Below are 211,570 nucleotides of genomic sequence, written 5' to 3' on the forward strand. Positions count from 1 at the left end.
AAGGTGAGAGGTAAAGAAAAGAGCTCATTTTGCAATGTACGAATTGTTGGAAAGACCACAGGATAAGCTTACTCACTGCCAAGATGTCCACATGGTACACATGCCTGTGTGTGCTACAGAGCCTGCAAGATGGGCAGATTAACAGCACGGTGCTGATCTCATCAGTGAAACCTGTTCTCAAAACAAGAATTTTATAATCTGATTGTCCCAACAAATTTTGGCAGCTGAGTACATCCCAGAGCACTAATTCTGCATATTTTGCTGTGACACTACCACAATCAAGGCAGAACAGCAGATGCTGCAACCCAAAAGGCTTGATTACACATGGGCAACATTTGATTATACAAAAATGCACGTCAAGGCATCATTCCTTTGGAAAAATCTGGCAGTTCTCATCAGAAAAGCCAGGCTAACCGCCTGACATCTAGTGCTGGTAGTTAGAGATGCAGCTGCAAAGGTTTGGGCACCCTCAGACTTTGCCCTTACAAGTGTGGCAGGCTGTCCCTGCACCCATTCAGGAGGGACAGTGGATGATGCAACTTCTTTGTGCTCAAGAGAGGAGAACAGCCACCTCGGGCACTGACCGCCAGTGCACCAGGAGGCTGGGTTTTTAGCTGGTGTAAGTCAGTGGAGCACAGACTTCCAATGAGTTATGCTAATCCATATCACACGAGCACCTGAAGTTTTGTGAAGGGGTGTGGTGGTACAGCCCCCCTGGGCCACGTTGCGATGTCTTGTCTTAGTTACAAGTGCAGTAAATTGCGACAATCTGTTACTTTCTTGTCCTCGTTAGAAGTACAGTGAGTTGGGATGATTAGGCATTCCCTAACCATTCCTGAAACTCCTGCTGCCTGGATGGTAGCCCTATCTGGAAGGTACCAGAATTACCTGACAAGAATTGCAGCCAAAATGGTAAAACACTGACCAAAGTCAATCATCTCACAAATCTATAAATAGTGATCCTAAGTGAGACCCTTTGCAGCAGACCCACAGCAGGCTGTGACTCAGTATCTCTATGTCAATGAACAGCTGGAGCGCATGGAGCTCCACCTGGGTATGGATGAAGACCCAATGGAGAGCTTATGGGTCAAGATTAAAGGGAATACAGGTGCAGGTGACATTACAGTAGGGGTCTGCTGCAGACCACCTGACCAGGATGACAGAGTGGATGAGGGCTTCGACAGACAGATAGAAGCAGCGTGGCCTTCACAGACCCTTGTCCTCATGGGGGAATTTAACCACCCTGATACCTATTGGAAGGACAACACAGCAGAGCACAAGAAATTCAGGAAGTTCTTGGAATGTGCCGATGACAACTTTCTTCTTCAAATGGTAGAGGAGCCAACGAGGAGAGGAACTATGCTGGACCTTACTCTTACCAACAAGGAGGGGCTGGTGGGCAATGTCAATCTCAAGGGTAGCCTTGGCTGCAGTGATCATGAAATGGTAGAATTCAAGATTCGTAGGGCAGCAAGGAGGGTACGCAACAAGCTCACTATCCTGGACTTCCGGAGAGCAGACTTTGGCCTCTTGAGGGACCTGCTTGGCAGGGTAACATGGGAAAAAGTACTGGAGGGGAGAGGGGCCCAAGAAAGCTGGTTAGTATTCAAGGATCACCTCCTTCAAGCTCAGGAGTCGTGCATCCCAACAAACAAGTCAGGCAAAAAAGCCAATGCCTGCATGGATGAACAAAGAGCTCCTGGACAAGCTCAAAAGCAAAAAGGAGGCCTACAGAGGGTGTAAGCAAGGAAGGGTAGACTGGGTGGAATACAGAGAAACTGTCCGAGCGGCCAGGAACCAGATTAGGCAAGCTAAAGCCCAGATAGAATTAAATCTGGCTAGGGACACAAGGATAACAAGAAAACCTTCTATAAATACATCAGAGAGAAAGGCAAGACTAGGGAAGACATGGGCCCTCTCTGGAAGGAAACAGGAGACTGGTCACCTAGGATATGGAGAAGGCTGAGGTATTGAATGACTTTTTCGTCTCGGTCTTCACCGGCAAGGGCTCTAACCACACCGCCCAAGTTGCAGAAGGCAAAAACAGGGGCTCTGCGAATGAAGAACCACCCACTATAGGAGAAGATCAGGTTTGAGACCACCTACAGAATGTTAAGGTGCATAAGCCCCTGGGACCTGACAAAATCCATCCACAGGTCCTGAGGGAGCTGGCAGGTGAAGCTGCTAAGTCACTTTCCATTATACTTGAAAAGTCGTGGCAGTCTGGGGAAGTTCCTGCTGACTGGAAAAGGGGAAACATAACCCCCATCTTCAAAAAGGGAAAAAAGGAAGACCCAGGGAACTACATGGCAGGAGGGTTGGAACTCGATGATCTTTAAGGTCGCTTCCAACCCAAACCATTCTATGATTCTGTGATACTCTCTCTCCCTGAATCAGGACACCTCTCAGGGTAGATTTCATGTGGTTCCAAAGATCATCCTGACAGATGCTGAAGGCTTCAAAGATCATCTTCTGATGAACACCAACAAAGGAGAAGCGTAATTCCCTACAATTACATTTCTCAAGGTTCAAAGATTTTTTGGTACCAATAATTTACTATGAGTTGCAGAAAGAGAAACATCTGGATTACGCAGGTTAACCTCTATTTCTGTGTTTGTGTGTGTGTGTGATTTGATTTAGGAAACTGTCGTGAAGTCTTAAGTGTACCTTTCTCTTCTTGAACCTTTGACTAAGTTGCTGTGTTGATTATAGCAAATTTTATTAAATCACACAACCTAATCCTGTGTTAATAAATCTTAAATTGCTGCTACCTCAAAGTTGTGTAGGATCCATAATCTGCCTTTCACGACAAATTGGTGTAGTCAGCAGGTCCCCACATCTCATTCATGACAAGAGGGTTGTACAACACGCCTGTTGGGGACTGCAGAGTGACAGGGGTCTGGGAGGCACTGCCAGTCCTATGAAATGGTCTAGCATGTTTCCTGTTTCCTAAGCACCATGCCTGCCTTTGGAAAATAACTGCTCATACATAATGCATAAACTGTACAGGTAAACAAATTCCACGCTGTATAAACTTTCACACCTTAAAGCAAAAACACATTGAAGCATCAATGTCTGTTAGAGCTATTAAAGTATTTAACTGCAGAAATATACAGGCCTGGCTGTAAAGGAGGATTTTGCTGCAGGCCTCACATTTAGAGGACAGTCCTTTGGCTGTTTGCTGGCTACAGTCACAAGAGAAGGCACAGAGTGACAATTCGGTCAGTGGGGGGTGAGGTAAGTCCAAATTCATGAGGAACGTTGCCTTCTGCGATGGAAAAAGGCCGAGCATGCAGCGCGCTGAGGTGACGGTAATAAACGAAGTACTCTGCTGCCAGACATACACCAGGCTGCCGAGGGCCTGAACGACACCCGCACACCAGCGCTCCTGTTTTAAAGATCAATGTGACCGCACCACCCCAATACGGCGTTTTGAGCAGGATTCCCCTCAGGAGACACGGCCAAACACCCCCTTGGGCCCAGCCCAAAACCCCTGCGGGGATGAAACTCCTACCCTGCTGGCTGCCCGCCCGCCGCCGCCATTTCCCTCCCGGCGTACCCCACGCGGCGCCGCGGGGCAGGGTGGGAGCGACAAGATGGCTGCGCCCTTGTGAGGAGCTGCCGCTGCTGGCGCCCGTGCTCGCCTCAGCCGCGCTGCCGCTTCCCGCGTGGCCCCCGGGCGGCGCGGGAGCCGCAGCCCGGTCGTGGCGGGTGTGCGTCCGTCCCAGAAATAATGAGGATATCGGGCCCCCATGTCGGACCACTCTGACGAGAGGGCGACGATGATTGCGGCCGGCGACCTGCAGGAGTTCGCCCCCCGGGGCCGCGAGCACTGCCGGCGCCACCCCAGCGCCCTCACCCTCCAGCTGCGGCGGCTGCAGCCCGCCTCCGAGCTCTGCTCCTCCGATGGGGCGGCCGGCCTGGTGGGGTCCCTTCGGGAGGTGACCATCCATGAGCGGCAGCGGGTACGATTCTGGCGTCGAGGGCAAGGGGGGCCGTGGCCTGGCTTTCTGGCTTCCTAAGTAAACTGGCCAAACCATGACCGCCGAGCGATGACCGGCTGTTTTGACTGCACCAGCAGGTCTTGTAACTTTTCCTTAAAAAAATCTTGGCTTTCAGGAAAGTTGGCAGTTGAGGAAAGGCGTCAGTGATGTCGGGGAAGAAGTGGATTATGATGAAGAGCTGTATGTGGCCAGCAATATGGTCATTTGGAGCAAAGGAAGTAAAAACCAAGCGTCTACTGTTTATAAGGCTTTTACTGTCGACAGCCCTGTTCTGCAGGTATGAAAACGAGGAAAGGGGGCAACTGAATGAATGCACATTAGCTAAAAAATACTTGCTGTTTTCAAACAGTGTTCTGAGGTGAGGTTATTTTGGGAAATACAGAAAAATGAGATTGTGTAGTGGTATCAGCTTGGTTTGCAGAAATAATTATATTGTGTTTGGTTTTAGGCCTTATGGTGTGACTTCACTATACCCTGGGAAAAATCTGAAAAAGCTGATGGTAAGTTTCCTGCTTATTATAATGCCAAACAAACGCTTTGAGTTCAGTTCTCTTGGCATGAGAAGTTTAGTCATTGAGACTTGCTATGTTAAGACAGCTATCCTCCCTCAAGTTTATGTTTTGTATATAGGGGATGTCTAAGGAAAGAGAAACTTCACTGTGTTTTTGTTTTGTTGGGTTTTTTTCTTTTCCTAGTTTCAGACGGTGATGAAATAGTAGAGAAATGTATCTGCATATTGCAGAATTCCTGTATAAATGTGCATAGCATAGAGGGTAAGGATTACATTGCTGCTTTACCTTTTCAGGTAAGTGCTGTCCTTTTTTTGTCCACAAACAGGCTTGCTATCTGTTTGCATACTGTGTTGGGGTGGGGAGGTGTGTGTAAAACACTGGTGGTGGTGTCTGCCTGAGTTCTTCACTCTGAGTGAAAATATCAAAGCTGATAAAAGTGCAGCTGTGTGGTCCGGTTATTGCATACTTCTGGAAGTAGTGGCAGCCAGTTGTATGATGTGGGAAAGCATGGGTATGACCACTTTGTGGTCTGAGAACCTGCTCCAATTTACATTACCCTTCTCTCAAGAAAAGGCCTAAATATCTTAATTTGCTACAGTGAAATACTTAAACATGAAGCATAATCAGTGTAATAAGATCATGATTTATTTTTTTCTTTGGTCGTAAATCTACTTGTAATTTTTATAGGTCGCAAACGTCTGGCCAACAAAATATGGTTTGTTATTTGAGCGTAGCAGTTCTTCACATGAAGTACCGCCAAGTCCACCCAGGTATGTAATGAGTGGCTTGGATTGTTTTATTATAGACTGTTTGCTAATCTAATACTGGAGTGCAAGAGCAATAATGAAAGGATCTGTGTTTTTGTGACAGGGATGGGTGAAATCAGGTGAAACATCAGGAAATAGGAAGAAGGGGCTAGATACCGTTAGTCTATTATATTCCTCTGATATTGTGTTAAGAAATAGATGGGAGTGTTGATTCTGGGAATAGGATATGGAAGGCACGATACAGGTGTTACTAGCCTGATTTCATTAAGGTTTGTCCTGGGAATTGGTTCCAGACTGTGATGGATGACTAGGAGATTCACTGAGGGGTTGTCACTGAGACATTGTCTCTCAGCTGCAGGATGCTTTAACTGTGTGGAGCATCTTGTTATCTGTTTGGAGAGGATCCTAGATGCTGTGCTCTGTGGCTGGGCGTACAGCTGAGAAGCAGAGTAAGGAGTTGGATGGTGTGCTGATGAGCAGTTTTAATACAGCCACTTGCTCTCTCTTGGGCTTTATGTGTCCATTCCAGGCACTTGTGATTCTCTAGTCCTCAGAAGAGTTGAGATTAGAAATAGAGGTCCTGAAAATGTTCAAGAGGGTATGTTGCAAAAATCACGATTTATCCTACTCGAGCTGGCCTACCATGAAAATTCTTCCTTTTGCTACTGCCACCACATATGGCAGTGCTCTATGGAGGATACAGATGACCTCATGGCTATCTGCTTATCTGGGGCCTGTGGAACCTAAAGTCCTAAGACGAGTCTGGGTTAAGGGCTTTCTCCTCTTCCTACTCCTCCTCTTAGCTGGTGCCAGCTCTGTTCGCTCGGGCCAGCCAAAGTCTGTCATGTGGCCACCAGGTGGGGTCATTCTCAAGTGCCTGGTCTGACTCTACTCAGTTAATCCACAAACTTCTGTGAATGGAATGTATGTCACTACTGTTAGATTCCAGGCTCTGATTTGTTAAGGTCTGGGGAGCCAGTTTGGGATTGCAGCAAATGTACCAGCTACAAGAGAGAACAATTAAATTTGTTAGCATTTGGGTTTTGAGCATGCTTTGTTTGGTTTCTTTCTAGGGAACCTTTGCCTACTATGTTCAGCATGCTACACCCATTAGATGAGATAACACCTCTGGTCTGTAAGTCTGGAGGTAGGTTTATATTTTTACATGTATCCCTTGGAGTCCATCAGTATGGCATCAAATGCTTCACGTGTAAAAAAATTGCAAATAATCACTTTCAGTAATTCAGAAGTGGGTTGTTTTAGCTGCTTCATGAGTGTTTGGGAATTGCAGAAGAAACAGGGTATGAAAAATGCTAACTCTGTAATGGATAAAAATGGCTGTAGAAATGATCCTTGTGCCTTGACTGAACTGCTTCTTTAGCAGGTGTGTTTGGTTCTGCCAGAGTGCAGTATGTTGCTGATTACACCTTGAGGATCGTGTTTGTCAATGCTGAACCTTCCATTGTGATGACGTATGATACTGTGCAAAGTTTACATACTGTTTGGGCCCTTCGGAGAGTGAAGCCAGAGGTACAAATTCTCAATTAAATATCATTATCAAAAATTTTTGTGTGTGTTTACATGCCCTTATGGCTATGTGTGTTATAAATGCCTGTTATTTGTGATTTATTTCATTTATGAAAGAGTAAGATATTTGTTGGTATGTTTTTTTGTTTTTTAAAAATAGTTTCTTTCATGTATTGCATGTACCAGTCAGGGGAGATCACCCAATGGTGATGGTCATGAAATATACTGTGCTTATCATGATATTCCTTACATTGTACCAGAAGGTTTTGAGTCTGCTTCAAGTGTTGTCTTCGGTAAGAAAAGTGACAAACAACTTAGTGCCCTGAAAACTGTAGGACTGTGACTGGGAGTGAGAGAGTGTGGTCAGTAGGAATAACTTTGTATGCTAAGCATCTACCTAGGCATAAATTATTAACACCTAACTGATGAAACAAACTATTTGAGTGTCTTCCTGGCTGTTATTGCCCATGTGCTGTTTGTGCATAGATGGCTTCGTTTTCTCTTCAAGGAGCAGAACACAGTGCTGAAGTTCTCGGAGCAGATGGGCACACCGCAGCACGTGGCCACTAGCAGCTCCTTGACCGCTCATCTCAGAAGCTTCTCAAAAGGAGACTCTCCTGTGGGCTCCCCTTTCCAGAACTACTCATCTATCCACAGCCAGAGCAGATCAGTGTCATCACCCAGCATGCAGTCCCGCTCACCGTCTATCTCCAACATGGCTGCTTTGAGGTGGGTGCTGAACATGATGCATAGACAGATGATACTGAAGAATATGAGCTATAGAATAGGATGCACATCTGCAATTGCTGTCTATCTCTCTCTACCGTTACAAGCCTATTTAATGTGCGGGTGCCTCCTGTGTTACAGCATCTGAAAGCCCTCCTGGAATGCCCATGTGACGCTTGGTGTGCTATTATCTTTATAGCACAAGAGGGTAATTGGTGTGCAAGAGCCAAAGAGGCTGTTCTGTAATCACACAGCCAGTCTGTAGTGGAGTCAGAGACTGTCTGCAGGTCTTTTCATACCCAGGAGTGTTTTCAGTTAGCTTTTCTAAAGAAAGCCGTATTTAGAGGGAACAGGTTGGGAGAAATTTTTGATGGAATGGACTATGCAACTTAAAATGTTGATTTTCTTACTTTTGAAATCTCATCTCTTGGGTTCTGACAGAGGTGATTGGAAATTAATTAGAGAATTGTTTTCCTATGCTGGGTTGCATTGCTAAAGGAAGCCAGTACTGAACTAGCTACTGGGTCAGGATGGTTTTGGTTTGTTTTTTTAAGTCTCTACCAATGTATGGGCTCCCTGGAAATCTGTACCTGATCTTGAAAATCCACTTTTCAGTAGTGTCTCATGTCTTTGCAGCCGCTCTCATTCCCCTGCCCTGGGAGTGCATTCCTTCTCAGGAGTGCAGAGGTTCAACTTTTCCAGTAATGCTCAGTCACCGAAGAGGCACAGTATTACCCATTCGCCAAACAGCACTTGCAGTGATTCCTTCCTTATACCAGAAACTGAACCAATTGTTCCTGAGCTGTGTATAGATCATCTGTGGACAGAAACAGTCACAAACATGAGGTTAGGTGTTTGTGTTGGGATGCGAGTAGTTCTGGATGTCCGTTGTGGGGGTGAAATAAAGTAAAATAACAGCTTACTTTAGTGTGTACTTTCTGCAAATGTTGCTGCCTTAAAATAGATGTGTGGACACACACTTCCTAATTGTTTGGAAAAATGATGCTCACTTAAGTGTGCAGCTGTCTTGAAAAGGGAGTGAGGCACTTGGAACAGTTTTACCTGCTGTGTTATCTGCCACCCTCTGAGCTGGGAATGGTTTCATGAGATCTCTGAAGCAAAATAGATTCTAACCTGGTCATTGCTCTGGGGATTATTTTTGCCTTCTGGGGGCGTATCTCTTTCTCTGTTACCATCAAAAGGAGCAAAACACAGCATAAAACCTAAGACTGAACAGGAGAACAAAGCCTAATAGCATGCGCTCTCTGTGCCGAAAAGTGGCGAAATGTGGAGATTGGAGTGCTAGAAAATCAGTTTCAAGAGTAATGACTAAAACTGAGACCGGTGCATTCTAGCAAGTTAATGCACTGCTAATTGAAGTCTAGGGTGACCCTACAGCTTGCGAACACTGTGGTTTTTCTTCATTAAAATTTTTATAATACATGAAAATGTGTGCTCATTACTGTGTCTCTATTACAGAGAGAAGAATTCCCAAGCATCAAAAGTGTTTATTACCACTGACCTTTGTGGGCAGAAGTTCTTGTGCTTTTTAGTGGAATCCCAGCTCCAGCTGCGGTGAGCATCCCTATCCTGGGGACACATGAACAAAGAGGAGCTCCAGAAATTACCAGCTAAATATGGGTTTTAACATACTTATTACTCCAGCTAGTGGAATCTGTTATGACAACATGTGGTATGTCACTGGCTTGCATATGACATGTTTTTGACCGGTGGCATAGATGATTTGAGCGGTTTAAATAAAACTGAAGTTGCGAGAGAACATTTACTGTAATTTGAATGGTATTTTTATTTATCCTCACCTTTACCCTCTAGAAGTACGCTGTGGTTTTTAATTAGAGTAGCAGGGTGAAAATAAGTTGACTAGCAGGGCGAAACAAGCAAAGGAAGGAGGAAGGAGCTAGGTATACCACAATAAAAGTAACTGCACCATGCAGCATAGTTTTAATTTTCTGTCTTCTTTCTGTAAGGACAGTCCTTTAATGATTCCTGTTGTTTTCTCAAATCTCTAGGTGTGTAAAATTTCAGGAAAGCAATGATAAGTCACAGCTGATCTTTGGTTCTGTTACCAATATTCAAGCAAAGGATGCAGCTCCAGTGCAGGTATGTACCTCTGTATGGACTATTAACTGTGGAGTATCTTGCTTTGTCACTTGTCCAACTGTTGTCTTTTTACTTAAATACAAGCAGCTGAATATGCTGCTTGATTCTTACAGGGCATTTATACGCTGCTGGTTCTGGAAGGCAGTGGAAATCTAGTGCTTTATTCTGGAGTGGTTCGGGTGAGTAACAGCTTTTCTATCCCAAAATAACTGTAAAAAATAAGTTTGAATCTTTGGTTACAAGCTGGGCTGTACAGAGAGATCCTGTGTGCGCCATACCTTCCAAGGTATCATTGTAAGCTACTTTAGACTGCTGCTTGCTTGGCACTTGCTTGGGAAGGTGGCTGTGCTCACATACGAAGTGTAGTTTATGTACAGTGCTGGAAAGGTAATTCTGAAGAATCAGTGGCACCTTATTGTACACTTAAACAATCTCTTGAGTTTAGTTTCAGCAATAGTACAATACTAAAGTAATAAAATGCTTTCAAAGAAAGATAACTTCGGGAATATGGAAAATAAGAATTATTCGAAGAAAAAAACTTTCAAACTTCTCTGTAGCATGCCGGATAGTTTTAGATGTCATTATTTTGCTTCACAATGGCCTATTATTAGGATAGACATAGTTAATCTCCAAAATAATTAAAATTTCTTCTCAAATCTCTCTGAGTATGCAGAAACCTTGGGCACTGCAATTTGTATGTGCGTGCGTGTGTGTGTATATATACACATACATGTATGTATATTTTTTTTTAAAAAAGTATACACTCTGAAAGTAGAGCTTTCTCAGTGAAGCCCTGTTAGAACTTTTAGTGGAAGTGGACCTGTAGCAATAACGTACAATACTGACCATATGTGGTAGGTTTTTCACCGTGTCATCACCTGAGGAAAGTAATTACATGAAGTAAACTTTAATCTCTTCAGAGACTTTAGATTAAATACATATCCACTTTTCTTAAAACTTTTCCTTTAAGATGTTAAAATCTGATAATGTCTGTATATGTAAGCAAGCTCCTGGAAGCACAGGCATGAAAACTATTTTTTTTCCTTCATATTGTTCACAAAAAGGTGGGGAAGGTTTTTATCCCTGGGCTGCCTGCTCCATCCCTGACAATGTCCAACCAAATGCCTCGGCCAAGTACTCCCTTGGATAGTGTCAGCACTCCATCCAAGCCTTTGAATAAGCACCTGGGGCCCCTAGAAGAGGTAAGAAGAAAGGAAGTCCTGCCTTGGAAAGGGTTTAGTTGTAACAGCTTCAAATGATTGGTTGATTTTTAACTTCATAGGTATCTTTTGGAGCTAACTTTTTAAATTTTTCTTCTGTGAAGCCCCTGAATAAACAGTGTTTAAATAAGATCTATTTAGTGCTGCCCTATTCATTTATGATTTCTGTAAAGCAACTGAGGCAGAGATTGGAAAGATATTTATGGTTGCTTCAAAATACTTACTAGTACATTAAGAATGGTAATTTTATCTGTCCTTTGCTCAGATCCTTTTATTTCAATAATTCTAAACAATTGTTGTTACCACTTTTCAGGGTGTGCTTTTGTCACCAGTTCCAGAGCTAAGGGATTCTTCCAAACTTCATGACTCAACTTACGTTGAAGACTGTACTTTTCAGCAGCTTGGGACTTTCATTCATGCTCTCAGAGATCCTGTCCACAACAGAGTAACTTTGGTAGGTATTATCCTGTAATTTGAGTGAGTCAATGCTTTGTTAGCAAAGCAAAGTGAGGGTCAAGTTTACTTGCACTGCATAGTGAGATGTTGCTAGCAGCTCCTGATCAACAGCAAAATATCACACCTGCATCGGTGGCTCCACATTTTTCTCTCTATAGAATATTCTAGAAGTCACAGAATTCAGTTGATACCCTCAAGATCTATTTCATTTCATGGAGCTATCATCTGAGGTTGCAAATCTTTAGCCAGGAACTAGGAATGCACTTAATATAAAAACGAGTTCTGAGTTCAAAGAAAAGGACTCTGGCTTTATTTTATGCATTTCATAATTTTACTCTGTCATTTTTCAGGAACTCAGCAATAATACAATGGTTCGGATTACAATTCCTGAAATTGCCACTTCAGAACTAGGTATGAATCAGAATCCATCACATGAAATATGTTCCATATTTTCATTTTTAAAGTAGCTTATTTTGTTCCGTATTTTCATTTTTAAAGTAGCTTATGCATAGCTTAAATTATAATGAATCAGTACCACATATTCCAAGCTCTATTAACTTACCTTCTAGAATTGCTACCAGGTGTGCTCTGGTTTTTTTTTTTTTTTTTTAGTGCTTCACCTGCTGTACTCTTAAAAATTCCTTTGTTCTTTATGTTTTGCTCTCTATTGTTATGTATGCTCTTGCTTGAGGAAGAGCTGAGATGCCAGTTCAGACAGAAGCTGGTTTCAGTAATGAGCAAAAAAGGAACTTTTTTCCCTTTGTGTGGTGAATTAGAGGGGTTGTGCTTAGCCTGAACTAAAGGAACAGCTGTTGGAGCTTGTGTGGTTTGGTTTTTATTGGAAGAGTTGCTGGAGAGTTACAAGAAGGTCCAAGAACTGTAGAGATTTATAGCATGGACTGGAAGAAGTACTAGGAGGTAAGATGGAAAACACACCTACTTTTTTTTTTTTTTTTTTCTTTTCTGACAGTGAAAAGATGTCTGCAAGGCATCAAAGCTATCCTGCCCAAGGAGGTAGCGGTACAGATGCTTGTCAAGTGGTACAATGCTTATAATGCTCCAGGAGGACCAAGCTATCATTCAGAATGGAATTTGTTTGTAACATGTCTCATGAATATGATGGGTTACAACACAGAGAGACTGTACTGGACCCGTAATGTAAGCAATCTCATATGTTTGTTTTTCTAGATTACGTTAATGCTACTGATAATTCTTCAAGGTTCAAAATGGTTAGAGAGACACTGAAGTCAGAAGTAGATTGTATCTTGTCTTAAATCACAAGGTGTCATCAAATTAGTATTTCTAAATTTAAGGTGTACGTTTAGTCTGTGTTTATTGTGGAATCTATTTATAAAGTACTTACCACCAACTGTCTTGGTCAAATAAAAATAGATTAGGAAGATTTTGCTGCGTTTAATGACTATCACTGATGCATTAAGGATTTGATTCACCTAATCTGTATTAAGCCTGTTCTCACTAGAAACAAAGTTCACAACTCAGATTCCCGTTTCCTAATGAGGATTTTCCGTGTAGTTTTTGAATTACAATGTTTAAAGTTCTTTTTTTTTTTTCTTTCACCTGTTTTACTGAATGTATTTTGAGTTTTCTGTAGGTGGATTTCCTGCTAGCAAATACATTTGCACTACTTGCAGGAAAAAAAAAACCAGCATGGATATGCATACAACTGAAATGAAAGCAATTACAGTATATCTACATTACTAGCATTAGCTCATCCATGGTATTTCCTCTGTCCTGGTAAATAACAAATGTTAGGCAGTCAAACTGAAGTCACACACCATAGGCTAGAATAACTGGGTGTGTGTAGAAAAATCTAATTGCAGTATGTGTCTTATGTGAAAGCAAAGTATAGAAGTACCTAAAGCAATGTAATGTAGTGCTTGGTTTGAATTCGGATGTTATGATTGGCGATTCACTTATGCAACCTTGGGAATTTCAATACTGAGCTACTTCTGATCTTTTTATTTCTTGCAGCTTGATTTTGAAGGATCACTTTCACCAGTTATTGCTCCAAAGAAGGCTAGACCATCAGAAACAGGGTCAGATGAAGTAAGAAATGGTTTTCTTTTATAAATAAGACCTCTGGGGGGGGATTGTTTGGTTGGTTTGTCTGTGTGTTTTGTTTGGTTTTTTTTTTAAAGGCAAACCAGAGGAAACGCCCTCCAAGTAGTGCGTTTCATCTGAACTCATCTGAGATTACACGGGAAAGAAAAGTTACTTTGCCCTGTGTAGTGGCTACATCATGTGACCTTGATTGTCAGGGTTCTCACTTCCAGAGAAGTAGATTGGACTCGGGAATGAATTTGGATCACAAAGAATCCCAGACAGTCTTCTGACAAAGTTAAATCTCTCCTAGATGTTTCATCCCTTTAAAATGAGGTTGTCTCACTCTGATGGCTACTCAGCACCTTCAGCAAGTTAGGACCGTCAAATTGTATACTCCACTAAATGCGCTGATTTTTCACCAAATTTAGTGGAGTGTTTAAGATTGATTCACTTGGTTTTGCCTAGATAGGGATAGGAAGTTTTCTGTCATCTGATCGTAAGAGGCTTACAAGCTATGGAGGTCCAGCCGTGCTATTAGTTTTTCGTGGGTTGACAGCTCAATGAGCCCACGGGGCTATGGACTACAGTCTACATGGAACAGACGTCAGGATCTAATGCCTGATGTGCTGTGATAGAGGAGGTACAAAGATGCGTGGGAGCGCTAGGTGAATTGCATAAATACTCAGTGAGGTCTCATGCACAGAATATTGGTGCAAAGAAGTCACTCAGCTTTCTTATGTCTTGTTCTCTTAAATATAAGACTTTGATTCTCTTATGCACAACAAGGGGAGGGGGGGAAAGGATGAAACTTCACAATTCAATCTCTGTGACTTGCAGGGTTTGTGCAGCACATTAACCGTACAGCAATCACATTTGTATTGGTTTATGGGAAAAGGAACTCCTCTGTAGCAGTAGTTTGGCGTTCTCTTGATGGCAAGCTACATTCACTGCAAAACTTCTGCCTCTCTTTCCTCTTTGTTTGGTCTAGGACTGGGAATATCTCTTGAGCTCTGATTACCATAGGAATTTTGAGTCTCATCCTGTAGCCAAGGCTTTGCGACTGGATCTTCTGGAAGCTTCAGCTCCGAAGGATGACTTTTCACAAAGCCTTAGTTTGGATTCCTCAACCCTCCTTTTCACCCATATTCCTGCTATTTTCTTTGTTCTTCATCTGATCTATGAGGAGCTCAAGCTAAATACTTTAATGGGAGAAGGAATTCGTTCGCTTGTTGTTCTTCTGGTTCAGCTGGCCAGGTATGCCCAACTGACAAATAATATACAGATTTTATATATCATGCAGTGTCTCTTGATGATGGCTGTGTATTATTTTTATGGGAATTTTGGGGATTGTCCAACGTGGAGCAGACTTTTCATGTATTTGAAGAAAATGAGTGAATGTTTAAAACCTTATTGTGCTTAAAGATATTTGCTGTAACAAATCTCTTATATGGTTCTGGCCACTTCCCCAAATCAGCATGATTCCCAAACCTTAAATGTTACAGCTCGTGTTTTTTCTACTGTATTCTCACAGCTCAGCTCATGAGATCTCTCAAATATTCTTGTTTGTTACGGCATCTTCGATGCAGCCACTGGCTGCATCTTTACGTCTTCCACAACTACCTTCAAGTTGCATTGCGTGCATCTAGATCGATACAGATACGTGCTTAAGTAAAGGGCCTGGTAATGTTTCTGGAGTTGTATTTGCTGTATCTACCACACGTTTTGTGTGGCTATAGATTCTTCCCCAGTAGCATCTACTATAGCTGGCTGGCTAGATGCTTCCCATAAGGGGTGTCCAGTCTGTCATGCTGAAAAGGCTGGCCTGTCCTCTATTCTGTCATGCCAATGAGAAGCAAGTCTGAAATAAAAGACTGTGTCTTTTGAAGTCGCAGCTGTTATATGCATTCATGTATTGCGGATAACCCAGCAGGATATCTAGGTTTAACAATTGGAATTTGGAGGAAACTATAGTGGCAGTGGTCACACCTTAGGCAGTGGTGGAGGTGTGGGACAAAGCAGAACAACAACTGAAGAGAAATGCACTGAGGAAAAATTAAACATACAGATTCACTACTTAGGGAATGGGCAGTGCCCACAAGCAGCCTTAGTTAAGGAAGTCGGAACTTCCCTCCTTATATCTAGTGCGTATACAAACATTAAATGGAAAAAAAAAAAAACAAAAAACAACAGAAAATGACACAGAAATACAGGAAGATGAAGTGGGGTTTTTTCCCCTCTAATGTGATTGACCTGTCTCTCGTTCTAGGGACTTAAAACTTGAAGCTTATATAGATTATTACTACAGAGACTATCCAGCCCTTGTAAAAACCTCCAGACAGACATGCATAATTGATCAAGGTGAGTTTAAGGCTTTGCAAAGCTGGATATTCAGTAATAATGATGTGCAAATTACCTCTAATACTGAGCACGTTGGTAACTGTTCTATTAAAGCTGGTCAGAACTTAATCTCAGTATGCAAAGCTGCACTCATAACGCGGAGGTTGCCTTGCTCCTTTGTTTTTAATAGCCTCCTAAGAAGACTGGAGGGCCATTAGCATAGTATAGTCATGAGCTGGTGCCTTCAGTCCAATGCCTTGTGGGACACTCCACAGAACAAGAACTCGGGAGGGAACGATGGTTTCATCTTGGCAACTCCCAGCTCAGGCTGGCTGAGAAACATTAGCAGACGGCTGTGGAAAAGCCTGGTAGTGAGATGTGCATCTCTTGTGGAAAGTATTGCTAGGCTGGCAGGCCCTCAGTTTAGAGTTCATAAAAACTTAGAAGTTAAAATAAGGTCATATGTTGTCTGTGCACTTGTTTAGTGCAGCTGAAATTTGCTAGTCATGTAAGAAAAACTATTGTTTCTCCTGACCAAAAAAAAAATAAATCTCCTAGCATTGGTCAGGCTTTGCTACTCATGTTTGTAGTCAGGGAAGGCAAAGAGGTTATAGTTGGGTTGTCCTCTCACTTAAGGAACTTATTGTTGTTGAATTACAAGACTGTTCCAATGAGGTTTTGGAGAATTACTAATTTTATGTTTTCCTTTTCAGTGTGGGGTGAGATAATTTTTGTTCTTGAAAGACAAATAAGTGTCTCCTTGTCATTACTGTCTAGCTATAAACTTCCGTCTAATAGGAGGGAGACGTGATCTGTAACATTTTGGGGAAATATTGTATTTTTGTAGTAAAACAGAAGTACTGTAGGGCTTGCCTTGGGAATAGTGGAGAATTTTTGTGTGTTTGCCATGAACTCGGTGTCATTGTTGTACATATGATTAAGTCCAAACAGGTTTCATGCACCATCCCTCATTTTTTTCTGCCGAGCCTCCAAGTATCTTTCAGTGGCTGAGTTCCTGTCTGAAGGGAGGAGTGCAGCCTTATCCTTACTTACCAGGAATCTGTGAAAGGAGCAAACTGGTAGTAGTGGTACGTACTTTGGTAAAAAGGGTATGTTTTATTCTGTCAGCATAGCAGCACGGTGGCCAGGGTTTGCCCCAGCTCCTTAATTTCCTGTGGGTGAAGCATCCCCAATGGGAAATCAAATAACGGGATTTAATCATACTGTGTGGAGCAACGGGGGCATACTGGAGGGGTGTTGAGCCTGTGATAAATAGCTTTGCTGTAACTGTGCTGTTTGGAGACTGAAGCATCTCTGAATGTTGTTACTCCATACAAAGTAGACCCAATCTGTCTGCATGAAATTCTCTTGAGCATCACTGCAGTATAGTCAACTGTGCAGTGTCAACCTCTCCCTATGGAGAATAATATGTATTTAGCAGAGAGAAATCCCTCTGTGAGTCGTCTCTTCTCTTTTATTACTTTAATGTTATTGAAGGGTGTGGATGGGTTTTAGCAGGTGGGAGGAGATATTTGAGGTTGGGAAGGAGAGCTTGTTGAGTGCAGAGTGAGTAGCCTGTGCTGCACTGCTTAGTTTTTTTTTGTGGTTTGCAGTAGTGGCATGTGCAAAGTAATAATGTAACTCAAAGCTAACTGTATTTTGTGAGTGAGAATTTCCCAGCTTTCTGCTTGGCCATGTATCAACATAAATATTTAGCTGCATGAGTAGTTAGAAGTGCTGATGTTATCTCTTGGTCAGCTTTGCTTGCTTATTCACAAAGCATTTATGGAGAAAACATGCCAATGCAGGGTTCAGAGCAAAGGTCTTGAGCCTGGGCTGGTTGAAGAGCAAAACAGGGAGGAGAGACTCTGTTTTGACCCAAGCATCCAAGATGAGTTGCAGAGTCTCTGCTAGGAGTCAGCCTGTCCTCTGCTTCATAGTGTGGAGGGTGGAAGCAGCAGCACTGAGACTGTTTAAAGTGCTGATTTAAGACTGTTTAAGGCACTTAAAATTTGCCTCTGCATTCAGTTGCTGAATTGGAGCCTTTCCCTTGGGCTGTCACCTGTGTCTGTCCATCCAGCTCTGTCTTTTCTCCTATGTCTGTGTGACTTGCCTATGCAACTGGCATGTTGGCAGTGTATCTTACCTGAAAATCTTAATGAAAACCAAAAGATTTTTACCTGTGTTTTTTGTCTTTAGCATGCCAGCTTGTCTGTCAGTATCAATAAGTAAATAGGGTGACAGATGACTTTGATTTTGCTGGCTAGATAGCTGAAGTAGACCCTGCTTTGAATGGGGAACAACTTTTCACTCAAAGCCTTCACAAAGTAGCCAATATTCAAGATGTGGAGAAAACAAAGTGGAAAAAAAAATGGTGTCTGTAGAAGATGCGTGTATTTTGCAAGAGAAATATAATGAAATGCGAGAGGCATGGGAAATATACTAGGAACATCTCTTTCTGCTTAGATGATCTTTGTCTTTTTACCTTTGAAACAATTATTAGGGAAAATTGAATGAATTGTTTCAGGATTTATTTTTTCCAAATTTCAAGATGGAAATCTAAAGCATAAGAGTTTGTTACTTGCTTCAATCTCCTTTTATTAATAAAGTTTTCATAATAAACCTGTCCCGCTGTTGAAGTTATTAAAGTTGCCTTCTGCCTGTTTTGATGGGCACTATAGCAATAGCTGCTCACTAAGTGACTATGTATTATGGTGTCTTTCCTATCCAGAGTGTGGCTCTGTATATACTTGGTGATGAGAGTGCTGTATCTAACGAAGCCTCCCATTATTTGTACAAGATTACATCAGGTAATGATGCTTTGATGCCATCATAGTATCTCCTAGTGTCTTGTGCTTGTTACGTGCTATTCAGTTGTTTGGAGAATGTGGAAGTAACGTGGCCATGTCTTTCCTAGGGCAACGAAAACAGCAAATAGAACAGGATGACAATCGGTATGGGTTTTTTTTAGTATTAATTTAAACTCTTGAGTTTTTGACTTTCTGCTGACTTTAGGACTAGCTTTTATTGGCTTCTTTTTTATTTTACAGACACCATTTCAGACACAGCACATCTGTTTCCAGCCTGGCTGAAAAGTTAGTTATTTGGATGACTAATGTTGGTAAGAACAGCTTTTATCATTGTGCGAAATGGTAACAATCATAAGTAATAGTCTTGTGCTTGCATAATATGAAATATACTTTATCTAGTTTTGATAATATATTTTCTCATTAATTTTAAGGTTTCACCTTAAGAGATCTGGAGTCTCTCCCCTTTGGTGTAGCTCTTCCTATTAGAGATGCAATATACTATTGCCGAGAGCAGCCTGCCTCAGACTGGCCAGAAGCAGTTTGTCTGTTGATTGGGCGCCAGGATCTGTCCAAACAGGCGTGTGAAGGGAACCTGCAAAAGAGTAAATCTGTGAGTATGGGCATAAATGGATTTCATGATACTGGGTATTGCAGAGAGCACTCTGTTCAGAAACTTTCCCACCACCTGCTGATGCTCACGGCATCAGAAGGTGCAGAATTCAAGATTGAGGGCAACATAGGGCTTACGTGTATATGAGGGTATAAGTAGAAGAACCAGCATCTGACACAGGAAGAGTACATGCATAGCTGTGCAAACTATCAATTTAAAACAAAGTTTAAACTTAATTTAGGCACGGTGCTCAAATATTTTGCCTACAGAGCTATTTGATTGCCTCTGTAAGTCCTCTTCCTCTCCAGAATGGCTGTACCTTTGAGAGGTGTTAGAGAGGTTTTGGTACTCTGTCTGGAAGCTCTGCCATCAAAACAGCAGCGGCACAGGGAGAGGAAGTGGGTATTTGTTAGTCTGGCTGCTTCTTGAGTTGGCATGGCTGGCATCTCCCTCTCCTCTGGAAGAACTGCATTGCTTTCTGAAATACGCTTTTCGTATTTCTCTTTTATCTCAAAAAGGGTTTAGTTATTTGTATCCTGAAGTAAAATGAAAAAAAGTGTGTGGTGTTTTTCTATCTTTTTCTTCTGATGGTGGGGTATCTCATAGAGTTGTAGCTCACTTAAGTGTCTTTTGTTAAGGACACTTTGGAAGCCAAAACTCTTCTTGAAAGCTGGCTAGTGGCATGCATAAAACACTTAATAGTAGCAGATTGTCTGCAACCTTTTCAGAAGTCAGGAAGAGGGATTTGTAGTCTCAAGTACATCTTGGTCAAAATCCTTTTTCCTCCTTAGCTTTGGAAGTGATACTAAATTTACTCCACTTTTTTATAACAGAGCATTAATGACTAACTACATATCAAAAAAGTTAGTTCATTTAGCAGAAAAGTAAAATGTTGAACATGCTCAAATCCCATGTCCCACCACTCATTAAAAATCCATTTTATTTTCTGCTGGTGAAGTTTTGCCCAACTGTAACAGTACTGAATCTTAAAATGATGATAAATTTGATTTTTATCACTTTTTAACAATGCCTCGAATATATGTTGCCTTAAAAGGATAAGTGATCTTCAAACACCAAATTGTTTGTCATTTCTCAGGAGGGCAGGGTGGAGTTTCCTGTTTCAAAACGGACGCTAGCTATATGGGTGGTGCAGTTATGTATTGAGATTTAGTGCATATTTATCAGAAGAAATTGGTTTTCATTCATCAAACTGTTAATTTACTTGCTTGGTGTCATGTGTTACAAGTGAGCCTTAGGAAGACCCTGTGTTCCATCTAGTTTTTGTGATTCTGTATCTTTCAGCTTGCTGAAATTCTGAGGTATAGAACAGGAAAAATGACCAGTTTAGAGAGAGGTATGGGATTTTTTTGTTCCTAGATTTATCATAGCAATATTTGTCATCACTTGCCTTGTTATCTTTTAAATTAATCTCTCATCCATGAAAGATGGAAAAGAAAGAGGAATATGCTGGCCCACCTTAGGATCAACGTCCAAATTATTTTGTCAGACCATAAGGAAACTGTATATTCTGCAGGAAAGCTTATTTCTGCAGAACTCCTTAAAAATAAAATGAACTCGGGCGGAATGACAGCCTTCTCTGAAGCAAGTGTAGGGCAAGCAGATTGTGGATGTACTCTGTTGCATCCTGACCTATGCTATCCTTGCCATAAGAATGGCATGTGGTCCTGTGCATCGCTTGTGTCACGTGAATCAACAGGGGAGGACAGAATCTTAAATGAGGATTTCATAAATCTTGCATAGAAAGAGGGCTTTTCCACAGTGCTTCTAAGAATGAAATGCTTCACTGTTTTTCTGGTCTTGTAGCTCCAGTGTGGAAGTTCAAAAAACATTCTGGTACTGTGATGAAACCCAGGTTGGCTGACAGCAACAAACATTCGGAATTTTCTACCATGCAGACTGACTTTATTTTAATATGTAGCTTGTTTTTTCCAAGGTTGTTGGATGGGGGAATCCAAATTAAAGCCATAATTCATGAAAACATCAATGGTTAGAAAAATATAACACAGGTTTATGAACAGAATATGCAAAACAGCAGTCCTGATTGGGTTGAAGGTCAGTAGGTATTGGCACTTCTAAAAGCAGATTTTCACCAGGGGACTGTCTGTGCCTTCCAGAGTTTAACCTCCATTTTATATACGTCAAAATGCTCATCTAGGTTTCTGTTTTTCACTGCTGACCTTGAAAAAAAAACCAACACATGTTTTCATAGCCATCATAATAATTGTGTAGGCAGGGACTACTCCTCTGAAACAAGAAATAGTTTTGAAAGCAAGATATCTAACCCCTAACTCAAAGGGGTTGCGGCTGCACTCAAAGGGTTGTGGTCAACTGCTTGATGTCCGAGTGGAAACAAGTGGCGTTCCTCAGGGGTCAGGACTGGGACCAGTGCTGTTTAACAACTTTGTTGACGACATGGACAGTGGGATTGAGAGCACCCTCAGCAAGTTTGACGATGACACCAAGCTGTGTGGTGCAGTTGACACACCAGAGGGAAAGGATGCCATCCAGAGGGACCTGGACAGGCTTGAGAGGTGGGCCCATGCAAACCTCATGAAGTTCAACCAGGCCAAGCGCAAGGTCCTGCACCTGGGTCACAGCAATCCCAGGCACAAATACAGGTTGGGTGGAGAATGGCTTGAGAGCAGCTCTGAGGAGAAGGACTTGGGAGAGCTCGTGGGTGAGAAGCTCAACACGAGCTGGCAATGTGCAGTGGCAGCCCAGAAAGCCAACTGCATCCTGGACTGCATCACCAATAGTGTGCTCAGCAGGTCGCAGGGGGTGATTCTGCCCCTCTGCTCCACTCTGGTGAGACCCTACCTAGAGTACTGTGTCCAGCTCTGGAGCCCTCAGCACAGGAAAGATGTGGACCTGGTGGAACAGGTTCAGAGGAGGACCATGAAGATGATCAGAGGGCTGGAGCCCTTCTCGTATGAGGACAGGCTGAGAGAGTTGGCGTTGTTCAGCCTGGAGAAGAGGAGGCTCTGGGGAAACAAAAAGACAAGGCTCAACAGCCTTTGCTACATCTTTGATGTATTTGAGGTGTCATCTCCTCCTGCCTTGATAGTTATTAATCTCATTTAGATGCACAAAAAAAGTTGATTACAATATTTAGAAATCCTCATGGTCTTCTAAATGAATGTAAGGAGTGGGTGAACACCATCATTCATGATTGCACTTATCTCAGTCTATTTACAGACCCGTCTCAGTGCAGGTAATTGTGGTGCTGGTATTTGCTGGCTTTCTGACAGTTTTTAATATCCATGTGCACTACTAGAAATTATTTCTCTCCTTTCTCTTTCCCTTGTAGTCTGTGGGCCCAGTGCTGTCCTCTGATATTCCGTCTGGAACTGAATCAGAAGAGGATGAGGATGGCATGAATGACATGAACGAGGAAGTGATGTCACTAATATGGAGCGAGGATTTGAGAGTGCAGGAAGTACGCAGACTCCTTCAGAGTGCCCGTCCTGTACGTGTCAATGTAGTGCAAATGCCAGAAGCTAGTGACCATGAATACATAGAAGAGAAAGAAAACCGGTAAACACTGTCTCCATTTCTAGCAGGATTTTGTTAGCATTTCACTCGGGTGAAAAGTGGTTTGAGTTGAGTTGTTTGAATATTTTTGGTGTCTTAAAGTTAATTATGTCTAACCAAACAGTGCAATTTATTTTAGTCTGAACTGAACATTAAAGTAGGCAGGCCTGAGTGAAGGACATGTAGAAGAGGGTTGGATTTCATAATCCAAGTCTTTGAAACTCTGTATTTGAGTTGGAGGGCTCGCTGGATTGGAGCAGCATATGGGAAAGATTGTTAGAGTGAACCCCAAACAGCATGTTCAGACCAGTTAGGGTTTGAATGAAAGCAGATTGTAGCATTTTTTTTTCTACCTAAAAAGTATGAAATAAAAGCAGGATCTACTCTGTAGAGAAAATGCCTCTGTAGAACAAAGCGTCGTCCGTCCCCTGCCTAAAACTGGAGAGCCCTTTGTTCAGACCTTATCTTAAGTCTAAGTAAGGCTTGGGTCAGGGGACCTATTTCATTCTACAGAAGGCAAATTCGCTGTCTCATCTCTGTCTATTTTGAAATCTCCTATTGGAGCCGTTATATGCCCAGTGGCCTCACAATTGCCCCCTTCCTGCTTCTTTATTCACTTATTTTGAGGGTGTTAAAAGTATCTTCTTTAAAAAACAAAAGGAAAAAAACAAACTTCAGAACATCATTAACATGCGAAGCACTCTGCAGAAGCAGGAAGCTAAAAAGCTAAAGGAATGTATCAAATTATTGTCTGACCTAACAAGCTGAGTAATCTGACAAGTCTAGAAAGTGTTTCCAGAGTAAATCATAGAGAATTGTGGTCAGCATTCTTGGAAGCACATTATTAATTCTGTACATCAGTTATTACTAGATGTGATCACTAGTCATAGCAAGATCCCATATGGCAATCAGCTTTATTTTTGCTTTCTCCTTTCGCCTTATTTCCGATATGGCTGCTAAATTGTCCATAGCACAGATTTGTTTAACAAGCACCTAGCTTTAATGGAAAAATATGATGTCAGCTAAAATATATCTTTGAGGTTAATCTTTCAAGGACCAAAGATTTCATTCAAAAGTTTGGCCTACTAAAAAAGGAAAGACAACATCTTATCTTGTAGCCAGGGAAAAAAATGCCAGTGCCTGTCATCTGTAGGTTCATTTTATATCATGTATTTGGAAAAATTTTCTGTATTAAGCAATTGGCTTGGTTTTACTGTCATCTCCCCACCAGGTTGTTACAGCTGTGCCAGCGAACCATGGCACTACCTGTTGGACGAGGAATGTTCACTTTGTTCTCATATCATCCTGTTCCAACGGAGCAGTTACCCATCCCTAAGCTGAATCTAACTGGTATGTTGGACAGTGTTTTCTTCCAAAGAAATTCAGTGTTTAACAGAACGTGATGGAGTTTCTTTCAGTTGTAACCCTGTTTCTTCCTGAATCTCTTGTAGTTTTTGTAGTATCATCTGTGTCTTTCTGCAAAGAGTTTCATAGCTTAAGTATGCTTTTTGTGAAGAAGTGACTCTTTTTGCTTTTGAATCTGCTGCCTACTATTTCTTCTCCTGGAATGGTCAAGGCCAGTGTTACTATCTGACACTGAGACTTTATATCAGGTATATTCTGAAAGAAGTGAAAAAATTGCCTAAGGACATACAGCTGGCCCACGTTGGGGTCATACAAGTCCACATTGCTGGTTTATCTAGGATACTGTGTTTCTGTCTTCTGACCGGCCTGAATATACCTGAGGCTGTCTCAGATAAGAAGTGTTACTTAGTGTGCTGTCAGTGTTTATTCACATGGCACCCAACTGAAGTTGAGAGGTGTTTCTGAAGCAGTTTGGAATCACCTAATTGCTTTTAATGATTTTTGTCGTGGGCAGGCCGAGCTCCTCCTAGGAATACCACTGTTGATCTGAACAGTGGGAATATCGATGTGCCTCCTAACATGGCTTGCTGGGCCAGCTTTCACAACGGGGTAGCTGCTGGCCTGAAGATAGCACCTGCTTCACAGATAGACTCTGCTTGGATTGTTTATAACAAGCCAAAAATTGCCGAACTAGCAAATGAATACGCAGGCTTCCTCATGGCTCTGGGTCTCAACGGGCATCTCACAAAACTTGCCACGCTCAATATACATGACTACCTAACAAAGGTGAGACCTTCTTTCATAAGCAACAGAGAGAAATATCTATAGGACTTGAATTCTTTAAACAAAACAAGAAAGAAAAGTCAGCATATTTCTTTGAAACACTGAATTGGAAGTTTTCTGTGTGTGAGGATATCACAGTTCCTTCATTAATGTTAGTAGCGCAGGACTTTTTTTCTGTTTGAAAGATTTTCAGAAGTATTATCACTTAATCTTTCCATATTGTGCACAGTTCATTGGGATAGGCGAATGGAACACTGGGACAAGTGTTTTTCCTTTCCTGAATATGGCTGCTTTCTTTGGTTGCTGATGTTTATTTTGTTTGTCAGGGTCATGAGATGACAAGTATTGGACTGTTGCTTGGCGTTTCTGCTGCCAAGCTGGGCACAATGGATATGGCCATTACGCGCCTCCTGAGCATCCACATACCTGCCCTCCTGCCACCAACTTCAACAGAGCTGGATGTCCCTCACAACGTGCAGGTGGCTGCTGTGATAGGAATAGGCCTTGTCTATCAGGGCACTGCTCACAGGCACACAGCTGAGGTTCTGCTGGCTGAAATAGGTAGGTGCCAACACTGGAAAAAAAAATGGGATGAGGACTGGGAGAATTGCAATGTGTGAATGATTTGCACAATGCATCAGGGAGCTGAGAGTTTTAGCATTTTTAGCTATATATCTGCCACCACAATATTCACCCCTCATTTTCCAAACCCTGTCTTCTGTTTTCAGAGGAGTAGAAGTTACTGTGAACTGTATGTTTGAATAGCATAGGACAATCATTTAATTTAGTAGAAATGTAGCAGTGTTGTTGCTGGACCTACATACCTTCCGTCTGGAAATTTTGTCTGATAATACTTGTTCTGGGATTTCTGGGGTTGCCGGCTGCTTGGTAAAAGGACTGCAGTAACTACACATTCCTCCTGTCTGTATCTGCGGAGATCTTGACCCTCTATAGCATTGGAGCAAATCTATTGCACGCTTGTGTACCCAATGCATCTGATGCTTCCCAGACATTTGTTGTGTCTCATGTCTGTCCATGAGATAGCTGCCACTGTAGAAACCAGATACGGAGGCACTGGGTGGGGAAAAAAATGTTTTCCTCTTGCAAGAGCAGTCTTTCTGGCACTCTAAGCTGCTGGAAGTACAGCCATCGTGTCCCAAATTCTGTTGTGAATTTTGTTTAAGTCCTTCTAAAGAGTAGCCTTTAAGAGCTGATTCTGAACAGTAAATTTCTTACCTGAATTGTGTCCGTGTTCTGTGCGTAGTCTTCTGATTTTATTTGTAACAGGTTCTTATTCATGTTTATATGTAACTTTAGTTAAAAGAGACTATTGTTTATTAGAGAAAGGGATGAATCTTAAGGGTGAAATTGTATCCGTTTCTGGTAATTTGATACATGTAATCTTTTCTAGCAACAGCTTTTGAACTCTGAGAGGTCTTAATAGTGTAACATGGCGTCTTCACTGTCTCTATGAACTCCAAACGTATCATTTAGCAATATATACTGCACCTGGAGGGGTTTGCCATTTGGTGATGAATGGGTTAAGTAACAAATACTTGTAAGTCCACTCAGAACTTTCCTGACTTTGCTGAGAAGGGGCAGATACTATTTTGATTTTCTCATTTCATTAGGAATGTAGTGCTTAATTAAACAATGTTTGCTTAACTGGAATTTTAAAAGATTAATTTCACTGTTTTTGTTTTCTCCAGGACGACCCCCTGGACCAGAAATGGAGTACTGCACAGATAGGGAGTCCTATTCACTGGCATCTGGGCTAGCCTTAGGCATGGTTTGCCTCGGGGTAAGTGCCATGTATTTTAACTGCTATTAGTAGAAGAATCATTATATATTGGGGTAGGGTGATAAGAGCTGTTTAATCCTTGACTCCCAACTGCCTTTGGCTGAAAGTATTCTTTTTTTCTCACATAGGAAGGCACTTCTATATTATTTCTTCTCCTCTTCATTCCTTAGCATGGCAGTAATTTGATAGGCATGTCAGACCTCAATGTTCCCGAGCAGCTTTACCAGTACATGGTTGGGGGTCACAGGAGATTCCAGGCAGGAATGCACAGAGAGAAGCACAAATCTCCCAGTTATCAAATCAAGGTGCGTGTTGATGATTTTTGATGAGTTAAGCTGAAAATAGCAATAGCTAGAAGTCTGAGGGGTGTGTCTCTATGTACCCGGTGACTTTGAATGTATATACACATCACTAGAGGCTGTTGCTGCCTTAGTCAGCTGCTCTGAAAGTATGCATTGTTTTTTCACAGGAGGGAGACACCATAAATGTGGACGTTACTTGTCCAGGTGCCACACTTGCACTTGCTATGATCTACCTAAAGACTAATAACAGGTATTAACCTTGGAATTGCTCAGACATTTTGCAGTAACTTGTGACAGCAGTTTAAGCTGCCATAACGTTGGCTCTGTTTTGTGTGGCTTGCTCAATTTTGTGCTTTGCTGAAATATGATCTGGAAACTCTGTTCCTGTACTGTGTGTTGCAGATCAATTGCTGACTGGCTTCAAGCACCAGATACCATGTATTTGCTGGACTTTGTAAAACCAGAGTTCCTTTTATTGAGGGTAAGATATTTTTGTTGTTGTTTCATTTCTCAGTCTATTTTTTTCCCCAGTTTTTAATCCACCCAGGTACCCATCAAGTAGAATCCTTTAGATAGCTGGTAACCCTGTTGCTTGCCAGCCAAACTCGAACCTTCAAAAAATTTCTGCTTGTAGTAAAGCAGCTTGCTTGTCATCCAGCACTAGAGACAGAATTTATTGAGAAATACTGGAATGAGAAATTTTATGTGGAATGTTAAATCAAATGTTTAGGTAAATTTTCATAGCTTTTTCCAAATTAATTTCACACATAAAAAATAAGTTAGGCCTTAGCAGCTGTTGTAAGTACAGAATGAATTTTCATCTCAGTTTATTAGCTAAAGATACAGACCTTGCAAGGATTTATTCTGTAGTTCTTTTTTGTGCAAGCAGAATTTGTATCTCTTAACATAAATGACAAAATTGCTTTTATTTGGTGAAGACTGAGAAACAGTGAAGAAGCTGCTAGTGTGTAGTTGGAGTGTCTGCGTTTCTGGATGCATTTAGTACATTAAAAAAATACTATTTGTTTCTGTTGGGTTTTTTTTTTTCCTTATGTTCTGGCTTTCTCACTATTTCAGACCTTGGCTCGATGCCTAATTTTGTGGGATGACATCTTGCCCAATTCCAAGTGGGTTAATAGCAACGTGCCTCAAGTAGGTATTTACACTTAATGTGTTTACTTCCCAATTTTACATCTCACTGAATTGTTCTGCATGTGAACATTTCCTTAGTCTCATGAGGTGTGCAAGAAAATCTGTTAATCATGTTCACAAGGCAGAGATGATGGTTACACTGGGTTCCTGGACTGTTACATGGGAGCACTGCAAACTCCCATCCTGTCATGCTAGAGAGGAGAAGGTTGAGGAGGGATGCAACTGTTCAAGACACAAAATGGTGCCAGAAAGAGAAAGGGATTAACTTTCCTCCACATTGCCCAAGCTTGAAGCCAGGTGCAAAATTGCTGTAAAGAGGTTTCAGTTGAGCATTACGAATAACCTAGATAAATATCTAGTAGAAATACAGGATGCTGATGGACTACGTAGCCTCTCGAGGTTTCATCCTGTTCTGTTTTCTCTCACATTTGAGTAGATACAGTAACATCATGCTTCTGACACAATCTTGCCATTGTTTTAGAAATCTTTAAGGGACCAGATGCAGGAGCATTGAAAGGTGTCCCTTTTGGATCAGAAGTACAATGGAGCAATAGCATGTGGAAAAACCCCAGCTTTTATATGCCTATGAAACAGACCTGTTTTGTATCACTTATGAACCCTCAATGCCCAGAGTTTCAGTTAATTAATCAGTTTCCCTGGATTAATTTTTCTCTCTCTTATGCTTGTTTTAGATCATAAGGGAAAACAGTATATCTCTTCATGCAACAGAGCTGCCTTCATCTGAAGACCTGAGTTTAGAAACACTGGCGTAAGTAACATGTAAAAAATTCTTCTGAAAAATGCAGCTGAACTCTTCATAGAGATATCAGTATGCAAAAAATCTCTCCCTTGATACTTAGGAAATTTTATTCTCCGTTTTCTCTAAAGGACAAGTTTTTCTTTTAAATTTTCCTTTTTTTTTAATTATAAAGGAGTTTGATGCATATTCAGATGAGGAAAAAAGAAACATTTAGTCATTTCCTGTTTATGTTGCTTATTAGGCAAGCTCATGTCTACATCATTGCTGGAGCGTGTTTGTCACTGGGATTTCGATTTGCTGGTTCAGAAAATCTGGCAGCATTTAAGTGCTTGGTAAGAGGTTTTTGTTTTTTCCCTTCAATTTCCATAGAGCTGTAACTTATCTTTTGTATCTGTATTTAGTATGCATTTATTTTCCTTCCAGTACAAATATGCAACAGATTTCCTGAAATGTTTGTCAGCACCAACAGCTTCAATAGTAAGTTCTCTCTGGTTTTCTCTCAATGAAAGGGAGGCTTAGTGTGTAACATACTTAGATTACCCTCACCAAAACCTTAGTGGAAAAAACCCCATCCCTTTTACTTTTCTATATTGCAGACTATTTGTAGAATGTGGCAGGGCTGTGAATCATTTTTGTTAAGGACTTTGCTGATTCTCCGCTCTCCCTTTTTCTGTGGAATGTGGTTTTCAAACTCTGGGGTAGAAAGCAGCTCATTAGACCGACCAGAAGTGTGTGTTTGACCACAGAAGTGTAATAATGCCTTCCCTATTCTACTTGAAGACAGGTCACTATAATCTCGAAACATGCTTGAGTGTCTTGCTGCTCTCTCTTGCAATGGTGATGGCTGGCTCTGGAAACCTGAAAGTCCTTCAGCTTTGCCGTTTCATGCACAAGAAGACGGGCGGAGAGATGAACTATGGGTTCCACTTAGCTCACCACATGGCTTTGGGGCTTCTCTTTCTGGGAGGAGGAAGGTAACTTGCATTTCCAAAGGCAGGTTTTGTCTGTGTTCACCTCTTGTGCAAAAGCATGAGCAGTGTGCAATTTAATTGATTTTTTTTTTTTTTTAAATAACATACAGATGCATAAAGATGTTTTCTACTGCAAATGAAAGTCCTGTTTTCTAGATACTGCATTACTTGAATACCATAGGAATGTTTCTGGCTGGTGTTTGTTTCCTACCGCTATATGTTTATTTTGACTCCTGTAGGAACACATTCGTAAATTCCTTGCTTGTGTGCACTTTGCTACTGTCTTTCCCTTCCCTGGGACACCAAAATATTTAGAACACCTTTGCTAGCACCCACCCTTCATTAGCACTGAAACTAATAAAGGATGTTTTTCTACAGGTATTCACTGAGCACTTCGAATTCTTCAATTGCTGCTCTCCTTTGTGCTCTCTACCCTCACTTCCCTGTTCACAGCACAGACAATCGGTAAGGGTTTACTAGGGCTCATATTTCCTTAACCTCTGTTGTAAGAAGATGATTTAGCTTATCTAGGGACAAATGATCTAGAATTTTTACCTAGGCGCACTGTAAATAAATTTTTGAAGGTTTAAAAAAAAAAAAAAAACACAGTGGAAAGCAGAAAAAATAAGTGAAGATACAAGATGATGGTAGTAATCTTTGATCACTGAGGAAATGCAAGCAGGTTTCCTGAGGCTCCACATTGTACTCCTGTGACTTGACTGTTCCAGTTTGCTCGGCTGAAAATTTTCATGCAAGATCTGTCCATTTATGACTCTTAGTCAGTTTTGGTTACGATTCATTAAGTCCTGTTCTGTTAGCTAACCCATGTTAGATAACATGTTTAAACCCATGTTTAAAAAAATATGAAACCTACTATGTTACTACAAATTTCTCTGTAGTTTAATTGACATCTGTATTTGGGTATTGAGCTGTGTGTAGTATGGTATTTGGGGGTTATTCCCTGCCTGTACTGCACAGTGCTGAATTTCCACACACAGGTACCACCTTCAGGCTTTGCGTCACTTGTACGTGCTGGCAGCAGAACCAAGGCTCTTAACACCCATTGATGTGGATTCAAACACTCCTTGTTACGCACTGATAGAGGTTACATACAAGGTAATGTGTCTGGGAGTCAATAAGGAGCAAAGGCCTTTGAGAAGGTGTGGGAGACAACTGAAGAGACAACTGAAGACTCTGATATACCAAAGGCACGCTATTTTCATTGTTGTGGCCAGCAGCCTTGGGTTTGTTTTCAAGTTGTGGTGGAGACAAGCCAAATTCTACGCAAATAATTGAAGGGTTGTGCTCAGCCCACTCACACCTTTCAAGGTGACATCAAAGCACAAGCGAGCAGAACACAGGACAAGTAAAAGGCACCACAAAGTCTTCAAACAGTCAAGTGTGTCGTGACTGACCCAGGGTCATAGTTCTCCTCTTTCTAAAGAGGAAGGACTTTCAAAGGCATGGAGGCGTTTGGAACCATACGTGGATTAAAAGTCTTCTAATTCTGCTGAAGTGGGCAACTTGATGTTTGTCCTTGGTGCCTGCATTGTGTGTCCTTTGGGGAAGAGTCCTTTGCAGGATTTATTTTATACAGGCTTATGTGAGACAGGTGGTGCTCTTGAAAAGGCTAAAGAAAGGGTTGTTGGGATTTTGCGGGGGGAGCAGGTGCAGCATGGATCCCTTGTGGTTCTGGCAGAGAGTTCTGCATGTTCGTAATATAGTTTACTTCTCAAGCCTTCAGATTGCAGTTGAACTGTACCTAACTTGCACGATGTTATGTGTTGATCCATCCATGGGAAATATACCTTTAGTTTAGGCTTATGTTTCCTGACATTAAAGTCAATGCTAAGTCATGTATTTACTCAGAACTCAGGAACAGGAACTGACTGACTTCTACCAATGGAGTTGTGATAAACGAGATGCATGTTGTCTGTCTTTTTGTCTGTCTTTTCCCGTGAAAATGAGCTTTACTAATATGTGAATACTGGTGGCATTTTGAAGGGCACACAGTGGTACGCAGAAGCCACCGAGGAACTGATGGCACCCACGCTTCTTCCAGAGCTTCACTTACTGAAGCAGGTAAAGGAAGTCTCCATTTTAATGAGGAATTTAATTGCCCAGTTTGTGTCACAAACAGTGCAACAACAGAGACTTAGTGACTTTTCTTGGGTTCCCTGTCCAACCTTAGACTCTGGACAAAGTTGACCCATAGTAATTTCACTGAATTTTTAGAGTTGGAAGGGACCATAAAGATCATCTAGTCCAACTCCCCTGCCGAAGCAGGATTGCCCAGAGCATGTCAGAGCATGTTACTCAGGACTGCATCCAGGCGGGTCTTGAAAATCTCCAAAGAGGACTCCACACCCTCCCTGGGCAGCCTGTTCCAGGGCTCTGGCACCCTCACCGTAAAGAAGTTTTTTCTCATATTTGAGTGGAACCTCCTATGTTCCTAATGGCTCTGAAGACAACTCTGTCGCTACGAAGCACCTGTTAAATTATGTCACACCATTCTCTTTGGTCTTGATCATAACACTTCTAAGATCTGGTATGGTAGGGAGTTCCCTGTGCCAGAAAGCTTCACTGTAGGCGAGACAAAGCTAGGCGCTCTTCCTGAGTGTTGAGGGTGGGTAACACTACAAAAGGGCACATGCCCTTGTACGGGCCCAGAAAGAACTGTAGGCTTATGTAGAAAACTCTTAATTTTATGATTTTGCTTATATCTAGTAATAAAAATGCTTACATTGACAGATCAGAGTGAAGGGACCACGGTACTGGGAATTATTAATAGATTTAAGCAAGGGAACGAATCATCTAAAGTAAGTATTCTTTATAATGCCTAACTGAGTAATGACCTTGTAGTAATACTATTTTTTTAAAAAAACAAAAAACCTCCTGTACTTGTAACACCTACAGTTTGGAAAGAAGTCTGGTTTTGATCAGTTCACTGTTGTGCATTTGACAGCACTTTAGGGTGAAGAAAGAAACTGCGTAGTTGGTTTCACCTATTGATGTGAATAATTCATGCAAAAACAGGGCAGGGGAAAACCTGATAGTAAAAACCGCAGATATTGGCAGCGGGATTGCACAGTACCAGAAACTTAACCAGTACTTAAACTCATGGTTGTAGTTTAGTTTTGAGTTGGTATGATGTCATGTTTCCCAGACTGTTGATACAGTAGTTAGCTAACTGTTACTGCTTTGTGAAATACTATTTTTCTCATGTTACGTGAAGTATACAAAGTACTGCTTACTGCATTTTAACTCTCCATCGGGCAACTGTGAAAAACAGAAATCTTACCGGAATACAGTATCTGTGGGTAAAATCATTCTCATGTTTGCACTTAACAGTGTAACTTGTCGCTGTGGGTAGTATAGAAGCAGCCAGCTGCATCTTTCATCAGTAGCATGTTTTTTCTAGTTAATTTAAATGCCACTATTGAGATAAAATTAGGCACTACAATGCAGTATCTATTGGTCCATGCCTTTAAAGATAACGAACAGGAGTGAGGCGGAGTGCAGATTCCTCCAGATGAGGAGGCACATACTGATTCAGCTGCTGCACCAGTGCCAGCAGAAGCCAGCTTTGTTCTCCTGGGTTGAGCCTTTACCACACATGAGCATTTGTTTGTCCAAAAGAGCCTTCCTGTGCTGCTGCAGCAGAAACCAGCGTGGGTGACAGAAACTTGCTGCCTTTGGGACTTACCTGCTATGTGGGTCTCCAGATGTTTTGAATCTGCCAGCTCTCATGTCACAATATCTTGTCCTCAGCCCTTTAAAATATAGAGATCTGGATGGCAGTGTGTTGGAGATAAATGCATGCGTGAGAAATAGTTTTCCCTATCTTACTACATGTGAATTGCTGCAATATTGTTATGCTAAGCAGTTAGTTTCAATACAGATAACTTATTTTAAGGATGCCCAGTGCCTACAGTTAATGGCGCAACTGATACTTTAAATCAGATAAACATACAACTGCTTTGCAGTGGTGTAACTTTGAACTGCTGTAACACTTCTGTTTGTAGGCTGGGTCAGGAATAGTGGGGTTGTATTGGATTTTTTTATTTTGTGATGGCTTGTTGGTTTTGTTTGTTTTTTTTTTTTTATATGGAGAAAGGACCATCACAGGCATGCCTTTAAAGCTTGCAAGGATACCAACTTGCAAGGTTTTCCTTGGTGCTGGGAGCTTATCCTGGAGAGTCTAACAAGAATTTGCAGTGGCTTCAGAAAGTTATACTCCTTGTATCAGTAGGGCTCATCACTTTTTCGTCACCATTGCCTGCCATCACATCACCGTTTGATAGTAGCCTGCCCTGAAGATACCAAGATTTCTATGTATATGCAAGTGGGGCAGGGTTTAAATAATCAGGACAAAGCCTAAACAGGCATATTATTGTATGTGAGCTGTTGGAGTTCACATTTCCTTTACAGGTCTGCCTCATTGTGTATATGTGTCAATTTAAAGTAAGCACTGTTGTTATTTCAGATCAATTCTTTCAAAGGGTGGTGTCTTGTACGTGAAGCTAAGAGCTGGGCAGCTCTCCTACAAGGAGGACCCAATGGGCTGGCGCAGTCTCTTAGCACAGACTGTTACTCACCGAAACTCCGAAGCTCGGGCATTCAAGGTATCGCTCCCAAACTGGTTTCCTGCCAGGAATGCTGGCTCTAGAAAGGCTGAAGGAAGCACAACAGGTCATGGTGTGTTATTTATTTCCAGCACCTAGCTCTGCCACAGTTATGAGTACTGAAGTGACTTGCTTTGCTTGAGGGAAAGGAAGTCTGGTGGCTTTCACAGGGCATGCGATGCACTTAAGCTAAGAGCAGCTATGTGAATGTACGTTTGTCGTGGGCAGACAGAAGCGTTGGACGCGTTTTGCCCATGATGTGCTTTATGTAGGTTACAGTCTTGTTTCTGTGCTGGAGAAGGAAGGGTTGGGTATAAATTGCTACTACATCTGTGCAGTAAAACCAAAAGGACCATTCTAAGAGTGTGCTTTAATCTATTTTTTAGCCAGAAGCAATTTCAGCTTTCACTTCTGATCCTGCTCTGTTTTCATTTGCTGATTACTTTTGCAAACCGACTGTAAACATGGGCCAGGTATGATATCTAGATGTGGAGTAGCACGGTTTCTTGCTTGCATGAATAGAGGGTGGGAAAATCCTATGTTAAACTGAGGAACAGAATTCAGCCCTTCAAGTAGTGGGGACAGGGAGTATTCTAAGGGATGTTTTTTAATACAAAGGTATAAAATAGTGTTGACCCTATAGTTTTTGTTAGTTTTGTTTAGTTTCATTACCACTGGTTACATCACAGTTGCTGCTAGTTGTTGACACCAGTTGTATTCATTGCAGAATGCATTTAACAAATACCCTGAGCCCTGTTCAGTGTCCTGAAGCATTTAGGTGAAGTCACTGCAGAAGGGCTGGGGTGTTTTGCACTATATTTCTCTGCAGTAAATGACTTAAGGGAGGGAGTAAAATATAGCTGCATTATGCATAGTTTTAATAAGCCCAAGAATGAAAGCAAGCTGTGTGGTTGGTTTAGCTATCCCTAATGTCACTGCATGGGTTAACTTTAATGAAAGGAAATGTGAGCAATGCAAGAACCTGAAAGAAATTGTATCTGGCATGTGTGTTTTGTTAAACATGTGTCTTTTATCAGAAACAGGAAATCCTGGATCTTTTCTCCTCAATTCTTTATGAGTGTGTTACCCAAGAAAATCCAGAGATGCTGCCCACGTACATAGCAATAGATCAGGTGGAGTAAACACTTTTTTTCTTTTTATAAAGCTACGCTTAGCATAAGAATATTGTTCGTTGTGTGTGATTTTTGTAGGAGACAGAAAGGAAGAAGGGAAGACATATTAGCAAGCTTACAGGGAGATGGCAAAGATTTCAAAAGCAAATTGGAGAATAATCTAAGTTAATGAAAACTAAAATTACACCAGAAACATTAGCTGGCAGATTTTCTCAGTAGGCGCTCAGAAGGGCGGCCCTTGGCAGCGCAGGGTTTTAGGATTCATTTACTTCCATGTTTATGGCAGCAACATTTCTTTCCTCTTCCAGTTCACGTTTCTCACAGTCATTTTGTGTTTCCCCTGTGCTAGGCTGTCAGGAGATTAGAAAGAAGAGAAATGTCCGAGACGTTTGAGCTGTGGCAGATAAAGCTGGTGTTAGAATTTTTCAGTTCCAGAAGTCACCAGGAGAGGATGAGCAGGAATCCAAACCGAGGACTCTTCATGAACTCTGAATTTTTGCCTGTGATGAAGTGCACTATTGATAATACTTTGGACCAGTGGCTTCAAGGTACAGAGAAGATAACTTTAATCCTAGAGCCATGATCGCAATTCAGTGTTCTTGTCTTCTTACTGATCTGTATTGACTTTTGCCTCAAAAGTACTGATAAATGGTAACTGAAGGGAAGGCACTTGCATGTTAGCATAAAACAATTTGTTTTCAATTTAGTGTGTTTGGTGTGAAACATTCACTGAAGAATTATGTTTGACTATATTGGTGGGAAGCTTAGTTAACATAATGGGGAAGGTTATGTTTCCCAGAAGAAATGCTTTCCTAATATCCCACTGGGAGAATTTTCTAGGAGCAAAAGCAAAGGGTGACCACAGGGTGTAGGGTGGCCGTGGCAGAAGGAAGGAGGTTTGCAAACAAACCCCCAGCCCACCTTCTGTGGAGAGACTGAGACTCCTTTTAGCGGGAAGCTTCTGTAGAAATACTGTTGTCTTGCCTTTCTGTTTCCTCCCACAAATGCTCCCTAAATTTCATCAGTATGTCCTGTATATTACAGCAGGAGGGGATGTCTCTCTACATTCTTACCTAAGTGGACAGACCACGGAGGAATCTCAACTGAGCATGCTGGCTTGTTTCCTTATTTACCACTCTGTCCCGACACCAGGTCAGCTGGCAGCTGGAGGCTTGGAAGGTAAGGCTGGAGTGCAGGACAGCACTCTGGACTTGCACGGACACACACTCCTGGGTTTGGCCTTGCGTACAAAAAGGAGTATATCCTGTAAATTATGTTGACAGCGTGTTTCCTCTGAAAGCTGCTCCATCGATTTTTATTTTTTGTTAATTGTCTTGAGTCTGGACAGAAAAGGTAGAAACTTTATGCAGGGCTAAAGAAGCCTGAGATTTTTTTATAAAAATCTCTTAGCTCTTTCCTGTTCTGCAGGTAATGATGTTCTAGCAGGCAGCAGGGCCACATAAGATGAGCTGTGACAAGGGAAAGTGTTTTTGTTGGGCTAGCCGTATCCTGAATGTCCTTAAATCTCTTTCCTATAAGTAGCTGGTCAGAGCAATCACCTGCTCTTCTGGGTTTCCAGTGGTAATCTGATTTGGGATCCAGGGAAATTCTGGGCCCTTTCACTGGGCAGTTTTTCTCTTGCCCTCCGTCAGCCCAGCCTGGGGATATACCAGTGCTCCTGTTTGCCTATGGTATCTCAGGTTGCAAAAGAAACTCTGGACTTCAATTTGATGAACTCTGTGGCTTGATTAGGGGTGTGACACGAATGTTACCACCTCAGTGATGAGAGAAATCTGTTGCTGAAGGCTTTGCAGAGGCCAGAGTCCCCAGCCCAGGAGTCCTGTGGAGGAGATGGTACCCTCAGTGTATAGGCTAACGTGGCTTGTCTTGGACGTTTTCCACTCAGGTGCCTGGGTATCTGTTCAAGTCAAAAGGCTTTTATGGAAATCCTGGGGGTTTGTGTCCTCTTTCCTTGTTACATGCCTCTATTCTGGGAGTTCCTGCCACATTAATTGAATGTGGGATTTCTTAAAACTCTAATATAAAAATTTATTTTTTAACCGGTGTTGCAACAAAATGAATGAGCACCTCTCCAGAGACACACCCTGAACACTGGCGGGCTCTCCTATTGACAGTTCTTTCACTGGGCAAGCGTTACACCTGTATGTGCTCATTTTCTTTCTTTCTTTCTTTCTTTCATCTCTTTAGGAAACACCAACTTCTCCGAGCTGCTTTTGAAGTTCAAGCAGTTGAACATGCCAGTTCGTGCGTTGCTACGGCTCGCTCCTCTGTTGCTTAGAAATCCACAGTCCATGGTGCTGTAGGTCTGTGGCATTTGTTCTGTGGCATGGTTACTGAATGACAGAGCCAGATGTGTGTTGTTTCATGCTTTCCAAAAACATGCAGGTAAAACGTACGTGATTTTGTAACTTCTCAAACAACGTAAAACTTCAAACTTGTCCCTGGATGTGGTTATTATGGCCGTGAGTTATTTATAAATTGTTACAATGAATAAAAAAAAAAAATTGTAGAAGTGAACTAATAATAAATTTACTTTTGTAACTAAGGGTTGTTTACAAATATGTCTTCTGTGGTGAGTTCTGAAAAGACCTTTGCTGGGAACCATACAATTTCTTTGGTTTTGTAACGTCTTTGCTTGTGATGTATCTTAATCTGCTTCCAGGAGATTTTAGGAGATAGGCAGTGCAGAAGACACCAAACTTGCTTTTCCTCTCGGGTCTCAGGTTGGGAGGGAAAGCAAGGCACTTGCCACACCGCTCACATCGTGCCAAGTATGCTTTTCAACAATTGGCATGATCTTTCAGTCTCATTCATGCAATATTTACCTTTTTGTTGTCTCGCAAAGGCTACTGTGTATCTCCTCTGTGAGTGTACACATTCTGTAAGTATAAATTGCCCTGCTCCAGCTCATCCACAATACACTCACTACTGCACTGTTTACATCTTTTTGTTGTTTTCTTTTCTAATCTTTGTTCTGCAATTAGTCAGTGGCTGCTGAGAAAACACCTGCCTCCACTACGTTACGTTATGTCTGGGCAAGAACTGAAACTACTTACAATTTAAATAATTGGGCATTCGTTTGTGTTTCTTTCATCTCTGCTACGCTGCCTTATGTATTTCCCGAGAGCACTGAATTTGGAGCGTGGCTGGTTCCATATTTGTTCTGGGCAGGCCAGGCACTTAATTTTTCATAAAACAGGTGGAGTTACTCCAATAAAAGCAGCCAGAGGTTGAATGATTGCTACTAGAAAAGCAGCCAGAGCCAAGCCATTGGACTCTGCTTATTCTGAAGTTTCAAATTTGATCTTGTTCTGTGGGACTTGTAGAATCCTGGTTCCCTTTTTTATTCCAAACCCTGAAGTAGAGGAGCCAAAGGATTTTTTAGGGAGGGGACAGATGGACAGAGGAAGACAACTAAGAGTGATTATGAAGAAAGCAAAAGAAGAAAATTTTTAAACCTTCTAAATGTTATTAAAGTGTTTAATGTGTATTAACCAAGGTTTTCAGTCACTTAAGATGTCCTGAAGGAAGGACTTAAGTTCCAACAATGTGGGGCCTGTGACAAATCCTGACCCTCACTCCTGTTTTTTGAGCTGTCCAGAAGTTGATCTAATTTCCTTAGGCACCCACATAGGAAAGTCAGTGTTCTGTCCCAGGGGAGGTTAAGTCTTTAACCAACTTAATGGACAAAGAGCTCAAAGGCAGCTGCTTTGGAGCCGTAGCTCGGATGCTAGCCCCGTGGGCTATCCTGTTTGTGGGTTGCACAGTTCCCCGCCTTGGCGATGGGAAGTGAGGAGATGGGTTTTCTCTGCAAGCGCGAGTTTCATCGAGTGACCTGGGGCTGACCATCTCCCGTGTCCTGCTGCTGGCCCTGGGTCAGGACAAGGGTTGCAAAAAAAGGATGAGCCTGGCAGGCAACATGCTTGTGGGTGGAGCAGGGAGGGCAAGGCTTATCAGCTGTGTCCTGAGGGAAGTTCCTGTGCAGAGTGCACGGGAGATGTCTTGGTCCTGGGGGCAAGGGTTTGCATTTGAGATTTTGGAAAGGAGAGGGAGCAACTAGCAGTGCCACTCACACAGCTGGAGCCCACAGACATTGGGGTTCAGTCTTCTAAAAAACAAAACCAAACCCACCTGCACCATAGGCACCACCTTTGTTGGGTAAATTAAATAAACCCATTAACAAGTATGGAAAACTCCATTTCTGCTACTGGGAGCCACGAGGTCTGTCTCTGGCTGTTCCTTCCCTTGGGACAGGGGTTTCTGATGTACCTGGGCTGTACATACCTCCTCCCTTAGCTACAGCTTGGGGAAGTTGTTTTCTTCCTCCTAAACTGGAAAAATGGGAAGCATTAAACATTCACTTCCTGAAGCAAATGAAACCGCTTTCCCCAGCCTGACATTTCTGAGGACAAATGGTTTTTAGCCTCCTAAAGCCCCTACCAGGAACAGAACAAGTTGCACAGTTACTTTTCTGTGCGTGCTTGCAGGAGGGAGAGCAGAAAAGGCAAATGCTGGATGTTGAGTGAAAAGCTGAGAAATCTGAAGTGGAGGTGTACTAACGCATCCCACCCTCCTGCTGCATAAATGGGCTTTTGCCCAACGTTCAGAGGAGTTTTGGGTAGCAGTCTGGCGGGGAGGGGTGTGTGTGTGTGTGTGTGTCCGTGCTGGCATGAATCTGCTTCCCGGTGGGTTGTGAAGCTGGAAGATAAAGATGCATTTGACAAAACAAAAAAGCAAAGCAGGCTTTAAGCAAGCTCCCGTAAAGAGGTGCAAAGTGCAGCTTTCCTGGGGCTGGAGGCGGGATCTCCCCGCGCAGCTGGGGTTAGGACGCTCGCGGGTCCAGCCTGATGTGGGGAGGACACTGCGCCCAGGGCACGCCATTGCTTCAGCCTCGGGGGTAGGAAGGAGGGCGTGTGGGTGTGCAAAGCCTCTCGAGCTGCGTGAAGTCAAGAGCCGAGAGGCTTCCTGTTTCCTTTTTAAGGTCTAACAGAATTTGAAAGCAGCCGCCACCGCGACCTGGACCAATGATCTGGGCAGAGCGGCGGCGGAGTTCTGTCTCAAGGTGCCTGGCGCCCGTTACAAATGCCAGCTTCGCTCTCGCAGCCCCACACGGAGCCCCCGCGCTCCCTCCGGCCCTGGGGGGGGTTGCCCCAGGCCTGCCAGGGTAAGGTCCTATTTACTGCTGCGGGCAAGGCTTTGCGAGCCATTTAAAACACTGGTCGCTTTAGCTGCTGGCCGTGAATCGCAAAAAATACATATATGCAATAGATTTTGATACGCCTTACGCTCCTCGTGCCGCGGTGTGTTGCTCGGCACCGGGCTCTCACAGGGTGAATATTTTAAATTTTGCACATTTACACTGAGCACCGGCTGCTGGTTAATCTGGGGCTTTGCCTTGTCCCCGTGGGTCCCTGAGCGTCCATGGAGCATGCGCTACCCCCGGGGGGGCCGGGGGGAGGTCTGCTTGGGCTGCGGTGGGGCAGTGGCAGTGCTGTGGGGGGTGCCCTGGGAGGCGCGGGGCGCGAGGCGGGGGCACACCGGGGACCCCCCCTCTGCCCTCACAGCGTCCCCCTCCCCGCGCCTCTCCTGGCAGGACGCCTTGTGCCCAGCATCCCGGCGCCTCAAGCCTCCCCCGGCTTGCCCCCGCCAGGGATGGGCTAGCACCCTGCTGGCGTGGGGACCCATCCGGCCCTCCCCCGGCAAGCCCCAGCCGGGGTGCGGGGGGGGGAGGTCCTCGGGGCAGCCCTGCGCCGGTCCCGGGCTGCAGCTGGGAGCCGGGGCTGTTGATCCCTCGGAGGGGCCTTGTAGACGGCAGCGGCTCCGCTCGAGCACGGCGTGGAGATGTGGGGAGATTGGGCACGGAGGTTCTCTGCCACCCTGGGGCTCCTCCTCTCATGCCGGGGGCCCGTGCCCCGGGAGCCGCGGGCAGTAGCTCCCAGCGTGAGCCCGCTGCCGCCGGGGACGGAGGCTGGGCTCCTCCGGCGTCACGCATGGGCACACGGGTGCTTAGTCACCTTTCTGGGGTTTTATTTTTATGCTGCGCTCGCAAGCCGTTTGCATGCTCCCCCTTGGGCTTTGGGCGAGGAGAAGTGCCTTCCTGCCCCTCCCGGGGACGCGGGGAGGGGACATATTTGCCATGGGAAGCAAATACATCCATCCGATGCATCCTAAACCACGCCTCCCTGGGGGCTGCTCCTCTTCCCCTCTGGCTGTCCCGGAACCAAGCGGCTCTGCCAAGGGTTTAGCAGCCCGAGGCAGGCCTGTGGAAGCCCAGGGTCCCCCTTCCCTCACTCAGCTTTCAGCCTTGGGGACGTCCCATGGCGGTGTGTTCCCCCCTCCAGCTCCATGCAGAAGCTGTTTCTTTTCCTCATTGTTATTTTTTTTTTTTCTTTTAATCTCGCTCGGTTGGCACCCTTGGTGGTCCCCAACGAGGCCGTGGGAGAGAGCACGGCTCCTCCAGGCCATCCCACAGACCACAACGCCAGCCCAGCCGCCCCGTGCATCACCCTGGGGCTTTGCCACTGGCACGGAGGTCCCTGGCGCGGTGGGCTTGTGGCTGCTGGAGCATGGTGCCTGTTCAAAACCGGGCCTGCCCCATCACCGCCTTCCCCGCCGAGTTCCCTTTTTCGGCTGGGGCACGCAGTTTTTCGACGACAGTGACCTCTGTCGGTGCCGCCGCCGGGGCCCGGCGCCACCCAATTGGCCCCTGCCATCACCCAGCTGCATCCCACCCATCCGTCACTGCCCCCAGTGCCTCCCGCCTCTCTCCCTCTTCCCGTCCTTGGCATAAACGGGGAAATAACTGGGTTAGCGGGGACAAATCCCGCCCTCCAGCATCACCTCCGGCCCTGGCTGCCGCACAATCGCATGGCAAAAGCCCCTGCAGCTACCGCCAGTGTTTCGGTAAGCACGCGTGCTGGGAGGCAGCTACCAGCTCTGCTCAGAACTGGAGAAAAGTTACCGAAAGGTCTCTTGAGGACAGCCCAAAACCTGAAAACTCAGCGGGGATTTAATTTAAGAGCTGTGTGGCCAACCTCCGTGACTCATGTAAATAGAGATGTTACAACCGGTGACTAATCCCAGTAGCACTTTCTGTGAATGTTTCATCTCCATTCACGTTTCAAATTAGTATTTTTCACAATTTAAAGTAATAATAATAAAATACATGGGCGATTTTACAGGAAAGGGGGGAAGGAAGTGTTTTGACTGTGAAGCGGTGCCGGCGACTGGGGACTGACAGGTTGGGTTTGGCTCAGCAGAGGGTGCTGAGCTGGTGGGAATGGTCACTGTTGCTCCTCTTTGCCCTTAGCTCCTCCAGCCATGAGATGGAAATTGCTGCCTGTGCCCCTGCCAGCTCAGGCGGAGGGGTTTTGCCACCTGCAAGTTCCTACCAGCACCCATGTGGCAGCCTGGTCAGCACCGAGCCGTGCCGTGCCGTGCCGGTGGGCCAACAAGCGTGGCTCAGCAGCTTGGGGCCAGCTGCAGGTGGCGGCGAGTTTTGGAGGGCTGTGGGGCCTTGGCGGCGGCCGGGGGAGTGACTCAGAGGCACTTTGGGGCTCTGTGGTTTTGCTTTCATGGTTTTGCTGTGACTTAGCAAGTTGATTTTTTCGCTCTGCGGGAAGGCAGGTGCTGACATGCCCAGCAAATCGCTCGTCCTGTGGGATCCTGGCCACCCCTCGGCATCCCGGCTGGTTGCTGGGATGTCTGGGGGTCACTGCTTTTGCCTGTGCTGATTTGTGCAGCCAAACCCCACGGGCAATGCAGGCAGTGGCATCTTGCGGCATGTGGTCCCTTGGGACCTGCATCTCCCCTGGGTGCAGCAGCAGCAGGGCCTGAGCATCCGCCGGGCCACGGCCAGGCACTTAGTCCCGCTGGGAAAATCCAGCTGAAAAGGATTTCTCTGCAGGGCTTTGTGCTCCAAAAGCACACACCACCAGTGCCAAAATAAAAGACAAACTCAAACCTCTTGCTGCTGCTTCCTCAAAGGCAGCTTCACCCCGTGCTCCCCTGCTCTCCAGGCTTTGGCAGAAAGATGAAGTCAGGGCAACATTTCCAGGTTTGTTTTCTTTCTTTCTTTTTTTTTTTTTTTCAAATTTTCTTCTCTACCTATTTTTTCTTCCATCGCCATCCCGTGGCGCTGCAAGGGCTGACGTTCTGTGAGTCCAGTGGTTTCCCTGAGCAGCTGGCGCCGGCTGACACTACCCCTCCCTCCCTGCGCCGCCCTGGGCCCGGCTGGAATGTTTTCCGCCCCTTCAGGGCTTCTTTTTTCTTTTTAGAAGGGAAATTGGATTTTTGACAATTACAAAAATTCACCAAAAAAAATCCCACAACCCCCTTTCTGCAGAAAACTCTGGCTTTCCATAAAGCTCACAGTTGCATGCTGGAGAGGTCTGAGGGTTTCTGGCAAACTGGATTTTGAAGCTGGGCCAGAAAACCAGCTTTTTCCAGAGCTGCTAATGACTGCCAGCACATTTTCCATTTTTGTTGCAATATTTGGGGGGGAGGAAGGCGGGAGGGGAGCAGAACGAGTGTTTTCCAACCACATTCGCACATGCCTCTCCTTCTCCTCCTCCTCCTCCTCCTCCTCTTCCTCCTCCTCCTCCTCCATCCTCCATGTGGGATGCCCATAGGGCCATTTCTTCCACCATGCCTCCAGGTAGGGCGTTTACCACCGGCTCACACTCTGCTGGGGCAAGGTCTAGCATCATCCCTGGGGAGGGAGTGCTGGATAAAGAGGACCAACCATCACCTTGCCATTTTGGGGCAATATCCAAACATTAGGGGCCATGGGACAGCGAGCGGCTGTTGTTGCTGCCAGGTAGCCACCATCGGGCTCCAATGCCTCCAGACCTCCACAGCTCCTGGGTTCATTCTGGGGCTTGTGAGCCCTCAAGTCCCAGCCAAGTTGGCCACGAAACAATACGCCACTGCCAGGGGCTCCTGTGGCCGCATACTGAAATAATTAGGGAGGAGGGATCATGTGCCGATGCCTCACCCCGCTTCCCTCTCTGCTTGTGCAGAGCCTGCCACCTGCCCCAGGGAAAAGCCAAGAGGGAGAGCGGGAGCCGGCAGTGCACGGGAGCCGTGTATTCACCTGTAAATGGCATGAGACTCAGTAACGGGTCATGAAAGAGCCTGGGGGTTCTGCAGGGATGGAGCCGTTCAAAAAGCCATGGGGCAATGCATAGAAATATATAATTAACCCTTGTTTTTCCCTTTACATGTTACAAGAAGCATTGTCACCGCAGCCAGCCTCTAATACGGGCTGTCACTGTGAGGGAGCGGCCGCTGACATCTCAGTGCGAGTGACTTTTGCTTCTCATATGAGAAATCGGTGAAAGCCACAGATGAGAACACAAAGGGGCTGGTGTTTTGGTGTTTTTTCCCTGGCCTGTGGGTGCTCGCACTCATCAGATAAGCCAGAGCATTGTCTGCGGCCATCCTTGATAGGGGATGTTCGAGCAGCTGGTTCTCCCCGGCAGTGTGGCTGTACGGTCTGCCACTGAAGCAGCCGTGGTGAAGCTGGGGTTAGGAGCTGGTAGTGGCGGCGCTGGAAGGGTTAAAGCCACTACCGAGTGTCGGGGATGCCTGGGTGCACTGGCTGGAGGTGTCAAGGGACTGACTTCATGGATAGTCCCTGGGATGCTCAGCCAGAGCCCCCGCAAGGCTGCAGCGCTGATGGGGAGCCACGGCCACAGGGCACCCAGCGTTGCCAAACTCCACCAGATACAAACGCCACCGCTCCAGTGTCACAAACGCATTTTTTAAATAGCACAAATTTGCGAAAGGCTGACGAAAGCAGCCTTTGTTTTATCGCCTCCTGGGGCTGTTCACCGCTGCTTGATTCATCTCTGAACTCCATCTGAATCAGGGAGTACAAACCTGCCCGTAAGCCTTTTTTGGGTCGGTTCATTTTCTCGACACACATAAGAACCATACTACTGGCCACGCCGAAATAATGCAAAACAGAAATTGAGTGGGAAAACCCAGGGGGTGGGGCACAAGCAGGTTGCCAGCCACCACCCCACAGCAGGAGAGAGTGAAAGAGCCCCTTAGCTGCGGGGGAAAGGGCTTGAAGTGGAGCGAGTATCTCAGCTAGGTGTTTGCTGGAGCTGTTCCCTAGGGAAAGGGGATGGTTTCCATCACCCACGTGGCAGCCAACAGCCTTTCGCATGAGGTTTGCAAGGAGGTCATGGCTTTTTTTAGCCCAGCTGATGGAAATAGGGGAAAAAACAGAGTGCTTCCCAGCGGACAGGCTGGAAGAGCACCCAGGAGCCCAAAAGCTTGAGGATGCATCGCCTGGCTAAAAGCCCGGAGGGTTGGGGGCCACTTGGCAGAGCCTCCCACCACCCAGGATAGAGGATTTTGGTGCCTGTATGTCATCCCCTTCCCAGCCCCCTGCTGCTGCCATGGTCCCCATGGGTTTGGCTGCAAGCCCTGGGAAATGAGACCTTTCCCAGGAAAGGCCCTTTCCAATGGGAAAAACCCCTGAGCCTTTCCAGATGGGTGTAGCCAGCTGCTTCAGGGGAAGTGGGAGCACCCATCAGCCGTGGGAAACTCTCCCTTCCCCGCATCTCGGCAGGGAGCGATGAGGCCATATAAACCCATCAGCACATCCTGGGCTGGGAGCTGCCGTGAGGAGAAGCCAGGTAGGACGTTGGATGGGTTTGTTATGGTGCGAGAGGTGCAGGGGGAGCTGTGTGCAGCTTTTGGTGCTGGCATTGGATGCTGCTGTGCGTGGGGTTTGCTGTGGGAGGATACACCTGCGTCTGGGAAGCCGGGGGCTCTGCACTGAGGGGGGGTGCTGGTACCCCAGCCAGCAGGGTAAAGTGGAGACTCTGCACTTGATGGGCTACAATTTGCCCCGGCTGATGGATGTTTTTATCTGCCCTAAGGACACACGCTGTCCTTTACGTGTGTAGACCGCTCTTGCAACCTGGGGAAGGATGTTAAAGCCTAGCTTTCCTTTGTTTTCCCAACATTCCCCCCATTATTTCCATTAATGCTTAATAGTTAAGCATTAATGTCACTCAAGCAGAAACTGTGCAGGTTTGGACTGTGGGCCTTCCCCAGAGAAGCTGATATTAAACCCTTGTCACTAAATGCTTGTAAAAGGGGAAGCGCGGGAAGCACAGGGATGAATCCCTGGGGCAAAGCCCCTGCGGTTGGGCATCCTGTCCTGGGTGTGTGACACCAGCACCCAAGCCAGCACAAAGCCCCAGCCCATTTCCACCCTGAGGCACAGCAGAAACCTGGAGGCAACTGGAGCAGAACATCCACGCGTGGGGTCCTGCATCTGGCATTCCTGTTACCACTAACGAAGATGTCCTTCCTCCACAGGTGATTCCCTGGCCCTTCACTGAAACGCAAGGAGCAGAAGAGTTTTTTCAAGCAGCATAAATGAAAAAAGGCCCATTTTTCCGCAGGGCAGCATTCCCTGCTGGGCTGGCCGGCGGCACTGGAGGAGGCAGCAGCGGGTGAGTCAGTGGGAGCAGGGCTGTCCTGCTGGGAGAAGGGACCAAGGAGGGGGTTGGGTTCTTTTTCCCCTCCTGTTTTGGTCATCGCTTAATGGTGGGAAATCGGTGACATTTGTGCCCTTGCAGCCAGCACTTCTGTTTTTTTTTCTAATCTATTCCCATGAAAACATACCCAGCTCTGATATTTTCTCTCCTCATCACAGGCGCTTGCTCCGGAGGGTGTGGGGAAGCAGCCGTGGGTCGGGTGAGTGTCTCCGTGGGACAGGCAGCACAGCTTTGGGATGGGTGGTTTGGGGTTCCCGGCGCATCCCGCAAGGCGTCGAGCTGGGAGAACCACCTGGGTGGGGAAAGCACTCACACAGGAGCTCCTTACCTTCAAAGCCCTGAGTGCCTGGGGGGGTCCCTCTGAGAGCTTCGGTGGCTTGTCTCGTCTGCTGGAAACCTGTGTTTTTTCGAGGCTGTGCAGTTCCAGTAAATGAAAGCGGGGCTGCTGTATCGCAGCCACGTGATAAGGGTTTTTGGTAACTTGGCGCGCGCTTGATGAAGAAGAAAGGAAAAACCCCACGGAGTGGCAGGAGGTGTTGCGCCTCACGTGGGCTTGCCGGCCAAAAATGAGTCAGCAGCGAGCACGGCTGCTGCAAGAGAGGGGAGAGCTGCGCCCTGGGATACTCTCCCCTTTCTTGCTGCCATCCCTCCTGCTGCTGGCGGTGCTGGTGCCGGTGGTACTGGTGGTTCTGGTGGTGCTGCGCAGGGCCATGCAGGGATGCAGCATTTTACCTGGGGAATCAGCTTTCGCCTCTGCCTCCCTCTCCCCTTCCTCCTGTGGAGAAGCAACCTCAGGCTGAAGGCATCTGCATCGATGCGAGTGAGGGTGCCCTTCCCCATGGACTTAGGGTAGCGCCAGTTTTCCCTCGCTGGGAAGCAACTGGGTGTCCCCGTGCCTGCATGGCAGAGGAAGAAAAATTATTTTTGAACCCAGGCGCATGTTAATCACAGCATCCTTAAAACAACCACAAAACCCACTTTTAAGCCTGAGCGCGTGGTTGCGTTGTGCTGACAAAAGGGGTTAATGGTGTCTGCAGGACTAAAGCGGTATGTCTGGCTCTCAGGGGTGGCAGGGGTGGCAGTGGGGTAAGGGCTCCGGCGGGGGTCTCCATTGCCCGAGTTGTGTTGCAGCCCCAGGGCTGGGTGCAGGTTGGTGATGCCAGGTTTCCAAACCCAACATTCCCTGGGAATTTCAGCTCACAGAGAATTAAAAGAAAAAAAAAAAAAAAAAGCAAGCTCTGAAGTAGAGCAAAGCTGAGGCTGAGGTTTTTTTAATTCCTGGGTTTCCCGTGAGGCTGTAGTGGAGGCTCCTGGAGGAGCTGTGGGATGAGGGCTGTGCCTGGGTCTGGGCAGAAAAAAGCATGGTCATGGGCAAGGTGGAGAAACAGGAACTGTTCCTTTGTGAGAACTTACAGGAAAATGGGTTTGAAGAACTGAGATGAGCTGAAGGATTAAACCCAGGTGGGGTATCGAGTCTTGAGAGGAAGACATGGGTAGCCCCAACCGTGACTGCCTCCCTGGCCGTTCCAAGCAAACCTGAGGGACTCAGGGCCACATCCAGCCCCAGTCTGGATACCTCCAGGGATGCCAAGTCCATATTTTCCATGGCTGGGTTTATGTTGCCATTCCCAGTGCCGGGTGACAGCTTGCCCTGCTCCCCTCTCGTCTGGGGTTGTAAGCCACGAGTAAAGGCATCAGCATCACTTTGACTCGCCATGCCAGAGAGCGTTGCCAGGAGCTGCGCGGGGATGCGGGGAGCTGATTCTGGCTGGAAACCTCCTGCCTGCGCCATTGGGCATTCCTGGGATGTGCCATGGTCCCACCCTGCACCCTCGGGATGGCAGCTGCCTGTTCCTTCCCCTCCCCCGCCCCCCCCCCCCCCCCAACTCTTCACCCCACGGCCGGCGGCGGAGGAAAGGGCTCGTACCGCGCCGTTCGTCGCGCCTCGAAACCGAAACCGGTGCTGGCCGTAGGTGGGGGTTTCTCTCCGAGCATCAGCGCGGCTCCAGCCCGGCCCCCGCCGCCGCGCTGCCCGCGGCCCTGCCCGCACGGAGGGGACCGGCAGGGACCCCCCGCGCTCCCCCCGCCGCGCTGCCTCCCGGGGTGGCTCCGGCTGGGAAGGGGCACAGAGTGTGGCTTTCCAGAAATTTGGGGCCTTTCAGATTTTAAAGGGTTATGGGGTTTTTTTGTTTGTGTTTTTTTTTGTTGTTGTTGTTGTTTTTTGTTTGTTTGTTTTTAAAAAAAAAAAAAAAAGAAATATTTGCGGTTTGCTGTAAGCCCCAGCAGGACAGCACAGGCCCCCCCTGCGCTCGCTGGGCTCCCCAGCTGCAGGCACAGACAGGCAGGTCTTTTCCCCGACTGTTGCACTGCTTTGAGTGATCCCTAAATCCCCCCCTCTAGAAAATTTTCTGTATTTTATGCCATATTTTCAAAACCCACAATTATCAACCACATACGTGACAGATTTGATGCTCTGCTATCTAGGGACATCAGGGTACTCATTTTTAGATGTGCTAAATAACATCTGTAGAAATGACAGTCACCACGGCCGGCAGTGGGCAGCTGACATCCCCTCTCGTTTGCATTAGGAATTTGGTCACTAGAAAAATCAGGACATCCAAGTCACACCGGCTTGTGTGAAAAGTGTGGGTCCCAGCTAAACTAAACTCCTTGAGCAGACTTTATCTTCAGCAACGGGAGAAACTGTTGTTTGCAAGCAGGGGTGGGGGCTTTCAGAGATTCCTTGTAAAGCAAAGCAGAAATATGCTGGGGTATTTTTTTTTTGCTGCTAGCAGGTTTAGGCAGGGGGAAGCAGTGCACTTTCCCACGCTGGCTGTGCCACAGCACTCCCCTTTCACTCCTCCCACATGGAAAGGAATTCCCAAAGCATCACAGCAAGTCATTCCCAAAGCACATCGGTGGCAGAGGTTTGCAAAACCCCCAAAGCACTCTTCTTCTTTTCATTATCAGTCATAAAACAAAATAAGGCACACGATGTATATGATTCGGCAAAGCCCGTCCGGCTCTGGCTGCTCATTCTCCTGTGAGCCAGAGATGGGTCCTGTGCCCATCATCCCAAAATGGGGAAAGACATTGGAACTCACAGCATCAAATCTGTTTTTTCCTGCAGGAGATTTATTGATCTTTTATGAATTTACACAGGCTGTGAAACCTGTTTGAAATGGTGCACTCTACTGGGTTATTCCCTTCATTTTCTGATAGATATGTAGATTATTCCCTTTATTTTTTGATATGTACGGTCTGATAGAAGTATTTTCTAATGCATATATTTTCTGATATATACATTTTTAAATCATATGGGAATGCAGTGAATGTTCTTTGGATGCATTTTCCTGGTTCACTTCACTTGTCACCAGACTGCCAGATTTTACATATTTTTTTCCCCTCATTAGTTTTGATTATACACAGCTACTCTGTTTCCTTCTGACAAAAGTCTTGAAATAAGGGACTTTGGGCAGCACGTTGATGTGCTGGAAAAAACGTGCAGAAGCAGCTTAGATTTAAGAAGGTTTCAATTATTCCTGTTTAAAGTTGTGCTTCATCAGCCCTGGCTTCTGTTGCAACCTCTGCTCCAAATACTGTCATTAATTAAAACAACTAGGCGTTTTTCATGTGCGGAGGTAGCATATATCCTTATAAATAGATGTATAAATTAAGCCAGTTGGGGTTGCAATTTAAAAATATATATGTATATTATTTCGAAAACAGAAAAAAAAAAAAAAAAAAGAGGGGGACGGACCCAGTTTGGATTTATTTGGTGGGGTTTGGGGTCTGTTTTTTTGAAGAACTCCGCTTTCCAGCACGTTCTGCGCGGGGCAGTTCCCGCCGAGGGCTGCAGGGGGGGTTAGTTATAAGGAAATGGCCCGGCCCCCGGCTCCGCGCTGCTGCGCCCCAGCAGCTCCCCTGCGCAGCGGCGTCCCCGCCAGCCGCCCTCCAGTACCTTCAACAGCCTCAATATTTTCACCATTTACAACATCTGGAATATTTTTCAAATATTTTCAACATTTTCAACGTCTTTAATATTCTCAGTGTTTTCCTTATTTTCCCACTGCAGTGGCAGGAAGGAGCCACCCCAGCTGGTGCCGGGCTGGGTTGACCCTCAGCTTCACCACTGTTAAAATAGGAGTAAGAATAGGCATAAAATGGGGAAACAGGAGGGCCAGACATGTCCATCTGAGCAGCCAGCAGTACTACACATCGCCCACCCCGATGCAATCCCATTCCATGTGCGCCAAAGGACCGCTCCTCTAATTCGGAGCTTTGCACTGATTTCACTCTTACTCATTAGCGGCCACCTCTCTGTGCCCACGGTGCCAAGGCTTTGGCTTCGACATGTCATCAGGGTTGGGCGGCTGCTGGAGGCAGGTGGAGTGAGGTTTGGTGCCGTGCCGGTGCTCTCACGGGCAGCCTTCTGTGCCTCCTGGTGGAGACACGCCGGCTTCTAGTCCTGCTGTTCCTCAAGCCCCGGTGCTTTTGAAAGCCCTGCGAGAGAGGGGGGGGACAGGGTGTCACCAGCTTGCTTGGCACCCTGGTGATATGAAGTGGGTGCTTTCAAGGTAGCTGCCATCTGTCCTTCCTACGCGGAGGAGTATTTTCTGCACTTGAGCTTTTTTGTTACCAGAGTCAAGCTGATGGCTCAGGACTCCTTGGGTCCAAATTCCCATCTGGTCTCCCAAAGTACTTGCCCCTCCTTTGCCGCTGCATCCTTCTGGGGCTGCCTGGGAGGTTGGTCTCTCTCTTGATGCCCTGAATAAAAGCCCGTTATTAAGTGTGGGTGCCCAAGGGGTCACCAGCACTGCTGGCTTTTGCCGGGATGGGGGATGTGGAAGTGGAAACGGGGGCTGTGTGAGCTGCGCTGTCGCTACACACTGAAGTCATGCTCCGCTGGGAAAGGCAGTGGCAACACGGCTTAGGGGTGAAACCAGGAGGCTGAAGGCTCAGCACCTGCTTGAGGCAGAGGGTTTGGGCGGCTTGCTGCAAGGTTTTCCTGCTGGCAAGGATGTTATCCTGCAATAATAATAAATATGGGTGGAAAGAGGCCAGTGAGCCCTGTTCCCCAGCTGACAGACGTGATTTGTAGCTTCCAGCAGCTAAGCTGGCGCAGCAGAAGTGCTGAGCAAGTCCTTTTTCACAGGATCTGAAGCAAGGGAGTGCTCAAGCCCAGAACGGACACTGGGGGCTTTGGGGAGGATGACCTTTCTGGGCCCACCATCAGCTCTCCTCGGGGCTGAAGGCAGCCCCTGTGCTGGGAATCCCAGTTCAAGAAGGACAGGGAACTGCTGGAGAGGGTACAGCAGAGGACCACAAAGATGATGAGAGGCCTGGAGCATCTTCCTTACGAGGAAAGGCTGAGGGACTTGGGTCTTTTTAGTCCAGAGAAGAGAAGACTGAGGGGGGATCTGATCAACACCTATAAATACTTAAAGGGTGGGTGTCAGGAGGATGGGGCCAGTCTTTTTTCAGTGGTGCCCAGGGACAGGACAAGAGGAAATGGGCACAAACCTGAACATAAGAAGTTCCACCTAAACATGAGGAGGAACTTCTTTACTTTGAGGGTGGCAGAGCACTGGAAGAGGCTGCCCAGGGAGGTGGTGGAGTCTCCTTCTCTGGAGACATTCAAAGCCCGCCTGGACACGTTCCTGTGCAACCTGCTCTGGGTGGACCTGCTTTGGCAGGGGGTTGGAGGAGAAGATCTCTAGAGGTCCCTTCCAACCCCATATCATTCTGTGATTCTGTGAGTCGCCCTGCTCCCCTTTGCACTACAAGATGGGGAAGTGACCAGGGTTTGGGGAGCAGGGCCCAGTGTGACAATGCTCTATAATGGGCTGTGGTTTGACCCCAAGTGGGAGGGTTTAGCCTGATATACCATTTATTTGCATAGCCGTGTTTGAAATTAGTGTTTTGGGCCAGTTTCCCTGGGCTCAGCATCCCAAATGCCCACCAGAGCCAAGTCACCGCTTGGCTGTGCCCACCAAGGCAGAGGTCTCGGCAGAGACAGCAGCACTGGGGTCCCTCACCCCCTGCTCCAAAGTTCCCCCAAAGGGCCTGGTCCTGGCGGGTCCTGGGAGCATCGTTGCCCCTTCTGAAAAGCTCTTGCATGGGCAGTCTGGGATGGAGCGCACTTCCCAGCACTGAGACAGGATGCAGGAGGGACGCTGGGGGTGCAGGATGGATGCTGGGGGTGTGAGAGGGATTAGAGGGGATGCAGGAGGGATGTTGGGGGTGCGGGAGGGATGCCGGGGTACAGAAGGGATATTGGCAGTGTGGGAGGGATGCCGGCAGTGCAGGATGGATGCTGGGGGTGCGGGAGGGATGCTGAGGGTGTGGGAGAGACGTTGAGGATGGGGGAGGGATGCCGGGGGTGTAGGAGAGATGCTGGGGGTGCAGGAGGGATGCCAGTGGTGCAGGAGGGATGCCAGTGGTGTGGGAGGGATGCCAGTGGTGCAGGAGGGATGCCAAGGGTGCGGGAGGGATGCCAGTGGTGTGAGAAGGATGCCGAGGGTGTGGGAGGGATGCTGGTGGTGCAGGAGCAATGCCGAGGGTGCGGGATGCTGCTGAGCACAAAGCTGTGGCTGCATGTCTGGAGGGTTTTGGCACGGCAGGCTCTTGGAGATGCTGCTCGACGCAAGGGTTTTAAAGCTGCCTTTGTATTTCCTTGCCCTCGGTGCTGTTTGTGAGGGCTCGCCGGCACTGCTGCCCTACGTCAGGTGTTTGCTGGGACACAGGGAGCCCCAAGCGCCTGCTTGGCGGGCAGCCCATGCCAGCAGACGGTGAGGCGCGCCGGGCGCGTGCTGCTGCAGGGACCCACTCTGCCAAATTGTGCGCTAATGGCGTATTTTCACCGCCTGTGAGCTAGAGATGTCGAGCGATCTCAGAATGACTCAGAAAAGAGGGATTAGGCTTGCTGAAAGAAACCGCTGGGCTGTACAGCCAGGGCAGGGTGCTTGCCGGTGGCTCCCCACGATTCACGGGCCAGTCGGCAGCCGGCGCATCCCTGTGGTTGCCTTGCCGGGAACGGGCAACACCTTCTCACCCTCCTTTTTTTTTTTTTTTCGGTGCTTGCAAGCAAATACTTGTGTTGCAAACAAACACAAACCTTGCAAACAAATACAGTATCACAAATCAATACAAACCTTACGAACAAATGCAAGCCTTGTAAATAAATGCAAGTACACTTGTATTTGATGTGTACCTTTGTGGGGCTGAGCAAATGAGGAAAGCACCATGGCTGGCAGCAGGAGAGCTGCCAAAAAACACAGCTTTGGGCTGGTTTGGGGGGGGGTGTGTTTTTTCTTCAGCTGTGCCCGGCTTTTTGTGCTGGAATGTAAGGGAATGGCTGCAGCTCCGTTATCTTATGCATGCCTGGGAGTTAATTCCTTGCTCCTCCTGATGGCCTCTGTTTGTCCCATCTGACAAGTGATGAAGAATGTGACAGTAAAAAGCCTTTCTAAATTTAAGCCAGGCCTGAGGAGGAGCTTTGGCTCCCATGTGGGGCTCAGCGTGGGTAACACGTGAGGCTGCCACACTCGGCGAGCCTCGCTTAAATGTCAGGGACCTCACAAACACCACGAGCACCTTCTCTCACCATCCCCAAATGTTTTTTTTTAAAATATATATTTTTATGTAAATACATTCTTGTCAAACCACAAGCTGTTTCTCAGTTTTGTTTTCAGTGAGCTTTGATGAAAAGATTGGCATCGCCCGGCTCAGGCGGCGATGAGAATCTGAGCCAGGCAATGAGGCAGGGATGCTGGGAGCGTGCAGGCTGGATGCAGCACAAAAGGGAATCAGTGCTCCCTCCCAGCCATCCTGCTGGAGCAGGGATGGGATTTCCCTTGGGACCCCTCCTTCCTGGGGGTCAGGGCACAGAAAACTCCCATTTTCTACTCTCTAGGCTTAAGTTTCGCCCAGCAGATTGCGGTGACCAGCCCCCAAAATTCCTCCTGGGGCTCATTTATTAATATTTTTTTTCAGATTAATTCTCAGAGAGGCAAATTGCCAAACCTGCCTGAAAGTCCCCATATGATTTTCCAGGTGGGTTTCATTTTCAAGCCAGCTGTTACCGTTTTACTGGCTTCGGGTAAAACCCATCTCTCACCCAGGTAGGAGGTGATCCCCCCCAAACAAACGGAGCATCATTTGAAAAATTATGATGGAGCAAAATCAGCTCAGCCACAAATTCATTTTTCCCCGTCTTCTTTTGTCTGGTTGCCCAAAGGATGTTCAAACAGCAGAAAAACCTGGGTGTTTGCAGAGGGGGAGCCTGCAGCCCACGGCTGCCTAGAAATGCTGTTAAATTAGTGGCTGCAATTGTCCAATATTCGGTTTTCTTCCCATGTGGTAAATGGTCTAGTAAAAACCTGGTGTGTAGCCCAATTTCAGGGCACTCTCTGTGTTTCACTCTTTCCACATGAGTCAAACTAAAATGATTTTTTTTTCTCAATCTTACAAGTGGGGTTTATGCTCCCCTTTGCTGAGCGGCAAATATTACTGCAACCGGTGGGGTGTTTAATCACACCGCAGAGAAATGGATGAGTCAAAATATGAATTTATCGAACCCTACCTATTTTAGCTGCTTTTTGACTCTGGTTTTAAAACGATGACGTGGAGAGGGGGAGCATTTGACTTGAACAGCAGTGGGACAAAAATAGTGAAGTGGAAATTCACCTTCAGCTTGAGATCCAGCCCTCCACGGGCGAGATTTTTGAATTAAATATCTTGATAAGTGATTCTTTGCCTGGCTGATGCTATTTCAGCCTGGCATGCCCGGGTCCATCCCCTGCCTGGAGGGTGAAGGTGTGGGAAGGGAGCAGCGGCTGCAGAGGATTACTGGGGTGCAGCGTGGGTTTTTTTGGGGTGTTTTTGGTCATTATTTCTTGGCGCTTAATAGAGGAAGAATAAGTTTCAAACAAAGCGTGTTTTGTTTTGTCACAGGAAGTGGAGAGAGCATTGGGAGAGCCCTGAGAGACTGACTTTAAAATATATATATACATATATTCTGGCTGAAAAAATACAATGTATTTGTGCCTGGTGTAAAAAGGGGGCAAATTTGGACGGGGGGGAGTGGAGCAATGGGACCTCCCTTCCCAAGCATCCTGGGGGAACCGGAGGCTCGGGGCTGCGGAGGTCCAGCGAAGGAAGGCAGCCCTTCCTGGGGGGGCAGCAGGCAACCGTGCCTCGCTTTGGGGAGGCCAAAATTGTGGCCAGCTCCCGGCAAGGGGCGAGCTCCCCTTCGGCACCTCTGTTTTGGGAAACCGTTTAAGCTTTTTTTCGGGCAGGGCTTGGGCTCCGGCGCTGACGGCAGCGGCAGCCTCAGGAAAAGGAGCTGGGTTTCACAATGTCTCATTCCTCCCCCAGCCGGGCTGCCCTGCCGGGTATGCTAATTCTTTGAAAAACCCCAAAATTGGTTATTTCAAAGCCAGGGGTTCACCAGGGATGCAGCGCATCACTTCTCTTCTCCAGGCTGCCGGGAGAGCATTGCGCTGCCCCGGTCACAAACCCTGCCAAACGGGGTTGGGTTGGCTCACAGCTGTGAGCCTTTCCTTTCAGTTTAACCACCCCCCAAAAAAATGCCAAATTTTAGCCCCCCCATCTCTGTATGGGCTGGCTGTGGCCGAAAGCGGCTCCCACACTCCAGCTTTGCTCGCCGAGTCCATCGGACACTTGAATGACTTTCATTTTATTTTTTTAAAATGCCTTCATCCTGTGGTATTAATTTGCTTTTTTGGTTTCGCTATTAATATCAAATAGGTGCTAGATTGGCTGCGTTCGTTTTCGGTGGTGAATAACAGCTCAACTGATTTAATCCACACCGTGCTTAGAAAAGGAGGGCTCAGCTGGGATAGCTTCGTGCCGATGGCTGGGAAAATACGGTGGAAAATGCTGTTTGGGATGGGGAAGAAATCCAACGGGTTACATAGGAATGAGTTTGGCTTCTCCTGGGATGGGAAAATGCAAATAATTCAAATTAAAGTGAGGATACTCAGGCAGGGCAGAGGGGTGGGCTGGGGCTGGCTTGGCGCTACCCATCAGTGCCCTGGGGCTCGTCCCTGTCTTCAGAACAAAAATTTGGCCAAATGATCATTTTGGGGTTAAATCTGCCCTTTTTCTCGTTGTGCTGTGGCTTTTCTCTGCCTGTATTCGAGGCTGTACCGTCGCTGAAAGGTTGCAAACAGTTTTGGGAACAAGATGTCTGCCTAAAGCATGACAGAATTGGCCACAAATTGCAGATGAGACTGATAACAAAAGCCAACAACATAAAATATGTAGAAAAACAACACGTTAAAGGCTACAAGACCACTGAAGGGCTTTTTGGTGTGTCTTTCAAGCAGTTCTCTCGTGATGGAAGTGAAAACACATGAAAAGAGAAATGCCTTTTTTTTCTCTCTTAAATCAGATGCTCCCTCCCCAAACGGTGGCCGAAGGTGGTGGCCGGGCTGGGCAGCGCTGCCAGCACATCCTGGGTCCAGGCAGCCCCTGCCCGGACCTGCCCCGGCTGGCTGCACCGTCACCCCTAAGCCCTATGACTCTTAAATCTTCATTTTTTTGCAGCCAATGAGAGCAATTGAATGGTTTGTCGGTTTTTTAACCTTAAATATATTTCACATGCAGTACACCAGTAGAACGGTGGGGTTTTTTTTCCCTCAAAGCAAAGGGGAAAACAACCTGCAGCTACCTGCCGGGGGCTGGGGGGGAATTCTTTGTTTGAATAAATCAGGTTTAGCTCAGAAATTAGGATGAGGTTTTTGTTTTTGTTCTACTTATTTAATCTTTGTTTTTATAAATAAATACAAATAACTCAAACTGAAACTCGATGGCTTTGGTGATAATAAAAGAGCAGCCCTGGGGAAATTTTCTTCATTAACATGTTCTTTCACAGCCCACACTCAGGGTTTCGGTAGGAAAACTGCTTAACCTTTTCAGCAGCAGAAGCAAACGTTTTTGAAGTCCAGGCACGCTAAAACCCGGGGTTCACATCGCGAATCTTGTTGCGCATCACCAGGCTTTACCTTTAATTTAGGGGTCACCAGTAGAGAATTATCTCATCCCCCAGCAGCAGAGGATCCTCCTGCCCTTCCTCCCCTCAATTCTCCCCTTTTCCCTATGTTAGGAGGGAAAACTTAAAAAAAAAAAAAAGCCAGAAAATATTAAAAAAACCCCTGACTCCTTCTTTTGTTGTTGTTTTTTTGGTTCTGTGGGGCAGCTCTGTGCTCTACCAGCTCTTTTACAACATACCAGTTTTTAGTATTTGCAGCTCACTTCCTGTATGAGGTTAGTTTGTTTATCATAAAAAACCTATTTTTAAACTCATTTCTGCCAATAAGTAATTTGAATGTTAATGTCAGGTGCTCGTGGCTGTCCCCCCCTCCCTGGCTGACGGGAGGGCTCTGCTGCCACTGCTGGCCCTGGGAGAGAGGGGTGCTGGCATGTTGTGCCCACCAGCACACACTGAGGTCTGGGGGACCCAGCACCTTCACGTCTCCTCCTCTGATGCTCAGGGGGTTTAACTGTGTGTTTCAGAAAAAAAAAAAAAAAAAATTAGAAAAATCCTATATATTTTTAACATGGGGCTGTGTACAGCCATCCCATGGTGTGGGGATGTGCCGGGACGCAGCAAGGCAGAGCTGCAGCTCTCATGGCCCTTTCCCTTCGCTCTTGCTCCTAAACTCTTCACTTCCTTCCTCGCCTGCCATCCTCCAGCCTGCGCCATTACAGAGATGCCAATTAGAGCCAATTAGCACCGGAGCCATGTGCCAGCATGAGCAGCGGCGAGGATGCTCAGGGAAGCTGTGGTTTGCTGCCGTGTGCGTCCCTTCCCTTAGGGAATGGCTATCATGCCATCTTCCAACTTTATTTCCCCTAATTAATATCCAAGATAATTATGTCTTTGTAAAAAAATATCTTTTACTTGATGTACGATGTCCACGATCGCACCGAGATGAAGCATGTTTTAATTAGCAGCAGGCTGGGAAGTGAAGGCTTCCCACTCGCCCTTCTGGGAAAATTAATGTACGAGCCTGTCAAATGGCTGGCAAAGAGAAATTCATCAAATGAGGGAAGAAAAGGCCCTGTATCCCCACTAGGGTCCCTGCTCTTATCCAGCCCCAGCCCCAATGAGCCATGCAAAGCCAAGCAAGACATTGCTGCAATATCTGAGGCCTTCTTGGCTCCATAGGACAAGCCTTTGTAGGTACAGTGGTGTCCCCGGCAGGAAGAACCCATGAGTCCTGCTGTTACAGAATAGCTTGAGCATTGTAGGTCTTAATTTTAAAAATCCACAGAAATGACCCAGAATAGGTTTGGGATGCGTGGGAAGGGCAGTGGAGGGTGGATAGTGGTAGTGGCTTGCAGGCATCTTGCAGAGGCCTCCCAGAGGGCAGCGGGAAGGTCCTCTTGGTCTTACCATCCTTGGGCTTGTTGTACACCATATAAATATATGCCCAGCCCCATTATAGCATCTGTAATGCCCCCTTTCTGCTTCTAGGGACCTCCCTGGCCATGCACCATGGCAGACTGTGCAACCCTGCCTGCAGCCAGCCATCTCTCATCCCCATCTACACTGAGTTTGACCAGAGGAGAGGTCGACCATCCTAGAACCTGCCAGAAACATGAGAAAACCCACTGGAAACAGTGAGCTTTGTTGCAGTATGAAAATCAGATGCAAAGTTCGGTGGGTATTTTTAGCTGTTTAAGGCTGAACAGGTGTTTGAAAGGTCAGATGCGAGTCATTGGAAGAAAAAAATAAATAGCAAGAGAGAGGGAGAGCACCTAGCAGTACGGCATTGTCACTCCCATGGCACTGGATGGCTGTGGTGCGGCAGCCGTTGGCTGTTCAGCTCTGCCAAAGATGGGCTGTTCAGCCTATGTCTGATGAGTGTTTTGGCTTGTGTGCCCCTGCCCCAGCAAGTGCAACATACTACATTGGCACCCAACCATGGACCTCATTGTTGACTGGTTGCTCATCATTCCTGAGGCAGGCAGGATTTAAGGGATGTGGGAACATCCTGGATTGGGTTGGAGCTGGTCTGGCTGGGCTGAGGTCTTGTTTGTCCTCAACAGTGTGTGCACAAGACGACAGTCACGAGTGAGGGGATGAGTGTAGAAAGGCTTCCTTCCATTGGCCATAGGCTCTGTGTCCGTGAGGCCTTTGGGTAGCTTTTTCATGAGCAAATTTATTACTTTTTTTCTTTTTCAAGGAATAAAGGAAGTTTGTCATCCTGAACACAAAATCACATGTGGTTTTAATTAGTTAGTAAAGTAAAAATTTAAGACCACAGAAAGAAAGGGCCTGTCTCCTGAGGAGGACCCAGATGATTTATCTTTGGTGGACCTGAGCCATGACCACCTTGGACTTGGCCATGGCCAACCTGGACAATGGCCAACCTGAACCTCACTATGGCCAACCTAGGCCATGGCCAACTTGAGCCATGATCACCTTTGCTCTTGGCCATGGCTGCCAGCCTGGGCCATGACCACCTTTGACTTGGCCATGGCCAACATAGACCTGGAGATGGCCAGGTGCCCAGAGGCGAGATCTCATCAGCACTCTGCACGGCTGCGTGTTGCCAGTGAGGCAGTGTTTCTCTTCCCTGTTGTCTCGCCAAGGTCACTGAGTTCATGCAGATGATGAGCTCCTTCCAACATGAGTCACAGCAAAGATAAATGAAGAGCATGAGACGTGACAATTTCCCTGCATGGGCCAGCGGGCTCCCAAATGCCAACGGGACCAAAATGCCGTGGGCAGAGGGGGGCCAGCAGATGCCAGAGACTTGGCTGGGCCAAGCCTTTTTTTTGAGTTAAAGAAGCCCCCAAAATAGCACCTGAAACCAATAAACTTCCCTTTCAGGAACTTCTGTAATTTGAAACACACACAAGAACAAAACAAAAAAAAAAATCCAGATTTTTTTTTTTTTTAAATTCGGGTTTGTTTTTAAATACATTTCATGTGGTGGGTGCGAGGAGCAATCAGCACAGTGGCACCGAGCGTGGGCTGCAGCTTCCTGGGGACTTCTCAATCCACTTTTTCCCCTATTTCTTCCTGCCTTTCAGCCTTTCCCGCTGACGCACAGTCCCACTGTGTTGCGTCACACAACCCAAACCCCAGCCGCCAGCTGATATTTCAGAAGAAAGCAGCTAAAAATATCCCCCTGCCCTGTCTGGTGCACAGGATGGGCAGGCAGCTCCTCACCTTTGAGCAAAAGAAAAACAAAACAAACAAACAAAAAAAAAATCAAACACTGAAGTCGCAACCACACTTAACAGCTTGGTTCATACCTGGGGCATCACTGCAGGCCTTTGAAATGGGAATTAAACGGGATGCCAGGCAAGAAGGGGGGAAACTAGCATCAGCCCAGGGATGCGGGCGCTCAGGTGTGATCATCTCATAAAATACAGGATGTTTCTGCAGGTCCAACCTTCCCCTTGCCACCCCATTTTTGGCATACAATGCTCTCCCTCCATCTATGACAACCATATTGATCCTCTTATTTTACTTATTAGCCTTTAAAACAGTTTATTGGGGTCTTCCAGAAGAAGCGCACGCACCCTGATCCAAGGGGAGCAACCCAAGCCATGCCTGTGTGCCTCAGCTGGCCCAGCCCCATCCCACGCTCACTCCTCCCACCCCCCTGCTTAATTTAGGGACCTCTCCCATCACCTCTTAACTGCTCCTTTTATGCCAAAAGCCGTATTGGAGCGATCTCGATCTCGCCAGAACATTTTCCAAACCACGGCTGATGTTATCTGCTGTTACCTGCAGTGAAAGAAAAGCAAGAGGAGTACGTGGGGGGGTAGGCAGGGTTGGAAGCATCCCCTCCCCCAGGCGCCTGGCCACCAGAGGGGTGCAGAAACCGGGGGGAGTGCCAAGGCAGAAGGAAGGTGGAATGGCAATTTTTACAAGGAGATTTTGATTCAACTTTAAAATAATAAAATACAAAATAATAACATAATAAAGTAAAAAAATAATAACACACAAATAATAAAACAAACCCCCCCATCGCTTCCCCAAACTTGCTTCAATACCTGTAAAAACCAAGTGGGGACAGAGAGCGCCCTGATGGCACAGGAGGGTGCCCCACAGTTGGGTTTAAGCCCGTTGATGCAGCCCCTGTCTGCAGAGCTCCATAAATATAGGAAAAAAACAACCAACCAAACCAACACCCCCCACCCCCCCAACCAAAACACTGCCAGCTGGGGTGGCAAGAGGTGCTGCTTTTGGGTTTGGAAACACTGGAGGCAACATTTCTACAAACCTTTACAAAGCTTTATTGAACATTTTAGATGCATTTTAGAGTCCCAGGAACTTTGGAGCACAGGGAAATGCTGGGTACGCACCTGCATCCGAGATCCAGGGGAGAATGGGAGATAAGCAGGAAGAACTGGTGATAAAGCAGCAAATATCCTCCCCCCCACCCTTCCTCAGGTGATGCTTGAGCCCCTAAAGAAAACAGTACTCGTAACAAATAGTTGAAAGTTTTTATTCATATAAAACTCATATTAAGAACATAAAAGATTGCATCTTAAAAAAAAAAAAAAAGATCTGCAATTATTTACAGCAGTATTGCACAAGTAAAGTGGCAATTACCCTGTCCAAAATTCATCAGTGCAAAACACAAGTAAGCCAGGGAAATTGCAGTAAAAATGCTACATATGCTGGGTCCTGTGAAACGAGTTAGTGATTCATCAGCACATCCCTGTATGCTGGGCGGTACCTGATGTTAAAGCTGGTCTGGGGAAAGTGGCCGAGGGAGGAAAACGTGGCTTTAAAAGGAGGGTGGCAAAAGTCATGGGGACGTAGAAGCCAAATTCCCACTGAATTTCACTGATGCTGAAGTCTTTGATGTGCCTAAATCACTACTGGATAGTGGGACTTAGGCACTTTGAGAAAAAATAATAAATCTCATTATCCAAACCACATTGGCTGCACTGCCAGGAGAAGACAGTGCTTTAGAAGGTGATCCATCACTTATTGCAGGGGCAGGGAGGAGAGGGTGGGGGGGGAAATCTTTTCAGGAACTTAAATAAGCAGAAAATAAATATACAACATTTCTACAAGTTACAGCATTATGGAACAGTAGAGTGCATTAAGTACACAGGGGAAAAAAATGAATCTACAGTATTTACCAAGTTAACTCTAAAAAAGTTTAGAAAAAAAAGTGATTTTTTGGGTTTTTTTTACTTATTTATAAGCTGTACAAAACTTACATGAGAGAAAGGAAAGGAAATACATTGCACACAGATATTTGGCTCAGATGATGAAAATAATATGGTGCCCTACTCTAATAAATATTCAGGTATTTACAGTTACGGAAAAGAGGAGAAGCATTAACACATCATGTGAGATCGCCCAAGAATAAATCTGGTTTCCCCACAACCAAGGAAAACTCTTCATCACATTCTTTTGGTAGAACAGAGACCACAGGTTATGCTTAAAATGACCCACAGCAATCAGCCAACATGGCTAAAATGAGCATAATCCCTATGTAAAAACACCATTCTTTTGTTTAAAGGCTTTTTGTTTTTCTTCCCTCTAAACCTCACAACTCTATGGGGGCAAAACCTGTTTTTTGAGGGCTAATTTTCCTATGCCTACCTTTTGGCCAGGAACATCTCCTGTGGAGAAGTCCCAGGCAGATGGTGCCAATACCCTGACATTTTTTCCCTTAGAATTAATATAATTGTTGTCTCCGTCATTGGCTGTGGTGGCCTGGTGGGGAGGATGGGGTAAAGTGCTCAGCATTTCTTTGGTGTACTCCAAGGGACACATTCTGGGCAGCGCAGTGCTGGGATGCTGTGAGGCTGCAAGACCTGAAAGCACCATTTCATCCACCAACAACAGATGAAACAACTGGGGAAAAAAAGCTCATTTGGTTTCTACCTCTGCTGCCAAATATTTTATTATTTTTTTTTTTCCTTTTATTAACAGCCACACAATTCCATCCTGCCAGGGTTTTCTATATAAACCCTACAGAAAAAAAAAGTACAGCTACAGGGAGTCAAAACCAAGGGGATGAGGAGCAGGAGCCTGCCCTGGGCAGCTCACCAGGTATTTTAAACACTCAGTCTCCACCAGTGCAAAGGTTCCCACAGCGCCCTCTCCAAAATACCCTGTCCAAAACATCCCCTGCTCCTGCAGCTGAGGCCAACTCCTGCAACCGATGCTCATCTTGCAGGTCCAAAAAAAAATAATAAAAATTTTAAAATAAAAATTAAAAGTCACTCCGTAATCCTTCAGAGTAGTGCAATCGGAGGCACACAGCCCCACACTGACACCACGGCTCTTCGCCTACCCAGCAGGCACAGGCAGCCAGTGCGTAGAGGTCAGATTGTACAGTTTATCCATCATTAAAAACACTAATCGTCATACATGGCACTCAACAGCTGCTCCCTGCATGCATATTGCAGGAAAAACCACTACCATGGGCTTGGGTTTGTTTTTTTTCCTATGGTGCTGGTGAAACCAGAAATAAAACCGTGGCTTTTGGAAGTGGGTTTGAGGACCACCTGCACCAGCCAGAGGAAAGGGGCAGCTCCAGAGGCAGACAGGGGTACACTTGTGCATAGACATGGGGGTGGTCAGAGCAGCCACCCCCCCTGAAAGCGCCCGCCGTGCAGCAGCCGCCCACCCGTGAGATGAACTGGAGACAATGTGGAGTACAGACCTGCTGCTTCTGCCAAGCCCTCAAGGGCTCCTCCATCAAGGCTGCGAGGTCTCCAGGTGGAAGGGGAGATGCCCTGGGACAGCACTGAGCACCTGGCCAGATCTTCCCAGGGGAACAGGGACAGGTAGGGAGGAGACTTGGCAGTCAGTGGGGAGTCAGCCCCATGCAGCAAATCCCTGGATGGATCCGTACCAGACTGGCATCCTTTGGCGCTTCTTCCAGCTGCATCCCTGTATGCCAGCATCTGGAGTCTTCATGCCGCCAGTCCTGTCCCGCTCATCCCCCTGCTCCAGGCTGTCCTATCCAAACATAGAGAGGATCCCAGGAAAAAAAAAAAAAAAAAAATATCCAGCACCTTAAAAACCCTCAACAGCAAGGTACAAGCCATGACTTAAACCAGTTCCTGAAATTACGCAGCAGAAGCTGTTGTCTCCAGGTGCAAAGCTGCAGTGTGCTGGGAACTGTTTCTACCTGCCTCCAAGAACGTTTTATTGCTGAATTACTCAGTCACCAACATTATATATTATATATAATATAGTACAATATGAAAGCGTTTTCACACATTTTATAGAAAGAATTTCTAAAAAAAGGCAACCTGGTGGATTGTTTTTTTGTTTGGTTGGTTGTGATATTTTGGACCCCGGGAGTCTGACAGCTAAGTCTTGAAATTCAGAGGGTAGAAAAAAAATATATATAAAAAAATAAATCAGTCAGCAGGAAATAGGCTACTTGCATGATGCAAATGAAGGTGGATTTGGGGTAGCATTAGGTATTTACAGGTAAAAGAAGTGCTGATTTAAATCCCTCTGCCCTTCTTCCATCATGACCATTCTTTTTTTGTGGGCAAATGCCCAGGAGGCAAAGGGAGCGGGGAGAGCTCCACGAGTCTCTGCAACAAGGTCTGCGAGGCAAACTAAGGCAGCTCTGCCCATCAGCTGGCTCAGGTTTTCCTTTTCCCCGCTGCAGGGTTTATCCCAGATGAGCCGACAGGTTTCCAGAAGCGATGACAAAAACATTATTCCATTGCCATTGAATTTTTTTCTCTGAGACTCTATCAGAAAAGTAAAAAATAAGAAGAGTTGAAAGAAACACAGTAAACGCCACTCTCTGACAAAGTCCTGCATCGGAGATTTCCAGCAGGTCGGTGTGGGATGTCCACCCTCATCTGACAGCCCCCGCCACAGGTCCTGGGGATGAGGCAGGGTAGGAGTCGGTCAGCACAGGGAGCCCCGCATCTGTCCGTCTGTCCATCCTCCCTGGGATTTCCCAACAAGTAAACAAGTCCCCGCACGTAGGGATGCGCCTGGCGCTCACTGCATCCTCCAGATGAGGCGGATGATGTAACGCAGGAGGCGCAAAATGACAATCTGGGGGTTTCCCGCCTGGTTATCCAAGAAACCCTATAACGAAAGGTGAGAAAAATAATAAAAGAAAAACAAACAAGACTGTGACTTTTATTTCCAGTGCGAAGCCCCTGTGCTACAAACACCTTGTGCGGTGCCACGCAAGTATTTCAGAGGTGTGAAATCAAGCATTTTATGAAGAAAGAAAGTAAACCCTGCGACCTTTCATGTTTTCCTTCAATAAAAAGCTTTGCAATACTCAAATGGTTGAAGCTGCCCGCTCCCAGCCACATTTGCCTTAAAGGCAGCCACCACAGCGCTGGTCAACAGGGATGTCACATGAAAGTCCCTGTGCATGGACACAGGAGGCACACAATGCTGCCGGCCGGTTTGAAACATGACAAAGGAGCAGTAAGCCCTGCTAGCACAGTCAGGGGGGTTTAAAAATCACAGGGTGGAAAGGCTGAGAGGAAAAAATAAAATAAATAATATAAAAATAAAATAAATAATATAAAAATCCCTCAGCGGGGACAGCAGCGCTGGTCTCTGCACAGATAGGTCCTCGCCTGTGGTGACAACACACGGATTTTAGTTCAGACCGCTCCAGGCGTAAGCACCACCTCATTCACAAAACACGGCATGCTGCACACAGCAGCAAAACACTCCCCCCTGGAGCAAAGGATCACAACAGCACACAACGAAAAGAAAAAGGAGCAATCAAAAACAAGCACTTATTTTTAAGCCCCCCCCCCCCTTTTTTTTTTTTTTTAGGGTGAATGAACAGCCTAAACATCCCACCCTGTCCATCTCTATACCATCCCAAAGCAACCCAATTAGGGCTATATGTAGTGCAGTAAAACCATGCCCGTGCATGCCCCCGAGAGAGAAATTACGCCATTTATGCCAATATGCAAACTGCCTTTCCCTCTACCAGGTGTAACGCAGGCAGTCTTGCAGCAGGACGTGGTTGCCATGGGGAGATGATGCCCAAGCATCTCCCAGCAGGGCACTGGGTCCCCGCACGAGTTGAATTTACCCACCAGGGAGCTGCCCTCATGAGCACAACACTAAGCCCACCACACTGCCTGATCACCAACACAGCAGAGAGCAAGGAAAAAAAAAGAAAAAATCCCAACAGGCTTGGAGAAGGATGGAAAAGAAATGCCAAAATTAGGTTTTCTTTAATAAAGAGGTATAAAAAAAAAATAGGGAGTTGAAACAAGACATTTTCCACCTCTGCAGACAGCTCAGGTGTGGGCAGCAAAGCTTGGGGCATGTGACATTGGCCAAGCGATGCATCCTCTGTTGGCAAAAGCCTCGGTGTGGAGCTGGTCTCCATGGCTGGAGGGTCCCATGGCCACCTCCACTTGCCAGACCCACAAGCTTTATTGGGGCAAAGAGGTGCTGGATGGCAAGTTGTCTGACTCCCCGTTGTATTGCCCAAGGAACAGTCCCCAGGGGGGTGATGCGCAGGGCGCACTGATAGGGAACGTGATGGGGAACACGCGGCTCCGACCCATTTGACAGCTCCGACCTGCCCAGCAAGTGTGTTTTGGCAGGGCTCTCAGTTCCTCATTTCTAACCTCACACTTAAAGGGCAAACCCCAGCAAGCAGCAGAGCCAGGCATGCCAGCAAGGTGTCCTACCTACCCCTCCTGCCAAAGGGCTCTAGCTCAGCAGAGACCACCTTTTCTCCACAGCAGCTGGACCGCCTGCAGAAGGAAAAGATATCTTTCTACAAAGCAGGGCATCAGGGACAATAATTCTATGCCAATTGCTTAAGTGCTCTGAAATCTCCATGTTTTTGGGCACATCAAGTGAGAATTCATCAGATGCCAATTAAGCCACGTACAAACTGTTTTTAGGGTCATGCATGACAGCCTCTGCTTGTGTCATCTAGCAAGCAGGACAAGGTAACTCTGTGTTTCAGTTCTTTCCCTTGTGCAGAAAGTTGGAAGCTCAGCCATGGTGCTGAGAACCACCTTGTGCAAACCTGCACCATGCTCTGTGACTGGGCACCTGCACCCTGTCCCGCTGCCAACTTCCCACTCACTCTCTTGGACCCATGGGGGGGGAAAAAAAAAAAAAAAAAAAAAAAAAAGTCTTTTCCTGCCCCTCCTCAGCCCCCTGTTAAATTCATGCCCTCTTATGCTGCCCACCAGGAAGCATGGATCGTGGTTTTGTACGGGACAGGGCAACATGCCTGGCACAGATTTCCAACATGAAAAGTCCCACCCAGTGCAGCATCCACAAGATCATGTGGGGAGGACATTCCTGCTCATCTCAAACCTGTTTCCAGAAGGCGCTCAAAGGACTTGCCTGCGCTCCAAATTTAAGGCACCACTATAAGAGCCAACAGAGAGAAGAGATGGCACACCACTTTGTGCTTCTGCTAGCCCTTCTGGATCAGTTCACCACTACCAGGTGCCTTCAGTGTTCTGAACACCACTAGGATTGGCTTAGTCCCTACCTTTCATTGAAAAGATGTCCTTTAAACGACAAAAAAAAAAGCATCACGAGGGACCAGCCTGGATGGGGGAGGTCGGAAGATGCATGTTCTGGATTCAGGATAAAACATAGCTTATCTCCATTTCGTTGCAGGTCAGGAGAGCCAGGGCATTGGGAAAGAAAATAGAGCCAATGGAGAAGTCACCAGCAAGGCAGTGCAGAGCAGCTGTGTAGAAGGAGCCAGATCACAACACCCTGGCAAGCATTTCGCGGGGGGGGAGAGCCCCTGCCTACAGGCATCTGCCAAACAGACCCTGGGAGCAGCGAGGAAACACACTGCAGGAGTGACTCACAAGTGAGGGAGGACGGATAAAGATCCAGACAGTCAGCATTTCATCACCAATGTTGCTACCTAACATGCTTCTGACTCCTCTTCCCACAGACAAGCACAAGGGCGAATCGATGGATCAGAAACCACATGCACAGACATGCAGCCATCAAGAACGTTCGGCAGCAAGTAATCGCTAATGATACTCTTCTGAAAACACTGTTACTTCATGTCTCTGGGTTGGTTTTGTTTTGGGATTTTTTTGTTGGTGGTTTTTTTTTTTTTTTTTTTGCATTAATGCCACCTATTTTTGTTGCAACACTCAAAGGTGAGAAAGTTTACAGCCTTATAAATACATGTTTCAAAACAGCTCTGGCAGATTCTTTTATAAGAAAAGGCAGTTATCAGACCAAGTCATTCCCTGTTTCTTATCTGCAGCTACACTTCCATGCACACAATCCTTGGCAGCAGGAATTTGGGAGCTGGGCACAGAAACCCACTACATTCACTCCCTGGCCATTTTTCTAGAAACACCATAGTGGGAATCCAACCGCTCGCTAGCTCCCGGCCAGGCAGCACTTCCAGAGGGACTCTTCCCAACGCCATCCCCAAAAATACCCCAACATACCCAAACTTTCTCTGCCTCAATTTTTAGAGGTTTCTTCCTCATTATTGTCAGGTCCAGTCCCAATCCAGCAACACGCTTTATGGGCCCCGAGTACTACAAAAGATACTGTGAACTTCATACCCGAAAACCTCAAGTCCCAGTTGAAAGGTTATTTTAATTGATTTAATGACGCTGCAGCAGCAGATGACTCGCCAGCGCAGGCAGCGCAATTCGCCTGTGTCCAGGCGAACACAACCACCCGCGCATCCTTTTCTACATTTGAGTGAACGAAACATTTACCGCAGAACTAGTTTCCAGAGATGATTAAGCTTTTCCCTTTTAGAGACCGTGTGTAAAGAAATGGAAAGTAAGAAGATGAAAGTTACCCTTCTCGGACAATAGGAGGCATTGAACTCGTCTCCAATGCGCCGCAGCTCCTGTGCAATCCATATTTCAGGCTGTACATCTTCTGCTAGTGAGTGAGACTGCCACCGGGAAGCTGAACAGAACAAAAATGGAGCAGTTGAAACAGAGGAACAACAAAAAAATACTCTATTAAACTTGGCAACAGCCAATGGACTACTACTATTTTTTTTGTTATTATTACTATTTAAGTTTTTTTAAATACAGTTCCTAGGAGCTGCGCAGGTGCCAGGCTGCTAGGGCCTGCACATGGTATGCAGTGCAAGTGGGACTCGTTGTGCAAGATGTGCATCACAGGAGAGGCTTTTATTCCTTATTATTTTTATATTATTAGGCTTTTATTAATTCATTTTTTAATTATAGGCTTCCCTTAGGAGCATCTACTCTGGCACATCCAAGCACTGGTCCCTTCTTAAATAGGAAGAAATGCTGAGATGCCACTCTACAATTTCTTTCACTAGCAAAACCTTCTATTCCCCTCCCCCCCCTTCTAAATAATTTTCTTTTCTTGCAGGCACATCAGCAACTTCTTCTCTAACCTTAAGAAAACCTCCGTCTGGATAGTTTAATTGAATTCTCACATTTCTTCCCCAAACAGTTCTGAAGTGCTCAATGAGAAAATGAAAATGATTGGTTTTGTCGTACTGAGAAGAAAGCCACAACTGGATTTGTATGATGAGAAACCATGCTTCCAGCAAACTGAGGGACTTTCCATCCGCAGGAGGGAACCGGGACGCTCACCTCTCAAACAGCATCTTCCTGCACTTTAGCAGAAAATAAACCCAATGCAAGAAAACAGTACTGGCTTGTAAAAGGGAAAAAAAAAAAAAAAAAAAAGGAGCTAGTGCACCAATTATACTGTAATACAGATAGCGAATTTAGTCTTCATTTTAAGAAGTCATTAGACATGTGATAAAGCCACCACGCAATCCCCTAAATAGCTGGGGGAGAAAGGAGCAACCTGTGACCCAGGCAGGACCCTGTGTGGTACCTGTGCCACCTTTCCCCTCCTGCAAACCCAAGCATAGGATCTGAGCAAGAATCAGACCATTAAGGCGAAAAAACCCACACCAAACAACAACCCAAACAAAAAAAAGCCAAAACAACCCCATACAACCCAAAAAAACTCACTGCACAAAACAAAACAGCGCATTTTGGCACGACAGCTTAGAAGGAATCACAAGGGAATAGACATAGCTTCCAATCTCAAAATACTCAAAGGATTAGTGGGGCAGTAAAAAAAAATAAATTTTTTAAATAAAAGTCTGGCTCCAACCTGACTGGAAAATACAGTTCTGAGCCAAACTAGCACTACTTGGCTCAAGGATGTGTTTTGTTTTCATGCTGTAGTAGCGCAGTAGTACCCACCGCCTGCCCAAGGACGGCCCCAGCTTATTTATTTTCCTCTCTGCTGAATGAAACATGGCACAGCCCTCGCAATACTCCACCCCAAAGCTCCAGGAACGCAAACAGGATTTCAGCTGGGGCGGGGTGATCATTCAAAATCCCACCACCGTCACCAGAGCTGGCCCCAGACTGCCTTTCCCAGCAAGAGCTAAGCTAGAAAAAAAAAAAAAAAAGAAAACACCCAAAAAAAAAAAAGAGAAGGGACAAAAACACGCAGAGATCCAGGGATGCACAGAAAACTGCATGGGGAGAGGTATCACTCCTTCTCCATCCTTTCCCTTTGCCCCAGCACTATACCCAACCCAAGAGCTCATCCACTCCAGAGACGAAGGCTGGGGTTGGTGGCTGAGAGTGAAATTGGGCTGAGGTTTTCAGAAAGGACTTTCTGTGTCACTGCTGAACAGTGGTGACAAAAGGGTCCAGTCATAACTGGTCCCAAAACCCGTCAGAGGTGCTTTCGGGGGGCCCCCAGTCATACCACAAGCTGGTACCCACCACTGACGGCAAGACGGCTGCCACGGGGATGGGGAAAAACTGAAAGGCACCCCCAGGATGTCTGCATCTCTCTCTAGCCCACAGGATGCTTCAGATGGGGACCGGCACGATGATGCTGCAGTCTCTGCTTACAAGTAAAAAAAAAAAAAAAAAAAACCAAAAACAAAACAAAAAAAAGCCTCTCCGCCCCCCCAAAAATAACACAAAAACAAAACAAAAAACCCAAACTGCACCTCCACCTACCAGGCTTGGTAATCCAAACCCCCTGCAGAAAATCTCCTTGGAAGATGGCTTCAGATGAACTGCGCATGAAGCTCAGGAAGAAAATGGCAGCAGCTCTGAAACGAGCACAACAGGAACAACACTGCCAGCTTCTTAGCTTAAGGTTTCCCCCTTAAATTCACCTACTACACCCAGGGGACCTCCTTCACATGCTATGAGAGGTTCATGCTACTTCTCTCCCCTCTTCTACAGTGCAGGAAAACACACAGGGATCAAAACAGCACTGGGAAAAGCCATTTACAGAGCACTTGCATGCACCTGCTCCAAATACATCCCCAAAACCCACGTGCAAAGCCTGCACTCCTGTGCCTTTGGACAGAGCTACTCTTTGAACAAAAAACTCAACTCTTAGCTCCTGCTAAGAGCCAAAGACTTGAAGTATCGGTCTAAAATTCATATAACCCCACCAAAGGGTGGGCTTCTTGTCTTGGGTGACCTCACGGCGAGCACTCCCAGAAAGGCAACCACCACGCCTGCCACACTCTTCTGCAAAAAGCAGGTTCATCTTTTTTCCTCTGTACCTTCCCTGGCACATATGAATAAACTCATCCCTGCTCCTCTCCTACTCATCGCCAAAAGCATCTTCACGAACATACCGAGCTAGCACTGCAACCTTTCCCACTCCCCATCCAAGAACATCCCCCTGTTTGACTTCATCTCATTTCCCCCCCCAAAAAATGGCTTTGGAGGTGGCTGGCTGTACCTCCTTGCACTGTCAGAGAAGCAAGACAGCTCAAAGCATCACTGCCCACCACCTCATATACCCGGAACAAATCTTCCTCCAGCTCGCATACCCGCGGGCAACCTGTAACTTCCCAGGGCTGCCTCCACCTTCGTTTGTCTGGCAGAGGCACTTTCAGCACTTAATTATGATTTGGGCCATCATTACTGAAAACTTTGGGGAAGGTTTTATAAGATTTAGAAGAGGCAGCTTCAGGGCAGAGCATGAGTTTGCTCTGCTTGACCAGCCTTGGAAACAGTCCAGCGCTGCCCACAGGAGAAGCTGAGAGGACCTATCGCACACAAACTGCTCTTGCTTACAGGAAACGCCTGTTTATTATTATTATTATTAAAGGCCACATGCTTATGCTTACTAGAGAAACTCTCCATCTCTCCACCCGCAGTTAGTGCCTTACAACAGATAAAAATCAGCACCTAAACACACAACAAAAAAAATTATACCCTTTGCTTCCTTGCGGAGGGACTGACCCGTTTCCGTGCGGAAAACTTAACGGCACACATCCGGCAGGACACTGCCAAGGCAAGGGGACTGAGGAAGAGGTGTGCAGAGCAAACCCACAGCCCTTTGTCAAGGCAAGCCATGCATAAGTGACAGCCTGGGAGTTGCAGTCCCTGACTGGAGAATAAAACAGCTTCGCACTCCCAGCTTAATTGCGCTTGAGAGTAGCCAAGGGTCCCATTTAAATAGCTCGAGTATTTTCCATTTGCTTATAGCTGTTTAGGATGATGCCCCTAGCAACAATAACAGAACAAAGGCTCCAGTGAAACCAGCATTTCAAAAGCTTTCCTATAGCAATGAAAAAGCAGGAGCTCAGAAAAATCAGGGAAAACTTCAATTTCTTCCTGGACCACCAAAAAAAAAAAAAAAAAAAGTCACTCACTGCTAAAACGGCTGCAGCTCTCCCTGCTGAGGAAGCCCAGCATCCTTGCCTGCCTGTGCCATGTGTGTTTGCGCTATGCGAGGTTGTGAAATTTGCATTAAGCTGTAATTACTGCAATAATGTCAGAAAATCTTTCCTAAGGGCATATTACAGTAAGTCCTCTGCAGCTGTAACCACAGCCATTAACCAGAGAGAAGACAAAAAAAAAAAAAAAGGTCTTGATCATGTAAAGCTTGGAATTGGTGTCTGTTATCTCCTGAGGAGTGCTACCAATGTGGTACCTGTCTCGCTCCCACCTTCCCCAGTTTTGGCCAGCAGAAGTTAAAAGGTTTCCTCCAATTAAGGGGAATTAATCCCGAGAAGGGAAAGGCATTAATGGATAGCTTAAGCAGCTCCAGCGGGCATGTTTTCCCCACCACTAGAGGCTTCAACCCAGTCCTACCTGGTAAGCCACATGTAAACACACGCCTGCCTGCCACCACACTGCTTTCAAGCACCAATTTCAGGTTTCACCAAAACAAGCGGGAGTTTTGTGACCCCAGCACCTATGACACCATGTGGCTTGTTGAGGAAGCAATGGGAGGAAAAAGCGAGTGAGAAGTCACTTACCTCGCAGCACCACACAAACCCTGAAGAAAAGCAGCACATAAAGCCTTGCAGAAGTGAGCCCTGACTAGGAAGCTGGATTGAACAACTTTGTCCCCTCCTCCCTAGGCAGGGACTGACACATCCCAGAAAAGAATAAAAGTAGTAGTAATTTTTTTTAAAGTGCTGGACAAGCGGGTGTTCCTCAGCAGCATGTTTGCTCGGCAGGCCCAGCCAGCTTGCAAAAATCCCACACCCTGACTGCCAGGGCAAGCATCCAGCCCGCTGCCAGCCCCACATCAGCCAGGCTGCCTGCTGCCAGCCCCCCAGATACCCCACGGCTCGCCCTGGCAAGGGCTCCAGGCTCTTCACAAGCGTCCAGCAGCTCTGGTGGGCGCCCGGGCAGGGCAGCAGCAGGGCAGGGTGCCACCCCGGCACAGCAGCAGCGCGCTCGATCACAGCCATCATCCCAAAAACCGACACGGTGGGATGCAAGAAGCGTTGCTGCAGGTGTGCAGCTATAAACCGCTGTATTCTACATCTTTTGAAGGCAAAACAAACAAGGTGAGGAGCGGACAGGTATTGCTGATGAAGAGGATGACGGGGAGCCCCGGGGGCCGGTCCCGTGCCCTCTGATCATCCCGTTACCCCCTGGCGTCTTACCCATGGCGCTGAGGCAGTGGCTGAGGGCCTGGCAGGGCGGGCTGGGGGTCTGCGTGGCCTTGTCGCAGCTGAGGGGCGCGGGGCTGCGCTCGGCGTCGAAGGAAAAGTACCCGCTGGAGGAGCGCGACAGCAGCGGCGACCTCCGCACGAAGATGAAGAGGGGCGAGCGGGTGGCGAAGGGCCCGGGGCTGGCGGGCGGGCCCCGCGGCGAAGGCCCCGCCGTGGCGGCGGCGGAGCCGGGCAGGGCGGCAGGAGCGCCGGGGCGCAGCTGCGCGGCCGGGCCCGGCCCCTCCGCCGCCGGCAGTCGCCCGCCCTCGCCGTCGCGTTGCGCCTTCACCTCAGGGGGCTGCTTGGCCATCGGGGCTGCCTGCGGGCGGAGCGGGACGGCGTGAGGCGAGGAGGAACGGAGCCGCCGCCGGCCCCTCCCGCCCCCCCGCCCGGCCCCATTGTTCTGCCGAAAGTGCTGAGGCGGCAGGTCCGCTCCGCGCCGCCCCCCGCCGCCGCTCCCGCCGCCGCCCCCCGCCTGGCCTCACCCGCGCACTCCCCCTCTCCTCCTCCTGCACCTCCTTCTCCTCCCCTCACGGTGCTCCCCGCCGGCGGCTGCGGACCCTGGCGCCCGGCCGCGGGCTGGCGCGGTGTGCGCGGCGGGCCTGCCCCGGCGCTGCCCCGGGCCCTGCACCGCCCCCGCCGCCCCGCCCCGTGTTTACAGCGCCGCCGCGCCCCGCCCCGCCCCTCCCTCCCCGCGCCGCCCCGCCCCTCCCTCCCCGCGCCGCCCCGCCCGCCCTGCCCCGTGCGCTCACGCGCCCGCACACCCGCCTCCTGCAGTCACACCTGCGCGCGCCCCGACCTCACCCCCCTCACGCCGCGCAGGCACATCCGCGTGCGTCCCTTTACACAACCCCCCTCACACTGTGCACACCGTGCGCCACACGCACGCCCCTCACACATGCTGGCTCTGTACACGTACCCCCACGCGTACCTCGTTGCACACCCACCCCGATGTGTGTGCACACCCTTACGTGCACCACGCACTGTGTGCAAGCCTGATGTCCGTGTGCTTGCTCTGCGCATCCACGTGTTACACACACCTGTACACAGCCCCTTGCACACACACAGCCCCTTGCACGCACGCATTGCACACACCTGTACACAGCCCCTTGCACACACACAAGCATTACACACACCTGTACACAGCCCTGTGCACACACGCAGCCCCTTGCACGCACGCATTGCACACACCTGTACACAGCCCCTTGCACACACACAAGCATTACACACACCTGTACACAGCCCTGTGCACACACGCAGCCCCTTGCACACACATTGCACACACCTGTACACAGCCCCATGCACACACACTGCCCGTGCACACACACGCATTACACATGCTTGTACACAGCTCCTTGCACACACACATATTACACATGCATGCACACAGCCCTGTGCACACACGCAGCCCCTTGCACGCACACATTGCACACACCTGTACACAGCCCCATGCACACACACTGCCCGTGCACACACACGCATTACACATGCTTGTACACAGCTCCTTGCACACAGGCAGCCCCTTGCACACACACACAGCTCCTTGCACACACCCCCAAGCACAGTGCACGCAGTGCCCCTTGCACCCTTGATGGTGCACTCTCCCTGCATCCTAAAAACACCCTGCTCCGTACACTGCCCGGTGCACCCGCGGCACCACACCACCCCCCCATTGCACCCCTCGCACTGCGTGTGTGCAGCCTCCGCGTGCGTGCACCCCCTGCCACCCCCTGCTCCCCACCTCGCTGGGGCTGTGGCTGCATGGCGTCCACCCTGGCTCCTGCGGAGCGCCGGCGTCCTGGGGCGGAGGGAGGCCAGCAGCCCTGGCAACCAGTGCCACTCGGCGGAGCCCAATTTTACTGTAGAAGAAAAAAAAAAAATAGAAAAAAAAAAAAAAAACCCAAACACTACCCAGAAGCCTCATTTACGATATGTTTTGCATGAGCAATCACAATATTATTTTGTGGTGACTAACTCAAACCTGCGCCCTGGCAGCCAGGAGCTACCGACCACAGCTTCCTCCGGCCCCGTCGCCCGCGTCGGGGAAGCGCAGGGAGGCGACCGGGGCCACTCCGCTCCATCGTCTGCCTCTCCTCCCCCGGGCCCATCGTGCTGGTGTGTGGCACGGGACACGGGATGAGGCTCCAAATAAAGGCACTGGCTGGAGAAGGGGATGGTGCTGGGGGAGCACCCGGGGACACCCCAGCATGGCACAGGGACGGGAGCTGGGGCATCCTTTGAGCAGCAGCAGCGTCACCAGCTGCAGGATAAACGTCCACCGCGGTGCAGAGGGGGAGGAGTGGGCACAGCTGCCCCAGGGGCTGAGCTTTGTTGATGGAGCGGGTGCTGGGGGGACACATGGGCTCCCCCATCCTACCCAGTGTGTCCCCAACCAGGCAGCGGTGCCTGGTGCTTCACCGGCCCAAAACCAGGGGGTACTCTGGCCAGGACATCACCTTCCAACACCTTGCCCCCAGCTGCTGTGCAAACGTCGACTTCTGCGTGGAGCCCGAGGACGGCGCTGGCGTCTGCTTCGACACCCAGCTCTTGCGCGAGTCAACAAACACCCTTATAAAAACACAAATGCCCAACACCTTTGCTAACTCCAGGGGTGGCTGGTGCTGTTCGCCTTCCTCCACTGCAAGGGATGGAATTTTGTTGGGGAAATTAAACTAAACCCCCAAGGAGCCTGGTGAAGCAGCCTGGCTTGCTGCACGCAAGCTGTGCCAGCCGAGATCTCAGCGAGCAGCCTGCAGCGCCTGGGGACATCTTGTCCCACAGCTGCCGCCGCGAGGGTGTGCCTTTATCAGCCGAGGCTGGGGCTCCCCTGCCCTGCCACCGAGGCCACCAGTGCCAAGACTGCAGGGGGTGGCTTTGCTGCAAACCTTTGGGCAACCGGCTCCAGTCCCCGCTGGCCTCAACAGGGCTCGTTAGCCCAAACACCTCCTCCTCGACACCGACAGGGCTGCGCGCTGCCCGAGTGCCTGGATGATAAATGTGGTCCTGGCTTTTGGGGTGACCTTGCCCTCCATGGTGAATGCTGTTCTGTCCACTGGCACTGGCACCTCTGCCACTGTACTTTCTCTGGATTGCGAAAATGGATCGGAGAGAGACAGGAAGGTGGCCCTGGCCAGGTTGTAAACCATCCTTTGCAGGACGTCCAGGGCAGAAATCACCTTGTCCAGCCCCAAAATCAGCCCCGGCACGTGGCAGATGTGTGAGGGCCTGGGATGGTCCAACACGCTGATCTTGCCTGGAGCCAGGAGCATCCCTGGCTGCCCTCCCGGCAGATGCCCCAGCTCTGGCAGCTCTGTTCCCATCCCCTTTGTGCCGCTCTGACGGGATGGGAAGGAAAAGGACCTGTGGGTGTTTGTGTGGGAAAAAAATATTTTGAGAAATTCATTAGGAAAACTCATTAGGGAAAATTTTGAAGTCAGGGACCAGGAACAGGAGGGAAAGGCTTGAGGGTCCCTCCCGCCAGCTTGGCAGTGCCATCATCTTTCCACACTGGGGTCCCACCAGCGAGGCAGAAGCGGGGCTGAAAATTAGGCTTGTGCCTCCTTCCCTGGCCCCCCAGGAGTGGCACCCATGGCACAGAGCTGGTGGGCCTCTGCAAGGGACCACCTGCTTTCCCAGCGCTTCCCCTGGGATCTGGGAGCCACCCAAGGCTTTGCCCCCCCGTCAGGGACCAACAAGCATCCTGAGAAGCCCCCAGCACTGGGGCAGAGCGACGTGGGGGTCGCTTGCAGAGGCATGAGGGCTGCTGGGGGCACAGGGCCAGCAGGCAGATGCTGCGTCTATTTTCTCCTCCTCGTCCATTTTGGTTTCTGTGTGGGTGGCTCATGTGAACAGAAAGGTGATGGGGAAAGCGTTGTGCGAGAACAGCCTGTCCTTTCAAACACCTAAATTTAAGCCAGCAATTTTGGCTCTTTTGCAGGGCTCAGACGTGCCCATGATTTTTTGGAGAGCCATGACAGCCACCGGCTTCACCTCCTTTCTCTGAGTGCAATTTTCCCCAAAATGAATCACAGCACCAGCCTCGTGGAACAAATCTATTTTGACTTTGTCCTCGTTCCTATTGTTGTGAACCATCTAAGAGGTATTTGCACCAAAGTGACATCCCAAAGGTCATCTAATTTTCATCAGTCCACTGCGGTACTTGTCAGTGGACACAGATGGAGAGAGGTGGAGTTTGCAAACCCTCCTCTTGCTGCTGCCTCGGTCCCCGCAGCATCCATCCCCCAGCCCCCTGGGGACACTTGGTCGAGGATGCCACATCTCAGCCCTTGTCCTTCGGTACCAGCATGCACTAACATCCAATTAGCAAAGCTGCCCTTGGACTCACCAGCGTCTGTGTTGCAGAAATGCCACCAGTCATAGGGTGTTTTCTTGTCTCCCAGGTGGAAACTAGAAGGGAGGAATTAGAGGGGAGGTGGAGAGGGATGAATAATAAGGGGGGATCCTGCGCCGTTGCAGCATCCCAGCCCCTCAGCGATGGCCAGCACTGGTCGGCTTCATCTCTCACCCAGCCCTCCCTCTGCTCTCTCCTAGCAGACTGTCACCAACACCGGAAAGTGTGAGGGAAGGAGGGATGGAGGAAAGACGACGGTGCCCAGCTGGGGTGGAAGAACCCTCGATGCTGCCAGCACAGCCCTAATGAGCTGAAACCCCCCAGTATTGCAGAGACAAAACACCCCCAAAACATATCTCCCCTACCCCCAACAAGCAGCTGCTCATCAAACCCATTTTTACTACACAACACAGCAACGGAAAAAAGTGACTTCTTCTTCTTCTCCAGCCCGTTGCGATAAACGTTATTTCACTTGGCGCTGGCAGATAAAATCATGCCTTAAGTACAAGGCTTTATCTGAGCTGGGTTTGGAGCCTGACCTTTACTGCAGCACGGTGCCACGCTCTCTGCTGAGCACTGCCGGCTTTCAGCTCCGGGAGCACTGGAGCAGGCACCCGAGGCACCTCCAAAGGGCCAGAGAAAAAGAGAGAGGAAGGGGAGGAAGAGGTTTTCCTTGCCAGAGACAGGAGGGAGGGCTGGAGGGGCTTGGGGATAGACGGGCTGCCTGGTGGAGCGGGACGAGCAGGCGGCACGTGTGGGTTAGGGCAGCCCATGCCAGAGCAGGCAGCTGGGCACAGATGTGGTGAGAGCAGCCATAGGATGTGCACTGAGCTGCCACCGGGCTCAGGCACCTGTGGGTGACATCATCAGCACCAAAAAGCTCCAAAACCTGCCCACCTACACCCCTCACCCTCCCAAAATGTGACTGTTGGAGTGACCGGGCATCACCTTCCCCACACCTCAGGTCCACGTCCCCTGTGTCAGGCAGGGACCAAACTTGGGTCTTCCACATCCCAGGTGAGCAGAGTCATTGAATTTTAAACAACCCAACCAAATAGAGCCATTACTTCTCCATCAACTTACTCCATGTCCCCAGTGGCTACTATGAATATGCAAAGGTTATATATATATATATATATATACACATATATATAAAAATAGGGTTCTTTTAAATATATATATATGTTTGTTAAAGAAACACCTAAACCATCTCTACGTGGGATGTCATCTGCAGTGGTGATAGTGACATGGTGATGGACCAAGGGACAGTCTCTCAGCAGCAGCAGCAGCCTCTTCCAGAGGCAGCAGTGGCTGAGAACGGTCCCATTGTGATCTCAGTGGTCCCTGGGCTGGGACATCCCCTGGGGGGATGGTTGCTTTGATTCACTGCTGACCTGAGGTAATTTGTTAACCAGTTAATGGGTGTTTCAAGCTGGGTGAAGTTATTTGTCACGCCTAATGGGGCTGAGTGACGTTGCCTTGGGTGACATTAATGCCTCACCTGTACGTGAACCAGGACCATTGCTTCGTCAGTGTGTGTCTAACTATATTAGTGAGGTGCCTGCAGCTTTTAACAACTTCAAAATACTCCAATTAAGAAATTTGGCCTCTGTTGAGTGATGGTAGGGAGATGCTGCCGGGAGCAAGGGTTCAACCAAGGGTGGTGGGTTGCCACCAGCAAGCAATGGAGGACCTGGGAGAGAGGAAGCCCCAGACCCCAGCTGGGGGCCCTAGTTTGCCACCAGGGCACGGTACAATGGCAAAGGGTGAAAAGTGAGTAAACTTGGGTTTTCTGTAGAAGAAAAAGCAAGCCACCCACACACCAGGAAATCTCTCCTCTCTGTGTGGGTGGTGGAGGCCCCAAGATGAGTTATCTCTAAAGGGCGACTCTGGGGATACCTAGAGAACTTCATCAGCGTGGATTCGGTGCATGCCGAGGAGGAAATGTCAGTATTGCCAGCTGGGGCTTTGGGTTGTTGTGTCGTTTTTTTCAAAGCTCTTTTTTAGCAGCTCATTTTAAAATTGGTTAGAAATAAGAGCCTCCACCCCACCAGGTCAACTCTCCGTGGACCCGTTCCCACAGCCGTCACACCACTTGGCCCCTCTTGGGATGGTTTTACCCTTTATCCCTCCTGCTTCCCCGTGGGATGCTCCTGCGAGGGGATGGCAGGAGCCGGTTCTTCTCTTTAAGGCTATTTAATGGAAAATAAAGGGGCACGGGCAATCTGAACCTGACCCTGCACCAGCATGGACAGGCAGCATCCCTTCAGCAATACCCACCAGCTACCCAATCTCAGACCCCCACTCCCCACCAAGCCTCAGCTATAATCATTGATGGCAAAACTAAGAGACCAGAATGATAAAATCAAGTTGATTGCAAGCAAAAATCCCACCTGACACAACCCTCCAGGCATCCTCGGCGCTCACACCCTGCCCAGCTTCCCTCAGATGCCCTTAGCCATTGGGCAGGAGCAGAGCTCGCAGGCAGATGGGATGCTTGCCGAGCAAGGAGGGATGCACAACAAGCGATAGCTAACACCTATCTACCATATATAACGATGTGAAACTTCTACACCCACACGAGCTCCTTCTCCACTCACAGTGGGGCTGACATTTAAGCTGTGGAGGCTCCCGCACAGCTGGCAGGGACGCGCCTGTACCACAGCTGAAAAAAAAGAAATCACCACCCTGAGGTGGGGTAGGCAGAAATTAGCATTAAATTGGGGCAAACAAGCAGGTAAAAACTCCATCATGTTCATAACGCAGTCTCCTATGCCGCTCTGAAAAGTGTGTTATGAGAAACTCACGCTCCAAAAAGTGTGAGATGAGGAATCAAATACGTATGCGTTTCCTATATATATAAAAACTTCAGCCTGGCAGAAATCTTTGCCTAGACAGAGAACAGCTGGCTTATAAGAAAATTAAATAAAGGAGGAAGGGAAAAAAAGAAAGGCAACCCCAGCGCTGAATGTTTATATTTCCACCAGCTACGAGGAGGTTTCTCCAGCTCATGTCCCTCGCGGTGCAGCTTGCTGCAGCTGACTTGTGAACCAGCTGCTTCACATCAAACCCAAGGCTTTTCCATGCGCCACAGAAAGTCTACCAAGAGGCAAAGCAGGCTGCATTAAAGGGTAATCTGAGAGTTATTTGCCATAAAAGCGGGCAGAGGAGCACCAGCTGCAGGGAGGTTCTCCCTACTACTGGAAGGAAACAACTTGCCTTGCTGTGTGACATGGAAAAGGTTTTCCCAAAGCGAGGAAGGAGCAGTGCTGCCGGGTCTCCCCAAACCACAGGCAGGTGGGCAGGCGGCTGTGGAGCCTGGGCATGCAGCACCGCATCCCACCGGGAGGCATCTGTGCAGGCAGGTTTGCTGCGGGCAGCAGGGAAAAGAGCAGGAGCTCGATGCGGTACCTGGGAGGAGCAGATGAACAGCGCAACAGCGGGTTACCCCCAAATGACACATTCCCTGGGGGGTCAATGCCCCTCCTGCTGACACAGGCTTTCCTACAGCACAATTGGATTTATGAAAACAACAGGACAAGCGTTTCCAGTCCCTCTGCGTGCAGAGCAGCCTGTGATTCCAGCTCCCTGCACGGCCACCTTCCCCTCTGCGGTCCCTCGGCCCCAACAGCAAGCCATGTGAAAACCAGCCCCTCCTCAGCATCCAGAGCTGTGTTGGCTGCCCTGGGCTCAGCTCACCTGCCCAACCACTGGCTGGTTTTCAAGCTGAACAATTTAAGTGGAGAAAAACATTCATGAAAGATAAGATTAATGAAAGACTGTTGTTTGTCTCCCTCCTGTGGATGGATGCACAAATAGAGTCAATGCCCTTGCCTTTCCCAGGGCTGTGGGGACCACAGCACCTTTCAGAGAGAGCTGGTGGGACATCAGCGTCAAGAGGAAAAGAGGGAAGTTGAACCCCCATTTCTTAGGGTATGAGGGTCCGAAAGCTCCCATCTATCCAAAAGCCTTAAAATAGCCTCCGCCCTACTGATAAAATATCCCTTTTTTTATCCTCTTCACAAGATTAAACCAGGACACCAGGATACAGAATAACTGCATCCCGTGGGTTGAACTCTCAGTGAACTCTTCCGGAGCCCCCCACAAGTGTGTCACACAGGTCCCACCATGAGAGCACTCTCCAGCTTCTGCATGGATTAACTCCACACATCACTCAGCTGCAGTTTGAGCAAGGTTTGAAGGCCAGTAAAGCCAGGCTGACAAAGCCCCAACGCCGTATGGGTATGCTGCGCACACATCAAGCACTAATTTCCCCACGTGGCGCTGCTGGCTCTCCTCTCCCCGCTACATTACCTTCCTTATGTATCACTCTGGGTCCCATAACTCCGGGTTACGGCTCTCCATTTTATCCAAAGAGGGGAAGAAGGTCCTCAGCGAGGGACACACTTCGGTGCTGGGATCATTCCGCAATCCTGGCTTCTCGGCAGCGCGCTGCACCGCCGGCCAGCCGTTACTCAGTGTTTGTAAGGCATCGGTGCAGAGCACCCACCACCAGCCTGCAAGGAGCACAACCCTGTAGGCATTTATTCCCCAAGATCCATCAGCAGCCACAGAGGCTCAAGCAAAGGCAGCAACAAGCCGTGGTGCAACTTTCACTTGGCCAGTGCAGCTCGCCCCAAGATGGGGCAGCTGAGATTTTGCCACCACATGGGGAATCCAGAAGAGAAGGGGGAAGACAGGTCAGGTCCAGCTAGAAGTCTCTCCAAAGTGATCGCAGCTGTGGTTCCAGAGAAAGATTATGCAGACCAGCTTTAGCAGCAAGTCTCAGCTTTGCAATGCTGAAGGATGCAGAGAAACAGAAAAGGTGCTCCATGGCAAGGGGAGCTCGAGCGGTGCATTCCATCTTTCACAGGACCTATCAGCCACGTCCAGCTCTTCCCAGCATCCTTTTCAATGTTTGGCTGCAAAAATGAATACGGGAAACAAGTTTTGCTTTGAAGCAATGCATGAAGAGGAAACCTCCACCCAAGATGTTTGTTTGGTGTGGGTCAATGCAGAGATGCTGCTCCAAAGAAGCAATGTCCATTCTCAGCCAAGCCAAGGAAGACAGCCCTGTGCGGATGCCACCATGGAGCTAGTGTGTTCAAGGTGCCTGCTAGATCTCTTTGGAGTTTGTGTAATTCAAGTTATTTTGACATTAAATATCTGACAAAATAGCTCTAAAGTCAAGCCAACCTCATGCAAACTCAAGAGAGCAGGCAGCAACAATTCCGTGTGTTGGTGTGTGGCCACTCTAGTTAAGAAATGGAAAAAAATAGATAAAAAGGAATAGGGGGCACTTTTAAAGGAATGTTTTACTGGCATTTTCCGCTGAGTATTTTCACAGTATTCTGCCACAGTACAGGAAAACAAAACCTCATAACAAACAGAAAGTAACCCTTTCAATTCCAGTATGGAGAGACATTTGCTTCTTGGATTCCCCGTCTCTAGTAATTGTGTTATGGCCAGCCAGAAGTGAATTTAACAAAAGTGGTAAGTGTGATTTCAGTCCTATGCAACCTAAATCTGATCTGCAAACCCAGAAGCTCCTGAGAGAAAGGGTAGAGCAGGAAGCCTGTGAATGTAGGAGCCCCAAACCTCAAAGAAACGCAATAGCAGCACTCCGGGTGCTGTTGCCCATCTGCCCATTGGTCTCATGACTGACTCAAAACGGCGTTTCCTCCTATTCATTCCTTATCTGCAATGGCTCTTCTGGGAGAAGAGAGACCTACTGAAAACCTCTCCTTCCACCTACCAACCATGGGTTTTCCCCTGATCAAGTGTAGAAAGCTACACGAGTTGACGCTCTCATAGCCCACATTACAAACATGCTATTTCACCTCCAGTTGTTGTCTTCACTTCTCTTAGAAGAGATGCAGAAGTCTTCCACCGTGGTACGGTCTCAGTCTGGAATTATATTCCCATTTCCAACAACTCGATCCTCTCCAAAGGCCTCACCATTCTTCTTCATCCTCAAGACATCATGAACACTTGACATTTCAAAGACCAGCCTGCTCTTCACGTGGCTGGACTGCATTTATCACCCATATGCTTCCTGGCCTCCATGCGAGAGCTAAGGGTTGCCAACATAGTTGGTCGGAACTCAGCATTGACCTTGCCTTCAGATCAGAGCAGCTTACTTCCCAAGGTCCCTTCAACGTGAACGATTCGATGGCCTTTTTCAAAATCCCAGGGGAGGTTGAAAGCGATTACCTCATCTGTACAATACTTTTCACGAGCTTTTCCCCCCCCTTAGAAATACACAGTATTATGACAACTGTCTACAGTCTCCAGCATGCCCACGGCCTCCCAAAAGTTAAATTAACAAGTAGTTGTAGTGCGTTTTTTTTTCCACAAAAGCATAGAAAGATGCAAGTTATCATTCCTGAAGTCAACCCTAATAACATTTATTTTTATAGCAAGTTAATACAAAAGATTTCATATCAATAAAATGTCAGTCCTCAGTAACTGTGCAAGCTTATTTTCGTGACCGTTTGTGTTCTATGAGCAACACAACAAGTCTGTTCCGAAGGAACTTTATTTCCTTTGCATATGACTTGCAAAATAAGTCTTTCAGTCTTTTGCGCAAAACTCCTAGAGAAGGCAGGCTGTGGCAATTGGGGATGTTCAGCATGCTCTCAAAGAACTCTTTCCACAGGTCAGCATTGGCAAGCCTGCAAAGGAACAAAAATGCATCAAAAAATTTCTAAATTTAAGCTGTTAAAAAATACTGTTTCCTGTATTTACCCCACTCCCTTCCCAGTTACAGGCTGGAGCAACTGCAGACATCTCTGTAACGTAACGCAGTTTCCGCTGTGGCACGCTGCTTAATGAGCCAGCGGGATTTTTCCTCGTTAGTTGTTGTTTCCTCCTTCCAGGCAGCAAGAAGACAAAGACACTGTGCAATTTGCCACGTCCACTGCTGAAACACTTCCTGTCCTTAAGTCAGTGAATTTTATGAAGCAGTTTTCATGCACTGAACCCACAAGTTCATAGGGCGTGCATAGTAAGCGCAAGTAACACTAAAAGCCATGCCAGAAACTGACCTCAGAGAAACCTAGTACTAATGGCACATCTCGCTAGACAAGGAAAGGTTTTGAAAAGATTTGACACCAACCTTCTGAAGTTTCTCTCAGGCTTCCAGATACCGTTTTCATTCTTCACTTGCATGTACGTACCAAAGAGCATGCAGTAGACCGTTGCTGCAATGCCAAAGTAGTCAGTCTAAATAAAGTATAAACAAATTTCATATTAAAAATGTGTCAAGACCACTAAAAATTAGCTGAAAAACACTCTGTGGAGCTAACAGGGCAAGCTCTGTAAGAAAAGGGTTCAGGATGGTGTTTTTAAAGTAACAAGAGCTGAAGCTACAACTCTAGTGCAAAAGCCTAACATCCCTCTACTCCACTTATTTACACCAGATGCATGCAGTAAGCTCCAAACATTCAGGCTGTCTGTGCAACCTCATACCTGGTAGTTCCATGGTTTCTGCGTCAGCATTTCAATACACTGGAATCCAGATGTTTCACACTTTGCAGTAAATGCAGTTCCTTCAGGAAATAGTTTCATATCTATACTCTGTCCCAAGTCAATGAGCGTCAAGCCATGAGAGAGACCATCTATGTCACATGTATCATTGTCCAGAAACCTTCAGTTGCAAGGACATGAAGTGATCATGTAAGTATCAAGGCTATGATATCATAATATGCTGGCATCTCAGGTAGCAAAGGGAAATACTTGCCTTTCTCCAAGTATGAAATTGTCAGGCTTAATGTCACCATGAATGATTTTACAGCTGTGGAGCTCTTCCACCATATAAAGAATTTTTACAGCAAAGTAGATTACAAGTGCTTGAGGCATCACCTTCTCAGGAAGCTTTTTGTAAATATTTATGGCATTCTGTAAACAAAAAGATAGGGAAGAACCATCAGCTACACAGAAACAATTTGATACGGATTACAGGTCCACGTTGATAAACACAGAATATGCTCAGAATAAAGGTCCATAAAGTGGATAGCAGAGGAGACATCTGAATTGTAACATAATAGCACTCCAAAAAAGAATGTAGATGTTCCAGAGCACAAGCTGATCACACTTACCAGCAATGTTCCATAGTTGTAGAGCTCACCAACCAAAATGCTTCCATTTTGAAAGAAATGAGCAGAATAAAAGTGGATGTAGAGATGGCGTATACTTGGATTGAGCCTTTCTACCAGTTGTGTTGCTATATAGAACTCCCAAGGGTTGGCAGGCTTCTGGACCTGTAACCAAAAAATTGATTTACTAGGAAAATCTATTAGCATTAAAGCAGACGTTCTCCTCGGGTTGGGATTTTTTTGTTTGCTTGTTTGGTTTTTTTAATGGCTGACTAGGCATTTTTCCCCTTGACCAAACTAAATACTTATACCTCCAGTAATTAACCTCAGGTTGATAGAGTCAATGATTAACCCTCTTGAATCAAGACTTCAATTACATGCCACAATTCCAGTCTGGCTTATACAGTCTTTTGTGTTATTTAAAATGTCAGTCTTTCTGCAACATTGATGTTTCTGCTGGCAACAGACATTTTGTGTAAAAGAAAAGGCTTTTGAAGTCAAAATAAGAAAACTCTTCTGATTCCCTCCCCTACTATTTTCCCCGCTATGTTGAATATCTGATGCTCAAAAAAACCTAAAGTCACCTTTACATGCCAGGAAGCTCTCAGTTAAGGTGTTAACACAAAATTATTTTTCTTCTGAAAGATTAAATGTCACAGAGGAGATCCACAAAAAGGTCCCAAGATAGATCTGATGTGGAGAGGCTAAGGGGGTGGGGGTGTGTGTCAACTCAATCACATAACCATGTTTCAGCCAGACTGTAGTAACTGTACACATGCAGTCTCAGCCAGCAGCAGATGTAGGGTTGCATGACCTTGTATAACCCTCTCGGACTAAGCTGACCCCACAGTTGCACAGACTTTACTCTTGGCAGTGGTTCTGATGTAAACACATGCTATCATCTGTTCCTCATTCCTGTACTGAAGCAGCGTGGAAGAAGACAAGGCAGAGCAGAGAGGGAGCTGCTCAATTTACAATCACTATCAAGACAAGTGTGTTTATTAATAAAACTGTACCAGAGAGGGATCACCCAGCAAAGTCTACGTAATAGCCAGCTGCCACCAAACAGGCTGGCTACCAAAAGTGCAAAAAATGCTTGTGGAAAGCTAGTGAGCATGTATCTGAAACAAAGAGAGGCCCTTTCAGCGTGATCTAGCAGCAAAAAAGCAATTTTATCATCAATCCACATAGAATGGTTCTGGTTGGAAGGGACCTTAAAGATCATCGAGTTCCAACCCCCTGCCCTGGGCAGGGACACCTCCCACCAGACCAGGTTGCTCCAAGCCCCATCCAGCCTGGCCTTGAACCCCTCCAGGGATGGGGCAGCCACAGCTTCTCTGGGCAACCTGGGCCAGTGTCTCACCACCCTCACAGCAAAGAATTTCTTCCTGAGATCTAATCTAAATCTCCCCTCTTTCAGTTTAAAACCATTACCCCTCATCCTATCGCTCCATTCTTTGCTAGAGTCCCTCCCCATCTCTCCTGTAGGCCCCCTTCAGGTACTGGAAGGCCGTTATAGGGTCTCCCTGGAGCCTTCTCTTCTCCAGGCTGAACAACCCCAACTCTCTCAGCCTGTCCTCACAGGAGAGGTGCTCCAGCCCTCTGAGCATTTCTGTGGCCCTTTTCATTTGCTGTCGACTAAGAGCAGTTGCACAAGTAGCTGTCCTTGTTCAGCTGAGAAAGACAGTCTGGCTGTAAGTCTTCCTTAGGATACTTGTGACTACTTTATAATGAAAAGATGAAGAAGGAAGTCGAGTCAAGAGGATAAATAATTTCCCATGTAGAATAAATCAGATATTACAGCACTCAACTGAACAAGGCTTTGAGGATAGACCAATATGCTTTACTTTATATTTATAAATAAGAAAACTCATCAGAATCCACCTAGGGCAGGTGTCATTACTATAAGATGACATTAATTTTCTGGCAGATCTATTCTGAATCAACACTACTTACCTTAAATATTACTTTCTGATTGTTTCTAGGGTTACTTGCATCCAGAATGGAAGCCTGATAGACTTGAGCAAAAGCTCCCTCTCCAACCAAGCAGTCCACATGGAATGAATTGGAACCTTTTAAGAGATTAACAACATTAAGTCCTTCTTGCAAACCTCAGCAGAGGCATCACTACTCAGAAAAATAAAATAGAAAAAAGAAAAAGCACCAGTCTGTATAAGTTATTGCTTTAGTCTTTCTCTACAAGTCTCTTCTTCTAGCCAGCCTTTCCATAGAAGAGAGGCTGTACTCACTCCTGAGACAAGAGTGCTGTGTAGTGCCACATAAAAAAAAACAAAAACAAAAACAAAACAAACCCCAGTGTTTCTATTTTAGTCTGACTCCCTGGAAGCAGTCAAATTCCAAAGTACATTCCTTAAAAAGCAAACACTAATGTTTAAGTCATACAAGCATGTTGCAATTACTATCATACAGATTTTGTTGACACAGGACTGCTGCTCTATACAAAGTTTGAGAGTTGTGTCACAGATTACTAGGGAAATTCCCTACTCAGAATACCTAATCAAAAATGCTTAAGCTACAAAAGACAAACAGAAAAACAGGTCTAATTTCAAATCTGAGGTTTAGATAGTCTGGAAGCTATCTGGATATACACGCAAGTAAACTGAATTAAAAAAATACTTCAGAGGTTCCCAGACAAACTTCAGAAATGCTTTGAAGTGAAATGTTTGAAGTAGCTCTTACCCAGTGGCAGTTCAGCCTTCAGTATGATGGATGGAAGAGCAGATGTCCATTCAAAGTAGTTGGCATAGGTGTGAAGTGGTTTTGGAAGCTCTGATAAGAACTTGCATATCAATTCCTTATCCCAAGGGTTTTCAACAAGGACTTCATGGAAAGAAGAAAAACATTTAAGCTATAAGAAAACTGTTGTTTCAAAGGGGTAACACAAGCTATACCTGAAAGAGTATCACTGATTAAAACAAAACAGAAAGACACGGCACTAAAACTGAAGAGGAATAAGTTAAGTATTCCTTAAGTTTGACAATCCAGTTTTTATACCTATGCCTTCTGCTAAAGTTACCCCAAATTTTTTTTTTAATTGCAAGTTAAAAACAGAGATTCTGAAGTATAGTGTTTGAGCCTCAACTAGCAAAGAACCCTGAGTACTCCTGTACTTCACGATATATTTGGCATCACATAATACAGGTACAACTCACACTTGTCCTTCCTTACATCACTCCTACATACGCAGTGATCTCCAGTTTTCTCACTACAGTGACTACCTTCATGTTGGAACAAAGCACTGCTGCAAGAACACGACACCGCTCTGGTCTTGGACTTGACAGAAGAAAATTGTAGGCAATGCTCTGTACCTGTAGCTCTAACACTCCAGGCTGTCCTGTCCTGCCCAGCTTTAGACAGCTTTTCATAGGAAATTCTGTCCACCCCAACAGACGAGGAATATTCAGTTCTGCTTATGGCAGTCTGCTCGTGTAATCTTTGAGAAGCAGCTGTAACAACTCCTTGAATTCCATTTCCTTGGTTCAAAACATCTCCTTGAAGCTCTCCTTGTTCTGCAACATGTTCAAGAGCAGGGCTACATATTTAAAACAAAATACTATTAATTGACAGTACTACCATGGTATTTTTGCATCTTCAGTAAGCAAAAACATGTCAAATGTCTGCACTTGCAACTTTGGCCATAATCAACATTAAGATTAATATAACGAACATTTCTTAAGAAAATAAGATCTGGTCATATCATGCTACCCATAGTCTAATAAGTTTCAGGTCCTCTGGCCATGGGCCAACAAGTTCAGCCAATATTGAAAAGAAAGCAGTAGTTTTAGATACACAGCCGTTAAAACTTTCTAGAAGTTAAGAAGTTAACTTTTAATTTAGAAGTGTCAGAAAACTTAAATTAAAGGAGCATTTGCAGGGGCATTATCACCATACCCGAGTTCATTTAACTCCACAAAGTGCCGAGATGTGTGCTAAGCAGAGTCAGTCTGACACAAATACGTCAGCTCTAGATTACTTGGAAAACTTGATTCAAGAGCAGAATAGCAGACCTGCCTGCTCTGGCATAGATTTCCCTAGCACTCTCAAGCTTTGAAAATCTCAGCAAGTCATGACATACCTTAGCTTCTTAGTTTTTGTCTGCTTGTGCAGTTCTCCAGAAAACTCCAAATCCATTTGTGGCAAGCCATCCCCACAGGCTAAACAAAAGGAGTAGCAACAATAGAAAATGTTTTTTTTCCACAAAGGCAAGCACATTGAGAGTATTCTTACCAAGAAAAGAAGGTTAAGTCACACTGCAAGTGGGAAAGTTGCTAAGGTATCAGAAGAGCTGAACAAGACTATTGAAAAATATATAAGGAAAGGCAAAAACTTGATTTCTTTAGGGAGTGTATTCCAAGACTAAAGTGCCGCGGACATGCATAAAGGTGCCCCTTCAATTTTTTGACTATTTGCAACCCCTTGGAACAGTTCAGAACAGTAGTTCTACAGCACAGTCCAAGCCTCTCATCCCTTGCCACCTTCTCCTATTCCCCCAGTTAAAAATTCTTGGAAATTTTATGTGCTGGGCCAGCCCACGTTCCCAGTTGCTGTTCTGCAAGGAATGCATACTCAGAAATGGCAGCAGTGGGAGTCAAACCTATGCAGTGTTCAGCAAGGGCTGCGAGGTTATCGGGGCACAGAAAGTGGAGTTGGGCAGTATTGAAATAGATGCTCTCAACCTGAAGTATTCATTATTTTACCTTTGTCCTCCAAAGACTGTCGGGAATGTGCCGACAGGTAATTAAATGGTGTTGATACAAGCTGGGCAGCTCGTGCAAAGTCTCTTGTGTTGTTTGGACTGGGAGCTAACGTTTTATTATTACTTGGTACATTCCACACTGTATAATCATCCCTTAAGAACTCTGGTGTCCCTGTTTCTTCCTAGACAGGAAAAAATATATAAAGATTTAAAACTGAGCCATCAAAATTATCCTGCTAGAGCCCCACTGTAACCTACCAGCAGCCTCTGCAGTCAGTTTCAATAATGCTGAGTCTGTCTGTGTCAACTTACAGTATATGAAAAATAACAGAACAGCGATATAACCTAAATCACAGGTTTACATACTTTTGCATCAGACCTGAATGTTGGCAATAGTCAATACGACCGCAAAATGCTAGACAAAAAACTTTGCCATAAGAGTCTGAAAAAGCCAATTTCATTACTTAGTGATCACTTCTATCCAAGCAGCCTTAAGTTTTATGCATCTCCGTGGCTAAGAAAACTGTTAGATGGCTATTAGAACGTTAAGTGTCTCTTTCTCCCGGTCCTTCCTCCCCCAAACAGATGCCAAACCTGCACATCAACTGCAGTCAACTTTATTCTAGGGATAGAGGTCTCCACTATTAAGTTTCTATACGTTTTGCAAAAATTAACAACTGAAAAACTTCATCCCATCGGCAAGAAATGGGAAAGCACATGTAGACTTCAGCTAGGTATCATTCATAAGAATGTTGCACAACTGGGATAGAACAAATGTAAATACAACCAACTCTGATATCCCCTATAATTACATAACCCATTTTCAAGGCTAATTCTTGCAATAAGACCAAACACTCACTTCTGTACCCGCTGTACAGTCAGTCAAGGGACGTTCTCCAATAGTTCTGGGCCCTTCTGGCTTGTTTTTATGCTGTGGGATCCTGAAAAAACAGGTAGTTTAGAATAGCTTTTCCCCAGAAACTTTCCCAGGCAGACTGATGAAAACACTTATTGTTAAATTTTTTTTTTTTTTTTTAAAGAATCCCATTGGCAGATACTGAGAGAAGTTGCAGCAGCTCAAAGAAACAAGCTATCCAGTTATCGAGAAAATTAAGCACCTCAAGCACACTGTCCAAACAGGAAAAGTTGTGAAATTCCACAGAGAAGTAACCAGAGCTTTTTCATGCCACTTCCACACAGCTGCTAGTGATTGTATTCAAGCTTATCCCCATACTGCAAATACAGTCACAACAAAATCATATGGAATAGAATAAATCCTACATGTAATTCTTAATAAACTGAAGTCAGCTATTATTTTGTTTTCTCTTTACCCGCTGTTCTCTTTTTCATTCTCATCTTCAAAGATAGCAAATGCAGGCACGGCAGGAGCAGCAACAGCAGCTTTCAGACTTCCATCAGGCTCTTAAAAAAAAAAAAAAAAAAAAGATAACCACTATAACCACTATTATCTTCACCCAACAAAGATCATATAAACAGTAACCAGGCAACTGATGGTCATGGCTACATGTAGCTAGACCAGGAGCATCCTCAAAATTGCCACACAAGTCATCTCTCCTATAAGCTCTTGGAAATGGGGAAGATTTTTCCACCCCAATACCAAGTCTGTCCAGGAGTACAGAAGCCCTCTTGGCTGCATCTGACCAGTTGCGAAATATCTCTGTGCTCACTCTTGTAAGCCACTGCTACTGCCACAAGATGGCAATTCAGATACTAACACCCAGCCTGCAAAATGTTTTAGAAAAAAGCTTTACTCATATGAAGTACCAGCTGCGCCCTTTTCAAAGTTACGGTTTAAATACCAGGGAAGTCGCTGCAGAGATGCAACATGTTTAATACACACTTTAATAGGCTTGCTAACAGTAAAGTGCTTCTGCTGTCCTCAGATGACGCGTCAAAATTTAGAACCTGTCAATTATTAAATTCATTATCAGGGAAGAAGTGGCGTGTTCACTCCACACCTAATCAAAGAACTACTTATCTCAAAATTATGAAGATGGTGGGAGGGGTAAACAGGAAATTAAGGAGTGAAACATTCCTGACTGAAAGAATAAGTACTCCTTACCACTTTTTCTGCAAAAGACTTCAAATTGCTCGTTGCTTTCTTCAAGAGGAGATAGTCCAGGCAAGATGGGTGTTTGAAACATATCCATGAGGAATCCTAAAAAAGAAATAAAACCCACAAGAATATCACCCCCAGTATAAGTAAAGAAATTTTCAGAGGTTCTTCTGTTGCGTAGTAGTCAAATCAAAAGCCAATTAATTATTATCACTTGTGAAGTGCCAGTATAACCAATTATTCCTTCATATTGCATTTAAACGCTCCGGACAACTGAACAAACAGGGAGATCCAACTTGGCCAACACATACTTGTTGGCACCATGACTTTTTCTTTTTTCTTTCTTCTCCAAGACGAGATTTCAAGTTCTCCCAAAGCAGCAAATTCTGCTTTATCTTCTTAGATATTTGCAAGACATGAATATTATGAGCTTTTTTTTTTTAAATTATTTTCACAGATATATATTATATTCAGCTGCAGCAGCTTGCTACATGGTAGCAGTTAATAGGTTTGCTATCAAAACAGAAGAACATGGCAGAAGAGTATAAAAGGGATAAAACAGCATCACGATATTATTACTCCACATCTGACATCAGAAATACAATTGCAGTTTCCCTTTTAGGATTTTGAAAAAGCAATGTTTAGAATAGACAATGTCTGTTAAATAATCAAAGACCTTTTGCACAAGCCACCCTTGTTTCAGCTTTAGGGGAGAGCTCAACATCAACCAGAGTTGACTTATTACCTTCCTAATGTTCTTCCACATTAGCCCATTGTAGGTCATCATCTCAGAAACAGGAGTCCCTGACAGTACTGACCAGAGCAGCTCAGAGAATACGCTGCCCAAAGAATCCTGGGCAGGTGTACCACCAGTGACTTATCCAGGAGTTTAGAGGATGTGGCTTCTGGGATGTTATTAAAGCATCCATTTCTGGTCAAAAGCTTTGGGTCATCCAGAAAATCCACAATAGATTACCAATTTAATTTTATTTTCCTCTTTGACTGAATGATGCACATACCCATCACTAGATAGCCTCCTTGTAGATTTGACTTCACTAAAATTACCAGGCAAGATCCTACCAGTTCCAGTGAAACTTGCATGTTATTCCAGATGCTTACCCAATGCTTCCTTTGTATGAACTGTAGGTGAAGGCTGCACTTTGAATGGTGTTGCCTGCATTGCTCCTCCCAGCGAGGTATTTGGGGTAGCTTGAGAAGCATTTCCAGAAGCAAAGGAGGAATTTCCAACTCTAGATGCTAGAAATGAGAACAGCAAGATCATTGCTGAAGTAGCCTAGGATTGTTTATTAACATTTCAGGAGCTAGCAAAATATTAGTAAGAGAAGTAAACGAGATAAATAGCAGAATGACAACCCAGAATTTTGGGAGAGCACATTTTGGCTTGTTCAGAGATCTGCTTGGCAGGTTCCCAAGGGAGACTGCCCTGAAGGGCAAGAGGGACCTTGGACAGCTGGGTGGCCCCTGAAGACTCCAGACGATCTATTCTGACACAGAAAGCCAAGCAGGAAGCCAGCAAGGACAAACAGCAAACTCCCAACCGTGCTCAAACAAAAAGGAATTGCACAGGTGGAAACAGGGACTGGCTCCATGGAAGGGATATAGAAACATTGCTCAAACAATGGAATGGAGTTAGGAAAGTAAAAAAGTTTAGATATAGTTGGAACTAGAAGCCACATAATATTGATCCCCAGCCAGTAACAGTCATACCAATAGCACCAGTCTACCAAAACTAGGCTTAGTACCTTCCTTCATGTCCATGGAAGTATTTTCTCCAGTGGATCTCTTGTTAGAGTGCCTTCAAAGGAAAGATTAAGAAGATCAGCTTGAAATAACAACTTTGGTTCAGGACTTAGCAGTACTGCACCTTAAGCAGTAAGGAGGCCTTCCCCAGTCTATAACAAAAGAAACATCCCAGACAGACAGCAACTAGTGATCCTACTTTTTTCCCCCAGGAATGACTCTTTTTAGTCACACAAAGAGTATGTCAAAGATCCTTTAGAATATTGAGATTGCCCCCCAGAGAGTTTCTCATACAGTTGCCAATAGGTACAGAACTTGAAAGGCAGCAGAGTCCTTTAAAAAAGGTTAAAATTCTGGCATTACATACTCTTCTTGGATACAGTTTTCCCCCAAGTAACTCCATAATATAAGTGAATGACAACTGGTTCCATTTCCTCTTGTTGGCCAAGCCTATGCAGCCATGCTTGCTTTGCCAACATAGGTTTCTCCCTCTGTCCCCCAACTTTGTTTCCTGCATTAGCTGAGTCACACAAGCATGAGTGCAGAAAATAAATACAAGCACTTATTTTATTCTCTGCAGACCTTTGTGGCCAAGATGTAACATACGGGATCTGCATGAACTAAGCATATCTTGCTGTTTATTTCAGGCATGCCAGCGACAGCAATGCTAATAATTACTTCAGTTACGCACTAAATTTCCTCTTGGTCATTAAAATTAAAATACAGGGTTAAAGGAATTAAAACCTGAAATGAGGACTGTAAGTTATACAAGTTTGATCCATGTCTAAATATTGGTTTCCACAGGCTACTTCAGATATTTTTTTTTTCAGAAGAAAAATAAAGAAACTTTTTTTAATTAATTCTCAGCTGAAGTGTAGATACCGAAGACCGGACAATTTGCAGAGCAAGAATTAGCCTGTTTATACATACTGTTCTGCAGTGCTCCAATTAAGAGCTGAGTCAGGATGTGCCCATTCCCTAGCCGAAACATTATCGAATGGAGGGTGTAACAAACTGTTCTGGAGTTCTCCAAGCTCTAGCTGAGTTTTGACTGCATCCTTCTTATATGTTGCTTCCCACAGGGAGGTTGGTGTCATCTGGTGGCCAACAGGTCTCACTGACTGCAGTGTAAGACCAGTGGATGATACAGTGCTTGATCGAGGCTGGCCTGGCACCAGACCTTGGACATTTTGCAGGTCGGAACTTTGACGAGATGCCATCCAGTTCTGCTGTAGAGCTGCACTGGGTGTCACATGCACCTTTAGTGATAAGAAAAGTTCTTTTATGCTCAAAAACACGCCTCAAGTATAGCCATTGCAATTTTCACTTTTATTTCTGCATAACTAGAACAGTTTTTCATGCATAAGAGAACTTTCTATGCAACTAAAACTAAATCGCAGAGAAGCAAAAACAAACTTTTGGGTTTAACAAAATATATTTCATCAAGCATTTAAAGTTATGCCACGTACCTGTACTAATCACGTATTGCAGCCTTGACTTCCAGATTTCATTAGCAAACTATTCTGATTACCATCTAAATCAGGGTTAAATTTTATGAGATAGGTTCATGAAGACTGCTTGATCATAGTACCTACTTACCAGTGTTTTATTTGGTTCAGCTGATGTTGTAGATGCCTTTTCCAGTCTAGTTTCCTCCAAGCTTTTGGTGAGCTGGGTGAGCTGTTCCAGCTTCTCTTCCAGGGCTTGCAGTTCAAGGACAGCTGATTCTTTTTTCCTTATGGAGTCTCTCTCTTCTTCTTCTAAGGATAAAACAATGATAGTAAGTGAAATAGTTAACCAGTATCCAAATGAATTGCTCAACACAGACATTACAAGCTGCTTGAGTTTAAAATTCAGATATATATAGTCTGTGTAACTGCAGGACAACACTCAGATCTGGAGGCATAAGTTTGAAAGAAGCAGGTATTTCCCACAGGACTCTGTCTAACCTCTCACTCCTGATCCCTCGAGGGAACGCTACACAACACTGTCTCAGCAGTGGCTGGATAACCAGTGGCATCCCTAATACTTTTTAGCAGAGTTCACAGGCTAGCCTACCTCTCACCTGGCGTGCGTTGTGGTGCTGGGCTCCATGCTGCTGCAAGCATGCCAGTGGCACTCATCCTCAGCACAAAAGGAAACGAACTCTTAAAGATTCTAGCAATATGACCCTTTGGTAAAATTTGGGTGGGGATGGAGCCTGCTGTCCCCAAGGGAAGAGCTGCCCCTGCTGGGAAATCTCACACATGATTACTGGATTAAAAAGAAAAATCCAGGCTCAAACACTTGTTTTAAAAATCCATTAGCATCTTCCCTCCCACTGAATCTCTCCTTGTTCCACTGGCTACAACTTATCCATTTCTTCCATTACCAAATGAGACAATTACTTCTTTCCTCCAGCAACATCCCCCAGCAACGTTTTCCCCCCACCTCCTATAAATGGTCAGCTACACAACTCACTCGCTTCTGAGCAGCTGCTCTTTATTTGCACTCAGTTTTGGTTTTGCTTCTCAAAGACCTAATTTGTCTACTTGAAAACCCACTACTTTTCTCCAAAACGTCATCATTCAGCAAACAAAAGTATTACCTCAAATTACATAGTTTGCCTTGATACCATCCCAGCTACAAGCATGCCATCACTGACTATACAAAGGGCATCCCACAGCTACATTTGCCAAGAAGGCCAAGCGAACACAGAGTGCTGCTCCCTTTGCTGCAGCTTGCCTTTAATTGACTTGGGCAAATTGTGGCATCATATGTAACCATAGGACAGTTTAAAGCATACTCTGGTCTCCTTCTGACTACACTCTACTGATAGGAACCGAGAAACTCTTGATCTTGAATTACAGGTGGCAGAAAGCCGCAGCTAGAGCTCACATCAGGGTAACTAAAACAGCTAAGAGCTGCTCACAGTTCCCTCCTGTTCCTCAGAAGGAGCACCACTCTTTGTGACAACCTAGGCTTCAAAAGACAAACCCAACGGATGAGCTTAAATAGTAAATATCAATGTCAGTTGTTTGGCATGTTATCTAATGCTTCCAAGCTCACCCCACCCTGTTTCTGTACAGGGATGCTAGCTTGGGCTTTGAGAAATGTTTTCAGGCTTCAATAGAAAGGTTGAAGAGAAATGAATGCACCCAAGTACTAGTTTTCCAGGAATACGAGAATGTTTCTGAATTAGCTAGAAGGAAAGAGAAGAATACCCCATTCTTGCTGTCTTCTGAGGCGCTCATATTTCTTGAAGTATCTCTTGGCTCTCAGCTCCTCAAATGAAAGTTCAGAGCCTTCACATATGAGCAGGTTTTTATCATACATTGCAACCTGCTCACATTCGACAACAGTAGATGACAGCTTAGGAAGAACTTCAGACTTGGAGATATACGTAACATACTTTCTGTGAGGAAAAACAAGAAAAATCTCTATTCAAGTTTATTGGATTTATTCTGGGAGCATGTTAATTTTCCCACAGTGTAACTTTATGAAAACCCAAACACTTACACTTCTTCTCTTCCACCAGAAGACCAGGACTGAGCACCAGCACAATCCGGACCCTAAAGCAGGGCAGGAGAAATAAAAAATAAAATAAAAAAGAAGAAAGAATCCTAATATTATAATTAACCATCCATTTTGACAAGACCAGCAACCACAAAGCTCGTAGTATTTAATTTTGATTGAAGAGATGAAAATTCAGACCATGAGCACGGCAAGAACAGATTAGAAAGAGAGCTCTACAAGTCATCAGAGTCTAAGCAAGTTCATCCTGAAGAATTAGCCATATAACAGGTTGCTGTAATCTCTGAGAGCTTTTGAAAGAAAAACATGATCCCAGAGAACTGAAAGAGATGTAGTTCTGGAAAGTACAGTCCAGAGGACATTGGAACTAGTTGAACAGATAGTTAATATTTCAAAAAAACCCCAGGAAGGTAAGCTATAGATCACTACGGTTTGTTAAGAACAAACTGGGTAGTCTCATCCAATTTTTTTATTTGACAAACTAACCAACCTCAGGGCTAAGGAACAGGCAGCAGATGTGCTAAGTTTTAAGCTGTACTCCATCATCCAAGACATTTTTTGGTATTTGCAGGCAATACCAAACTCAGAGTCACAAGTAGTTTAGAAAACAGGACAAAGCTGAGAAAGGTTACATCAGTTTCCTACCCGCAGTCTTTCAGTCTTTAATTTCACTCCCTGTTCACTTTTCATCTGACTGTGCCAGAAAGGCTGTGAAGAATTGCAATTAGCTTTGCCAAACCTCAGAACAAGAGCGCTGCATTCTGGTACTTAGCTAAAATGAGTTACAAGTAGTACGGGGGTTTTTTGTTTGTTTTATTGTGGGGAAGGGGATGAAGGAAGGTGACTACAGGGTGACAGGATCTGGACTGTAAAGTCAATTCAAGATCTGCACAAGGTACAAGCAGAACCTCAGCTGGAACTTGTTAGAGACTGACTTAGAGACTGTAGGTGGCCACACCTCGAGTATTGTGTCCAGTTTTGGGCACCTCAATACAGGAGAGATATCGAGGTGCTGGAGCGAGTGCAGAGGAGGGCAACGAAGCTGGTGAAGGGCCTGGAAAACAAATCCTATGAAGAGCGGTTGAAGGAGCTGGGACTGTTTAGTATGAGGAAGAGGAGGCTGAGGGGAGACCTCATCACTCTCTACAACTACTTGAAAGGACACTGTAGAGAGGTTGGTGCTGGTCTCTTCGCACAGGTAATTAATGACAGAACAAAAGGGAATGGCTTCAAGCTCCAGCAGGGTAGGTTTAGACTGAACATTAGGAAAGAATTTTTCACAGAAAGAGTGGTTGGGCATTGGAACAGGCTGCCCAGGGAGGGGGTTGAGTCACCATCCCTGGATGTGTTTAAGAGACGTTTAGATGTGGTGTTGGGGGATATGGTATAGGGGAGAACTTTGTAGTGTAGGGTAGATGGTTGGACTCGATGATCCCAAGGGTCTCTTCCAACCTGGACGATTCTATGATTCTATGACTCGGCAAGCTACAGAGGGGCTCATGAACTGTGACAAAGCCATCTCCTAGTCATTTCCCAGCTCAACAGACTGACTTCTACAAGAAGCCACCATTCCACTGAGGACCAGTTCAGAAACTTCTTTTCCTCTGACATTATTTTTCATTTGTTCTTAAAGAGAGTATTTGAAGAAGTAATTTGAATTTCATGAGAATTCAGTGTAGACAATTTCCAAGCAGCATGACTGGCACAGAATCTATTGAGATTATTCCTCCAAAGAATGCTAACCAGATGCATGGGTCACTCTTAGTCTGTGATTCTGGAAACGTGCTAAGTGACAAAAAAATGGGTCACATTGTTACCTAATTGAGATATTTCCATGAAAATGTAATGCTTACAGCATAAAAAAAAACACTAATATTTTTGAGATACACCAGATATTGTTACTATATATTATCTTTCTTATTGAGTCAAGCTCATCAATCTAAATTTTATGGGAGGGCTCCACATTTTTCTCCACAACATTTAAGTTGCTTATTAATAGTCATTTACCTGATTTTTGCAAGCATACACTGGGTCATTAAGATTTGAAACATCTTTCTGAGGAGCCATTTGATTTGCAGCATGTGAAGTTTGAAGTGGTTTTATAACAGCAGCACCTGAGACAGACAATAGAGGTTTGCATTAATGAGTAGAAATAATTTTCTCATTTATGAATTTCTGCTAAATTTAAGCATTATAAAACTAATACCTCCTTTTGAATACACTCCCCTTATGAATCTTAAATACAGCCAGGAAGACAGGAAAAAAAAAATAGTTTATGCAGGAAACTTATTTTCTTCAGTGACAAACCTCACTGATCAAGCAAGTATCTTAATGGTGGTTTGAGGGAGGATGGAGCCGGACTCTTTTCAGTGGTTCCCAGTGACAGGACGAGGGGCAACAGGCACAAGCTGGAACATGGGAAGTTCCATTCAAATATGAGGAGAAACTTCTTTCTGGTGAGGGTGCCAGAGCCCTGGAACAGGCTGCCCAGGGAGGGTGTGGAGTCCCCCTCTCTGGAGATCTTCAAGACCCGCCTGGATGCAGTCCTGAGTGATGTGCTCTGGGCAACCCTGCTTTAGCAGGGGAGTTGGACTAGATGATCGCTAGAGGTCCCTTCCAACTCCGACAATTCCATGATTTGTCAAATTGAGCTACAGATCACAAGCAGGTATCTTTAGCCTCACCTTGCAAAGGAGGATTCCGAGGATCACAATTCTGCAGCCAGCTAAATTGCAAGAAACGTCAGTTATTATCGTTAAGTCACCTGTCCCTCCTTACTCCCCATCTTCCAGAAACCTTTAATTTCCTTGTATGGTCATCAAGTCTTGAAAAATAACACTAGAATACTCAGGTTAGTTACAGGACACATTATTGTATATGGACAGATCCTGTTAGCTTCACATTTTCAAAAGCAAAAAAGCCTGCAATAGGCAGCAGTATATGAAAATCAAGCTCTTGTTTTATCATCACCAGAGGAAACACATATCATCATGATAAGCACCAACTCTAGTGCTTTCAAGAGTTAAATGCTAAACTCCAACAGGCACCCACTCTCAGCTAAGTACTGTAGGATAAGCGCAAGAAACTGGATATATGTATTATTGTCAATATATCCCCAAGGTGGACTGAAAAATCCAGCTCAGATCAGGAATTTGGCATCTGGTCTCACTGCAGTTCCAGCTATGGCCACCAACCAAAATCAAAAAGAGTCCAAGTCAAGAAGCAGCTGCTGAAGTATGTGTTCAACTGGCAGCGTCAAGAGAAGCTCAGGAAGTTACAGGGTGAGCTACAGCCAATTAATACACTCTTGAAAGCATACAGATGTCCCTAACTTGAAAATGTCATTAGCGTGGCCAACTTGCTTGAGCTTCCAAGTAATGAAGCTCACGCATAGTATTGCCAAGGCAGGCTGCCTGAAGCAGGACAGGTTATGCATCTTTATAGTCTGGATCTACTTATCAGAGACTAGACAGGAAACAAATCAATTAATTAAGGAATTTTCTTTGTGGGCCCTACTTCACTGAAGACACTGTTTTTTCTCAATACACCCTCCAAAACACCCAACAAATATTGAACAGCAAAGAAGTATTGTTAAGCTTGTATCTGCCTTTCACAAAAATAATCATTGGTCTACCTCTGCGGCAGCACAGGGCATATGCACACAAGAAAAAAAAAATTAACCATATGCTATCTGAATAGCTCAACAAGTAAAATGACACATCAGAATTACCAATACAGCTGCTGCAAGTCCTCTCGTGGCTGCGCCTGGTTGTGAAGTCCTTTTTGAAGGACAGCTCCTGCATACTGCACGTTGCCCTCCTTTACAAGCTGCTGAGCCCAAGCAACATAGAAGTTAGATGCCTTTGCACCAATTCCTTGTCCATGCAGATAATCAAAATACTGGCAAGGAGAAGTGATGAACTCCGCCTGCATAAGATAAAGATACACAAGCCATAAACACTTTCAAAAAAATCCAAGGAAGCTGCAGACAAAAAACACAATAACACTTTCTTAATTACCATTGTAAGAAGGCATTATTTTCTAAAGATAAAACCAATTGGTAGATAAGATACCTTTCACAAGCTTAACAACGTAATAACACAGCTTTAAAAAAATATCCTATCCTTCAGCAAGACTGAAAAGTTCTCAGAGCTTGGAGAGAGCAATACCTCTGAATTCTACACCATATCCCTGAAGGCTCCTTTTCCTCCCACAGCTCTTTGCAGTCACAGAACCACAGAATGGTGGGACGTCTTTAATTTTTTGGGATAGCTTAATTCCCAAAAAAAGTATATACCTACCAGCTTAACGCAGTAGCTAATAAATCTTGGATCTTGGTGGTACCTCTTCTCACTTAGGAACATCTTCACAAGCTGCTCCAGGAGACTGGGCAAGCGGTTTTGCTTTTCTTGAAGGGGAAGACACCCTTCTACCCACTGCATGTACCTGAAACACACTCGAGCAAATTACGATCCTGCCGTGCGCCAGCAGCGATGCCCACAGTCGGGCCCGGGGAGCACTGACCTGTCCCACGGCTCCAGCGGGTCCGTCCCCTGGTAGTTCCGTATCTGAGCCTCGTAGCTCCTGCAAGACGAGGGGGCAGCTCAGACTAGGCTGAGAGGGGCCCGCCACAGCCCTGCCCGAGGGGGAGCGCCCTGGCCTACCGGCCAAGGCCTACGCAAGCCCGGGCCCCCCGCAGGACCCGCCCCTCTGCTCGAACGCGCCTCCCACACAGGCCCGGGTGTCCCCGGCGCCCTCCCCGCAGGCAGCAGCCCCCGGAGCCCCCCATTGCCGGGGCGGGGGTCCCCGCTCACCGCACGGCCACCTCCATCCTCCGCCCGCCCCAACGGCCGCCGCTGCCGCCGATTCAAACCCGCCGCGCAGGCGTCCCGCGGGCCCCAGCTGCCTTCCCATTGGCCGCCCCGCTCCGCCAATCCCAGCCGCTTCCGCCGGGAGACCGCACCTCCCCTCTAATCCCATTGGGTGGGGATAGCCCCGCCCCCTGGGCGGAGACTGCTCCAGCGGTCCCGGGGCGCGGCGTGAGGGAGTGAAAAAACCTCAGTATTCAAAATAATAAGTTCCGATTTAGGAAAGCTAACGGTCTCGATAGGGCTAGTCGCTGCCCTCCGCTTTGCTCAGATTATAAACAAACGTGGAAGCGACGGCAGAATCGCCGTCTTAGGGACCAGGCTCAGGACTTTGTGCCTGGCAACAGCACACCCAGCTCCCTCCCATCACCAACACTCGGATAATTAGTTATTTTTTTCAAACTGCTGAATTTAATGTACTAAAGAGCTGTTTAATTCAGCTTACGTGGGTCCATAGAGGCATATAAGAGTGCTGCAATACAAGATTCCAGTTACAAGAAACAGTTATTTCATAACATACTGAATATGGCACCATTACTTGACTGGCACAGTCAGATACTTCACTCTCCTCCTGCTTTCCAGGAGAGCATTTCCAGTCTCAACATTTATACTGGACTTTGCACGAGATAAAGCTCCTTTACACGATGAAACCGTTTCTGGCATCAGCTGCCCTTTCCACCGCGTAACCCAGCCCCCAGGCACAGGCGAGCAGCCAGCCAGGCAGTGCAGAACTAGCTTGTCCTCATCGACTGCCCCCCATTACGCTGCACGCTCAGAAGTCAGATTACTGGGTACAGCAGGGGCTGGGGACAAGTTTAAGATCTCCTCAAATGAAGGGCCTTCATCCTCAAGGGGGATCTCAGCTTCAAACATCCGCTGGAGCAGAGCATCAACTGTCCTGTACCCTGCAGGTGGCCAAAAAAAAAAAAAAAGAAAAGCTGTAAGCATCCATTCCTGTTCCTCAGCAGAAGGCAACTCTTGCTCAAAGGCTGCTGCTCCCCGTGTTTTACACTAAACAGACAAGAAAACAAATGCCCCAAACGATGTTCCTTGGTATTTTACCCCATAAGCACTGCGAATGCTTGCAGAGGTTAAGACCATTATTTTAACATTTTAAGCACTTCTATTCCTGTCTGTCTTTCAGGGGACTTGTGATCCCAAACAGCTGCCATGCCAAAAGCACAAGACTAAGGAACTGCTAAGGTACAGCAAGAAAGCCAGAAGAAAAAGCAGTCATTAAGCTAGAGGAAAGGAGCACATAGTCACACCGTGACCCAAGCCAGGAGGAACAGAGTGCGTACAGGAAGTTGAAAAGCAGAAGACAGGTTTCTTGGCAACAGCAAAATCTCAGCCACCAAAGCAGCATCTTCATAGGCTGGCTACTGATCGAAGTGTGCGCAGGAGGGTCTAGGTAGGAAAGAGGAAAAGGAGTTGCTACAAATATAGAAAGAACAGCAAACATTGAGTGTCCACAGTTCTCTAAAAATCTCCAGCTGGGTTTTAGTGGCCTTTATAGCCCAAAAGAAAGCAGAAGTGTGTTGGAGCTTTCCCAGAGAGAGGGTGACATCAGGGACAGTTCAGACCCTCAGCCTCTTAAACCAAAGACTGGGCACATTGGAGGGCTGCACTTACGTTTGGAGGCAATTTTAAACAGCAGCCCTTTAGTCTGTTGCTTTGTTTCACCTTCCCCCTCAAGGTCATGCTCAGCACTCTCCATGTTATCAAGGAGCTGTTCATCCTGGAGCTTATCCCTACACAAGAAGGACCAGAAGTTACCCCGAGGGACACGTCTTACTCCAGAGGCCCACAGGTACCCAGTAGCAATGGATTCTCCGGGGTAGGGCAAGAACCAGTCATTGTGTTAAGTCTCCAGCACCTCTCCAGTCCTCTGGGCAACAGCCCTGGACTGAAAGAACCCAGCAAGGCAGGCACAAGGCCAACGTAAGTAGCCGTCTGCTAAAATCTAGACCAAGCCTACATGGTCATGACAGGTTAGCAAGAACTCTGTGACAAGGGAGAGGAGTCTCAACTCACACCTCAGGACAGAGGGTGGCATTTTCCTGCAGTTCCACAGCCCTCATTGGATGTGCCAAACCAGCCACATCCAACACAACCCTTTTGGGGGGCTTACTCTTGAACTCCCATTCCCAGCTCCTGGATTTTCTGCTCAATAGCCGTTTCTACTTCACTCTTCTCTAGCGAGTACTCCACAAAGAAAGCTTCCAAAATGAATGACACAAAGATACTGAAAGAAATGATGGGCAGAATTACACAGCAGCATTTCCTTACTGGCATCCCCCCTGCTTTTGGGCATCAGCTACTGTCTCAGTATTCCCAGGCTCATTCCCCAGCCCTCCATCCCCTCCTCTGCTGGAGATGGGAAGGTCTAAGGTAGAGCAACAGTCACTGGAACTAAGAATAGATGCAGCAGATTCCTCTATGACATGTTCTACCTGTCTCTAAAGTGTCACGCTGTGCGTGACCCTGGGACCATCAGCAGTGCCCTGGCAGGGGGCAGAGCCCCTCTTCCCTCCAAAGTCGATGAGAGCAACCCAAAACTTACTTGACAATAATTATCACCATCACAATGTGAAAGGCAATGAAATACAGCTTCGCAGGCTGAACCGTCACATTGGCAAATCCATTGGCAAAGAGTATAATGGGAGTTAAGGGAAAGAGTGCTAAAGGAAGAGAACATCTTGCTGTAGAGCAGCACTAAGGGAGGAACCAGGTAACAAGATAACAGAACCCAGAACAACACACCTTCCCAACAGAGCCCTCTGCAGGAACCATTTCTCTCTCTGGCACTATGTGCACAGGTGTGTGAAATACAAGGAGAAGAGGATTACAAAATGGATCTCCAAGTCTGGACCTTTCACCACAAAGGATATCATGCCACTGATTGACTACAGTGAGCTCCATCAGGACGATGAAGGATGATACAAAGTTGTTGAAGTTGTTCTTGCAGTACTTCCCACGGGCAAACAGAGAATCCTTGAGAGCTGGGTTTCCACATTCCAGGGCATAAGGAGCATTTGAGTTTGCAGGAAAGAACTGGATTTTCCCATGGAATAACTCCATACCAATGATAGCAAATACACAGTACACAACCTGGGAAAAGAAACCCCATCTCCTGCTTCTCCAGCTAGCAGCAAGGTCCATGGCAAGCTTAGAGTTCCAGCATGTTTTCACTGACACAACAAGCTGTTGGGAAGCAGCATAGAGTCCAAGAGACCCAAGCCACTCAAGAGCAATTACCAAGCAGAAATAATGAGCCAAGAACTACAGCCATGGAAAATACATGGAAATGAATTCTCAAATCATAAGAGGAAACCCTATTTTTAGGAAGTTATTTGAGAAACAGGTTTGTCATTCAGCTTCTTGCCCAAACCATAGTTTCATTCCTTACAGTGTGAAGCCCAGATTGCACAGAACATCTTCACTGCCCTGTGGAGCAAAGAAGGATGCTCTGAGCTGGCAACTAGCAGGAATCCAACCCCTTTGCAGACGTTTACAGGTGCAATGACCAAGAATCAAATAGACACTTACAGTTTCAAAGGCCTGCCATGCAGAGATTTGCATTTATCCTCTTGGAAACAGCATGAGTGTGAGACTTAAGATGCACTCCTGTAAGACTGCAGTGCTTTGAGCTAAGATACCAGGATTTCTTACCAGAGTCAGCCCGCCAAACGTCAACATTGTCGGTATGATGTTTATCAGCGTGTTCATGATGACCCGGAACCTACAGCAAATGATTCATTACAATATCTGCTATGTAGAGGCTCTTTTAAAGCCCATGGTTGCTTATTGTCACATCCCATCCAGCACATGGTCCCCACACACCCTTATGTATAAGGAACTCTCCACAGAGGATGCAGCAACTGGGCTCATGCCAGGCACAGTGGGACAAGGCCTTGGGATGCTTGGTTCAGTGGCCAGGGTCTGTCCAAAGCAGCCATGCAGAGCCACTCAAGGCACTGTCTCAGCCAGCCTCTGACACAGCCTGCCACAGAAACCATACCCCTATCCCATTCTCTTCATTACCTTTGAATGCTGTCAACGATCCTTATTAGCCTGAGGACCCTTAAGATGAAGACAATGTCCAGGATCTGTTGGCTGTTGTACTTCGTGGCTGAGAAAGCAAAATTTTTTTTTTTGTTATCAAAAAAGTAGGAAAGTATAGAGATAAAGCCTATTCTTGCATTTGTTATGATTATGTCCTTGTTAAACACCGTTTATAACAGGTACTTATTGAAAAAACAACAAAAAAAGACTGGGTTAGTTTGCAGAAACCCAAAAAGCCTCCCAAGCCCAAGGTGATGGCAAAATACAACTCAAGACCACTGAGTTTCCCAGATGCATGCAGACTGCTTAAGCTGCACTTACTTGATTTCAGGGTGGTATTGAGTATTGTTGCAGTCAAGGCAGCAAAGATGATGAGGGTATCAAACCTAGCATGAGGGAAGGCAGTGCTGTTAGATTTGTGGCAACAGAGAATGGGCGCTTAAGCTGCCACATGACACGTGAAAGTGGTAAGCCCTCTTCCTCCCATCTATGCCAGGCAGCCCTGCACCATCTCAAACTATTTGTAGGGTGGGACGATGGGAAAGTTTTGTTTAGCAAAACTCTTTCCCCTGCCCAGCCACTATCTTCACATGCCTTTGACTGAGCTAGCAGAGCAGGGCAGAGAACAGTAGTCTGTCAGAGCCAGGAAAGAGCACAACGTCCTCTGATGTATACAGTAATTTTAATTACACCCTGGCACATAAGTTAGGCAGTCCAGTTCTTGAGAGGCTGAACACAAAGATCTTGCCACACTTCACACCACCGTGAACACAAACATTCATCCCACTCACCAGTTCCAGAACTGATTTCTTCCGAAGAACGCCCTCGGTTCGTAAGTGTACACTTTCAGGAGTATCTCAGTTATATACAAAGCAAGGAAGACCCACTCTGCATAAGAAATATAGGGGGTTGCCTCATCCAGAGCAATGAAAACAGCATTTATTAGAATGATCACATCATAAGTCCAAACAAATCCCCTGCAAGAAGAAAAAAAGAGAAATCAGTTTGCCACTCCCAAAAAGGTAAAAAGTTACACAGTTATTTCAGGAGTTCTTTACCTTCTCTTTCAAACATTGTCATTTAGGTGAACTACCTTTACCTACCAGTTCTCTCCAAACCCAAGAGTTTCGGAAAGTTACTACAGAGTTTAGCTTTGCCCTTGAAAGCAGAGCACAAGCCTTCAAGGTACTCCACTGACAATGCTTTCAGTGCTAAATAAACTCTTAGAGACTGACAGCAGCTGCGTTTCTAACAAGTCAAGCAGCATTCCTCAAGCAGAAAAAGACCGGATGAGTAAAACAGAAGACAAAACTGGGAGCGGTGGCCGGTACACCAGATGGGTGTGCTGCAGTCAGAGAAAGCTGGACAGACTGGGGATGCGGGCAGAGAGGAATCCCACCATGTTCAAAGGGAAATGCATAGTCCTGCTCCTAGGGAGGAATAACCTCAGGCACCAGTGCAGGCAGGGTGTCAGCCATCTGAAAAGCAGCTCTGCAGAGGATCCAGTGGGTGAAGGGGGTCTTGGTCGTCAAGTTGAACACAAGCCAACAGTGCACCCTGGTGACCAAGAAGGCCAACAGCATCCTCTGCTACATTAGGAAGAGTGTGGTGAACAGGTTGAGGGGAGTAATTTTTCCCACCTACTCCATACTGGTGAGGCTGCATCTGCAGTGCTGTGTCCACAACTGGGCTCCCCAGTACAAGAGACATGAACATACTACAGCAACCACAGCAAAGGGTCACAAAAAACAATTAAAGGATAGGATAGCCTGACAAATTGTTCAGCCTGAAGGGGAGAAGGCTTAGGGAGATCTCAATATGTATGTATAAATACCTGATGGGAAGGTGTGAAGAAGGTGGAGCCAGACTCCTTTCAGTGGTATCCGGTGAAAGCACAAGAGGCAAGGGGCACAAGTTGAAATACTGGATTTTCCATTTAAACACAGCTTTATTTTTTTAAATCAAGGGTGGTCAAACACTAGAACAGGTTGCAGAGAGGTTATGAAGTCTCCATCCATGGAGATACTCAAAATCCAACTGGACATAGCCCCGAGTAGCCTACTTTAGCTGACCCTGCTTTGAGCAAGGGACTTACACTAGACCATCTCTAGATGTTTCTTCCAGCCTCAGTGATTCTGCTACTCTGGGAAGACTCAGACATGAAATAAAGTACTAGTAGCTCATAGACTCGGTAAGAGCTGATGAAGCAGCACAATACAGCTTTGCAGCAGAGACTGCTGACGTAAGACCACCTTTAAGTGAAGCATTTAGTCTGGTCCTTCAAGGCAGGCCAGAAAGCACTTCTTGCTTTCAGTAAAAACTATTTACAGTCAGCACCTACAGAAGATCTGAACAAGAGGGACTGGAAGAGGTATGGACTCGCCATTAGCCAAGTCTAGTTTCTCCACACCGCTGAAAGTAGGCTAAGAGCAGAGCTGGTCCACAGAAGACTTAAGAACAGAACCCTTCCTGTTTGCCTAAGTGTGGTTTGCACTTTCCAGCATGACACTCAGCTGAGCATTTGCTTGCAACACCACTGCATCGAGTGTTAAGAGCTGCTTGCTCCACCAGTAGAGGCTTACCTGTGCCTAACCATGCTGCGCAGGAACTGACTCACTGCTGACTTGTATACACGAGGCATCCATTGGTTCAGTGGATGGCTGCGTATTTTCAGGGTAACCACCTGGATGTTGAGGAGATCTGCCAGTTGGACAAAGGACTTCTTGTCTGCAGTAGGGGAGAGCACTACACATCAGTCTACTATCTTTAAAAAAAGATGACATCTGGCAAATGCAAACCTATATGCACAAGAGCTGCAGAAATCTGGACTCAATATCTGTTCATTGCAGCAGGCAAAGCATATGCCCTAAGTGGTACTCAGCACAGAACAGCCTGAACTCAGTACTCAAGCAGCTCCTCTGCCCCATTCCTGGGGGACTGGCTCAAGCCATAGGCCAACAACAACACAAACCTTTAATGATCAGGATGGGCATGATCTAGCATGAGGAGACTGATCCATCTCTCCTGATAGCCTGTCTCCATTAGAAAGAGAGTGAGAGGCTCCAGAGGAATGGGTGAGAAGCCACATTGCTTGGAGGAATCTGATAACAAGGGAGGCTTTCCTTGTGCTGTGCTCAGAACGGGAGGGCCCATTCTCCATGGTGAGCTTGCCCTGATGTCAAAAGGTCATGAAGAGCTGCCCACAGCACACATGACACATGCTATAGCTACAGGCAGAAAGAATAACCTTTCAGGATTTAAGCAACCTGGAGGGAAAGCAGCAAGACGGGCCTCTGGGTCCATTACAGGCCACAAATCCCAGTGCCAAAACCCTTGAAGCATCAGGCTCCTGACCCCAGGTGCCTCCCCAATCCCTTGAGCATAGCAGTACCCCACTGCTCACCTATGAAACCCTTCTGCTCATCATCTGAGATGCGTAGCAGCAGCTCTCGGTGAGAGCTGCTGATATCAGGAGCCACCAGCTTGACAAGCTGCTTCCACCGGGCTTCTCTAACCACAAACTGTGCTCCTTCCTCTTCCTTCAGGAGGTTGAAGGCCTCTATCATCTTGCGGTGCTTCATGTAAGCAAGCTTACGGATCTCATTCTAGACAGAGTATCAGGATTCAGGCAGCTTCAGTCACCCTTCGCCCTCCCCCCCTTTTTTTTTTTTTAAAAAAAAAAAAACAAACAACAAACAACATTCTTATTTCCATGGCACAGGGATGCAAGAAGAGACTCAGAGGAAGACACTTGAAGTGATATTAGGCATAAAGTACAGCACAGTCAATGGGAGTGATGAGAAATACTATTTAACAGGCAACCATGGGCCCTCTGCGCAGCATTCTGGGAGGGTTGCTAGACTGTTTTTTGCTGGAAGATACACTGAAAAAACAGAAGACAAAAGGATACTGTCTAACAGGAAGGAGATGGGGGGATATCTTTCAAGGATCACAGGATCTGCATGCCCACAAGTCGAAGAGGATGTGTCCACTCGTGTTTTCCATCCTAAAGTGAATACTGCTGAGATCAGGGGCGAAGATCCTCTTCTGCAAACGATTACAAGGAGGCTGAAGAACGTTATACCCTTGGGAGACTGCAGCCTGTAGGAAGACCTAGCAGACTGCTTACTGAGAAAGAGACAATCCCCTCGTGGAAGCTCCCAGGAATTTCCAGCTCTGATCACAAGTACCAAACTGCACCTAGTCAGTTTGGGTGGAAGAAGCAAGACTTCCGATTTACTTAGACCTCTCTTTACATTTTCTTTGCTTTAAGAGCACATGCAGTGGCAGAAGAGTGTTATGCTCTTCTAGCCAACTGAGAACAGTTTCCTGCATAGAGACATAGTTTTTGAGCTAGGACTAAGTCTCTAACACTAATGCAGAGACATGTGCATCCTATCTGTTGCAGCTTCTTGGGTCCACAGAGCCATAGAATATTTCATTGTTACATGCTAAAAGCAGAACTTGCAACAATCCCCATCACATGAAAGGTGAACCTGTGCTTGTTATTTGCAGAGCATCAGCAAAGGCAAGCAGCTGTATCCCCTTCTCCACACCTTCCAGAAGCAGCAGCTTTTCAAGGGAAAGCCAGATGCCTCCTTACAAGGTTACACAGAACAGCAGGCAATCACAATTGACCTCGCCAAACATTACCTTCAGGTGTTTTTTGTAGTTGTTGTACACAACAGCCAGGAAGAGAGACATGAAGATATACGTGTTGACAATGACGAAGGCAATGAAGAACAGGGCATACCATGAGCTGAAGTCAAATGCTGGCATCCTAATGAAAGGGAGAGAGATTGCTACTTGCTAGGCAAACAAAGCAGGGAAACAAGAGAAACCACAAGAAAACAGTCTTCTAGATGGATTTCTAAGTACTGTTTTGCATAGCCAGGTCAAACTTGCCAGATAATAACCCAGCTAAAAACTGTGCATTAATTCAGTTAGAGAACAGTTTTCTTCCACTCAATTTTCATCCGTAGTTTATCAGGCCCCAACTGAAGGGATGCAGAAGAGAGAGCACAGAGATTAAGCTTCTGTCAATGGGGCTAAGTGCAGAGTCTTGAAGTGATATCTCAGCCATAAGCTGGCTATTGGCTTCACAGACCGTCACTGCACTCAGACTTCCCCTTCCACTTAACTTTAGGAGGACTCACAGCATTTCTGAGTATAAATGCCCAGGGTCCCTGTAACTGTTCAGTACATCACCACACAAACGAGCGTGCCATTCCTCCCTGCCCCTCTCTTTGATGGCACCTTCAGAGTGCAAACTGAAATGGGAACCCAGTTAGAACAAGTGAGACTAGAAAGTCCAACCTTCACATAATTTTCATACAGCTGTGCAAATTAAGAAGGTCTGCATGGAAAGCCCTGAAAATATAAGAGAATAAAGTATCTGGCCACTAGAGCACACTCTTCCTTTTCAGAAAAGGGTTTTAATCAAAGAGTGTGTCCCCCCCTCAGGTTTAAGCCTTCATCAGCTACTGTGTCATTTGGAAAACAGTATTTTTAATGCATCTTCTCCAAAAATCTTCTGAAACTCAGATTCTGGTTCAGAGCCATTTAAAAGACAAATGGCTGACAATTCATGAAGCCCCTGCAGGCTGGAAGAGTAAAAGCCCTGTTGCTGCTCTGAAATACCTTGTTGCGCAAAACACAGTATTGTTCTAATCAGAGATCCTGCCACTAGGAGCAGGACACCGGTATTCACAACAGAAAGACTGCAAGCTCAGCATACATACATGACATCCGGGCTGTTTGCTGTCGTCACCAGCACATAGAGGTCAAACACAATTTCTAGGTAGTTTTTGAAATATGGCAAGCCTTCCGCTGTCTGGAGATTCCTAGGAGAAAAAGGACAATCTGAAGTTAAGCACAGAGACCACGTGTCCCACCACCGGAACTGCACGTATCAGCAGTGCTTGTAATCATTTGGAGTTGCCAGACTCCCTCCTGCCCCAAAGTATCACACACATTCTTTCCTCTCAGCTCTGAGCAAAAGAAGTATTCACACCTTTCACCAAACAGCTTCAAGGCCATAAGGGAGAACATGAGAAGGCTAAACATGAAGAGCAAGAAGACGTAGGTGATCTCTGGCAGCGTGTTGCGGATGCTGCGGAAGGCCCTCCGAATCTGCCAGGGAGAAAGGAAGCGTTTAGAGGCAAGATAATACCTGTTTTTCCCCTCACCATCCCACCCAGATCAAACACCTACACAGGGACAGGCAAGCAAAGTGGGACAAAGGTAGCCTTCTATCACCCAACAGGAGAGATTCTGAACCAAATGTGTCGGCTCTGTTCTGCTAAAACCTGTGCAAGAATACCAGATCTTTCCTTCTCATTTCCCAGAGGAGATGATAGAAGAGATCCTATCTAAACACCATCATGAACTCAGCTAGCCAAGGGACAGAGGGCTCTGTGGCACTGCTGAGATGCTTTTGCTCCATGGAACTTGTCAGGAACAGAAGAAGCCCATCACTCCAGTGTTCTGGAGTTACACATGCTCTTAGCCTGAGAGTTTGACTGCTCCCTCCCCAGGCCTCTGCACCACAGTAGTTTATTCATTTGTAAGTCAGGACCAGAACAGTCTTGGGCAGCAGGGCAAAGATCTCCTTGTGACAAGAGGAATCAGAGTTTAAATCACCCATCCGGACTACAAGTCCAGTTTCCGAGAACAGCATGACACTTGTGCTTGCTTGCCTAGGAGAATTTCAGAAATAAGTAACCTGGCCCCTGACCCAGGGAAAAACAGTTTTCTTGTCTGCAGTGCTTCTCGCGTTTGCATCTCCCGAGGAAGGCATCTAACTCTGCTTGCAAACAGAGGCTGCTCCTCCACACAGAGTGGACTAAGCACAACCCATGGGCTCACCTTACAAGAACCATTCTTCCTTCTCCATCCAGTCTCACCCTTTGTTAAGCATGATTTTCCCAAAATCATCACAGCACCATGTCTGGTGAGAAGCTCTAGTTCCAGTCCCAAGCACTGTCTGGGCTCAGGACCCGAGGGCTCCAGACAGCAATAACCCAGCCCATAGGTACAGGGAGCAGCCTTTTGGTATTTTGCACAGTGCCAAGCAGACCCGTGAGAATGCACCCTTTTCTCCATCTCAAATTAATGCTTCAGGCCACCTCTAAGAGAAACCTTCACTCACAGGAACCTGAATTCTGCCATTTCTGGCCCAAAACCATTCTATTAAATCCCGTGGATCTCAGAAAGCAGCAGGCTGTCCAAAAATAAGACCCTGCAACGGACATCCATCCCACCAGACCTCTTCCTTACCTGGCGACTCTCTGCAAAGTTGATCAGGAAGATGGGCCTCACAATTCTTGACCATCTAATGCTGTTCACATTGTATATCCTGAGGACCCCATATATGGCCAAGTCTGTTAGGGATAACTGTAGAAGAAAAAGAAAATTCCCAGAAGCAATGTTAGAAATGCATCTAGATAGTGAAGACAATAGGATTAGCTGATACAAGACAGATGCACACACAACAGGTTTGTGAGAACAGGCCCAACTGTTGATTAATTTGGCCATGGCTCTTGTAGAGCCCTTATGCATCAGGCCTACGTTACCAGCAAAGCACCAGGAGGAAAAAGCCACCTCCGCATTGGCCACTTCAACCTTGGAGACTCCTCTAGACCTAACTCACCAGGATTGCAACCATGATGCAGATGTTCTTGGTATCCTTCCAGAATACGTTGCGAAAGGTGACTTTTGCAAAATGTGTCAGTCGGCCAAAGAACACCAGAAGGCACAACACCTCAACCAGAGAAGTGACCTGCAGAGAGAGAGAAGGGGCCCAAGTCAGGAGAAACAAGAGCAGGACTAGCCCTCTTCACATGGATGAGGATGTTCAGGCTGGGGTACAGGCAAAGAAAAAACTGGCAAAGTTAGCATAAAAGTTTTTCTAGTGGGATTTTACTCCCAGCTGTTTTACAGGTTCACGTATCTGGCACCGAGCAACAGTTTTAGGCTTCCTTTTGCAAAATTCCCTGTCACAGGCAGGGCAAAGGCAGTAAAATTGTATTTTCTTAGGATTCAAGTAGCACATCTCTCAAACACACTAGTGCAGAACAAATAAAGCTGCAGAAAAATCAGTCCTAAGGGCAACGTTCCACCTCTGCTTTCAGACATGAGGACTGGACTTGGGTGACACAGAAGGCTGGAATTGTTCTCGGAGATGCTGAAAAGCAACATGACTTTGTCCACAGTCTGCAATGCATTCCTGACAGCCATCGTGGCTCCCTGTATACTCCCTGTCTAGCTCTTACGTCCTTTTTTGTCTCCATTTCAGTAGATAAAAGATATCAACAGAAATATCAGCATCAATTACCTCTTGACACCTTTGACAACTAGTTTCAACCAAGAAACCCTTACTTGCTCTACCAAGCAACACAATACTAGTTGCATTGCTGCTTCTACACTGAAAACTTACCAGGAAGGGTAGTGGATACACAGCAGGTTCTTCAAACACTGCAAGGGATAGGTTGAGAAAGATGAAGAAGTAGGTGACTGTTCGCATAATCCAGTGGTTATAGAGATAATAAAGCCTGTAGAAAGAAGGCAGTGGCACCATAAATAAAGGCTTCAGCGCTCATACTCATGGGCTCACCAAATACATCTTGGAAGAACAGCACGTGCTGTCCCAAACAGTCAAGAGAGGAAGAAGGGTAACAGTAGCACAACTTTTGTCAACCAGGAATTTGGCAATTTGTTTCCTAGCCCTCCCTTATAGTCTTATAGCTAATGGATACTCCTTTTCAGGAAGCAAAAAACCCAGGAAGGTGTAACACAGGCATTCTTCAATTCAGTTTAAGACTGCAACATACAGATTTGGTAAAGCTGCTTATTTTTTGTAATTATCTTGTTCCTAATTTGAATGCAAACTTCTGCTAAGCTCAGGTATCCACACAACACATAAATGAAGTCTGATTAGTTATCTAACACCTTTTCTTTGCAGGTTAAAAAGCAGAGAGATAAAAAAAGCCACCAGAGAGAAGTAGGAAGTTGCACAGTAAACTGTTTTTTTTATACAGAGTTTAAGCAGTATTCTATCCCTCACAGCAGCAAAACCTCTGGTGAATGCTAGCAATAACCGTGAACACATCCTGCTCTAAGCCTCCCACAGGAGGTTTCACACAATGGCACGCAACAGTGGCTCCTTTGGGGAGACACAGAGTGGATGTGCAGAGTATATAGCTTCTCTGCCAATAAAAAAGCTGCCAACATTGCCAGTCTCATCTGCCCGATAGCCACCTGCACAATGGCTACAGAGCAGGTGATTATACAGATGTCATGGTATTACACCCTTAATAACACTATCAAGACACAACCACATAAATAAAACCTGCTCATTTCTACTATTTATACTAAGCATACTTGGGCAGGACAAAACTATATGCACAGTCTTTTTCCAAAGCAGACAGACGTTACATCTATACAGCAGCATACACCTCTTTTTTAACAAACATACTTAACCATACTTGAGTCTCCAGGATACCCAAAGAACTTTAACAGCTAAGACATACGAACTAAGTAAAAAACTTTTGTGGGAAGGGCTACAGAAGCCATTAAAGCCCACATGCTGTTTTGCTGGCAGTCTGCTGTATCACCTTTCCCTTCTACACTAGCCACCTTCTCTTAAGTTTTACATGAGAGAATAGTTTGCCTAAAGCAGTCCAGGCCTGAGGGAAAAGCCATCTCTGACTGAAATTGCTTGGCCTCTTATCAGCACCTAAAAGGGAAGATAATCACCTTTGCAGGCAAAACACTCCTGACTTGAGGAATTTCTCTTATCTTATTGCCAGTTAACATAAGCTTTTAATTACTCCTGCCCCTAGCACCTACCGCCCTTTCTGAAGTACACCTGAGCAGAGGTGCCACACACTCATTTGATTACCTGAAGTTTTGGTGTGCGGTGGGTTGTTATCATCCACTGCCAAGCCGATCGGTAATAGCCATAACCACCTGGCTCAGGGCTCTTCTCCCCCACAGGCCAACTGTGCAGCCCCCTGCTACCAAAATCCTACCACTCACACAGTACAGCCACACTCCAGCACCCCCTGCCATACAGGCGATGGCTGACCAAACTCCCAAACTCTTCATCCCCCCAGAGTACTGCAGCTTCAGTCTTGAAAGATTTATTTTTTTTCTCCAGCAAAAAACCAAGTTTTTATTTCCTTTCCCATCCTCAACATACAGACACACTAAGCCCCATTCAACATATGCATTTCAGCTTCAATCCAGTTCTCTGTATCTCACACACGCACCCAACCTTCTCGGTGTTCAGCTGGTAAACCTGAGGTCCCCCGCCTTTGCTGGCTATTGTTCTTTGGACACAGCTGTAGCTGGTTCCCCCCCACCTCAGCTTCAGTGTCCCACAGCACTGCACGCTGCCTGGGGGACCAGCAGAGAGCCCCGCTCCTGTGCGGCGATACGGCTGTTCGTGGGAACACAGACCTCCTTACCTGACTGCCTCCGGAGAGGTCTTAAAAGGAATATTTCTGTTGTACTGCGCATCGGAGACAAACGCTGCTGCCAGCAGGAGGTCCTGTAGAAAGGGGGAAAACACAGAGAACTGATCAGTAGGCGATAGAGCTTGAAATAAACTCTAAGCAGATATTCAGAAAAGGTGCCTTTTCAGCACAGGGCACGGCTATAGAGAAGCAGGCGCCGCAACGCCGTACACCCGCCTCCCTCTTTGCTAGAGGGGACCCCTGCCGGGCGCCCCCCCCCCCCGCTACCTGTAAGGCCGCCTCCGCCATGGCTCGGGTAGACGCTGCGCCTGCCCCTGCCCGTCCCCGCCGCCTTTACCGCCTCCCGCCCCCGCCCCGGCGGAAGCGGGAGGCGGTGCCGATCCCGATTGGAGCCGGAGCAGAGATGGCTCTGGAGTCGCTGCGGCCGAGGGTGGTGCGCTGGGCGCTGCTGGCCGCCTTCGCCGCTGGGGTGCTGGTGGGCTGGCAGGCCGGCCGTGCCCGCCGCCGCTTCCTCCGCTGGCGCCAGCGCCGTCTCCAGCGCCGCCTGGACGCCGCCCGGGAGCAGCTGGAAGCGGCCTAAGCTGTAGAGAGCCCTCGGTGCCTCCCCCGGTCTCCCTTCCCTGCCCCGGCAGCGGGTTTGGGAGGTCGCCGCGACCCTCCGTGTGTCTCCTCCGGCAGCCCCGCCGCAGCAGAACCAGGTTCGCCCCCGCGCCGCTGCCCGAGCCGGTGACAACCACGTGGAAGCGCTGCCGGACACGGACAGCATCCGCGGAACGTGAGGGCCTGTCTCCTGTCCTTCGGAAGACCTGCATCAGACTGACCTAAGGAAACATCGAGGAACAATGATACCAAATGTATTTCCTTGTTTGTCTCCTTGTTTGTATTTCCAGTGTTTGTCTCGCTGGAAGTTTGCTGCTGAGGTCTGCTGCTCTGCCCTGGCCAAGAAGTGCTGCCGATACATTAAACTAGCAAAAATCATGACATGGTTTTTCCTAGATGTGCTTATTTCTCTGATGAGCGAAAACATACCTCACAGGCACTTGTAATGAGTGACGAATCTCATTATGAAAGTGTGCCCGTGAAAAAGACCAGTGGGGACAATTAAGCGGTGAAATAGCTGCATTTGTTGGTAGGATGAATGACTAAATTAAATTAAGGATGCTTGTGCTTTGGATTCTGAATTTCTTCTTGCACTTTGGACGAGGAATTGTGGAGATAGCTGTAGCACGTTCCTTCTTACCCTCCCATCGCTAGCAAATTCCAGAAGAGCATTTCCTCAAGCCTGGGAGAAGGGGGTGCTCCTGTGTGGCACTGGATGATTTACTGCACGCTGTGCAAGCTGCTGGTTTTCAACTATATTACTGAACTGTAAAAGCTTCACAAGTGTTTTGGGAAAAAAATTATACTGCCCACCGTATCTTAAGATGACAAAACGCTGATTTGTAGCCAGATAAGTGGTCCTGTGGCTTTTTGGTAGAAACAAGGTTTCAGACCTTTGGAGGTTCCTTCAATGCAAACGCGGGAGTGCGTGGTACCGTGTGCCATCGAGCACCCGTATTCAGCAGAGATGCTGTTCACCAAAGCACGCGGTTCAACCCACAGGTGCAGTCTAAGTTCTATCTACTTTACCAGCGTTAGCGTGCCTTTTGGTGTTTTTAATCTTGAGATTCGCAGACGGTTTAGAAACCGGGGTGTCTGTACCGATGCCATGCTGTGGCCTTCTCCATCTGCCATTTTGTCGGGCAGAGGGGAGTGATTACCTCTTAAGTCCGAAGCATGTGCTTGTGCACGTTTTCCACCACAAGCTAGAAAGTGACTGCAGCCTTACGGAGTGCCCCGGGGAGGGCAGGAGCAGGATTTACCTGCAGGGTGGCTGCAGGCTGTCTGTCTGTCGGTCGGTCGGTCTGTCCCCAAAGCAGGGCACGGCACGGCACGGCCAGCCCGGAGGGCAGCCAGGCCCTGCCCAGCCCCGGCTTGGCGATCCCCGGGGGTGGGGGCCGCGCAGCCCCGCCTCCTCCCTCAGGCGGGCGGCCTACAGCTCCCGGCGTGCTGCGCGTCCCCAAGTGACGGCATCTTCCGGCGCCGCCGTTGCCTAGCGACCATGTCGGGGCGGCGGGTGCGGGGCCCGCTGCAGCGGGTGCAGCGGCGGAGCCGGGAGCTGCAGGCCCAGGTACCGGGGGCGGACGGGCCGGCTCGGCCCGGCCTGGGGCGCCGGGGCTGCGGCGGTGGCGGCTGACGGCGCCTGTCCTGTGTTGCAGGTGGAGGCGCTGCGGGCGGAGAGCGCGGCCCCGGCACCCGAAAAGCGGAAGGCCCTTTCGCAGAGGTGAGAAGGAGGAGGAGGAGGAGGAGAAGGAGGAGCAGACGGTTCCCTGTACAACTTTCCGGTTTTCTTCTAATTGTAAAGATCTCTTCCCTGCCCCTGCTCACCTGTCTGTTTCCCAGGAGGAAGCAATAGGCTAGCGGCATCCCAGTCGTCAAGGGCTGAGGTAGTTTTAAGTGGGAACTTGCTCATCACGGATAATAATTGGCTAAGCCGCTGTTTGGGCTTGTATCAGTATTTGTCAAGCTGCATGCACACAGAGCCGGTGAAGGTCAGAGTATCTAAATTTACACGTTTCAGTAAGCATGCATGATTTGGGTCACCCATCTATCAGAAATTTAAGATAATGCTATGTATCTGTCTTGCTTTCAATGCAGATGTTTGCAGCTGAAGGAATTGGTGGATGAGAATACAAATGCCCTTCGTGATTTGAAAAAAGTAAGTGTGAAGACAAATTTGTTAATGGTTTTCTCCAAAATGCATCACAGAGAGCTTTTAGAGAACATCAGCCTCCTTCAATTTTGGATGCGTCGGGACAAGAGCAATGCCTAGGACTGCACAACCCCTGACTGGGATCTCCGAGATCCATTTATATTATTTAAAAGCATATTTTTAGTGCTTTATTGTGTACAAGTTCTGCGCTTAAAATCTTTATCAACCCAATACATTATAAATTGTTTATCAACCCACTGCATTGTATTGGAAGCGGAGAATGCAGATTTGAAATTTAACACAACATTTCATTGTGGCAGAGTAAATGGGCAAGAAGGATATCACTACACATGGAGTGACAGCAGCCCAGCAAGGTGAAAGCTCATAAGATGCGTGGAAAAGTAACCTTATAGATGAACTTTAACTTTGTCTGATTCTTTGAGCAATTTGTCGTGTTCTTCTTTCTCAGGGTGATGAGCCTGCGCCTGTGGGGAATTATAATCAGAGGAAAGAAGAAGAAGAAAAGCTATTGCTAAAACTCTCTCAGCAGCTGCAGAAACTTGTTCTTGTCTTGGATCAGGATAATGTGACTATGAATTATGGAGCGTAAGTAGCTTAAACAAAGAAATACAATCAACACTTTTATAGAATTGTACAAGTACGATTGGAAAGGACCCTGAAAAATTGTTAGCTCATCCCCTTTATTATCTTAGCATACATTTAAAAAAGAAGTACTGAAGAGCCAGCCCTTAGGGGGCTTGTTTTCTTGATGCAGTCATGAATGACTCGCTTGAATTTTCTGAGGGTGTTGGTTAATGAGAGAGTATGCAATGTGGTCTGTACACTTAGGGAGGAAACACCATTGGGATTTTGGATTTTTTTCAGATCAGGACAAAGAGTAAAACACAGGAATGGAAATTCTGTATCTGTATCCTTGCAGAGAAGGCCATATTGCAAGGCTTTACAGCAATTTGAAGAAGCTTTGTTAAAATAATAATTTTAAAAATTTTCTTTATTTTGGGTAGGGATGAGGAACATCAGAAAGATCCTCAAACAGAAGATGAAAATGGAGAAGAGGATGAGAGTGAAGCTGAAGAAAGTAGTGAGGAGGAAGACAGTGAAGAAGCAGATGATGATGAAGAGGATAAATTGTTGGATGATCCAAATGTTAAAGAATGTATTGCAGTTGGAAACTTTAATGCACAGCAGGAAGGGGATCTCACGTTTATGGTAAATATGTCTCTATAAAAGTTTTTTGGCTAGATCATTCTCTATTAAGCAATAACTATAATTAAATCCTATGCTTCTGGGATTTAGCTGGTTCCTTGAGGGGTTCAGGGAGAAATGACTTTTCCTGATGTACATTTTGCTTCGTGGAGTCCAGTGTCCTTTTGCCACCTTCTCTTGTGGCATGGTGTGTCGCAGTTGTCCATGATCTCTCTTGTGGGAAAAACTAAGCTTTTATGATTAGTTTTTGGTTTTTTTTAATTGTGTCTGGAGACGTTTTGAAATATTTGGTTGTCTTTTGTCTCTGTCTCTCTCCTTCTAATGGCAAAGAAAGGTGAAGTCCTGCTTATACATGACAAGAAGGTGGATGGCTGGTGGGTAGCCGAAAACTCGAAAGGGGAGAGAGGCCTCGTTCCTAGAACCTATCTTGTGGTTAGTGTGCTGCAACCTATTTCTGTTCTAGTCTCAACTCTGATATTTTATATATATTAATGTTAATATAGCTGCATAAAATTGATCATAATGGTTACATGGGGACACATTAGTATTTTGCATTATTTGGAAGTAACACCATGTTTGTATACATGTGTATGGAGATAGCTAGCAAAAGCAATATTTTTACACCTTGTGAAGATGTGACATATGATGAGCGGATGAGAAGCTCAACATGAGCCAGCACTGTGCGCTGGCAGCCGAGAAAGCCAACCGCATCCTGGGCTGCATCAAAAGAAGCATGACCAGCAGGTTGAGGGAGGTGATTCTACCTCTCTACTCTGCTCTGGTGAGACCCCACCTGGAGTACTGTGTCCAGCTCTGGAGTCCTCAGCACAGGAAGAACATGGAACTGTTGGTGGGTCCAGTGGAGGGCCATGAAAATGATCAGAGGGCTGGAGCATTTCTCCTATGAAGACAGGCTGAGAGAGCAGGGGTTGTTCAGCCTGGAGAAGAGGAGGCTCTGGGGAGAACTTATAACGGCTTTCTAGTACCTGAAGGGGGCCTACAGGAGAGATGGGGAGGGACTCTAGCAAAAAATGGAGGATAGGATGAGGGGTAATGGTTTTAAACTTAAAGAGGGGAGATTTAGATTAGATCTCAGGAAGAAATTCTTTACTTTAAGGGTGGTGAGAGCCTGGCCCAGGTTGCCCAGAGAAGCTGTGGCTGCCCCATGCCTGGAGGTGTTCAAGACCAGGCTGGATGGGGCTTTGAGCAACCTGGTCTGGTGGGAGGTGTCCCTGCCCAGGGCAGGGGGGTTGGAACTTGATGATCTTTAAGATCCCTTCCAACCCAAACTATTCTATGTAAGTGCAGAAAAGTTTCTTGAATGTGAAAGTCATAATCTTTGTCACTAAAGGTCAACTCTGAAGACTCAAAGCTGTTATGGACTAATTCAGGCTTCTCATAATTTATATGAAATGCGAGTCCATGTAAATGTTGGAGTATTTTGTAATTTGACATGGAAGAACTTTTTTAAAAACAGATTTTAAAGCTCTATAACTTTTCTTTTTTATTCATTTTTAGAGTTGCCTACACATGTTGGTTCATGTACTTATGCACATATATGTCCAGTGTATAGTTGTGGTGGACATATGTGGGTATGTTCAGTTTGGATTGGTATACACAGTTTGGATTGAGTGATCTGATGGAACAAAGCTTTTCACAATGTAACTAAAGATCATGTTCAGTAGCTAGCTTTTTACTTCACGATGCTGATGTATTTATCTTTTTCAAGAATCCGCTTTGCAAATGCAGTCTCTTGCTTACTTGTAGGAATATTCCAATCACTTGCTCTATCTGCAGAATTAAGGACAGTGTTCTGTAGTTACAGGGCTCTGGAGTGATAAGTCATTACAGACAGAAGACTTCCTCTACTGAACTACTAATGTACTATGGTTGGAGAAAGCATTTTTAAGAACAGAACTGTGAAGAACTCAAGCACTTTCCCTTTTTGAATCTCAATTACAGGTCCATAATGAAGAAGAAAACCAAGAGCAAAGTGGAGAACACATAGAAGTGGTGGATGAAACAGCAGATGGAACTGAAATTAAAAAAAGGTAAATTGAGTGATATGAAAGCAAGTAAGTATACAATTATTCTTTCTTCTCGTCCTTAAATCTGATTCTAAAAGAATTTCTTACAGTGAGAATACCTTAGTAGGATATTTGGTTCTTTGTGACTGCATTTTTCTTTTCACTACAGCAGACATTTGGGGTTTGGTTTTTTTTCAGTTTGCAGACACATTTTTACTTAAGTGTTTTTGTTGGGGAGTTTTGCTTTGGTTTGGGTTTGTTTTTCCCTGTCATAAAATCAAAGAATAACTGGATCATGTGTTGAATTATGTTTCAGCTTATGAGACAGTCTGTCAGGTAGTCTTAGTGGCTAGAAAGATGCCTTTATTAGTATCTTTACGTATGGTTATTAAGCTGCAAGTATTTGAAGACAAACCTGTATTTAGCGTTTAAATTTTTGTCCACACAAGGATGATATTTTATAAAAAATAGATTGTTTTTCTTCCAGAACAGATTCTCACTGGATAGCTGTAAGAAGAGCTATCACTGAGGTAGGTGTATGTCTTATATAGCAACTTCATCTACCATAACATTAATTTTTTGTAGGCAAGGTTTGCCTTTCACCAAACGCTGTATCTCATAGTACAAACATATGTTTTTAACTAACATCTCTATCTTGTTTTTCGTAGTAAGAAATGCTACAGAAATGTTCTCTGGTGCTTTAGAAATAGGCTGCAGCCCAGCCCACGTGTCTGAAAGAAGTTGTAAATGAGATGTCTTTTGCTGTTTTGCCACAGTAGTGCTACACTGTTTCTTTCAAGGGTGTGATTTTGTTCTGTAACTGGCTACTCTGCTGCTGTTTTGAAGTGGAAGGGGGATTTAACACACTTGGAGCCTGGCTGGGTCCATGCATGAAACAGAGTAGAAGTAGTTACCAGAGATGGGCCAAACTGGCTTCAGATTAGAAGAGGTTACTGGTGCCCCAGGTCTCCGATATTGGTTGTGTGAGAGTTCTAAACAAAGATAGAATTAGATGTTAAGTAGCAGGAATACTAATATCTGTTTGTTTGTCTGGTTTTTAATAGAATGACACAGTAGAGGTATTGGCAACTATAGGAGCAGTTCCTGCAGGATTCCGCCTGTCTACACTTTTCCAGCTCTTAGAAGAAGGTAAGGTTTTCTCATAACTGCAGTGCAGGATTCTCAAGTGTCTGTGGTAAGTGTCTTATCCTGATTACTAGCCTATTGGACTAAAATCAGTATTGATTAATTGGTAAGCTGTATAGGCTATATTTGACCCATCAAATAATGTATAAAAGGCTCTTTTTTTCTTCTTCACACAGTTTTAATTTATCTGTGTGAAATCCTGGCCACACAAAGGCAATGACAAATTTCTGAATTATTTCCAAAGATTTTCTTCTTTGGAAGATACTTCCTGTTGACGTTGCAGAAAATTATGATTTTTTTTTAATCTTTCTTTTTTCTTAGAGATCTGTTGGTAGTCTCTTCACCAAATATATTAAACATCTCACATTTTCTTAGCCTTTCTGTTTAAAACCATCTCAAATCACTCGCTCTTTTTATTAATTAAATTACTGTGCTTCTGGAATGAAATACTGCAGAACACTTACAAAGAGTAAAAGTACCCTTTTAAAAGGGTGCTTGTAGAAGATACCTCCATAGTTTTGTTTGGACCAGTCAAATATTCAAATGGACTTTGTCCACATCTGAATTTTTTGGGTGTCGTTCATTTTGTGGCAATAAAAATCATTAAAGTTTTAAGAATTTTTGAAATTACTCTTGTTGTAGGTAATCAGTTTCGAGCAAGTTACTTTTTGCAGCCTGAACTTACTCCATCTCAGTGGGCTTTCAAAGACTTGGTGTGGAACTCTGAAAAAAATACTGTGAGTATTTCTGGTAAGAAAGCTATGATGCTTTTGGTTTGAGAGAAATGACAGGATCTCTAGATGTGAATTTCTAGCACTGTTCCATATTGGTGGGTAAATATGGCTGTGAAACAGATGATAGATTTTTATGTCAATCTGGACTCCTTAGGCAGTAGATGTTATCATGTTCTACTCTATTATAGGCAAAAAATCAGTACAAATTGTCATGTTGGGTATTTTTTTAAGAGTCATGTTTTAGCTTAAGTTTGTGGGTTCCGTCCTTGTCTGGGGTGAAGCAGATTTGCATGGGTGACTAGTCTGAATTTTTAAACCATGAACTTCTGCTAGGCACTGTGAAATCACCAATTTCATGTTCTTTGATTTTGGCTAATGGTCATGTTTTGATTTGCACCATTTTAAGAATATTCCTTTCCTCTCAAACTTTGATAGGACCTTCTATCTGTCACACTAAAAATATTTGTAGTGATTTCCTTAGAAGAGAATGAAAGGCTTATCAAAAAATTTTGCTGCTGCTACTAATACTATACAAGCTTTGTGGTTTGAAGAATCCAGTCTAGTGAACACTAGACGTGATCATCTCACTAAATAAACACAAATTGGTACCACATGCAGGAGGAGCCTATAGATTTAATCCTTCTTCCGTTGTCTGTATTGCAGATCTGTCCTAGACCGACTCGAGTATCCCTGATTGTAACTTTATGTAGCTGTAAAATGATTCCTCTCCCAGGAGCCAGTGTACAGGTTCTCAGTAGACACGTTCGACTCTGTCTGTTTGATGGCAATCGGGTAAGCTGTTTGGCTATCAAAAAAAGTCTTGAGGTGAGGATCTTTCAGGCTCTGGTCCCTCCAGTAGCCAGCTCCTCTAGTTGTCTCACTCAGAGAGAGAGAGAGACACACACACAATCTGCCTCCCAAGCCACTTAACTTACTCTCTGATTAGTCTGACTTGATACTCTCCTGTGATCATACACTGACATATGTACCCTCAATCTCTCACTTGCAGTCACCACAGACACATATGCCCCCAGTAGCCTGTGATCTGGCTAGTTGCTGGCACCTAGACATACACACACACATTCGTGCAGAATAGAGAGCCCGTTCACCCAGAAAAATAATTATAAATGGAGTTTAATGAGGAAACAGGACAGACTACATTGTTCATGTGCTGGACTTGGCCAGACATGCATACTTATCCCTCTGCTTTCCCACCCTTGTTCCTCCACAAAGCACCTTTATCCCTCCCTTTTTCTGCCTTTGGTTCCTCCTCTGAACATCCCATAGTAAGTCATGTGCAGTCCCAAAAGGCCCTCCCCTGCACACCAGTGTCTCATACCCCCGAGTAGTAACCCCTTTCAGTCTGTAAGGTGATCCAGCGAGCTGCTCCCCTTGACTCATCATGACGGGAGTCACACCTGGCCCCTGGGGCTGATGGCTGTTCTGGGCAGCACTGGGAGGGGTTGGGGTGGGAGCTTCATTTCTGCATAATTTCGGTCCCCCGCCTGCTATTGTGCCTCTTTGCTCCTTCATGTTTGTGGAGATGAGCCTTTTCTAGGCTGATCTCTCTCCTGTGATGGGCCTGGGTCAGGGTCATATTCAGATCCCCCCACCTGCCATTGATCTTCTGTGCTCCTTTATGCGTATGTGTAGAGCAGCTTTTTATAACAGAATCTAGCGCTGATGATCTGGCAGTTTTTTTCCTGCTGCACTGAATGCTCTTGGGGTCAAAGGGACTATTACTGGTGTATATGAAACAAGGATGGTTGGAAAGTGCTCTGTGGCTTCAGAGAAAACTTCCTCTGTAGTTCTTTTAAACTGAAATAATCTGATGAAGTTGAAGAGAAAGCATTAATTTTATCTTTTTTGTGTGCAGAGTGTTGGATTAATCTGGGATAATACTGCATTTTCTTAAAGCTGCATAGCTTTCTGGAAAAACTTGTCTTAGCTTTTTTCACTACTTATAATATTTTAGGTGGTGAGTAACATTCACACAGTGAGAGCCACGTGGCAACCTAAAAATCCTCAAACATGGACCTTTTCTCCAAGGGTAGGTATCTTGCTCAGAGAGTTACATAGCCAGTAACTATCTATTTACAGCTGCTTATTTAGTGACGCCTATTGCATATGATATTCGTGTTGAAATAAACTGTACTGCAATTAAAATGAACATGCAGAAAATAAAAGACTTGCTGAAGTGCATCAATTCAAACTAAACCAAGTGTTTTAGCAAAAACACTTTGGAGAAGAGAGTTGGGGGGAAGGAAAAGTAGTAGGAGGGACTGGTGATCCAGCCAGTGGCGCTGGTTAACTTTGAATTGATATCAGACACGCACTCCACTGTTCGTGGAGAAGTGAAGAGACCAGCCACTTTTGCTTTGACTGCATTACAAAAATAGCACATACTTCCATGTTTCAGGTGCCACGCGTGGCCACATTCACAGCAGCATTGTCACGTGTTACCTCAGTTGTTGCTGTGTTCTTGGAGGGAGTTAAGTGCTTTTGACATGTAAAGTTCTGTAATAGCTTGTCATCACACACAAATAAAGTACCTTGATAGCATAGCTGTGTTTCATGGCAAGATAACGAATAAGGAGAGCAAGGTTTCAACTTAAATTGGTTCTCCACTCATCATTTTCTTTTATATGCAATGGGATTGGGCCTGAGATCTTAAGTGAATGAGTGATTTGTTTGATGGCATTTAAAAATAAAAGTGTTTTTTTTACAAGGTATATTCACTTCTTTTTTTTCCCCTTTCTCTGTATTAGGTAACGGGCATTTTACCCAGCTTGCTGGATGGTGACTGTTTTGTCAGGTCCAACTCTTTGTATTCAGATATTGGTATATTATTTGAACTTGGCATCACTTATATTCGCAATGTAAGTGTGTAAAGCTGCAGTATAAATTGTTCCAAGCACAGGTTTATAAAGTGAACCGTATTCAGTGTTAAGCTCCAGTATCTCAGCAGTGAACTGTGAGATCCAAATGGAAATTTAGCTGAACTGTTTCTAGCCTATAGCTTATAAGATTGTCTTCCTTTTGGCTTCTTGGAGGGGGGGGAGATATGTTGGGTTTTGCTTGGGTTTTAGTTCTAGTCAATATTTAGAGAGTAAAATACTTTCTGAGTAGTGGACATGAATGTACCTTTACTTTTACTGAAATAATTTCTGTTAGTCTGCGAAAGATCTTACGTTATGTGATTGGAGAGGACCAATTCTCTTCACTCCTGCGTTGTTTTTTCTGTCTTTGTGACTCATTTCAGACTACTGTGCTATATACGAAAATTTTAATTGTTTAAATAGTATGCACACTGGTTTCTAGCTGCAATTGTTGCAGATACACTTATCTGTCTAGGATATGCTTCTGAAAAGTACAGATAGTGATGCAATAGATGGTACAGCCCGTTAAGAACTACCGTAATAGAAGGCATATGCATGCAGCAGCATAAGAAACACTAACATTTGGAGGATACAGTGGCTTTTTGGAGCAGATCACTGTTCTGAAAGATCTCAGCCATTTTGTTGCAGCCATTTGACTTGATTCTTGCTGCCTCTTTCTGAACACTTAAATTCATTATGGTTGCAGTCTTTCTCAGGTGAATCTTGGCAATCAAGTAAATCATGGGTGAAAGATGGAAAGTGGGGTAACCACAACAGTTAGCAAGCAGGGTATTAAATGGTGGGCAACAGAATTTTGAAAAGATGGCTAGAGAAGTTGCAAAGGGGAGTATTGCTGTATTTTCTCTTTCACTAAGACCTGTATGAACTTAGGGTGCAAGAGTGCAGTGCCAGTGGAGCTGTGGAGGAGACACATGCTGATAGTGTGGTGGGGATGCATAACTTGCGAAGGGAGATAAGGAGAGTGTATATCTGTAGGGCACTGGACTATATAAGTCCTGGTGATGAACAGCATGTTGGTGAGTGATGGTTCACAGAGACCCAAAGGGGCATAATGGCCCTTCTCATGCTAATTGGAGTAGTCAAGGTTACAAAAAGTTGTCTGCTTCTGTTTACAGAGTAAGTTTAAATGAAAGCTGGAGTATTTACAAGTTCCTATCTGTTATAAGTATTTTTGGGGTCTGGAAACAGATGGGCTGGCACACAGGATCAGCTCCCTTTCCCAGACTCTGTCCAGAGCTGTGAATAAAGCCGTCCAATGCACACGGTCACTGGCTTGGAAACAGTTGTCTCTGGAATCAGATGGGTAAATCCTTTCGGTATGTTTTTTTTCCTTCTGCTTTTCTGTCCTGCATTCTTTAGAGCATCAGTGCAGGTTTAGGGTGGGTTTACCTTTGTATCTGTGCATTTCTTTTTCAGGAGCTTTGATATACTTAGATTTCCCTTAAATGGGTATTTCTTGGCTTTATAAATCCTCATCTTTTAAATACGTTCATGGATGACCAACTTCAGCAAAACCGTGTGTGCTGTTTGGTAAACATCTTCAAACACCTGTGAATGTGACATAGTCAATGTTTGCTTACCACATATCTGGGGTTTCTACCATTTTAATGTGATTATTCTAAATAATTGTTTGTGGTTCAGTTACTCATTCTGGTTTAGCTGCTCAAGTTATTTACATTTCTCTTTTTTTCTAGTCAACAGGTGAAAGAGGAGAGCTCAGTTGTGGCTGGGCATTTCTGAAGCTTTTTACTTCTGATGGAATGCCTGTTCCTTCCAAGTAAGTTTATTGTGTTTTCCTTCTCTCTCTCTTTCTCTGTCTCTCTCTCTTCCTCTCTCTTTCTCTCTCTATATTTATATATGTCTGTATTTACATCTATTTTAGGCTAGGAGTAAAGTTCATATTCCACACTTAACACACTGATAGGGGCAGGTGTAATCCAGACTAATGTGCAAGTTGTACTGAGAGAATGCCAATCCTGCTTCCACACCCAGTGTATGTTCTACTAAGTTTCTGTGGGAGAAGTGCTCCCTGCACCCAACATTCAGATTTGAAATGTTACAAGTTAGTATGTGTTTAAAAATATTCTTCAGTGGAATTTTAAAACTAAGGAAATGTCTGGGAGTGACAATGTCCTTTTTAATTCTGGCTCTTCTTTATGTGCACTTTGCTGTATATCCGTTTCTCACATTAAAAATAGGAGATTGGTGTCTACGACTTGGAAGCATGTAAGAGTTGTTGTAAATGAATCTCTTACCATTCACCTGGAGAGTGTGAATGAGCTTATATTTTTGCAGCTGATTTGTGATTAGTTCATGGGTCCAACAATCTTACATAACGATAAAATGCACATATTTGTATTTCATTAAATGTAGGAAAGCTTTCTGTTAATTTACAGAAATGATTCATTGTAGATCAGACTTGCAATACTTGGGTTTTACCAAATATATGTATGTGAGTGTGTATTCTGAATATATTTGGATTACAGGGCAAAAAAAATACCCACAAGAGACCTCTACTGTACTATCTCTTCTGAATCTGATCTCTAACATAGTTTTGCTATTTCATTAAGTTAAACATGGTATCTACAGAGTGGAATTGGATGCTTGCTTCAGCAGTGACTTACTCTTGACAGAACTGGGATTACGTTATTCTTCAACATTTTAAATCTTCCATATCTAAAATTTCCTACATAAGCGATGACTCCTCAAAAACATTTTAGTGAAACAATTGCTAAGCTTCATATAAGAAAAATATTGGAGTCGTGGAAAACAGCGTTGCTAATTTATTTGAAAATAGTTAACAATTTCCCAATATAATACAACTTTCAAATTTATCATTTGAGGTTTGGTTACTTGATTAGGTTTAGTCATTTCGTATAAAATACTATTCATAACATCAAGCACCACGTCAGTTTTTAATTTGAGATAGCAAGTTGGTTTCTTTCTCACAAAGCGGTTGTGCTGTTCTCACATATCCTTAGATCTTTCTATTTTAACTACGCTGCTCTTCTTTAACAGGATGTATGAGCTGGTATTAAATGGTGGTACTCCCTATGAGAGAGGTGTTGAGGTTGACCCATCGATATCAAGAAAAGGTATGATTTCTCCTAAAGATTATATAAATTAGATGATACAACAAATGCTATACTTACTTTACAACATGCAATCCTTAGCTGGGGCTCTTACTAGCATGCAGTTACCACAGCCTAGTTTTCTTTTGTGTGTTCTCCTTTTGCATAAGAGAGAGTTTATTCTTAGGGCTAGTGGGATTCAGAAGTATTTGCCAGTGCTAATGTTTCTATAATTTCCTGTTTCTGATAAATGCATTCAATTTTTTCTTTAACTGCACTTAACACTTCTTGGCTATGGGGTGATGGTACAAGGCTCAGCAGTAACACTGGTCTAAAAAGTTCCCAAGCCAGGCTGTTCAAGTCCCATATCATCAATCCTGTATAAGTTATGGGCGTAAATATGCTATAGAACATCTATACTGCTTCTTCCCTGCGGGGCTGAGTAAAACTTCACTAAGAGTTGGTTCAGATGGTAGACCCCTTGTATTTTAAATAAGGGTGGCCATGGCTTTCCTCTGGAGGCTGTAATAACATCCATTTGCCAGTGACACATGCTGCAAGCTATAGAAGGCTTTTACCTTTTGGGTTTGGACACTTACCTCCCCATACTTCATGCATATTATGAGTCCATCGTCCTAGAGAGAGGTAATAGCTTATGTTAGACCAAATGTTGATATAGCTGATATGTTGATATATTTTCAGATGTTCAATTCCTCCTGGTTTTAGACCGTCCTTAAACTTATTTTAACAAAACATCTCTTGCCAAACTTAAATGTCCATTCTTGTAATATAATTTTAATGTTCTTTCAGAATGACAGATTTCATATTAGGTATTTATTTCTAAAGCAGGCAGCGGTGTTTTTCATCAGTTTATAACACTCAAGAAACAGCCTGTGCTTGTAGTGAAACTAAGGTCTTTAAGCATGCGGTCAAAAGACATCCTGAAGTAAGTATTTGTGTGTGCCATAAAATTACATTATTGTGCTGCCATAAGATCACGGAATCAAATCACAGAATGAAAAAGTATTTCAGATGGCCCAGAATGGTCCCAGAGATCTGAAGTGTTCCGTTTCCCTGGAACAGTGGCTATGCAAAAATCTGAGGGTCACATCACCTGCATATTGTACTCGATCTTTGTTTGACACTTAGAGCTATTTTGTTGAAAACAAAAAGTCTTTATGTTTAGATAAGATGGAAAACTGCAACAGCAGGAGTCTGGCTGTTGTGACTTATCAATGTGCACCTTCAAAATTTGTGATGGATTCATGGAGATGCCAATATGAGCTAATAATTTTCTCCATGAAGCTGTCGTTACCCTCAAGTTTTGCTGAACAATGCTTTGTAGGAGCACTTTTGAATAAAAATCTCAACTGCATGTTGTTCATTTTCCCAATAGTTTGCTACCAGAAACGTTAATTGGCAGTATGTGCTACATCCATCTCTTGATATTTTATCGACAAATACTTGGTGATGCGCTCCTGAAAGACAGAATAAGCATGCAAAGCACAGGTAAGAATTGCTGTTGTGGAGAAGAACTCAGTAATGGAGAGTGTGTTGGAGAAAGATCAGGTTCCTAAAGAGAATCACTCTCTCCAGGGTTTCCCGTTTATAAAAGAAAGCAGGAGTCTGCAGGAGCAACTCACTGATACAGGGTACTCGGAGTATTTTGTTCCTTGGTATTGCTGGCACTGAGTGACCATCTCGCAAGGTTAGGAAGTCATGCTCCCTGTGTAGAGGATTTCAGTGCTTTAACTTCCAGTCTGTAGGTGTTGTGGGGACAAATGTTGTCCCTGTTGATAAAAGAGAACACCCTCTTGCTATGAATACCACCACTCAGTGTGTTTGCATTTCAAACTAGTAATATTTCAACCCGTATCTAATTTGTTGCCCTGTTTGACATCAGTTCACATCGCAGAATGCAAAAACCACAAGAATAGTTTTGTTTTCTGTGAAGTATGAATTAAGTGCTTTCAGTGAAATTCTCATTTTAAAAAGCCTACGTGGATAGGTAAAGAGTTATTTCTAAACAAATAAAAATAAATAAAAAGCAAATAAAGCTAAAGGATTATTTAGAAGAGATGTTTTGTTTTCACCTCCCATGCAATGAGAGATTAGACATGTACACACAGGTTTACTCATTCATTTCTAGTGTATGCGTGTTCTCTGAGTTATAGAAGAGATTAGGCAGATGTTTTTGTCATTGAGGCTAAGTCATCCTCTTTATTTTTTTTAAATTATTATTTACTTATTGGCTAGTGCCACAGGGGGAGACAGAAGTGGAAGAGTTCTGGTATTAGAACTCGGTATCTTTCTCTGATTTTGCAATTCTTTATCTTTCCTTTTTCTTTCCACATCTCTCCTTCAACAGAACTGTAATAGTTTATAGTCTTCTCCATTTTAAAATCAATTTGAAATATGGAAAAATTACATTTTTCCATATTTCATGTAATACAACTGCACTACAGGTGAATTTATATTGGTACTGCAAAGTGATTTTCTTGTATTTTCTCCTGTTTCTTCTCCAGACTGAATTATGTATTATCTGTTCCTAGGGCAAATGAATTGCTTGTGCATTTACTAACATTTTTAACTTACAATCTTTAGCCATACTTTGGCATCTGAATTACAAATTCCTCTTTCAAAGGTGCTCAGAATTTAATTCCCTTTGTGATTTTAATGAACTTTAATATACATTCTGAGAATACTGATTTCAGTATCTGAAAGTCTGATGCTTTCATAAATTAATGCTCTCTGTAGTAAACTTACAGAGAAACTGAGACCATTTAGTTATTAAAGGCCAGTTGAGAACTATCATACTTACTTGATTTGATCTTTATAACGTAGGACAATAGATTGGGCTGATGACCTCTCCTGGAGTTAAACTGTATCCATTTGGATTCAGATTTCATTTGGAATGATTTAAAGGCTTTACCTCAGTGTTTCAGCAGTTGTTCTGGTAGACATTTTCTACTTTTTTCTGGTGTAACAAAGGAAGATTTCTCTTATTTCAAAATCAACTATCACTTTAGAAAAGACAACTTAAAATGTCTGTTATATTTCACAAAAACAATCAGTTCTGGCTTGCTTCCGTTAAATGTTTTGTTATTAGTAAATGGTTAGTGTTTACTAAACTTTCCATCAACTTCAGTGTGAAGAAACAACAGTGTACATTAAATATTTAAAATCACAAGAGAAAGAAAACGCTTCAACCAAAATTCATAGATTCATAGATTGGTCCAGGCCGGAAGGGACCTCCAAAGGTCATCTAGTCCGACCTCCCCGCAGTCAGCAGGGACACCCCCAACTAGACCAGGTTGCCCAGGGCCTCGTCGAGCTTCACCTTGAATATCTCAAGGGAAGGGGCCTCAACCACCTCCCCGGGCAACCCGTTCCAGTGTTCCACCACCCTCATGGTAAAGAACTTTTTCCTAATATCCAATCTAAATTTCCCCTTCTCCAACTTAAAACCATTGCCCCTCGTCCTGTCACTGCAGGCCTTTGTAAACAGACCCTCCCCAGCCTTCCTGTAGGCCCCCTCAGGTACTGGAAGGCCACTATGAGGTCTCCCCGGAGCCTCCTCTTCTCCAGGCTGAACAACCCCAGCTCCCTCAGCCTGTCCTCATAGCAGAGGTGCTTCAACCCCCTGATCATTTTGGTGGCCCTCCTCTGGACCCGCTCCATCAGGTCCATGTCCTTCTTATATTGAGGGCTCTAGACCTGCACACAGTACTCCAGGTGAGGTCTCACCAGAGCAGAGTAAAGTGGCAGAATCACCTCTCTGGATCTGCTGGCAACACTTCTTTTGATGCAGCCCAGGATGTGATTGGCCTTCTGGGCTGCGAGAGCACATTGCCTGCTCATGTCCAGCTTCTCGTCCATCAACACCCCCAAGTCCCTTTCCTCAGGGCTGCTTTCTAATACCTCATCCCCCAGGCTGTATTTATACTGAGGATTGTTTCGGCCCGGGTGCAGGACCCTGCAACTTGCTTTTGTTGAACGTCATGAGGTTCATCTGGGCCCACCTCTCCAGCCTGTCCAGGTCCCTCTGAATGACATCCCGTCCCTCTGGTGTATTGACAACACCACACAGCTTGGTGTCATCTGCAAACTTGCTGATGGTGCTCTCAATCCCTCTATGTCGTTGATAAAAATGTCAAACTTGTATTCTTGTAAAATTGTAAAATTCACTTGTAAAGTTCACTTGTATGTTTATGTAGCACTCTTGTAATCTTATCCACAACCTCATTTATTAAAATAGTTACAGGACCCGGCACCAGTGGGGCTCAAGATTTGCTGCCACTTGCCCTGTTACCTTAAAATCACACACAACACAAACCAGTTTAAGGTAGAATGAAAGTGTTCATTCGTAACAGCCAAATCAGGCAGCACAATTTCAGATATTTTTAAAAAAGACAGGTGCAGAAATGAGGAAAACCACCTCAATCTACCCTTAGGTTAAATCAGTAAGTTCTCTTGTTTGCTGGCTTCTCCTAATAAACCTGCAATCAGTTTTCGTCTCTCTCTCCTCTCTCAGGTTAACTGTTTCTCAGCCACTGAGAGTTTGCTACAGAGAATGCAGGAGTTAGCTCTTAGACCTTCCCTGCTGCTCTGGAGTACTATTACAGCTAATTTTCCCTTTGAAATATTCTGAGGGGATGTGCTGAATACCTTGATGTGTCAATACCTTGAAAACTGTCCAGCTTCTTCCTTAGCCTTGAATATGTTTGTTTTCTGTTTCAGATTTAATCTGTAACCCTATTTTAGCAACTTTCCCTCAACTCATGGATCAGCCAGACTTGATGGATGCACTTCGGGTATGTTATCTACATCATATTCAACTCTAGCTGACATGTCAAGATATCCACATAGTTTGCAAAATTTGAGCTTTTTTTATCCTGTGAAAAGATAAAGAGCAAAGCCAAACATCAGAAAAGTTTTGTCTGTTTCAAGTCTGTGCAGATCTGTTGTGCCTTAGTGCCTTCAAAATTGCAAGAGAATGCTAGAGCACATGCAGAAGGGATGCAAAGACAAATAGGCTAGTGTGAGCACTGCTAGCCACAGCAAGAGAGTGCTCGGTTGGATTAGCTGTCTGAATCTTTGTCTTGCTTCTAGGACAGCACTGCTTTTGTGACAGGTAGGAGCTGATTTTAGCTTCTGACTGGCAGGACAGTGCTCACCATATTTGCACTGCAGTCCCTCGCAGGTGTCCTAGTACCAGACAACAACAGCTGAGTTATTTCTGCCTGAAGGACACTACTGTTAGACTTTGTCAGGCTTTGGGGTTAGGTTGTATTTCTCCATGCTTGTAGAGTGGAAAAAAAATCAGCCTCAGTTGTGATTGATTTTTTTTTTTTTTTTTTCTTCTGCAAGGTGGATCCCCTTGATTTCATTTTTATGGCTCTGATAATTGCAAGTCTCCAAATCCTTGCATCTGTAAAATTTGGTGGAATGGCTGTTTGCTTAAATCAACTAAACTGGCACAAGAGAGGAATGGGGAGTTGAGGAAAGTGGGGCTGCAACAGGAGCTTAAACTATTGTGGACTTTCAGCAAGAGAAATTTTTGCAACTAAAAATGCAATTACAGAGTCACAGAATCATAGAATAGTTTGGGTTGGAAGGGACCTTTAAAGGCTATCTAGTCCAAACCCTGTGCAATAAGCAGGGACGTGTTCAACTAGATCAGGTTGCTCAGAGCCCCGTCCAGCCTGACCTTGAATGTTTCCAGAGATGGGGCATCTACCACCTCTCTGGACAAGCTGTTCCACTGTTTCACCACCCTCACTGTAAAACATTTCTTCCTTATATCTAGTTTAAATCTTCCCTCTTTTAGTTTAAAGCCATTACCCCTTGTCCTATTGCAACAGACCCTGCTAAAAAGTTTGTTCCCGTCTTTCCTGTAGGCCTCCTTTAAATACTGAAAGGCCACAATAAGGTCTCCCCAGAGCCTTCTCTTCTCCAGGCTGAACAACCCCAACTCTCTCAGCCTGTCCTCACAGGAGAGGTGCTCCAGCCCTCTGATCGTCTTTGTGATCCTTCTCTGGACTCGCTCCAAAAGGTCCATGTCCTTCTTATGTTGGGGGCTCCAGAGCTAGATGCAGGACTCCAGGTGGGGTCTCACCAGAGCGGAGTAGAGGGGCAGAATTACCTCCCTCGACCTGCTGCCCACACAGCTTTAGATGCAGCCCAAGATGTGATTGGCCTTCTAGGCTGTGAGTGCACATTGCTGGCTCATGTCCAGCTTTTCGTTGCTTTAGATCTCCACAATCTCAGTTTGATTTTACATTTCATTTCATTTTAGAGCGCTTGGGCAGACAGAGAAAGAATGTTGAAGAGATCTGAGAAGGTAATAAAATACAGGTTTTTTCTTTAACATATCTTCAATCTAATTTGAACTAGAAGCTTTCTGTCAGTGTTACCGGTAATTAACTTTTCTTCTCACTATACATTTATTTAGAAAATGTAGATACGCTAAATCAGTTTGTAACATTTCTTACCCATATTTATAACCGTAAACTAGAAGAAGAAGGAATATGAAATAATTAAATTGTAACTTTTTGTGTCAGCATTTCTATATGGTTATTAGTGGGGAAGCTATTACTGGCTCATACCCAAAGTGTGGCTCCCTTTCATGATATGCTTCCAATACTTGACTGGTAAAAGCTTTCCACTGCTACAAAATGGGCTGTGTATGTCCACAAAATAATGTTTCTTCCTCCAACCTCTGAGCTCCAGTCTTCCCACAGTCTGCCTGGAAAAAGACCCCCAAATTCTGCAAATCTCCTTATGTCAGACAGTTGTAATCTCCCATTTTAGTGTGTAGATGGCTGGAGAAGAAATAATTGGCCATGTCACCAGGCTTACCTGTACCTTGTCCTACCTCCCATCCTCTGGACAAAAAGAAGCTGTAGGTAACTGAATGAGAAGGGCATTGGCTCTTGATCCAAGACACTTCACTTGGGAGCAGCAGCAGGATATTTCATTCATTGCGTATGCTGCTGAACAGATACATGAGATCTCCCCATTTATGCAAAGAAAACAAAATGCTGTTGAGTCAGAATCGCTCTTTCAAGGCCATTCATCCAAAATGAAAGCTGATCTGCTCAAAGAATTAGTAACTCCTCAGTATCCTAGAACCATCCAGTTTTACCTGATTTTTGTCATGTGCCACTCCCATAGTAGGATTGCTTCCTAGTGAGTTCTTACTCCTTCTTGCATGGTTATACGATGCTTAGCTGCTAAATCTCCTGCAGAGATGTTAACTGTTCAATGCCAGTCATAGCGCCCACGTGTCGGTAACGTTTCTGGAAGAGTCTCAGTGGTCATTGAGTTTTCCAGGAGGCAGTGCTCTCTGTGTTTCCTTTCATGAAGGGGGTTTTCTAGTGTGCATGTGGAAAATGAGGCACACAAATCTTGTCTAGTTAAAGTGGTTGGGATCTTTCAGTGTTTGATAATTCTACCAGGCTTCTTCTCAGTCTCTGGGGTTCGTAAGCTGGTCTTTACGGGGGAGGGTGTAATTCTCACCACACACAGAATGTCCTGTCAAGGTGTGAACAAACAGTACTTACAGTGTGGCCTTACCTCCTGCTAAGAGCCACACGCTGCAAGGAGTGTGGGACTGTTGCAACTCTCCGTCTAGGGCAGTAGAGAAACAAGTGGAGTTTGGGCTCACAAGGTGGGGAGCATGTGGCACTATGGCAGCCATGGCAAACAGTCTCAATCGGTACCTGCAGAGGCTGCCGTGGACAGTTGTCACGTGATGTTTTTAGCAAGAAATATAAATAGCCCTTGAGCAAAGGGCTATCAATGATCATTGCACAGATTGCTGTTTTGTAGTAACGCTGGCAGGGTTTGGCTGCATATCGCTGCTCTTTGGTCTTTTCAAAAAGTAGGTGGGTTGGAGACCAGATTTGTTGATCTATAATTTATATAGCGTACTTCTTGGTGGTAGGTTTGAGGGTCATCTGAGCTAACTGATGTTTGTTTAGGAAGGTCAGATCTCTTCCTGTTGTTATCCTGGGAACTGGGGGTTAGTTGAAGGTTTTCTTATTTCATTTCTTTTTTCTTTTTTTCCGTTTGTACAATACTTTTGTAGATGTGCTTGGCAACACCGCGTATTTGCACTGAAGTATTTTCAAATACTCTTCTCTGCAGAGAGATCGAGAATTTATGAAGTCTTTGTTTGTCCTGGTGTACCACGACTCTGTCTTCCCTCTCCTCCAGTCCACTTTCCTCCCCAGCTACAAGTGGGCTGAGGAAGAGTCTGAAGCATCTCGCTGGAAGGTGATTGCTGACTTCTTGAAACAGAGCCGAGAGAATGATGGTGCACTTCGGTATCTGCTGTCATCAGAAAATACTCACAAACCCTTTGATATCTCTGAGCTGGCTTATGATTTCTTAGGAGAAGCGAGGGAAAAAAATCCTGGAGTATGAATGGATTATAGAACTATTCATGCAATGTAAGAACGGGGTAACAATATAAAGAATTTCTTACAAAAAGAAACTGTGTACTATCTGAATTCTAATGAATATTAACATATTTAACAGTTTGAGAGACTAAAATTATTTGATCAGTTCAACTAATGGAAATTACATTTTAAATTTTCCCCTTTGCAACATTAGACAAGGCTGTGGTTGCCTGTTGCTACCTGTACCTGTTGTAGCCACATTGAGTGTCATATTTTGCCTAAGCTGAGCAAATGCTGAGGCAGCACTTTTCTCCTCTCATGTCACTTCCAATTAATTTCCAGTTTTGTTTTAATCAGGGTGAATATAAGACTCTTTGTCACAGTACCCCAGTAGACTGGTAACAAGCAAGGAAAATAGCAATGATCTTTAAGAATGCTGCTGAGCAAGGTCAGACAGGTTAGGAAAAAAGAATCGTCTCTTGTCCAATCAGTGGACAGCAGGTTGTTCTGTATTATTTAGACTGTTTTACTGTTTTTCTTTCCCACTCAGGAAAAGGTTGGGTTATTCATAGGAATGTGCTTGACCCACCTAATACAAATAAAAGCTGGTGAGAATGTAGGGCAGGCCACGTTTCCCCTGTACATGGCCATGCCGTAGGGCAGCTCCCCCTGTAGCCTCCCCATAGGGCAGGCTAGTGAGCTGTGGGGTATTCCTCAGGTGGACCAGGATGTTAAAGGCTTCTTTTCCATAAGCAGTTTGTAACCCAGGCCATAAGTGCTGCCTGCTGCCAGTGGGAAGTTACTGATTGGGTTTCTCTTTGGCACTGGAGTCTCTGGATGCTTTCTGTGTGGTGATGGGTATGTTGCCACCATGTCCCATGAGGCACCAAGGCGCACATGGATTTAAGTCTGAGCCAGGCACTAGTTTTGTCTGGTATTAAATGTTTTAAAACAAGATCTTTCAAAGACCACAGCTCACTGCATGGAGCCTGAAGCCAGCTCCCGCTGGCAGTGGTTGTAAGCTGGAGCCTCCAGAAATGCCACAAAGCACTTCCCCCTGGCCTAGGAGGGGTTCAGAAAATGAGTAACATCATGGATTTGATCTTTGTTCTGTTATTGCACAACAGCTTGGCATAAAAGCCACATTCCTAGGGCATCACTTGGCTCTCCTATCAGAGAGGTATGATACCTTACCAGGATAATGTCCTCCTGCTGCAGAGTATTGCCTGAGAGGACAGAATGACTTCACTCCAAGCCATGAGGCAGAGATGCCACCTTCAGCCTTTCCTCCCACCAGTTAGGGGGTGAAGTGGAGTCCTCTGGAAAAAACAACATGTGCTTGTCGAATTGAAAGCGCATTTGCCAGGAGGCAGAAATTAAAGCTGTTCCGGTAGCTGTCCTTCAGACCTTTCTGGGTGTTTAGGAGGACACAGGCAAGTCCTCCCATCTCTTACCAGTGTGTTGAGTTGTCTGTAAAAAATGTTTGGCTGCAAGTTTTCGAAGGCTGGATGCGCCCAGCGGGTGGGTGGGGAGCCTGATGTGAACACAGAGCAGAAACCTGAGCAGAAAGGGGAGGAGGCAACAACAGTGGAAGCAAAAATATTTCAGGCTTGAAAGAGTGCCAAGGACAAAAACTGATTGCAGGAAACATTTCTGCCCCAGTGTGGTGTAGGATTTTTTTCTTTCCCCTCTCATTAAAGACCTTGAGTTGGTTGTGTGCCAGTGGCAGGGCTGGGGTCCTGCTGCTCTCCCATCCCAGCGTTGGCAACAGGGTGTGTGAAGCCAGCCACGATAACTGCAGGGCTGCTGAGGGCTCCTTCAGCCAGAGGAAGCGGTGTGGTGCCAGCCCGGGCTGGTTTCTGCGATTACGTCCCTGTGGGTGTGTCGGTTAAAACCCCACACGAGCGGTGCAGAGCTGGAACAGTCACGGCATCAGCTGAGAAGAGATGGCCTCGGCGTGTATCCCTGCGGCCCCGACGCAGCCTGCCTTGCCCTCCGGACCTGCTGTCTTCAGAACCATCCCCTATGCGTTCATCCTACCAGAGATAGTGAGTATGCTGAGATTCGTTGCATTACAGCACTCCGCTAGTGGTTCTAATGAATCTAAACTTCAGGGAGCGTCCCCAGAACAATCCTCAAGACAGCATTAATGGGAAAGAACATCTTTTCTTTTAGCTTATACTGAATGCACAAAGGTGGTCTTAATGATGTAATTTTTTTGGAACAGCTTGAGGACAAGATACACTCCAGCTCCATCCCGGAGCCCGCATGGGTTTTGCTGGCTGCTGTACAGCTGGGAGAGGCTGAGGAGCTGCTGGTGCCTCCAGGGCAGGAGCAGCTCTAGTTATTGCATAGAAATTGCTTGAAAATCAAGGGAATTTTGTTCACTGTACGAAGTCTGTCCAAGGGCTTGAAGGCAATTGTGTGTCTTGTAATGTGTGACATTCCATGAATCTTTTCAATTGTTTCTGGGTCCAGAGGGCACCCGGTGGGACTGGCTGAGATAACCACTGGTGTACTTTGATACATGAGACAGCGCTGGCGACCCATGCTCCACAGACACAATCACTGGGGCTGGGCTTTGCCATGTGCTGCCTGGGCCGGTGGGCTCAGATCCCCACTGCCAACCTGGGGGAGTGTCATCCACCAGAGCTGGAGTGGCACAGGGTGGCGTGAGTTTATTCAGATAACCCCATGTGCTGTTTGGGCATGATTGAACATTTTAGGTGGACCCAGAGCAAGTGTCTCACTCTGGGCTGGTGCGTGGAGTCAGGAGGAAACTTTCTTGTGCCATGTTTTCTTGTGCTCAGGTTAACAAGCGGGCAGGGCTGGGCTGACACGGCCATTCACCTTTCCCAGATAAAAGCACATTTTCTGGCTTCTCTGCCAAAGCCTTCAGGGTGAGATGTTTCCTTGTGTTGAACACAGCAGCGCAGTTCCCTTTTGTAAGAAATGTTTTGAGGTATTTCCCAAGAGTGTTCAGGGAAACTCGTGCCGGCTTGCGGTGCTACTGTTGTGCTGGGATGCTCTGGGAGGCTGCTCTACGCTGACTGAAGATGCAAGGCTTCCTGTGGCCACCTGGGCTAGCCCAGGAGGGAGGGGGAGGAGAAGGGGCTTTCCACATCCCATGCTCATTGGAGGCACATGTGTTTGTCCCTGGCAGCTCTGTGGGACCTGGGTGTGGATCCTTGTCGCTGCTACCTCCGTCTCCTTCCCACTACTGCAGGGATGGGTGATGTATGTGTCCCTCAGCTCCTGCCTCATCTCCCTGCTGCTCCTCATAAGCTATCTCTTCGGCTTCCACAAAAACAGCGAGAACTGGAAAGTGCTGGTAAGGAGGGGCTGGGACAGTGGCAGATGTTGGCGGTAGCAGTCGTGACAAGTCGTGACAAGATGACCGTAGCTGGTGAGGGGTTAGCCAGCCAGCTGCCAGCCCTTCTCCAAACAACTGCCCCTTGCCTCCGTTTGCCTTGCTTGGAAATGCCAAGGGAAGCTGTGCTGTGCCATGGGCGCTGCGTGGGAACAGGGAGGGTTCAGCGTGGTACAAGGGTTTGGTCCCAGCCCCTGTCTGGGTGGGTGGGTGTCCTCCTCCAGTGCTCGCAAGTACAGATGCTGGACCTTGTCCTCAGGGCAAATCGGGAGAACAGTCCTGGGCAGGCTTTGATTCTCGCCGCTCTCTTGTCCTGCAGGACAGTTTGTACCACGGGGCCACAGCCATTCTGTACATGAGCGCTGCTGTCTTGCAAGCCAATGCAACCATCAGATCTGAAACTGGCCCCCACTCACCGCTTTACTACCAGCTCAACAGCGCGGCATCGGTGAGTCTGTCCAGGAAACCTAGCAGGCCAGAGCACCCCCAATTCCCCTTAGGGAGATGCAGGAGCGAACATTAAAGCTACAGCAGAGCTATCCCAAGCCCAGGAGCTGGTCAGAACTTCAGCTCCTCATCTCTGTTGTGTTGTGCAGCCAGCATGGGCTTCTTGGGGTCCGGCAGCTCATGGACAGCCTTGTATGGCTGCCTCCTGGGCAACGTGGGGTGCTTTGCCTCTTCTTTGAGGCTGGAGAGAGGTCTAAGGCTGGGGGGGGTTTCCCCAGGTCAAGAGCACCGAGAGGAGATGGGGTTAGACTCTCCCAGCTGACCCCAGCTTTTGCTCTTCTTCCTCTCATGCAGTTCTTTGCCTTCATCACAACCTTCCTGTACATCCTCCATGCTTTCAGCATCTACTACCAGTGAGCCTGGCAGCGCCGGATTCGCCGCTGCAGAAAGAGACCTTTCCCAGTAAGAGGGATGCAGCTGTCTTCCACCAGAATGTCCCTGGCCCGGCCCTGTCACCTACCCTGTGAGGAGGGTGGTTGCTTTTTCACTTCATTAAAGGAGGGATTTTTGTACAGTATTGTTGGGTTGATGTGCTTGTTGGGGTCGTTTTGCACCTGGCCTGTGGGCTACGCAGGGGGAGGGACGGGGTGCAGGCTCCCAGCCAGTCTCCCACTCTGATGTCGCACTAAATAATAGATGACCAAGGGAAGGGAAAAAAAATTTTTAAATCCCTGTTTCTTCAGCAAAGAGTTTCCTTTCTTTTATTATTTTCATATCTCCGGTTCAGCTAGATCACTTCCCAATACATAAATTCGTAACAATACAATATTGTGTTCCTTGACTTTCAATTGACTTTCAATTTGGTGTATGCAGTACTTAAAATAAAGAGTCTGCTAACAGCATCTGACCAAATAGATTTCGACCACTATATAAGCTGTGTTCATTGAACAAGCTAATTTTACTCCGTAAGAGTTAAAAATTTCCTTTCAAAAACCAGAAAGTGTTCACAGACTTGGAAAGCTACAACAGACTTCTTAAACAAGTAAATCGTAGAACTTCTAACAAACTTCTAGATATAGTATAAAACTACAGCTTGAAAACACTTATTACTACAGTTATTTACAGTAGTTGTCCACTGTCTGCAAACTGTTATTACAAAATCTGCAGCCAGGGAGTTTAGTCACTGGCAGCACCATCACCTGGCACTGGCGTTACAGGTGTTCCTTCCTCTCTCCATCCTCAGCGCAGGAGCAACTGGTGGAGGGAGCTCCCTCCTCTCTCTGCACCAGATAATCCTCCACTTCTGGGATAGCGTAGGCTCGCAGTACATCTAGGTAGAGAAGGTAGTCCTGGAGACAGGCTGGCAACGGCAATTCCCGGATAAATTGGTCCGATCGCAGGCGTTCACTCTTTAAAATGGATCGGATCTCAAGACGACAAAGATGTGACAGGGAAGGAATGGAGGCTGAAAAATTAAAAAACAAGTCAAACAATGAACAGGACACCATGGGATGACATCGCTTGCCTACAGTTACTTGCTTTAGCTGGATCCTATCGGAACCCCCCAGTGTCCGGCAGATAACAAAGGAGACTTCTCAATAGCAACGGGCTGTTGCCTGCTAGAATCAGCATTTTTGGGATTTCCCTCTAGGAGCTAGAAAAGTGACCTTAAACTTCTAGAAACAAAGTATCAAAGAATCATTTTATCCTTAATCAGAAAGTTTCATCTAAGGAGCCTAGAAGGGCTCCGCGCTTGGGGAGAGACAGGCCCATGTCACCACACAACACATGAAAAGTCAAGTCTATAAGTAAATCAAGCAACAAAATAACGCAAGGGAAAACACTTATAGGGTAAGTATGAAGTGATAGCATGACTCTGTGGCATATGATGCCAAATGTTCTTACACGTTCCTACATAACTTGACTTAGGACAAGCCAAAAGTTTCACAAACCTGTCTGTAAATGTGAATTCACTCAAATACAAACTTTCACACTATAGATCAGCTTATCCTGATACAGAACTCTAATGCCTCCAAACTCCCCTAGAGTGGCTTCTCCATTGATTTTATTCACAAGGAATCTGTAATATTAACTGGACCGTATTTCAGTGCATAAGGGTAAGTATGGCAGGTGCGTGACTTCATGGGACCATACATTTTGCAAGCCTTCAGCTGGAGGTGTGAACACCCATCCTTGAACTTTTCTGCATGAACCGTTCATTTTTAATTTCCTGCGCTCACTGACAGGGCCAGCTTTACACGAGTCACTCCAAAGACACCCGAGTGCAATTTTTCCAGTAACATAATACGTAGTTCAGAGCGTGACCTGTATGGTAAAGCTGCTTTTCTAAAGGGTGAATGCCGTGAGCACTGATGTTTTCCTGGAAAATCAATTATTGAATCTTTTCGGCTGAGCATATTTTGATTACAGGAGCGACAACGAACAGCTAGATTTGTAGGTATTTGGTATGATGTTTTATATAGTTTGTATTTTAATTACTGTCAAATGCTTACAGAACAGGATAGACACTTCATTGGAAATAGAAATCAAATTAAAAGTAATAAAAATCAGTGGGATATCGTCTAAAAACATAACCATGTAATACTGATCATCTTCCAAGAAGCTGGACAAATCATTTCAGGAAGGTACAATACTAATTTACATTCAGTATCCATACTTTATAGCACATGCATTAACTTGAAGTGGACAAGATAGCCGAAACTGAGAATACCTACTTGAAACCTGCTAACTCTGAACTGAACGAGATAGTGAGTCAAATTAATTGAAATATTTTGGGCTTGTTTGTTTGTCTAGCTGTTTCTGCTCCCCGTTTTCTGGCCAAGCAATGTCTATTGAACCTTCTTTGCCAAACACAAAGCTGTTTCCCGTCCACAGTCCAGTCTGGAAGCCAGCAGACAGAGCTCTTTTTTTCCCCTAACTGTGTTGCTCACCAAAATGGCTCCTGGGAGTCCAAGCGAACTTCTCTTTGCAGTCTGAAAGGTCCCGCTCTACAGCTGGAGGAAGTCTCTTCCAGTTTGTGAACTCCAGGGTGAAATTAAAGGCATCGTCACTCACAGAGAAAATCCTGCATAATGAAAACTCCCATAAACATATTTTACATATCCCATAAAATATTTTACACAATAGCATAAATATAGTAATGAAAACAGCACTTAGAAAGCTATTTTCTAACAAATTCTTAACGATGTACATCCTAAACCCAGAAACAGGAAACCAATAAAGAGAAATTCAAAGTAATTTTAAATGCATGAGCTTTTACTAATGTAATTTTACATTAGTAAAATTTCTTCTTAAAATTTTCTTAAATTCTTAAAAGTAAATTAAAATCTTTAAAATTTTAAAAGTTAGATTGTAAGAGAAAAGTATCTTCTCTGAAATTTAAATGCCGCAGTAATAGGCACCATTCTGCCTGCACTAATTTCTTACTCCATTTCCACCTAAACTTTAACGAGGGGTCAAGGCAGCAGAGCATTATAAGCATTACCATCAGTTTGGGGGAAAAATGCACATATATTCAGCTACTTAAACAAAAAAACCCAACAAAACCAACGAAAACAAAACATGAATAACAAAACCAACAGAAGTCCCCTCAAATTTCACAAGTGTTCCAAACTCTCCTTCTACCAGAGATCACATTTATATGTATTCAGAAATCAATATGACTCGCATTTCAGATCTTTAGCATGTGTAGAGAACATTTAATGATAGCTTAACCAAAGGAAGGGTAGAAGGAGGTTTAAGTAACAGCGGGTAAACCAACTGTTTCAGCATTACAGGTGATGAGGAGCCATGCCACGTCACGGAACAGCTTCTTGGCTAGAGGTACACACCCTGGAATTTTCATCTGAGCGGAAATCTAAATGCTCTAAACACACAAAAATACTAGACTAAAAATTTTTAATACAATTCCTTTTCACACGAATTTAATTTTAAAATTAATGTCCTTTCTATTTTTTCTGAATTCATTTTTCATTTTTGACCGAACTTTCATACATTCACCAAAAACCATACAGGAGAGAGATCTCATTTCCTACGTTTCTTTAAGAGAATGGTGATTTTACTTTTCCCACCGGTACTTAAAATTATCAGTGCTCTAGACTGATCGGTTTATGACTGATTCTACAGTTGGTTTTGCACAAGGAGCCAGGGACAGTTAGTGAACCCTATGCGTAAGTGTCATTTGCTGTCTGCTATCCTCCTGTTACCTTCCAGAACGGAATAGGTAATATTGAAGTTAAACTTTGAAAAACATTAGTTTTATAGATTATGACGTGATAAGCTTTATTTTACAAAGTGGATAGTTAAACAAAGGAAGTAATTGCTCTAAAAGTATCTGTGGATTATTTTACAAAATATCAAAAAGCATCACATATGATATACATGGAGAGGGAGATTTGTTTACTCACTGAATTGCAATCTTTGGTGTGTTTACTTTTGCACTCACCAAGTCTTCTATGAATAAATATGATCTGCAGAAGCATGGATATACCATGCTTTATATACACTCCTCTCGTTACTGTTCAGAAAGCCTCGGACACTAATGATTAACAGAATCTCACCAAGTCATAAATGAATGCATTTAAACTACCGAAGATACCTTAACCGTGATATCTTAACAGTATCTGAAATACAAATCAATATTTAAGTAAAACTTAAAATCCTACTCCTTTCGTACAGTTAAGTAGCGCATGTAATGAGTTTATACATCTCACATTATATTTTACAGCTGAGACACATCGTAGTAAAGTCTGTGTCACCTTCACAGACAAGAAAAAGGCCCCCCAAAATACAAATACTTCATAATTTAAAATATAAGTTTAATTCTGTATGTCTAACTAAATACAAAATATAACCAAGCAGTTATTTGTATGTGGAAGAATTAAAAAAAAAAAAAAGACTGAAATTTTGGCCACATTATTTTGTTTAACACAACCTCTAATTGTATCCGTTTCCCCTCCTCCTAACCTTGGCCCAGCTTCACCTTACATTTGTTTCCCATCCCTCCTGACCTCTTTCTTGGTATTTGAAATAATTCTTACCATTACCATGTTATACATAGACATGCAATTTGCAACTAAATTTGGGGACTAATAAGAGATGTTTGACATAAAAATTGTGAAATGACACATTTCCCCAGGGTAGCAATAAAACAATCTCCGTTGGGGCTTTCTTCCTAAAAGAAATTTGTTTTACTAAATCCAGCCATTACCTGTGAATGATTTATTTCAGGCTTCCCCTAAGCCTCACCGTTCCTGATCACGGCAACTGATTATCAAGTGCTGTCCTCTGAAAGCACGCCTTCAATAACATCGGCAACATCTCCACAGAGTAGCATACAATATTTAAGTAAACAAGATAACATTATCTGCTTACCAGAATCTGTGCATTAGATTCACTGGGTTAAAGCCAGCCAAGAGCAGATAAGGCAGCCATTCCTTGTACTCCGCATGAACTTTAATTGTGTAACTTAAAAACTCCGATAATTGGTCCCCGGAAGGCAGTGAACAGCCCAGCTTCAAGAAGCGTTGAAATAAAGTAAACTTTTCATGTAACAGGCAATATCCCAAATTAATCCCAAGTAAGGTGATCCCGTATTTCAGGAAAATATCAATGAAATTAAAAAACCTATGAACAGCACACAAGGAACAGGACATCCTGTTAGTTTTTCCCCAGAAAGCATCTACCATTTCACTTCTTTCTTCTGAGAAAGCAAATTTCTTCTACCAAAGATCCCCCCAAAACAAAGAAGAATCCCACATGTGCATCCGACTGCAGTTCTTTCTGGACAGCATCAATTTAAAATGTAGAACTACTTCAGGAGACCCCAAGTCCTTACATTTAACACATTTGTTCTTTTTGTCCTGAAAAACCTAGCTTCCAGCCCTTCAGAGCAAGCCTTTGGATCACAAATAGGAACCACCCAAAGCCATCAGTTGCTAACACCTGTACCCCAGAGGTGTCACGCTGCTGATCCGCCGCCTGCTGCAAGCACAAAGCACCGCCGCCACTTGGTCAGGTTTCACCTTAAAAGCATGCCACACACCACCAACCAAAACATCAAACGATTGCACTTCAAACCTCTCAGGGGTTTCATTTACACCCAGCTGTGCTTGCAGGAAGCTCTGCAACACTTTGAACTATTGTAAACATTTTTAAATGTCGTTACTAAAACATTTTATCATTATCAATTATATTATGATAATACGACAATGAATGAGATTATGGCTCATAATTCGTGTTGCTTTTTAGTTAGCAATTGGATTGCACATTACTTCGTGGAGGTGGTTTTGAAGCGGTGATGTATGTTACCTGCCTCGTGTTCACTGCACGCCTCATGCACCATTTCTGGAGACAGGGGAAAGCCCATTCTGCCTCCCACCCTGACGCGTGATTCCACACGCGCCCTTTGGGGGCTGGATGAGCTCCTGCCTCAAGCAATTCAAAATCACCCCAGGCTGACCAGAGACACAAGAGGCTGCCACAGGCACAGTCACCGGGATGTACTTTCACTATTTAAAAAATAATTCTGTTCTTGATTTCCCTCTTTGTAGACTGATGGCATATATTTGATAAAGTTTTTGAAAATTTCCCTATGCCGACTGTAAGAACGTGAGATCCTAATAATAAATAGGATGCAACTAGTACGCACTTTACAAAAACATACATTCAAACATACTCAGCAAAGAATATCCCAACAAAGTTAATTCTTTCAACAGCTTTATCCAGGGGAAAAAAAAAAATACAGCACCTCAAGACCATCATTTGTAATTATAACAAGCTTTCTCATAAAAAATAATCCCTCAAATAGCCTCTACACATCACATCTGTGTACGAGCCTCAATTATTTATATGATTCAGGGCACCAAGGCACATCATCTAAATGTTGGTATTTTGGCTAAAAATGTTTGCAGGCGACAAAATTCTGGACTCTAAGAACTGTTAAAATATTGCGCATTTTTATTTTTCTTCCTTAAATAAAAGAAATCAGAGCAGGCCCCTTGTGGAAGACAAGAAGCAAGAATGAGAAACTGTAACCATGATTCCAAAATGTAAGCCAGCCCCAAAAGCTATGTTTTTGCATCTGCTGGATAAACTGCTTTTTAATGGAGGTGAACTAAGTTCACCACCACCAAAACCTCATTAACTTAAATGGCAGTGCATAAGCAATGAATTTTGATCCATATACATGAAATATGCTGTTAGAATCTGAGTTTTAAGACGACTTAAAAGCCTTTATTGAAGATATTTTCCTTCTTGCAGCACACTAGCCACCTTACATTACTTTGCGTTAATATTCCTGAGGAGTACCTGCAAAGGGTGAACTACCTAGAATTCTGGCAAAATATTAAATGATAGACAGCAATCAGCTGAAGAAAAAAAAAAGTTTTCAAATGTATTCTCTACCACATGAAACTTCTCTGCTGTTCTAAAGCATAAAGCAGTATCAGGCAACTGCTCTCAAGCCTCAATTAAAATGTAAAACACAATGCCATTGCAGCTCTATACAAAGCTCAGAACTGCCAAGAGATGACTGAGATTTGATTCTCTATTTTGATTTGATTTTATGTATTTAATTAGTTTGGGAGGAGCACAAGGTGAACTTGGGGACAGCAACATCTTCATCTCTTACAGTAACAGCCCACTCCTCCACAAATTAATTTCCCACGGAAAAAGGAAGAAGAAACTTCTGCACTAAAGGGGAAAAAAAGATCAACAATGAAGACATGAAGAGCACCTCATTGACATACAATATATATACTTAGTAAGACTTTTTATACCTTATTACTTTTCCTCCAAAATTATAGCCTTTGCATTATGGAGCATTGTTTTATTTCTTATTGAGTAACAGCGGGTGCACGTGACTGACCAGGCTTAAAAAGAAATGGGTCATGATCTAAAAGAATATATCATTCAGCTTCCCAGGCCTCCTTACAGCTATGGTATTGGTATGGTATTGGTATGGTATTGGTATGGTATGGTATGGTATGGTATGGTATGGTATGGTATGGTATGGTATGGTATGGTATGGTATGGTATGGTATGGTATGGTATGGTATGGTATGGTAAAGCTGGTTAACTCTGCCTGTCTTAGGCATGAGACTGGCATACATAAGAGAAAAGCACTGTTTTCCCATAACTCATCCTTAATGAAAAGGATCTGGCTACTCAAGAGTCTTTTTGATCCAATTACAGCATCAAGTCACATTTCCAGAAGACAGAGACATGTCGATAAGGCCTTCTGAAAGTATGAAACCTGCAATAATGTTCTACAACACACTTCTTCAAGAGCCAATCTTCCCCTTGGAGAATTCAGTGAGGCTCTTCAGCTTGTGCATGCAATCCAAACCCAGCACACTGTTTGGATGCGTCCAGTTTAACTCCAGCAGTTCAAGAATTGAGGAAGAAGGGCAGGAAAACCGCACATTTAAAAAAGGTTGAATAACTACTCATAATTATATTAGCCTTTTCAAAAATATAAGGGGTAAACTTACTCTTTTTGGAAGACCATACACATGGGTGATCTGCAGTCGAAGTTAAGGCACTCTTGAGCATCTGGACTGTAGCCTTCTTTGAGTAAGATTTCCAGACATTCTTTATTACCACCATATACTGCTGAATACACAGGGCTCACTTTGCCTTTGCCTTTATCACAAATCCGATCAGTAACTGCTATTAGCAACTCTAGTATCCTGCAAATATTTAAAAACACTATTTATTTTGTGATCTTATGCAGTAATTAATTTTAAATGTATGGTCATTTTTCATATGGTCACTACAACTTAAGAAGAAAATCCTACCTATTTTTCCACTACTGAGTTTGTATAAAGGAACAATCTTTATCATTTCATACATAGATCCATAACAAACATTGTGCTTTGGCATGGATGGGCAATAAATATTTTAATCCAAAATGGGGACAGATATGTCCTATTGTCCAATAATCCTTTATACAGCAATAAAGTACCAATGCACATTAAATCCAGTCTGGAAGTAAACTTAAAATGTGAGTTGCAAATAAAATGAATATTTCCTTCTGTTCAACAACACAAACTGAGATACTGAAACAGAAAAATCCTTCTGTTTCAGAGCTCACACCTCCCACCTGCATCCTTTCCAGCTAACAAGGACTAGCGACAAACACCAATTCCTTTGCTACTGGAACTTATTGGTGCTGCTCAGAGGTCGACAGTTACCTATTGTTGCAAAAGCTATGAAGGCAGTATTTGATTTGAAGACATTTCTAGTACTGACAACTTTGCTAGTCCATCTTTTGTTTCTGAGAAAATGAACAAAACCCAGCTTCCTCAGTATTTACTACTATCTGCTCTCCTCATCAGTTTGAGGAGAGGCATCAATTTGATGCACAAACTTTAACGACAGCTCAGCTGATGAGCTCCTTCTGCTCGGGGTTAAGATCAAGCATCTACTAATAATTTTGCAGTTAGTATCATCGTTAATATATTCGATTTTAAATGCTGTCACACATGTGCAAGCCATGGGGTTCCTGATGCTTCTCCACAATGGCCTGATACTCTGGGAACTTCCACTCTGGGTTTTCTGCTAAAAAAGTGATTTATTATCATTGGGATTGGGCAAAGGTAAAAATGCATTTCTGGAAATACTAAAGGAATTGTTTTATGGCTTCGATTTCTTGGCTGGTTCAGCTAACTCATTATTTGTACGTGATTACTTCTGCTACTTAATGGTCAGGGCTAAAATTCCAATTAAGAGCTGTTCAATTAATGTATAAAGCATATGCTATTGTTATTTATATTTTAAAACATGAAAGTAATATGGCTATTGAGCGAACTGGTATCTGGTTCAGCACTCTGGAAACCTCTCTGAACTCATTAGGATGTCGATCAGACCTAGATTAGATGCTCAATTCAAAGCGGTTGTTCACTTTACTGGGACTACTAACAGACATTTAAAATATTTAAACACTTAGAAATTCTAAACTACAAATCATCTTGAAAACTTGTTTTTCGTTCTTTTGGAGCTGAACATCCTCTTTGTCGATTAGGTTTTCATTACCAGAATCTTTTGCCTGAATGCCTTTTTAATCACCTACTTTTTATGGCCCATTTCAGCCGCTGCGTGAATAGGCAGCTGCCAGTTATCCTCGTTGCAGTAGAGATTTGGATCTGCCCCTTTCGATAACAGCAGTTCCACACACTCAGCATGGCCCTCCTGCGCCGCAATCAGCAGAGGAGTGGCTCTGTCCTTGGCTTGACAGTTTACCTCTGCACCTGGAAGAAAAAAAACAAAACACAAGCCAATACATCACCACCACACAAAATAAACAACAAAGTTAATTGGTAATTGGTTCTCACAGAGTGACTTCACAACACAACAAGTTTTTCACAGCAATAAAGAAACGTTTACTAGCTTGTTGCTAACTTTTGAAACAGTTAAGTGCTTTAACTCTGTTAAAGATCAGCACAACGTGAGATAAACATGCTGGAGGGAAGGTAATGAGCTAGGCAATCTTTTGATTGCAATTATTTTTTAAGATTCTCCCTCTCTTTGCTTAGTACTGTTTATTTGGTCAGGTCATGGCTTCCTAAGGCTTAACGGTTATGGCAATTAATGTTGTTTGTAAGGACACATGCACTTAGACGTATAAAACTTGTTCATTATGTGAATGAAACTGTCGGTGTCACTTCATGACCAGAGGGAGATATCCTCACTCAGCCTGAACAATATTCTATTACAAGAGCAATGTCATCAAAATTAGACCACTAACGTAGTATTATTGAGGGCTTCTAGAAGATTCTGATGAACCTTGATCTTTTCTCAGGTTTGATTTATTTCCTACCATCACTTGCTGAAAACTACATTAAATTACTGAAACAAGATTTAAGCAATTAAGATGATTTTGCATACCCATCTGCAACTAAAATTACATTAAAACTACTATAATTTGAAGTTATGAAGTGCAAAAGTAGAACTAAAATTGTATCTGGTGACAGGTTGATGCAAGTTTAAGAACAATGAAGCTAAATGAATGACTATTACCGCGGGATACAAGCAGTCTTAAACTCTCCAGCTTTCCATACTGAGCAGCAACAAACAAAGGTGTGATTCCAAAGTCATCCTTACATTCCTTGCTTGCCCCTTTCTCCATGAGTATTTTCATTATCTCAGTGCATCCCTGAAATAAATATTTTTATTCTTAACCAACAAAAAAGTGGGGAATTGAAGTAATCTATTTTTCCCACACACTCCGAACACAAATAAGAAAAAACACAATAAATTCAATATTCTAAAAATGTACCAAAAAATTAATGGTAGAAGCAAATAGACAAGTTTAATTTAATTTTTCACATTTGCTCATTTACACAATACATACAAATGGAAATTAAATTAGTTTATTAGAACCATTAAGCTAACATATTTCTATTCTGGAAACAGGTCCTACGTCTCACTGATGATGAGATACTACACAGAACTGTAAGAATCTTGTAAGAGACTCACTTCCCAAATACAACACATGAGCTTGTGAGTACATACAATACTTATAATACCTAAACAACTATTGCTTCCCAACATCAACATCTCATGTAGTTTCAGACACACTCTTCAGAGCACTGCAAGCCCTTCAGCATTTAGGCAACCTTATGACTGTCAGGATAGCTTAGGAAAAATTACGCAATGAAAAGGCAAATACATAAATTACCACTCAGAATACATGGAAATTATAGATACATAATACATGGAAATTACACGATACACTTACAGGTTACCTGAAAAGAAGCTTGGTGCAAAGAATTCCATCCAGACCAAGAATGAGGTCCTTTAACATCTGCTCCATGTTGGAGCAGAAACTTTACTATGTTTGCATGCTCATTCTCAACAGCTTCAAATAGAACAGTAAAAAAATAAAAAAGAAGAAAAAAAAAATTCTATTAACTAGATTTAAAGAACTCATTAAAAAACTCAAATGGTCTCACAGCTAATGTGAGACACAATAATCATAATTCTTTTAAACTTGCGTTATATACGCTTACTTGCCTTTCACATTTCCATCCCCCAAAACAGACTCAGACAATGGAAATTTATCTACAAAAATTTTAGTTAGACTTGTTAAAATTCCACCTACGCTGTGTTAACGCAGATAACAAAAGCAAGTTCCTCTCACCCCTCTCTCCTGTGGAATCCGGGGACAATCCTGCAGCAGGCACCTAACTGCATGACAGTTGCAACGGCCTCTTGAAGCTGTGAAGCCCAGTGGCTATCTCACAACAAACTCCCCCAAACTTAAACCTTTTTAAGAAGTTTAAAAGTGTTTTAAACACCTATATAAAGTGAATTTATAATGTGTACATTTAATTTATGCTAATGTATTAATTGGCAAAGCCTCCTTTAGCATCTTGATTCATCCTCAAGTTTTTGCCACCAACAATTCTACCAAGGCACATTTTCTGTGTAACTGTAAAAGCCTGATATGGCGATAAATGACCTGCAAATAGTTGCTACTGATTGAATGATTTGTAGAGTATTAGTGCAGGGCTTGGCCAAAGGAGTGCCTCTGCCTTGTAGTACTGAATGCCCAAGACAGAGCTGTGCCATAACCCCATTACATAGCCCGGACTAACCTCACCTGTTAAAATACCTCTTGGATACACAACCCCAGCACTGTTCCTTGGCCCTGTCTAATCTAGGTAAGCACTTACACATAGTGTTAATTATAATTATCCAGTGTGACTTAATGGTGATTTCCTCACAGGCGCTACCTGTTACCAATTGTTTTAAGCAAATAAACTATTTAGGTGCTTAAAAATAAAATGTGAATAGACTTGTAAACAAAGGTCATGTGGCAGGCATGATGTCTGCCTGGGTAAAGAGGCGAGTAAAACAATAAGCATATTTAATCAGATGATTTAGACTCTGAGGATTCACAATAGCAGAAGTTTCAGGCACTTAATTATGTCAAACATAAATCTTAGAAAAAATACAAAATAACGGACCTTAATTGCTAAACTAAGAATTGCAAAAAGAATAAAAGGTCTTCTCATGTAAGAAGTAGGGTGGAATTAAAAAAAAAAAAAAAAAAAGAAAGAGACCCCCTCATACAGATGTACTTATACCTCCTAGACCTTTTCTGTGCTAGAAAGATACAAAAGGCAATAAAAAAGAATATTTGGCTTTACAATTTTGTTTTAAAACACAGTCTGAAGCAGGTTTATCCATAAATAAGAAGTAATTTCTAGATGCGCTCTATCTTTGAGTCTAAAGCTCAAAGGCTCTTAGGCTACAAAAAATGAAACATGGTAGGTGGTGAATGAATTCTGGTGAGTTTAAACTTAGCGAGTAAGCTTTTCTCCACTTGTCAGTTGTTCTGAGATTTCAAGAAAGCTTGTGTAACCTAGGAACAGTGCAGTGGTTGCTTCAGTGGTAACTTCGTTGGGGTCAGCCCCAGCTTCCAGAAGAACACGAACACTTTCCAAAGACCCGTGGCGTGCCGAAAGGTGCAGCGCACACATCCCTTCAAACGTCTTTGAATTTATGTAGCCATCAGATGGAGCTATAAATAACGAAAAAAGGTATACTTGGTAATAAATTACAAGACAGCTATTTTCTTAAAATAATTAAGTTGTTTGAGATGAGCAGCCTACAGCATATCTACAAATGTGCCGTTAGACTCTTTCAAACAGCAGTGTCAGTTATTGTTGGCCCTACGCCTGCCTTAGGTAGAGAAAGTAAAGTAAAATCAATTGTCATTAACGGACTACAACACGCCAGTTTCTCTTGACCATAGCTAGGCAGTATCTACAAAACCACACAGAAATTTACAAAACAAGATTATGATAATAGAAATATATTTAATTTGTATGACAAGGTAATTTAGCAGAAAATCGCACTATTCCTTACCTGCACTAATTAGCAGCCTCAGACATTCACTAGAATTGTGAGCTGCTGCTTCGTGGATGGGCACCCACCCCCTGTTATCTGGAACATCAATGCTGTATCCCTGCTTAATTAGTTTCCTCAGCATTTTAACATTTCCTTCTCTGGCTGCAAGCCCCACGGCAGAGCATCGATCGGAATAGGCCTCCGTGAAATCCATCCTTACCCACAGCAAACTCTGCGGCGGGGGGGGGGGGAAGGAACAGAGGGAGGAAAAAAAAGGAAAAGAAAAAGAGAGATGCCTGTTAGTACAGAATATGCATATGGGGCTTTGGTTGGGGTTTTTTTTGCAGAGGTTTGGTTTGGTGTTTTTGGGGGAAGGGTGTTTGTTTGGGGTGTGTGTGTAACAGCTCCCCTGCTGCTACCCAGCGGGCAGGGCACCTCTCCTCCCGCCCCAGCTGACACAGCCCCAAAGGCGAACGAACCTGTGCGCGTAACACACAGACACGACACCCCTCTGCCCCCTCCAGAAAGCCCCCGAGGCCGGCGACGCCTCGCAGGCAGGAGCCGCCGGAGCCCGCCGGCTTTTCCCCGCCGCCGGCCGCGGGGCCGCCCCGCTGGCAGTGCGCAGGCCCGCGGCGGCCGGGCCGTCAGGCGGCCGGTCAGCCATGTGGGTGTTCGGCTACGGCTCCCTCATCTGGAAGGTGGATTTCCCCTACGAGGAGAAGATGGTAGGGCGCATCCTGGGCTACAGCCGCCGCTTCTGGCAGGGCAGCACCGACCACCGCGGCGTGCCGGGCAAGGTGAGGCGAGGGGAGGCGAGGCGGGGCGGGGCGCGCCCCGGGCCTGGCGGGGAAGGCGGGCGGGACCGGCCCGGCAGCGCGGCCCCTCACCGTGGCGGCGGGGCGAGCTGCGGCCTCCAGCCCCGCTCTTACAGACATTAATCTGAGTAACGAGGGGAAAACACCTCCGTGCGGGTGCCAGGCTTTGAAGAGAAAGAACTTGCTTAACAGTAAGTGAAGGCCGGAAGCGTTGATCCGAGTAACGACCTCACTGGTCTTCAGCTTTTTTTTTTTTTTTACTTTCAAATGAAAACTCACGGACTAAGATATATTTACTGTTTGGAAAAAGGGAAAAAAACCCCACAAATAAACAAAGAAAAGCCACCACCAAGAAAAAGAAACTAAAATTCCAGAAGTGAGCACTCTCAATTTCATGCCAACATACATATATTTTTTAAGCCACAGCAGCAAGAGCCTTACTCTGCTTTGGAAGCCTGTACCACCCTCCCCACAGGAGAGCTATCACCCTTATGTGATTCTAAATAGCTCAACAAACGTTAAAGAAACCATAGGTTACAGAAGTACGCAGCGAGTTAGAATAATTATTTTGATGTGGCAGGACGGTCACTGGGTTGCAGATGCTGCTCATGATTTAGTCACTATCAGAAACACAAACTGATCATAAATATATAGAAACCGATACTTGCATACAGCTCTATAACAATTTACCTACTTTGCATGCTGGTTTTGTATCAGGAAAGTGTATTCTGATGCTCCCTAAGGCAGTCATCTGACCTGCACCCTAGAAACTCCACTCAAACTGAAACATGGCTTTAAAAGAGCTCCCCCGGAAAAAGCATAAGAGTTCTTTTAAAAAAATAAAACACAGCATGCTCCATGTACCATGGAAGAAATTTTCATCTAGTTCTAAATAGCACTAGTTAGAAACTCAAACACCGTAAAATAACTTACACCGTACTTAAAGGTAATACACCCCACCCTTGCATCTACTTTTCTGCATTTCAGGCACTAGCACGAATTGAGCATTTAGGATTTAAAAAGAAAAAAACGGTTTACTGCAAAAAAAAAAAAAAAATTACGTGCAAATGGTCTTGGTCTCGAGTTTTCAGGCTGGTTTTCAGGTTGGAGCAGTGCTGTGCAAATGCAGCTGTCCCGCTTCTGAGCCCCAAAACCCTTTGCCAGGTATCTCTTAAGGTCGAGTGGAAAACCTGGCTTTGTAACCTGGCTTACGTGCTGCCACAATTCCTGTCTCCAAACCTACCCGGCTGGAGAGGTGCAGCACGCCCAGCAGCTGGCTGGGTTAGGTCTGCAGACTGGACAGCTATTGCTTCCTTTCTCAATGAGAACACTCATTCTCATCTATCAGTCATCCCTTTGTCAAAGATTATGTTTATGCGAGCATCGGGAAATTTCTATTCTTCTCTTGAATTTGGATGAATTGAAAAGCATGTGCAAAAGTTGTTAGGGTGGGGCATAAAAGAGTGTGATCCCATCAGCCTCCCCTACTTCGGAAATCAAGCTTTTTAAAAAAAAAAAAAAAAAATTAAAAACCTCTAATCAGTCAACAGAGAAGGTCTTGCTCTTGGGGCTTCAGAAAGGAATAAAGCCCACACCAACCAGTTTTTCCTCCTCTTTGCAAGTATTCTTGGTGACCTCATTGCATTATCTTCTGCTGGGCTAGACTGAAATTCAGAGGAATACTCAGGGTGACTGTCTTTGTGCAGATATTGGAAATATTGCAAAATGGCCATGCTAGGTTACTACCCACATATACTTGGTTCCAAGAAGCTTAGGCATTTGTATTTCTGCCCCAGTCAAGATCATACCCAGAACCATCATCTGCAGGCATACAACGCCTTAAAACACCACCAACACCACCCTCCCCTCCCAACCTCATGCTTCGTTCTATTTCTGACTGAGGGCACAGGTTATTATTTATGTGAACTGGTTAATGCATTTTATATAAAACACTTAGCATTAACAAAATACACCTTTTCTCAGCATCAACAAGTTAATGCCTTTCTGTATTCCTGCAGACCATGAGTTGTTACTCCTCCTTGCAGCGCAAAAGGGCTCCCTCAGCATACGCTGAGAAAACACACAGCTGGGACCTCCCATTTCACCAGGCCAAACGCTCTCTGCTATAAAATCTTTACAGTCCTTGACAGAGATTAATTACATCTCCTGTGGGTGAGCTAGAAGTGAAACTGGTCCTTCAGCACCGACACATTTTAAAAAGCAGCAATGAAATAGTAGCCAACAAGTTTAAAAAAACCTCTCCTGAAAACACTCTTTGCTCCAACATTCCATGGTCAGTGCAACAAAAGCACACAGAGCAGAGTACAATGGCTGCAAGCTGTTAGTGCAAAACTCGGTTGACCTTGTAATTGTACTTTGAACTGCTCAACTTTTACCTTAGTAAGACAGTTAACTAGTTAAAAAGTTATATTTAATCACAGGGCCATAGTTTATATTGGAAAAAGTTTTGTTAGAACAGATTAAGAATGCAAAAAAAAAAGGAATAAACATTTCTTGAAAAGCATACAGCGTATTAGCTGCATTTAAAAATAAGATTTTTCAGAGGATTATTCTGAATAGTACATTAAAGCAGCTTGAAGTTTACCAGGCAATAACAGTGTTCCCTGAAAAAAGTGCTATTGGCTTAGAAATATCTGAATAAGTAACAAAAATGTTTTCATAAATGGCAAATTCAAATTTCTTAGTGCAAGCTTCAGAAAAAATGGCATCAGAAATGCAAACCTGCATGATTCGCATAAACCTTCTCAAACATTGAAAGCCTGGGGGTTTGTTTTGCACAGAACTGCACGGAAGTGTAAGCGCATTCAAGGGTTGAAGCCACTATTGTCACAAGATGGCTTGAACCAAACTAATAGCTTGCTGCTGCCAAAACAGTGAAGTCTGGCTTCCTCTCCTTACAATCCCCCTCCCTCCCAGCTTCAGACCACTCGCTTTAGCTGGGGAAGCTTGATGCCATGGTTAGTCTACCTCCAGCTGTCTGCTGCCACTGTACAAACAGTTGCCAAACAGAAAACTTGGAGTTTCTGCATGCACAGAATTATTGGATCAGCTCAAAGTTGAATCGTTTTAAGATAATGAAGGGCTTTATGGTGAAACGGATAAAAAAAGGAGGTTGGACTAAAGGATCTCCAGAGGTGCCCTCCCTCTTCTATGATTCCCTGATTTACCCTGGCAGTTTCTTCCCATTTGATGGCTACAGGGGAAAGGATGGACGGGTAGACTTCTGTTATGCCTTAATGAGCCACAGGAAAGGGAAGTAGAAAAGGCTATGCTTTGTTTAAACAAACTTGTGCTTTTAAGGAAACCATTTAAAATTATTACCTTCCTACTAATTAGCAAACTTACACCTCCCTGTCTGAAAAAATTTAAGAGGTAATCAAGCTAAAATTATTTCTAAGGTCAGATTTCCTTTTAGCCCATCGTACTTTTATATCCAGATGCAAAATGTATTGATTATCAGTAAATATTTAGTAATTTTGGTAGCTGAGCAGTTTGTGGCACCACTGAAAACAATCTAACAGCGGAAGATCTTATTTTAGTTTACCCCAGTATTTCATAGCACGCATCAACTGAGGAACTTTATCTCCATGCAGATGGACAAAGCCCCTGTGCCAGGAGAATGCTCATAGTCTCTAGCACAGGCTCTGTGCCATGCTAATGCTATTTTCCTCTTTTTACTGAACCCAAGTTGGTAAAGCCTGTAAGAATCTCCTGCCACATGCACTCTTAAGACAGGAGTACATTTGGGAGTATTGTACATCTAGTGTACAGTACGATTGAGGGCCTGAAGTGAAATACAACACTAAGAGCTAAAACAAGGTGTATTTAATTTTCCACAACGGCTTCCCTTCTGATTCAGAGAGGTCATGGCCCTTAGTGCTGCAGATGCCGTAGAAAATGCCCGTGCAGCTGCAGACCATGCTGCTACTCCAGCATGATCCAATGCACGGTTGCCTTTGTCAGCCTTTATGGCAGTATGCTGCACGTAACTGACACAGATCCCTCGAAGACATCCGATTTTTTAGGAGTTCATTCAGGTTTACTCTTGCCAGTACTCCCTGGACATGACAAAAATGGTTTTGGTTTATATTATGTAGCTAGTCATTTATAGATGTGTTATTTTCTTTTCTTAGCTAGCAGAGGTAATACCCATGGTTCCTTAACGGTGTTTGTTTTTAGGTAGTTCCATGCAAGACAAGGACTCTGCAAACCAATACAATAAATACCCTGTCCTTCCCTACGCAAACAAACTACTCTGAAGATTAAGTACTCTTCAGTGCTTTACTTTTATTTAATATTATGCTTCAGATACAGACATTCTTGATAATAAAGAGAAAGTTGTTTTCCACCACAGAATGACTCTTTAATCCGTAACTTACAAAATCTTAGTATCCAGTACTAAGTACACAAGTCAGGGAAGTATTAATGGCTATGGATAAAACTCCCCAAAAGGAACACTTAAATTATCTTGATTAACCATGGTAACAGACCTGTTTCCTCTAAGTACTCAAAGGGTAATCATTTAGTATTAGTTTAGTTTTGTTACCTTACTGTATCAATCAGATCAGGAATAGATGGCTGATGCTGGGACAGAACTGGCATAAAAATGAGAAAAACACAGCAATTCAGAGCTTATAAATAGCCTTGATAAGATTCTAAAAGATCTGACACGAAATAATATCTACACTTGCTGGTATCTATGAAACGCTCTGCAAAAACTAGATTTCTTATTTAGCTTGCTGCCAAAGAATGCGTGGGTTGCCAGTGGCTCGGTGCAGGAGAAAACCCTACACTGTTCCTGTGTGAGAGAGACAAATAGAAGTACAAACTTATCAAAGAGAAAAGCGTGGACATGTCAATGAAGCTATTAGTGACGAGTCATAAAAAGACTGAAATGTAGTAGCCCAAGATTGAAAATCAGCTAAGACTAAATGAAAGGCATGCATCTAAGTATATCAAGTTCAGATTATCTTTGCAACTCCTAGGAGAATTAATTTCTATCCTACACTGGAATTGAATTAATGCTAGTACCTCTGCTTCCCTTAACTCTAATTAGACACTTGTACACTAATTTAATGCCAAAATTAGCACTTTTAAACTACAGATGTAGCTCTCCATAAGGTTTTATATTCCAAAATTTTATTCTTCAGGTTACACAACAAATGTTAACAATTTTCTTTTCAGTATTTACAAACTGGCCTCTTTACTCTTCCTGCAAGAAGAAACTTAATGGAAAAATAAACCATTACCAAGGTACCCTCCCTCGGCCCAGCAAGGAAGAATGAGCTGGGAGAGGGAAAAGAAGGGGATAATAGTCTTATGCACAATAAACTTATTTTTCAACATCGAATAACATGGTGCTTACTAGATTTCTTTGCAATATGTTTTCAAAAACATCTAATTAGCTAGGAGCTTTTAAACCTAGGAGTTGTCATGTGTCATAGTGTGCAATTAACATTATCTAAAATCCATCTGTGCAAACCAAGCCAGAAGTGGTAATATCTCATCTAGTTCTACACAAGGTAGATTTCTGTGTTACATAATTGTCCATGCCTGCATATAAACCTTTTGAATACAAGTGAGAAGGTTCACCTCATTGTCACTTTGGAGATAAAAAAAAAAAAAAAAAAAAAAGCAGCATAGTATCGTGGAGAAGCAACATGACTGAGGAAGGTGACCTGATGATAGTTTTGCATTAATGAATTACCACCATTTTCCATGAGTATAATTGAGTCTGGACAGCACATACAAAGCAAGGACATTCGAAACCTCACCATTTATGACTGCCATTAATTTAACTTCTATGTTGCAGATGCTTTCCACTCAGAATTTAACATTTTGTTCATCGCAGTTTACCTAATACAGATCAAAAGCTATTCTCAAAAAATATTTATACTGGATTTCAAAGAAACAGAGGTTATTGAGATTATCCTGGATTAGTTCTCTGACCCTTTCCTTTAATTGGTTTTTTTCTTATTTTGTTTTGGTTTTGCTCATGATTTTGATTAAAAGCCTCTAATTGAACTATGATTTTTTTTTTTTTTTTTTAATTTTAGCCTGGAAGAGTTGTGACTCTGATTGAAGATGCTGAGGTATAGTACTCCTCTTCTGTCTCTGTAGTGTACAGAATATCCTGTTGCATTCCCTACCTGTGTAGTAAGTCTCTATTGATTTTTGCTTCTCTACAAGCAAATAACTGAGTTATCTTTAGTGCAATTAACAGTTCTCTCAAAATTTCTTAGAGTTACACCAGTGATACCTATTGTTTCAAACCAATCAATCAATCTAAACTAAGAAACTGGGAGTAGCTTTGGTCTGCTATTAACAGAGGTATATGTAAAAGTATTTTCTGGAATAGTCACTTCAGCTATCCTGTTACAAGATGCAGAATTTTACTTTCAGCATACATATAGTGCTGATGATGCCCCAGTAGTAGACCCCAGATGTTGTGTCAGTACAGTAATGTTGCCCTCCCAAAATAAAAACTGAAACAAATCAAGATCATATCACAGTGATAAAAAAGGAGATACCCTTGCTTTATTTTTTGCTACACCGATAAAATGTTTACGGAATTAAGTGCCACAACTGTGCTTTTGATTTCTATGTAATATTGTGAAATTTGCTCCTGTTTAGAGAAAAGGCCATTGGCCAGAGTCTACCGTTCTTGCTTATCTTTTGACTTCTTCCCTAGATATCACTTAAGACAGTGCAAGGGGGGGAGTGCCTGGGCTGGGGAGGGAGGGGGGATGAAACCAGGCCTAAGGCTTACAGTCATGTAAGCTTTAGGAAAAATCAAGATTTTTCTGCTTTGAAAAGTCCCTAGACTTATATTTCACCTGTTTCAAGTTCTGATCGATAGTGAAGAAGCTAATCGTTACAATGACCTGCAATTGTTTTTAGGGCTCTGACCCACCAGGGAGCTCTTGTTTGGACTGTTCACCAGCTAGGACAGAAGCATTTGAGTCAGGCTGGGAAAGCGCAGGGGAGGCTATTGCAGGGTACACCTTGGATGCGATCACTTTCCCACTCCTGCTGATCCTCCAGGCGCCCCACATCCAGCACTGCTACTCTATTCCGGCACCTTGCTGGGGATGGCTGCAATGGTCATGTCTGTCCAGCTTCACACTGCGCCAGGAGAGGGAATCTCTGCAAGTACTATTGCCTCTGGAAGCAGGAGGGAAAGAAGGATGGCATGAAAGCAGAGGGAGAGCAAGGCCACATGACACCAGGCAGTAAGACAGGAAGAATGGATATTTTGGTAGTAGTTAGTTTTTATTTACAGTTGCTTCTCTAGACAGTTATGATGTTGCTGTCTTACTGATCTATTTCCCTGAAATAGCAGCCACAAAGAGAGGTGAGTTTAGTGGTAACATCAAGTGTTTTTTGCAGTTAGCAGAACAAGCAAAATGCAATGCACTACCTCTCACTGTGATTTTCTGTACCTTTCTAGTAAGGTTTCTTTCACGTTACTGTACTGCTGGGTACATTATGTTACATAGGCAAAGAACACCTATGTTTGTTGTCACCCAGTTTGTATTCTTAAGCAAACTTCTTGGTTACCATAGAAACGTTTTTCCCCCTTAGCAAACCAGTTTTGTTTGGTTGGGTTTTTCTCCCTTTTCTCCAGTATCTAGTGTGACCAGATAATCACAGTTTACATATAATCATCAAATGGTGTGAACAGGTCATTTGCTTTAATTTCTGTTACTCATTCTGCAGTTTAAAAAGGTAACCTTATTTTGAAGGTATCTTAGCAGACTACAGCAATTATTTCCCTGTTCGCAGGCACTAAATACCTTGGTGACAACAGCAGTGGTATACTTTAACTGGCAATGCCAGCTGTCATCTCCGTGTGTCCTTTTTCACAAGTGATACACATAGTGCAGCTTGGAAACATCTAGTATAGAGAGTTATTTTAACTTGGTGCATCTGAGTTTCTTTGCCAGGTAAGAGGAAACCACACAGAAAAAGAACATCATGCTCCTTGTCAGATTTCTGGATTATAATTTTCCATCATCTGAAACAGAAATTCCCTATACTGAAAACTAAATGAATTCACTAGCAGTACTATCTGCTTTAAATCCTTATCCCCCACACACCCATATATATTTTCCTATCAACACCAAAGTAGGTCTGAATGGCAGATTTAACTCACATGAGTAATATGCACAGAAGAGGCTGTTTCCAAAACTAACATGTTTCCTGCAGACAGCTGGAGTGAACCAGCATCCCAGATGGCTGAGGGAAAGCAAGTAACCCATTTTTGTACTCAATAGTGTTGTTCTGGCCACAGCACATCAAATGCTGTAACCACCTACAAAGGATGCAACAGAAAATGGCTCCTCATTTCTTTAATAAAATGCCTTTGACTAGCATATAGTCTGACCACAAAATTAAACGCTCATGAATTAACACCACCACCCCAGCATTGTCTGATATCGTGACTACAAGCTAAGATCCAGATTTAGGGGGAAAAAAACCCAAAACATTAATTGCTTTGTTATCATAATTGTAGCACTGATATGTATACCTACTTAGCTGCAGAAAGATCTACATTTGATGTTGCCAGCAGACAAAACACTACCATTTATTTTAAAACAGCACTCCCAAGAAATAATATGTAGCCCTTAGTGGATAACAGACCATCATGATTTTTCTAGGGTACTTCAAAACAAAACCCCATGCAAATCAATCCCTACACAGATCTCACTGATTTGTTTATCTTGGTAAGGGAGTATAACTAATTCACACCACAGTTAAATACTTGTTCAGAGATGTTATCTGAAGAGAATGAAGAAATATTCAGGTTCTCAAAGATGGCAAGGAAATTTATCCTAACAGTATTTGCTGAGGTGCCGGATATGCCCCATTTATTTGTGCAAAATGAAGATTTCTCTCTCAGCTTTTTCTTTTCTGATTCAGTGTCAGTACGGTAACGTTACAACACTCATCCCTCCCAGTACATGTAACAGATGCAAGGTGACACTTGGGGCCTTAAAAATGAAACTGCAACTAAACAGAGAAAGGAACTTATCAAAATTACATTGAATTGGGCACTATTTACAAGTTTAATTTTCACATACAAATTTTGTGAGGTCAAGAAGATACTTTGTATCCTTTTTGCAAGCTCCTTAGAAGGCCAGGCCAAAGCTATTTACTACTTCAAATTTAATTGTAACAAGAAATTGTTTAGTAAGAAAGGCCTAAGCATTAGCAAGAAAGTGGGTGATCAGTCTGCATGATTACCATTTTGACTGAAGATCTCCTAAATAAAACAGCCCTTTCTTTTCATTTGGGACTCCTTCTACAAACAGTGCGAGAAATAGCTATAAAAAGACTGAAAATGGAAGAATATATATTTAAGAGTATTTTACCTAAATACAATTGAAATACCTTAATTTGTGAGTATCTTTATGAGCACTGCTTGGAATTTCTTATGTCCTTCAACAGGGGTGCGTATGGGGTGTTGCTTACAGACTGCCAGCTGGACAAGAATGTGAAGTAAAGGCATACCTGGACTTCAGAGAGAAAGGAGGCTACAGGACTACAACTGTCATTTTCTATCCAAAAGACTCGTCAGTAAAACCGTTTGATGTATTGTTATACATTGGAACTTGTGACAACCCTAACTACCTTGGTCCAGCACCTCTAGAAGAAATTGCTGAACAGATTTTTAATGCAGTTGGTCCTAGTGGAAGAAACACAGAATACCTGTTTGAACTTGCTAATTCTATCAGAAATCTTGTACCAGAAGACGTAGATGAGCATCTCTTCTCCTTAGAGAAACTAGTAAAGGAACTCTTGGAAAAGCATCAAAACCTAAACTGTCTATAAAATAACTTCTTATTTTTAACGGTCTTGCTTCAGAGGAATGGTTTCATTGCACAATGGGTGCATGAAACACGACTTGGAGGCATGTTTCTCTGTGCTATGCTATTTTATTTATTTTAATATTGCAACCAGAATAGCAGTTGGCCATTAAAACATACTGTTACAAAAATCATTCTTTCAGGAGTCTATAGAAAGGAGAGCAGAGGAAGTGTTTTAGGTTTGGATTTGGTGTATTGGGTTTTTATCCAAAGACTACACCTTTATGAAAATCGCAAGAGAACCACTGAAACTCCTCTTTGTTTGAAGATTTTTTTTAAATTATTTTCAGGTGTAAAATAAATCTTTAGAATATTTTTACGATCAAAATCTGCATTCAGATAGATACAAGTCCCATTGATTTAAGTGAAAGTTCTTTCTGATTCAAGCCCACAGGCACAGAGCTCAGCGCAGCTACAGAGATAAACGTTAAGTAGCTGTTGTAAATTGTATAGCAAATGTCCTACTGCGCATTTACATCATCAGCGTTCAACTTCAATGAAGTTAAGTTATTCCACTGAATTAGTCATCTTGCCCTTTATCTATTAGCTTGTCCTTAAACACAGAAGATAAAATGTTTCATTGCCAAGGAAATAATTATTTCCCTTGGCTCATTATGTGAAGCCCCTGAAAACCAAAGCACAGGGTACTTTGACACAAACAAGTCATAACATATGAGTGCCTCATTTTATATTTTAAGATTAATATAAAGAATAAAGCCAAAATGTTAAAATTAACTGAGTATGAGACTTGGTGACACAATGCAGCAAGAATGTTCAGAAGCCTTCATCTTTGTTATTTGCCTTTAGATGTTGTTGTAACGTCATCTCTTAAAAAATTCACAAATCCCTAAGGATAGATTTTAAGCCAGTAATTTTCAACCACTGTTTTAGGAATTCATGGAAAAAAAAGGTAATTAAGAAAGAAACCCTATTTTCAGTAAACTTACGTGTGTTGTATGGACATCCAAATAGAGTTCGAAAGCCACCAGTTTAGGCTAGCGGGCTTACTTACTTTCTATCCCAACAAGAATTTGTCTGTCTTCTCAAAAACTTGAGTTATTTTTGTTAACTTTTAACAAAGTATATTTTTGTATGTTAATATAGGAATGCTCCTATTTCAAACAGCATGTAACATCACATTTTCTCATAGAGAGAATGTAGAAGCGTTTAGTAGTAGCTTGGAAGCCTATATTTTGCTTCAGTAATTGCAAAAATTGTGTTTCTACTATATAGGTTGTCCCTTTCTCTTCTTTACATTTTCCCATTTTATATCTGTAATTGCTTGAAAATATAAGGGTTATCAAAATAACAAGCTGCTATTATTTTACTTGGCTACCTACACAAGCCAACAAGAACATAAATGAATGTCAATAGGAAACATTTGAGAAAGGCAGCTAGATGAGTAGAAAATAGGATATTAAAATTCAAACCTAAATTCAAGATAATTAGACCACCTAAATTATTTAACTAAGAAAACTGTATTTTTTACATACCAGATTATAGTTTTAGTGTGCTTCTGGCATCTCTCAAGCATTGATTTATTGAAGAATGAAAAAAAAGTGTATTAGTTTTTAGAAGCTACTGTTTATCATTAATAGTTGAAGACCACTATTTTAAGAGTACATGATGGGGTATCACTTGATGCAGTACTCTAAACTCCAGAAGAAAATCCTCTGATCATATTAGAAAAATAATCATATGTATCGAGGCCCCATTTTTCCACTAGTGCATGTGAGTTACTTGCAAACTGATGGAATGTCCTTCAAAGGTCTTGGTTCTCCACTACACTATGCTGCTTTGAGATTGACATAACTGGGCAAAAGAGCAACCCCAACTAACTCACCTGTACAGCAGGAGAGGAGCATGATCAGAACTTCAGATGTCTGTGTGTAATGACACTCATTAAGATGTCCAAAGCTGGAGCTGAGTGACTTCACACACCAAACACGGACAGTGATAACCATCACCCAAATCAACATTAATGAACGTGCTCCATTATACATGCATTTATTCACCTTGACTTAAAGAGTAAATCTTAAGTGTCACTGGATACTTAACTGTTACTAAAAGTGTTATATATGATTTATTTCAAGAATATTTAAGTGTTGAAAAGAACAGCACCCTCAAAAAAAAAAAAAAAACAACTAACAACAGCACTTCCTCTCTTGTGCTCACTTCAGATTTAAGCAAGCTGGAGTAAAGTTAAAACACGTACAGTGGCACGTCCACTCTATACATTTGTAAAAATCCTTTCCTCAAAGACTTATCCTTGTTCCTTAAAACAGGGCAGGGGATGCTTACGCTAACTAATGATCCAAAAACATCAGTGATAATTCCCTCATTAAAACTCTAATTATTTAAGTACTGTGTTGGGGTATTGTGATTATGTATGGCTCTACACTTTGCATCTTTAATTATACTCAGGACATTGTTCATTTACTTTCCAGATTCATAAAACTTGCAATAATATCTGTAACAATACATTCCAGTTTGTGCATACAACTTCAGTACAATAAAAGTGCATCACATTTACTAACGGTGTTGGAGAAAGACATTTCCAGAAATATGTTTATTTAAAGTGTATCCATATTAGGATGGACATCAGTGTGTGTCTTAATTGCATCATTATAAAATGCTATTAGATCTAATGATGAAAAACAACATAAAAGATCTAGCTAGTATTACACAGTCTTAAACTGTGTCAACATTAGGAATTAATTAAAGCACTGGAAATACACCTTTGTTCGTACTGTATTTGAGCCACAATTCTTCCTATACCTTCAATTGCCAACAAAAGTCCAGTATACTTTCAGATCTGTTACTATGAAAAAATTAACATACACTTTTTATATGCCATATATGCTTAATTTTTTGCTTCCCTACTGGTTAGAACTAAATCTAAATTTGTGACAAATTGTAGAGATTTTACATATGGTTTTATTATACAACCACACACACGAAGCTACCTCTAAATTTGTTTCCAAACAGCATTTGAGGAAACAATAGTCATATCCATGTTGTCAGTTTTACTCCCTGGGATCCACAAACTCAAATCACCAAGCAGTCAGCGTGGACCTCTGTTCTTCCATGCATGAAGGAAGCAGTATTTAGTAGTATGCAGTGATGGTCTGCCCTGGTGTGACTGCACAGTAAAATGTCTAACGTCATTTGTAGGAAAAGGAACTTGCCCGGCAGTTGATCAAGATACACACTCCCTATGATGCTGAATGGGATTACCATTGAGCAGTACATAAGCTGATATATATCTGCAAATTTTTTTGGAATGTCCCAAATTAAAGTTCTATATTAATTTGAGTTACAGGAAAAAAAAAATGTAAGTTTTGTACCAAGACTGCAAAAACTTTAATTTGATTGTGCTAAAATGTGAATTAAAATAAAAAAGCATATTAAAAAGTAGCTTATGTAATATCTGATATTCTTTAGTATGATCAATTAACTATTTGATAGCAAGTCATTAAATATGCAATCATCTTCTGTGAATATATGAATCTAACCTGAATATGCAACATTTTAATTTTTTTGTCTAGCTTTTGATAATAAGCACACTTCATACCCATTTTCACCGCCATTGACAAAATTAATGTGTCATCTGACTTAGTCATAAAACTTCTATAAACAGATTTGCATTTCTTAATGCAAGAAAACTCAAGGACAAGGGAAATCAAATTCATTTGATTAATTAATTACCAGATGGTAATTATGAGATTCTTTGTAGGAACCCCAATAATTTCTGTCTTTCCTTTTTAAAACATTTTGTGCTCCGTATTTTCCATAGATGAGCAAACAGCAAAGATCAGATGGGACTGGCCTAATCTGTTCTAATTTGGAAACTGTGCTGGACCATTCAGGTAAATGCATATCTATCTGTCTATAGACACACAGAGAGAACTGTTAAGAGTTCTTTTTTTATACATGTAAACTTTGATTTGCTTTTATCCATTGGTTGCGTTTAACAACTTTGTGCACACACTAATTACCAAAGATTGGAGAGTCATAGACCTTTTCAAAACAAAACGAAGCTAACTGTCATGCCCTCACTACACACAAAGAGGAATTGTTAATGATTTCCTTGCTGTTGTATCACTACATCTTTATCCCCATTTTCATGCTCTCAAATTTCTTTTTTTCACAAGGGTACAGAAAGACCAGACTCTGTCTAGACTAGGCTGCTTTCTAGAAACTAAAGTTTGATGAAAATATTTCACAAAGATAACTAAAGAATGCAATGGTTGGTAATTCTTAAAATAACTTTAACACATTCAGTAAATCAATTTTCACCACAAGTGCACAAGTATCATCCTGCAGTTCTTCAACAACCGACCAAAAAAAAAAAAAAAAGGAAAACATACAGTCTTAACAGAAGCTCTACAAGTCTGAACATTTCAGAGTTTTGCTAAAAGCATAAGAAAAAAATGTACTTGTTAGCTCAAAGTATCATGGATAATTTACATGCAGACACCCCACCACCCCCCAAAATTGCATTTTGAACACCATTACCTCTTAAAAGCTAAAGCAACAAAGTTACAAAATTGATGGCAGAATCCACTAGCAGTATTATATCACTAATTTATATCATTATTTCCTGAAGTTAGTCACCTTTAACTCTGATGTGTATCCCTTCCCATCCCTTTCCCGTATGCCCGTGGATACAGGCTTTACTCAAACTAAGGAGTGGAGGATGTTGGAAAAACCTGACTACAGCTCCCCCATCCGATCTATTTCTGTATGTCTGTTCTGGGTAACAAAAAAAGTTCTTACAAGATGATTTTCCACTTTGTTCAGCCAAGCTACTGACTGGCAGAGGGTTTGCAAATAGACATCAGGATAGCAAGCCCCCAGCAGGGCCCTGTATCTTGACTTTCAACCACGCAAGTATATGACTGTCGCAAGATTAGAAAGAGACTGTTTTTCAAATAGTTACTCTTCTCTAACAGTCTTCTGCAAAAGCTAGGCATGGACTCACTTAGATTACCAACTACAGTATAGCCCCGATTATTGCAACTTCATGCTCCCTCAGTATTCTTATATTAATTTCTTTGTTCCTCTCACTTTTTATTAAGGTAGCTTCCCTTTAATTGCTGCCCTTCTTTGTCTCAAATGTACATCTTGCCTGCATCTTTCTGGCCTTTTGCAACTTGGGTCTCTTCTCTGCAGGTATTCTGGCACTTCCCTCTCATGGTGCCCATGCTTGAACTGGAAGAATAATTCTTCTCCCAGTACAACTATATCTGCTTCAGCATCAGTTTAACAGGAAAAAAAAATTACACTCTTAAACAAGAAAATTATGGTAGCAAAGGCTGAAAGTATTGTCTAAACCCGAGGCAGCCATTTAGTAAAGTTTTAAGTGATATAATTTCAAACCATTTGCTCGAACAGTTCAAAGAGACTCGGCCAATTTTGCTCAACGTAAATTTGAAAGCGCGTACACACATCACTCTGCTGGCAAAACAGCAATGAAGAATGTCCTGAAACAAAACATCTTAAACCAAACCACCTGAACTGATGATGCATCACCCAGTTACCTTTCTCCATCACCACCGGGATTTTGCCAGGCATCATCTGCTTCCTTTGCCTTCACATACTTCTCTCAGTAAACATCATAGTGTCTACCAAATTAGGATTCATTAGGATTTATTAAGAATCACTAACTAGCAGAACTTAGCGCGACTGCAGTCGTTACCCCCGAGAGAAGACTCCTTCTTCTTCTCCTTCTCCTCAGCCAGCCGAAGGCGAACGCACAACAACGGCCGGGCGGCGGGGGCTCCCTTAGAGCGCTCCCCGAGCCCTCCCCGCAGCCGTTAACGATCCCGGCGCCGCCACCCCCTATCCCCCCCTCGCCCCCCAGGCTCTGCACGGGTTTCCGCGGAGAAACGGGGACTCCTCGCTCAGCCCCGTCCCTCAGCTCACTCACCAGCCGCCTCCCGCCAAGAGCCTGGGCGGCGCGCGGCGGCTGCCCCGGATGTTGATCGGCCCCGGCGGAAGCAGACGTGGCGGCGGCGCTGCCCGCCCTCCCGCGAGCCGCCAGCCGGCATGAGGGGCTGCCGGCACCGGGCGCCCACTGCACGGGCGCCGTTCTGTGGGCTGCTGGCGGCTGCGGCGGCGGTGGTGGCGGCGGCAGCGGTGGCCGAGGGCGGCCGTGCTCTCCCTCAGCTCAGCGACGACATCCCCTTCAGGGTGAACTGGCCCGGCACCGAGTTCAGTCTGGTCGGTACCGGGGCGTGGGGAATATCAAGGGGGTAAGGGGGGGTCTCGCTCCTCCCTCGCAGCCTCTCTCAGCCAGGGGAGCCGGGTGGGTATAACCGTTACAGGGCAGCCCGGGCGGCGGGCAGTGGGTCCGAGGGCCGGCGCCGCCTCAGGCCGGTCGGTTGCCTGTGACCCCCCTGCGGCGCGGGGGGTGTGTTTGGGTTCGGGGTGCTCTCTACATGGCCGTGCCTCAAACATCGCCTGCGGGTTCGGCGGCGGTGGCGAGCAGTGGCTGCAACACGCAGCGGGGCGTAGGGAGAGTTCAGGCCACGGCCTGAGTCTGTCAGCTGGGGAAATGCCGGGGAAATCTGCCCTGAAAGTCAAGGTGGGAATAGCCGGTTGCAAATGTAATGGTTGGTGAGCCTGTTTCTTTAATAAAGGTCCTTTATAAGGACTTGGAAGTAGGTAAGCAGGAGTAAGATGAGCGAGGAGGAGCGCAGGGATGTGGCTGGAGGTAGAAGGATGGAGGCAAAGGAGAAGGCAGGCAAATGCTAGCAAGCTGAGGTGCCAAAGCCCAGTCTTGTGACGTCTCCAGGAAATACACTGGAGCACCTGCCTTGTGAATTAACTGTACCGGCCATGAATTCAGGAATATTTCTAGCAAGTAACATTAAAAAAAAAAACCACCTGACTAATCCATAGATTGGTTGTTTTCATAGCCTACAACTGGTGTCCTGTACAAAGAGGATAACTACATTATAATGACCACTGTGGATAAAGAAAAATATAAATGTATACTTCCACTGATAGCAAGCGGCAATGAGGTAAGTTCAGTCAAGTCTTTTTTATAATAGTGAGCAAGTCTTTTACAGTATCTTTTCAGTTACTTTTTTTTTTCAAAATAAACACTTTTTTTTTTTCTCCTGTAAAAGAAAAACCATCTTTAGAATGCTTCACGTTTGCACGGTTTATAGTAGATGCCTTCACTTTGTATTACATACTAGCTCTATACAAAGTGGTGCCAGTCTGAACAATCTTAAAGTCCTTATTTGGCAACAAACGGTTGCTCTAATGTTCTGTTTATTGCTAGGCCTTTCACTGATTGGGAAATTCTTGTATTTTAAGTAGCATTGTCAAATTCTAGGCCAGTTAACAACCTTTATAGTTGTTAACACTGCTGTCGTAGTCACTGTATCTGAAAATACTGTTCCAGTCAAGCTTCAACCACTTCAATCAATAATTTTTATTCTCCATCATCACTTCCTCAATTGGATATCTGAATGTACAATGTGGGGTTTAAACGAAGAAAAAAAAAAAGTATATAATACATTTGTTTGTACAAGAGAAGATAGGTTGGGGAGGCCTTTGGTGTGGTTTATCGTTGGTCATTTGTTCCTCCAATGTTTTTTTCACACTGTGAGAACTTGCACAGCCAAGCTGTATGCCTGTGTTAGGCACCTCCATTTTGACATAGCCCTCATCCTTTAAGTGACTGACAGTACAGAGTGCTTCAGTGTAGGTGAGAAATCTTTAGTACTGAAGAACTGTGTGGAAATCTCTTCATGTTTATAGAGCGAAAAATACATGGAAATAAACTTCCACAGTATTATGTATGCGCTTTTTTGATCCTTTTTTTTTTTTTTAAATTTTGTAAAAGCTGGGTGATGTTCCAATTACAGTGCATCAGTACAACATCAGCGTTGACTAACAAATGAAAAGATTGTTGATGCTGTTTTCCTGTTTGCACCCCAAGCTGCCATTCTGGACATGAGCAAACAGAGAGCTCTTACTCTTTTGCCACATGTGTATTTTTTATACTGCAAAACTTTTCTGTTTTCACTACTTTATTTGTAACTTTTATTGGCTCCTTCTTACTAAACTAAATTTTTTTTTTTTCTTTTTTGGTCTAATCACCACACAGATCCTTCAGGGCAGGAATTAATGAGATTTCGTACCTTTTAATTTTGCAATTTTTTTTTAATATTGTAAATGAATATTAACTAACCAAACCACTATTAATTTTAATGTAATGAAATATCCTTCTGTTCTAGGAAGAAGAAAAGGACTACAAAGGTCCTACTCCAGGAGAGTTGCTGGAACCTCTTTTTAAACAAAGTAGCTGTTCGTATAGAGTATGTTACTTCTGTGCTGATAATTTGAATACTAATTGAAAGTTTACAATCCAGTTCATTTACTACTTAGCGTAGTAAACTGTTTGGATAACTGTCTCAAACTTCAAGTGCTAATTCAATCAAGGTCTCTACAGCTTAATTACTATATCTTAATATTGCTGATAAATTTCTGTATAATTGAAGATGTCAGGATTAAAATCAATTGGGTTGCTATAGTAGCAATTTTAAAATGTGGATTTAAAATAGTTACTTCCAGGAGTCAAGTCACAATGTGTGACAGACTAATCAAAAGCATTTCTCAGAAAGTGTTAGAAGACCAAAGCAAACATACTTTTAGATATTCTGAAAGTTTTCCAGGTTTTCATCAACTGTCGTTCTGATTCAAAGACTCGTGTCTTACAATGCAAGAACAAGCCTAATACCAAACAAATTGGTACTGAGAACCAGAGAGAGTGAAAGCGGCCGAGTATTATACCTATGCAACATCCTACACAAGCCCTTGAGGAAGGAAGAGTGAGTCAAGCACAATTGGTAAACAGCCTGTACCTATGGCAGTTGCCAAAACGAGTCTGTGCTTGGTTGCTACAGCTTAGCTCCAGTAATTTGGGAGCAAATTTAGTCTTTACATCTTATTTCATTTTTTCCCTTTGTTTTATCCACGTGAAAGTTAAGGAAACTGCCTGTTCTGTTTATTTGGAACATCGTCAAAATGCTTGGGGAATACTGAGACTTCTTACTGTTGTATTGGTTTTGAGGGTGCCCACGTCCACCTGCTTGGGCTGTGCTTCATTGCTGCAAAATGCAAGATTTTGTTGTTTGGGGTTTTTTTTGGGGGGGGGTGTAATGCATCTTAACATATTTATTTATTTAAAGATTGAATCTTACTGGACTTATGAGGTCTGCCACGGGAAACACATCCGTCAGTATCATGAGGAGAAGGAAACGGGACAGGTAGGCTTGTTACAATTTACAACCCCCTTTTCCACTGGCATGTTCATGCTTAACTCCTGTAGAGGACTTGGAATGCCTGTATGCTTGAAAAAGTATGGAAAAAAGTAACTGAAGTTTATTTTAACTTCTTTTGATTGTAGAAAATTAACATTCAAGAATACTATTTGGGGAATATGATGATAAAGAACCCATTATCAGAACCAGGTTTGTCTTAGATTATTTTATTTTGCTGATGCTCTTTTAATTCTTCGGTTTTTAATTATTACTGTCTGAGAAATATGCTGTAAAAAACTGATTATCAGTGCAAAAGAATACAATTTTGTAGATTATGTGTTGGTTTTTTTTTAATCAAAATGTATTGTTTTCAGTGAACTCCTTACATTACTTCCATTCTGTCAATTTTACCATGCTGTCTAATTGAGTCCTTAATTTGCCAGGGGAAGAAAGCAGTTAGTATGAGAAATAGAACCAATATATGCCAGACCAAACTTTGATAATGTAGCCCGTTGCTACTCTCTTTCTGAGCAGAGGGCAGAGTGTGTAGCACATCTTGGGCTCTGCTATTCTGTAATCAAACGTAGTCTGCAAACCCATATACTTTTAGCTTTTGCAGGTAGATTTGATCCTTGGAACTGTTTGATAGTCTTTTTTGGGGATCCTGGTGCAGATCTTCAGAAATACTGAAGTGCCTAAAGCAGGACTTCAGTGGAAAATAGGTAGCTGAGCCCCAAACTCAAACTGCAATTTAGAATAATTAATTTTCTGGACACTTCAATTTTTTTCTCGTAAATTATTGTAAATGCTGGAGTTTCTGTGGTTGTACCTGCCAAAATCAGCTTCCCTGGGTGAACACTTTGGCAGTATATTAGTCCAAAGAACTCCAAAAATCCACAGACTAAGTGTTCATTCATCAGCGTTGATAGAAACAATAGAAACAACATAATCTAGTGTTTGGGACTTTTTTGGGGGTTGGTTTTTTTTCTTTTTTTTTAATTCTAGGCTAGTAAGTAAAAGATGGGCACCAGCATTTTTCTCTTCATAAAGGTGATTAACTGGAACGCCTCAATCTTGGGGGGGATTTAGTGCTATTAATCCCATTCATTTGAATTCCTACCTGTAACCTTCAGTTAGGTATCTTAGTCCTGAAAAGAAACATGGCTTCAGAAACTGCATTGTTTGGCATTTCTTTATTAGTGAGTTACAGTGCTTGTTTGTGCTGTCTTCAATCCTGTGCAGAAATGCCTAATTCTCCCTACACGCTGCTGTGCAGAAAACAAAATGTTTAATTTGAATTACCAGTTCTTTTGTGGGGCTAAATGCTGAAGTTACATGTGGTGATATTTCAAGTCATTATATCTGAGTCTTTTAGGATGTTGATCTTGTGTCCTTTCCTCTTAGGTGGCAGACTGTATTCTTTCTATGCTTCCTATACAGCAGTTCACACTACTTCTCTTAAAAAATAACATAGATGGTTTCTTTAAACCACTGTGAGCTGAATTCACAAGTGCGATACAGTAAACTTGGAACATCTGAATGGGTGACAGCAAAGCAGAGTGGCCTTTTGCTCACCTAGTTCTGAATGGAGTCCAGACTGTCTCCTGAAGCAGTTGGGGAGGCTAAGGATAGCTCTCACCTGTGACAGCTTGAAACGCCTGCCTTGTCATGATGTTTACTGTCACGATATATGGCGTGCAGTCTGGCCTTACTACTTCCTACAAGCATACCCTCTGGGGCTGGCTAGTGGGTGGGCTGAAGTACTTGCCTGTTTATTGTCCCAGCCTGTAATTTAATTCACTCACTGTGAAAAAAGTAGTCAGCTACCTCTCAAAGAACAGCAGTAGTGACATGTTCCTTTGCACTGAGGCCCTTCCTGTGGTGCTAGGACTGGATTTAGCCTGTCTTACAAAATTCCAATTTATTTTAAGAAGATGCTAACTCATACTTCATTCTGTTTGCTCTGGACCCGAGATCACTGTTTATTGCCTGCCTTTCCTCTTTTGCACCTGCAAGTTCGTGAAATTGACTCTTGGGAGTTTACATGGAAAGCACTAGCACATACACAAAACATACAAACTTCTCTGTATATAATTTCACTTTATTTCAAGTTCACGGATTTTATGCTTACCTCATTCTTAATTATTCCCTAGATCAAGAAGAGAAGGAAAATCCAAAAGAAAGTGCAAAAGAGGCAAGTGAAAAACATCTATTTTAACTTTTGCCGTCAACAGTGGAGGCAATTTATATATGATGAGATTATGTAATTAGTCCCCTACCAAAAGGAGTATCAAAAAATGAAACTTTTCCTGAGCTGTGTTTTTCTCACTTTTGATTATCAGTCCCAGCTCAGAAAGCATATTTAGTCTAGCTAGTCAAATTTCTTGCCCTTCTACTTACTTACATTAGTTACGCTGATCTTAAACTAGATAAATTAATACTCTTCTTCTGTGAAGACAATACAAATAACCACAAAGTCACATTATGGTCTAGCAATAGTTATTTTTCCAGCTACATCAGAGATCCCAATTCCCTTAGTGACACTTCTGTGCATTTTGGGTAGGGAGAAATGCCTAACAAAATCCTACAGCACAAAATCCCTAAAAGATTTCTTAGCTGACTTGATGGCTCATCCCATAAAACTCCGTTCTTCCCTTTTCCTTTTGGGAACTTCTCTGTCTGTTTAGGCCCCAAAACTCAATTCTGAGTTACGAACTTTATAGCAAAACAATGGAAGTACCTGAAGTACGTTGGGAGTTTGGAATGAGCAATAGTGTATCTGACCCGTGGACAGACATGCCCCTACCTTATTTCCATCTTCATTTTAATTCTGAAATGAAATTTTTGTCTACATGTTCTTTGTAATGCTGATTTACATAGCACCAAGTGGTTCTGTGGTGGATCTCAGAAGATATACATGCCTGATAAGCATTTGGGAAGTAGTTGGGGGGGTAGACCTAAGTCAGAATGTGGCCCATTCTAAGGGCAGTGACAGTTATGCCTCTTTGAAATTAAAGAAAAGTAGGTTATTTATAATGTAATTTATTTTTTTTTTTATTTCAGAAGTGAAGTCTTTTACTGACTTTTTTTTTTTTGACAGTATTTTTGATGTACACACACTGTCTTGGTTTCAGTCCATAAGGACTTGCAATTTGTGTGGAATCTCTAGTCATGAAAGGGAAAGAATACACAACGCAGCTGGGTGGAGCTTAAAGTAACCGAAAACTGTTGCAACTAGAGATTTATCTCAAGGCCTGCTGGGGTGCCTTTCAGTTGTGTGCAGACAGCAGCTGTCTGCATTTAGATTTCTTGAATAGTTACCTTCAGTGAAATGCGTAGGCATCATTTTTCAATTTTTAAGGAAAAACCAGTTGTTTCATTCAGAAAGATAGAAAGGGAAGGCACTGGTATCTTTTTTTGTCAGCTCTTTTGTACACAACCAGAATATATCTTCATTTCGACCTTTGAATATTGAAGTATAGAGTGGATAAGTGACTGGAAGCCAAGGAGTGCCCGAGCAATTAAGCTGCCAGCATGTTCATTCTTTAACCTCATGAATGTCTCATTGTTTCATTCATGATGGAACAGTTTTCAGGAGGAGAGAGTCAGTGGCCTGTGACAGGGTAACATGGTTTGAAAACCAAAGTAGGTGAGATACAGAAGGCTCTCAGGTTCCCCAGGTTAGTGTCCTGGCCACAGAAGGTACCACCACCTTTTAGCACAGAGCCTGATTTGTTGTGCATCAAAAACCTTTACTAGCTCAGGCAAGATAAGCAGAAAAAGGGCTAGTTTGTGGGTTCCAGCATGACTTTTGCACACAGAACTTTTGGTACCCAGGAACTTCAGCTGCCTCTGAGAGAGGAGCCAGGAGAGAGACTTTTACCAGTTTGGGGAATTAATTTCTTAAAGTGGAAGTTGAATGAAACATATGACGGAACAAGTCTGAAGAAGGCTTACTTAAAGTGTGTACAAAAGTAGGATTTACTTTGTGTATATCATTAACTTTGTTAGGCACAATAACAGGTGGCATGGGATACTCAGGATAAGGAACAGCCCAGGCTGGGGATGCTGTGGTGTAGTGCAGGTGTAGTGCAGGATGACTTTGCAGGGGTGTTTTTAGATTCTTCATGGCCTGGCACTGAAGTGAAGACCTGAGCTGAATCTGGCAGAGCTACTCACATCTCTCTGTCTTCTAGACTACAGAGTGAACACAGCTGGCTTGGTGCTCTTCCAAAACACTGCACCCAGCTGGCAAGCTTTCTTAGAACTGAAATACCAGGCTGCCTGTGCAGAGAAACCAGTTGCTTTTGCAGTGAGATACAGCTGGGCTTTGTAGTCAGATCTCGTGTGGTTCAGTGCATTTGTGCAGTGCTGTGCTGGAGGTAATAAACCAGAATGTGTTTGGATGTTGCAGAAACACCAAGTAACTACACAGGAGCTTGTTTCAATCCAGTAGTGCTGGCTCTGCACAATGAAATAGCATTTTTTGTTTCAGAATGGTCAAAGGAACTTTACTGTGATTCTTAACTTTTACTTTCTTTCACCTAGATACCTACAAAAAATATAGAAGGGCAGATGACCCCATACTATCCTGTAGAAATGGGAAACGGCACACCTTGTAGCTTGAGACAAAACCTACCCAGATCAAGTACAATGATGTACATCTGTCATCCAGAAGCTAAACATGAGATTCTTTCAGTAGCAGAAGTGACAACCTGTGAATATGAAGTGGTTATATTGACACCTCTGTTATGCAATCATCCTAAATATAGGTAAGGTACTCAATTTTGGCTAACATTATGACTTCAAATTTTTATCAATTTCTATGCACATCTGTGTTTATAGAAGTCATATATCCAGCTGTGGTTTCTGGTACAGAGCTGTGATGCTTTTATGTACTTACTTTGGCGTGTGCAGTTTTGCCATGTTTTAAGTTTTCATGTTAAGTTGCACAATATTTGCATTTTGTAAGTCTCTAGTAATTGATCCCATATGAGAAGCAGATGGGAAGTATAACTTGATTTTCAACAGGTAAGTTTCTAGCCCTGTCATTCTGGAGAAACACAAACTAGGGCATTAAGGCTGCAGGGAAATTAAGAACACCCTCTCTCCTCCTAGTTTATGATTTCAAAGTCTTTGGGGATCATCTTAATGGTATTCAAAGACTGCAGATTGCATATGTGCATTATATGTGTGCATAGACTCAGCTTCTGTAATTTCAGAAAACAAAAGTATGGTCTTCAGCCGTGACCTTAACATTTATTTTAGCAGTACTCCCAACTTAAGGAGCTCCCTTCCATCTGCTTCATTGCTTCCCTTCAGCTGCATAGGTCATTTTCATACGAAGAATTTGAAGAATTCACAATTTCAGTGTTATTTTCCAAAAATCATGTTTAGGATTCCTTCCCCACCTCCCCCTGCTTCCACCCCCAAGTTGTACCATGCGTCTAAAGGATACCCTTAGTTTCAATAGTACAGAATTTTGACCTTTCAAGGGATGTAAACAGAATTGCAAAGTGAATATGACATACAAATGAAGGGGGAAATAATGGACAGGAGTTCTGAATTTCCCATGTACATCAGAACAAGTGAGTATTTAATCACTGTTCTGAAATAGGCAACAAAGTCTAAAGGACAAAATCCTCAATTGTGTGTTTTATAGACACTTGCCAGTTAGAGTAAATAAGTTATGCTATTGTTAAATATTTAGTAGCAATTATAAATTTTCTCATGTAGATGGGCTTGGTAATACTATGTTATCTGTTGCGCTTATCTATTACATGATTATCTGTTTACTATGAGTCCGTTAAGCTTCTGTATCAGTAGAAAACAGAAGGTGCACAGGCAAATTGTTCTGTTAAACAATAACCTGGAATAAAACCTCAAGCTGCTACCTCGTTCCAAAGGGAAGGCATGGGAGGCTTCGCGGCCATTAGCAGGAAGGACTTAAAATAAACATCTTTATTCTCCCACTTACATGTCATCTTAGTAAATAAAGATGGGTGGAGATAACAGGGTGGGAATGCTGTTTGGTGTCAGCAGAGGTAACGAACAAACCTCTTTTTAAGTTAAATGCACTTTTCCTCTCGTGTTCCTGAGAACCACACTGAGCAGTACTTCAGCCACCAGTGCTTTTCCTCTACACCCATTATCTTATCCAATAATGCACTTTGCATTAACTTGCCAAAAGCATATCCATTAGTTGTCGTTCTTATTTGGGTACAATTTGACTTTTTCTTTTAAATTGGTGGGAATTGGGAACAGGGAGGAAGGCAGTGAAAAGTGTTTGTCTTCTGTAACTGTTAGTCTTGATGCTGTTTAAATAAAAGTCAGATAAAACTAGTCTTCTTTGGTACAGGGCTTATTTAATCTAGAGTGCAACTACAATTTGGGAAATGTTTTCAGATTGTTTTAACTCTGGTGGTGATGATTGTACAATTGCTGCTGTGTATTACAGAATCCTCCTAGGAGGACGTCACAAAAAGCCATCTTGCCTCTGAAGCAGTATCTGCATATACATTTTGTAAATAAGCTTTCTCTAAACAGGACCTTTTCAATGAGATGAGCAATGGATACTGAACAAATGCTTCATTTGTCAGTATGATTTTTGTCTTGATCTTTGCTTTCCTTTAATATTTTCTGTTAAGGCTTATTTGGTGTTTTAATGAGACCTTCATTTGTGTAAACTAAGGAGAAAGCTGTGTTAATTCTGCTCCATGTCTTGGCTTTTTCTTTCCTGAAATAAGCTGCATTTTGCAGCCATAGCTCATAAAGAGAGTGATAAAGGAATAATGGGTATATATGCAGTATGAAAAACCATACGTGTCAGGTAATATAAGAATGTATTCTTTTAATTATAAAGTAACTGCATCTATCAAGTTTGACCTTTGCCATTTCCTAGCTTCTGAGAGAGTTTTGTGGAGCTATGACACTACACTCATGGTACACATACAATGCAATGTGCCTTTTAAGGTGCAGCTTTTCCCTTTTGACAAAGGGGGGTCAGATTGCACTGCCAGTTGTCTGGCAGCGTTAGGAGTGAGACTATGCTGGGCAAAAAGTGTATTTATATCAGCTGTAAGAGCAGTGTAACTTTGGCTGAAATGGTGCAAGTATGAGAAAAAAGAATAGACATCTCGGGCCAGTTCAGTCAGAAACACAGAGCAATAAAAAAGTATGTCTTTAGTAAGTGATGTATTGCTAACTTGTTTGGACAGGTTCAGGGCTTCCCCCGTGAATGACATCTTTTGCCAGTCTCTACCAGGATCCCCACTTAAACCCCATAATCTGGAACAGCTGGAGAAACAGCAAGAAATTATGAAGATGCCTTTTAGAAGGGTTAAGGAGGTAAGAACTGTTTAATTTTAAATAGAAAAATGCTGATTTTTCCACATTGTAACACATACAACGTGTTCTGTGGAATAAGTTCTCTTACGCAGCTTTCTAAGACCACCTCAGTCTTTCAAACAGTCTTTAAGCTTGTTGAAGTCATCTGTAACTTGCTTTATTTGGAAGGAAAACAAAGCAAGTATGTTTGGGCTGCTAATTTAAAACTTTTGTAGCCTTCGTAGCCTACAGTTTACAAACGTGAAGTTTTTGACTTTTGTTTTTTCAACTATGCTGAAACAGTGAAAACAGTGACAAAACGCTTTCATACTTTTTCCTACAGCCTACTTCACTTAGTATTAAGTAACTTTTAATTTATCAGACTTTGCAAGGGACGTAAGATCTAAATGGGTGTATTTGTATATACTTTAATTTCAGGAAGAAATGCATTCAACAAAAGAAGAGAAATTTTCTTCCATTCATAAGCCTGTTGCTGTTGGAAGCCATCAACTATTAACTGTGGGAACAACTCACATCTCCAAATTAACTGATGACCAACTTATAAAGGAATTTCTTAGTGGTTCCTACTGCTTCCATGGGGTGAGAAATAAAGCTATGCCTAATAAAATAGCTACTCCTTAATTGCACATACTGGTTTATGTATTTGTTTATTTTTTCAATGAACTCTGATAATTGCATTCTTATATAATAATTGCCTTTTCCTGCACTGATACAGGGAAGGCTTATACACCAAAGTCTATGCCAGAAAGGTATCTGTAACCTTCCTGTTGAAATTCAATTTATTTGAATGGAGTGTGAAATTAAAGTAGGTCATGGGAATTTTTCAGTGCTGATTTTGTTAATGAGAAGAAAAAAAAAATCTGATAAAACTTATTGAGAGAACAGCCATCATAACAAAGGTATCTGAAGTTTTCCCTGTGTTTGAAAGAGGAAAGTATTTCTTTAAAAGATGCAGATAGTATACAAATAGTTGAAGGAATTTAGTCCTTTGCAGATCTTCCAAGAGTCTTTGCTTAAACTCATTAATTCTGGCCCTTGCCAGACATAGGTCAGTTAGCCTAATAAGAGATTCTCTCAGTGCAAACCTTGAATTAACATATCTAATTAATAAGTACGGAGCTTTACAGCTAAATTAGCCAGTGGTTTAGGGTCTGGAGGGAAATGGATGTGGTTGTTTTGGGGTGCTTTGTTTGGTTTGGGGTTTTGTTTGAATGCTGAGGTTATACCTCTCCCTAGGGTGTTGGTTGGTGGAAGTACGAATTCTGCTATGGCAAATACGTTCATCAGTATCATGAGGTATGTTTAAATAGTTTTATGTTCTGCAGTAGATGGCTGTGGGTGTGGGGGAAAAAAAGGGGTTACAGAATCTGTCTACAGTTTGAAAAAAGAAGCATCCTTTTCTTGGCTGATCAATATCTTGGGTTTAAAAAGTTGGATTTCAGAAAATAAATCCTCTGTGTGCTGCCTAAGTTAATGCAGGCGGATGTAGGTACCATGTCAGGTAGAGCACAGTGATAATCAAAGCTGAAAAAATGTGGGTGTGTTTGTGGGAATGCTCTTCTAGTCATCAAAACACTTTTATCAGCTCACACAGGCTGGGTGGCTGTTGTGAAGAGACCATCAGCTTGACTCTTGACCCTGATACAAGATCAGTCGTAGTTTGTCCCAAATGCAAGAACATGTTATGTTGACAGCAGCAGACTTGCTCTAGAAGTGATGTTCTACGCACCATTAAAATATCCTCACTGCTAATCGGAATTGTATAATACAAGGTGTAATTACCAGTTTTTTCTTTTCTAGGATAAGGAAAGCGGCAAGACTTCTGTGGTTGTGGGTACCTGGAGCAAGGAGGAACACATTGAATGGTCCAGGAAGAACGCTGCTAGAACCTACTATCTGAGAGAAGACGGCACACAGACAGTTAGGTACGGATACAGTCACCATGATCACTGCTTTGGCTGGCTGTTCCTGAATTGGTCTCATACTTGTGATAGGGAAGAACATAAATGCCAGGGCCCACTTCTACAGTGTGTGAATATTCAGTTTATGAATAGATACAATAAACTGGTAAAAGCAGTGGGTATAGATTTATTTTTCTCCCCCCTAATCAACGTGCAACATCAGAATAGGGAATTCAACACTCTGGATATGATGCAGAGAAATAAATCTTCCAATAGTGAATAATTATTTGCTTCTGCAATAACTGAAATACAGCGTGGTACTTCATTGTTTTCTATATTAGAGTTAACTATTTGAAGAATTATGAGATACTGTATCACACAGGTTAGCTGTGTGCTTAAGAACGGTGTTTAATATTTCCAAACTTTTTCATTCCAATCGTTTGTGACAGGATGGTGTCTCATTTCTATGGAAATGGAGATGTTTGCGACTTAACAGACAAGCCAAGGCAGGTGACCGTGAAATTGAAGTAAGTTAACTTTTTTAGTTAACTGATGTTTTGTGTCTCTGCTTCCTATGTCAGAGGGGAAAGCCTCTGTTGTCTTCATAAAGCTTAGAAAATAATCACTGTTAGCTTAGTAAAAATGCTACAGATACTAGGGAAATACACGGTTTAGTTTTGTGCTTACTACATGCTAAACACTACAAAATTTCTCTTCCATTTCCAGATGTAAAGAATCTGATTCCCCTCATGCTGTGACCATATATATGCTAGAGCCTCATTCTTGCCAATACATCCTTGGGGTATGTAAAGACAAACCTGAATTACCTAAGACCAGGTGCCACCTAGTAGAGGACGTCTCCAGGTGCATGTTTAAAATAGTCCCTTCCTTCCAGTGACTCATCCCAAGAGATTCCCGTACTGTACTTTAGCCCATATATGTGGCTGCTAACCAAGCACTGCTTTTTGTGCAATGGCATTTGCTTAGAGGAAGGGGATTCATTATTAATTACAGTAGTTCTGTTGTTAATAAGCTACAGAAGTCATACCCAAAAGTAAAAAGAACTTACTGACTTTTACAAAGCAATGCTGGAGTACTGTGCCTCTTGCAATCTGTTGTCATTAATCTCATGGTATCTGTTGCAATCTCTTGTAAAAGTTTATCAACATTTTCGTAGTCTTTAATGTTTTGATCTCTTATGTTCAAGGTGGAGTCTCCAGTCATCTGTAAAATTCTGGATACAGCAGATGAGTATGGGCTCCTTTCAGTGCCCAGCTAAAGCCCGTGAAGCAAGCCATACTTGTCAACAACCCCGCTGCCATTTGCCACATTAACATCCCCTCTGTGAGATGACAAAGGCGGAGAGCAGCTTTCAGCCACCCAACCTCACCAGCGGAACTCGATGAGGGACTTACAAACCACTTTGTGTGTACTGTGTATATAAGAGATTATCGATAAACTTTTAATGATTAAAATCTTGTCTGGCATTCCCTGTTTGACTTGTGTATGACACGTTCTGCAATCATCGTCATCATCATTAAGGTATGAATTATCAACTTTAAAAAGGCAAAATAAACAAGGTACCAGCTTCAAGTGAGGAGTTTAGCTGCCAACAGAATGAAAAAGTGAACCAACGCTTCTTGCTCAGGAGCCTTCAGCAGCCACTACAACACTAATAATTCTTCTACTGCTGTAACTTACTTTGTCCAAACACAAATGTTACCTCGGTTTGATTGCTTGGAACTGTATTAATATCACAGTCCTCCCTCCTCTTACCTCACCTTCCTTCAGCTGCTATTTCTTCTCCCAGCCTGGGCTGCTTTCCAGGACTCTTTTGGGATTGGTTGGGTTTTTTTATATTAACATTGTAGGGTTTATCTTAATATATTTATTTTGCTGAACATTCTTACTGACATCTGTCAGATTTGCTGTTTTGCTTCTAAGGATGCTAAGGTATGATAGTAGTGATCTACAATCAGCATTTTTTGTGGCAGAGTTGTCAATATCAGCTAGAGCTCTAGATTCCCGCTTGTCTGTATTCAGCCGGGTGTGTTACAGGTGTGCCTGAGTGCTTTCCTTTTCAGTGACAAAGACTTGGTCCATCCACCTGCCTCTTAATGGCCAGTACCAGGCTGGAGGTCTGTTTTCTGGTGGCATGCCTACCTCACAAATAAGATTTTTGGTGCAGGCACACGAAGCTTTAGTCTGCTGGCAGTATGCATTCCTAGGAGATAACTGAAATATTCTGTGACAGGGGTATCTCAAGTAGATTTCCTTTATGCTTCTAAAACAGTTTTCAAAGAGGTAAGAAAAAAAGGTTGCAAGTCATTGGTTTATAGCCAACACCCACTGTACCCTCGGGGATTTCCTTCCCTCAGGAGAACGTTGTAGGTCTATCGGAAAGACGTTTCAGTACTTTTACCAGGTGTGACATTGATCACTTATTTTGTGGCTGAGTTACTCCAAATCAGAGACAGGATTACGTGTGTGTCCTCTAGTCACACTGCCAGTGTCTGCCCTGAGCTGAGAGCGGTTACTGAATGCTGTCTCTTAGGTTAAGTTCCACCACGGTGAGGCTGAGAACATTGTATGGGGTCTGTAATGATGCGTGTGCTAGAAGAGGCAGAAGCTGGGCAGCATTTCCGTCGGTAGCAATGGTGTACATTTAGTGCCTTGATCATGTACGTAAAACCACTACGTTTCCTCCTCTCTCAAACTGTTGTGCAAGGTATAGGAATTTCATAACTGTCAAACGGAAAACTGCCAGCCATATGGCATATGACTAATTGAATACTACCCAAACGACCAAGTTAAACTGCTAGACTGTTGCAACGTAAGAACCCATTTCATTGTCTCATATAGTGTAGAACACCAGAACAGCATTTAAGTTCAAAGTCACTGCTCCTGATCATATCCTTATGTCTCATGGTTTAGCAATGTGTCAGAGGAAACTGAAAAAGGAGGAAGAGAGACTTCTACTTAGATTTTTTTCCCCCTCAAAGAGAATCTTCTACCCGCATAACCCACCACCCCCACCCCGATCTTCTTGGGAAGCATTAGATAAATGAGCAAAGTGTTAGTTTTAATCCTGTATGTAGTCAGTAACTTTTACAAAAGAGAAGACGTTAAAAGCAGTATTCTCCTGACTTCAGATCTTTTAGTTTCCCTAAAGTTCTTTTACTTGCCTGAACAGTCACCCGGACCCATCTTCTCATCAAGTGTCTGGTATGAATCCAGGCCCCATATTGACCAAAGTTTGCCTTCGGCCACACACAAGCAACTTGTTGCACAATCTGCAGAGCTTCAGGAAGGGCTCCCCACCTCCCTGCCTACCCAGCTTCAGGTTAGCTATAGCAGCAGCAGCTCCTCCGGTGGCAGCGTTACCCCTTAGCTGCCTTCATCCCAGTTCTGGACGCTGCTACAGGTGTTGCTTGCTCAGGTCCACAGCAGCGGAGGTGCATCCCAAGCCAACATACAGTAAGAAAAAATAAACACATTTATACTTCACTTCCCTAAGGCATCTTTGCAACGGGCTGGATGAATCCTCTCATTAGGGCTCTGGCAGTAGGTGGAAGTGTTAGGTTTGTGCAATCCCTCATGATAGTTTTATTTTGAATTCAGGCTGCCCTATATTTACTTGGCTGCTCTTAAGGAAAGGCAACATAGATATAGGCTGAGCACCCAAGCCCCAGGTTTGATGTGGACGTGGGCCACGGTGCTCCACTGCAGAACGCAGCGTGGGCTGGGACAGTGTCAGACTTCCCTCAGCATCTGTCGGGCTGGGTCACAGCCAAGGGAAGAGAAACCACAGGACGCTAAGCCCCTCAGCTGTGGCAATTAGATCAGAGGAAAAGATAAGAATAATTATTTTCCCCACAGAAGAGGGAAGTCCCCAGCGCGATGAGGAAGCAGAAACTCTTTGACTAAGCAGCCACAGCACCTCAGTGAGCTGTTAATGCCAACTTTTGCCGTTTTATGAGCAAACCGTGCTGTTGCCAGATTCCTGAAATCTATACTTGGTTCTCCACATTCCTCAGCCTCTACTTCCCCTTGCACAGGAAGCAACGTGATCACAGATTGTTCCTGTCCTGCATCCGGACTACACGCAACCACCCAAATCCACAAAGAACACGCTTTTCTCTTCCACCCTCTCCCGCCTCTCCCTGACCAATGCCTGATTTGGGAGAGAACCCCTGAGGCGGGGGTGGGGACAGCCAGAAGGACGGATGCAAAAATCCCAAAGGGTACAATAGACCATGAGTTGGTACTGCTAGAAATAATTAAATGAGACGCAATTTTATGTTCTAACACATTTGAATCTAAAAGAAATGTGCAATTGAGAGTAACTTGCAGCTTCAACCCTCTCCCAGACAAGCCCGGGGGTGCGGGAACCTGTCAGTACCAAAACCAGAGAAAAACAAAGACTCTTCTGGTACGTGGAAAGCACAAAGCAGAACTGGAGGGCTGGAGGTTTCTGTGCTGGTCTGCTCGGATTTATGCCCAAGGTATTATGCAGGTTTGCTTCTCAGCCTGAGAGGTAGAGTTTCTATGCTCATTTAAGAATCAGCAACACTGGAAAATAATGTGGCAGACAGCAGATTTGCAGCAATGGTGCTGATACCATCTGCAATTAGTCAGAGGAAACTACGTTAAAGGAAAGTAGATTTGGGAAAGTGAAACATGCCACTTAGATATTTACTGCCATGAGAAGAGTTCAAAGAATGAGCTGGTTTGGGTCCCAAAGCACAGGAAGACAAGCATCAGTAACAAGCACATAAACCCCCCCAACTCCCTTGAACAGAAATGCCTAAAACCCACTTGTGGGCTCTTCATACACAACCCAACCCCAAACAGCAGCACTCACTCCTTGCAAAGACCTGAGTATCAGGAAATTAAATCAGTATCTTCTATAGAACTTAAGAGTCATGTCATTATTGCGATGTCTTTATTTGCATTTCCACTCAAAGACACTCCTCAAATATAGCAGCCATTAGACTTTGGATGATAGGGATTCATTCTAGAGCTCATTTTTAGTTGTCATTTAAGATCACAGATTATTAATTAGCTGCAAGACGGATCAAAAAGCAGAGAGACTATTTATGTAAGACACAGCTGATTGATAGACATGGCTGAGAGGAATCAGTGGCTCAACCTGCAAGGCAAGAGAGCGCCTGTGAAGTTTCACTTTTAGTGAAGGGTGAAATGAGATGATCAGTCTCCATAAGATTTTCTCACGTGGTAAAGAAACACGGGGTATTATTCCTTCTCTCAGCACAGAGGCAGACAAGTGCATTCCCAGGGCATAAATTATGTGTATAGCTACACAGAGCTGACTTAGAGTTTTCACCCAGCACCCAAGCCTAAGCCCACGTTAATAAGAGAAGCTCCTTTCATGTCTGGTTTCCGAAAGGCTGATGCTCATTCTCCCTGGATTTGAGCAGGCCTTGTGCAGGTTCAGCTCTCCTCCCTTAAATTACACTCCCAGCAAAAAAAACCACCTACCTGCTGCAGAAAGATAGTGAACAAACGGAAGAAGACCTGTTTTAGGAACGAAACCTCTTTATTGAGTCCTTGTAGAGAACGACAGCGCTGCCTTGGTGCCTTGGTTCTGCTCTCAGACACGTTGTATGTACATTTCCTGCTCACTCACACAGACGAGAAAGCTTGTGTGCTGCTCTTCTGCCACAATCCCCAAAATAGGTTGCCCTCAAAAAAAAAAAAAAAAAGAGAGAGAGAATAAATAAAAACACAGAACTTGTGCTGGATGAAACAAGTTAGGATAATGCCAGCACAACATGTGGGCAGAATAACCACTTTTGTATCGAAAAATATTCTTTTTCACTTCTAACGGTGATTTACTCTCATGGCCAGCCAGAGACACGCGGTTTGATGTGCTTGAACAGAGCTGCTCCAGCTTCCCAAAGAGTGAACTACAGACTGAGTTTCAAGAGCAGCACAGCTGTGTTTAGATAAAGGAAGGCTTTCTCGGGGAGAAATGGCTGTCTGTAGGGAGTCACCCCAAGTTGAAAGCAGGAGCAAGAATCTTTCCCGACATGCCCAAAATGCTCTTAATTTCCTGTCTCTTCTACTAAAGCAAGTTAGAATCTGTCTGAAGAACGGATGACTTCAGGGCAATTCCCAGAACCTGCCAGGGCAGGAAAGTGCCTGGTCAGAGGAGAAAGGGAACACAAACAACCTGGGGGTTTTCCAGTCCCCCAGGACTGGACAGGGGAGCCCCTGGGCTGCTGCAGGAGTTTCCAGTCACTGGCAGTTACAAAAGAGTGGAAAAACCCCATCAACAGTGGAAAAAGCAGAGCAGATGACAGGGTACACCTTGTGCAATCTGTTGACTCCCCTTCCATTGGCATCCCGAATCGAGCTCGCTGCAAGTAGCGTGCATCTTTCAAGGCAGCACTACAATCACCAACAAAAATCTCTTGTTACTTTTTCCCCCTAGCGAAAGTGCACGAAAGGTACAATTGCTCACTTGGCAGGACCGCTCCTGGCACACAAGACCTCACACTCACACATGAGAGAGCCCAATACAAAAATCTCCCCGTCTTAGGAAACGAACCCCACAGCACGTCCCGTTATGGGATGAAATCAGTTTTATAGCCCCGTGGTCACGCTTGGTGCTTCCAGGCCTTTCCCGCGATGCTCAGGTCGGAGGGAAGCCAGCAGATACCTTGGGACGACATCGCCCACAGCATCTCACCGGTAAAACGAGCAACTTCCGCCCTCGATTTTCCCCCCGGCGAGATGCTGAGCAGCTGCTGGTGCCGCCGTGACGGGGAAAACCTCCCAGATTTCGCTGGGGAGAAGCACCTCCGGCACATCCCTCGGGGAGCAGGGCTGCGGGAGCTGCGGGTCCCGGCGGGCTCGGGCGGTTCCCGGGGGCGTCCCGTCCCGTCCCGTCCCGCCCCGTCCCCAGGGCTACAAAAAGCGGCGGCGGCAGCGGGTGTCGGCGGCGGGGGAGCAGCGCCGAGGAGAGCGGGTAAGAGAGGGTCGCCCGGAGTACGAGGGAGCTTTCAGCTGTCTCCCAGCCTTAAATCCGCAAGGCCTTAAACGCCCCGGGGGCTTGCTGAGCCCTGCGATGGGCGGCTGCAGGTTATTCCTGCCCGGTGCGAGGCGGGGGGAGGCAGGGTGGGCTGGGGGGTCCTGCTGGCAGCAGAGCCGGGAAACCGTCGGGGTCCCTTCTCCTCAGTTAAAGTTGATGGTCCGAGTCTGGTGGGCAGCAAAGGGGACTACGGTAACACCAGGTTGCTCACCTGAAGGTCTTAACCTGCATTTTCAGGTAATAAATACAGGACACGGACCGTAGGTGCCGGGAAACTGGTGACAGACAGAGCTGGGGCAGGAGAGGAGCTGGGCAGTGATGCTGCCAGGCAATGGGAAGTCTCCAAAGATGAATAATGCACGGGCATTGACCTCTCCTGGTGCAGGCTGTCTCATACGAGCCTCTGCCACCATACTTCAAAGCAAACTTACTCTTTTCCTTGCTCTGACAAGTGAGGCTAAATAAATGGCCGCTGGTAAATTCTTGGCACCACCAAGGGGATCGGATCACAAGAAGGTGTGTGGTCAGGCAGTTACACAGACCTTCCTGACACATTACTCTTGAATACACTATTTAAGTGGCTGAACAGGCTTTGGGTGGATCAGACTTACCTGGCTGCTGGGTGCCGGGACAAGAGATGTAAAACCTGAGTCCCAAGAAGCAGTTATCGAAATGCGTTTCGGATTATGCAATGGAAAGATGCTATTGCAAAGGCTGCTCACTGTCTGCCTGGGGTGCTGGGGGAAAGGAATTACAATTAAAAACAAAAAAAAAAAGTAAAAAAAATCATTCAGTCTATCTACAATGATCTGAAATTAATAGTGGTCTCTCTCAAATTGTTCTCTGACACCATCTTTTATTATTGCCTCTTGAAAATAATAATGAAGCAAGATGTATTTTTTTATGTCGATAAAAAGGGATTAATAGGTACAACTAATGAAACAATTTCTGTACTTGCAAGTAAACTAGGATTATTTTTTAAGGGTATTCATTAACATAGAGCATATTTTAATGATGGATTTTACATTTCTTTTCTCCAGGATGAGGATCCTTATTGGAAGCCTTCATTTCTACTTCATTTCTTTCTTACTCAGTAGAGCAAACGGATTCCTAATTCTGAGAACACCTACAGCCTATGCTTTCTTGTTTTATAACTACTCCTATTTAAACCTCTCTTCTGTATCAGAAGCACAAGCTCCAAAAACAGCAAGAGCTCTCAATTTCTCACATAATGCAATTGAAAAAATAACCAAGAGAGACTTGGAAGGTTTTGAGGCGCTGGAAGTTTTAGACCTTTCCTACAATCAGATTAAGGACATTGAACCTGGTGTGTTTGAGAGTCTGCTCAGCCTTGTTTCTGTGAATTTATCGTTTAATGATAAGAAACTTCTTGTATCAGGTCTTCCACCCCACCTGAAGCTCTTGCCTGCTAGCAAAGCCTCAGGGTCTTTGGAGCTTTATAAGTATTTTGATAAATCCTCAGAGGCTGCTCTGGAGCCTTCTGCATCTGCCAAGGAGCTGCCACATTCGGGAGGTCCCTCTGTCCTGCGAAATGTTAAACTGAGGCTCAGACGAAATACAGAGAATCTTCTTCGAAGAGCAGAGAAAAACGTAACAGTCTCTCCAACAGCCACATTAAGGCCTAATTTCTGCGCAGCACCAATAAATGGGATACTCGATCTGTCAAACAGCAAACTCTCCGAGGAAGAGCTGACATTAAAGCTGGATCAGGATCTCTGCCAAGCTCAGCTGGACAGTATTTTGGAGCTTGACATTAGTCACAGTGACCTGGAAATGGATCTTCTGTCACTGTTCATCCTAGTTTTGCCAATGAAAAATGTGCAGTCCATTGATGCCAGTTATAACAAATTAACAATTAACATTCTAGATGTTGAGGTGCTCTGTAAATTCCCGTTCAACAAGCTTTTGTTTCTAAACATTAGCAACAATCCCATAAACAGCTTGGATACGCTGTGTCTCCCTTCAACCATTAAGGTAATTGACTTGTCCTTCACCAACATAAGTCAAATACCCCAAAATTTTGCTAAAAAAATGATTAACTTAGAAAACATGTATGTTCAAGGAAATCACTTCATATATACTGTACATCCAGCAATAACTAATGCAGTTCCAAAATTTTGCCCTGGAACTGTCCATATTAATGCTATTTCATTTGTCAGAAACCAGGCTGGTACACCCATTGAAAGCCTTCCAAAGAAAGTAAAACACCTGAAAATGTCCAATTGCTCCATTGTAGAACTGCCAGAGTGGTTTGCTGACACAATGGAAGAATTATTATTTTTGGATCTCGGCAGCAACCGGATTTCTGTGCTTCCTGACTTACCCATCTCCCTGCAGCATCTTGATATAAGCAACAATGATATTAAAACAATACCCTCTAGTTTTAAATCTGTCTCCAACTTAACAACATTTAATATTCAACATAATAAAATTATGGATATGCATCCTGAGTATTTCCCGTTGACTTTAACAAAATGTGATATTAGTAAAAATAAGTTGAACATGTTGTCATTAACTGATGCCCTCGAGAAACTCAACTATCTTAATGTTTCTGGAAATCTGATCACCAGACTGGAACCTGGCAGCAACCTTTCTGCCCTCGCTAATCTGGACAGTAGTCACAACCTAATTTCAGAACTCCCTGATCACTTTGGGAAATCTTTGCCAATGCTGAAATATTTTAATTTATCAGGGAACAAGATCTCTTTTCTACAGCATGGTGCTCTCCCACCTTCTCTGATTGAGTTAGACATTAGTGACAATGCCATTACTACAATTGTGGAGGACACGTTTGGCCAGTTAACAAGTTTGAGTGTTCTGACTGTACAAGGTAAACATTTTTTTTGTAACTGTGACTTGTACTGGTTCGTGAATGTCTATATCCACCACCCCCATTTGCAGATAAATGGCAGAGGAAATCTCAGGTGCAGCTTTCCACCAGACAGAAGGGGCTTGTTGGTGGAGAGCAGTAACCTCACCCTTCTGCACTGCTCCCTGGGCATCCAGATGGCTATTACAGCTTGTATTGCCATCCTGCTTGTTTGGGTGTTAACAGGCTTATGCTGGTGGTTTGATGGGCTGTGGTACATGAGAATGGGTTGGTACTGGTGTATGGCGAAGAGGAAGCAGTATGAGAAGAGGCCAGAAAACAAGCCCTTTGATGCCTTTGTTTCATACAGCGAACAAGATGCAAACTGGACGAAAGAGAATCTGCTGGAGAAATTGGAAACTGATGGATTCAAGATATGTTACCATGAGAGGGATTTCAAACCGGGGCATCCTGTACTTGGTAACATTTTTTACTGCATAGAGAACAGCCATAAAGTCCTTTTTGTTCTCTCTCCCAATTTTGTAAACAGCTGCTGGTGTCAGTATGAACTGTATTTTGCTGAACACCGGGTCCTGAATGAAAATCAGGATTCCCTCATCATGATTGTGCTGGAAGATCTCCCACCCAACAGCGTGCCACAGAAGTTCAGCAAACTCAGGAAACTGCTGAAAAGAAAAACCTACTTAAAGTGGAGCCCTGAGGAACACAAACAGGAAATGTTCTGGCATCAGCTAGCAGCTGTCTTAAGAACAACTAACGAACCACTTGTGAGAGCACGGAACGGATCTGCTCAGGATGTGTATGAGATGGAATGAGATACAAGAATGTGTAAAGATTGTGCCTGGAAAGTCTGTGGTCAAATAAAAGCGTTTCTGTGTTCACCTTCTGCAAAGGCTGCTGTGTTGCAATGGCATTTGTCTTGGATCAGTCCCAGGAGAGGTTACTAACGGGTTTGTAGCATTTGCGTTATCCTGCCTGATAAAAGAGTCTGTTCTCCAAAGGGCTGAGACCTGAGCACTGATAAACAGCCTTTTCTTCAGCTATTTCCAGTATTTCTTAAAATACTGCGGATGTCACCTGAAATAAAGAACAGCTTGAGTCACACTGCATGTCCTAACTGTCTTTTTGAGATTATTGCAGTGAAAAACAATGTCATTCAAAGGTAAGGTTGCAGTTCAGATTCTCAACTCCAGTACAGCTTAAGATGTGAACACACGCTGTGTACACATAAGAAAAATGCAAACCCTGATAATACACAGGTAACAGCTTCTTTCTGTGGTTTAGTGAGAAAAGACTAAAGATTTACTTAATGTAGCCGTCTGAGAGACGCAATTGCAAATCCACGCTGCTACATCATTTGGTGTAAGTAACTGGTGGAAGAGATCAGACTTTAAAATCTTTTATAATTACAGATTAACATATACAACTAGACAATCAAAAAAGAGCCAGCTGAGCATGTTGGTCTCTACTGTTAAACAGTGTGTGTGCCCTTTATTTAAGTGCTGTTGTTATAAATCTCTGAAGATTAAGCAAGAAATGTCTATATATTATTATTTAGACTTAGGAAAGTTTCACTTGACACAATCAGCCTGACCCATTTTGAATGAATTCAGTGCTACCTCTGCATAGCCCTTGTCGTCACCTAGTGCCACTTCATAATTTTATTTATTGATTTGAAAAAAAATAAAATTCAGCTGATGTAGTTTTGCATTCAAGGAAAATCATCTGACTGTGACAGAAAATAAATACCAGGTGAGAAGAAATCATTTAGCGTAGCACAATCTGGACTTGCTTATAAGATGAGCAAACCCAAATGACTTAGCAGGAGAAGACCAGAGACCCAGGAACACAGAATGTCTATGTACAACACACAGGACAGCGTTTTTGAAACACATGCTCTGAAAGGGAATTAGCTCTGCTGTCACAAAATAAGACTAACACCTCCCTGTTTGATGCCAAAAGGGGAAACACGAGACAAACATAGGGAGATGTCAGCAAATGCAACTCTTCTGCAATGTATTTGGAAAAGATCCAGCTGGAGCAGTACATGGTTTTCATCCTCGCTGTGCTGCTTCCCAGGAAAAAGGAAAAACCTCACCCTGCAGCACGTACTATGTTTGACTCCTGAAACCAAGGTTCAGGCACAGCTTTTTTAATGAATGAAGTGTTTTTCTAATACCAAATGTAAACCTATTTTAAATAGGAATTGACCTGTTGTCAGCATTTATAAGCACATAATAAATGACATTTTAAAGTCAATTTGCCAGTACTGATTAAACTTACGGATACTGTGCTTGGTATATCCATGAAGCACAGTGCTTAAAGTTGACAATAACCAAAGAGCTATTCAAATCAAAGAAATCCACATCAATTGCACCGCAGGACAGTACCAGTGCTCACAAACCCCAGAAGCACTTTGAAATTGCCTCCTCTCCCTTTGTCCCATGGTGCTGAGTCTCCAGTTCTCCACCAGTGCAAATTTGAGAAGCAGAGCAGGACTTCCCCTCCTCTACCATCTCCATTTACAGAGGTCTCTTTGCACTCTGTGCAAACCCACCTTTCCTCAGCAAGCATGAGGAGTCATGTACGCTGACTGTCGTGAAAATGGAATTATTTTCCTGTTCTTCAAATTCCTGGCAGCCTGGCAGGCAGCTAACTGGTGAAAGAGAGAGGTGGAACCATTTTTTTCCTGGTATGTGCACCATGAGCAGAATTACTTACCAGCAGTCAGTGCAGAACCGTTTATGTAATCTTCCATCCACCTGTGGCATCAGTGCAAATACACTCCTCTTAAATACGTTAAAAAAAAGTTTAAAAAAACCCTTTCAAAACAGACAGAAGGCAAATCTAGAAAACGTCCATAGGACTCCACCTTAATCCCTGCAAGACTATTCTATTATTTTAAGATATTGCACTCTCTGCCTTCCCTGTTTCCACCGTGAACATCTTCCACTGTAGCCACGCTTCGCTACCTTCTGGAAGAAGGTGAAGAGATAATAGTGCCAGTAAGCATAACCCCTGCAGTTCAGAAGTCCCTTTATTTTTTATTCCCTGTGCTGCAGGTGGATGGGTACTGGAGATTATATAGGGGATAATTTTCACAGCTTTCCTAACAAGTGAAAAATTATGTCTCTGAACCATATATACCGTAGAATACCACAAAATTATAAGGTACTGATCCTTCTTGACTATCATCTGGTTTTTCATCTTGCCCTCCCCAGCTTGTTGAAGCTTGACTGCTAAGGCAGACTGGCTTCTGTGACTTAAAAGTACACCACTGTACAGAAATCTCTCTACTCTCTAGTCTAAAATGTTCTGAGGTGGTGCCCAACTGTTGAACATGCTTTAGCAACTTCTTGAGGTTGTATGGATATTGTTTGAAGATATTTGGCATTATGAGCTTTCAGTTTTTATATGTAAAGGACAAAAAAAATACAATACTGCACACCAACAGCTAAAAGTTAGCTCTATCACCATAAAGCAAGATCTATTACTTTAAAAACCTTGTGAATTATAAAAATCTTTCAAATACTTTTGTTCCTGTAAACAATGAGAAGTCACTTGTTAGTGAGACCAGTCCCACGCATCAGTTGTTTTTCTAATAAACTTCCTTATGCTTTCTTTGAGGCCACTCCTTATTTCATGAGATAGCGTGGTCAAACTGCTAGTAGTACACCTAACACAACAAATGTAGATTTTCAGTAATAAGAAGAAACAGTTCTTGGGTCAAACATTGTGACAGCAGCCAACACCAGCAATTTCAAAATAAGCTAAAAAGCACATTCAAAACACACACTGGATAACCTGGTTCCACCATGATGGGTTTATCCTAACCCCAGAAATCAAAGACTGCTTTAATTCCTGGAGTATAAAATTTTATATATATTTCAAAACATGTTGGTATGAACTGTCAGGGTCCTGATATTCATATTACCCACATGAAGTACACACTAAACCTTCCTATTTTTTTCTAAACAGCTCTGCAGCAATGAGGTCCACAGGGCACGTACAGGCAGTGAGAAAAAGTACAGCATGTTACACAAGTCTTGGATTTTCCACATTTCATATTCATGAGATGCTTTCTTCTTCTTCTGTTATGGACTGCACTGACTACAGATCTACTTTTTCTAAACCATTCAGTATTCACATACTTTTATTGCTTACTCTCTTACCCATCTCTTCTCTTCACATACTTTTTCCATCTCCTCTGTCCAGCACTTTGTAACTTCTGCTCTCAATTAGGTTGCTGCTTTGTTAACCTCGCAGTCATGCTTTATGTGCTCAGCAGAAGAGGGTTCTGATACATGGAGACTGAAGGAAAAATGAAAAGTTATACTGCAGAAGAACCTAAAACAAGTAAATTTTTTGTCATACGATAACTGATCACTTCAGTTTACGATTCACTTCAAAGAAATTGTACCCATGTATTTTCAAAATCTAATTTCTGTTTGCTACATCCATAAACCTCTCCAAACCCACAGTTATTTAATACAATTGACAACTTAAATCAGATTTTGTTCCTACTGCAGATTAAAAGGCGTTGCACTTTCCTATCTGACACCATAAACATATTAACACATTGGTTTTATTAAGAATACAACTGGCACCAGGAGTTAACAGAAGTATTACAAAGTGCTTTGAAGGGCCTTCAGTTCTTTTGTCTTACCAATACATCACGTAAAGGCAATCAAACCTCCTTCTATCCTAAAGCTGTACCCTTCCTGGCTTACTCCCACATGAATACCCAATGCAAGTTACTTTTGTGAATAAGATGCAAAGGATTTAATCTTCTGTCTTGTGATGAAGTTCATGTGATCCAAACCAAAAGCACAGTAGGAGCTGTATACACATGCAGCCAACCTGAAAACTGCTTAATGCTAAAACCAGTCTTAATGCATACCTTCACCCCCCTTAAAGTACACACAGGCCCCATCTTGCAATCACTTCTGGGGTCCTACCCTATACTTCTTCCCATCTGACGCTGTAATTGCTGCTAAGAGCATATAGTTTGAGACAAAACGACAGGATCCCATGTATATTTTTCCCTCCAAATTAGTACACTTTGTACTAAAGAGAAATGCAAAGACAGAAAAACCAAACAAACCAGATCGTTTCGTTATCTTTTATGATTACTTTACAAAGAACCCTGTTTTTCAGCATTCATTTATAGAGAAAAATACCTGGGCAGAGAGAAAATACTTATGGAAATAATTTCAATTTAACATTTGTATTAGAAAGTTGTTCACATCCATTTTATTGCAAGAAAGTGGTCTTGAATTATTCAAAATTAATTAAAATTCAGGGTGTTAAACAAAGAACAGTGTTTGTAATGTAATAGTCTTCCAGGAAAATAGTTTAGTTAACAAATAGCCCAAACCAACAACAACTCACACATGGCAATGATGTGAATGTTTTTTGTTTCTAAAACAACAAATCACCTTTCCATCACTGTAATTTTGCTAAAGACGTGGCATCTTCCTAGAATGAGGCACCAAAAGCCTGTGGCATGATTATTTCAGAGATACTAAGGCTCTGCTGAATTCCATAGAAATTGAAAGGTGATTGTGTGTTTTGGAAAGGTCTGACCACTTAAAGCGATAATTGTCAGGAATTTAAATGCCTCCAAATCATTCCTTTTCATAAGGAGTTCCCGTAACACATGACACAACACGAACGGTCAGATTTATAAAAAAATATTTAACTTCTGTTCATTTGCTCACTGTGTAGACCAACAGATGAAGTACACAGATTATTAATCTTTAAATCAAACTGATGTTAGACTTCTCAAGAAAACCTCAAAATTTTGGAGTCATTTTGTTATGTGGTCATTCTGGTTTAAAAAACATTAATAGCTGTCAGTTCTGTCAGGAATACCATAGCTGAATCCCCCCAGTTCCCACTTTTATACAAAGTCATAGACGAAAAAGCAACCGGCAACACTACTCTTTGAGTAACAGTTTACGAATCAGAAAATTCCGGAGGTGACTGCACTACTGATAGTGTATCAGTACTATAATATTACAAGTAGGTATTGCACAGTTATTTCTATCAGATGTAAAATACTTCGCCCATTATCTAATTTTGGGATACTTACCACTAATCCTTAAAATAAATGTACAGTGAAAATTAATATATATACTTCAGAGGTTTATTACAGTGCCACACACTTCTCAAAAGTCCTTCCCTAGTGGCAATATAATGCTGTTTCTAAAATGCTTTGTCCTGCTTTAGGAAACCAAGACCGAAATCCTAAACTTCAGTTGAAGTTCATGGAAATTTTGCCGTTTACCTCAACAGAACCAGGATTTCACCCTGCAAATAGAAAGGACCTTTGTTACTACTGACACTTGCTACAACAAAATACCACCAGTTCTTTCAACCTTCTGCAAGGGGAAGAATTTACATTTAAGTATCATATTACCAAGCATCCTCCCAATTCTTCCTTCTTGAAAATATAGCAAGTATGCAATTGAACAGGTAATACTTCTGGTGCAGCCTCATATTGTTCTCTGAGATATTCTGCCTCGTAACATAATTAATCATATAGTTAACATGCTTACTTTTTTTTTCTTGTCCAGCAGTAAAATTTAGTACCAAACCAACTCTCATGTAACAACTATAAACACAAATCTAAAATACCACCCTTCTTGGCTTGCCGCAGAAGTTCAAGAAAGCTTCACAGAAGTAATCCCCTAGTATTCACTTCAAATGCAAATAGCTGGATATTAACAGTAGTGGCATTTTTCTTAACTGGCAGCAGTATGGCATCATTGAATTCAGAATAATCATTAACAAAAGCAAAGAGGAGGACCCACGGGCTCAGGCAGATCAGAACCCTTTGCTAAGGTTACACCGAGGGCACCGGTATCTGCTTAGTTGAAGCACTGTCATAGTCTCGCACCAAGTCGTTGGTGGTGTGATAATGCATGGCAATATAGGATTTGGCAAATCCGAAAGCTGAGTTCACTGGCTGTAAGCTATTTGGGGTGCTAACTTCCTGGGAAGGGCTGCTGTTATAGATACTGTAATAGGGCTCGATTCGGGTGTTCATGGGGGTAGAGCTGCTCTGTGCATAGTGCTGATGCCCGACAGAAGCCTTGGGACTCAGCATGCTTTCCTTGGAGTGACTAGGACCACAGGCTTGGTCCACAAACTTTTTCTGAGGTTTTGGAGACAACATGTATGCTGAATTGGTCTCATGGTGGGATGACTTGTTCCTGTTGACTTCCAGGCTGCCTTTGCCCATGGCCCGAAGCCTCGTCTTCTGTTTGCAGCAGAAAAAGACAAGGGCTACATACTGCAGGCACCAGAGGACTCGTCTCCGAAGTCCGGCACTGTTGCGGGAATATATAAAAGGATTTAATCCAGATTTGAAAAAAATGAGGGTAAATCCACACAGCTCAAACTGGTAGAGAACAAAGCCACCACTGCTGGACAGCATGTCCTGCACCAAAGAGATGCCCAGGGGCAGGCAGCAAACCAAGACGGAGAGCACAATGACAATGCATGTCACCACCGCTCTCGAGTCTTTGGCTGTGGACAGGTTGACTGCTGGCACCAGCTGGAGCCGGCCGGCAGCAGTGGCCAGCGGCTGGCCAAGGTGCTTGGTATAGCCGTGTGTCTGGACATGCTGTGGCTTGCTGTAGCTCTGGTTCCTGTACAAGGCGGGCACGGTGCTGGGCACGGTGCTCTGCACGCCAGCCCCAGCAGCCGTGGGCCCCACAAAGGGCTGTGGTCTGGAGCTGTCCACAGCCACCGCAGGCGGGCACTTCCTCACCTGGGCATTCCTCCGCAGGGCCTGGGCGATCATGACGTAGGAGATGGACACCACGGCCACACAGCAGATGAAGTCGGTGACATAGAGGTAGAGGATGATATTCCCCCTGCCCCTGGCAAAGCTGGACATGGGCAGGCAGAGGCGGGAGCTGCGGGTTTTCAGGGTGGCGAGGGTGGCCAGGGTAAAGCTGGTGGCCCACAGGAGTAGGGTGAGGAGGAGGGTGCAGGGGAAGGAGGCAGTGCGGTGTGGCTGCTTCCCCAGCACCATGCACAGCCGGTGCAGAGCGATGACTGCCACTGTCTTGAGTGACATGATGATGAAGCCGGAGCTGGTGAGGTGGAAGGTGAAGCAGAAGGCACCTGGGACGCCTCGAGCCGAGTCGAAGAAGAGGACAAAGGCGAACATGGGGGCGGCTACCCCGCAGATGAAGAGGTCACAGAAGGAGAGGTTGAGGATCATGAAGTCGAAGTTGGTCCTGAATTTCCTGAGGGCCGGGTCGAAGAAGGAGAGGAGGACGATGAGGTTGCCGTAGGAGCCCAGGCAGAACACCAGGGCCAGCAGGGAGGCGCAGGCCGCTAGGGTGGCGGCGTGAGTCGCCTCCCGCAGCTCCCCGGAGCCGCCGCCCGCGCTGCCGTTCCCGCTCAGCGGCAGCAGCGAGGCGCCGGGGGACTCCTCCTCGCCCCCCGCCGGCAGCCGCCCCGACGCGTTCATCTCCGCCCGCCGCCTGAGCGCGGCTGCGGCCAAGGCGGACCCCCGGCCGGGGCGGCCCGCCCGCCGCCTCGTAGCACGCACGGGGCCGCGCTGCCCGCCGCTCCTTCAGGGCTTCCCCCGCCATGGCGCCGCCTGCCCCGCCATGGCTCTCGGCCGCCCAGCGGGAGCCGCCCGCCGCAGCGGCCCCCACGACCGGGCCCAGCCCGGCCCCTTCCCGGCTGGGCGCGGGCGGCGGAGCCCCGCAGGCGCCTCCCGCCTCGTTACCTCACCCGCGGCGCTGCCGGGCGGCGGTTTTAGTCAGGGCCGAGGCGCGGCTGCGGGGGGGGGGGCGGGCGGCAGCCCCTGACACGGGCCTCCGCGCCCCTCGGGGAGGCGCCGGTGCAGCCTGTGGGGAGCGCGGCCGCGGGAAGAGGGGTTTGTGGGGCACAGACAGAGCACAGGCACCCCCCGGCTTCCCGCATCGCCTCCGGAGCAACCGGCTTCCCGTCGCACGCACCCGCCTTCTGCGGGGAAGCGCTGCGCTGGTGCAAGGTGCTGTAGCAGCGCGGACTTTGATTTTGATCCGTTCCTTCCTCCTTTCCCTCATGTCTCCCCTCGTTCACTGCCATCAGCTGCCCGCGTCCCAGCCCCTCTCCGGCCGCCTGCAGAAGCGCCCTCAGGGGCCCGTCCCTCCCTCCCGGGGCCCGCACGGCCCCAGCCCGGGGCCAGGCAGGGCAGAGCTGGCGGCAGGGAGCGGAGGGGGCCGAGGCTTTACCGGGGTAAGATAAGGCAGAGGTAAGATAAGATTTACGCGGGTAAGATAAGGCAGAGGAAGGTTTTGCTACAAGCGGTGTCACAGCCGTGCCCTTAGGCGGGCACCAATCCAACAGCAGGGCACACAAGGCTTTGAGGTCCCTCCATGTCGACTTCACACCGAGGAAACACTGCCCCAAACCAAAAATTGTCAGTCATCAAAATTTAAGGCAGAGTTTTGCTCGCTGTATCTTCCCCCACTTGTACTTTTGCACTGCTCTCCTATACAAACCCAGAGGGGTGGGGAAGCCCCTTTTTGTTTGCTTGTCTGCACCCAGAAGCGCAGGATCCATTGCAAAGGATCTTCTATATTCCCAGAGGAGGGGAAAAAGTAATTGTCATTATTTCTTCATCTGTTTACTGCCAACTACTACTATCACAAACGCAGTAGTTGTCATTTAAAGTGATGGAGAGTGGTGGATGTCCGAGCACTTTAAGAGATCATTTTGAAGGACTTACAGGGGCTGGACGACGAGAAAAGGCTCAGCACACGTTCTCCAAGCCAGCGCCGGCTGCCACACACAGGCAGACACAACCAAGGGACCTCAGTGTCAGGCACTGGAAATGCAGCTGGAAGAGATGAAAGTCCAGCCAGGCGAGGCACAAAAGTGCTATGAAAATACAGCAGACCTAGTACTTCCAGCTTAGGCATGGGCACTTGTCTGACATTTCTACATATACTCAGTATATTAATCTGTATATTGTCTCAAACACTCTACCCCTACCCCAGCAATCATGCAGAAGCACAGTTGTGTTTTGCAAAACCATGAAGACAGCGACAAGAACACTAGGTTGACATCTGAAAGCTTGTCAGAGGTACCTGCTCGTTTATTTTTCAATGCATTTCTTTCTGAAACTAAGAGCAATTTTTTAGTAACCCTGTGATTCACAACGGCAGCCTGGCCTGTGAGCCTGGCATGCCAAACACACCTCCAGCTGGCAATCAGTCCAGATTTGCTGTCAGGGTCTGTGGCAGGGAAATGCAAGCAGCCATCAGAGCAGGCTGGAACAGCGCCTTGCATCCTGGGCACCTAGGTCAGGCGTGCTTTGATTTGGTTTTGTTCCTAGACTAGTTGCATACAGGAGGGAGAAGGACCAAAACCCAAAAGACGATGTCCATGCTTTCCTGTGGCTTCAAGCTAGGTTTTCTCTCAGCTTGACTATCATCTTTATTTTCACTCATTTTTTTTCTCCGGTCATGGTTAATTTGAATTCTGTGGGTGAATTGTGGCCCTATGGAGTATGAGTTGTTTTTTCATTGACAAGCTGGGGATCTCCCTCCTTGAATTTTCTTATTTATAAACATCAGAGCACACGAATTGCATGATTAAACAAGACTACCTACCTGAGATGCTGAGAAATGGGTTTAAGAGTCAAAACTGTAAGACTTGGGCCTTACAGAGAATTGGGTATTTTAGAACTAATGTGCAAAACAGAAAAAGAAAACCCTACATTTTCTAATAGTAATAGGTCTAGATTGTCACTCATTTCATTAACGCAGTTTAGCAGGGCCATGAAGAGCAAGGGCGGTTCTTTGGTTTTAAGATGCCTTACCACTCCACAGTTATGAACTGTAGTTTGAAATGAAGGAAAAGGTTCCTCGTTATAGCCTGCAAGCAAATGAGTTTCATTTCAAATTTCAGCAGCAAAACACAAGCCAGCCAGCATTTTGGTGATGCACGATGAGACAGACTGTGGATGGCCATAAGCATTCAGCAGACAGCCCCCGAACGCTGCAGGAGACGGTGAGTGCCAGAGAAGGTAATTAAACACAGGGCTGGTACTCGGGGAGGGAGGGGCTGAGCTGAGGCAAAAAAAGTCTCCATGGGACCATGAAACACTGCGCAGTCCCTTTGGCACAGCAAAGTGTCTCACTGGGCTGCCCCTTTTTAAAAAAAAAATAATAAAAAATTCAAAGTTTAGGAGAGGGGAGAAGCACAGTGGAAGAAATCAGTCTCAGTTTTGCAAGGCAGGAATCACAAGAGCAACAACTTCTGCAGCACCTTGCACAAAACTCTTAGGATATTAACTCTTTCTTTACAGCACTCTTAGCCTTTCCTTAAACTAATAAATAAAAAAACCTAGTGCTCTGTAGTATTATCAAGCTTCTCAAACATGAGCTCCTACCGCATAAGGAGAAATTGTGTTCCAAAGACATTTTTTAGAACCATGTCATGTTTTGCAGATATTTACCACAACAAAAATGGAAATTACTTTTTATTGTAGAAACCTGCCCCCATCTCAGCCTAAGAAGAGTACCTTATGATTTTAACAAGACTTGTAGGGGAAAGAAGCTGGAATAATAAAAGGGGAAATTAACCCAGAAAAATAAAAATAAAAGCCAGAAGAGAATAAATAAAAGCTTTTAACTAATACTATTGACAGAAGCCTTTCTGGGTAAACTCATCTAGGCTTTACCTAGACCTATTGCTATCTGACTACACTTACTGCTAGAATAGATTTATTGCGTTTACTGCTGTTTTTCCAAAGTATGCCCGTTAGAAATCATTCCATCTCCTATTTCCCAGTTCCCCTCACTATTCCCCAAGGGGAACGGAGCGGTAGCCAGCTCCATTTCTAGCAGCAAAATTTACTCAGGTAATTTCTACAAAATACCTGCAGCAGTGAGAGTGCTAGGAACCCAAGCAGGGAAAGCAGGCTGAACTTCTACAAGCCCTTTGTGGAAAAAGTAATTTAATCTAGAATTAGAAAGGGATCAGCAAGACTCCCTCTCCTTTTCACCCGTTGAAAAAGTCTGCCTTGATAGGATGTAGCTAATTCCTCTAAGCACTGTGCTCTAATCCATCAGAAATCAAAGATAATTTTGCTAATAATTTTGTAGGCAAGAGTCTAAGCTTTTATCTGTGCTGAGAGAACTCTTGACTCAAGACTGCATTACAAAGAGTCACTCTCCTTCCCAGGGAGAGAACACTAGCCTTTTTTTCCCTCTCACCTCATGGACTTTCCCTTCTAAATATCTTTTAATAGCTCTGAGAAGCACCTGTTGATCAAGAGAGAAAAAACCCTCAATGCAAATCAGTTACAATTTGTTTGTAATTTTTGTGCACTGCCTTAGCTTAGCAATATTCTTCATCTTCCACACAGTTTAATTTTCTTCCGTAATCAAACCTCCAATTCCTTACAGCAGACTGTGAAATTACTGCTGCCCTAGTGGTCCAGGTACCTCTTTGGGAGTAACCACCACAAAACCCCCTTCCTGGACCTTGGTTACTGCTGGCCTGCAGACAACCTGGAAGTCTAGATCAAGTTGAGGTGAAATCCCCCAGCTCCTATCCAGAATCCCATTTTCCAGAGCCTGTGCAGCAATGTGACTCTGTACAGTGAGTATTTCGTGATGGGGAAATCCACAGAAATTGCCTTTCAGTTACTGTACCATGCCAGTGAGAATGTAAAACAAATTAGCTGGTAATTCATAGCAGGGATAAAGTTAAAATCCTGCAAGAACGATGGCCAGCAAAACTTTTTACTGGTAAATTATTTTTTTCCCTTTTTATATCTTACCAGATGACAATTGTATTTTCCACAGCACAGAAAAAAAGGAAGCTGGACTCTGCTGCAGGATTCCAGGGTGTCTGAAGCTGTGGAAGAAAGTGCAAGACTGAATGGAGTGTGGGATGATGGGAATGCCTAGCTGTGAAAAACTGACAGGAGACATCATCCATGTGTATCAAGCACATGACTCCCAGCAGCCTGGTAAAGTAAAAAGGATGAGAGGGCAGATACCTCGACATAAAAAGTAGTACAGTCAAAATACCGTATCAGAAATAATAACCTTCATACATTTTCCTATTTCATTAAAAAAAATCCATGTACAGATAGCTCAACTTGTTAGTAACACAATCCACCAGTATCAAGTCTGTGGTGCCACCCAAAAGCACAGGTTAAAGTCTTATTTGCCTGCTTGATAATTTTCTTATGCATTTTTATCAAAATAAGTCTCATGTCTCTGCTGTGATTTCAGCAGGTTTTCACATGCATAAACATATCCATTTGGTTATGGAAGTATGGGCAATCACTCCACTTAATATTCTAGCAAGACAGTCACTGAACAGTACGTCACTGCAACTTGAGCAATCCAACAAATCAGTTCTGCCTTACATCACTGCCATTCTTTCGTGTTTCAAACAGTCGTAGCCACTGAGATTGATTGTGCAGACCGACACGTGGTCAC

General features: G+C 44.3%; 11 protein-coding genes and 1 long non-coding RNA gene across 17 annotated transcripts; 7 read left to right on the forward strand and 5 right to left on the reverse strand.

Moving 5' to 3' along the window:
* The first annotated feature begins 3,585 nt into the window (after positions 1 to 3,585).
* Positions 3,586 to 38,162, forward strand: ANAPC1 (anaphase promoting complex subunit 1). Of its 2 annotated transcripts, none has more exons than XM_074162567.1 (47): positions 3,586 to 3,965; positions 4,120 to 4,281; positions 4,453 to 4,504; positions 4,700 to 4,809; positions 5,204 to 5,286; positions 6,357 to 6,430; positions 6,665 to 6,813; positions 7,319 to 7,539; positions 8,173 to 8,382; positions 9,016 to 9,111; positions 9,567 to 9,657; positions 9,771 to 9,836; positions 10,722 to 10,859; positions 11,191 to 11,331; positions 11,684 to 11,744; positions 12,304 to 12,491; positions 13,326 to 13,400; positions 14,386 to 14,651; positions 15,664 to 15,755; positions 16,677 to 16,822; positions 18,466 to 18,544; positions 18,652 to 18,688; positions 18,785 to 18,855; positions 18,976 to 19,154; positions 22,483 to 22,709; positions 23,938 to 24,056; positions 24,586 to 24,857; positions 25,181 to 25,415; positions 26,564 to 26,655; positions 26,826 to 26,960; positions 27,125 to 27,207; positions 27,360 to 27,438; positions 28,035 to 28,109; positions 28,802 to 28,878; positions 29,111 to 29,201; positions 29,293 to 29,346; positions 29,650 to 29,843; positions 30,219 to 30,305; positions 30,839 to 30,956; positions 31,845 to 31,922; positions 32,592 to 32,659; positions 34,327 to 34,465; positions 34,852 to 34,938; positions 35,503 to 35,598; positions 35,948 to 36,146; positions 36,643 to 36,777; positions 37,807 to 38,162. In XM_074162567.1, exons 1-47 carry the CDS (start codon positions 3,753 to 3,755, stop codon positions 37,920 to 37,922), a joined length of 5,856 nt encoding a protein of 1,951 aa, XP_074018668.1. In that variant the 5' UTR covers positions 3,586 to 3,752; the 3' UTR covers positions 37,923 to 38,162. The 2 variants fall into 2 exon arrangements, with proteins under 2 accessions (XP_074018668.1, XP_074018676.1); XM_074162575.1 differs by having other exon boundaries at positions 3,753 to 3,965; positions 4,706 to 4,809; positions 6,668 to 6,813; positions 18,976 to 19,158; positions 22,496 to 22,709.
* A 7,651-nt stretch (positions 38,163 to 45,813) lies between these two features.
* On the forward strand, positions 45,814 to 70,780 carry LOC141477663 (uncharacterized). Of its 2 annotated transcripts, XR_012463710.1 has the most exons (5): positions 46,159 to 46,268; positions 46,960 to 47,096; positions 47,300 to 47,340; positions 59,647 to 59,832; positions 68,767 to 69,304. It is a non-coding gene; the product is annotated as an uncharacterized lncRNA (long non-coding RNA). The 2 variants fall into 2 exon arrangements; XR_012463711.1 differs by lacking the exon at positions 59,647 to 59,832 and having other exon boundaries at positions 45,814 to 46,268; positions 68,767 to 70,780.
* Positions 66,133 to 75,401, reverse strand: BCL2L11 (BCL2 like 11). 3 transcript variants are annotated; one of them, XM_074166918.1, is made up of 3 exons: positions 75,026 to 75,401; positions 69,935 to 70,047; positions 66,133 to 66,222 (listed from the first exon to the last, which is right to left on the reverse strand). In XM_074166918.1, exons 1-3 carry the CDS (start codon positions 75,381 to 75,383, stop codon positions 66,133 to 66,135), a joined length of 561 nt encoding a protein of 186 aa, XP_074023019.1. In that variant the 5' UTR covers positions 75,384 to 75,401. The 3 variants fall into 3 exon arrangements, with proteins under 3 accessions (XP_074023019.1, XP_074023010.1, XP_074023001.1); XM_074166909.1 differs by lacking the exon at positions 66,133 to 66,222 and having other exon boundaries at positions 69,845 to 70,047; positions 75,026 to 75,113; positions 75,258 to 75,383; XM_074166900.1 differs by lacking the exon at positions 66,133 to 66,222 and having other exon boundaries at positions 69,845 to 70,017; positions 75,011 to 75,383.
* A 10,410-nt stretch (positions 75,402 to 85,811) lies between these two features.
* BUB1 (BUB1 mitotic checkpoint serine/threonine kinase) lies at positions 85,812 to 104,166 on the reverse strand. Its single transcript, XM_074168450.1, has 24 exons — positions 104,113 to 104,166; positions 103,890 to 104,034; positions 103,319 to 103,515; positions 102,273 to 102,313; positions 101,596 to 101,702; positions 99,574 to 99,626; positions 99,279 to 99,469; positions 97,675 to 97,835; positions 97,006 to 97,334; positions 96,078 to 96,130; positions 95,434 to 95,571; positions 94,321 to 94,416; positions 93,569 to 93,659; positions 93,097 to 93,178; positions 92,239 to 92,419; positions 91,617 to 91,695; positions 90,850 to 91,073; positions 90,221 to 90,361; positions 89,477 to 89,592; positions 87,524 to 87,685; positions 87,166 to 87,323; positions 86,895 to 87,072; positions 86,542 to 86,648; positions 85,812 to 86,098 (listed from the first exon to the last, which is right to left on the reverse strand). Exons 2-24 carry the CDS (start codon positions 104,028 to 104,030, stop codon positions 85,903 to 85,905), a joined length of 3,222 nt encoding a protein of 1,073 aa, XP_074024551.1. The 5' UTR covers positions 104,031 to 104,034; positions 104,113 to 104,166; the 3' UTR covers positions 85,812 to 85,902.
* A 688-nt stretch (positions 104,167 to 104,854) lies between these two features.
* Positions 104,855 to 119,453, reverse strand: LOC141479551 (two pore channel protein 2-like). Of its 2 annotated transcripts, XM_074168787.1 has the most exons (20): positions 119,267 to 119,453; positions 118,991 to 119,073; positions 116,959 to 117,073; positions 116,173 to 116,301; positions 115,800 to 115,916; positions 114,535 to 114,653; positions 114,263 to 114,364; positions 113,175 to 113,301; positions 111,925 to 112,126; positions 111,104 to 111,248; positions 109,313 to 109,498; positions 108,843 to 108,907; positions 108,501 to 108,588; positions 108,129 to 108,198; positions 107,348 to 107,567; positions 107,020 to 107,110; positions 106,588 to 106,701; positions 106,089 to 106,207; positions 105,758 to 105,863; positions 104,855 to 105,361 (listed from the first exon to the last, which is right to left on the reverse strand). In XM_074168787.1, the coding sequence occupies exons 1-20, from the start codon at positions 119,285 to 119,287 to the stop codon at positions 105,346 to 105,348; spliced, it is 2,235 nt and encodes a 744-aa protein (XP_074024888.1). In that variant the 5' UTR covers positions 119,288 to 119,453; the 3' UTR covers positions 104,855 to 105,345. The 2 variants fall into 2 exon arrangements, with proteins under 2 accessions (XP_074024888.1, XP_074024887.1); XM_074168786.1 differs by lacking the exon at positions 105,758 to 105,863 and having other exon boundaries at positions 119,267 to 119,319.
* A 1,633-nt stretch (positions 119,454 to 121,086) lies between these two features.
* On the forward strand, positions 121,087 to 141,347 carry NPHP1 (nephrocystin 1). The gene is made up of 20 exons (XM_074144296.1): positions 121,087 to 121,169; positions 121,258 to 121,322; positions 121,697 to 121,757; positions 122,221 to 122,357; positions 122,777 to 122,981; positions 123,309 to 123,410; positions 124,941 to 125,029; positions 125,493 to 125,535; positions 126,070 to 126,154; positions 126,794 to 126,888; positions 127,549 to 127,677; positions 128,861 to 128,935; positions 129,654 to 129,764; positions 131,480 to 131,562; positions 132,804 to 132,880; positions 133,703 to 133,802; positions 134,253 to 134,365; positions 137,597 to 137,670; positions 139,155 to 139,199; positions 141,008 to 141,347. The coding sequence occupies exons 1-20, from the start codon at positions 121,101 to 121,103 to the stop codon at positions 141,284 to 141,286; spliced, it is 2,037 nt and encodes a 678-aa protein (XP_074000397.1). The 5' UTR covers positions 121,087 to 121,100; the 3' UTR covers positions 141,287 to 141,347.
* On the forward strand, positions 141,114 to 145,983 carry MALL (mal, T cell differentiation protein like). The gene is made up of 4 exons (XM_074144298.1): positions 141,114 to 143,309; positions 144,425 to 144,592; positions 144,951 to 145,079; positions 145,433 to 145,983. The coding sequence occupies exons 1-4, from the start codon at positions 143,208 to 143,210 to the stop codon at positions 145,493 to 145,495; spliced, it is 462 nt and encodes a 153-aa protein (XP_074000399.1). The 5' UTR covers positions 141,114 to 143,207; the 3' UTR covers positions 145,496 to 145,983.
* On the reverse strand, positions 145,797 to 175,619 carry ASB3 (ankyrin repeat and SOCS box containing 3). Its single transcript, XM_074144297.1, has 10 exons — positions 175,594 to 175,619; positions 158,975 to 159,188; positions 158,469 to 158,627; positions 156,847 to 156,959; positions 156,119 to 156,254; positions 155,172 to 155,349; positions 153,592 to 153,789; positions 150,473 to 150,724; positions 148,030 to 148,163; positions 145,797 to 146,543 (listed from the first exon to the last, which is right to left on the reverse strand). Exons 2-10 carry the CDS (start codon positions 159,168 to 159,170, stop codon positions 146,290 to 146,292), a joined length of 1,620 nt encoding a protein of 539 aa, XP_074000398.1. The 5' UTR covers positions 159,171 to 159,188; positions 175,594 to 175,619; the 3' UTR covers positions 145,797 to 146,289.
* On the forward strand, positions 159,592 to 171,786 carry CHAC2 (ChaC glutathione specific gamma-glutamylcyclotransferase 2). Its single transcript, XM_074168810.1, has 3 exons — positions 159,592 to 159,753; positions 165,849 to 165,884; positions 169,243 to 171,786. The coding sequence occupies exons 1-3, from the start codon at positions 159,619 to 159,621 to the stop codon at positions 169,624 to 169,626; spliced, it is 555 nt and encodes a 184-aa protein (XP_074024911.1). The 5' UTR covers positions 159,592 to 159,618; the 3' UTR covers positions 169,627 to 171,786.
* A 22-nt stretch (positions 175,620 to 175,641) lies between the features above and the next one.
* On the forward strand, positions 175,642 to 189,676 carry ERLEC1 (endoplasmic reticulum lectin 1). The gene is given in 15 exon segments (XM_074144299.1): positions 175,642 to 175,693; positions 175,696 to 175,886; positions 176,585 to 176,689; positions 177,917 to 177,997; positions 178,871 to 178,948; positions 179,089 to 179,152; positions 181,096 to 181,136; positions 183,491 to 183,714; positions 186,160 to 186,289; positions 186,707 to 186,868; positions 187,526 to 187,585; positions 188,090 to 188,214; positions 188,640 to 188,717; positions 188,917 to 188,992; positions 189,398 to 189,676. Coding segments are annotated over 15 exon segments (1,539 nt in total). The 3' UTR covers positions 189,470 to 189,676.
* Positions 189,677 to 196,288: 6,612 nt separating this feature from the next.
* LOC141479367 (toll-like receptor 2) lies at positions 196,289 to 198,913 on the forward strand. The gene has a single exon (XM_074168522.1). The coding sequence runs from the start codon at positions 196,289 to 196,291 to the stop codon at positions 198,911 to 198,913; it is 2,625 nt and encodes an 874-aa protein (XP_074024623.1).
* Positions 198,914 to 204,945: 6,032 nt separating this feature from the next.
* GPR75 (G protein-coupled receptor 75) lies at positions 204,946 to 206,586 on the reverse strand. The gene has a single exon (XM_074168991.1). It carries the CDS (start codon positions 206,584 to 206,586, stop codon positions 204,946 to 204,948), a length of 1,641 nt encoding a protein of 546 aa, XP_074025092.1.
* Between the last annotated feature and the right edge of the window lie 4,984 nt (positions 206,587 to 211,570).

The sequence above is a fragment of the Numenius arquata genome, chromosome 2 (assembly GCF_964106895.1).
Source record: "Numenius arquata chromosome 2, bNumArq3.hap1.1, whole genome shotgun sequence".
Classification (NCBI taxonomy): domain Eukaryota; kingdom Metazoa; phylum Chordata; class Aves; order Charadriiformes; family Scolopacidae; genus Numenius; species Numenius arquata.

Excerpts from the sequence above, each read along its gene's own strand:
- ANAPC1 (XM_074162567.1), top strand. The coding sequence starts at position 3,753 with ATGTCGGACCACTCTGACGAGAGGGCGACGATGATTGCGGCCGGCGAC. Across the intron at positions 7,540-8,172 it reads TCCAACATGGCTGCTTTGAG|CCGCTCTCATTCCCCTGCCC; the intron begins GTGGGTGCTGAA and ends ATGTCTTTGCAG. Across the intron at positions 18,689-18,784 it reads ATAGAACAGGATGACAATCG|ACACCATTTCAGACACAGCA; the intron begins GTATGGGTTTTT and ends TTTATTTTACAG.
- BCL2L11 (XM_074166918.1), bottom strand. The coding sequence starts at position 75,383 with ATGGCCAAGCAGCCCCCTGAGGTGAAGGCGCAACGCGACGGCGAGGGC. Across the intron at positions 70,048-75,025 it reads CCACTGCCTCAGCGCCATGG|CTTCCCGGTGGCAGTCTCAC; the intron begins GTAAGACGCCAG and ends TGTTCTGTTCAG. Across the intron at positions 66,223-69,934 it reads CCTCCTATTGTCCGAGAAGG|GGTTTCTTGGATAACCAGGC; the intron begins GTAACTTTCATC and ends CTTTCGTTATAG.
- BUB1 (XM_074168450.1), bottom strand. The coding sequence starts at position 104,030 with ATGCAGTGGGTAGAAGGGTGTCTTCCCCTTCAAGAAAAGCAAAACCGC. Across the intron at positions 93,660-94,320 it reads AGTCTTTTGCAGAAAAAGTG|AGCCTGATGGAAGTCTGAAA; the intron begins GTAAGGAGTACT and ends TTTTTTTTTAAG. Across the intron at positions 87,073-87,165 it reads AATTTCATACTTGGAGAAAG|GTTTCTGGACAATGATACAT; the intron begins GCAAGTATTTCC and ends TTGCAACTGAAG.
- LOC141479551 (XM_074168786.1), bottom strand. The coding sequence starts at position 119,287 with ATGGCGGAGGCGGCCTTACAG. Across the intron at positions 111,249-111,924 it reads TGAGCAGAAGGGTTTCATAG|ACAAGAAGTCCTTTGTCCAA; the intron begins GTGAGCAGTGGG and ends CCCCTACTGCAG. Across the intron at positions 107,568-108,128 it reads CGTTTGGCGGGCTGACTCTG|GTTGTGTACTGTGTATTTGC; the intron begins GTAAGAAATCCT and ends TTCTTTTCCCAG.
- NPHP1 (XM_074144296.1), top strand. The coding sequence starts at position 121,101 with ATGTCGGGGCGGCGGGTGCGGGGCCCGCTGCAGCGGGTGCAGCGGCGG. Across the intron at positions 121,323-121,696 it reads CGGAAGGCCCTTTCGCAGAG|ATGTTTGCAGCTGAAGGAAT; the intron begins GTGAGAAGGAGG and ends CTTTCAATGCAG. Across the intron at positions 133,803-134,252 it reads CGGTCAAAAGACATCCTGAA|TTTGCTACCAGAAACGTTAA; the intron begins GTAAGTATTTGT and ends TTTTCCCAATAG.
- MALL (XM_074144298.1), top strand. The coding sequence starts at position 143,208 with ATGGCCTCGGCGTGTATCCCTGCGGCCCCGACGCAGCCTGCCTTGCCC. Across the intron at positions 143,310-144,424 it reads CGTTCATCCTACCAGAGATA|CTCTGTGGGACCTGGGTGTG; the intron begins GTGAGTATGCTG and ends TGTCCCTGGCAG. Across the intron at positions 145,080-145,432 it reads AGCTCAACAGCGCGGCATCG|TTCTTTGCCTTCATCACAAC; the intron begins GTGAGTCTGTCC and ends CCTCTCATGCAG.
- ASB3 (XM_074144297.1), bottom strand. The coding sequence starts at position 159,170 with ATGGATTTCACGGAGGCCTATTCCGATCGATGCTCTGCCGTGGGGCTT. Across the intron at positions 158,628-158,974 it reads GAGGCTGCTAATTAGTGCAG|CTCCATCTGATGGCTACATA; the intron begins GTAAGGAATAGT and ends CGTTATTTATAG. Across the intron at positions 156,255-156,846 it reads TGCACCAAGCTTCTTTTCAG|GGATGCACTGAGATAATGAA; the intron begins GTAACCTGTAAG and ends TATTTATTTCAG.
- CHAC2 (XM_074168810.1), top strand. The coding sequence starts at position 159,619 with ATGTGGGTGTTCGGCTACGGCTCCCTCATCTGGAAGGTGGATTTCCCC. Across the intron at positions 159,754-165,848 it reads ACCGCGGCGTGCCGGGCAAG|CCTGGAAGAGTTGTGACTCT; the intron begins GTGAGGCGAGGG and ends TTTTAATTTTAG. Across the intron at positions 165,885-169,242 it reads CTCTGATTGAAGATGCTGAG|GGGTGCGTATGGGGTGTTGC; the intron begins GTATAGTACTCC and ends GTCCTTCAACAG.
- LOC141479367 (XM_074168522.1), top strand. The coding sequence starts at position 196,289 with ATGAGGATCCTTATTGGAAGCCTTCATTTCTACTTCATTTCTTTCTTA.
- GPR75 (XM_074168991.1), bottom strand. The coding sequence starts at position 206,586 with ATGAACGCGTCGGGGCGGCTGCCGGCGGGGGGCGAGGAGGAGTCCCCC.